Source organism: Aphelocoma coerulescens, chromosome 15 (genome assembly GCF_041296385.1).
Source record: "Aphelocoma coerulescens isolate FSJ_1873_10779 chromosome 15, UR_Acoe_1.0, whole genome shotgun sequence".
Lineage (NCBI taxonomy): Eukaryota > Metazoa > Chordata > Aves > Passeriformes > Corvidae > Aphelocoma > Aphelocoma coerulescens.
This window is the reverse complement of record NC_091029.1, coordinates 10,552,506-10,792,916: the sequence shown is the minus strand read 5'-3', so window position 1 is coordinate 10,792,916 and position 240,411 is coordinate 10,552,506. Positions and strand designations below refer to the sequence as shown.

The 240,411-nt window shown below is 46.7% G+C and overlaps 8 protein-coding genes, 1 long non-coding RNA gene and 2 other non-coding genes across 21 annotated transcripts; 2 read left to right on the top strand and 9 right to left on the bottom strand.

The window, feature by feature from the left end:
- The first annotated feature begins 2,994 nt into the window (after positions 1-2,994).
- On the top strand, positions 2,995-59,237 carry BICDL1 (BICD family like cargo adaptor 1). 2 transcript variants are annotated; one of them, XM_069031103.1, is made up of 10 exons: positions 2,995-3,315; positions 7,923-8,138; positions 34,852-34,968; positions 37,001-37,147; positions 38,104-38,283; positions 38,577-38,795; positions 39,918-40,061; positions 43,213-43,343; positions 51,653-51,773; positions 55,051-59,237. In XM_069031103.1, the coding sequence occupies exons 1-10, from the start codon at positions 2,995-2,997 to the stop codon at positions 55,249-55,251; spliced, it is 1,797 nt and encodes a 598-aa protein (XP_068887204.1). In that variant the 3' UTR covers positions 55,252-59,237. The 2 variants fall into 2 exon arrangements, with proteins under 2 accessions (XP_068887204.1, XP_068887205.1); XM_069031104.1 differs by lacking the exon at positions 39,918-40,061.
- LOC138119228 (uncharacterized) lies at positions 11,528-27,229 on the bottom strand. Its single transcript, XR_011155440.1, has 3 exons — positions 27,131-27,229; positions 13,700-13,896; positions 11,528-11,888 (listed from the first exon to the last, which is right to left on the bottom strand). It is a non-coding gene; the product is annotated as an uncharacterized lncRNA (long non-coding RNA).
- A 1,214-nt stretch (positions 59,238-60,451) lies between the features above and the next one.
- RAB35 (RAB35, member RAS oncogene family) lies at positions 60,452-74,901 on the bottom strand. The gene is made up of 6 exons (XM_069030875.1): positions 74,729-74,901; positions 71,108-71,158; positions 70,225-70,348; positions 63,455-63,579; positions 63,244-63,368; positions 60,452-62,716 (listed from the first exon to the last, which is right to left on the bottom strand). Exons 1-6 carry the CDS (start codon positions 74,898-74,900, stop codon positions 62,588-62,590), a joined length of 726 nt encoding a protein of 241 aa, XP_068886976.1. The 5' UTR covers position 74,901; the 3' UTR covers positions 60,452-62,587.
- A 4,326-nt stretch (positions 74,902-79,227) lies between these two features.
- GCN1 (GCN1 activator of EIF2AK4) lies at positions 79,228-117,953 on the bottom strand. 3 transcript variants are annotated; one of them, XM_069031368.1, is made up of 58 exons: positions 117,855-117,953; positions 116,057-116,159; positions 115,371-115,434; positions 114,672-114,803; positions 114,000-114,108; positions 113,266-113,364; positions 113,050-113,184; positions 112,499-112,567; positions 112,308-112,416; positions 111,823-111,897; positions 111,425-111,553; positions 111,156-111,206; positions 110,639-110,737; positions 109,829-110,002; positions 108,749-108,901; positions 107,902-107,994; positions 107,202-107,277; positions 106,870-107,032; positions 106,022-106,211; positions 105,784-105,908; positions 105,320-105,498; positions 105,057-105,150; positions 104,470-104,583; positions 104,091-104,289; positions 103,469-103,624; positions 100,791-100,972; positions 100,450-100,530; positions 99,839-99,982; positions 99,027-99,154; positions 98,657-98,846; positions 98,163-98,233; positions 97,265-97,430; positions 96,124-96,318; positions 95,701-95,947; positions 95,113-95,234; positions 94,689-94,803; positions 94,046-94,225; positions 93,483-93,703; positions 92,732-92,800; positions 92,475-92,613; positions 92,170-92,366; positions 91,686-91,828; positions 90,799-90,916; positions 90,407-90,622; positions 89,901-90,065; positions 89,407-89,568; positions 88,865-88,957; positions 88,480-88,623; positions 87,243-87,512; positions 87,017-87,130; positions 86,271-86,501; positions 85,458-85,651; positions 84,790-84,904; positions 83,669-83,765; positions 82,662-82,810; positions 81,951-82,055; positions 80,476-80,694; positions 79,228-79,937 (listed from the first exon to the last, which is right to left on the bottom strand). In XM_069031368.1, the coding sequence occupies exons 1-58, from the start codon at positions 117,870-117,872 to the stop codon at positions 79,812-79,814; spliced, it is 8,016 nt and encodes a 2,671-aa protein (XP_068887469.1). In that variant the 5' UTR covers positions 117,873-117,953; the 3' UTR covers positions 79,228-79,811. The 3 variants fall into 3 exon arrangements, with proteins under 3 accessions (XP_068887469.1, XP_068887471.1, XP_068887470.1); XM_069031370.1 differs by having other exon boundaries at positions 82,662-82,807; XM_069031369.1 differs by having other exon boundaries at positions 106,870-107,029.
- Positions 117,954-118,238: 285 nt separating this feature from the next.
- On the bottom strand, positions 118,239-121,809 carry RPLP0 (ribosomal protein lateral stalk subunit P0). The gene is made up of 8 exons (XM_069030848.1): positions 121,732-121,809; positions 121,443-121,546; positions 120,875-121,050; positions 120,689-120,776; positions 120,289-120,435; positions 119,640-119,825; positions 118,843-118,983; positions 118,239-118,470 (listed from the first exon to the last, which is right to left on the bottom strand). The coding sequence occupies exons 2-8, from the start codon at positions 121,494-121,496 to the stop codon at positions 118,306-118,308; spliced, it is 957 nt and encodes a 318-aa protein (XP_068886949.1). The 5' UTR covers positions 121,497-121,546; positions 121,732-121,809; the 3' UTR covers positions 118,239-118,305.
- Positions 121,810-125,285: 3,476 nt separating this feature from the next.
- On the bottom strand, positions 125,286-167,682 carry PXN (paxillin). 5 transcript variants are annotated; one of them, XM_069030843.1, is made up of 15 exons: positions 167,601-167,682; positions 143,215-143,441; positions 142,613-142,728; positions 140,611-140,750; positions 140,031-140,232; positions 139,409-139,544; positions 134,255-135,274; positions 133,270-133,455; positions 132,246-132,653; positions 131,583-131,663; positions 129,273-129,443; positions 128,755-128,928; positions 128,112-128,193; positions 127,612-127,760; positions 125,286-125,661 (listed from the first exon to the last, which is right to left on the bottom strand). In XM_069030843.1, exons 1-15 carry the CDS (start codon positions 167,611-167,613, stop codon positions 125,395-125,397), a joined length of 3,372 nt encoding a protein of 1,123 aa, XP_068886944.1. In that variant the 5' UTR covers positions 167,614-167,682; the 3' UTR covers positions 125,286-125,394. The 5 variants fall into 5 exon arrangements, with proteins under 5 accessions (XP_068886944.1, XP_068886945.1, XP_068886946.1 ...); XM_069030844.1 differs by having other exon boundaries at positions 132,246-132,323; XM_069030845.1 differs by lacking the exon at positions 132,246-132,653.
- A 4,313-nt stretch (positions 167,683-171,995) lies between these two features.
- Positions 171,996-172,136, bottom strand: LOC138119498 (U4 spliceosomal RNA). The gene has a single exon (XR_011155523.1). It is a non-coding gene; the product is annotated as a U4 spliceosomal RNA (small nuclear RNA).
- A 613-nt stretch (positions 172,137-172,749) lies between these two features.
- LOC138119499 (U4 spliceosomal RNA) lies at positions 172,750-172,890 on the bottom strand. The gene has a single exon (XR_011155524.1). It is a non-coding gene; the product is annotated as a U4 spliceosomal RNA (small nuclear RNA).
- An 881-nt stretch (positions 172,891-173,771) lies between these two features.
- Positions 173,772-182,537, top strand: SIRT4 (sirtuin 4). Of its 3 annotated transcripts, none has more exons than XM_069030923.1 (5): positions 173,772-174,296; positions 176,500-177,005; positions 177,650-177,944; positions 179,054-179,257; positions 179,709-182,537. In XM_069030923.1, the coding sequence occupies exons 2-4, from the start codon at positions 176,506-176,508 to the stop codon at positions 179,204-179,206; spliced, it is 948 nt and encodes a 315-aa protein (XP_068887024.1). In that variant the 5' UTR covers positions 173,772-174,296; positions 176,500-176,505; the 3' UTR covers positions 179,207-179,257; positions 179,709-182,537. The 3 variants fall into 3 exon arrangements, with proteins under 3 accessions (XP_068887024.1, XP_068887026.1, XP_068887023.1); XM_069030925.1 differs by lacking the exon at positions 173,772-174,296 and adding an exon at positions 174,303-174,550 and having other exon boundaries at positions 179,054-179,133; XM_069030922.1 differs by lacking the exon at positions 173,772-174,296 and adding an exon at positions 174,303-174,550.
- A 4,828-nt stretch (positions 182,538-187,365) lies between these two features.
- Positions 187,366-189,294, bottom strand: PLA2G1B (phospholipase A2 group IB). Its single transcript, XM_069030921.1, has 4 exons — positions 189,232-189,294; positions 188,998-189,157; positions 188,148-188,275; positions 187,366-187,544 (listed from the first exon to the last, which is right to left on the bottom strand). The coding sequence occupies exons 1-4, from the start codon at positions 189,263-189,265 to the stop codon at positions 187,423-187,425; spliced, it is 444 nt and encodes a 147-aa protein (XP_068887022.1). The 5' UTR covers positions 189,266-189,294; the 3' UTR covers positions 187,366-187,422.
- A 2,282-nt stretch (positions 189,295-191,576) lies between these two features.
- Positions 191,577-221,856, bottom strand: MSI1 (musashi RNA binding protein 1). 2 transcript variants are annotated; one of them, XM_069030773.1, is made up of 15 exons: positions 221,707-221,856; positions 221,418-221,458; positions 221,202-221,283; positions 221,004-221,088; positions 216,278-216,319; positions 214,523-214,615; positions 204,319-204,367; positions 202,228-202,310; positions 201,472-201,589; positions 199,777-199,857; positions 198,461-198,517; positions 195,573-195,641; positions 195,294-195,448; positions 194,747-194,812; positions 191,577-193,812 (listed from the first exon to the last, which is right to left on the bottom strand). In XM_069030773.1, the coding sequence occupies exons 1-14, from the start codon at positions 221,763-221,765 to the stop codon at positions 194,771-194,773; spliced, it is 1,056 nt and encodes a 351-aa protein (XP_068886874.1). In that variant the 5' UTR covers positions 221,766-221,856; the 3' UTR covers positions 191,577-193,812; positions 194,747-194,770. The 2 variants fall into 2 exon arrangements, with proteins under 2 accessions (XP_068886874.1, XP_068886875.1); XM_069030774.1 differs by lacking the exon at positions 198,461-198,517.
- Positions 221,857-240,411: the final 18,555 nt, after the last annotated feature.

The window sequence follows — 240,411 nt, the reverse complement described above, 5'->3', positions numbered from 1 at the left end:
AACCTGTTTAACAGAGTGAATTTGCACTGGCTGGTTGCCCTGGATGGCTCCTTGAGTCAAGCTCTCCAACCCTCCCCATGGCTTATTTACTGGATTCAGTACTTGTGGGAGGGGGAAAAGAAAGAAGGGAAAATTACTTAGAGGCAAGGTCAGTGCCATCCTTTTGCCCCATAAGGATAGAACCTTTTGCTACTTTCTTTTTTATACAGACCTGCAAGATTTTGATCTGAGCAAGGAAGAAATGATTCACCCTCTTGCAGAGACTCTTAACACCACTCTGTTATAGCTATGCTTTATTTTCACCCTTGTTTGCTAATATCACAAAGAAGGCCTTCATATGTCCTGGGCAAGGTGACATTTCTGTGTTCTGTAATGACATCACTGGCATCAGTCACTTGCTCTCAGTTCTCTGTGTGCTTGAGTCAGTCTGGTCTTTTTGCATTTTCAGAAAGGGCCATCCCTGGAGTGATTTCCAGGCTGAAAGATCATTTGTTCTGTACACACAGGAACCTTCTGTGTTGCAAGAGCATGAGCTCTTGAAATGCCTCATTTAAATCTCCACAAGAACTACTCACTGTTGCAGTCCTCAGTACATGAGGAGTGAAGTCTCACATCAGGCTTCAGTAGTGCAGTTAAAACAAGCCAAAATAATCTCATATTTGACTTGTTTCCAATAACTAGCTCTTCTATTTTCTGGGCTGAAGTTCTCCAAAGGACATAACCAAGCTTAAGCAGGGGAAGAAAAGCAGAAATGGGAGTTGGGTGTCTGTCCACTTATGGGCAGCAACTGTCCCAGCCCTCAGCTGAAATACATTTTAGGATCCTAATAGATAATGCCACCATATCATTGTAAAGAAACTGCATTATTATATTCTTAATAGTTTTTCATAGGTATTTGACTGGGATGACATATACAAAATAAAATACTAATAAAGTAGCATACAAAGGAGTTTTAAAAGCAGTAACATAACATATTTCTAAAATGCCAAACCAATAATTAAATTCACAGGACAATGAATTTCTTTGTAAGTCAATAACATGTTGTGCTATAAAGAAAGCTTTAATCCAGGGTTACTCCAGATAACGCAGTTATGTTTTGCAGTCAATAGTCCCTAAAAGAGCATTAAGCTTGTATATATGCCTGACTAAGATGGTGGCATATTTACAATGTATTTCACTGATTTATATGTCCTTTTTCCTCTCCATCCAAGCAATAGCTTTTCTTCATCCCTATCCTAACAGCTGCAGCAATGGGGTTTGTCTCAGGCTTTGTTTGGGAGATTAAAACAATCTCTTTTTGTAGTATACAAAAAGTATAATCTCTTTTTGTTTTATACACTGAAGGAAGCATTAGAGATGAAAATTAATGCCACAATGGATTTTGTTAATCACACCAGGAAGCTTGGTTTGCTGTAGTAGGCACTTCCAGCAGAAGGTACTCACAATCAGTTTAAATATTAAACGCCCTCCTGTGTTTAAATAGTGATGATCAAATCTGGGCAATCACAGCTCCTGTTGGGACAGGGGTTCTTTTAAAAGGGCCAGTACTGTCCAAACCATCTCACCTTATGGTCAATCCTTCTTTCCAGCAATATAAGCATCTGTGGAACTGCAAGGACAAAAGGACTAGAAAAATCAGTGCCTGGGGAAATTGCTGTGAGATAAAGGAAGCGTCACCTCTGGGTCACCAGCGCAAAAGAAATCATAATGGTCATAAGGGCCAACAGTTACTGTTGTGGGACAGGTGCTGGCAACATGAGGGACCAGTCTCTGCTCAGTCCTTGGAGAGTAGGTGCTCACATTACAAAAAGCATCACTGCTGTTAACTGATGCTGCCAGGAAAAAGGCCAAGGATCAACAGGTCCCCCAAGCTGGGCTGTTGGGGTGTATCCCCACCAAAGGCCAAGTCCCAGTGGCAGATGGCCAAAGGGAAGTTTGCATTCCCACAATTCATGTTCTAACTGTTATGAGTAATCAGCAGCTCTCCAGGGCTCTGGGTCTGATGTGAGGCAGGAGCCAGCCCTGCTTGAAAACTGCATCAGTCACCAACTGTCCCAGCCAAAAACATCCTTGGACTGATGCGTTGGGGCATACAGATGAACATGGTCTAAGTGAACCTTCCATAGAAGGAAGGAAAGCAAGCCCCAAGAAAGCAGCATACAAAGAGAAAAGCTGTAAAAAACCTCATAATTCCTTTCTGCAGAATCTAGGAATCAAAAGTACAAGTTTCCTTTAAAATGTTTTTGTTCAATCACTATTAAAGCCTTGAGTGATTTAAAAGTATAATCAGAAATTGAGGGAAATGGGTTTTAGCAAATGTGACAATATACAGGTTTATTCTGCTGTATTCTGCCTCAGCCTCCCTCCTGTGCCAGGATCTAAGGGGATAGAAAATCAACAAAACCAAAACTGAAACCCCAACCAGTCCTGCCCCTAAGAGAAGGAATAGTGCTGGGAGCTGAACTGACTACAACTCCCAACGTTCACTGAGGGTACCTTTAGGACAAATGTTACCCGAGAACATCCCAAACAATCTGAAATTGAAAGCAAGCCCCGGTGGCCGTTGGAAGCTGTAGTCAGCTCTCCGGGGTAAACTACTGAGCACAAAGATCCCGAGAGCTGCTCTGGCAACCAGAAGAGCCCCGCTAGAGCTCTGGGGGAGCCGGCGGCGAGCGGGGAGAACGCGCTGTTCCCCTCGGGGGGTGCAAAGCTCCCTCCTTGGGCTTCCCCGATGTTTTGGGGGGATTTTCGGCCTGGGCCTGCGGCACAAGGGGCGAGATCTGCCCGCAGCAGCTGGATCCAGCAGGACCCAGTTTTCCCCGCGCCACTCGGGCCCGGTGCCGGTGGCTGCGCCGGTGGCAGTGGCGGTGGCCGCGGCGATGCGCTGCCGGCGCCGGGGGGCGGGGGCCGGGGGCGGCGGCGCTCCCCGCCCAGCCGCCGCAGCCGCGGGCCGGGCGCGGGGGGCGCAGCGGAGCGGCGGCGGCGCACAGGGCCATGTCGGCGCCGTGCCTGCGCCTGCCCGCCGCCGGGTCAGCACCGGCGGAGGCGGACAGCGCCGGCGGCATGGAGCCGCCCGGGGCCGCCGCCCTGGAGCTGGCCCTGGAGGAGGAGCTGGCGCTGCTGGCCGCCGCAGGCGAGCCGCCGGAGCCGCCGCCCGCCGCCGCCGCCCGCGACCCCGAGCTGCTCTCGCTGATCCGGCAGAAGGAGAAGGACCTGGTGTTGGCGGCGCGGCTGGGCAAGGCGCTGCTGGAGCGCAACCAGGACATGAGCCGGCAGTACGAGAGGATGCACAAGGAGCTCACCGACAAGCTGGAGGTGAGGCCCCGCCGCGCTCCGCCCGGTCCCGGCCCCGGTCCCGGCCTGCGGGGTCTCCCCGCGCAACGCGGCCAGTTCCCCGGCGAGCGCCGGGGGCGGGCGCAGGCCCGGCCGGGCAGCCCACGGGACTCGCTGTGGCCGTGACGGGGAAGAAGGATTCTGAGCAATGCCTGCGAAGCCTGGGGGAGGCAAAGCTGCCGTTCTCCCCCGCTCCTCCCGGCCGAGAGCCGGCATGTGGGGCCGGGGCCGGGCTGCAGCACCGCGCTCCGGAGGCTCCTGGGGGACTGCTCTGTCCCAGGACCACCTGGGAGAGATGTGTGCGGCTCATCTCGTCACAGAAATACCTCGGAAGGTAGATTTGCACGGCAGGTACTGAGCTACAGAGCATATGTGATCCTTATGCTAAGCTGTTGCAGCTAAGGCTTTAGGCATGGCAGGAGATAAGCCCTAGTGATACATCGCTGTTAGTTGTTTGCTCTGAAAAATGCCTACAGGTATCTGGAGAGAGCTGTTTGCCAGGAACTCGGTGGGTTGAGCTATTTATTGATTTTTAAAGATAAAATAGAGCTATTACAAAGAAAAAGACTTGTGCAGGCGGCTTTTTTTGGAACAACTGTCTTGCACAGTTGTGAGAGAGCCACTATTACTCACTCTTCCTCAGAGGTACTCTTGAAATTGTATTTCTTCCAGTAAGTAATACTGCTTAGAAGGCTGAGACGAGCCTCTCTCACCTTTCTGGAGAGAGTTTGAACAGTGCTGGATTAACATTCACATTTCAAGTCACAGCCCTAGACCAGTCCTTTCTGTACAGTCCTGCATATTCCTGTATTCCTTCCTCACGGACTTAACATTTCTCAAGTTCAAGAGGATTTGTGAGATTATTGTACGCCTTTTGTTCTCCTGACAAAAATTCCTCTCTCTTATTAAACTTGTCACTTTACCCTAGCTGATCCCTTCCTCTTTGCATGGGAATCTCTCTGCCTTTGCTATTCTAATAGAAAAATAGTGAAGGTGACATTTGCTCAGTGTTGCTTAGTGGCTCTGTTTATCAGATTAGAATTTCCCAGAGTATTAAAATTTGCCAGAGTGAATGTTTCCAGGGTGATCTTTAAGCAAGAACAGACATGTGTGGTGTTGTGCTGACATGGATTTCCTTAGGAGTTGGAGTAAAACCTTTCCTACCATTAAAGGAAAAATGCACAAGTTTAGGTATCCACTGAGCTGCCTCTTAGGGAGTTCAGGAGCCTCAAATACCACTCACTGTTTGCAAAAGGTAGAGGTGAAAGGGAGAAACTATGACTTGATAGTACTTTAAATAACATCCTATGAATGGTTTACCTCTGGTCTCACAGGCCCATTCAGAAGGTAAATGAAGAGATTGTAAACACAACCAACTGTTAACATATTTTCATCCCATTACTATCACCCTAATTTCCCAGTGGAATAACAGATTGCTATTTTCCAGGCTACCTGTCTGATAGGAGTTAGTGTTATCTACTTTAGGGTCAGTTTTTTTCCACTGGGTTTGGCAAACTTAACCCAGTGCTGCTTCACACAAAAAATCAAATTTCAACATTAATCTTCTAAAAAACACAAACTTGATAATCCCAGCCTCTGCAGATTAGATCTTAGCCTCCTCCTGTTGCCACTGAATTGAATAAAACTTCACAATAAGCTTTTTGATTTCAGAGGAGCAGAGAGGAAGGACACAGAGCTGTTCCCTCCTTCCCTATGCTGAGAACTTTCTGACGGTGACAAGAAGCAAAGTCTCAGATGAGATCCTAGGTGACAACCTGATATAATGATGTTTAAGTAGCACTTAGAAGGAGAGATTTTTCTCCCAGTTCACAGTTCAGAATTGGTTACAAGAGCTCAGTGAAGCCTCTCCATTTCACAGCACCCAAGGTACTGGTCTTGTCCTTGGGTGCTTTGCCTCAAGATTAAATATGTTCTAGTTTTGTGGGTTCATTGTTGAGGTACAGCATTCCTGCCACACACCTACTCTGGCAAACCTTTCACTTCACAGCCTGAATTTAAATCCATTTCTAATAATGAAATATAAGTTCTGTAGTAAATTCTGCTAGGTGATCCTAGAGAGTTTTATCTTCTGTAAGGAATTAAAACAGTTAATACTGCTGTTCCTCTGACACAAAGGAGCCTACTGTGTCCAAGCATTTTACAGTATGAACGCTCTGTATCAGCTGGGAAACTCTCCCCTTGCTTTCATCTCTTTAGATGAGGACCAGCCCAGCTCAGTTAAGTTGAAGAGAAGCTGTTTTCAGAAGAAAACATCTTCTAGAAAGCAGTTCTGTGTAAAAATCAATGAACAGCTCATGAATGGAGAGACACTCAGGAAACAAGAAACTCCCCTATTGAGGACAGCAGTTTGCCCTATCAGCACTATGTGCAGAAATCCCCTCTCCAGATCTGCAGCCCTGCAGGTGGTGGGGTGAGGGCAGGCTAGAGACAGCTGCTGGCAGAGGCAGGAGGGACTAGTCAACACAGCTCATCTGGGTTATTCAGCGTCTCTGTGCTCCACTGCACTCTTCTGGTTTCTCTGTCACAACAGAATAAACTTGATGCTCTTCACCTCCCTGTAACTCCAACCTTTGTGATGGCCATTTATGTGGGCTGTGTCTAGTGGAGATTTTCTTTTGCAGTGAAGGATTAAAGTGCTTTTTAAATGATTGACAAGTCTTATCAGTGGCTTCTGAATCACATTTGGGTGTCTGGGGCACTTCAGCTGCAGTACTGCTCCTCTGCAGGCTGAAGTTCCATCTTCCATTTAGAGAAGGCCCTGGATCTTTCTAAACGTTGCCTAGCAGTGAAAGAGGCAGAGCTATAAAAGACAGAATTTTCAGTGTGCCGCTAAAAGTGAAATTGTGGCTGCTCCAGCCATGCTTGGACTACAAACAAGATTTCTTTGCAATGGTTGTCATGGGCCAGCTGCTGGGATCTCATGCCTACCTATTGCATTAAAATATTTATATTACTGCATAGCTCTCATTTGCAAGGATGCTTACTCTTTTAGTGTCTGAAACATGGGGAAATCCCCTGCTATGGGGCACTGTTTTTAATCAACCTTCCCTCATATTTAAGGGTTTTTCATGTAAGTTGGGAATTTGCAGAACAATTTAGAAGGGCACAAGCAAAGTGCTGCTACACTGAGCTGGAAGGAACATAGCAAAGAATTTGGGGTTCAGGTGAAGAAAGAGAAAACATGGCATCTGCATGGCAGAGCTAAAAAGGTGGAAGATTAGCAATACACAGACCAGAGGGCTGGAGAGGAACTGGAGGGTTTTGACATTCAGACCTGCTCGGAAAGGTGACCAGGGAGGTCTGTGTCATCAGTGATAGGCACCCAGGGGAAACAGCCCCCTCACAGCCTGTGTTTCTAACAAGCAATAAAAAGCCACTTCACATAAATGCAGTGCAATTTTCTTTTCTGCCTAGCAGGCTTATTTTTCCCTCCTATCAGAAGTGCCATGGGAATTGTTCACCAGGGAGCAATTCACCTGGGAGAAATAGGCAAGTGCTACCAGTGTTTGACCCAGTGGGTTTCTGTTCTTTTCTAAGACACATTCCTAAAAGACTGGGGAATCTGAGAGAGAGTAGCAGGAGATTATTTTGGGCATCAGAGGACAACCAACAAGGAGAGGACTCCCACTTTTCAGGTTTCCCTGCTAATCCTGGGACGTGCCCATGTCCCCAATCTGTGACTGTTCTGAAAGTAAATGTGTGGCTTCAGTCACCAGGGGAAATTCAGACTCAGAGTTTTGGAGCAGGAATTCTTTCAAATGGGCACAACATAAATTTACTTTGACCTGATTTGCAGCTCTGTTTCAGTCAAGTCCTCATTTAACTGAGCCTGTAAAACATGCAGAAGTTTCACCAGATTTGTACTCTCCCTCATTTTCCAGCCAATCCAAAGCAGAGCAGAGTCTCTAGAACTGAGAGTGGTTTCTAAGAAACCTGAACCCAGAACATGCACGTACATAATGTCTATAGCAACCAGTTCATTGCATCCATTGCCATTCCAGAGCGGACTGCATCAAACAATGGAGTTACTGTGCACTATCAAACTCTCAGACAACTAATTAGGTCAGAAATAGAAAGAGCAAATGGATAGATGATTCAGCTGTTGTTCATGAGACCCATATGACAACAAGGATGCCTCATCTGCATTCCTCACCAACAGTAAGGGTACAGTTTGTGTATTTTGACTATAAAGGCAATTTAAAAAAATTATGACACTGACCACTGAAATACTGCTTTGGAGTTAAGATGGGCTCTGCTAAATCAATTGCTCTGTCTGACCTATATATTCTGCCTATTGACATGCAGCCTACTTTACTCTTTTGGCAGTTATTTCAGTGAAAATTCAATGTGCTGAACTCCAGAGGCAAAGGACAGGCCAATTGCTGGAAATGGAAAATGGCTTTAGTGCCAGTGACCTGCCCTGATGTGGAATTGCCATCTTCATGGCATTGCCACACTCTAGCACCATTCTCTTTCCTGCACAAGGTTTTAGCCCTATCATAGATGCGGAAAAGGAGACATTCATCTTTTTTCCCTCCCTTCCTAACCTCTTCTCCCCCATCATTTAGCACCTGGAACAAGAGAAACACGAATTGCGGCGGCGATTTGAGAACAAGGAAGGAGAGTGGGAAGGAAGGGTGTCTGAACTGGAGAGCGATGTGAAGCAGCTGCAGGACGAGCTGGAGAAGCAGCAGGTCCACCTGCGTGAAGCCGACCGGGAGAAAACGCGTGCTGTCCAGGAACTCTCTGAGCAGAACCAAAGACTCCTGGACCAGCTCAGCAGGGTGAGTCAGCTGGGTGGCACAGCTGGGCATGGGACAGGGTCACAACTCTGCTATCATCCACCTCTGGGGCAAAAGAGTTAGAAAGCTCCCACTTCCAGGAAAACAAAGGTTTCTGCCTCTGGTCATGTTACACAGGTGTCCCAATAAGACATGCTGCCTTTAAATTGATTTGACACCTCTAAGGAGTGATGCATTCCTTTGGCATAACAGTTGTGTTTCTGGGTTGAGTGGTCATTTACTGCATAGTTGTCTCTCTCAACTGTTTTTGTATCTAGAACTGATTTAGAAAATCTCTTTCTAATTTACTATTAGGTTGAACAAATGTAGCATGCAAGAAAAAGGCTAATCTGCAACAGTGGGCTGAAAGGCTTTTTGCAGGTCTCCCTTTTTTGAGATATGTTGGCTGTAATGTTGTGGAATTGAACATACCATATCATTCTCAGATGGTGTGTCACTACAGATAGCTTTGCCATGGTTAGATGTGTGAGAACCTACTGAAATTCCTTGGAATGGCATGTTTCATCAAAGAGCTTAACTTGCCTCTGACTGAAAGAGGATTTATAGTGAGGCTGCTACAAATCAGCCTAATTGACTGAATACTTGCAGCATGAGTTTCTTTCTGACAGCAAAAAACTTAACAGTTCCTGCCTCCTTCCCCCAGAAGTTAACCTGTCTTCTGGAATTAAGAACCTTGGTTTTTTTTCTCCCCACTGGACAGTTACTACAAACCATAATTTTAATTTTTGAGAACACAGTTACTCTAGCAGACAAAAGCATTTGCTTGTTATCAGTTGCTTATTCCCAAAACAGCACAGAACAAAAACACACATGCAGATTCATGCTGAAGAGGTCCATCTCATGCTGTAAGAACATCTCTCAGACTAGATTCTGTCAGAGCTAAGTCTCTGGGGCTGACATGTGGATTTTACCTATGGGAGGGTGGACACCTCAACCACAACATTAGGACAGGAGACTCTGAAGTGGGCCAAATGTACAGGTCTTCACTCAAACTGTGTATGTGGTTGTCCTGTGCCTCTGGAGGTGAGAAGAGCAAGTCTTGGGTATGACACTCTGTACTGACACTTGAGGAAATCATTCCTCATTCCGCTGTAGATTTTCTTGTCAAGGATCAATGAAGTCAGTCCAATTTGTTTAACTGGCTTTAAAAAAAAATACAAAAAGACCTAATCTTCCTTAGTTCAGGAATGTTGCTAAGTTTATCCATGTTTTTAAAGCAATGTGTCCCAAGTGAGCTACAGATCTGGACAGAGTATATTCCATATACACCATGAATGAGAGATTCCACCCAAGATTGCACAATCTGTGTTGTGTCAGATTTCTTATCCAGGGCTAAGAGCTTGGCTCCCATCAGATCTGGTGACTCTCAGTAATTTTCTGTGTATGTATGATTTCTGTCATTGACTGGGGAATGTAAGATTTGTTATGGTCCCAGCATAAGCATAAACTGGAAGAACGGACTAGAAGATGGGAGAGGCAAACCAGACAGCTTGTTTTGGGCTTTCATGGGATTATCCTCACATGACACTTGTGCTACAGGAGCCTCTCACAGTCAGATACTAAGAGAGGCACTCCACAAAGCCTTGTCAGAAGAACCACCAAGTTAAGTCTACCAGCATGTGGTGTCCAAGTGTGGGTTTTGTTCCCTTAACTCCCTATTAGTACCAGAAATAGTCTTCATTGACCCACTTCAGAACTGCCACGTTCAAAAAAGATGAGTATTGGTGCTGCCCTTCCCATTCCAGCTCAGCCCTGCTCCCAGCTTGGAGGACAGTTTTTCTCCAATGCAGATAAGCTCTGATAGAGACAGAGCTCATGTTTACCGAGGCGCAATTCAGTGCTCATTGAGTTTGTCACCTGGCCAAAACTTGCCAGTAACTCAAATATAGCAATGGGTATAGCAAGCTTGTAAACAGTCTTCCCACAGTCAGGAAAACTTGGACAAATTGAAAGAGAGTGGGGAACAGTCTGTTGTCATTCTCAGGGCTTTAGCTGAGGCTTTTTAAAATCCCAGCATTATATTAGCACTTGATTTCTGGCTACTTAATATTCCATATTTGCTGCTCCATAGTGCATTTGCAGTCTCATGTGTCTGGTCTCTTATTCTGAAGAGGTTACACATGTAACCCCTGAGGCAGTGGGACTGCCTAAACTCTGCACCCATGTAGTTCTGGCTCCTGTTACCACGTAGGCTTCCAATTAATAAAAAGGACAAATAGAGCTGCATGGATGTGCTTGCCCACAGCCATATTGCCATAGGCTGGAGTCTTGCCTGGGGTCATGAACTGAGCACTGGGAGAGGAAAAGTCCTACAAAGAGGTGCTGTTACAGCTTCTGTGACCTTTAAGGTGTTGGTGGTATCCTCCTTGTGTTCCTGGTTCTGCACTTTGCACCTGCCTTTTGTGTCACTGTGGGTTGTTTGGGAGCAGAGGTTTATGAGAAGTCTGGGATAAGGTGATGAAAGCCTTATTCAGAGCCTCACAGTCTGCCCCATCCAACACTCTATCCTGCTTCACTCACAGGACAGAAAGACGGGCTTCTCTCTGGTAGAGTCATTCTACACTAGTAGGTACTGGCTCTTTAAATTTGAATTTCTACAGTTTTTAACAATTAACACCTAGTGGCCCCATTTAACAACACTTGATCATCTCTCTCTTGGAGAAGGCACTAGGCTCTGTGTGTTGAATGACAGTCAGCCTCAGGAGCTGCCACCCCACATGGTCGTGCTTGTTTCTTCTGGATTCCCCGGGCTTCAGCCTCTTTTCCCTCAAAGCAGGGCAGCAGCCGCCATCTCCTTCATCCTGCTCCTCCTTCTTCCTGCTGCTGCTGCCATTCTTTCACAAACTAATTAGGCTTTAGGACATTTTTTTAACCCTGCCTTCCCCAGAGATGAAAAGGCAACGCAAGCACATACTCACTTTGTCTAAACCTGGCACAAATGCCAACCAACCAAGCACACACACCCACACAAGGACAGCAAAGGAATCTGGAAAGTTCTGTCTTGCAATTAATGCATGGGACTGAAAAAAATCCATTGTCAGTTCTAGCAAAGACTGATAAGGAAAACTCAAGGATAGGAATTTTAAGTCTGTTCCAGCATCTAAAAATTAGCCTTTTTCCTCTGTCACCAAGAGGCTGAAATAAGGTCCTTAAAATGGTTTGAGGTCTTCCGATGGGGTGATGATATAGGAGAACTTTAAATATCTAATAATAGTAAGTAGGCTACAAGGAACTTTGCCTCATCTTGAAATACAGCCTTTGGTTCTCTGCTTTTAGCCTGAGGTTAGAACAGCATTAAACCATGGGGAAAATTTGGTTGGCTGGACTGGGAGCACACAGTGAAAGACATGATCGAAATGCCAAAGAGCAAGTTTAAGACCTCCACAGTATTTTTTAATTTGCTACGTGATGATTAAAATCCTTTCTGCACATTGCTTTGATTTCCCTCCCCCTGCCTCAGCACAGCAAAGGGTGCAGGAGCTCTCAGCAGTGTGTCCACACCAAGCTAAATGCTGAGTTTACCAAGAACTGTAGAGCTCCTCATGAGCAGTGTACCAGAATACAAACCACTCACCAGGACCAGGTGATATCAGAGATAAAGTATAGGAGTCTCTTGTCTGTTCTTGACCATAGGAGTCAAAGAACAGTTCTGCTGAGAAAGTCGAGGCTTGGGAATTATTACAAGTTCTGTTTCCAGCTCCTTCAGTCTCTCCCATCTGTCTCAGTTCCCCACTAGGATAAAAAAAAGAAAGAGAAAGAACACAAAAAACATAATCATATGCTTTCTGTCCTTTTATGGGGGAGTGTGTATAGGGAAAGGTCTCCTCTTACATGTGCCCACAGCAGGTAACACAGCAAGAGTCCTGTCCCCACCTTTGGGCTTCTAGGAGTTACTAATGCAAATAATAATAACAAGCAGTTGTCTTCCTATAATGAGGCAACATATTACTACTTTGTCAGGAAGTGAATGAAAAAAGACTTTCACACTGTTTCTGAGTGCCTTCACCAGATGGCTTTCCCACACATTTCCTGCTCCCCAGCTCTGTCTCCTGGAGCTGTTTGCTGCATGTAGCTTGGGTGAGGCTCATCCTTCCCAGTTCAGCTGGGCTTCTTTTATGGTACATGGAACACAGGGGAACGATTTCACAATGTCAGGCTCAGGTAGTTTTTGCAATGCAAATCTCTTTCCAGGGGCAGGGGAAGAGTGTCATCTTGCACTGCTGAAACAGCTCCTTGTGTATAGAGAGGAGTGCTGGGCTGCTGTGGCATGCCTCAGAGGGGCCCTCAATCACCAACTCATTATATTCCCTCAGCATCTAGAGCCAGCATGCTGCTACAAAGAATGAGGTGTTTCAGTCAATTCCTCTGGTACAGAAAGAACAGGAGCAGCCAGCACACAATTGTCCAAAGAAGGTATTATTTACTAACCACAAAACCCTCCTTTCAGTAATATTTCAATTGAAGTTTCACACTTCATGCTCTAATATGCAGCATGTTAGAGAACTGGCAGGCACTCCCTGGCTTTGATTTGAAAGAAACAGGTTTTTATTTAAGAACAAGCTGACCATACTGTATTCTCCTTTCCAAATTACTTGTATTTTAAATACATCCTTTTATGGTCAAAAGCAGACAAGAGAGGCACGTCTGTTGTCAGTTATTAATTTGAAGAGATTTTTCTGAACGGTTGGTTGCTGGGTCTGTCAGCATAGGAACAGTGTTGGTTTTAAGAAATTCAGATTACTCACTGAAAAAGAAAGTTACTGGAAGAAGTATGCTGGGCAAGATGCACTGTTTTTGCCATGCCAGAGATTTGTAGCAATTACACTACGAATTATGTCTTTAATTCCTTATTTTATCTATACAGTTGCTTAATGCAAGTCTCACTATGTTTCTTGTTTATTAAGTTGTCTCCAATAGCCCAGCAGGGTCTCATGGGAGCTCCATCCTTAGCACAGAGGCAAGTGAGGCTGAATTTGAGTCCTGCCTCAGGGGGTTTATTTTTAACTAGACAAAGATCCTGAGTGCACCTAGGCTAAAGAAGAGTTGCTTTGACTATCCCTACATTTCAAGGTGCAGATCAGCCACTACACTGAATTATTTTTCATAAAAACTCTCCAGTTTTTGCTCTTCAAAGTGTTTACTGGACCTATTCAGCGAGTAGCTTATTATGAGGAGCTCCTCAAGCACATAGCAAATCTTCACCTGCATCACCACTGAGCAGTCTAAATTCAATGGAAACAGGAGATTGCAGGAGAAAAGGCAGCACTGCCTCCTGTTGAAGGGGCTGAAGTACCTGCTTGTCATGGCAGCCTAGGTGGGGCTGCTCATTCCTTGGGGGAAGGCAGACAGCCCTTGAGCAATGTTTTGTGCCTGGCTTAGGGCTCACTCGTGTCACACATGCTGAGGTGAGAGGAAACAGACACCAGCACCAGACAGAGCCAAACATTGATTCAAGCAAACCTCCCAGTAAACTCATTCCTCAGCTCCCCAACCCTCTGGAGCATCAGCAGATCCTCACGCCACATAACCAGATCCCTGATCACCTGAGGAATACTGATGAGAAGGGCTCCTTCTGTCCAGTTGCTTCTACTCTAGCAGAGAGCACTTGTTAATAATTCAGCTTCATGCCACATCAGGCCTGGAGTACTGAGGCTTTCCATGATAAAGCTGTAAATACAGGATGTGACTGCAGCTGTGTGTTCTCGCCTGCAAAGTCCTTCAGTGAAATGATTTCAGTCCCCTAGAAGGTAATGAAGAAACACCTTGAGGTCACTGCTGAGTGGCACTTACCCACCATCCCTCTAGGAGAACAAGGAGAAAGGCTCAACCCTCTGCTGAGAGTCACTCCAAGCCTGCAGCACCCATTAACCCCATTTTAGGACACACAGAGCTTAAGGACCCAACAGGAACAGGGCCATTCAGACACCAAGGAATAAATACAGGAAATGCCAAAGAAGTAATTTCAGCAAACATAAGGAGGAGGCACCCATACAGAATTTGCCCAAGGATTTTGCACACACTCATTTCATGAAAGATTTTTACCTTTGAGTCCATTGGTTTAAGTGCTGATGAGCACTGAGAAGGAATGTGTGGAAAGAGAAGGGGTTGTAGTGATAGGACAAGGGGGAATGGGGACAAATTAAAGGAAGGGAAATATAGGTTACATATTAGAAAGAAGTTCTCTCCTATGAGGGTGCTTAGACATTGGAGCAGGTTGCCTGGGAAGGTTGTGGCTGTCCCAACCCTTGCAATGTTCAAAACCAGGTTGGATAGGGCTTGGAACAGCCTGGTCTAGTGGGAGGATTCCCTGCCTGTGGCAGGGAGGGTTGTGACTAGATGATCTGTAAGGTCTATTCCAATCCCTCAACGTTTCATGCTTCTATGACAGCTGTGCCTGGAATAAAACAGGAGGCAAAGCTCTCCCTAGGAGAAGGATTAAACTACTATTAAGGTTAAAAAAATAAATGTTACTGTTAAGGCAGTGGAAGTACACAAATCGCTGCACCTGGGCAAAAGGATGGCATCCCTGGGTCCCAGGGGCTGGGTGGGACCCTTACCCTCCTCTGGGGCAGGGGAGCATCCCCTCCATCCCCGGAGTCCCCTCGCTGGTTGCTGGATGACAGCACGGCACGTCCCAGCTGGTGATGTTGCTGTGGCAACCGGGTGTGATTTCTCTGCTTGTAATGCCACGACAGTCAGGGAGACGCAGGGAGACGCACTTGTGACGTCCGAGGCGGGCGGGCGGTGGCCGCGGCCCGTCTGCCACCCCCGTGGGCTCGGCTCGCTGCCAGGACGTGTTCCCGCGTCGACTCTGCGTCCCCCGCGGGCCCCTCCCTGCCTTTCTTCCTCTGCTCACGGTAATTCCCCCCCCCAAATCGTGCTGGAGCTGTCCCAGCCCAAGGCAGCCTGTTGGCTGTACCATCCACAATGAGCTCCCGAGCTCCTGCTGGGGGACAGGTAAACATTTTATATCCTGAGTGAAAAGAGCCCCTTGTGAGCAGGTCAGTGAGCAGCAGGATGACCCTCCCCCTCCCCCGCCCCCCCCCCGGGCTTGGCACACAGCATCGCCCGGGACATGGCACCGGAGAAAAGATTGTCTGCCCAAGCTACTGAACCTCCAGGCTGTGCACGGCTCATCTCACACCCTCACAGGCTCGTAATGCCTGGATGGAGCAGCAGAGGCTGCCCTGGGAGCCATCACAGAGCTACACCTCCTGTCCCACCGCCACCCCCTTTCCCTGGGCAGCACATCTGCAGGAATGAGTGTCCACAGCACTCTCTAGGACAAATACACGTAGGTGTAAAGCCCTTGGTAGTCAGCCATACACTGCACTTCAGCTGAGCCCAGCTCACAGCCCAACTTTCTCCTCCAGCAAGTAGTCCTAGAAGAGATTTCGAAAGTTCATGCAAGGCTTCTGTCTTGAGATGTCAGCAGCAGCACTAAGCTGTGAACATCTGAAGGCCAGAATCCAACATAAAACTGAAGCCAAACTTGTCCTGGAGTAAGGAGGTAAAATTCTGAATGAGTCCTTTCCTTCCCCGTCCACTGCATTAAAAATTTCGAGTGGCTATTTTGTTTAGGTCCAGGTTGTTTGTTGGAACTGTTTTATTATGCAGTAGCTCAGAGGTAGGAACACATGGGCAGAAGAAGTCTTTTCAAAATATTTCTGCTTATTCACACTTTCTGTAAACACTTCCTCCTGGAGATTCTGGAAAGTAGGACACACAAGGTGTTTGTATCCAGCCACTGCATTACTAGCTAGAACCAGAGACAAACATGATTGAAGGCTTTGCAAATATCTACATAAGAAAAAAACAGTTAAAAGCATTTGATCTTTAAAGACCCATTCTGGGTTATAAAGTTTGCACACTTTATAATGAAAGTCTTTAAATTTCTTCTTTTTTCAAGCAGACTTGCTTTTCTAAACATAATTTAGTAGACAACAGCTGAAGAAGGAAGTCTCTTCTACACTGTGAGGGGTTTTTGGGTGCTCTGATTACCCATGAGAACAGAGGCTTCTTGCAAAACAGCCTAGAGCTTAACCAACATTTTGTTTAGAATGGCATTTAGCAAAACCCAGTTTATTTTGAGCACAGATACAGGATCAGCAAGACACTCTTGTTGACTTCTGGTGGCCACAATGCAATACAGAGCTGGCTCATGCTTGGCAGCACCACCACAGGGATGGGAAATGCCACCTCAGATAGGGACACAACAGCATCCAGAGGCAAAGGTACAACAGGGAACAACTGACAGATGAGGACATAAGCCAAGGGACCTGCATATCAGAGCAACTGGAAGAGCATTAAATTTTGAGGAGATAAGAGGCTGGCCTAAGAATCTCAGTAGGTATCCTTCTGTAGAGGCTCAGTTCTGTAGATGCCAAGATCTGCAACAGATTTCCATCATAGATGGGATCCCTGTCACTGAGGGGAGACTGCTGAGGTCAGAAGTGTTGGGAACAATTCCATTAACTGTTCTTGCCCTCTCCTAACTATTCTTCCCTGGAAGGTTCTAATGTTGAAGCATGGAAAGAACATTTTTAAAAGGAAGAACTGCTTGGTTAGTTTCAGCTGGTTACCAAGATTAGCACAGTAATGCAGATCATAGATGTAGAGCTTTCACAGAACACTTGAAAGATCTGCAGATGTTTGGGTAACTAAAGCTCATTGGATTTGCCCTTTAAATGGAATCCCTCAGTTCCTTTGCACTTCAGTGCACCAAGATAATGAAATTTAACCTTGTGATTGCTTTGTTCTCTACATCCTTGAAAGTCTATTCCTGAATCCACTTCTAGATTTGGCACAGTTTTGTAGTGACAAGGGTGCTCTTAGAAAGCTGTTCCACTTGGTGTCTATTTAGCCTGAGCTGTTCCTGGTTACTTGTTGAACAAAGCACCATTGTTTTTGGCTGTCTACAAGCTCAGATCCAGGAAAATGGAAGTCTTCTACAATTCAGGTATAGACCAGCAGATTTGTCACTCACACCAAGACCATTAGACAGGTACAAACCTTAAGACTTGCTGTAGGGAAGGGTCTATACTTACAGAAGAGATCCATAATCCCAATTGCTTTTTGCAGGTGAAGTGTTTCAGGACAAAAACACCCACAAATTTCAAGAGAAGGATGCCTTTTGGAGAAGTACCTAAAGAGTTCTCCATTGTTTCTTTACTTGGTTAGCAAGTGATGTGGCATAGATTCTATTGGAACACCAGGAAACTGAGGCTCTGACAGACTAGGCAGTAATTATCAGTGTAAACCAGTAAACAAGACCCTAGTGAACAAAAAATCTCCACTCAAGCAGAGTATGCAAGAGTTTGAACTTTTCTCTTGATCTTACAGAATGGGGATGAACTGGGGTGGGGCTTTTTGTTTGTTTTTAAGGTGTGGAATCGGAATTTAGTCATCTGTGTCCCACACTGACAGCGTGACAGGGTAAAGCTAGTGGTCAGACATTACTCCTTGACCAAGTATAAGCTTTATTCTCCATGTCCTTTACAATAACGGGCAATGTGTATAAATTGCAGGATAAGAATTAGACTGATACTGAAAAAAAACAGCTGTAACTTTGGCTGAGTAGAGGAGATAGCCCAGAGATTCTGTAAGGTCTCCATCAAAGGAAACTTTTGGGAAGTGGCCAAGTAGCCACCGGTCAGGCAGGTCTGGCCAATTTTTGCACTGATACGAAAAGAACTTGGCAAAGTTAAGTCTGAAAGAGACCTTCTGGGGTTTCCCTTTTATGCAGGCAAGAGTTTGATTAACATCAGGTCAAGTCTTCTTGCTATTTATGAATACTAAAGAATGAGGCAGAGAAGCCTGAGGGAATACTTACAAGGAATAAGTGATCTCAAAGGCCTAGGAAGGAACTGGCTTGCGTTTTCACTCTACATGGACATAAAGTAATGAAAAGGTGAAAACTGTAAACAAGGCATTATTCAAAATGCTTGAATAGACTCAGATTTTCTGGGAGTCATACTTTTCAACAGATTTTTGTTTAGAGAAGCCAAATGAGAAAGCCTGGAATTACCATGTTTGTTCAAAAGAGATCATTTGTAGAATGTAACTGTGATATTTGTCTAAATAATATCTATTGATCAGCTATGAAATTGCACAGGGATTTGCCAACTCAAATTATTCCTGTTGGTTTGCCTCTGTTCCAGATAGATTTCCCTAGGCTTTACTGGATGTTGTACTTCACTTTGTGCACAAATTCTTCCTAAATGTTGTGCTACTCAGCCTTTATTTCCCTCTCCACCTTAGCACAAGGGACCAGACTCTAGTGAAGTCTAACTAATAAATATTTAAAGCTTTAAGAGCTCCAGGCAAATGCTTATGAAATTGATGATTTCATTAATGTCACCTCTTCCTGGGGCCTTCCTGTGCCTGAGGCACTGGTGCCATGGGCACAGGCCCTCACCCTGCAGAGCTGCAGAAAGAAGGGGTCTCCTGGTCTTGGGCTGCTTTATCAGCAGAAGCTGCAATAAACCAGTCCAGGCATTATCCAATCCAGCAGCTCAGTTAATCTCTGCTTACCCAGATTAACTCTGGCATCACGAGACACAGCCCATCAGCTGCAGGCTGGCTCTCAGCATCTCCTTCCTCTCAAAGGAGTTATTTGCATCAGGCATTCAAAACTTGGGAAATTCCTTCTGTCTTCCCATCCTTCTTAATCATCCATCAAGCCACAGTATCAGAAACTAAGAAGGGCAAACTGGGGGAGAGGGAAGAAGACAAGCAGCTTTCTCCCTCATTGCGGGTCACTGCCCCACCTCAGCACAGGAGGGGAAGATTTGCCCAATGTGGGACAGATCCAGACCACAAAACTTTAGTGCTCCTGATCCCAGACATGGGATCCTCCGACAGTCTCTGACCCTTTTCATGGCCAGGGAACACCCACCAAGAAAATACTTTGCTGTATGAAGCTGACGGTGCAGAAACCTTTCCAAGCATGAACTTGCTCAAATGAAGATACTAGCTCTCCAGCTTCTTTTGATCTCCCTAAGCAGAGCTATAAGCCACCCCAGTCAGGGAAAGTGCATAATTGACCGACATGCCTGTCCAGATCCACATACCAAGTAGGCCATGGTGCTAACCCTGCCCACAGCTCAGTGAATCTGACACAAGCACCCAGAGGCAGGTGTCTGTGGTGCAGCTGGGCTCACCCTGGGGACAGGGATGGAGGAATGAGCAGGATGTCTGTAAAGCCATGGACAAAGCACACACACCTCCATGCCTGTAAGTACACGTACACCACCACCTCTGCTCTTCCTTCCCCTCACACCATTGGCATCTGAGACCTTTGCATGAGGCACCTGCAAGTATTTCAAACACGTGGACAGTTTTCATTAAGCCTCTGTCAGCACCACAGACTGAAATGGCTTCTTTACGCTGTTTATCCTTGTGTATGCTGTGCTAATGCCACAGAGTGCAGGTGGCTGGACAGGGAACTCACAGCACTGCAAAAGCCTTGTCTGCCCCTCCCCACAGCACTGGAGGCAGGATAAAGAAGAAAAAATCAAGGCCAAGCTGCTCCTGCTTTAAGTTCACAGGGACATTTTTTGTATGTGTATCAGTCCTCCATATTCATCACAGAAGAGGTAGTACTTCAAAGGCACTCAAATAATCACTTCTTGGTGCATTCCACCAGTATCGTTAGGCAAATGTTCATAAATACCCTTCTCACATATCTTGTTTCACTCAGATTATCCTTGTCTCCTTGGCAACTGTCAGATAATGTATAATGCTAGCAGAGGATTAGCCCCAATGAGCCTTATAACCCTTGTGTAAAATCTGACTCTGTGAAGGGACCTGGCCAAAATACTCTCCTTTCCTATTTAAGTGTTGCCATAAACAATATTAAATCCTAGACCCTTTCAGCAAACCTGAGTAAGGATGAAAAGCAATAGAGAGCTTTTTAAGTGGTAATATTTGTCTTGTCCTCCAGATAAATAAGTTTGACACATGGATATACTTGGTGTTTCACAGTTTGACATGTGAAGCTGTATTTTGAATCAGTACTTGAGAGCAGGTTTGTGCCGAAAACTTGGCTCTAATATCTTTATCTTCTTCGTTCCTTGTTGTCAGTGGGGATCACACTGGGAAATTCCAAATCCCTACAAGAGCTTAACAAACTTACGCTACACTTTAATGTATTAATTTCTGAAAACTCTCTGGGGTTCAAGTCATCACTTGGTGTGCACACACTGACATGGATTGCACTGAGACTTTCTGTCTCTGAGCAAGCAGCTGTGGGTTGCACCCTCACGCCCCACTGCTCAAGCAGACATGACCAAAGCATCAAGTCAAGGAGTTTCGATACATGCTCCAGTTGCATGAAGCTTGTCTCTACTCCATATCTGGGTCTGTGTACTAGTTTGAAAACAAACGAGTGAGAGATTGCAAGTCAGAATTATAATTTAACAGGAAAATGAAAACAAATGCAATAGTACAAGAACACTGAAAGAGTCAGGTTACAACCTGACACCGTGTTAGTCAGGGTGGTGGTAGCAGTCGAGATGAAGTGGTTCTGTTGAAGAGGTGATCCTGTAGAAGGGTCTGGTCTTCACCTGAAGGTCCAGTGGTAGCTCTTGTCCTCTGGGAATCCAGTCGGTAGGGCTGAGCATGGTGTTCCGAACCCCAGATTATATCTAGGTGGGAATGCTTGGCTCCTCCCTCTGGGTGGAGCATCTCACAATGGGATGATGTAATTCTGTGAGTCATGCAGTGGGTCCTTGATGACCGATAAACAGAGATAGATCCCCGAGGGAGTTATCGGGGATGAGTCATGGTAGGAGATAACAAACACTGCCCCACCTGCTTTAACAGCTTGTGAAGATGATAATAGAATACATACTTTTGGTTACATTTTACATTGTAACCTAGGACAGTCTGCTGAGAAAGAAGTTGGTTATCTCGTGGCATCCTGGGCACCCAAAGCCAGCTTTTGTCATGTGTGGCACTGACATGAGACCTGTCCCCACATAGGAGATGCAGAGAGTGCCAGTACATGGAGCTGAGCAGCCCTGCATTACGTACAAGCGTTAAGAGTTGAAGATCTGAGTGATAAAAGCCTACCTGTGCTGCACGAGTGACATGGTTAAACTACTTGTTCCTTCTTCAGTCCATTCAGTTCTTTATAATGTTCCAGATTAGGCATATCTGCTCTAATTTGACAGAACAACAAAAAATATCTTTAAGCAGAGCCGAAGAAAGGAGGCTGAAATCAGCACCAGCCTCAGGAACAAAACCAAATCCAGACATACTACAGCAGAAATAATAGTATTTCTGTAATTAAGCAAACAAATCTCTGGCACAGCATTGTGTCTAAAAATGAATTCAACAATGTGCTATGGCTGATATCTTTTAGACTAATCACCTAGAGAGAGCTGAGAGAGGAGGGGGAAAAAACATTGTTCCAAGACGTAGGTAACAAAACAGCCAAGCCAAGGGGTGATGGGGAAGCCAGTGTAGGCAGGGCAGTGACAGGCAGAAGAAAACCCAAGTCGTGGCACAAGCTGGTTAGTAGTGATGCAACCTGATTTTTTTTGCTTGCTTGCATGGACGTGTTTTCTCCCCAGCCATCTGCCAGCTCCAGCACACACCTCTCACCCTTGCAAGGAGGGAGAAAAGAGATCAGTGGCTTAAGGCAGGTGATTTTTAGCACAGATGGGATAAAAGTGCTCCTAACTCACTCACATGTCTATGTACTGGCAGAAGCTCTAAGCAGCACCGTTTTAGACACTCCAGCACACAGCAGGCACTCAGGAGATTTAGTACTGCTACCACTGGCTTGTGCACATAGAGAAATTCAGCTACAGCAGCAGGAGTAATAAAAACTGCTGAGAGCTGAATACCAGTCTCATCTGTCACTGGTCACATTACTCTTGATTTCAGGCAGCAAGAGAAAGTTAATCATTTATGTGCAGCAAAGCTAGGGAAGATCCCAGGTTAAAATCCTACTGTAATAGCAGAAGAAATGGAGTAGATCAGCCCATGATCAAGTGCAGGAGGATCCACACACAGGCAAGGCAGCCCTGTCTGCTGAAGATAAAGTGATAAAAGAACATATCTGGAAAGCAACAAAGGTTGCCACAGGTAGAATATGAGCACACTCAAACAAGGCTTTGAAAATGAAGCGCGTTCCCAACAGTAGCTTGTCAGGGAGTCTTTGAAGCTAGGAAACAGCCACTGCCACCCCAGTTTCATTGTGTTTTTTCTTGTTGCACTTTACAGCTGGTCTCCTGTTCCCTAGGTAGGGCCAAAAGGCACATGAGCAGGGTACACGTCATTGGTACTGACTTCTGCTTAAAAGCACCGGATCCAAAAGCAACAATATTATCCCTAAAGGGCAGCTGTAGGTCTTTACAAACTCTGCCCCTCCAAGACAAATCACTGAGGGTGAGATAGGGAACTTTGGTGAAGGAGGGAAGCCTGCTTCTTACGAGCCAAAGCCTCAGCCATGAAACCTTCAGCCACCAGAGAAAAGAGAACTTTTCTCAGCATCAGACACAGGACAGGCTGCTAATTCTGTCTCTGCAGTGTTTCCCAGTCTTAAGACCTTGTGCAGTACTTACAGGTGCTGGTTTGCAGGCGGCCCCAAGCCAGGGCTGTGGGCCAGTCCCAAACCTGCCTGGCACCTGCTCCAGTTCAGCCCAGGCTTGCCGAGAGCTGGCTGTGTCTGCATGGAGTCAGCTGTTAGAAAGCAACAGCCTCTGTGCCAAAAAACCACAGCTTGAGTGACTCTTATCCCTTTAAGCAGCATCTTAGACAGTGGGGGAAAGGACTTTCAGTTCAAAGACATCTGAGCTGGATTTGCAAAACCTTGGCTACAGGTGCAAGTCTAAGTCTAACATGTTTGTGCCAAACTGGCTGCCCACAGCCAAGCACAGTTTTTGTAACTCTGTCGGTGGACTCTGTCCCAGGCCGTTACTCTAACACAGCTGCTGGGATGTTGCTACAGCAGGTTTTTCTTCCTCTGATAACACTGTGCCTCTTTTCCATCAGAAAAATAGCTGAATACATGAAGGGGTTGTGACTGAGGTGTCTTCCCCCATACAGGACCATCCATACTTTACCTTTTGCGATATTCAGATACACTAAAGCCTGAAACTCATACAGAGAGGGCCTCTTTCCAGTCCCTGATAATGATTCCCCTGCATGTGTATGATTTGGCAGAGTATAGTATTTTTTTATATGCCATCCCACAGCATGTGCTGCACCCACCCCATTTTTCAGCTACATTTCCTCTCCACATCTACTTGCTTTATTTTGTATTTCCAAGCATGGCTCTTTGTAGGACCTAAAGTACCAAAATGCCAGTGAGTTTGCCAAAAGCTGTTATTTAAATAAAATTAATGCAAGAGCTTTTTAAAAGCAAGATTGTAGGAAGACAAAGCTGCAAGGAGAGATCCATATTTCCAGACCCTCCCTTCATCCAGACACTGGCCACAGCTATAGCCATGCAGTCTCTCCAGAGGAGCACCTCACCTGCCAGGCTGGTGCATGCATAAGATCTGGCCACTTGCAGAAGTACTCAAGCTTCCCAGAAGCTGGGTTACAGGTGTTGTTTGGAAAATTTATCTTCAGCTTTGAATAGACCTGCTGTGGATTTAGGCTCTGGCTCACACTAGAAATTACTATTGCGTATTTGTCCCTACGTACAGCTGTGGAGGTGCAGACTGCTCTGAAGGGCAAACCCTGCCCTGAGGATCTGGGAATAAAGACCTAATCCCCTCAGTATTTACATCTGCGCACTGCAGAGAAGGTAAACATACTGTGTTCCAGCATCTGCTGCACCTGCATCCATAGGTTCGACCTGGGTGGAAACAGAGCAAAGCTGGGCTGAAAGGAGACTGTTCCTGTACTTATTACCCATCTTAATGCATGAAGTATAGATTCAACTGCAGCAGATCAAAGTGCTCAGATGTTATTACTAACACATTGTAATTATCTTTTGTCAGCAATCACCAAGAGCAAGGTCTACCTTGTGCTCAAAGTCTGCTCCAAAGACTTTATGCTCTACAGATCTTTTCATACTGCCAAGAGGGAGAACAGTTCAGATTTAGCTGGAGGCTGCCAAAGTACAGGAAGAAACACTGCTAGGTTAAATGGTATCTCTCTAGAAGCTTTTTGTCTGCAGGTGTTCAGCATGGTTCTTTTGTGTTTAGAAGGACAGATCAAATGCTAGCTGACCAAGAAACATTTTCAAGTAAAATGTTACTTAACAGCTCCAGGGCAATCCTTTAAGAATGTAGATTTGTACCTTTTTTATTTAAGCATTGGAATGTGACATGCTGCCATATGAGTTTCATGGTTTGGGTTTTTTCCAGCTCTGTGATGCACTTGCTCATTTTTATGGCATTCACCTTCCATTTATGACCCTCTTGCACCTATCAGTGGTTAAAACATTTAGCGAAGAGGAAGCTTTTATGGAATAGTTTGAAGCTGTAGCTTTCATCCTGGCCAATATTCACTATAGGGTTCGGGTTTCCTTATTTTTCCATAGAAAGCGGCCACAAGTTCTACTATATTGGCTTTGAGAAATCAGCCTTCTGCACAAAACATTTCCACATCTTGCTGTAGTCAAGCCAAGCTCCAAAAAAACACTTCTTAGGTCTTCTTCCTCTGACTTTTGAAATAAATTTATCAAGTTATAAAGGAAATGAGCAAACACACATGAGCACCGTTTTTAAGAAGCAGACTGATAGAAGTTATTTGGAATCAAACTTTGCAGGGATTTAAAAGCTAATAAAACATCTCCGGGTCAACCTACTATAAAATTTAAATACACATTTGAGAAAATGTTTTCTTTCTTCCTGTCTGAAGGCTTCCTGGGAGAGTTTAATATATTTTAAACCAACTCCTTGAATTTTGTCCCATTTTTTTGGCACTCACTCATTTCACATATATGGTAATGGACACCACTATTTTCATGCACTCAGATGTGTTTATAACTGCAGGTTTGAGCATCAGGTCTACACATACTAGAAAACTTTTGGCTTGTATCTTATGATCAATGAATCCTAAAACAGTATACTATGAGCTTAACAGGGTGTAGACATGAAGATTTCAAGAGCAGACAGAGCTGCTAGTCTGCCATCATGTATTAGATATCCCCAGTAGAACTCAGTTAATTTGCCTTCAAATAAGGGGAGAGAGTGCTTAAAGCCAGAGCAAGAGACTGCAAGAAGCTTAATTATTGTCTCTTTCTTCCAGGCACAACCATTTGAGTTTGAACCACCTCCAGGTTTAAAGTCTTAGACTAAAACAATTTCATAAAAAAAAAATTCAAGAATGGAGATTGACTGTCCTGACTCCGGGCTACCATGGAAAGACAGAACCTCTCAGAGCAGGAAGGAATGTTACATTTCTTTGTCTCCACCACTGTAACCTTCTTCTTAAGTTTTCAAAAGGTTTTAATGACCAGGTTAAGTCTTCATGTTTCCAGTTCAGTTATTTCCAAACTAGTCAGGCATTTTGTATTTTATTTTCCTCTCATCTGACCCACACTTTAGGCTCATTAGAAACTTACTGGAAGAAATATTTTTCAGCCTTTAGCTCATGTAGAAAAGTCAGACTGAGCTCAGGCAAATCTGGATTAAAAACCTGCATTGAAGGTAATGGCCAAAATGGTCTATCAAGATAAAATATGCTTTTTTTCAGGGGAAAAAAAACTTAGTGGAAATTAAGAATTAGAAGTTACCTAGGAGAACAGACCACAGAACTTACTGATGCAAGACATAAACCATCCAGCTTTCAAACTGTACCATTCCCTCTACCATTCCTAGCCCAGTACAAAACTTCAGGCACTGCTATCTCACACAGGCATGAGGGGAATGACAGACTTTTAAACCTGAAGGTTGCAGACCCCCTTGCAACAAGGCCCAGGCTGTGCTGCAGTGAATTATTGTGGTGGTTCCTCTCAGCTCCACCAGACTTGATTATTGCAGCCTTTCTGCCTCATGTGCAAATAGGTAACAAATGCTTCACTCCAGGTGATGTGCAGCATCCCGACAGAACTAGAAGAGCCTGCTGGTGTTGCATGTTATTACCCCATTCCTTCTCACCATCCAGGAGCCAAACTACTACCAGCAAGTGCATGTTCAGCTCACTTTGCAGAGCCCCACAACAGACACTGTGCAGAGTTGTCTCATCTCCCACACTTCTTCTGCAAAGCAGGATTTGCACACTGAGAGCAAGAGCCATTTCGTGCATTACTTAGCATGGTGTGTCCTCCAGGCACACTTTGTCCTCTGAATTATCTCCAGTGCTAATTTATTGCAGCATTCAAAGTACCATGCCTCCGGCAGTCCCTCCCACAGGAAGCTGGCTGACTCATTTTTCCACACACTCTGTTTTCCTCTCCACAAGAGCCAAATGCTTAGGTCAAGAATAAACCACAAAAAAAAAAAAAAAAAAGGAAGCTCATGTTTAAGCACCTCCTAGAACACAGCCACTTGTGAAGCTCTTTCTTTCATTCAGGCAACAGACCCGGAGATGTTACACCCAGGTAGAGTTGCCCCCATATGGCACCCAACTAGCCTTGCTTCTGTTCTAACAGCAGTTCCTAATCCTGTAAATTGATTTAGCCCAAGCCAATGGTTTTTGGCCTCAATCAGACAGTTACCTGAGCACTTACTAAAGGACAAGATGAAGACCACCATTTTGCATTCATGCCCCTAAGCTCTTTCCCAAAGCATTCAGATGTTTGCCTTACAAACTGGTTCTGATATATCCCCTAACCTTACTGGAAGGGAAAAAAAGAACAACTACGCTGCCAAGAAAACCCTGTCTAATTTTTCACTCTTTGCTTAGTGATGCAATGAAAGTCCACTGTCTTTGTTGAAAAGACTTTTCAAGCACACTTGAAAATAAAAAAACAGCAGGAACTTTTGTCCATCTCCAGCCACACTTACAGTCTTCCAGTCACAAGCAATATAGGAAGGCACCAAAGACAGACAATGCAAACACTTCACCTCCCAAAAAGAGTCAATTCAGCTTCAGCCTGAGAAGAGCCAAGGTTCATAGATGTGTCTATCAAGGAACTAAACATCTCCACTCTTAACTCCACCTCAAGAAGCAGGTGCCAGCCCACCCCACCCCAAAATACAAAGCCCCAGGTGCTCGCTGCTCTCTCTTTCAGCCAGCTGGGCCTCTGCCTCTCAGGTGTGAGGCATCAGAGCTGATGGGCATTAACCCATTGCCACCCACAGCAGCCACTGCCCAACTAGGGCTTGTTGAGAGGAAAGACATTCTTGGGGTTTTTTACTGTAAAACTCAGGGAAATAGGAGTGAGGTCAAAGGACACACTATGCATTTCCCACTTGTCCTACAGAAGGGAAAGGGAACAAATCTGCACAAAAGATTCTCACTTTCATGCAAGCAATAAAGGCTCATATTTCCAAAATGTCAAAACTCTGAAAGTAGTGCAGGCTTAACATAAGCTGCCACCTCTGCCCTTTGTCTCACAGAATCCTCTCAGAATAGGTTTAATGCTGCAGCCATGAGGCTTTTCCCATCAGTAATACGTCCCCAGCCTGGTGCTTATAAAGGAGTCATAACAGTGCCTTTCCTCCATTACTTAGTCTCCTTGCTTTGGCAATCCTTTGGATCAAGATCTCTGATTTCCTTTTTTCTTGACAGATACAATTTGTGCAAAAATGAGGCTCTTTTGTTTCCTGTTTTGTCCCCCTGCCCTCTTGTCAGTGTAGGGCCCCCCACCCAATGGAGCTGGCCTCTGCCAGCCTGTTTCCTGGTGAAGGGAAGGCTCTTCAGCCTTAAATCCCCCACACCTGGGCAGTAGCAGAGTGAAGGATGAGGCAAGGAGGAGGATTCAGCCCAACTCCATCATTTGGCAGGGATGGGGGCAGTGCTGACTCTCACCAGCACTTCCCAGCTCCAGTGTCCTGTGCTGCACTGGGGAGAAGTGGGAAGAGGTCTCTGGAGAAGGCCTAGCCAAATCCCCTCCTACTCTTCCTTCAACCGTGGTGCTCATGGGGCTGTTTCTTACACTTTTTACATCAGCTGTCACTGCCAGAAGGTGTTTTGTCCTTTCCTGAGTGCATTTTTCCAGAGGCACTGAATGATAGGCTCAGCCCTGCCCTGCAGAGGGGCTGGGGTAGAACTCACCATGTCCATCCTGCTGGGAGCAGCCCCAGCCTCACCCTAGAGGGTCTCTCAGCTCCCCTGGCAGTGCCTGGGCACCTGCAGCAAATAAATTCCACCACTTGCCTCAGCAAAATGCTAATTTAATAATGGTCATTAAAATATTCACTTGCCACCCACACTTCACAACTCCACTGATGACATGAGCCTCAAAAAAACCTCCTCACACCACAAGGGAAGGAGCACCATCACAACCCCACCAGGGTGGGCAGTATCCACCCTCAGTACAGTTCCATCCTCTCCCTCACCACAAAAATCCCCATTGCTACTCTAGTCCCCAGCAATGGCCAGTCTGAGCTTTACCTTTTACTTTACCAGTCACTGTTTTAACTTCAAATTCCCCTAACAGTATATAATCTTGCTGTCTTTGTCTCAACCAATGAGCTTTTTTAAATCTTATTTTCTCCCCCATTGTTGAAGAGGGGGGGTGAGAGCAGCTGGGTGGGCATCTGGCCAGCCCACCAGGGTGCCACAGCTCTCCTCTGGAGAGAATTTCACAGGGAATCTCTCTGGGCACATAAATCAGCAAATACAAGCTGCAGGCCTCAAAAGGTGGTGAATGCAAGCACCTCTATTATATAAGAACTTTCCTGGATAGGTTAATAATAACAATTTGGTCTGCATTAAAAGCTTTGCTATAAATCTTTCAAAGATTCCCAAACTGAGCAACCTCCAGGTGTTCAAAATTTTGATGGTGGTTTATGGTGCCAGTGTGCCAAGGGCTGGGAAACAGCTGATTTATTGACATGGATCAAGCATCTCATAAAACCAGGCTTCTCCCCAGCACCAGAGTGCTGGCTGCAGTGGAAGGGCAGCAATTCCAGTCCTCTGGGGCTTCCTTCAGAAGCCAGATTAACAATTTTTTTTTTAATTATTAATCTTAAGCAATTTTTTGTTGTTGCTGTTTCCTCCTCTGGTTATGTTTTAGTAGCCAAATATATTTTCCTTCCAGAGGAGACCTGGAAATCCAGGAACCTGCAGCCAGGGGAGGCAGCAACTAGTGGTATGAAGTGTTAATGGGACCACAGTGGGAATGGGAAGTCCCTTGAACTCAGCTATTAGCAAATTAATAAAAGGGGTAACATGCTCTCCTGAGTGTTACAAATTTAACACTAATTAGGACTTCTCTTTCTTAGCTATTTTAGGCAAGAAATTTTTCAATATCCTTTGTTAAATCTGAATCATCTTGTTTTGTAGAAGTAAATCATCTGGAAACATTGGTTTCTTCACCCAGCTACAGTCTATTGAACTTTTTCCATTCTCCTTTTCTTTCTGACATGACTGATAGCTAGATATTTTGTATACAGTTAGCTTTATTTATCAAATCTTACCCCAAAGGAAGGTTTTCTTTGAGTAAGACTAACCTACAAGCCATTAATTTGTCGCAGTCCATCCCAAACTTCTCAAAGATCCCCACTTCACAGGAACATCAGTGCTCCAATTTATTTGTATTTGTTTTATTAATTTATTGCTCATATATTCCAGATGTTAAACCTCATGGAGTTCTTGTAACTGGCAAGCATCTCTTTCTGCCAAAGATCTACACAGTTTTGTGTATTTTAGCACTTGGGAATTAATCACGGGTGAATCTTAATCAAGTTTGCAGTGATGAAAAGCCCTGAACTAGAGCAGAAGCCAGAATGTCCTCCTGCTCTTCCTTTCTTCTTGCACTGCCCAAATCTCGTCGCAACCTTGCCTGAAGAGCAGAAAACAAATCTCACAGTTGATTGGCTATATCTAATTGTGAATTGATGTCTATTCTTCTGCAGATAGGTTCCAAACCTTGCCTGGTGGCTGTGTTGGCCAATTTGCAATACCCAGGAAATTAATTCATTTTTAACTACAGAGCAAAGCTGTGATGTTGAGCAATATGTGTCTGCCTTTCTGCAAAGAATATTACTTGTCTCTAGCAAAATCAGTGCATTGCTAAATGATTGACATAACCACAAAAGATTTAGCTTTTAATGTTTAGGAAACACTGATGGAGAAGAGAAAGCCACACAGGCTGGCTGAGGCAGAAGAAACTCACTTCCATTCAACAAAAGCCATATTGAGGAATAAAGAGAAAATGTAGATGGAAGGTTGCATCTTCACTGATGCCACTAAGTAAAAAGAACGTCAGAAGTAATCAGTGGTAAGCTCATGGTTTAAAACACACATGTACAGGTGCACATCAACAGCAGTGCTGAGAACTGAAGCAGACACTGTATGAGAATACACCATAAAGCCTGAGAAATATTGGACACTGTCAAGGTGGCTTTCATAAATTACTGCAAGTTGATGTTAAAATCTCTATTTTATAATCAATTAGAAAGGGTAGTTTGGCAGCAGGATTAATAACCTCTGAAACAAGTGTAGCATGAAAAGGAAGATTCCATGACCAGAGCTCCGCTCAGAAAACTTTGTTTCATGTCTAAAAAACAGGATGAAGACTTTTCTTGTTAGCCTATGTTAGCCTGTGTGTAACACAAATTATAGACATTTCTGTTTACTTCTGCTAAACAGCTGGTCAGAGAATATTTTCTGCACTGTGTGAGGCTAAAGCTAGTGTTATTTTTACTTTTCTCTACTGCATGAGGCAGGATGTAAATGGTGTTCACTGAGGTGACACTGTGACATCCTGTCTGCTTTAGGGCTCGAAATACTAACAATAACTGAGTCCTTTTTTCTCTCCATGTGGGTTATAATTGTGGGAATAAGATATGTGAGCCTGTGAGCTGGGCAGCACATAGATAAATTCCAGATGATGATTTAATGCTGGTGAGTACAAGTCTTACAGTCCTGCAAGCAGCCTGGTACTGGAGAGGACCTTTGAGGTCAATTCATTTCCCTTCTGTCATAGGCAGCCCTCTGAAAGAAGCTGCATGATAAAGTGATCCAGCTCCATTACAAAGTTATTTTTTTTGCTACCATTTCTACTACTGTAATGGTGCAGGAAGAGGAATCCTACATCAGGTCCTTGGAAATGTAGAAATCTTCCTGTTGCCAGCCTTAATATACTCTTATCCGGTTTATTCACATCTTTCTTTTCTGCCAAAATTGTGCTTCTGCTTAAATAGCGCTTCTCCCTTCTGTGTGCTCATCCGTGATATATTTATAGGGAGTTCTCTCTCAGCATTCACTCCATGAGATAAAACAAGCCATCCTTTTTTTAGACTCCTTTCATATAACAGACTTTCCACAATCTGAATCATCCTTGCATCTCATCCCTTCATGCTCCAGTCTGGCCATGAGGAGCAGAACAAGCAAGAGCAGCTATATATTCTCTTACCAGGAATTTTTACAATGCCATTAAGTACTCCCTTGTTTTCTTACTGCTATATTGTACATTTATACTCTCTGTAGGTAGAATTCTTCAAGCATATAAATTACACAGTGAACCATCAAATACTGGTGTGTCATCTCCTCTGGTGCCACTTGTGCTCCTTGGGAGTGTGGTCAGCATCTTGCAGACAAAATCCTTCAGTGCTTTTCATCTGGTGCTTTTTCATCCTTGATAGCTCCTGCAGAGTGTTTCAGCATGAAGATGTTTCAGCAGTTATTACAAAAGCAAGTGAATAATTCAAAAAAAGCACAATCCGTCCATCTTCTTTAGTGTCACCAATTATTAGCTGCTCAGGATGCTTTGCAAGCTGTAGTTGCTTAAGGGAAGAAAAATAACCAACCCCTTCCTATAGTGCTGTGCTGTCATTATATTTTGTATATTCTGCCCATGCAAGGAAGCTTTATTAAATAAATGAGGCAATATGCAAAGGGTTCTGATATGAGGTTTTAAAGAAGGGGAGAAAAACAGTATAAGAAGGGAACTAAAAAGCAATTGGTAGACAAGATTATTTCTTATTATTGGGACTCTTTTCTCTTTTCAGAAGCCAGTGGTCAGAGCCTGATTTGGTGGCCACACTTCTGTCTGCTGCTGCCTCTCCAAGCAAACAGTTTTGGGGCCACCACAGTTTCCTCCACGTGATGGAGCTGTAACAGCCTTTTACTTCATGCTTCTGATTTGGAATATTTTGCTGCAGACTCTGCAAAATAAGGGACCATTTTTTAAAGGGAGCAGTGTTACCTTTGTGGGCAGCTCAGGCTGGGTCTGTGTGCTCATTGCTCCAGTCACAAGCTGCTAGAGCAGGGTCACTGCACCCTTTGGTGAAGCTCTGCCTTGGGCACTATCAGAGCACCCAGAGAAAATCCTGACTCACATTTGCCAGGCCTAAGGATGCACTTCCCAACCTGCCCACAGCTGCTGACTCCAATCCCTCCCTCCCATCTTGCCTCCCTGTCTAAGGCATTGTGGCTTTTGCCATTGGACACACCCCAAACAGGACAGCAATGCCACCTCTTGAGGGGAATCAACTCAATTCCAGCCCATGTGGCATAGTTGGAGGTCTGTGCCTAAGTGTAATGGAACATGATGGAAGCGAATTAAAAAGAAAACCATCCATTTGTGCTGTCTCATTAGGGTTTCATCATAAAAACCTTATGTTGCCTTACAAGCTGTCGCGGGTTGGGTTTGTAACCGGGCAGAAACACCAATTTAGTGTAGTGGTTTGGTCTAAAATACTCATTACTGTTTATCTTCTGTGAGATAAGAATTAGGAGAAATGCAAAGCAGGCACCAACTTGAAAAGAGTATAAAGAAGTTTATTAATAGACCTAAAAGAAGAAAAGAAAAAAAATTATACCACCTTCAGAACTCTCCTCCTCCCCCCACCTTCCTCCCTTCTCCCACTGACAATGTAAAAAGACAACCCTTAAGATGTTCAGTCTGTTTACCACTTCCATAATAACCTTGTTCAGTCCATTTAGAAAGAGAAGTCTCTTCTTGCTCGTGCTATGAAAAACAGTATCCCCAACAAGACAGCCACCCACTTCCAAATATTGTTCAGTCCATTTAGGAAGAGGAGTCTCTCTGCTTGCGATGTGAGTCCCTTCCCCGACTTGCAGCTTTTCCCACAACTGCTTTCGAGGGTCCACTCTTGAAGTCTTTTGGGGTACAATTTTAAGGTTGAGCCGTTCAGAAACAAAAAAAAACAGAGGCCCTTCTCCTTCCCTGGGAGCAAAGGGTCTTCCTCATCTTCATCTTTAAGACTATCTCTGGGAGCATCTCTAGGAATTGAGGTTTTTCTCCTTTCCCATTTGGAGCAAAAGTCCTCATCTGGTTCATCTGGTTCATCTCTCTCTGTCCAAACTTCTCATGAAATTACAGCTGCATCAGCATCTGCTTATTGCTTACGAGTTGAACACTCCACCCCCCATATCTCCATGAAATTACAACGGGATACTCTAATATATCATAGCTTCACAACAGAATTTCAGCTTTAAGCATCTCCTCTCTCTCTTCCCTCAGGTTTTCAGCTCTTCACAGCAATAAAAGGGTTAATCTCACCTCGGCCTTGCAGCTGGAATGTGGCTTATCGCAGTTGGTCACCTGACCTCTGCCGGACAGAGGTGCCGCTTTGCTGAAATCTTGGCCGCAGTGGAGGGGGGGGGGTGGGTTTCCGAGCCGCCCTGGCCGCCCACGGCAAGGCAGTGGGGGGGGTTCCACGGCTGGAACAGGCCCATGGCTCCAGGCTGGCCGTGGCCCGGCCCGGCCTGGCCCAAGCAGGGCCTGGCCGGGCCTGCTGGCCCCCGCACGGGGCCTGCAGCCACCTGTCCCAGCGCCGGAAACGAGAGAGAGCTTGGCGGGGGAGTTTGTCTATTCTTAAGTGTGGATCACAGAGGCGGTCACAACTTTAAGTGGCTTAAAGAGTTGTCCATATTCAAACTGGCCAGCTGATAGGTTCTATCAGGTCCCAGAGGAAGCTGTAAGCACCCCTCAGCAAGGACATCCCTTCCGGGACTATCCTTGCTGACCTATGACACAAGCCTAAACAAGTGTGTTCACATGTAAAAATCAGCCATAAAGCTGTCTGGAGAGTAGTTGACATGTCTAAGCTGTCATTTGTAAGGGCTACCTCAAGCCTGGATCCTGCAGGTAGGAATGGCCTTTCTGCAGTCCTCAAACGACCCTGCATAAGAGGGGCATCCCTCCTTCAAGATGGGAAAGAGGGACAAGTCCAGGGATCCCGCACAGACAGTCATGTGGAGTGAATGTTTCTCCATCTGGCCCTAACAGGAGCTGGGAATCAGAGGCAAAGAGCACTTGTTATTTGAGAGCTGTGCCAAAGATGTTCAGAGGTTAAGAGAGTGTAAATCTAGTAGGAGTGTTTCCTGGTCTTCTCTTCAACCCCAGCTAGGCTACAATTTTTAAAGTGAATTTCCTGTAGGACACAGGAGTCATCATGGTTTTTTACAGTGGAAAAAACATACAGGCTGTGTCCCCTTGGCTGCCCCAAGGGAAAAATCAACATGGTTTAAATGGCAGCTCTCCCCCAGTGTCTGTCCAGGATGACATTTTCACTCACCCAAACTGTGCAGAATTGAATTTCTGCTGAAACTGGGTTTGTGCAGAAGTTATATCTGGGCAGGTCTCCCTGGGCAGGAGGAGATGACTGCTTTGGATCTATGGGTGACTCCAGATGGTGTCTCCTTGCAGGCGTCGGAGGTGGAGCGGCAGCTCTCCCTGCAGGTCCACACCCTCCGGGAGGACTTTCGGGAGAAGAATTCCTCCAGCAGCCAACACATCGTTCGGCTGGAGAGCCTCCAGGCTGAGGTGAGTCACCGGCCTCCCTCCTTCAGAAAGCAGCCAGGGCTGTTTGAGCTTGTATAATGACTCCCTCTGAGCTGAGCAAACAGTCAGCTGGTGGGGCCAACAGAGGGATGGCAGCACTGGGGCAAAGTACTCCCCCCAGCAAGGACTGCTCCATGGTGTTCTGGCTGGGCTGGCCCAGGGGGGCACCTTCCAGTGCTGCCTCAGCCACAGCATTCCTGCAAAATGAACGGATGAGAAGGATCTTCCATACACATGGCTGTGCTCCTGCAGGGCTGCTGCCCAGTACAGATTAACTCTGGTGGGCATGGTGGAAAGGTCTGCAAGGGTTTTTTCTCCTGTTCCTCATGCTTCCAAAGAAAGCAGCAATCCTCTCCTGCCTCTGAGACATGCACTTGGGAAAGCAAGAAGCCCCTGCCTGTTTTAACTCAGGTACATTTGCAGGAATGATACAACTTCCTTCCTTTTCCCTTCCCTGACACGGTCACTGGGGATCACGTAGGCAGGAACTAGATGGGTAGAAGATGTCCAGTTCTACTACCCAACCACTTCTTTTATTTAAAAGCTGTCTGGAAAAGCTTCTAAAATCTCTCAATTTCTTTTCTCCCGCTCCCACCTGCTCCTTGCTGGTCCCTCGCCTTTTCTTCCCCTCCCCTTGGTGTGGAGCAGCAGGTCCTTGAAGTAAGTATGGAGGCTTGGAAAGGGTTTGCCTGCATGTACATCGCTGTTACCATGCATGCCTGCCATCGTGCATGCCACACCTTGCCTCCTCATCTCCTTCCTGTCTCTTGCTTTCCAAACTCTTTCCCCTTGTGCCCTTTCCATGGTCCAGGGTTCATGGCAGAGTGACGTTTTTTCTGCCGTATGGTTATTTACAGCATGTTCATTCTTGGTGTGCCCACCAAGTATGAACTCTTGATACAATCTCTCCATTAAACCTCTTATTTTTCTTTCTCCAACCCACACAAATCATGATGGTGGTGGGCAGAGACATCTCAGAAACCATTAGTCACCTCAGAGCAGCTTTCCAATACCTCCACGAGCCTTTACTCGGCAGAAATAGCAAGTCCACACACTTGGCTGATACTCCTTTGTGCAGCCAAATCTTTCCAGCAACCTGGAAAGCGGCAAAGAGACAAGGTCCCAAAGAGGCCAAGAGGGAATTTGCTGAATTTGTCTATGCTCCATGAACTGAAAGGAGGCCATAGGGAATATTTAAGGTTATATTGGACTGGTGAATGGCTGGCATACCAGACCCCAGATATCCTGTGTATACTAATGTGGGAAAAGGCTCCTTCTTCGTGGTTAAACAAGAAGTGACCTTGGCTAGTGCTGATTCATCCTTTGCACTGTTCCCAGCTAACTGAGTCACGGAGGGTTTGTTTGGCACACTGTCCCTCGCCTGAAATCACTGCCCTTGACAGTTAAAAGAAATGAACCAATTTTGAAGGCAACCAATCACTGGGAGGCTAAAAATAAGCGACACAGAAAGGAGTCTTCACAAGTGAAAAGACAGAAAAATCCCTGGTGTGGACCTGATGAATACACACCAATTAAGAACAGCTATGGGCAGTACTGTGGCACAGTCCTGTGGGGAGGAGGATCCCACAGGCTCACCCTGGATCCCACTGACTCACCCTGGATCCTGCTGGCTCACCTTGAGGTCTGCAGCACCCATACAGGAGAAAATGCCACCATCAGGGACCAGCCAGGAAAAGTAACTAGTTTTGCCCAGTCTTTCAAACGTTAAGGTGCAAGGGATGGGCAGGGCTGGTCTCCACTTAATACCTTTGACTATTCCTGCCCGCTCCCTGACCTGCCAATGCACACCCAACCCCTGCAGCCTGGGGAAGGAGGAGTTTCCTTTCAGAGCTTTCCTAAGCTTTAAACCACACACGGAAGTAGTTTCTCTCATACAGGTACAGAACACCTGTGTACATCCTTCTGCTTTTTGCTGTTTCATTTCTCTCTTTGGAATGTCTCTCTCCTCTCTGGTTCCTGCAAAGTCTGACAGGGCCCTCTCTTTGCCCCGCAGATCAAAATGCTGACAGACAGGAAGCGGGAGCTGGAGCACCGCCTCAGTGCCATGATGGAGGAGAATGACCTGCTCCAGGGAACCGTGGAAGAGCTGCAGGACCGAGTCCTCATCCTGGAGAGACAAAGCCATGACAAGGATCTGCAGGTGAGGAGGCAGCAGTGAGATGGGGAAGGGATGGGGAGATGCAGTAAAAGTCATTATTTGGGGCAAAATTGGCCACAAACTGGAAGACAGAACAACTGGAAGAATGAAATGGTTCACACAAGAGTGGCAGCAAGCAAGGTCATGGGTGTTCTCCATTGAGACAGGTAACAGGAGTACCAATGAGGCATCCTGACAGCAAAGAGCAGCTTAGGAGGGAGATCTGAGCAAGGGAGTGGGGCAGGGTGCTGGGGAAATGAGGTAAGTGCAAAAAGAATCAGAGGACTCCAGTTGCAGTTCATTTTATTTAATTTTTTAATAGTAGAATTGGCTTCAAAAGGGGCTTCTCTAGACCCCGCTGTTCCAGAGGGCAGTCACTGGCCTCTTAGATCCCAGTGCTCAGGTGGTTTCCTAACAATCTCCATGGTGTTCACAGCCATGAATCACCAAATGTCACTCCCCAGAAAAAAGCTTGGCACCTCTGGGCCGTAGGGCAGAGCAGGATTTTTCCATTTCACTTTTGTGGGTTGCCAAGCACTGGATCCTCAGCTCTGCAGAACAGCCCTGAATATTTTTCCTTTTTTAAAATATATGTTTGTATATATTTTTAAAAAGCATGCAGATAGCACTTCTTTTTGGGTTCACTTCCTGCTGTGTTGTTTTCAGCAAATTTCTTTACCTGAGTCCCAACTTCTTCACAATGTTTCTCGTTTTAGTGCTGATTAACCTGCTATTTTTATCTTTCTGGATATTCTGGATTCTAAACAGTGTCTAATGACACTTGGAGATTATTAAGCTCAAATAAATAGCAATACCAGCCAAGAGTACTTTCCTCCTGGCTGGAAACCCTGTTTTGTGTCACTCATTCCTCCCTCCCAGCTCCCTCACAAACCAAGAGATTGATCCAGTCCTTATCACCTCCATTAATATTTTTCTGATTCCTTCGTTTTCTTCACAAGCTGCACCAAAGTCAGCTGGAGCTTCAGGAGGTGAGACTGTCCTACAGGCAGCTGCAGGGCAAGGTGGAGGAGCTCAGCGAGGAGAAAAGTCTCCAAAACCTCAACACAACCAGCACATCCCTGCTCTCTGAGATAGAGCAGAGCATGGAGGCAGAGGAGCTGGAGCAAGAACGAGAACAGGTATTTGCCCTCCAGCCCCTGGGAAAGCCCATGGGCCTCTGTGACCAGTCCCAGAGCAAAAGGGAGTTTAATGCATTTGATCTGGATTTGTAGCTGAACCAAAGGCCAGAAAATTGGGATTGGGGTCTGGCATCAGCACACCCTTTTGACCATATGAAAGTAAACCTCTGCATCCATTTCAAAATCAACATGGCAAATATTTGTGAGGACTGGCAATCACACACTTCACTTTACCATGGAAGGAGGGTCTCCATGGCTCTGATGCCCCAGGCTAATGCCAGGCTCTGTTCCAGCTGAGGCTGCAGCTCTGGGAAGCGTATTGCCAAGTGCGGTACCTCTGCTCCCACCTGCGAGGGAACGACAGCGCCGACTCAGCCGTGTCCACAGACTCCTCCATGGACGAGTCTTCAGAAACCTCATCAGCCAAAGACGTCCCAGCCGGGAGCCTGCGGGCAGCTCTCAGTGAGCTCAAGAGACTGATACAAAATGTGCTGGACGGGGCAGACTCCACGGTAAGTTGGTGGCACAGAGAGGCCTTGGCTTGTGCACGTCCCCTGGCCCAGAGCTTGCTGCACGTTCCACTGGATCTTGAAGGCCCTGGTTTCCTAGAAAACCTCTGTGGCTCACAGAGATGGGCAGTCACAGAGCATAGTCCACTCCTTGTGTCTCAAATGGTCAGCCAAGAGCCAAGCACATGGGGGGTTTCAGCCTGCAGTGCTCAGACCACCTAAAGTTTCAAGCTCAACCATCATTGGCCTGGGAATTGTTCTGGAAAATTAATAAAAGTAGGCTTACTTTGAGATTTTCAGTAAGTTAGAGTTTCAATGTGGAAATATTGCAGATTGCCTTACACATGAGTTATTTCCTTTGGGACTTTCCTAACCTTGCTTTACTAGTAATAGTATCACAAAAACATCATAACCCCTATGTCGGGAGGTTCTGTCGCTGTGAATTGTCTTTGGGTACAAATGTCTTGGCAGGAGCTGCCAAACTCAAATCTGTGGCAGGTGAAGGCTTTTGCTGGCACAAGATGATGTCTGTAGGATGTGGCCCCAGGCTGCTGGGCAGGAGAGGGTGGAATGGAGGGACTACTCAGCATCCACAGGAGTGCAGAATTAAAACAGAACATCTCACTTTTTGTTGTGGCTCAAATCAGGCCTGTTCCCATTCCCTACAAGCTAGTTGCATTGCCATTATGACTTACTTGGGGTGCTGTGGTGAGGGAAACAGTGCAATCCCTGCAGGGGGCTGTGAGGGAATACTCACCCTCCTTGTTTAAGCACCCATAGGCTGAGTGTAGAGATGAAGTTGTATTTGTTAAACAAAATGTAGAGAGTCCTGTAAAAGGTCCACAAACAGAGACTGTAGCCACATTGGCTACCAAATGGGCAGTAGGTCTCTAAATTTGGTTTATGCCAAGGGGTGCATGCTCTTTGCATCATGTGTAGAAACACTACCCTTGGTTGAGCACATTTCCACTGTGGAGGTATATGGGAACAAAAAACTCTACCAAAGTCACATTTTCACATTTTCTTCTTCCTTGTTTAGCACCCTTTTCCCAAACTGGTGTCAAATAAATGCAATTGCCTTTTTTAAAGTGAAATCTGAGCAAGAGATTTCTCTCCCGCTCTCAGAGCTCTCGGCGAAGCGACGATGACACCTTAGAGGAACAGATCAGGAGAACAAGTGAGGATTCGCGAGCCCTGAGGGAATTAATGGAGGGAGAACGGGGGAAACTGAGGCAGAGTTTGGAGGAGCTGCAGCGACTGCACAGCCAGGTTAGCAACTCCCACACTTTACATATGGTCTTGTAACGCCAGTGTTCATCCTCCAAGAGATGCCTTCCGTCAAAGAGACCAACATGATAAATAACCCAGGAGGATTTAGGCCAACATGGTTGGATGAGGGAGACTTTGTTAAACCAAATGCAGAGGATTTAAGCATTTAGAATGAGAGTTTCTGACAAATTGTCTGGGGCCCATCCGAGGCATCATCTCAAGCAGCCAAACTTCCTTTAAGCCTTTCTCTGAATTGCATTTTAGCCAATCTCTGTTGCTTAAGTTCTTCTCAGCAGAAGACCCCAAAGTACGAGGCTGCTTGGTATGGGGTATTGGAAACCCAAAGGTATCCAGGCTAACCTGAATTGCTGCACTGAGCCCTTATGAGGGGTATGTGCACCCATTCCAGCAGCATTCCAGTGCTGCTCTGCTGTGCATGGAGCAGGGCTTGACCCCATCCACAGCAGCATCACAAAACCCTCAGAAATGCACTCCCAGAGAATCCTAATCATGGCCGGGCACCAGGCAGCACCCCAGGGACCAGCTGAGGCAACCTCAACAGCAAGGAATGATCCAGTCCCAACACCAGCTCCACACCCAAAGCCCAGAATCCCATTGCATCCACACCCAGTGCAGCTTCGTCTGTCTGAGGCCCTATGCCAAGAGCAGCAAATAAAGACAGGCATCCAAAGAGATGCTTGGCAGTCCTTGTCTCTGTGGGACAAGACTCCAAATGCTGGAGGGGATCTGGAGGCTTCAGCAGAAGCAGTAGCAACTGCACTGGAGCAGGGAATGGGATTAATGTCCTTGGCTGGTCTTCCCAGCAGTGCTGTATCGCCCTTTGGAGCATAAATAGGGTAACACATCCCTGTTCAGAAAGTCAGCACAACCTGGGGTCTGACAGCCTTGTGTAGGGCTGTGGGAGCTCCCACCATGGGACCAAAGAGAAAAGTGTGAGAGCATCATTAAATACCCTGACAGTGATGGCTTGCATGTGTGTGAGGGTGGGAAATGTCCTGCTGCCACAGCAGCTGATGAGGGGCAGAGTACGGGAGGGGGGCAGCTCTGGAGCCCATCTTTCCCCCAGGACTGTTCCTCTCAGCAATGTGACCATCCTCTCAGCAATGTGACCATCACAAAAGAGACACTTTTGAGGGTCCAGACTTCTGCCCCCAGTGAGACATGAGTCCAGACACTGCCCTGGCCATGCTGCCACAGTCCTGTGCACCACACACAAGCCCCCCTTGCCCTTAAACTTGAGATGGAGGAGACAAGAGCTCGATCTCTGCAACCTAGCAGTACTGACAGAGACCTTTAGAGGCTTATTCACAGATTTTAGGCTTGTCTGATCTCCCCAAACTCTCCAGCCAGGAGGGACCAGAATACTAGCCCTGGATTGCAAGTCTGGAACCCTGTGTCTGCTTTTAAGGGTCCCTGATTACCAAAGCTCCTAATATTTAGTAAGCAGAGGGAGGACTGCAGTTCTATTTTCTTCTCACACCTCTGTGTGATGTGGAGAAAGATGGGGCATAGCTATAAATGCAGCAGCCATTACTCTCAGAGAGGCACTCTGGCCTCCCACAGCAAGTACGCATCTCCCACAGCTTTTGCCTGTTATCCAGCCTCACACTTGCTCCAGGTTAATAATTATTCTCACCTCCTGTTGAAGAGGCGACATCATCTTCTGTTCAGTGCTACAGAAAATTGATGCATGTGGAAATCTTGTCCACCCAGGGGAAGCAGTGCTCTGCTGCCTCCTTATCCCTCTGTTGTGGCACTGGTATTGATACAATCAAAGGGGATCTTCTTCTAAATGGCTTTTAGGACCTTGTAGCATCACACACATTCATTGCTCCTTCCCAAGAGCATGGTGAACAGGTGGAGACAGGAGTCACCCCCCTCTCTGTCTACACTGAGAAGCTATTTCACACCTTCTGCCTGTTTGTTTTCTCCCAATCTTACCTGAAGCACAGACAGAACCAATTAAAAAATCCCAAACCTATCCCCAAACACCATGTTTTGGGCATCCAGATCCTCTGTCCCCTGGGATTTCTGTAGAAGTGCTCAGCACCTTTCACGTCGCCCCACTACCACTGCTCTCTGTCACATCATTGCTCCGAGGTGCCCCCTATGTAGGGCTGAGGGAGAGCACAGCTCCCCAGTTCCCTGGCAGCCCTGGCACAGCTCCCTGGTTCCCTGGCAGCCCTAGCACAGCTCCCCAGTCGTGTGGGGAGTCTCTGCACAGACAGGGTGCACCCTCCTCCCCCCAGCCCAGCCATGCCATGCTCATGGCAGATTGTCCCACGCTGTGGATGTGATGAGCCCTTTTTGACTGTCTGCCCTCTATTTAAAGATTTCTTTGAAGATTCAAGCACTACTGAGCTGCATTTAGAGGCAGGAGGTGGGTCAAATGCTGGAAGGGTTTCCAGGTGGTGGAGTAGCGTAACAGAGCATGTGTGTGTGCTAGACAAAGAAATTAAATGAGTATGAAATATTGTGAAGCTGTGCTAATGCAATCCTTGCATGATTTCACACCCTGTTAACTCACTCTGCACAGGACCAACATGGTAGATCATTTCTCAGACTATTTAAGACTCCACACATATTTTAAAGTCTAATTAAAATTCTAAGATGTGTAACACCTTCCATGGCATAAAAGGGAATTTTCACACCCTTTGTCTACAGCTTCATATTACTTCAGGAGACATAATGGTCCCTTCAAAAAATCTTATTTGCTGGTAAATTATGTTAGCAATAATTTAACCCTGGAAAGATCAGAATTACAACAGGCAGACTCAGAGGATGTGTGCACAAGACCAACTGCTTGGAGAGGGACAGTATTTTAGCACTGATGCCATAGTGACAGCAAAGTCACAGGTGGGTCCTGCGCTGCACAACTTCAGTGCTATTTCTGCATGTTACTGAGGCCATCCTGGTGACACATCTTGCTCAGGCCAGCATCCCAGGGCAAGCCAGCACATTTCATGGAGGGTGGCACCAGCACTAACAGCCCCCCACACAGCAGACACAGCTCCTATGACCAGGGGATCTCTCAACCTGCAGGTTGGCACATGCGGCATTTTCCCACGCACACACTTGTGGTGCATTTTCCTGAGCAGCCCTGGGTTTCACGGCCTCCATCTGCCCACAGGTGACGCTGCTGAGTGTGGAGATGACGACGCTGAAGGAGGAGCGAGACCGGCTGCGCAGCACTGCCGAGGACAAGGAGGCGAGCGAACGGCTCTTGCAGGCCATCAGGGACCGCGACGAGGCCATCGCCAAGTGAGTGGCACCAACAGCCAGAGCCAGGCTAGGGCGGCAGTTGCGGAGTGCCTTGGCAGGAGATACCTCTGGAGAGGCTTTCTCCTGCTCTCCACAGCAGCTGTGACAAAATGATATCTTGGCTTTGCTGGCATTGGGAAATGCTGCCAGGAGCTTGGGAGCAGGGCAGGAGGTGCTAAAGGCAGAGCTGCCTCATGGCTCGATTTGGGGCATTTAGGAGGATTCTGTTAACCATGTTTGTGCCATCCCTAGTGCTGGTGTGAGTCACAGCAAGGAGGAGAGGACATCAGGGAGCCAAATGGCAACACTAGGTCTGGCCTATTTGTCATATTTTTCTTCATTTGCTATTCCAGACACACAGCCCTGCTTTCCTGACCATCCCCATTACAGCCTGCTTGGGCTTCTTCCCTAACCCATTCCTCTGGTCACTCCTTCTCCTTTCCTGTTCCAAGATCTTTTTTGCATCTCCAGTCCTGTAATTCTCTGGTTCTCCTTTTGGGATTCTCCCACTGGTTTGGCTCTTTATTTTGACCATCCTTACAAGTCTGTGCAGTTCTGCTCCCCCATTCCCCAAATCCCCCTTCCCCAGCTCTGTCCTTGGGCTTACCAAAATGCCCTGAGCACTCCTTGCCCAGAGGAGAGGGACAGACACCTTTACCTCTCTGTGCTCTGCTAGAAAGGGTTCATCTGATAATCCCTTCAACAAGCAGGTGGGCCAGGACACCACCAGTCCAGCTTCTTAGGGAAAAGTCTAATACTCAAGCCCTAGGCAAGAGGAGGAGCAGGAGATGGTTGCACCTCTGAGAGTGCAGGACCTAAATCAGCCTGCATCATCCCTTTTTATAAGAGGCTTGATTGTCAGTGCTGCCCTTGCCCTTGGCTACCAAATTCCCATTGCTGTCCTCTGTAACACCTCCATCTGTTGGCAAGGATCAGGAGCATCCCAGCTGTCTGCCAGGCACAGGGAGGTAGTTCTGACATTCCCAGTGCATGTGGGTTGCTGGCTCTGCCGTGGCTATGGCAACACTACTGCTGCGATCAATCCCCTGGAAACATTCAACCAGCAGTGGGGAAGCGTTGCAACAAAAGGCTGCTTCAGGTGCCCAAACCACAGCCGGGAGTGGAAGGGCGCAGCTTTTCCAGTTCACTGTGACCCTGCTGGACAAAGCACCAGTACTGGGGGCTGGCTGTCCTGCAGCACAGGAACCCCGGGAATGGGGCATGGGCGAGGGGGATTAAGGAGCAGAAAGTGGCATCAAGTGAAAGCAGACAAGAACATCCTGTCACTGGAAGTGAAAACACTCCTCCCAGACCGCGTGGGCTGGTCACTGCCTGGAGAGGCTTGTGATTTTCTTCCCACCTCACACCCGATGGTTAAGTCGCTTTTGTTGAACCCATCCCCCCAAAAATCCCTAACTCTGAACAGAAAAAAAAAATCACTGCCCCAGGTACACATCTGGTGTGCAAAATTTTTGCTTGAAGCTGAAGTTTGGCAACAGGGGAAGCAATAGGAAAATAGGATCCTTTCAGAGGAAGTGTTAAGCAACCAGTACCTGGAATATAAACACAAATTCCCAAATTGCTCTTCTGCAGGGGAGCACAAGGGAGCTATCAGGAGACAAGGAATTAGCTACAGTTAATAAGATGCAGTTATTTCTCTCAAAAGTGTGTGCAAGGAAAGATGGTTCCCAGCAAGTCATGTTACAGTTTCCTATCACACAGCAGTTAATTGAAAACCTAAGCTATGTGCTCACCTGGTGTGGTCCCAGCATGGTGAGTAGCATTTCCCAGCGTCAGCAGCTTAGGAAATTGCTCCATCATGAAGGACAATTCCTCTCCACAAGGAAGGAGCAGCTGGAACATCTCAGCCACTGAGCATTTGGGGCTCCTTGGGTAACCTTGTCCATGGCATCACATGCCCAATGGCCACCAAATATCTGGGAAGAAATGCAGCAGAGGTGTTCCCAAGGGCTGGGACAACTACACTGAAATTGGGGGCTTTTCCTAAAGCCTGACATTTAATTCAAACAATTTTAATAGTTTGTCATTCTTAAAAAGTATATGCTGGGATAAGGTCTCTTCTTTAATTTCTTCCTTCAATCCAAGTCCCAAGTGAAAGCACTCTTAGAGGCTTTTTTATTTGTTTGTTTTATATTGCAATTTATTGATCAAGTGATCAGACACAGGTCATTTGATTTTTAGCACATACCATTTGTATTCTCTGTGCATGTAAACAGAAGAAAAAGAAAAAATATTTTTATTGGCAAATCTTGCACGTTATGTAGGCACACTATTATCTTACACAGCTGTATATGTAATTTTCTTTCAGTATTCTTCACAATGTGCTTATGAGAAATCTGCTGGTTTTAAAGTAATGATGTCAAAAGTTCTATCCTACTCTTCAGATTAATAGATTGTCCAGAATACAGCAGAGGTGAACACCTATTACCGCAGGCCTGGTTCCTACGGTATAGCACCGTGTCCCGCAGCCATAGGGAGGAGGAGGAGGAGAAGATCCAGCAGGCAGGAGTTGTGCAGCAAGATTGATTTATTTAATTATTTTACAAACTCTTTTATAGACTTTTTTCTTCATAGCCTAATTGGACAAAGGGCCAGCCACCCCTTGGGGGTGATTGGCTAAAATCCTAAAACATCCATTGTCAAAATATTTTTCTACTATACCATAAACAAGACTTTTCAAGGTTGCAGGTGTCTGGGTTGTTTACATTCCCTGCTACCTCTTCTGTGAGAGAGAAAAGTCTCTCACGGACTTAGAAAATAACAAGAAAATCCTCGCTAGCAGCATTTTTGTAACTACAATTCCCCCTTTTTGTTTTATAAGATAACAACTCTACTATTAATGCCAAATAGAAATCTACATCAGTTATTAATTCTAAATATGTCCTTAAGGCTTTAACTATCTGACTCCATAACAAGAAATTTAAAGTTCAGTCTCTGCTTGTAGAAGGACCATCCCAGTCTCTGCTTGTAGAAGGACCATCTGCCTGATGGTTGACATCCTGGTCATCATCAGAAGAGTCATTAGGCTGATGATCTACATTCTGGTCGCCATTTGGATGATTGGCGTTCTGGTCATCATTTGGAGGTTGCCTGTTCTGCCTCTGGTGCCGTAGGTCAGGGCGAACGCATTTTGAAGGTAGCCACTGTATCCCAGTATCTGTGGAAACGCAAGCATACCCACGACCCCAAACGATAAGCTCATGTGGGCCTTCCCACTGGTTAGTGAGTAAATTCCGCACCCAGACTTTTGCCCGGGGCAGTTGTCTGTCACCTGCAGACTGCAATGAGAAAAAATGATTCAGAATAACAGGATTATTTGAATTTTGTGGTACTGTAAGGTGATTAATTGTATACAAAGCTTTTGCTAGTTGGCTCTGTGGGGTTTCTCCATGCATTCCCCTTTTCTGTTTGTCCAAAACACGCTTCAAGGTACCATGAGCACGTTCAACAATGGCTTGGCCAGTAGGAGAATGTGGGATACCAAAGGTATGGTCTACACCCCACAGGTGTAAAAACTGCCGCATCTTCTCCGAGGCATAGGCAGGACCATTATGGGTTTTCACAGAAGCTGGCACGCCCAGGACTGAGAAAGCCAATTTCCAATGGGCAATGACATCACGGCCCTTCTCTCCAGTGTGAGCAGTAGCCCACATAGCCGAGGAGAAAGTGTCAATAGACACGTGCACATATTTCAGCCGACCAAATTCTGGGACGTGAGTTACATCCGTTTGCCAAATCTGCAAGGCTTTTAGCCCTCTGGGGTTTACCCCCGCTGGCAAAGGCGCAGCGAGTCCATGACAGTCAGCACAAGCGCTGACAATGTCGCGCGCCTCGGTTGGCGTTAAATGAAACTGCTTCTGCAGGATATGTGCACCTTGATGGAAGAAACCGTGCGATGCCTTGGCTTGTGCAATTTTGTCAGGCTGAGGCCCTACCCATGCAGGGTTGGCCAGCATGTCAGCCCTGGCATTGCCTTCCGTTAGAAAACCTGGTAAATTGGTGTGGCTTTGAATGTGCAGAATGTAATACGGATGCACTCGAGCCTGAATTGCAGACCACAAGGTTTGCAACAGCGAAAACAGAGCCGCATTATTCACCTCCTTCAGAAGGGAACAATCTAAGCGTTGGGTGATATCTGCTACATAAGCAGAGTCAGTAACCAAATTCAAAGGTTCCTGTGAGAATCGCTGAAAAGCCATGGTAACAGCCCTTAATTCAACTAACTGAGCAGAGTCTGACTCGGATTGGTGTGTTAATCAACCACCTCAAAGGCAGTGTAGGATACTGTGCGCTCTTACACACAGTGACCCCTGCTAAAATTTGTCCCAATCCGTACGCCCCAAGCTGCCAACACATCCCGTCCCCAAAGGTTACCGGAAGTGGTAGCAACATAAGGCCTAATTGTAGCTGTGTGTCCCTCTGAATCCTTCACCACCACAGGCCGTTCACTTAAATAGCTCTCTGTGGTTCCTCCTAATCCTGCGATGGCCGATCCCACCGGGGCTAAAGGCCATGAGGGAGGCCATGCAGAGAAGGAGATGATAGTTACATCAGCACCCGTATCAATCAAACCTCGAAGCTGAATCCGGGGTGGTTGGGCGCTTGGCAGGACCAGGGTACATGTCATCTGTGGCCTTTGGTCAGAGATGTCTGCAGTCCAGAAGGCCTGTGGAAGTCCTGTAGATCCACTGCCGTTATCTTTGTGAGTTTGTTGTTCTATCCTGGGGACACAAGACTTAAAAGGCACTAATTTAGCAAGGCAGGTCTTTTCAGGAATAGTTACAGGGGGTTTTTGCGTGGAGACCATAGCGCAAATCTGGCCTTTAAAGTCAGCATCAATAACTCCTGAGTGCACTAAGATTCCTTGATGGGCAACATCAGGTTTTCCCACCAGCATCGCACTGGATCCCTGGGCTAAGGGTCCATATGCATCCAAGGGAACCTTATAAATACCGCTAGAGTCTAGGACGACTGCGGCTGCGGTGTGGACGTCAAACCCGTCTGATCCCTGGGTGCTGTCTCTAGGGTGGCTGGGTAGGCCTGTGCCTGTACCTGTGCCACTCTCTGGGGGAGAGACTGCATCGGAGAGCAATTTCCCCTCCTTGCACCCCGGCGGAAGTTTCCCGACAAAGGCCGACCATCGGCATGAGTCCGGGATCTACAGTAGCCCGTACAATGGCCTGGCCTGCCACACCTCCTGCACTGGGGGATCGGTGTGTTCTCTTTTTGGCTCGGCTTAGGCCGCTTCCGTTTCTTCACCTGTTTTGGTCGCTTTGGTTCACGACCAGAAGATGCGTGAACAGGCTGCAGGAACGCAGCCAAGGCAGACCTTTTCTGGTTCCCAGATCCCACCTTAGCACAGGCCTTGACCATGTCTGTTACCTCAGGGTCCCCTGGTAAGGCATCTATGATTTTTCTGCACTCCTCGTTTGCATTATCTCTCACTAACTGCCTTAACAACATCTGTCTTAACCCGTCATCCTCAACCTGCTTCTCAAGAGAAGCAGCGACTTTCTCTACAAAAGAGAGGAATGACTCTGATTTGCCTTGAACTATTTCAGTATATCGCTTTCTGGGCGCAGACAACTGTATGGTTTTCAACAGGGCAGCCATGCCGACCTGTTGAGCTTGCTGCAGGACACTAGAGGACAAGTTACCCTGTAGACTGGGATCAGAGAAGGGACCAGTCCCCATCAAAGCATCCACTCCTGCTGTCTGTCTAGGATCAGCAGCAGGGAGCTGCATATTTGCTAATGCAGTCTTGCCGGCCAGCTTTCTCCAGGTTTTCTCAAAAACTGTAAATTGTACAGGTTGAAATAGAATTTGACCCAAGTGTCTGATATCAAATGGAGAAAGCAAATCTGTATTTATCACCCTTATTATCTGCATAACCTCAGCAGAACCTAGCCCATATTGTGCCACCTTGGATTGGAGGTCCTGGGCAACTTTCCAGGCAATTACCTCATGCTTGTCATGCTCCCCTGAATCTGGGAGAGCCTTATACACTGGGAAAGCTTGGATCTCCCCTTTAGGGGAAGCACTACCATCCTGAACTTCTGGCACCGCCTGTGGATGGAGTGTAACAGCTCCCCCGTTACCCCCAGAATCCTCAGATCTATATGGCATTCCAAGGATTTCTAATGACCTCCAGTCACCCTCCTCCAATGCTCGCATCTTAAGGGACTCTTAAGAAGCGATTGTAATGCGTCGGACGCACTGTTACCGTGCAGTCCTGAAAGGTCCAGGGGCGAGACCGGCGCAGCCTTTTTCTTCGCCGCGCGGCTACAGCCGCCTGACGACCTGGGGCCAGCACCTCATCTGCCTCACTGCCTGACGAGGAATCATCAGGCAAAGGCAACTTTGGGGTGCTGGGAGTGAACAGAAATTTACGTGGAGGGGCACTTTGGCTAAGTTCGCTAGAGGCAGAACAGACAGGACAGACTGCAGCTGGCTGCGCGGCAGTTTTAACAGCAGTTTCTATACGGGAGGCCGTCTCGGCCAGCCCCGACCGAACTGGTACTGGAACTGCTGCCGCTGTCTCTGAGGCTACAGCTGCTCTCGGCGCCGCCGCCTCTGGCACAGCAGCTGCGTTCGGCGCGGTCGCCGCTGCCGCTGCTGTTCCGCGCTCCCCAGCCGCGCCCGGCGCTGCCGCCGCCGGCCCGCTCTCGGCGGTCGCTCTGGGTGCCGCTGCCCCTGCCCGCTGCTCCGCAGCTGCCGTCTCTGGCCGCGGCTCCGCAGCCGCCGCCGCTGCCAGGTTCGCCGCCGGCCGCGCCGTTTCTCGGCTCGGAGCCGCGTCTCCCGCGGATGGCGGGTGGGGCGCGGGCGGCGCTGGTTCGGGCATTCGCTGATCTAGCAGGGTGAGGAGTTCCTCCATCCTTCGGGATAAGTTTGGCAGCTCCATCAGCAAAGGCAAATGCTGCACTAATAGGTCGATGTCTCGGTTCTGCGACTGCGCAGAACAGTCCAGCGCCAGGGAGGGCAGCGGACCACACCCAGGGAGTCCCGGGGCAGGCACGCCCGGCGCTACGCTGGCTAAGAAGTTAGATCCAGGTCCATACGGAACCGAGCTAGGAGCCTCTCTGGGCGTCCAAGTGGCTAAGCCGCTGATCTGCGGCCCTGGATAAGCCATGGCCCCCGCCCAGCCGAAAGGCAAGGCAGGCTGTGCGCCCTCCTGCTGCCCTGACCCCCCCGCCTCTGGCGGCGCGGGGTCCCTGGGGGCTGTGGAGTCCTGCAATTGTGCAGGGTGAGCCGGCGCAGGCTCTGCCTGTGGAGCCGGGGTTTTTTTTCTGAATCCATTATCATTTTCCCCGGAAACCCAGTCAACGGGGCCCCCCTCGGACATTCCTCTGTCACTCATCACCGAGATAGGCGAGCCAGCCCTGCTGTCACAGTCAAGGTCTGTCAGCAGGATAAATAATGAACGCCAGGTTTTGTATAATTCTAACGCTGCTGAGTCCCCAGTCGGGAGCTCCTGTCGGACAGCGCATCCGAGTTCCTGCCATAAGGCAAAGTCCAGGGCAGTATCTCTGTCCATGGAAATCCCTTTTAAAGTAGCCCAGTCTAATAATTCCCGAACTGAGTTTTCAGGAATGGAGGTGCGCAATATGCTAAACACACCTTTCCAGATCAGCATCGCAGCTTCGGTTTGTGAGCCGCTGTTTGCCATTTCTCAGTTCTGTCGGACCTCCCGGTCCCGGGGGGCAAAGGGGAGCAGCGTACCTCTAGGGGAATTTGGCTTGGCTCGCAGCAGCAGGACACGTCAGAGAGTGCAGATCACGTCGGGCAGCACCAAATATTACCGCAGGCCTGGTTCCTACGGTATAGCACCGTGTCCCGCAGCCATAGGGAGGAGGAGGAGGAGAAGATCCAGCAGGCAGGAGTTGTGCAGCAAGATTGATTTATTTAATTATTTTACAAACTCTTTTATAGACTTTTTTTCTTCATAGCCTAATTGGACAAAGGGCCAGCCACCCCTTGGGGGTGATTGGCTAAAATCCTAAAACATCCATTGTCAAAATATTTTTCTACTATACCATAAACAAGACTTTTCAAGGTTGCAGGTGTCTGGGTTGTTTACATTCCCTGCTACCTCTTCTGTGAGAGAGAAAAGTCTCTCACGGACTTAGAAAATAACAAGAAAATCCTCGCTAGCAGCATTTTTGTAACTACAAACACCTTAGGATGTGGCAACTTAACAGTGAAAGACATAAATTTTAGACTCGTTTAGATATGCTTAACTCTTTGTTTAAAAATAAAAGAGTGCCATGCCCCGATTTCTGTCCCCGCAGGAAGAACGCGGTGGAGGTGGAGCTGACCAAGTGCAAGATTGACATGATGTCCCTCAACAGCCAGCTCCTGGACGCCATCCAGCAGAAGGTGAACCTCTCGCAGCAGCTGGAGGCCTGGCAGGTGAGCACCCTGGCAGGGCAGGGGCTGTGGGGGAGTGTGCCCCCCTCCCTGTAGGTTTGTCATGTTCTCTGCCTGAGCATCCATGGATTGGGTGTTTGGAGGTGCTTAGTTTTGGCTCTGCAGGAGCCAGTGATGCCGTGGGGCCCAGGGGGTGAGCTGCCCTCCCTGCTCCAAGCCTTTTGGCTGTGAGCTGTTAATTCTACAGCTCTTAATACTCATTTAAAATGGAGAAGCAGACTGTGCCTCCTGGCAGAATGGGAAATGTGCACATTGCTCTGCCCTGGGGTGGGGAGAGGTCCGTGCAGGAGGTGTCCCTAGGCAGGCACACCTTGGGTATGTGTGGGCACAGCATGTCCATGCATTTCCATGATGGAGCAGAAAGGTGGGAGAATGAGGTTGTGCTGATTGTTGCTGCACTGTTTTCATCAACTCCAAAGATCCATCAAGAAGGGGAAGCTAAAATCCCAGTTCTTCACCAAGGTAAAGGAAACAAAGCCATGGCAGTTCCACAGCTGCCCTGGAGATGCTCTGCATGGGGTCAGTGGGGAAAACCATGTGAAGGCAGAGAGCCCTTGAGGGTAGACCTCTCCCAGCTGCCTCCTCCCAGAACCAGCACCAAGGGAGGGCTACTTCAACAGCAAATAAAGCAAACTCAAGAGAAAAGGTCTGTACCATTTATAGTGATTTGTTGCAGACCATGCAAGACCCCAGCTCTACTAACAGCCAGCCTGACCAGTAGAAACCTTTCCCATACAACCTTGCTCCTGTTTCAACTCCATTGTGTTTTCGTTTCTCTCTCTCTTTTTTTTTTCCCCTTTCCTTTTCTTCTTTTCTTTTTCCTGCTTACAGTTTGCTTCCTCAGGGCTTTTTACTATCTGGCTCCTTTGGTTTCTGATCTAGTGGCCTTTCTCAGTTCCTGTACCAACAGCTTTAGTCGTACACCCCTCCTGCCTTTGAGGTGAGCTCTCCATACCCACCATCCCCTCTCCATCTGCTGCCACCATCACCCACATCCTTCTCTGCCCTCATCATCATCTGGCAAGAGGGGCCAGTGGGAGTCTCCATCACCCACCAATATTCCACACACAGCCCCCATCCCAGCACCAGGGGCAGCATCCTGCACCCCATGGTGAGGCTTTACCAGGGCACCATGGGGAAAGCCAGGCTGATGTGCATGTATTTTTAACCCTCTAATGCCACATATTTAGTATCTGGAAAGCTTCTTGAAAGACAAACTGGGATTTTACTTCTCAGCCTCATTGTCTAGTAAGTGACACTCAGTGCTCTTCATAGGAGCTGTCTGGATCCAAGTTCAGTCTGAATAGGTGGCATAAAGTGAGACCTACTAGTGCTAGAATAAACCCAGCTTAGGGGTTAAGAACAGGTCCTATCGCAGTAACACAGCAACCCCAGACCTGCTCCCATCAGCTCTCTGAGCTGAGGCTCAGGCTCACTTCATGGCAGTAAGTTGTCTCAAACATACTGACCTGAGGTGTTAGTACACAGTAGCAAAATAGTTTCCAACCACCTCATGTCCCCTCAACAGCAGCTCAGCCATAGAAGCACAAAACAAGTCGAGTGATTTATGCATTTTGGGGACTGTTTTGCAGAGGAGTTTGCAGAAAGTGTCTGATAAAATAGGATAAGAGTCTGCTTTAGCTGGGCATAATTGAAGGCTTTAATCTGGTAGCATTTTGCTCTTGCACGTTTCTAGTCTGCATTTCATCAAGGGCCATCAACAAGATTACAGTGTTCTCTAAGGACATAATCATACAGGCTATAGAATAGGACTCAAGCAAAAAACCCTCTACATCCAAGTGCTTTGCTCTCTGACTCTCACATCTGACAGACAGGGACCAAATGCAGTGCACTCTCAATAATGCATACTATATTTATATATATATATATAAATATAAATAATTCTTGTCCCTTTTTGTATGGTTGATCAAGGACACAAATCTGCCATGTAGGAGCCTGGGTACCTACTTCATTTAGCAGAAGAGGTACCTTCAAAATCCAAATGCTGTACAGTTTCACAGTGGCAGCTTCAGCTCTGGAAACTTGTGTCACTGATATTTCATACTGATGTTCACCTCAACCTCTTCAACTCTCCCTCAGCCTTTCCTCTCTCCAGCCCTGCTCTAAAAAGACCCAAAGCTTCCCTAGTCTGTGTAGCTCTGCACCCTCCAGTTCCCCCAGGGGAAGTCCAGGTCATGGCTATCAATCCTTTTCCCTCCATAAAATGCTGCAACAAGAGATTAGCTGTTATTAAGTTTCCAGTCCCAGCTGGCTGATTTGATTGCAATACAGAGCATCTGGGGCACCTGCTGGGCGATGGCAGCACCTTCCCTTCAGTCCTGGGGCTGCCCTGACAGGCTGCCCCTCACCAGGTGCTGAATGGACAGCACTTCCACCACTCCAGCCCATCCAGAGTATCCTTTTTCTCACCAGACAGTGTCCTCAGCCCTAATCAGAGACCAAACAGCTGGAGAGCAGTTGATTCCTCCTGTGGGGGCTAGTTTGTGTACATACATTTTCACTAAGCTGTAGTTTAAATATGCAATTGTAGGAGAAGCAATGGATCTGGAAGTTGAAAATCTGTAAAATTGATAGCCAGGTTTTAAAGGAACATGTTAGCACGTCATTAGTGACAACAGAATTGGGTAATTATTTTGTATAAAGCAGCTTCACTGTGGTGCAAACATGGACAAAATCAGAGTGTTTCTGGTACATCTGAAAAGCCACAGTTCATGTTGAGCTGTCAGTCAGAGCTCCCACTGGCTCGGCACCTTTCCCAAAGAAGCCCCAGTGACAGTGGCTATGCAGCAGCTCTGCCACCCCTGCCTGTCCGCTTGGTGTGCACACAGACCTGCTCAGCACAGATCTCCATCCTTCTTCTGGCCTTTGCTTTCAGCTGCATTTGTTCTTCTTAAATTATTTCTCCCCCAAAGGGGCCATCTGCAAACTTCAGACAGCAGAGAAACAAAGCTTAGGGGTGGCACAGAGTCCCAAGCAGGGACAGTGTTCCTGTGCAAGACCACCTGAGCAATTTATCCATCAGAACTGTGTGATTGATCTTCCTCGCTCCCTGAAAAGCCTCATGGCAGCAAGCACAGCTGAGCCTGCTGTCGAGTGGGGACACAGACCCATCCCCACTCCTGTCATGCCTGCTCCATCTCATCACTGCACGTTTCATACCCATTTCAGCCACCCCTGGTGCAAGATCCCGTTGAGCATCAGCTGCCACTAATGCCCCTGTCTTCTCCCTCTGCTGCAGGATGACATGCACAGGGTCATTGACCAGCAGCTGATGGACAAACACCCGAAGGAATGGAGCCAGCTTGCTTATTCCTTCTCCAGTGGCTCCGGCGCCAAGCGGAGTGCCAGGCCCTCCCCTGCATTCAGGCCGGAGCAGCAGGGGGATGAGCCCATTGGGGCCGAAGGAAACCGTCTCTTCTCCTTTTTCAAGAAAAATTAATTTGAAAAAGAGAAAACTCTCCAACAATTCCTGCTTCAAGATGGGGAGTGGGGCAGCTGCCCAGCTTGCTGATGGACCCAAGTCTGATTCACTGAGTAAAAAAGAAGGGGGCAAAGGAGTTAACCCTTGAGACTCTGCACTATTTACATGGCACCTGGTCTGAACCAAATGTTTACATGAATTGGAGATTTGCAAATTGACAATGTGATTCTAGTAGAAAGAAACTTTTCTTATTCTCTAAGTGAAGTGATAAACTTCAGGGTATAATTTAGGCGCTTTTACACAGTCCAGTTTCTGCTGTGAAGAATACTCTGATTGTCTTTAAAGCATTCATACGCTGGAGAAGGAAATAAGCAGCCCCAAGACAGAGTGGTGCAGGGGATTGAGAACTGCTGTCACAGCGAGCACAGGGGGAAGAAGAGGGCTTAATGCAAGAGGACAGAGGGGAGTCATTTGTACCACCCTGGCAGCTGTGACATCCTTCATCCATCCCACTGAGACTGGAGTCACTCTGGCCCCAGCATTACCATGTTTTGACAAATGTAGCTTTCTACGTGGTGGAAGTTGAGCCCTTGCTGGAGATCCTGCCTGGGCACCGTCTCCCCTGGAGCTCTGTGTGGCTGTTCACCCTCACTGGGATCCAGGCTCCTCGCAGCTCAGGGCAGGGGACAGATAGCTGGTGTCACTGTCTTCTCCAGCTCCCTCCTGTTAGAGGTAAGAGTTGCAGGCTGTAGCTACACAGATTTCTCCCCAGGAGACTGACCATCTACAGACAGGGTAAAAGTTGTGCATGTTCAATCCTGGGGCACCTGCTGTTCCTCCAATGGCCAAAAGTAGTTTGGGAGCTTCAGCAAGTCACGCACCTCTCCCCAAAGCCATACACATCTCCCAAACGGAGTAAGAAAACTGTCATTTTAACTGGATAGGCCCCCAAAAGCCTAACTAATAATTCACTGAAAGCCTCACAAGGATGTCAGTCAGTCTTTGACACTGGGTTGGCAGACTCGATCCTCAGAAAGCACACTGCATCTGCCTTCACTGGAGCCAAAGGCCATCAGGGTCTCTACAAAGCTCTGGAAAGCCTGCAGGTTACCCTGCCCTATGCAGTAACATTGGCTATGGCCTGACAGAAAGGAGTATTTGTCCCTGCCTGTCAATCAGTTACTACTCAGCCCTTTGATGGGCAGGTAGCCAAAGCTCCTTTTGATCAAAGATGATCAGAGCCTGCTTTGCATGACTTGATCATCAAAAAGGAACATGGCTTTTTTGGTGTATGCACACAGCAGTGCTGGAAATCCTGCAATACTCAAGTAGAGACCTTCCCTCTGCACTGGACGGGCACTTTATAGCTCTCCTCTTCATCAGTCTACTATCATAAACCAGTGAGGAGCACCAGGCTCAGTTCAGAGATGTCCTGCTGTTGTCATGCAATTTTCACACATTCTCCCAGCTCATAATACCCACAGGCCCCAGTTTGTTTCCTGCTGCTTTAAAGAGGCCACCACCTGCACTGTCCCACAGCAGACAGAGCTGGGTGCACCTTCAGCTCTGCCCTGCTCAGCAACTTTGGTGCTAACACACCATCCCACAGGGAGCTGCTTATCTCTGCTTACTACTTACAGGAACAAGCTTTCTGCTAGAATATATACCAAACACCTTCTAAGTAGCAGGTAGGAGGCTGGTGGCTTGGGTTTTATCTGTGGGATAGAACATCCATAATATCTCAGTACAAATATCCTTTCTGCCTACAAAGATTTGAGCATTCCCATATTTACTTGTTAGCATGAAACAACCGCACTGGTATGAAATCATATTGCACTAAGGCAGCTCTGTGTTGCAAGGAGCAGAGTGCTCTGGGATTGGCAATGATGGTAAAGAGTTGAGTGGTAAAACCCATCTACATGAAAGCAACGAACCCTGGATTGCAGAGCCTGCTTCAGGAAATAATTGGGCAAAGCCCCACCAATACAGCTTGATGCTTATGGGGAAAGATGCTCACAGGCAGGGAAGGAAACTGAACCTTAGCCTCTCCTTTCTAGGCAATGCTCAGCTGTTGAGTATCTGCTTGTACCCACTTGTGCACGCAAGGGGGAGGGCTGCAGTGCAGTGCCACGTGCTCTCAGGATGACAAGTCCTCATCCTCCTGTCCTGCCTGTATTGTGACTCTGGACAGGGCAGGGACATGAGGCACATGCTCAGCATCTCCTGCTGCCAGGACTCAGTCACACCCACATGCATTACCCTTTGATACCTGCAAAATGAGGCATGGCTTCGTGATGCCAGTGACACCTGTGAACACAGAACGATGCTCCATCGCAGGAGAGCTGTGAACATCTCGGTCCTCAGGGACCCTTCTGCTGTCAGTTGTCATTTCTCAGACCCCACCAACTCTTACTCAAGCCACATGCCCAGCAGTTGTGTGGGACTCTACCCCAGCGAGGACAAATGGATAAATGGATGGATGGATGGATGGATGGATGGATGGATGGATGGATGCAATCCTAAGGCAAGGGCCTTAAGTTATCCCATGAAGATACAGTAATGAGATGAAGAAAGATGCCTTCTGCTACATGCTTGCTGAGGAAAGTGACTCATTCAATTGCAGGGGTAGGCACAGCACATGTCTTCATTTAAGGAGAATCCTTAATCCCATTGCAATTTTATTTATTGAACAAGAGTGATGGAAGAGATTGCAAGAGGAAAGTCAGCGTGTTCTAAGGTGTCAGTTGGGCATGGTTTCTTTAAACAATCCCCTTTAATCGTAAAGACTTAGTTGCACTACTAAACCCAGAGATACAAGAGAACTGGGTGTAATTAACTGGAAAACACACCAAAGGACACATCCTTGTGCTGAGCTGCTACTCCAGAGGAACAGAAACTGCCTTAACATAGCAGCTAGGTTTTGTCATTCTGTCTTTGGAAACCTCACCTGTGCAGTCCTTCACACTCATTTGTCATGTTGTGTTTTAACAAGGTCCCCGCTACTTCACCCTGTGCTGTCATTAATACACTCACCTCCATCCTGTCATGTCCAGGAGCCTGGAATCAGCCTTGCAGTGCTGGTTAGAAGACACTTAACTTGTGGTACTTGACTCTTCCAGGACACACACTGTGTAAAGGAAACATCGGCTCCCAGGGATGAGATGGAGGAAAGCACATAAATCTAGCAGGTACTCGGGACCCCAAAGGAGATTTAAGGAATGGGATCAGCAGCTCTAAACACAACCCTCAGCCTTGCTTTTGAGATAATGATAAATAAAACAGTAGTGCTGCACAGTCACTGTTCAAATATTACACAGAGAAGAGATGCCTGCTGAGATTAAGGTTATAAAGGACTTTCCACGGCTGAGTAACAGGTGACTGTTTGGGCAAATGTTTGTTATTCCAGCCTGAGGGAAAAGGGATCAGTCTCCCCTTCCTAAACCCTGGAAGGGAAGCAGCTGTAAACAAGGAACAAATGTAAATGAAAGGCAAGTCACTAGCACTTTATCTTCATACAAACTTAGATCAGCAACTTGTCGTGGAGATGATGAACAGTAAATCAAGAAGTTAATGACAAGAATCATTTTGCAGAGAGAGCAGGAAGTAAGGCTGCAGGCAGGGCCACATGCACTTGTCCTACTTAGAATGGTAAATTCCAGATATGCCTCTCCATCAGGCAAATTCTCTACTCCCCACTCAGCTATAAAAAGCAAAATTGTTTGAACCAAAAAGCCAGGAAAGGAAGTGTCTGGGTGCTGCAGCAATGATTCCCTTGGATTGAGAGGGAAAAAGCACACAGCAGGGATAAGCAGAAAGAATGTACCTATAGATATGTATATATACCACAGTGCTGTAATTTTTGTATGTAGCAGTCATGTAAATAAATGTATGGTTTTTATAAGATACATATTATAAAAATCTATAAAGGCATATTTTTAGTAAAAACAATGCTCTACTTCTTTTGTAAATAGTTCTCTTCAGAATAAAACAGATCATTTATACTATACTGCCTCAGCTCTCACCACTTTACTGTGCCCAGCTGCAAAACAAGCTCATTTTTTGAACTGTAATTTAACACCCAAACAGCATCTTTGATGCTGCATTGTCTCATGAAATTCAGCCCCTCTGTGTGTTTAAGAGAGAGGGGGCCAGGGCAAAAACATAAGAAATGTTTGTATCTGTTGGTGCACAGGAGAACATAAAGGTGGGTAAATTATCTCACCCTCCAGCCATTTGTGTCCTTTACTGGCTGTTGTATGGAGGCAGATTCAAACTGGAACAAGTTTAGACACAAAACACAGACAGTGACACACCCACAGCTAGCAGCAGCTGCAGCTCAGACCATCCACAGGTCCCCAGGATTCCCCTCTACCTACTCCTACCAGAAGGGTGCAGATGGAGCAAAGGCACCTTCCCAGAGCAGGTTTCCATCACACTCCCCAGGAGCAGCCTGGGCAGCAGGGAAAAGGGGATGCTGAGGGCACAGCCACAGCTGCAGTTCCTGCACACATTAATTAAACACACATTCATTTCCTGGGAAAGTGAGGAGAGACTCCAGATGCTTTTTAGTCACCTTGGGAGGAGGAGCTTTCAAAGCTCACTCAATACTTTCTGTTGAGAAGACAACAGAAGCAGCACAATCACAGGCACCTCACTTCACACAGAAATAAGTTATCTGTTCCACCTTGCTCTTTCATTCAAACTAAAACAGCAACTAAACATTTGACAGCATTAATTATGGTTTTCTTAATATCCCCTCTCAGGAAATGACCCTTTTACAAACGGCAGCAGAGCTCACCTCTTGGCTTGCCACCCTCCACCTCCAAGGTGCTGGACAGCAGAGGAAACAGAGCCTCAAAAAAAGATTTGGCAGCTTGTAAGCTTTATTTTTAGTTTTTAAAAATTATTTAAAAAGCATAATTAGAAACTTTCATTACAGAAATAATCCTAGCAAACCAGTTAGACATTCCATTGCTCAACATTTAGGAAACTTCACATCAGCACCACTAGAGACACAGTCCCCACCCCTTCCAATTGAACAGTGATGGCAAGAGCAGAGGTAACTGCTCTTCTACAGCCAGCTCTGGGAAAAAAAAAAAAAAGAAATTCCCACTTTAAGCCAGGAACCAGGACCTGGATTGACAGAATTCCAACCACGGCCACAAAAACCTAGACTCAAAGAGGACCAATTTTTCCATATAAGAGAACACTCCAGGCGTGGGTGCACCATTTCCTCATTTTATTGCATCATTTCCAGTAAATTCAGACATGTTCTTTACTTCTGCCTATATGAAGTTACTCCCTCCTAAATCTGCACACATGCTACCAACAAGAGCCCCAAAGTAACACAGCTGGGCCCCTTAATCTGCAGGGGGTAGCTCCCTACAGGAGCGTTCCAGGGACTGACCCAGCTCCTCTCCAGTGTGGACCACATTCCACACTGGAGAGCAGACAGGATGGACTGGTGTGATCTAAGCCACCACTTTCCACAGCCACTCAAGTCTCACAATTACCAGAGCTCACTCCAGCAGCATCATCCCAGATCACTCAAATTCTTGGGTTACCAATGCGAGCAAGATATGTGAAGAAAAGGAATGGGTGAAGGCAGCTGGATACATATCCCCAGCACCTGAACCGATTAAAAAACCCATGTGTTACACATTCATTGTTTGCACTTTGGAAACAGCCTTTGAAGTGATGTGATTGTGATGTGATTGTATGATCAAGGCTCTTACCACAACCCAAAAAATCTAAAAAAATGCAGGCAAAATAAGTGACTAAAATTTAGCCTCTCCTGGGGGAAGAGTGAGGAAGGGAGAGAAGTGGGCTGATTCCAAGCTCATGGACATGGGTGAATCACATCCTACCAAACTAAGGCCAGCAATTCCATAGGGCCACTTACTGGCACATGGAGTACATCCACCTTCAAGGCCTTAAAAGAAGTCATACCCTCCATGCCTTTTAAGGAAAAATTATTTTTTAATATTATTTAGGCAATAATTCAAGTGCTGAGCATGTCCTTTCAGCCCAGACATTTGATATTTTAGTTATACACACATACACTCTTCACCTTTAACTACATCTATTCAGGCTGAGGAAGTGAGCCCTTGTTTTCCCAGAAAGGCTGACAAGGGCCAAGAAAATGTTGCTGAGCACAGCAAGCCTGGTTTGTTTCCAGGTGTGATCCTCCACCACCACAAAATCCAAGCAAGCAAGCTTCCCATTTCTTTGCATTGAACAGCAGTCCTCTTTCCTAACAGAAGAATCCTGGGAATGATCCTGCAGTTTTCATATTCAGACATCAAGAAGAAGAGCTGGATTTTTTTTCATGCCTTTTCTCTCTCAAAAACAAAAGCTTTGCCGCCAAAATTCACATTCAAGTTCAGATTGCCTATCTGTGGACAGGGCAACAAGAAGATTGGGGTTTTTGGCAGAATCACATGATTTTTGTTCTCAAAACAAATGGACCCTCACTTAGGACACTGGCAGAACCAGAAGCAGAGGTCAAAGTAGTTAAACTTTGCTTTAAAAAAAACAAAAAAGGTTTTATCCAAACAAATCCCACTTCTGCAGGTCAGTTTGTTTTCCAGTATCTTGACACAAACTACAGGAGAGCACAGGTACAGGTGGGCTGCAGCACAAGGAGGTGAAACCCAAGGATCCAGCCACAAATCTGGATGACAGCAAGCTGAAATTCCAGGCCCCAGCAGCAGCACCAGCTACCAGCCCAGGGGCTGGTGAAGTGAAACCCCAGGCTCCAGCAGCGACACCTGCAGTTCTGGTACCTAGAAAAACACAGCCTGAGCCCCAGTAAAAGCCTGGGACTTCAGGAGAAGCCAGGGACCCCAGGGGCACCAGGTGCCAGCCTGGAGCCCAACAGAAATGCAGCTGGAGACCCCAAGAAGCAGTCGCTGCCAGGCTGGGGCCAACTCAAATTAAGAACTTTTTACCTTTTTCTTTAAAAAGATGAACTCTGCAGTCCATGATTGGTTGACATTAAGAAGGCAGAAGCCAAAGCGACAACAGGGAGGCAAGGCTGGTTAAAGCAATATACATTATATACAAACTCTTGGGTTAATTAGTCCACTTGGTAGGCAGCGTCCTTCTTGTCTACAAGGCGCACTGGAATGAGCAGGGGAGGAGGGGGGGGGCAAGATTCCATCCAATACCTTCTTGGCACTGCAGTGGTAAGGTGCCAGCGCCTCTTGATAGAAAACATGGAGAAAAAATAATCTTTAAATAACGGCACAAAACTGAGAAAGTCCTCCCAAAGCCTGCCCCAGTGGAATTGCCCGAGTCTAGCTGGAGGGGCTGATCTGTTTGAGAGCAGAGTCTCTGCAGCAGGGAAGGGGCATTAGCAGCACCGCTTCTTCCTTTTACTGTTCTTCGTTAGCTTCACCACATCGTTCTGTTGCTGCTGTTGCTGCTTTGCTAAGTTTTCTTTCTTTGCTCGCAGGACAAGCTCTGTAATGCAATTAAACATCTGCAAGAGAAACAAGCACATTCAGACCACCCCAGAACTCAGGCTGGCTCCTGTGGGGTGCTGCTCCTTGGAAGCCACTCCCCTTTTCTACATGTTTCAATAATGCTTCAGAGACCTTCCCCAGCCCACTATAGCCCAAGTGGAAATCCAATACCTTTTCCCAACCTACTCCCAAACTAAATAGTACCTCTGTCCCCTTTTTCCAAACCAGTAAATAAAACCAGGGTAGTTTGGCAACTGAGGCCAGGAGTGCAGCCTGAGGAGTCATACCTCCTACAAGCATTCTCAAGTCTTTCCTAATACGTGAGCACTGTAAAGCTACTGGAAGTGCAGCATGGGCTCCTTCATTTCGCTTCCCCAACTCTTCCAAAAACAGTGGAATGTCTCTTTTTGACATTTTACCTACTACTTGCAACTCGTACAAGCACTTTATCTTTCTTCGTCAATGGGAAGAATGGAATTTTTATTTCCTCCCACACCATTATCCCCAAATTACTGTATCTCTACTCTTCTGAGTATTCTATTACCTCTTCCACATTAATATTTTCTTTGGCGCTGGTCTCAAACAACTGGATCTCCATCTGCCCAGCAAATTTATAGGCATCTTCTGTTTCTACCACTTTTCGGTCTGGGTCATCATTCTTATTCCCCACTAAAAAAGGAAAGAGAAGAAAGGTCAGTTTGGTATTTCATCAGGACAGCCCACTAAGTAAGATGCTGTAATCCCTAATTACCTACCTAGTATCCTGCAGACATCATCACAATTTTGATTAATTTCATGCAACCACCGTTTTACATTCACAAAAGATTCTGCACTCGTTACGTCGTAGACAACAATGACCCCATGTGTTCCTCTGTAATACCTGTGGGGCACAAAAGTACAGCAAATGTTAACTCAAGGTATCTCCTTCACAGCTCTTGCTCTTCCACTTAGCTTCTACAGGAGTCACAAAAAATCCTCAAGTGATGGTAATCAAGTGCCCCTGTTTTCTTTCTGTTGAGACTCATGTAGCTCTTTTATAACAGCTTGATCCCAGGCTACTCCTCTAAAGCTACAGAGCTCCCTGCTCATTCAGTCTATACAAATAGATTTCAAAGTCCAAAGACTTCTAAAATCTTCCTTGTTCAGGTTGTCAAGACCTTCAAGATGAATATTGTCTTCCAGCTACAGAACCAAAGGCAGTGGTACCCCTAGCACGTCCTCAGAACTGGCTGTGATGTGAACCTTGGGGCTGCATAAGCCACACCAGGTTTTTAGAGTAATTCTGTTATCTGTGAATGATCACATACAGACTAAAGTTTCAGCAGATCTCCAAATATACCCAACCCTAAGTCACAGTCCTCCCAAGCTGTCAAAAATTTCTGTCTTGTTGAGCGACTGTGTTCTGATCACACCTTCCTACTCAACAGACCTACTCCATATGTGCATTCAATACACTCTGCTACCTTTAGCCATTAATAATAAGTTTTATTTCAGTTTATTCCCATTAGTCTTGGGCAACTGGCACCTTTAAAAGATGCACAAGTCTGATATGCAAGAAAAATATCTGAATTCAGGTTCCAACGTTATCACCTGCACAAAGCTACCAAAGACAGACAGTATGTGCACCATGAGAATGCTATATAAAAAACCAGCAAGCTCTACCTTCTCCGTTTTCAGCCCCAATCACAAGGCTACCAGGTATGTTCCCTATTGCAAATTAGGCAGCTGTGACCCAAAAAAAACCCCAAACATAATTGAAACAGAAAACAGTTAACAGCGAGGATCCATTTTTTATATTAGGTGTAGCTTTATTCTTTTCCTTTCATCCTCTTCTCTTTCTTCTGATCAATATTAAATTTTTTTGTAAAACAAATTCAAGAAGCCAGCATACAAAGTTGATGGTTTTCCCTTAAATTGTGACAGCATTCCTAGACCCTGCTCTCTTACCACAAGCACTTCTTCCAATACATCCACTGCACTTCAGAGATGTCCACTGTAACCATTCTGCTCCTCTTTGATTATTCCAACTCAGCAAACACACCTTTGAACTTCAAAGCCTTTGAATGTAACCCAAACACATCTTTGAGAAGATCTCAAAGCTTCAGCTCACTTTGCTACTGAAGTGCTTGAGCAAGTTACTGTCTCTTTGCACCTCCAGCCTCATCAACCTTCTACAGAAGAAGCCACCTGCCTTTATACACCATCAGACAGACTCCAGAGAGGCACAGATCACTTCCAGAGTCACACATATTCCTCTCCTGATCCCCCTGCAGCCACAGTCCTGGGGTATCACTGCTCCTCCATGATGCTCTGTAGAACAGTCTGCTGCTCCTACTGCTTGTCTGGGCATTTGCAGAAGACACTCAAATACTTCTCCCATGTCATGTTTTACCAGTGATTTATGCTGTACATTCACTTCCCTTGGCAAGAACTAACTCAGGTAAGAATTACTTATTCCCAGCCCATAAGAGATCATGCACTTCGAAATGTTCTAGTCCATTCACAGTCAGTTCTTCTAACAGCTTCAAAACTTCCTGCAGCACTGCATTTGTGCTTTACTTCATTACAACTCAATTTTAATTTTTAACTTGGATCCTTTAGAGGGAGAAGTACTCCATGGCCTGAATCCATGTTGCAAAAATAACCCATCCTCTCCTGACACCAACATGTCCTGCACACTGGTTTTGATGAATCCTGTTTTGTGTGATAACATCAGAAAGGGAAAGATTCCCAATCCTACCAATACACTGGATTTCTCCACAGCTGAACAATAAACCAATTATCTTCAAGCTCTCCCCCATCATCACCTAATAGTCTTTTAATTCAGCAGCCCTCAGGCTGACCTACCACTTTTTCCCTAACACTAAGGATTGCATTTGCCAAGACAACCCTCAGCCCTTAGAGAAGTGCAGTGGTTCAGCTGCACCTACACCGAGCTGCTTCATTCTGTTGTGCACACCATTGAGTCCAGTCTGGCATCCCTGTCATCCCAAGCAGGGGGCCCAGCGGAACATCCTGTTGCTCCTACCTTGCCCACACACCTAGATTTTCTTCTAAGCAAAGCATATGATGTCAGGGAGTGGAAAACAGGCAGCCTGCACGTACCGATCCCACTCCTGACACATCAGCAGCACCGTCAGACTGTGCTCCTGGAATGAGGACTGTGGGCTGGACCCTGCAGCAGAGACCACCACAGCAATGGGAACCCAGCAGGAGCTTGGAGCTCCTGCCACTGATACTGCCAACCACCTCATCAGAAATATCTTCCTTTGTGCAAGACAGCAACCCCTGACTCCTGCTGAGTTCCTACCAGCACACACTGCTTCTATTTTTGGAAGGGAAAATTGTCTGGCACGTCATTCTAGAAAGGTTGCCAACCTCTCATCTACACTGAAATGTCATTTTCTCCATTGGCTGTCATTACCAAGAGAGATAAGCCTGAGAGATAAGACCATGACTACCTGTTATTCTCTAACTCTTATGTCCCACAGCACACATTTTTTCTCAAAAAGCTGGTCATGCTATTTTCTATCAGTTGTTAGATACGGCTCTTTATCCTAGATAACATTTTAGGCTTAACAAGTACAGCGAAGCTTCTCCAATCCCAGATACAGGACAGTACTAGAAAACAAAATCTGATTTATCCTATCCCATACTTCAACTTCCAGAATGATGCAGTGCAGAATTGCTTTTATAACAAGTTGTGGGCTTTGGCAAGTAGGGAACAGATGGGGCTTTTGGCATTCAGGGAGGAGTAGGTGTAAATTTTGTGCTTTTGGCAACCAGGAGGTAGTTGAGACTTTGACATAAGGGAAAGAATGTCTTATCTCCTTCCCATCCACATTTTTGGGAAGATGGAGACCACAGAAATGAGAGCAGAAGAGACCTGAAGTCCTCAGTCTGAGGCTCCCAGTTACAGACTGACTGATGCTGGCTGTCGTCTGTGTGGTGGGTGTGCTCTGCCATGTACTCTGCAAACCCCCAAAGCCAGCATCTGCTGGTAGAAGTACCTCAGTGAAATAACAGAAAAAAATGTTCTAGACCAGTTAGTCATGTTAAGGGTATCCATGAAAGTATCCTCCTGAGGTGAAAGACAACCAAACCTGACCTGTGTATGCCCTTGGCTGCTTGGTAGTAGCCAACAATCTCCCATATGGTTTGAAGAGTTCCCTAGACGAAGAGGCTTTACATTTAGCTTTGGTGTGGAAAAGGCTTAAGAAAGCCAACATTTACATTGAAATAAACACCTTATTGCTTGTTCTACTATTAGAATTAAATTGGGGGTTACCCAAACTCAACATGTCCTTCAGCCACCTGCATCCTCCCCCATGTCCCTGAACACGGCCTTGGTAAACACGAGGGAACATTTGCCACTCATTGGGGTATTCCCTACTGCAAGATATCAGTGAGAAAGTTTTCATATTCCCTCTAGCAATTGCTTCCCAATATTAACATCTGGAGTTAAAACAACCAGTTTATTGGAGCACAGCAGTAGCTAAGTCACATTTCAGAGAGACACTATGTCAGTCCAGTAGGACCCATATGTTGCTGTTTTCAGGAAAACATGTAACTGCCAAATGTGAAAGACAGGTCGCTGGTTTAATCCAGCTTCTTTGTTCATATTTCACTACTTTGTAGGACACATTTCCTTCATTTTTTCATTCATCTAGAATTCTAACAATTTCCAGAGACTTCTAATAATCTGGTTTCATATTCATCTTTCAGGTTGTTGGAAGCACATCTATTGTCAGACAGACTAGTCTTTTAACCACTAGTCTTTTAGTCATATCTGCTTTACAAGACACAGCAATTCTATCATCTCAAAAATTTTATCCCTCTCTTGAACATGCCATTCCACAGGAAACCATGGCAGAAGATCCCTCTGCTATCACTATTTATCCTGAGCTGGCATCTGACAACTATTATGTAACGCTTGAATCCTAAACCCACAGTCCTGAATCAGGACAAAGTAGTCCTGTCTACAGGGGACTGGCTGTTCATGCATTTTAAGTATTCCTGCTAATACAGCTGCATCCTGGCATGCTAAATCCCTGGTGAATTTAAATAAAATTTAATCTGGATGACATTCCATGGCATCCAAATTCACACAGATCAGCCTCTCCTCCCAGAAGGCACCAGCTATCCCAGTATTTCCACATTTAAAAGACAATAAAACTAGCTGCCCTTATACTTCCTAGTCTGCAATTCTGATCTAGTTTCATTTTCTTGAGCTTCTGTAGAGTACTCCAGATCAACTTGATTTCTGTTCCTTAACAGTTTTATTCTGCTTTTCAGCTTTTGACTGTAGCTACAGTCAAGTGAAATCAAACTAGTACAACCTTTTAATATTTCCCAATTTTCCACTATTAACTTCCTACCACCTCTAGCATTTTGCAGTTCTAAGTCCACACAGCAGCAGTTCCAACCTATTACTGTAATTACCAGATAGGCTCTAATTTCAAGCTTTCTTGCCAGCCTTGGCTCAACATCAATCTGAACTCTGCCTTTCACTGTAAAGGGACTCCCCGACCTACTGTAATACTGAAGGAACACCTTTTATGTTCTTAACTTCAGTCTAAACCTCAATCTAGTCAAAGACTAGGCAGACTACTACAATCTGTTGACAGGGCACTCACACTCCACCCATGATTTGACAGCCAAGCCCTTTTGTAAGAAAAAACAAGGTTACCTGATTTGTCACTCAGTTTACGATAAATAAATCGGTTACAGTACTACTTGTCAATAAATGAAAAAAAACCAACCCAGCCAGAACCATTTCTAAAATCCAACTCTTGTTATCTCCTGATTTTATAGGTGAAATGATTAGGAACAGTAGAGAGGCACAGCCAGCCAACTTAGCAAGAGGAGCCCTCATCTCAATGTAACCAGCATTCCCAAAGCATTTTCCTCAACAATTCAAATGCACTTAGATACATGAACTTCTTTTCTTAGAATTGCACAAAATGCAAATCTTTTTCCCTGACCATGGAGGATTATGTAACTACCAGAGCTAAGGCAGAAACCTTCAAACTTCAGCTCCCCCCAAAGTAAAATACACCTCACTTGAGTAAAAAGCTATGCAAAAGGAAGTAGCAGCAGAGTTCCAACAGGTCATGGCACAAATGCCTCAAACTGTTTCAGCTTATCTATTTTAAATGTTAATCAAGAAAAGAATTTACATTCTTGCAAAGTCCAATCTGTAGCTATTCCCACTGACAGAAGGAATCCTCCTTTGCTGGTATTCCCTGCTCAGTGCTGGACACACCATGGCTTTCTAAGCTAGCTGGCATCAACTCCACGACCCAATGCTCATTACCGAGCTCCGAGTCGCCGCAGGGAATATGCAAACAGGAAGGCCATTTGCTGACTCAGCAGTAATCAGGGCACTCTGACTAGCCTGTCACAGCTGACAGGGGCTGCAGCACTGCACGGCTGCCTGCCCCTCACCACTTCCTTCCCAAAGCTGCCTGCAGCACTGAAACAAGAAGTGATGTCCCACAAAGGAACCCTACAAGAGGCAACTGAGGTTTTTTCAAGCTAAACACTTAAGAAACAATGGAAGTAATCCAGTAATATCCGCATAGGAGTGCAGAGGAAAGGGGCAGTGCACACATCACGTTAAACTTGGCCATTTCTAGTGCTTCAGACATAACACAGATGTAACCAATCTCATTATTTTCAGGTCTCAGTAACTTAATTCATCAGCTGAAAATTATCCTCCTCTCAAACAAGAACTAAAGGAGAAGTGAGTCATGAAAGACCAAGTAAAAAACATGGGTCTTTCAAGAATTACTATTTTGGTTAATACCCAAGGAAACAAAAGTTCTATTTCCAAGTGGACTTTTCCCTCTTCCCCAGTGAGCAGTCCACCTTTATTGCAATCAGTTTACAAACACATTTTATTCTTATTTCCCACCACCACAGCTCTGGGTGTGGTTTCTTCAGGAACAGGAAAAGCTCTGCACATGCTGTTCAAAAGGACAATGAGCTTGAATCTGATTCCAACCAAGGAAAAGGTTAATATCATGTGGGCATCTGCTTCAGCATAACTCCACACAAAGATAGCTACTAAAGCATTTGTCCTAAAGAAAAACCAAGGATCAGAAATCCTACTCTTTGATCTCCAAGCTGTTCATTAGTTATACGACACTGACAGAGGGTTTGCGCTCTGTGCTTTTGCAGTACATTCAATCAGAGGATGAACTTGGACAGGCAGAGAGACAAGTTTTCTACTACATTCAGCCTAATAATTCCAGTTCTACCATTTGGAAACCAGCAGCAGGGGAATAAGACAAAGCCACCAGGGGAATGCACAGAAGGGTGGAGGAACTTTGAAATCCCAGTTCCAAACCTTGCCAGAATATCACCACCATGGTCGGTTCTGAAACAGCTGAGAGAAGTTTCACTGTACAGACCACACAGCTATCATTAGTTATCTACTGCAACACTTAAATATCTAAACCCCAGCTCTGGACTACGAGATCCAGACCCAAAGCTACACAGCACAAAGCCCAGTGTTACTCACGTTGACGTAATAGTCCGGAAGCGTTCTTGGCCAGCTGTGTCCCAGATCTGGAGTTTCACCTTCTCTCCATTGATCTCAACTGTTCGGATTTTAAAATCCACTCCAATGGTGGTAATGTAGCTGCCTGGAGGGAAAGTGTGAGTAAATGAGAACCTAAGTCTTGTTTATTTTGGATGTCCCAAAGCACACTGCTTGAACACTAGTTGGCAGCAGCTCTCAGACTGGACAGAACAAGGTTCCCCATATCTGCTTACTGTTTAAAATGCCTTATATCATGCTGATCTGCATATTTTTATCTGCAGCTAACAGCTTTTCTTCCTAGCTATAAAACCACTTCTCCCATGCCACCCCTAAAATTAAAAGCTCAGTGTTACAACATAAAATTATTATTTTTCAACCACAATGATAAAGAGTATGCACCCAAATAGCTCAAGAAATAGACAGCAACTATGAGAGCATTTCATTTGTGAAAATTTTGAGATAACACTTTGCTTTAAATGCTTGTACAAACACTTATTTTGAATACAGTCTGTTCTAAGACTTTCCTCCCAATAAACTGGTTATATCACAAATGTAAGTGGTTTACCACAATAATCAATCTAAATCCGAAATGGCCAATAGGAAGTCTGCAGAGAGTACAGCATAACCTAAACCACCTAAGCTGTTTCTGGAACCACCTCAGTATTTCAATACTCAGGGACTTCCAACTGCAAGTGAAGATCAGACAGGATGGCCTGTACAGGCTTATACCAAGAGATGCAAAGTTTAAAGCGTGACGTATTCCCAGCACAGCTATCAGTGGGCAAACATAGATTCCTCACCATCCAGCAGCACTGGAGCAAACCTGGAGCATTTCACTTATTTAAGGAAACAAACCACTCACCTGAGAAGGTATTATCTGCAAAACGCAACAGCAAACTGCTCTTGCCCACACCTACGACAAACAAACACAGCAAATCTTTGAATACAGTCATCTTGGGGGTCAGGGAACATAACAGTGTTTTACCCATCCACTGCATAAAGATCAGCAGATCATATGGTACCATCCACCTTGACTGTTCATCTCAATATTCTTCTTGGAGATTTGACCAAGCACAGTCACCCCAAGACTTAGGATGCTTCTGGTAGCAGTGCAGGGAGGTGGGAGTTGTCCCCCCTCTCCTCCAGCCCTCAGCACACCCTCAATCTACAGCTTCTGAACTGTGGTCAGTTCAAGAGGTCAGAGAAGAATAATACCTAAAAGCAAATTTACAATCAGGAGGCTAGGGAAGGAGCCAAAGCTGAGCGTGTCCTGTGAATTAACAAGTGCTCAGAACATAGCTCTGAATTCAGCACTCTATTGAATTCCACTTGCACATCATGTGTAACATCAATAACACCACTGCCTGCCTCCCATTCTGTGAGGAATTTGGACTGCTCTGACAACTGGACCAGGGCTCGGTACTACAAAGCTCACATTAGCATGGCCACAGACTAATGGAAGCCTAAACTGAACAGGTACTGGGAATCACTGCCATCCAAAACAGCCTTGTTCCACATCTAACAGGAAGGACACATACCTTTCTGAAGCTGTACCTATTGCCAAAATGTTCAATGAAACATTTTCTAAGTGTTTTGAGTAGCACTTCATCCAGGTTTTCCATAATCGATTGTTTGCACCCTGATCACACCCTGTTGCAGAGAAGCATTTATCCGAATGCCTCCACACTGTTATCTCTGCACAACATCTCTGCTGTTAGTAACCCTTCCTCCCCAAAATAAACCTGCTATAGCATGAATAGGAAATTCAACTTCACCAGGGTAATTATCTATTAAATCTTTTCAGGTAGAAGTTATTCAAGGTTATTATTTTTATGATGTATAACTTGCAAGTTTTTCTTAATAGAAGACCTATGCCAAGGCTGTGCAGAACTCCAGCTGCTAGCATGTGACAACAGCTACCAACAAAAAGTAAAAACCAAGCTAAAAATCTGCATGATTGCAGTGAACCAGGACTCATTTGCAAAGAGTTCAAATCACCACCCATCTGGAGAAGCCATGCTCATTTCTCACTACTGACAAGCTAAGGAGGAAAAGAGGAAAGAAACTTGAAAAACACCAAGTTACAGCATGCATATAATCAATACCTCTGAGCTCAAAAAAGGTAGTAAAGCAATTCCTGTACTTAAACAGAGGATTGGTTATTTAACAAGAGTTAAAGCTCTGCAAATACCGGTCAACTAAGAAAAAAATAAGAACGTTTCAGCAGCAAGTGCTATACTTCTTGACCAAGCAGCCTTGGCCTTCAGCTTAGTGAAAGGCAAGAAGGTGCCAGAACCTGCAGACTTGTCAGACCACACCACCATCTCCAAGCGTCAGCCATCCCTGGGCAATGCCGCAGAACTGCACATCACACTGCTCTGTCACACTGCCCTCCACTGCACAAGCTGCACAGCTCCCAGCACGCTGGCAGCTTCCAGAGAGAAGAAACCTCCCAAACTCAGGAAGTTCTACATGCTCCCTGTGACAACGATCTCACTAAACAAACGCTGCCTCTGACCCACACTGGTCACACATAGAGAAACCACACTCTTGGTGACCCCACACTTCCCACACAGAGATATTTGAAGATCTGAAGAGAAGGCTCGCAGGGCCCTCAGCTTGTTGAAGACAGCAAAATGAAACAAAACAAACAAAGAAAAGGCCTACTGACTTTGCACAATCAAAACTGAAAGCAAATATTAGTGTCAGACAAGTTTCTAAGACCCATATCTTACTGAACGGTGGAATGAATTAAAGAAGCAGATGCAAAGCACAGATCTTCTGTATTATTTTTAAATACCTGGCACAGCTGAAATCACCAGCAGCTTTTCAAGATAACCTGTTCTAAAAACACACAAACCTACTACCCTCTTGACAGATTTGCATACAGGGGAAAGCAGATGAGACAGAACTATCCTATCCAGTAACAGTCCACTTCCTATTACAGAGAATAAATGTTAATAAACAAGGCAAGCAAACTGTTTTGTGAAAGCATGGACAAAGCCTTCCTGTTGGGGTTAGCAAAAACAAAACCAAAGAAAAATCTATACTCAAACTACATCGTGAGATTCAATTACAGCAGAGAACCACAGGCAGCCTGACAATTCTCACAACACTCCTTTACTGGATATATCTATATATAGGGATTTTGCTCAAGAAGACCTAAGAAAATTTATTTAATTGTTTAAAATGAGGAGAAGTCTTCCTCAGAGTTTTCATCACCCTCTTTCTCTTCCCTGAACAGTTCTGGAACTCATCAGCAAGCAACAGAGTTTCTGCTCTACTCAGAATGCAGCATTTAGTTGTAATAATCCACAGGCTCCCAGAACTGGATGGGGTTTAAGCTGTTCTGAAGCTGTTGTCCTGTCTCCCTCCTTAGATCCCTTCATGTAGGCACAGTTTAGTATAGAATAAAACATTTTTTTACATGAAGCTAAAGCTTCTGAAGGTGACAGCTGCCAAGATCGTGCAACATTACACTTTCATCCAAGAGCTGTGCCTTGCTGCATGCCGGGACCTGCCGCCCCAAGGACCACACCTCTGTTAAAAGAAGAAGGTGGATGCACCCTTCTCCAGTTTATGGAAATTCAACTGTAAGCTGCTGTAAGCACACTAAGCTGCACCAAAGGCAGAAATCTTCCCAGTCCCAATTCTTATGTATCCAGACCAAAGCACCAGACACTGGCACAGTTCAGACGCTCAGCCCTCCAGAAGTTTCTGAGGCTGCTGCAGAAGTACTTAAAGGTCTATTCTCAAAAAATTCAAACTACGCCTTTAGATATTTGCATCTTATAATATAAGGATATACTGTATCCTTATACTATAAAAGTACACAAGGCTACCAGCTCTTCCAGGATTTATTTTAAAAAATGATGAACTCTACAACTGAGACTTCAGGCTGAAGCATAGAAAAAGTCTTAAGGGATAATTAAGATAATAACGACTGTTAAAACGTACTAGTTGCCACACTGGAAACAATAGTCCTCAGGGCAGTCAGCCCTTCCCATCGATCCCTAAACTGCCTCTCAGAGGGGAAGGGAATCCCCTCCTCATCCCAGCAACAGATTAGTGGGCGCCGTCAAAACATGCGCTCGCCAAGGTTGATGCCAGCAGGACTGCCGGTGCTGTCTTGACTTCTACGTCTAATCTGCCTTTTCTCAAACCCAGCCAAGCTATTTACCATAATATCCTGTGGCAGCCAGTTCCGCAGGTTTATCAGATAAAACCTCACGAAGCCCAAGCGAACGCACCCCGCCATTCACACACAGCGAGAGGGTCCCGGCTCAGTCCCGCGCCGCGGCACCGGCAGCACAAGGCCGCGGGTGCCCCGGGTGCCCCGGGCGGAGGAGGAGGCCGCCCCTCCCCGACTCCCCCGCGCCGCCCGCCCCGGCCCCGCCACAACACTCCGGCCCCTCACGGCCCAAGGGGCGGCCACCCCACCAGCGGCCTACCCACGCCCCCGGGCCACGCCGCCCGCGCTCACCGCTATCGCCGATGATGAGCAGCTTGAAGAGGTGGTCGTAGTCCCGGGCCATGGCCGGGGCGCGGCCGCGGGCGGCAGAGCGGGCGGGGGAAGCAGGGGGCGGCGGCAGCTCCAGCCGGAGCCACTTCCCGGACAAACAGCCGGAACTGACAACGGCGCCGCCGCCGCGCATGCGCAGGGCCGCCACCAGGAGCCGCCAGCTGCTTCTCCGCGCCTGCGCCGGCTCCGCCCCACCCCACGCCGCGTCTGCGCGGGAAAATGGCCGCGCCCTCGCGCGCCCCGTGCGGCCGCGCCTGCGCGTCAAGGGGTGGCGGTTGAGGCGTCTGGGGCACGCCGACGGCCATGGCAGGAGCGTGAGGGACCCGCTGTCCTCCGCCGCCCGTGTCCCGCTTCCCTTCCACGGGGACCTTGTCTTCCCTCTGTGCCGAGCCGCCGAGAGATCTTCGTCAGGCGCCAGTGTGTCGCCCCCTCGTTCCCGTAGGTTCTCGTGTAAGGACACGGCAGAAACGACGCTGCCCCCAGGAAAGCATCAAAGGCGCGAAGGAGCCCTAGCACTCCCAGCTCTGCTCCAAAGGAACGATTTGTGTACGTACAGGAACAGTTCCCATCGGAGCCCCACCCGCAGGTGAGGAGCCCCACAGCAGCGATATGAAATTGCCCAAGTGTGTTTCACAGGCCTGTCAAGTCCGGCCAGCCTGAAATTAAATTCCTAGGTGTTTTAATCCAGAGATATGCCTGTGTATGGCTCAGGAAGGGCCTTGACCTCACGCCCATCAGCAGCTGTGCTTGCACCATCCCCAGCCCACATCTGCAGTTCAGAAGCACTTTCACAGTCATCCCAAGAGCCTCTGTGATTTTGTTACCAGTTGCACAGACACTGACTACACAAATTCTGCAAGACTGTGGTCACTTTTTAGGCGATAGCCACTTCTAGTGGGGACACAGCACAAGAAAAGTATTGGGTTTTTGCTTTGATTAATTTTTCTACAAAAAAGTATTCTTACTGGTACTTGAACTCCTGAGATCAAATTGAATTATTTAATTAAACCTAACACACTAACAAGTATTGTCATTGAGATGGGAAGAGGTATATTAGCATTAAAGAACTTGGATTGTTATAGACTATAACTGAGTCTGTGTTAGGAAGAAATTGTCCCCTGTGAGGGTGGTGAGGCCCTGGCACAGATTGCCCAGAAAAGCTGTGGCTGCCCCATCCCTGGATGTGTCCAAGGCCAGGTTGGATGAGGGTTGGGGCAACCTGGTCTAGTGGGAGTTGCCCACTTAATTATAAACCTTTCTTAATCTTAACCTTCAAAAACGTATTACAGTTTTCAAAGTCCACCCCCGTCAAGGTCCTCACATCCTGGAATCCACTTACATGACCTTCAGCTCACATTCACTCTGCAACTCATGCATTTTAAACACTACACGTATAGCTCATTCTGTTATGCTCAAATGGATGATGTGGGTGTATATATAGATATGTATATATTCCACCCCAGAAAAGCACTGGGGCAGGCCATCATGCGACCCAGCACCACCAGAGTAACTGAGGACACTGTAGCTGCAGGGAAATCCCTTGAAACCAGCAACACAAACCACCAGTTCAAACCCAAAATTACAAAATGACAGTGACTCCTATTACTTGTTTTTAAGCTCATGAAACCTCATCATGTGAAAAGTGTGAGGTGTCATGATGTTACCAAATAAAATGGACAGTAAGAACTGTGACTAATCAAAAAAAAAAATCAAAATATTTGAATACTTTATGCTTTCACATTTGTCTCCCATTGTAATTTTTAGCACCTTGTACGTGTAAACCCCTCTCATAAATGATTTTTTGATCTTCTTGAAATACACACAGTTCAGCTGTCACTCAGAGACAGCTGCTTGACAGTTCAAAGACATTACCATCAGTTGTAGGGAAAAATTATCTTTTACTGACAACTGGTATTTTTTAGGCATTTGAAATGAGAAAAAAAGTAATTCTTTAGTCTCCAAGTTGGCACAACCTATTTATCAGATCTCATGTTGTGGTAAAAATTATGGATATTTTATCTTTGATATATTATACTGCAGTGTATAAATAGTTTAGCAAAAAGTAGCTATCAAAATCCAAATGGAGTGTTTCACTGTGACTGAAATATCAGCATATTCTTCACAAGTGCAAGTGAACTCCTACCTTTTTTACCCCTCCCTCTCAGGAACAACTAAATTCAGTGCAGAAATTCAGATGCTGTTCAGGAAGATGAATGAGTTTTTACACTTACTGCTACCTAAGCTGGAAATACAAATTATCAAAATACCCTAAAGGAACTTATTGGCTAAAATTAACAAGTTGATAAAAAAGGCTTCATTTACCTATAATTTTCTTTCCCATGTTTATGTGGAGCATCAATTGGAATCAGAGATAAAACAGGTAAGCCAAGGTGCCCATGATCAAGAGCTCCAATAGCCATTCTTCACCAAAACTTGCTGTTTTTTCATTCCTTCCTGTCTGCAATAATGGAGTGAGTGATTCCAGTACAACCACAACCGAGCTTTCTGACACCTACTTAGTAGGTTTTGAATGGCATCAAATTTTGTACATTTCAGTGTAGAGGTTTTTGCATTGCATGGTTCAACTGCTGTTCCTGTGATCCCAAAGCACAGTTAATTCATTACAGGTGAAACTCGATCCAGTGCCACGAGCTGCCAGATCTTTAAGAGCACTTAGCTGAGTTTTCACTCTCGAGTATTACCAATTCAGTGCAAAATATGTCATTTTAAGATGGTTTCAGATTCACAAGATTAGCAGATTTAAAAGGCAAAAATCAGAATTAAACCCCACCTTTGGAATGCAGCTAAATGTGATAAAATAGTAGAACACAATTTCCATTAGACCAACTGGGCAGGACTGCAGTTTTGTAGAAATAAGTCAAATGCATAAATACAAGATTAGAAATAATTAGCTAAAGAGCCATTTTGTAGCTTGGCTTCATAGCTGATCACAAACTAAACGTGTCAACGACATGGTGGTGTTGCAACAAAGGAACACCCAGACCTTGTACTGGAGTGGACAACAGTGTGTTTGTTATGTGGAGCTTGCAAAATAACTCCCCGGGAGACCTGGACGAGCAGTGGACACCTTGAGGCAAAGAGGAGTCAGAATGGAACAAACAAACACAAGGGGCAGCAGTGTAAGTTTAGAAAACATGAAAATATCTAAGAAAATACATAGAAAAATCTAAATTTATTTCATCCAGGGGTGAGGACACTGAAATGACATTGCTGCAAAAATGAACTGTTTTCAAAGTCTGCGGGAACAGGACAAGCAGCAATGGACTCAAGTAGCAGCAATGAAGAGTCTGTTTTTTCAAACATGAGGGAAGTTCTGACAGTCTGGTAAGTTTATGTAACAAAATAGATGGCATAGAGAGGTTATGGAATCACCATCTTACAGTGCTATATAAACAATTGTGTGGCAATCAGCTAGGAATGGTTTAGCGCAGCTGCGCCTATCTTAGGTACAGGGTAAAGTAGCTGATTTCCCAAGTTCCTTCAAAGAGCATTTCCACTAAACTCCTACAGCAAATCTGCTGTCAGGAGCCTACACCAGAGCCTGGAAACTGACACAGCACCAAGAACCTTTTGACAGGTTCTCATACTTCTGACCAGAACAAACCACAGCACTCCCAAATACCTGCTCACAATTGTATCTTACTGTTTGAGGCATTATTATGATAAAAATGTTCTTGTGCTTGCTGCTACTGCCATAACAATCAGCAATTCAGTTCTAGCAGAACATGCATTCCCGTGGGGTTCCACTTCATGATCTCAAATTTTATGTTGTGTAGTATTGTGTTCTCCTCCCATCATCATGGTTTGAGCCATCCAGAGTTACAAGCAAGGAAGATTACTTACACAGACACACCATGCACATGAAATAACAAATCTTACTGCTCTGGCTTCTCAGGTGCAACCAGCTTCTGTGAGTTTCACAAAATAGATAAGGCTCACTTATCTAATGTAAAGCTCATTTTACCTTCTGAAAGGTTGTATTCTGCAACAAGATTTTCGCTATTTCCATCAAGTGACATAAAATGTACTAGTAAATTTTTTTTTTTTTTTCAAGAGAGATACATGTGTCCAGGTAAAAGAATATACTTTCTTGGAGCAGCACAACTCACTGACCAAAAAACCTAATGCCAAATATCTTGTGAAGCCTCTGAAGATGTAAATACAAAGGACTTTTTGCAAGTTGGGTAACTAAAAAGCTGTCTGTAGTCAAAAATACTTTGGAAATTAACAGGAGTAATTACTTACAAATTTCATTAAATGTCAGTTCTGGCTTGGCTTTAAACCCTGGTTTGCCTCAGTTCTGCAAAAGGTTTTCACAGATCACAGCACTGTCCACTCTACAAACTGTATGCCCTAGAACAAACAGGTCTGAAAAGTAAATCAAAGTGTAAGTTTGTTGAAAAATTAGTTTGTAAAAAGAACAGTTTACATCAGAAGGATCAAAGTCAGAGCCTTTATTAAATGTTCCTTCTCTAAACAGACTGCATTTAATCCCCCTTTTGCATCTGTGATTTCTAAGGCTATTTTAAATACTCTGTTTTACAGGGATTTTCAGTCTTCAGAACCATCACAAGCAGCAAGTTAGCAGTACACAAAAACAATACAACTGAACTTTCACTGAGTTCTATTCCTGCCTCCCAGAGTATGTGGAAAAACCAACAATACTTAGAGTACTGGAGTTTTTGCACAGACCCTGGAAAGGAAATAGTTGTCATCAGAGTTTAAGCCTGATGTGCTCTAGCCACATCTCACAATTGGCCACAACTGACCAGTATTGGTTAGTATGTCTGTCTCTTGCACATAATCTGTTTCAAAAAGGGGACCAAATTTTTAGTTTTCAGCTAATGTGGGTCTAATTAAGGCTATTGTGGTATATTTGATACTAAAATACTCTCTGGGAGTCCTTTTCATGAAATCCCATCAGAATTAATATTTTCAAAAATGAAAACATTTATAATAGGTGTTTGAGTTGAAATGCTGATGCAGCGGTTGGTTCAGTGTTTCCAGGTCTCTGGGAGCTTTATCACGTCAGGATAGTGTCATCAATCTGTTCCTCGGAGTCAGCCTGCCCAGCCAGCTTCCGCAGGGACCTCCTGCAGCTTTCATTGAGAAGCTCCAGGCTGGCAGCATCAAGAATCTTGGAAACTGACTGTGGAAGGGAGATAGCACCAATTACCAACTCCTTACGACACACCATTCAAAATCAGAGTAAGTGTAAGTGCCTTACACGCTGTATCAACTAAAATCTTTCAAACATATCAAAAGTCTTCACCTGGTTTTACAATTCCAGATGGGGGAACTATCCAAAAGCAGGTCAGACTTAGAAAACAGGTCTGGAAATGGATGCATGAAGTAGTCCATCCTAAATACTCCCTAGCACCACTGTGATCTTACAAGTGACCAAAGCAATGAATCATCAGTGCCAGCTGAGGGAACTCCAGCACACGCAAGGCTTAAGGTTAAATGCCTTGATTCTATTAATGCTGCACTAGAATAGGTGTTGCTGATTTCTTCAGAGCTTAGCATGAGAATGCTGCTGAAGGCCTAAAAAGGCTTAAATGAAAACTGGGATGTCCCACTTCATCTATTTCATAAGAGACTTCCAGCACATTCCAAGGCTGCAGGCACCCCACAGACAAAAGCAGAACGAGGTGACACAGCCTTTTATGGTTTTTTATGTCTCGTACCTCAAGCACTTCTTCACCTGCTCTCATCTTCAGAAGGTTGACAATAGCCTGGTCACTGTAGGCTCTTACACTGGTGTTTTTATCCTTAGTGTTGTCCAGAAGTGCTTTGAGAATTGGTTTAATTGTCTGAGGATCCAATGGGGGAAGATGACTTTTATTTGCCCACCAAATCATCTTTTCTGCAACTAACTTAATGTCACTGGATGCGTTCTGAAGACACTAAAGGAGACAAAGATACTTATGTTCAGATATACCAAGGACATGTATTTAAAGCAGTTGTTAATACTTTTTTCTAATTTAAGTATTTAAAACTATGCTAAGAAAAGCTAACAGTTTTCAACTCACAGGTACACAAGAGACACACTTCTTACCAATTAAGTCTGACTAAACTGTGTAAGAGAAGATCAAATCTTGAAAACAAGACAACTTTTCAATAGAAAATTTCCAAATATGTAGTTGATGACAGTGTCACATATTCATCTCAACTGTCTCAGGAAATGACAATGGCCACTAAGTGCAGAAAAGCTGATAGAGTCAGCACCTCTACAACACACTTACTCAGCAACAACAGCCAAGTCAGTCTCTAGTTGGAATACTGTGTGCATTGCAACAGTGGATTTCACTTCAAAATTTAAAAAATGAGAGTTTTATATTTTAATCTTAACCCATTTAAAACATGAAAGCTAATATCTGAATGTCAAGTGCATTTGGTGATAAAGATTTTGTGACAAGTGTGATATTTTATATTTTAACACAATACTATTATAGTAATATAGAAAAGTAGGATTTCAAACAAAAAGTCTGCTTTGAAGAATGTTGGCCTGTATCATGTCAACTTGGCATGTTTGGTAGTTTTTCAAGTAAATTGCAAATAAATGTAAAATCTGAAAATGTAACATGCTCCAGCATCACCCCTCTCTATCTACCCTTGTCTACCAAGAGGGATACTTGGGTGTGTGGGTGGGGTTCAGGGAGGGCAGACCATGAAAGAAACCAAAAAAATCCAGCCACACACCAAAAGAAACAACCAATCAATAAAGGAATTTTGAATAAAAATATTTAAATAGAAAAGAACTGAAAAAGATGTTAATTTCAATGTTCTCAGGTCAGGTGAGTTTTGGTATTTGACATATTTCTAACAAAGGCCGTTTGACCTTTGGCAGTCTTAAAAACCTGACAGCTTCCTCACACTCCTCTCTGCCAGCTGTTTGCTACTGCAAAGGAAAAACGCCTTTATAAGAACCAGACTTGGAATTTAGCACAGAAAGCTCGAAAACAAATTTCCATGTTAGAGCAGCGATGGCAGTGTTGTATTCACAGGTTCAAAGCGGGTTCATACAGCAAGTCTATCTGCACTCTGCCTCAAAAAAAACCCCCCAGATTTTCAGGGATTTGATAGACCCACCCATGAGTTAGGTCAAACAGAGATTCAGATCACAAGACCACCACCAGGTAGTTATCATGAAAGTTCTTACCTTAATAAAGAGGCTGGAAAGTTTGGGAGGCAGGTTGCCTCCCCCTTCCATGTGGTATTTCATGAGAAAGCCCATCCCTCTGATGCCACTAACTGCAATGGGGATCTTCAACATAAAGCCAAGAATTGGTATTACTACAGCAGAATTCAACAACAGCCTTTATAACCAAACTCATGGTCTGTCAGCTTTTGCGGAAAGCCAAACCCATCTTTCAAAAGAACAGCAGCATCAAAGCAGGGAAATGTTGGGTTAATCTTATTGGGTAATATGATGAAAAAAATCCCAATGCAACCATGAGCCAGATGGAATAAGGCAGCAGGCCCCACCAAGCCCACAAAATTTCTACCCCAAATTACTCATTCAACCCCAGATTTAAAATCATCCTCCTAAAATGAGTAATTTCCACTTCTTGTAAACTTGGCCTGTGAATGAGAACTCTCTAGGGAAATGAGTGTAATTTACTCCAAATGAAACCTACTCTGCAAGTTAAAGATTAAATAATCTTCATCTCCCCAGGGATGAGAACTTAAAAGAACCAGAACAGTCGTGTAATTTCACCATAAAAACTGCATCTAGCCAAGGGAGAATCTTCAGATGTCACTTGGGGGTTTTTGTCCTGTTTGGTAACACAGGAACCTGTTCACACACCTTTCAAAACTGCTCCCAAAAAGTGCTTGCAACAGCACTCATCCACTGTCGGGCAGGACTCACCCTGTCAGCCGTGGCATTGCTGACAATCATCTCCTGGACACTGTTGTAGTATTTTGGGGAACACAGCCTACCAGAAGCCACATTCACAGCCACAGAGAGAGCCAGGCTCCGGCCATGCCTCACCATCCAGTCAATGCCAGAGACATCTGCTGCAGAGGAAAGAACAGAAAAATGGTAGGGCTCCTGCTATCTAGTCCTCTTTATGTGAGAGGATTTTGGCAGTTTGTCAATTCACTGCCATAAAATTAAATAAAGAGTAGCATCTAAAGCAATAGCCTGCTTCCTCCATTTCTCCCAAAAAGACAAACAGACAGAGCTAAAATGCAACACCTTTTCCAGGCAGGAACACCACCTGGGCAGGCAAGAAAGCAGACACAAACAAGGGACTCTCTTGTTCAACTCAGATACTTCTGATGGCTCAAAATTAGACAAGCTTTGACTCTCTAATAAGATTGTAAAAGTCATCTGTAATTTGACCAGCCAACGGACCCCGTTTTTAATCCCACAGGGGAGAGTAATCCATAATACTCAAAACACTGGGGTCCTATAAAATCCATGGTTTTTTCTAACTTAGAGGCAAATTAGTTAATTCTCCAAAAGCATGTGAAGCCATCAGATGCTGTCTGCAATTAGCGTTAACCAACCTAAGATCAGAGTACCCTCCCAAAAGGTGGAATGGCCTCCTGTCCACCCTGCTTGAACATCCTGTCATGTCCAGCTGTCCTTATGTCGGCACCAGCAATTACTCAGCTGTGCTGGTACCTTTATCAAGTCGTCTGATAACAAATCCAGAGAAAAAAAAGGTCTGGGTAACCCCAACTGACAACCAGTTACCTGTGCTCCCTGTGTACCAGAGTGCATGAATTAAGAGCCATGAGCAAAGAAAGCACAGAAAAGTACAAAGGAGAGATTCAGTCACAAAGTTAGCCTGAAGCAATGGCTGAGAAGGAATCTTCCCTACTTTCATAATCTGTTCCAGTCCTGTACCTGTAAACAGCTTCACCTACCCAGTAAGTGCTGGTGGAGAACAGTGCTGAGCTCCTCATCGGACAGAAAGGCACACAGCTCTGCCAGGCAGCCGGCTGAGGCCATGCGGGTGGCATCCTGACAGGGGATGGGAGAACAGAGAACATGACTTGAGCTTAACACACTCCAGAGACAGGCAGCAAGAAAAACAAGTGTCAGAAGACGACAGGAAATAAAGAGGAGGAGAAAATAAATAGTAGTATTTCACTCCTACTCCCTGTGGATTTCTGTCAGTTCACATGGTTTCTTGTGCATAATGGAAATTAAAGCCAAATCTAAGGTCAAAAAAGCCAGCAGAAACTGAAGAATCACAGATCTTATCTAAGTTCTCATTTGTTAAATGGAAAAGTCATAAAGATGAAAGTCAATGTTCTAAAAGATGAGTTTGCAAGAGCTTAGTTTAGATTCACTTACTGTAAGTGTTATTTCTAGCCATTTCTGGATGAGCTGATCTCTGTGACAAACTCTTACTACTTTTCATTTAACACTTCCAGGCTTTCACTATTTTGGCTTCCTTATGTGACCGTCCCATTACTACCCACTCCTCCCCAAAATTTACAACCCAGTGGGAATGTTTCAATTTTTCTATTTCTAGCGTTTCAACAGTTGCATGTCTGTTGCAGAGACTGACATAAAAAAGAAATTATTAGATGATTAAATTAATCTCACTCATGTTACTGTTGTTATCTGCCACATACAGAAGACCCTATATTAAACTCGTTGGAGAAAAATCTGCCATTTTCTGACAAATTTCTCACACTGAATTAAACCTGACCTGAGAGGCTACAAACACATCTGCCCATACAGTGAAGGTACTGCAGGTTTTCTCCAAGATAAAAAGCAAATCCTTACTGCAGAGCTACCTCAAACCTGTTAGTGAGGAGCTGCAGGTCAAACCCACGTATGCAGTTGCTGAGGAAACACTAAACTGGAGGCTTTTCAGAGTTACCAGGGACTGGCCAGGAATCTCCACTGTGACTACATCATTAGTAATTTTCCCAGAAGTTATTTTAGATAGTAATTCTGCTAGAAAGTTCAGATTTTAAATGTAAGAACAAGACTGTCTACAGCAGGGGTTCTTTGCAGCTAGCTGAAGCAGTACCTCATCATGTCCCAGCATCCCCAGCAGCACCACGCTGATATTCTTCCTAATTGCAGCATCTACTTTTGCACCAGCTCCTTGTGTGACAAACCGCAGTGCTTGCAGCATCGTATCCCTGAAGTGATCACAGTGTATAGTCAGATACTGCCTCTCCCCCACCCTCCAAGAGAAATTTTGCTTTGGATACCTGTAGATCCTTGCACAGCAATTACACTGATATGCCTTACAGTTTGGGAGAATGATCCCCTCTTTGCACTGCTGGAAACTCCATCCTAGACAGTACTTCCATGTTTCTGTTTGTTATAACACAGATGTTTTCTGATTGTTCAAAGATTAAAAAAATTCTCAAGTCAGGAAGTTTGTATCTTAGGGATCTGTGCCCTTAGGATACAAGAACAGCTGCTTTACTTTTGTCAGACTAACAAGTGGGCTGCTTGGGGATGTGCAGGAGAGAAGAACTGGGCAGACCCGAAGCACTGTTCCTCCTAAATACTCTGACAGTTCAGCTTCTGACACAGGAAGGCCCCATCATGCCCATTCTTGGTTTACAGTCCACTGCTTTCATTAATACAAACATCTTACTCTAATTGGGGGTTTTGTTCATTCATCCCAGCTCTTTCTTTCATCCTTAGTAAGCAAGAAGGTCTAAGCTGTCAGCTGCAGCTTACCTGATGGCAGAGTCATCACTGGAACGAATTCCATTCAGGAGCTCCATGAAGAGAGGATCCACTTTGACATGGATGACAATGAGTTTCCCAAGAGCATCAGCAGCTTTAAGGCGAACAGCACGGTTTGAGTCTTGCAGAGCTTTGGTGAAGGTTGTTTGCAACTGGGGCAAAAATGGTTTCAGGGCAATCTCAACCTATTCCAGAGATGGAAGAAGGGAAAGTGGTGGGGTCAAGTATTAAAGAGCTGCTAGAGATCAAAGCTTGAGAACAGCATGACCGCTTCTACAGCAGTTTGTTATTAGAGAGCTCTTGTTAGATCTAACATGCTACTAAAATAGGAAAAAAATGAAACAACAATTTACCACAAAAACTTTGACCTTTTCCAATATAATCATCTTTTCTTCATACTGAAATACAAGGGTAGCAGTAGCACTGAGAAATTTTCCACTATCACCAACAGCCTTTTGTACACAGAGCCCTGAATAAAAGCTCAGCTCTGTTCAAAGATATAAGATTTTTGCACTTAACAATACATAAAAATGGTGGATATAGGAGAGATTAATTACATGGTGGGCTTTAATCACTTGAAAGCAGGATCAGAATTTATCAATATTTCTAAGAAGCCCAGTGGTTCAGCACTGGGGGCTTTTTTTGTAGGCCAGAAGCTGCTGGAAGAATGCAATCCAGTTACAGTGCTATTCCTAAATATCCAATCCACAGCAGCAGGCATCCCAGCTGTATTTACATGAACAGCAACAGATATTTCTGAAGGTTGCCATGGAAAATGTTCACAAACCACACTTTGAATCTTACCTTAGCTAAAAGAAGGCTTAGAGTTTCAAGCAGAGCCACCTTGACATTCCAGCTGAACCGATCTCCCAAGATTCGAATGAGGGGCCCAGTGATGCTCACCACAGATGGTTTGAGAGCTTCAGCAGAAGTCAGCTTAATAACCAGCCCTAAGGCCTTTGCTGCCTCCTCCTTCTGTTCTGGATTACCAGTTAAAACACCCTCCCGCAGAACCACAAGTATGGAAGTCACTCCCTATCACAAAAATCAGATAAGAAAGCTTAGAAGCTAAGATGCAAGAAATACGTATCTTATTTTTGCTCCCATTATACACCAGATGAACAAACTTGGAGAGTTTCTCTCAATTTCCTGTTGACCTTCAGCTGCCTGATTCCACATTGACAGAGCTACTTTTATTTGGTTTGATTTCATGCCTCTTCACCTTACTAAAGCAGTTGTTATGAAAAAAGTGGTGGCAGCTCAGGGAATTTTTAAACCAGAGAAATTTGGCACAGAAGTCCAATGTTACTCCCCCACAAAAAGCAGCCAGCAACCATAACTTAGGTGCATAACAGAATTGTCAGAGACCTCATTGCAAGAGGGGTCTTCTGTAGGGTTACTCAAGAGCTCTAACCCACAAAAAGTCCTCCAATATACAGGTGTGGAATGCCTAAATAGTCACTGCTTCTAACAGCTATAATACCAATCAGCTCTCCCCAAAGGTGGAGTATTGTGGCTGTGATGAATTCACGCTCATTCTGATCCTTTACCTTCTTAGGAATACAGAATCCTGGCACGTGCTCGCCCTTGGCCTCATTCCCTACAGTCCGGATATCCTTGTGCAGGTCCTCAATGAGAGCAAGCTGGTTCCCAGCATCTAATTTCTGCAGGAGAGAGGGGTAAAACAAAGATCAGGTAACATGACATCCAGATATCTCTTGTGAAGTCTTCTCAGGCCAGACATTACCCCTGTAACCTTTTTAAGCTGCCTCTCACCTTGGTGATGGAATTAAGTGCATCCCAGCTTTCATTCAGAACTACAGGGTTGGTGTCATTAAACAGGCGAATCAAGCCCGAAACCAAGCTCCTGAGATGACCAGTGTAGTCTGCTTTTGTCTTGGAGCAGTAGATATTCAGCATGACAGCTGCTGCCTGTCTCATGCCCAGCTCAGGGCTGCGGGTAGCTTCTAGCAAATCTTCAGTTATAATTCTTTGTCCAACATCATCTTCCACAGACAGGATCACAGACTGGCAGTTTGCCATCTCCTGAAGAGCCCAAATTAACTTTACATTAACTCTCAAACAGAACAAAGCCAAATTTAGCCCCACGCTTCTCCATGTTATCCCCAGCATTGTCTCTAGATAAATACTACAACACACTCCACTCGCTAATTGTTTCTCATTAAAGAGCTGGTCACATCACCATTAAAGGCTTGATTCAGCCCTGATGCAGACACAGGTATGACCAATTCTTAAAATTTAACAAGTGACCAAACTCTGCTGAACTGATTGCTGCAGCAGCTGCAGGAGGGCTAAGTTACAAAAACTAGAGTAGCTCAGTCTCCCCCATCTCACTTACCCACGAGAGACTGTGAGTCTTGTCAGGTAACATTCTTCTGATTTAGGTAGTTTAATGCTGTGCGTCACAGCACTAATTACAAGCACGTCTGTGGGTACATTAGAGATCTCCAGGCGGACTTGGGGCTAGAAGCTGATCTAATGGGCATCCACAGCAGACAGACAACAGGACTCTGTCACTCATTCCTAATTCACCAACTGATCATGAAAATGTCTGTCCACAGTCACAACTCCAGGATGTTCTCTGGAGTCCTTTGGCACCAGATGTTTTGGAAAGCAGTACAGGAGGAGTGCAGCATGCAAAATAGGAGATTTCCTCCCTGCAGCCCTTTAATCTCTCAGTCTTCTACACCAAGAATAAATATAAAGTTAACTAGACTCTCTGGCAGTTCTCCAGGAATAAGTAAACTGAGAATTGTATCTTGTAGCAGGCCAAGAAGACTTTTAAATGGATACAAATAGATTTGGAAAGCATATGTTTTTTTTGACTCACAATATGCCACCAGGCAAAAAGACTCATCCTGGAAAAGCTAATGGACTGAATTAAACATGCAATCTGTGAATCTAAAGAACACGGATTCTGGGCTGGGAAGTAAACCTGGTGCACTATCTTCAGGCAACCTGTCACAACAAAGAGCTGAGCTGTGCTACTTGCCAATTGCTCTTCACTGGTGCCCAGCTTCTCTTTGAGTGCAGACATCATAGCAGGCAGGATGACGCTCAAGTGCCGTGTCAGAGCATCCCCTGCCACTGAGGAGAGGAAAGCCAGCACCCGGGTGTTCACTGGGGGGGTAGTCAGCTACAAAAATAAAAAATAACAACAAAATATTGAAACAAGCAGAAAGTTTTTCCAAGAGTCTCACTTTCTCTACAACATGAAATATTTATGCATCACAGCCCAAATGACAATGTTTTTGGCACAAAATCAGAAGAAAATTTCAAACTATGTTCTCCCTTTTGCCATATTGGTCCAAAGACAACTGGCAGCAAGCAGAGGAAACAGCAAAGATACAAAGTTTAAAATTTGTTTCCCATTGTACCTTTGGCACCAAATAAGGCAGCACCACACGGCTCTTGACAGCCATAACTTGTTTAAGACCATCCACAGCAAAGTCAGCTGTCTCTTCATTATCCTACAGGGAAAGAGAAAGAGACTAACTGAGAAATGATCTGTGACACACCAAGCTAAACCCTGTTTCAAGGGACAATTTTCCATGTGATCATAAAAAAAACCCTAAGTCCTTCTATTCAAAAATGTTCTCATATTCTCATAGTACCTAGCAAAACCCAAATCAAGCTCTTGTCACATCAGAAAGATTTTCCATTTCAGGCATGGTGGCCAAGCAACTTAAGCAGGTGACAATGGCAATTCCATAGGAGAGCTAGGTACAGCAATCCTTAGGCCTAGGCTTTAGCCACAAGATCTTCCCTACCACTGGCTAGGATGACTCCAGGAGGAGATAAAATATTACTGCCATTCCCTGGAAGGTCTGCCACTACAATCCTTCTTCTTTAAGTTAATTATTCAAAACTTGTTCCACATCATTAATCAGGTTGTTGACTAATGCTGAGCAATGCTCACCAGCTGCTTCAGCAAGAAGGGCAGGATGTCTTCAAGAGCCTGATGGCCAATTGTTGAGTGCAGCTGTTCAAATGTTTTGGCTGCAGCCTCTCTAACTTCTTCCAGAGGATCACACAGTGCTTTTCTCACTGTAGGGACCAGGGACTCGGAGAAAAGCAGTACCTGAAGATGAAGAGGTAAAATTGCAGAACATTTAAAGCACAAGAGACATGTGTATCTCAGTGAAGTAGCTAAGAATGCAGAATTTGCACAACTGAAACTAAACTGCAGTTTGCTTGAAATAATATTGGAAGAAAAGCAGGATAAATCAGCACAAGTAGTCACAGGGCTCTGACTGATACAAATTCATACAATTTGCCTGAGCAGCAACTCAGTGTTAGTTACAAGCTCTGACTTCAGTCCACAGAATGTATTTTTCTGTCTCAAGTGCAATACCTGCACCATAACATCAGTACCTGGAAAAACGGGAATTTCACCTGGAACATGTAACTCACCGCATCTCTGCTGGTTGATTTCATGATCTCGCTCAAACCGATGCAGACTCCTTGCCTCTCATCACTCTTGTCTGATCTCAGTCCATCTTCCAGGATAGGAATGATTTCAGGAAGGATCTTCTCTCCTAACTTTCGGACAAGATCTCCTAATGTCCGTGCTGCAACCTGTCTCCAAAAATGTATTAATAAACAATTTTCCTTTTTATAAAACTTTAGAAGGTAAACTGCGAGCAAATGTTCACTTTTCACCATAAGTTACTGATCATAGTGCAGACAGAGCAGTATTAATGGAAACAGTACTACAAATAACCATCGAAAAATAGTTTTACTGTCATCACAATCACTCTTGCCTACAGCAAACAGAGAATTCAGACATGCTCATGCTCAGAACAGTTAAATTGATGACAGCTTTGGCGTGACTTATCGAGAAGAATTATCCTGTGTTCCTCGGGAGTTATTTTCTACAGTCACCCACAGGATCAGGAAGGCACAACTTAATTCCTCACCGTTCGCTTATCTGCGCAAGTACTGGCCAGGAATTTCAGCAGAAGGCCAAAGAGTGTTGGCAGGATTTCCCGCAGCGTGCGAGGAGTGTTTGAGACAACGATTTTCCAGACGTGTAAGGAGGCCTGGCGCACCACCAGCTGCGTGTCCGAGCGGCCCATGTACAGCCCCGCCAGCACCCTGTTCCTCCTCTCCACTCCCAGAGCATTAATGATAGCCTGGAAAGAAATAGCACAAAATTGTATTATCTGCCCCTGAAATCTATAAAAATAATAGAATACATGATTATTCCAAATATCTTTCCAGCAGGCTGTCCATGCTGATTTAAAATGGGAGAATTAAAAAAAAAAAAAAAAAAAAAAAGGCACAACAGGCAAGAACAGAACAGCTTTACCTTGTTTGATTGGGCTGTTCCAAAGTTGTCATCCTCTGAGGCAGTTTCTGTGGTCATTTTTCCAGTGACTCCTGAGATGTGGAATAGAAGATCTCCAAGGAGCTGAACTGAGCTAAACCTGGCAACAGGAGCAAGTCAAGTGTTACGAACAGGGCACTCAGGCAGTACCTGTCCAATTCTGACAGGACATCAGCTACAGACTGGAGCCAGATGTGAGGCACAGCTAGGTCTGCACTGAAATGCTACATGGGCTGATGTGCAACATCATCTGCCTACATGGCTGAAAGTAGCATGCTAAACAGAAAGGGAAGGAGTGAATTCCAAACTGCAAGGGCTGAGAGAATTTTCAAACCAAAGCAATGAATCTGAGAATAGCCTTGACTCTAAAAAGGAACAAGACAGTGCCTGCATCTGTCTAACCCAAATGACATTCACCTGGGGTAAGAATACTTAGCAGCACTCAGCTGGCACAAATCATTTAGTACAGCTAATTTTTGAGCAACTGCTATCAGCTGTGAGTGCTCCACTGCACATTTTCATACACAGGAGAACGATAACTTGCTCAGCATTTGGAGAAATGAAAAACAATACACAAGGGCTAAATAATGCAACATCAACTACCTTGGAAGTGCATTTCAGAGTCACCGCCAGAATTAATAATCCAGCATGAATGCTCTGCATGTAGTTGGAAACCTGACCCAGCCTGGCAGGGCTTTGCAGACTCAAGTGCTATAAGGCATCATACTCAAATCAACAGGCAAAAAGCAACACTTGTTTTTGCTTCACAGGAGGTCTCTGCATTTTTTTGAGGAGCAACACAGAGCCTGAATCACACCAGTTTTTCAAGCATGGGGGGAAACGTTTGTGGCTAAGCTGGTTTTGCCTACCTTATCCTCCACAAGTCATCAAAGAGCCCATCCTCGAGCTGTGGCAGGAGCAGAGCGATGGCTGTCTCTGCATACATGCTGATGATTCGCTGCCCTGCACGCAGCGCCGTGTCCCGCACAAACTCATTCTCGTCGGCCAGGGCCTGCAGAGAGGCACAAAAAGGGCTCTGAAAACTGGGTCTTTCAGCACAATACACAAAAGCAACAGGAGGAAAACAAAACAATGTTTTCTCTCTCCACCATGAAAAGCAAATGAACTACAGAGCTGTGAATGCACAAAGATGTCTTCAAGAAAAGACTAGTGACCACAAATAAAAGACAGCAAGCCAATAACGTAGAAGAAATAATTTATAATTTAAATTCCCTTTTTTTCTAATAGTCTGGACAAGTCTCTGCACATCCCACAATTATTGAAAATAATACTTAAAATACTCTGGAGGCTTCTTTTTATTCTCTAATAAAATCCTTCAGTTTTGCTATATACCTTAAGGATACAAGGAATGATGGGACCAACATAGGGAGTGAACTTGTCTCCAAAGGTAATTGGCAGGTAGTTGAACATCATGATATAACCATCTCGTACATGTGGAGCAATATCCACTTTACTGGCAGTCGCTACAATCTCTGGCATAAGTTTCTCCAGCTTTTCTACCCCCAAACCAGCCATAACTTCAGCCAGACCTGGGGGAAAAAAGCAGGGAATGGAGCTGATACACACAAGAAACAAGCAGCTAATCTGATTTAATATGAGAAAACCTGAGCTCAGCGCTCACGCACAGGTGTCCCCACCTTGAGCAGCACCAGAGCGATCCACTGAGCTCTGCTCATATGTCAGTGTCTCCATCAGCCATGGCAACAAATCCTCAAAGCAGGACTCTCCCATACCTTTCACCATGGCCCCCAGGGCCTTCGCAGACACTGTGCGCACCTAACAGACAAAGAAACAGAGATCTGCAAAATGTCCAGTCAAAGATATGCCAGACCGATTAGGACAATGTTTAACCTAATGCACTGAAAGACAAACTGTGTTTGTACAAAAGACTTACTTCAGGTACAGGATCCAAAAGAGAGGCCTTCAGTCCAGGGGTCACACTGGGTAGGTACGGAGCCAGATCCTAAACAGCCCGAAAAGTCAGATTCAAAATGAGAGAAAACATAGTCACCTTCATGTAAAGGACATTCACCCCTTATTATGAGCAAACATCCCTAACATCCTGAGAGTTTAATTAGTTGCTCTCACAATACTGCAGATAAGCATAGTGAATTACTCTGCAAGTCCAAGAAACACCAGTTCTGTGCAGATCACTCAAAACCTTTTTAACACTCACTCACAACCCAGCAGTTTGTATCTAAGGAAAATCCAACACTCTTAACATTTACACAAGGTTTAAATGTAGATATTATCAGCACAAAAATTAAACACAGATCTTTAGCCTATAGTCAGGTCCTACAAATACTTTTCAAACAAACCCTGGATCCATTTGTTAGCAGCTGATCTGTGTTTCACTTGTTTGTTTGTTAAGGCATTTTTTATATGGTAAAAGTTACAAGACCTTTTTGCGGGGATAAACTGGCAATAACTAGATGACCAAAGCACAAAACTGACAGTCTTAAGGACCTGAGAACTGTCACTATCTTTATTGTCATCTGTTCATTTACATACATTTAATTAAGAAGCTGCATGGATATTAATATTTTCTACCTTAACAACAAAATCCCCAAGCCAAATGAATTCTCTCTAGTGCTTGTCAGAGTAATCTATTAGAATACAGTTAGAGAGCATTTTTAGCACTGTACCTTCTGGTCCGTCAGGGAGTACATGTTCCCAATGATCTGGGCAGCCATTTTCCTGGTGTCTGTGGAACGATCCTGAAAAGCTCTCTGAACAATTGGCATGATCAGTGCTAAGGATGGAGCATCAATGAAATGGACAAATTTGGTATCCAGTAGAGTCTGCAAACACTTCTGAGTCTTCCTGGAGGGGTCCGTGAGAGCATCCAACAGAACTGGAGCAATTGCTGAATATTTTTAAAAAGGAGAGAAAAGACTTTATTTGTACATAAACCAAAAACGTGTCAGGATGAGCTGGTGTGTTCTCATGAGATGTTTGAGGTCCTTCTCAAGCAACAAGCAGCATAAGGACAGGGGAAACTCTATTAAACATCAGCTGCAAAAATGGACAGGAACATTTAAAAAGCCTGGAAGCAGACAGCTGCTGTTAAGTCTTCATGTTATACTCCTGTAGGATTAGCTTCATTTCTATACAAATTTGCATTTAATCCTAAATACTGTGAACCTAAACCTTGCTATTATAAACCACAGTCACATCAGGACATTAGAGATGCACAGACAGGTCTCACCCAGGATCTCTGGATTCCTGATGACAGACCCAATCTGCCTGAGAGCCTGCTGCCCTGCATTCTGCACCTTCACATGAGAATCTGTCAGCACTTCAGTGAGTTTGGGCACGATGTTGGGTAAACAGGAAGAGAGTTGTTTGGGAGCACAGTATGCCATAGCCCCCAGCAGTTCCACTGAACCTGTGAACAAAGTACACCAAGAAAAAGAAGACAAAAGAAAAGACAAAACACAGTATTAAGAAATTGACATGAGATAATGATCACACTTACTCCAAACTCAAATCTACCAGTCAGAGAACACAAAGAAGGGCTGAAATGCATTAAGTTACTCTATGGTACCTTAACACACCAAATAATACTTTTCTTTTGTATGAAGGAAAAGGAATGTGTTAACAAAATTCCATGTTCTGAAGTGCTACTACAGAGATGGGATACAAACTGTCCCTTGAATATGCCAGCAGAAAAAAGGTTACTCAAATGTGTCAGGGAACTCAGCTGTAAAAAGCTGTGGAAGATTCACAGTTCCTTACAAGAACATAAAGCATCATGGCCATCTGTAGGGATGAAGGAATACACAAGGGGGATGACAGCAAAGGGAACTGTGGGTTACTCTCAATCCTGTCAGGCAAATATTGGTCCATACCAGCTTTAGTTCTCCATGATTCCTCTTCTAGTGCCGCAAGAAGTGATGGTAAAACCAGCTTCACTCCGTGAGTACTCAGATTGCTCATTACAGCTTTGGCACAGTCATCTGCAGCCTCCAAGGAGAAGAGAACACTTACAAACTGTAACACAACACCGTTTTCCTTCCTCTGAGACTCTCTGGGAACAAAGCCTTCATGTAAATAGTGTCTCAGTACAACAATACAGCTGGCTAAGTAGCTCCCAATTAATGGCCAATGAAAACAGATGCTTTCAGTTACTAAGAAGATCAAATTGTTATTAGTGGTTTCTTAAGGGATAGGTCACCTTCTCAACTTGCCTCATTACAAACAGGATTCACATCCATATCCATTCCATCTGGGTTTTTTAACACTCTGTGATAGCAGAAATTTAAGGCACCTTACCTCTCGCACGTACTGGTTCCCATCTCCAAAACAAAGCAGCAGGTGAGGGAGTACATGAACCACATAGGGCTCAAAGAGCTTCCCGAGCATGCTGCAGAGCATCTCGAAGGCAAACAGAGCCCCTACAAACCCAAAAAGGATGGTCAGAGGAAAATACAACTTCATTTAAGGATGAAAAGAAGATACAATTTGCCAAATATCTGTATAACTGTTCCAAAAGCACTCAAGTCTCACAGCTGAAAGTCTCTTGCTTTCTTGCCCTTGTGGCTTGTGCTGTAGTGGGGATTTGTGACCTCAGAGAAGGAGCTCCCCCCCAGCAACATCTGCCTTCGGAAACAGGAGAGAGGGGCACATCCATATGGTCTAGGACTAGAAATCCTTCTTCCAGGATTGAATTGAGCGATTTTGGGACACTATACACAACCAATGGCCTCACAAGAGCCACTTCCCATTTCTTTCTTGCCAAACTTTAGTAAAATAAATGTAGCTAAACCAAACACAGGGGTGCAGGAACTTCACCTGATGACAATGGTAGTAGGTTCAAGAGAAATGCTTAAGTATCTGGAGGGAAAAGCTCCTGTCCCTTACCCTCCCGCCGGCGGAAGTTCTTCTTGTCCTGGATAGCATCAGTCAGTGTGGTCATCATCTCCTGCTGCTTGAGAGAGAGGATGCCCAGGCCTTTCACCAGGCCAGCCAGCCCATAGGCTGCACCTTTGCGCTCAGCATACTTATCAGACTCCAACAGCAGCTGCATCAGCTTCTGGATCATTCCTCCCGCATCCTCTTTAATTGCGGGCACCAGAGGCGGTAAACAGCTTGCCACTGACTCTTGAACCTGTAAAACAATCCACCAGATCACAAAATAGTCATTACTAACACAAATTCCCCCTAGAATGCACCCCAAATGAAACCTTTCTGTCACCATTTTTCATCTCTCTGCCATCCCTAACAGTATCCTGGTGTTAACCTGCCTCTGTGTGGAACCTGACAACTCCTCCCAAAGGCACCTACCTGCTGAGATGGGGTGGACAAAGCTGCTATCAGTTTGCCAACAATTGGTTTCACTTTAGGGTCACTCTTGTCCAGATGCTTTGCCAGTGACCCCATAAGAATGACCACGCTTTGCCTGACAGCATCATAACTGGCATCATTAGGAGCATTTTTCAGGAATTCTTCAAACACTGGCAAGAGAGAGTTAACATTGTCCTGAAAAACAAAACCACAGAACTTGCCACTAGAGACCACTCAGAATGAGATTTGCTATGCTCAGTGGACTTGTTTGTTCTTCTCTGAGCCAACAACTGAACAATCACACTGTATTTACAGTTCATTTCATGTGTCACATCACATAAAACCTTGTACCATCCCGACAGGCAACAAATATTTCCTGCTAGAGAGAAATTAGCTCTTCAAAATTAGAATCCCCAAGCCTGCCAGCATGATGTTCTGCCAGAAGCAATGCAAGCTCCCAGAGTTGAACATCAGTGCCCGCTCCTCTGCTTGCCCCATTTGCAAAGGGAGAGCAGAAACATCAAACAAACTTCACACTGTTTTTCTAAGAAACAGGAAGAAAGAATGAATAATATGAAAATACCCCAACTGTCTTGGGCTAAACTAAGGAATATAGACATCTGTCCAGAGGTGACTGGCACACATGAGGAAATCAGAAGCTGAGCAATTCACACCCTGCACACCCTTCCCCATCTGACACTGCTGGGTAAGGGCTGGCAGGGAGAAGGATGGTCCTCAATTCCTTTGATGTCTTCAGTTTAATGAAGCCAACCATCAGCAAGGTTTCATGTTTTGCTTTGCATGAAGCCTGAAAAGGAATTCTCATCTTTGCAGAATTAAAAGATCCATAGTCTGATTTTAATTTTATTACTCTAGTTTTATACCATTTTAACTCCAATTGATTCAGGGATATTACTTTTTTATAGCAATGACAGGGATGAACCACACCTAATCAACACTAGACACTAAAAGAACAACTCTGAACACAAAAACTCCTAAATGAAAGTCTTCAGCTGTTACAAGCAACAGCAACCTCAAAGAAATTTATTAAAAAAAAAAAATCTATGGGCTCCAACACAGTATCTACATATCCATTACATCTTTCTTCCACTGCTAGAGAGAGAGAAACATTCAGACTTACTTTGCCATGAGTGTTGAGTGTTGAAAGAGCTGCATCCAACATGCACTTCCTGACCTCAGGACTGCGATCATTCAGAGCATCCGGCACAAAAAACTGGAAGAGGGGCTTCACCTGAGAACTGTCCAGATACTCTGAGAGCTTGTTAAGGGCCAGTGCTATGCCACACCTGTGAAGAAGGTGAGCCTGTGAGCTTACTGACTTCTCACAGAATTGAGAGCTCACAATCACATTTGCTATCAGCAGCAACTGAGAGCGAGAACCATTATGGAAACAAAAAGCCTCAGTGTCCAACCTCTGTGCATTTCATTATATAACCCCATGCCACAGTCCCCCATGCAAGGACAACGATCCCTCAGCCATGTAATAGCTTTTATCTCAATCACTAGGGATACTTGAGCCAAGTTAGACATCAGGATCATTTCAACTACTGCTGAAATGCAGCAACTTTACAACAAGGTACATCGGCATTAAAGGATAGATTATCTGAAGACAAGTAGCAAACAAGATGATCTCCAATTAAACCTGTACAGAACATAGAAGTAAACAAAAAGTAATTATCCAAACTGGAATTTGGCCAGTTCATTAAGACTTGCACTGCTGCTCTTGAAAGAATCAATGGCCATACAGAGGTGGGAACCCAGTAAGCTAAGACAAAAATCAGACAGCCTGAGAGGGAAAGACTGTTTTTATCAGGACATAGAGATGACAGCATCCAATATTTTGCTGGAGTTCTGCCTGCCCCCAGTTTGGTTGAGGGGAACAAATATTATCTACCAGAAGAACACATGAAAATAGCAAGTCAATACAATTGCATGTAGTATGTCCTTCTAAATAAAAATCAAAAACTTGTCATTTGGATGCACAGGAAGTGATGAGATTAATCTGAACATGACTATACCGTGCTTCCCACTGGTCAGGCGGTGATTCAGATATCACTCGTCCCAAAGCATCCAAAACTGGAGGTGGCCTCTGGAAGGAGAAAAGATTTCATTAAAATGCCTTTTCAAGGATAGGCACACAGAGAATCTGTCAATCATACCTGCAATGCCATTTGATAATACTGCACAGACTTATGATACCACTAGAGGAAGAGCAAGGTAAAAAAATAAGCAGAAAGCAAGTTTGGGGTCAAAATTACTTAAACTGACACTGCCCTACCACAGCCTTTCTGTATCATCTAAGGTGCCCCTCCCACCTGTACAATGGTGCCATTAGTGGCTGATAACATGAAGTTCAAGACACTGAAGTCTGTGCCAAGCTCAAACACAGCAACAGTGGATTCAATGCACATCTTCAGGACAGACAAAAGGAAAAGTGGCTAACATAAATAAACTAAATAACTAAAATAAAGCATCAGCTCAGGCCTGTCACCCACAGGGCAAGAGTACTTACATAGAGCTTCTCCTGGTAAATCTCTGTCAGCTTGCTCATGACCTCTGCTGCTTGCTGTCGGTATTGAGCTACAGCTCTGGAAAGAGCTTCCGCCCCTGCTTGTCGAACTGCCTCTTCATGGTAGATAACATCTTTGATCAGCAGGGAACAGAGGTCAGGCTGCAGCTCCAGACCCATGGACTCCCACAGCCTGCAGCACACACACAGAGGTGATGGGTCACCCTTCAGCAAAGAAGCCACTGCTATATGTACTACTGGAGTGACCTACAGCTGCTCTCCAGCTGTGGGGGCAAAGCCCCTGAGTGCAGCTCCATGCCATGGGCAGAGAAAAGGTCCCCCTAAAACCCAATCAGCAAAGAAGACCCCTTACCTCTCTGCCAGCTTCTGAATCTCATCTTCAACATCAAACTTTACTACCCAAAGGCGACGCAACAGGTTCAGTCCATTATTCTCATCACTGTCTGGGGTTGGTAGAACCATTTGTAGCTCCATCAGTCCCTGAATTAAGTAACAGGAAAATCAGTGCAAGGATCTGACTTTTAGAAACAGATGCATTAAAACACTTAAAACTTTTGGCTAGTCAAGATCTCAGGGGTTGGAAGTGTCAAAATTCATGTTTACTTATGCCTTATACTGCCCATGGTGGTCAAGGACTTCTTATTGCTAGTAGGTGAGATGGTGAAACTCAAGAATAGTGCTCCACAGGCAGGCTGCAGAGAGGCTCTGGTGACGACAGTCTCAGTACAGACAAGTCAGCTCAGGTGAGCTAAACTGGAACTTGTTTCATGGCAAAGAACACCAAGCACCCTGGAGGCTTTTCTTTCTATGTTCTCAGAATTAACTAAGCCTGAAGCTTTCCAATAACAAGGCCTAGTACAGACAGGAGTTTTCTGACAGCCTCTCTCTTTAAGACTAAGCTCTATCCAGTTGTAAACAGAAGGTGTTAAGTAGTCCTAATTATACATCTTTTAAGGAAACAAAGGTGTGGATAAACCCAGAGTACTCCTTTTTGCAGATAAATTTGGCATAAAGAGCATGACTTGGAGCATTATTGCTCAGACTGCCTCTGATACTGCCTAAAGCATGGCATCACAGCTGAAGCCTGTCTGCATCAGTGTTAGAGAAGATTCACCTCCCAGAAACTTAAGGAATTCGATGTGACCCCGAATGATTCCCACCTACCCTGAGAGCTGCATCTCGAACATTCATGCAAGGAGACTGGAGGGCCTGCAGGAGCACATCGATCTCCTCCTGCTCAGCATAGGCACAGCCATCCTCACCGCTGCTGCTCATGCACAGCGCGGTCAGTGCCTCTGAGGCCAACACCTACAACACCACGAACAAGTGTGAGAGATTCTACTATACCTTGAACTGCTGTCAGAGCAAGTGCTGAGTGCTATTACAGCAGAAGAAATTCCCAAAGAAGTGACAAAACCGAGAAGTGACAAGTTCAGTCCAACTCTGTGCTTTTTATTACTGACCTTTCCGCCACCTCATCCCTTACAACAAACACTCAGGGGAGAGACTACTGAACTTATTTGGCAGAGCAAGGCCTTAAAAAAAGAAAAAATGTCACCTCTGGAAGACTGAAGAATATATTTGGTATATTTGGGAATAAAACCCACAGAAAAAAAGATGCAGATATTTTATTCCAAGAATACCATAAACACAGAAGAACATTGGGAATGTATCAACCACTAGCATCAGAGACTTAAACCAGTTGGTACATTTCCCTCATTTAGATGGTGATGAAAGGGAGAATCCTGACTGTGGTTATGAAGCTGAGCACTCACCTGCAACCGTGGAGAACCCATTCCTATCACCTGGGTCAGCAGAACCAGCATGTCCCTGCGGGGCAGCAACTCTGGGCCATTCTGAAAGGTTGAGGGGAGAAAAGGTGGGGGGAAAAGTCTTTTATCTTGTGATTCCAAAGTGCCTTGCCTGTGTATGACACTCCTTATAAAATCCCAGTCAAAACCCAGGGCTGGACAGGTACCAAAATCCATGACAGAAAACAAGCCTATACTGTTAACTCTAACTTGGAGAATTTATCTGCTTTGTCCAGTTTACACATCTGATTCTGGTTTATCACATGGCTCGTCCGAAGGAGATCATCTGACCCCACAGCTCTCACCTCATCTACCAACAAAGACTGGCCATTTGCTGATGATCTCAGCTGAGCATGGACTGTAAGAATCTGCAGAATCTTGACCAGGAACTCCTCCTTGTCTTCACTGTTATGGGGTGTCTCAATCATAACCATCTTCAGCAGAGGAAAGACTAAGGAAAATGCTGGAGCTGATAATGGGCCAGCACCTGTGAAAAGGAAAAACCATCCTGTGAACACAGCTGACCCTCCCATGACTTGGTTTATAATAGTGACTAGTATAAAATGTACACCTGAGTAGCTCATAATAGATATGGCCAAGCTTCAGCCTCATGCACAAACATGCTGAGTAAACCTAAGTATCTGCCACTTCACAGCAGCAACAGTGTCACTCCAACAGTGACTTTTGGCATTTCAGTGTTAAGGGTAGGACTTGATGATCTTAAGGGTTTGCCAACCTAAATGATTCTGTGATTCTACCTGGCTTCAGTTAAAGTCATATTAGGATTCCAAATTACTACCAATGCCTCAAGAGTACAGAAATACATACTGTAAATGGAATTGAAACAATTCAATGGATTAGACAGTCACTTATAAAGTTCATTTGTCCCAAAACAAGGCCCTGCTTGCCAGCCACATTTCCTTTAAACACTTCCTACCAACCTAGCTAACCTGTCATTCCAGTCTTCAGCTGGATCCTTGAGAATGAAGTCCTTTTAAATCTGGTGCAAGCTTCAACTCCCCTCCGCTCCCTGAAGAATTAAAGCTTTTGGATTCCCATTGTCAAAAGATTTTTCTCCTTCCTTTTTACAGGGCCTTGGCGATAGCATATAACAAATGCTCCTTCCAGTCTTTCCATTAGTCCAGTTAATACTCAAATATCAGATGTCTAGGGAAAACATTTCTTTTCTATACCCTGTCTGTGCTGACAGAGAATGCCCAAGTTTAAATTTCTAAATGTAAATGAAGAGCACTGCAGATACAATACTGCAGTATTAGTCAGCTTATGTAGGGCAAAAATACTGCAAAAGTAGTTCAAGACAGAAATATTAAATCTCAAACACATTCTGAGCTCCTATTTAACATGAACAGCTTCAGTAAAACCCTCTCTATCTCTGATGTGCGATTTTTCTCTCTGTTTGCTCAGTATCTGTTTGCTTTTACACTTTTTTTTCTTTTTTAATTATTGGCCAGATATTTTTAGCCTTAAACCACTGTCCCTCTATACCCAGAAGGAGGAAGAAAGCTTTATTTGAGAAGATAAATGTTCTATTTACACAGTAGCTGGTATTGACCAATATGAGAAAGATTATAAGATGTATCTTGGCATTTCAGCAATGAATGATAAATTCTATTATCCACATTACAAGGAGGTATGGTCTCTCTTAGGTCTCATAGTTACCTAAGAAATTAATCTCTACTAAATCATACCACACAACTACATTCCAAGGAACTTTGAAAATGAGGAAAAATCCTTTGGGAATATAATATGACTTGTCCAATAAAGTACTATGGAAACTACTGTCCTTCTCTTGCAAAAGTGGAAAAAAATAATTAGATATTAATTTAATTAAGCAATATAGGAAATCTTGGAGGACTGAAAATACTTCCACTACGTTCTGGAAATAAGCCTGAAAAAGGATTCAAATGTTAATGAACTTGCACTTACTATGGCAATAAATTGCACAGTGGAGACACCAAATTATCACTGAGATGTTCAGCACTGAAGCGGTGCTCAACATGGTCAATTGCCACTTGTCAGCTGTGACAGTGACACATGCCACAGTCACACCACTGCACATCTGACTGGCAGATGAACAGCAAGAAAACTGAACTATGGGGCTAAGAGACCAAACAGAATCCCACATTTCCCTTAAAAATATACACCCTCTACCACAGCAGCTTTTGATTGGGTTGCATGATGAACAGCTCCAAAGCCTGGGTGAAGTGAACCACCTCTGTCCCTAGAGTACACCCTGAGACAGCCAAAGCCATCCCAGCCCCCAAAGGACACACATCAACCCTCCTCTTCTGTACAATTACCTTCAGTGGAGTGCCACAAGTACTTGTGCACCCCACTGTGAAGAAGATTCTGAAAGTGACCTAAATTAAAACTAACTCCGAGAAATAAGATTAAAAAAAAACACAAGAAAAAAGGTTTACTTTAACTCAAATCATATCCTTGCACTGTAATAATATTGTTTCTTGCCTTCATGTTACAGAGTGGCAAGAACTGCTCTTTCTACAGTCATGCCAGAATAAAATATTCATGAACTGCAGCACTACACAGCAAACAAGAAGAGGCCATGGGCACTTCACTGGTGTGATCACAGATAACACGCAATTATTTTGTCTTTTCACTTAGTCTCACTGAATCCCTTACGGTAAGTGGCGTTGAAAGGTAGGAGCTGTCCTCGGCAAAGATGAGCCTTAATCTCAGTGCCATTATTTCTGTATGAACCATTTTAAGAAAAAATACTGTTATTTCATTTCTATATTTAACTATAGTTGTAACACTCCTAATACTACCAGCACAAAAAAACCTTGAAGTTTTTCATTATCTATAAGGAGTTACCCAATTAAAATAGAAAAAGTGAAGTTTTGCTTGCAAAATAGAATACAAACTGTGAAAACTAAACCAGTTCATAGTTATTGGAGGTGGGGGCAGTGTCAGCAGGATCTACCATATCTACCATACTTCATACCCGGCTCTCCCTTGCTTGTTCGGCTGGGAATGGTGTGGGCATGCAGCAAACTGACCACCCTGTTCAGAGCAACAGGCAGCTCTTCCTGACACCAGGATTCATCTAACTCACACTCTGGTTTCATCAGGCGCAAGGTCACATGGCTTACTAAAGTACCTGGAATAGAAGAATAAAGAATCCATGAGAGGGCTAAACCCAAAGATTTCTCAAGAGAAAAACCCCCAGGAACACAGACCCAAGAAATGTAACAAAGCTCTGGGCAAGAGCCCAGGCTGCAAAGAGGCTCAGAGCAGCAAGCCCAGCCCAGGGCTATCAGGGGACAGACTTCTTCACAGAATGTGTGAGTTACACTCACACCCTCCAAACTCTGCACAGGGAAGATGTTCCCACAGTGAGCAGCTGCTCCTCAGAGCTGGTCGTTGACCAGACAAGTCGTTGTCTTTGGTCCCAGTCCTATCCAGCAGTAGGATCTGTTAGTCATCTCCCTAAGCACTGTTCCAGATGGTTTTTCCTCTTGACTTTCTGTGGTACATGGTCATGATCCACAGTTTGTAAGAGCAATAATTTTCACCACCATCAAAATGACACACCCTGCCCTTAAACAGCAACTGCAAATATTCACCAAAGGTTTTCAGTTGAGCAGGCATGACACAGGAAGCTAAGGAAAGAAAAGGCTTCTTAATCCTTGGAGCAGCCAAAGGAGATCGAAAAAGTGGCAAGAAGGAACTGATGAGACTAGGGATGTACTGAGTGAGACCAGGAGGCTTTTTCTTTATAACAGTGTCCAGGAGTCCTAGAGCTGTTTCCAGCTCATTATCAAGCTGTAAGAGAAACAATTCAAGAGATTACCATAAAAAAAAGTCCACTGGGAAAAAATAGAGTTGTTAAATCTCATTTCCAATAACAGAAACAAATAGGTGATTGCTAGACCATTTTCCCTCTTTCAAAGTGATTTGGGTCATGGTGCCTGCAAAGGACCAAAAAATACAACCAAAACTTACCTCCTTCAGCCGTTTCCTTATCTGAGCCTCCCTTTCCAGTTGTGCGTGCATCAGCTCCTTCTGTTTGCTTGTCAGCTGCACCTCATCCTTTATTCCCTTCTTCTTCTTTATCTCCTGCAATAGAGAGCCATGGACATTATTATCTGGGAGCTACAAACACCATCCCTTCAGACAGAAGCAAGTTGGAAACGTTGAGGTATTTTGCAATTTACTTTTAAAACAGTACCAAAATATCCTTCCAAGTACATCCCTCTTGAGTAAAGACACAAAATGAAAATCAGAAGGTTAATTAACAACACTTTAGTGTCCCTTTAGCAGCATAAGTTTCTCTGCATTGGTCACAAATTATGTGCTATCATTAAAAAGTGCTGTCCAGTTCATTTACAGTGGATGATATGTCACCCTCCCCAGAGCAAAGAGAAGTCAACCTTTATTTTAAAAATGGGATACATACAGATAGCACAATTCCAAGTAGTTCAGAGAATCTTTCCCACCAGCACACACACATATGCCAGAAACCATAGAACAACACACAACTTGCAGTGAAGATTGTGACCAGCCTGCCATTCCTTTTTCCATCAACTTACCTCCTTCAGCTCCAGCTCAATAATTTGTTCCTTGAAGGAATAAGCTTTGTTCTCCCTCTTCATGTTAGCTTTTTTCATACTATCCTGTTGAGCACTGACAAAGAAAAGTAGAGAAAGAATCAGCACTGCTCTGGACTAAGGACCAGGCATAAAAGTCCAGGAACTTCTGTGCAGAAAGAGCATCTGACATACCTAGTCACCCACTGGCAAGAATACCAGCAGTGATCAATCCCCAGGTGCACAAAGAAATTATGAAGACTTACCTCTGTATTATAGATTTGTCATACAGTTCTCCCTCGGGTGTCTTCATGATGGCAAATTCCTCTCGAGTAACCTGGCACAGAGCTGGATTCTCCATTGATGCTGAGACAGTACTGATGAGCTGTGGGAGCACTCTACCAGGTGAAAGCAGAGAGAGAGATCCCACTGCATTCATAGATGACTGTCAGGAAAATGAAGGAAAAAACATAATCAGTATTCCTTAAAATTGTCTCCTGCTGAGGCAGCCCCCATTACATTCTAATCCCCAATTCATTGTTCAGTGGATATTTGAATCTTATCTAAAATTCTACTCAGTTGCTGGTACATTCTTTCCCTCTTGAGTCCCAGCTCCTTTTCACCAGAGACATTCTCATTTAACCTCCTTCTTCCCCATCTTTTAGACCAGTGAGTACTGAACTCCTCGAAGATATCTCCCAAAACTAACACAAGGAAAGCAGTTTATCACCTGGTTCTCCAGAGTGTAGGTGGTGATCCTGGGTAAGATGTCATTCAGGTGCTTGTTAATGAAGTCTTTAGGATCTATCTTCATCTTGATGAGGAGGGCCGGCCAAAGTCCTGGCTGCACTGCCACTAGCAAGAAGAAATGAGCATAATAAACATGAAGCAGGTCACTGGCACAACAAAACAAAAAAGTACAATAAAAACTCATACATTGGCCATGAGAATCTTATCCCTGCACTTACCTACAGATGGATGATGGCTCACCAGCAGGATCTCCAGGGCCAGCTTCTCTGGCTCAAAGGAGTCCACATCAAGCCCTGCCACACTGGAGATGACACAGAGGGCCTCATGCAGCACACGAGGGGGAATGTATGTCCTTCCCAGCTCTGACAGCTCTCCCACCTCTGTCACCAGGACCTCATGAGGCAGAATCTGAATGGACAACACCAAACCTTCCTGAGACCTGAGCACACTTCCCCACAGTAAAACCAGACAATGCCAACAATCCCTGTCAGTATCAAAAACCTGACGTTTTCAAAGGAAAGAAGGGGATACAGGATAACAGCAAAACCAAAGCACAGGGATGACAGTGACAAAAAGATTAAGAATCGAGGACTATACTGGATTTGGCAAGCTGGGATAAAACTAAAATGACCACTTCTGGCAAAGACTTTGGAAAAGGTCGAGCCAGCTGGCTGGGAAGTATGCCCAACTTCTGCAGTCTATAATCCAGGGCCAAAGAACCAAGATACAAAGAAAGGAATGAAGCACAGCAGAGGTTAAATCTGCATTAAAATAATAAAAATACATGGAAAAATACAGCTTCCTCCCCAAAACATTTTGAATAGGTCTTTTCTACATATATAGGGAAGACTAGGCACACTCCAGACATTGATGCTGTAATATGCAATAATCCAGTATAAAGTGGCATTCCAGGAGATCATCTGGAGCTGAATCCTGTTCAGGCTAACATGTAATCCTGTACATCAGGATGTAATCCTGTACATCAATGCTAACAGCAAACCCAGGGCAGGGAGGTGACTGGCAGCACTCAAACATCTGTCTGAGCAGAGACTTGCTGGCTACTTACCTTATGAGAACTGAGAACCACTTTGAGCTCCTCCAAGAGCCCATAGGCCAGCTTGTACCCTCCCAGAGAGGACAAGAGCTTCTTAACTGTTTGATGGGCCTGTCTGCGGACGTGCCAGGTCCGGCTCAGCAGCACGGCCACCAGGGCACGGTGGTACTGCCTGCTAACAGAGACACACAGGGTTAGCCAGGGAGGCAGCTCTGCAACCAAGTGGACACAAAGGCACCAAGCGTTCAACATTCTGTGCTAAGCCCCAAGCCCACCCACCCAGTGCCCACAGCAGCACTCTGAAGTCAGACACGGATCACGGACAGCAAGTGCACTCTACGTACTGAACTTTGCTTTCAGGCAGCCGCTGTGCATGATCCAAGAGCAGGCGCTCTGTCAGCTGCAGCACTGTACACATGGCTGGGGGAAAAGACAAATATTTAAAACAGCATGAGACTTCATAAGGAAACAGATTTTTTTACCTGGAAACAAATGAACAGTAATCAGGACACATTAAAATAGCTCCCCAAGCTGAGCCTCTACATAATCTTCTCATTGAAGCTAGAGACAAATCCAACTCAGATCTGCCAAGACCGGGAACTGAACCATGACTTAATTGAAATGTTTTTAGCTGGATCCCAGGACAATTTTCCTGACCATTGTGTGTGACCTACTTTGGTCTAAGTTGACAGAGCAAAGCAAATTATAAACACCATGCTCAGTGCTTTGGTTCTGTTAATTCCTGAGCCCTGCCAAAACAGCTTCAGTGACAATGAAATGGGTACTGAGTGTCAGCTGTCACAAGGCCCTTCCATTTGTTTATCATTTGGAATAAATGAGTCATAACTCAGGCTCATCAAGAAATAATTCATTTTCAAGCTTAGACTACAACTAGTCTAGATGTACTTCTGAAGAGTACAGAGCTCATTTTAATCTGAAACTGTATCCTCCAAGGATCACAGAACAAGGCTAACAACATTAGCTCTTGTCAAGTACTAAGAAACAGTTAAACAGTAACTGGATATACAGTAACTGCCAATTTACCTTCCTCTGATGCAGACTGCAAAAACTTCTCAGATGTAAAAATTTGTTTTTTTTCATCCAAAATCAGCTGCCAGAAACCACTCAGCTTAGACTCTGACAGGAAAAGAACAGATATCCATCAAGGATGTTTCAAAATAAGTCAGAACTCATCAGTGCACATAAAATACAGTAGAATTCTCTCTCCTGAAATCCCTCAAATTACTTCTAGCCTTACTTGTCTTCAATTCTAAAGCCTCTCATTTCTCTCATTCAGAACTATAAACATGCCCAAAAAACACCAGCTGACAAAAACACCTTTCTCTGACTTACACATGTGAAATGTAAAGTCTGATTCACCTTAATCTTTCATAGGACAAACCTTCCTACAAGTGAAGAAAAGGAGGGAAGTGGGTGTGTTGCTTTTGATAGAACACACCTGATGGATGAACAGATAAATGAACCCAGAGAGCTCTTGTAATATCCTCTAATGGGAGGCAGAATTCCAGTCCCTATGCTTTCCAAAGGTTTGTAAAAACACTACCCAAATAACAATCAAGTAATACTTCCAATGCATCAATCAAATCCTACCATGAAAGGTCAGGGTGAACAGCTCCTGTCAGAATAAAGAGGAATATTGCCCTATGTGAATGGAAGCTGGAATTTGCAAAGCCATGGAAGAGTAAGAATTCTTCACTCACATAAATGAGAGAGATGGAAATTAATCTTTCCCTGGTTTATAGAAGACCAATAATTCTCTATGTAGAAACTTTACACAGATTAAGAAATACTATTTCCTGCACACTGGCAAGGAGTGTTAACCCTCAGAACCTGTTTATATTGGATTCTGCCACCTGTTTTGTGACCTTACCAGTTTGTCCCTCAATTACAGACATCCTGCAGATCAACAAAGCTGCAGCAACTCCTTCAGTTACCATGGGAACCTGAGTACTTTGAGATGCTGCTTTTTCTACTGTCTGGATCAGCATCGGTAGCAAGTCTGTTCCCTGCAATAATGTGTCACCTGAGGGGACAAAAGAGAGATGTTACAAAACAACACAGTCCTCACTTTACAACCCAGGTATAAATGGTTTTTCTGCTGCCATAAGACAAGGAAAAGAATCAGACACACACTAGGAAGACTCTGAATCTCCAGAGTATTTGCCAATCACTATCATTAAACTGCAGTTATGAAAAGCTCAACGGCAACCACTTCAGTCCTTTCCTCACAGACAGAAAAGTGCCATCTCAATATACTGAGGTTCTGTTCACAGGATGCAAAAGAAAATGCTAATTCAGTTACATTAAAGGAATTACTTCAAATCACAGGAAGTCTGACTTCAAAGATTAATGTTTCCCTAAGAGGGGGAAAGCAAATTCCTGGCAAGCCATGACCATCTGTTTCATTTCAAACATTCAGAGGTTAAGGAATCCCAGAGGTCTAAATGAGGATGAAATGCTGCAGTCAAAGGGAGCAGGACCAACAAATGTAAATCACTAGAGGATCACCAAAAGAGAATAATTTCTCGAGTTCTTCATTTCAAACCAGTAATTTTTACTTTTTTTTTTAAGTTTCCAAGAGTCAAAGCCAGAGACCAAGATCCCACTGTGCTGGGTGCTATATAAAACAAAAGTATGGCTCCTGAGCTAGAATTTAGGTGTACCTTACAATTTAGGTGTAAAACAAAAATAAAGCAATCAAATATTACTTTGAGATATATGAAAGACAGCATGACGGGCAGTGATTTTAGTTATACATGGAAACAAACCATGTTTATAAACTTGAAGGCAAAAGAGAGTTTAAGGAGAAATCTGAAGGAGGTCAGTAAACAGACATTGCCTTACAAAATCTTTCCTAATCCACACAGCTCTCTATGTCAGGAAGTACAAAGTTTGATAACTCTCCTCCTAAACGCCATGGCCAAGAGTTATTAAGAGCCCCCAGTTTTACCTTTGAAGGAGGCTAGCATGCACTGCAGGTAGGCATGTCTCACCGCTGAAGTCGAGGTTTTAAGGCTGAAGGCTTTCTTCAGCCATTCTACCAGCTTTTTAGGAACTTCTGTGGTGAACCGAACACACCAAAGAGCCAGGACAGAGACTGCATGAACCAATGTGCCTTCATGGACTGCGAAGAAACAGAGAGCTCACATCAGTTCAGCAATTGCAGAAAGCACAGAACATGAAACAGAAAGCAGGTAACAACATCAGGATGCAGGAAAAGAACACATGTGGATACAAAAATGCTGCTAGCAAGAATTTTTCTTGCTATTTTCTAAGTCTGTGAGAGACTTTTCTCTCTCACAGAAGATAGTAGCAAAGTTCTATAAACAATGAACACCTGCGACCTTGCAAAAGCCTTGTTTATAGTACAGTCAAAAAATATTTTGACAATGGATGTTTAAGGATTTTAGCCAATCACCCCCAAGGGGTGGCTGATCCTTTGTCCAATTAGACTATGAAGAAAAAGTCTATAAAAGAGTTTGTAAAATAATTAAGTAAATCAATCTTGCTGCACAATTCCTGCCTGTTGGATCTTTCCTCCTCCCTACGGCTGCGGGATACGGTAATATTTACTGCGCTAATAAACACATGTGCTTCTAACAGGCACAGCACTGTCTCCATGGGGTTGCTCATCAAAACAGGGCAACAGATTCTGTAACACAGCAGGCAAGAATCCAGATTTATCTGGAATAACCATGTGAAAATCCTGCTGAAGATGAAAGCAGCTTAGCAAACGCAGAACAAAGGCAAGAAGTCTCACCTTCTTGTTGCAGGAACGGGATGAAAAGCTCAGCCACAGTTGCACTCAGAGCTTGGCTGGAGGGTCCAGAAACCACGTGGTGACTAAGGCTGCCAATCCCTGAAAGGACAGAATTCTCTCAGTAGTTCCCAAACTACCAGTACAACATCTAAAACCAATCAAGAATGACGTTTCACCCTTCAGTCCTTGCACAGACATCTCTTTTTCTTGTCACTACATCTGGATGTCACATCTACCACGTACCACACTGCCAGATCTCTGTCTTCATTTTCACCCTGGGTACAAGTCATCCTCTTTGCATAAAATTTTTGGCCTACTAGCCAATTATTATTCTTTTTTTTTTTTAATAGAAAGTCAGGAACTGGTATGTGGTATCCAGCACCCTCTAATGGCTTCAACTACAGCCAACTTAGAGTGACAGGCAGGAAATCCTAAAGGGTGAGGTACAGATCCCTTCCATTCAGCTTTCTGCTCAATTTCTTCCACCAGAGAAGCAGCTTTCTTCTAGGATCCTCACCTGAAAGGACACTCATCTTCTGAGCAACAACTGTCAGCTTCCCTTCTGAGCCTGCCAACAAGAAACACAAAGGCAATAGGTGATTACAGACAACAGCTGTAATCAAGAATCTCCTCCAAAACACAGAAGCTTGCCCCATTATCCCTGATCCAGGCTAAGCCACCCATTCCATCCAGGCAGCGAAAGAGAACAGAAAATACAATACACAAAACTCCTTGAGGCTGTCAAACCTCAATTCATCCCCACTGCTTATCCTACAATTTACTCACCACCTAAGATGGCAAAAAGGTGCCTGCCCAGCGACTCCACAGCTGAAGGATCGCTGCACTGCCGAGCCAAGTTCTTTAATGCCACAACTGCTTCATCCATCAGCTGCACACTGTTGGATTTCAGATGACCTAGAAAATAATGCACAAGCTAAGAGTTCCTTACAACAAGCTGCATAAAACCAGTAAGTAAGGACTGTCTTTACATGCGGCTTAATGCAGCTTCTGGAACCATCATGTGAACTACTCCAGTTCCAAGTTACAGCATAATCTTCCCTACCACCTAAAACAATCTTTTCACCAGCAATTTTCACCTACACCTACTGTTGTAGGTACAGCCAGAAAGTTGCAGAAAGCTTTATTCTGAATTCATAATTCCCTCCAGAAGTGAGAGTACTTACTGGCCAGTCCTTTCACAATGTCTACAGCATACTGGCTAAGATCCAGGTTCACAGATATGAGCAAGAAAGAGATTGCTGATAACATAAGAGATAAAAACAGTTACTTAACAAAATGTGATATGCCATTAGCATTTTAATACACCCTTCCCCACAGTTCACATCAAGAGCAAACAGGGTAGTAAGGAGTAGGAATAAAAAAAAAAACCTACTGAAAATGATGCCCAATGAACAGAATAATTCAGGATTATTCCTAGCACTGAGCTGCAAAATCCTGTCCCCGCTGCAAACAGTAGCTATCACATACCCTGACACTTGGGATCACACCACAAATGTTGCTTCTCCACATCTAACCCTTGGATGCCAGACAATCCTGCCTGTACTCGTGGGACCAAAAGCATAGTCCAGAGTGACACTGCCCCAACAGCTCCAGACCGCTAAGGATTTAGGCTCTTTGACAAAGCAATGCAGAGGGATGACAGACTCACTTTCAATTACGTTCTCAGGACTCCGCAGCAGTGATTTCTGCAAAGTTGGCAAAACAGAGTCCTTGAATTCGGCGTGGGACACATAGCGAACCAGTGGAGAACAGCTGTCCTGCAAAGGAGACAGGGCACTCAGCACAGGGCAATGCTGCCTGTGGGACAGCATCACAAGCAGCTGTAACACTGCGTCTCACCAGCACATGCTTCTGAGGCTTTGTCTTGCTCATAAGGATGGTCTTCAAGTAGAAATCCAGGAGAGCACTCTGGACAAGCAGAAACACCAGATTACAGCCACATCTCAACCTGTACACAGCTCCCCGGCACACAGTCAGGTGCCAGGCTAGACACCCCACCTCCTCCTCCTCTGGAAGCTTTCCTTTCACTCTCACATGAGCCAGTCAAGCAGAGACCAATGCTCCCTGCTCTATCCTGAGCCCAACACCCAAACCACACCAAAAGCTACATGCTGCCTTTCATTCCCACAACAGGGACAAGGCAGGAAGCTGTACGTTGGGAATTCACCGAAATGCACAGGCAAAACCAAACAGCCACGTATCTGGCACCTCCTCTCTAAACACACCCCAGCTGTTTCAATCAGAAGTGCAGGACTACTGAACTGACAGATAGTGAAACCAGGGGCAGATGCAAAGTACCAGCCTCACTAAGACGTCTATTCAGTCCTTTCTTCATGATAAGAAGTGATGTTTCTTATTCCCCAACAAAAAAAGCTGTGCAACAGATTTACCTTGTATCGTTTAATAATATCTATCTCCTTCTGGGCTGTGCAAAACTGGACCACAAGTCCCAGCATTGCAGCATAATTCTGGTTTGGTTCGAGCCCAAGAATGACATATAGGTACTGATCCACCAGATCCTGGTTCTTAAGAGAAAAAGAGCAAGGCATGTTAACACCACAGAACCCAGAACAGCTATAGAATATAGCACATAATGTATACATCACCTCTTTCCACAGCCTGTTCAATTTCTTCACGGCCCCATCCACTGCCTGCTTGTGAGACCCTCCCAGGACTTCCAAAAGGAGCAAACACTGAACCTCCACCTGCCAAAGGCAACAGCCGATAAAACCTGCTTCTCAGAGAGCTTGTATCAAACAAGACATGCCAAATGTCAATGATTAGCTGAATCTGCTTAAGTCTTTAGGTCATCTAAGCTCTTCCAACAAGCTGCCTTTGCTTTCATCCTGCACCTCTGTTCAGAACAATGCCTAACAGTTTTGGAAACACTGAAAACAGATTACATCTCTTCTTAAAACCTGTTCCAACTATATCCCAATCTGCTATGAGTACAGTAGCACATTTGTGTTGTTAAAAGTGAAAGAAAGGCAAAAGTTCCTTGACACTGTATGACAGAGTATCACACATGCATATTTCAAGGGAGGCACAAGAACTTCATGCCACACTGCAGATGTACCTCAGAGGCACCAGCAGCCATCTCTGTATGCAGAAAAACTGCACAGATGCAAGACCACCCCACTCATGCTTTATATATATCCTGCTTTCTCCAGGGGAAGAGGAGACATCACAATACACCAAATCCCCCTCCAAACCTGGATTCTAACTTGGTGTTTTCAGTTACATTCAGAATTATTTGCAACATTTCAGCAACTTAAACACCATGGAAATATTTAAGTCTGTATCTGCGATGGGATATTTCTGCAAAGCTTAAAGAACCTACCAGTTTTTTCCATGTTTCTCCCTGTCTCTTGTCAGGTGTTGGAAAGACTATGCGTACAAGCAGGCATGTCCAGGAGAGTGCCAGCAGAGCTGCAGATCCACTGCTCTTACTGTTGTACAAACAGGAGAGGGAGGTAAATCTACACTTCCCAGGACATAACTTACACCTAACTAGACCATTACAGACCCATTTTGCCCAGGTTAGAACAGCACCTGACTGACAGGCAATTTTGCCACACAAAAATGCAGCTAAAGCCTTAGTTTTTAAAGGAAATAACCAGTCCTCAGAAGCTGTTTCAGCTCTGTTTTGACACTCAAGAGCTTCCAGATGGCACAAGAGGCAGCTGAACACTTGATAGGTGATGAAATCCCCTTTCCTAATAATTTTGGAGACTGTTTCTTGAAAGAGCTTGTTCCTCATCTCTCCAGACTTGAAGTTTAACAAAGGCTACACCGAAACTCAGACCCAATCCACCAGCAGCTACACCAGGATATTCCCTTTGCCATCCCAGATTACATGGAAGAGGTAAGAGAGGAATATCTGAACAGCATTAACAGTTTTGTCTCTAAAGGCTTTTAACACCTCTGCCAAGCAGCAGCACAAGCCTCATTCTAAACAGGAGGAACTACCAGCAACTCAGAACTGCTTCCACACAAAGCGACTCCTCCACACCTGGGAACTCCAGCCTTGCCGCCGATCCCTGAAGACTGAAGTGAGTGCAGCAGGTTTTTTGCCGTTGCCTCGGGCTGGGATTCTGCGAGCTGCTGAAGGGCCAACTGCAGGGCTCTGCGGGACGCAGCATCCCTGTGACAAACATGGATCACAAACATTCTAAACCTGCCACATTGCACTGTTACCACCCCTGCACCACACAAAGGGCTCTGCTTTCCCATTTCAGCAGTCAAGCTAGTAACTATTTTATCCTTGCTGTTCCACAAAGTGGAGAAGTTTCTGGCAGAAAGCTCCATTCCCTTCCTCAAATGACAGCAGTTATGTGGAGGCCCTCTGGCAGACTGCAGAAGAAAACAAGTTCTGAACAGCTCCTCTACCACAGACCACAATTTAATCCCACCTAAAATTGTCTAAAAGACAGCTCAGTCTTGCTTCACAAGGACATGGGTGTTCATTCTTGCAAACTGAACCACAGGACTAAAGTTTTAATTTCAAAATTAAAGGTGAAATGCAAGGCAAATGTTGTAAAACATTTTAATGTCAATCCTCCCCTGAGAATGTAATTACAAGATGACATCCTTTGGTGTCATATACATCTCTGTGACACTGCATGCTAACATTTCCAGATGCTCCACACCAATTTAACTACTAAATACTGATAGATTAAATAATACTGCCTTTCCACATCAATTTACTTACCGGTATCGATGCAGAGTAAGGCAGAAGAGTTTGCAAAGGCCTTTCACTGTGCCCTCTGGAAGATCTGTAACAATGTATTCCAAAATATTTCTTCATAAATCAATGAGCTCTTAATCTTTAACACAAACACGATTCACTTCATGACTGAAATCAGTAAACTGCTCACATCTACGAAATTGCTTGCATGAATCACAGTAAAAGTTTGCTCTTTTCATACATTTTTTATGCATATTTTTTAAAACAATGGTAAAGCTGGAACACATGAAACACGGTCATCTTCAGAAAATGAGAGAAGTAAGTTTAAAAAATTTGCTTCAGCTGTTTTATTAAGACCATCTGAAATCTCCCATACTCCCCCTCTCTATAGATGTGCATACCCAAGTATTCCATGAGTACTAAAAGAACAGGCCAAGAGTCATGACAGAAACTCAACTGACACACTAATGAAGAACTAATGCTACACAATGCTACAACTGCTGACTGGAAAAAAATAGATGTGCTAAAAGCTGGGGTTCTCTGCTACCCACAAATTCCACACTTGGAATTAACCCTGTGATGGAGCAGTGGCTCCAAATGCTGCTAGCCCCCTCCCTCAAACAAATACCCCTCACACAACCTTTTGAAACAAAACATTATAACACCCTCCTCCACCCTGATAACCAGAACAGTGCTCCCAAGCTTTTTACCTTTCCCAGAAACACATTTTCCCAGCTCACTGAGGATCTCTCTCCGCTCCTTCACGCTGGCTGTAGTTACTTTCACTGCAAACCGCTTCAGTGTGTCAGAAATCTAAAACCATGAAACAGAAAAAACATCAGACTGCCTTTGTTTTCAGCCTACAGAACACAAACCAGGGCAAGCAGAATATGTCACTTGCTGCCACATGACCTCTTAGTGCCCAAATGTGAGCATCCGCCATCTCATCTGCCAAAGAAGGGTCACTGTGCATCACACACTCCTTCCCCAAGGCTGAAGGACGACTGCTCTCCATTAATCTGTGCTCTCATGCTTTGTAAGAGACCCTTACCCCTCCAAAATAACACAGAGAAAGAGCTAAGACCCATAATCTGGAGTACAGGACCTTGAAAAGCAAAAATTAGTAACTTCTAGAATTCAAAGGAGCTTTTCCCTCCATGTTATCTCCTGAAGTCCAGGCAGTTCCAAAGGAGCACTCGAACTGCAGACAACCCAGGAAGACCTACACTCCCAGGTTTTCTGCATTTACATAAACCAAAGCACAGCTCTCCAGGAAATGCTTTTGAAATTCAGCTCTTAAACTGAGCAACTTTATACCAGCATCTTTCCAAAAGGCAGCAAATGAGCATGTCTTTAGAAACTCATCTAAAACTATTCCTTCCCTTTTCAGTCTTTTTCAAAGAGCTCCTCAAAGCTGCTTTCAGTGAAGCTTTTTGCTGACGTGCTGGAAGGCTAATCCTGCACAGTGGCTTCCTGAGATTTAAAGGCCATCCACACCTCCCTGAGCCTGTGACCATTTTACACCCACAGGTCCCCTTAAAAACTGGCTGGAAGCAAGGCTGCACCTCTGAACAGCAAGGCTGGGTTGAGCTGCAAAGGATGACCAACAATGTCATTGACACCAGAACCAACAGAACCAGCTGCTGTTACGGACCTGCTCTTCTTGCAAAACTTTTCAATTACATGAGTTCATCACATACAAACTCAAACCAAACTGCACTTAGTCATGCTGCTTCCATGCAGGAAGATGTGCAGACATGAAAAACGTGTTAAAATCATCCTAAGTCTAGAAATGAAAAATATAACTTATGCATAATACTACAGAACCTCAACAGCATCCCAGTGACTTATGCAAACCGCAAAACCTCGACTAGTCTAAACCACCCAGTCTCCCCGGAAGACCCACTGGGACAGGCTTCATCAATTTGCTTTTTATTTTTCTTTTTTAGCATGTTTATGTACACGTTACAAAGCCAGCATACCAGCAATGCTGCTGCAACCAAATACAGAGGACAAAAGCAGTATCTATACAAGTACGGACCTGATGCTGAGCAGACTAGGATTTGCTCTGGGAACATCCCAAGCCCCTCACGATGAAGCCGGCGGCCCCAGGCAGCCCCGGCAGAGCGAGCGGTCACACCGCGGCCGGGAGGTGCGAACCGGGGGCAGCCGCTCACGGCGCCGCCGGCGGGCGGGATGCGGCTCGTGCCGGGCCTCGATCGGGATGGGCTTCGATCGGGCCGGGCCCCACCGCCCCCCGCTCCGCCCGGGTTCCCCGGCGGCGGCGGCCCCTTCCCGCGGGCCGGGCACGGCGCGGTGCGGGCGGCTCGGCGGGGCCCGCCCCAGCTGCCACGTCCCCAGGCGGCTTCGGGCGCCGGGCCGGGCCCCGCAGCCGGGCCGAGAGCGCAGCGCAGCGGGGCGAGAGCGGCACGCGGCACAGCCCCAGGCGCAGCCCCCGCCGGTCTCCCCTGCCCGGGCTGGGCCCTACGCGGCCCATCCCACACTCACCTGCGTGTCGGCCGCCATCACTCCGCCGCAACCCCGGAACCGGTAGCGGCTTCCGGGGCGGGCCCGGTGCCACGGCGATGGGCGCTGCCCGCCCGTTCCGGGAGCGCCGGTCTCGCTGCTCGGGGGGAACGGAACAGGATGGGCGGCAGCTGGACTGACCCGACCTGCTGCGGGCAAGGCCTCTGCTGGGCCTGGCAGGGGACAGGTGCGCTGCCGCCCCGAGAACAACTGCTCCCCTGCAGCACCCGGGGCCAGGACACAACCGCTCACCTGCCGTGCCCCGGCCCGAGGAACAACAACTGCTCTGGAGCACAGGGCCCCGCCGGTTACACTTTCCCCAAACCCCAGCTGATATGGAGACTACACCATCAATGCAGGCACACATGAAGGTGTAAAACAGCTTTTTATTTCTCCCATCGGGCCAAGTCTGACAGAGGCAGAGTGGCTGCTGTTAGTCAAAGAGACCAAATCCCATGTCCTCGTCAGACTCCTCCGACTCCTCCTTCACTGCCTCCTTCGCTGGAGCAGCAGCAGCGGCAGCAGCAGGTGCAGCTGCTTCAGCTACCACAGGCATGGCTGCCACAAAAGCAGAGGGATCTGCCAGGAAGGCCTTCACCTGCAAAAGGTGGGGAAAAAAGGTAAACTCACAGGCAACAAAACATTTTGCAGGACTGAACCTTTGCAATGATAAAGACAGCACTTGCAGCTTGCCTGAATCCAAAGAGGTCCACTTATCACTATCAGATATGAAGAACCATTCATTACAACCATTTCAGCTATGCCGAGTGTAACAGCCCCAAAGAAGGAACACTAGGTAAATCAGCTTTCTCCTCCCATTTGTACACAACACATGGAAGCAAGCGCCCCTTCTCCAGACACATGCCACACACAGGCACGTCCCAGTCCTCACAAACCAGGGAACATGCTGTGAATGTGCCTGGCTGCATTTCTAACACCCCTCTCTGCAGAGCTCAGAGCCAACCATTACCTTTTCAGCCAGTGGGAAGGTGTAGTCAGTCTCCACAGCCACAGCCAGGACACGCTTGTACCCGTTGATGATGGAGTGGGGCACGGACGCGATGGTTGGGTACCCAATTTGCAGACAGATGCTGGCAACATTACGAACACCCTGTGAAGAGACACTCGTGTTTCTGTGGTCTGAGAAATAACCTGGACTAGAAAACACAGCAGAGGATGGCCAGATGACAACTTGTACACTGCCAACACAAAGGACAGTGTGCAATGCACACAGGTAACAGCTCCAGTAAAATCAAGGCATCAAGATTTAAATGTCACTAATCTCTGCTCTGTGGTGACCAGTGACAGGACCTGAGAGAACGGCATGAAGCTGTGTCATGGGAGGTTTAAGTAGAATAGTAAGAAAAGGTTCTTCCCCCAGAGGTGGTTGGTCACCAAACAGACCCCCAGAGAATGGTCATGGCCCAAAGGCTGCTAGAGCTCAAGAAGCATTTGGACAATGCTCTCGGGCACAGGGTAGGATTGCTTGTGCAGAGCCAGGAATTGGACTCGATGATCATTGTGCGTCCCTTCCAACTCCGGACATTCTATGATTTCAAGTGGCCTTAAATGATTTCTGAAGCAGCTTCAGATGAAGAATCCTACAGGAAGGTACTCCCTGACACACAGTTTCTGTAGGGAACCAGGGAGAGCTCCAGGCTCTGCAGGACCTCATGGAAAATACCAGACAGGACGCTTTGTTCTGGGGCAGCACTGGCTCCCAGAGCAGCGAGGCAGAACACAAGGGACACAGACTGTGGCACTCACCTCCAGGAAGCGCTTGTGCAAGGTCTCCTCGGTGATGTCCAGCACTTCAGGGTTGTAAATGCTGCCATTGTCAAAGACCTGCTGGATCACCAGCCCGAAGGAGAATGGGGAGATGTTCAGCATGTTGAGCAGGGTGGCTTCACTGGCACCCACTTTGTCTCCAGTCTTGATAAGCTGCACATCGCTCTGAGGAGATCAGGGAAAAGGAATCAATACACAGCAAGAAATTCCAGTACGTTAAAGCAGTGGGACACAAACGCAGATGGTGGAACTGGAGGAGCAAACAAGCACAATCAACACAATCCAGATTCAGCTCCACAAGCAGAGAAAGCCCCAAACCATATAAGCAAGTCCGCATCAGCCAGGAGAAAGGCAGCACCTTTCCTGCATTACCTACAGGTAGCTCACCTGCACGTTCCTCTGACAGAGCCTACCCCTGGAAATCTGATGGAGAACTTCAATCGCCCCACGCTGCACACTGAAGCCAAGCCAGACACCCTCCTTCCTTCCACATCCCAAAGTTCAATAACCACACTGCTCATACAGTATCTTGGCACTAACGGGAGCTTTGGCCTTCACAGCTCCCTCAGCTACCACAATCAAGGCCTCCCAGTCAAGGAACAGCTTCAACAACACACAGCTCACTCACCAGAATTTCAATGGTTCCTCTGGAAATCTTCGTGGTGATGCCCAAGGCCTGGAAAAAGGAGGTCTTCTCGGGTCCAAGACCCGTGTTCTGGGCCGGCACAGTCACATCACAAGGAGCAATAGCACCGGCACGGGCAGCAGCTGGCACCTGAGAGGGGGGAGATGAGAATGTTCTCCTCAGATCTTGTGGGATCACTTCCTCTGTGACACGCTGATTGAGGGTAGACAGTACCCAGGCATGCACAAATGAGGCAGCCGAACTTAAGCAGTTTGGCTAAGACTGCAGGGGACAGTTCCCAACCCTCGAGAACTCCTAGTAATCAGGTGTCCACCGTGAAGACCCAGTTTTATTTTTCATTCAATCTCAGCCTAAACATGCAGTGAGGGCTAATCTCCCTTACCTTGTTAGCCAGCAGCATGTCCCGGATCTCAGTCAGATCTTCCTTGGTGAAGACAAAGCCCACATTCCCACGGATATGAGGCAGCAGCCTGAAGAGAAGATGACAGCTTTCAGTGTTATTCCTTGGACAACCTCCTCTTCTTTCAAGACAGAGAACCCAGAAGTGCCCTCAGGCAGCATTACCCACTTTTCTAGGGCAGGGTTATTCTCCAGATGACCACGAATAGCTTTGCGCATCATCGTGTTCTTCCCCATCAGCACAACAGCCTTTCCACGCAGGGACATACGGATCTGCTGCATCTGCTTGGATCCCACATTGTCTGCTCCCACAATGAAACATTTTGGGTAATCATCCAGGAGTTGCTATAGCAAAAGAAACACTGCAACTATAAAAAGAAATTCGGAGCAGTGCACATAGCAGCATTGAAACCTTAACATGTTAAAACGTAAAAAAAGTCTCAGAAGTTTGAGAAGGCTAAGTTTCAAGTGAGGCTGGATATGCCACCGGCTGCATCTTTCACTCAGCCATCGAGTCACGTCCCTGAAAAAGTCTGCAAGCGCCGAGGCAAATTCTCAGGAGGCCTGATCTGGACTGTCTCAAGTCTCTTCCTAGTGCCAGGTACTCGTTCAGATACCCCATAGCATTCACCTATCTCTCTTAACAAAACCCCGCAGCCCGGCCCGCCCGGCTCTCGCTGCCCCGAGCATGCCCCGGCGGCGGCAGCGCCTCACGAGGGCTCCGAGTCGACACTCACGATGATTTTCATAAAATAGTTGGACTTCCACGTAGCCCTGTCTTCCCTGGGCATCTCGGCGGTGCTCCAAGGATCGCCCGGTGGGTTTAAAGACGAGCTGGGACCTGCCAGGAAGAAGAGCGGCTGAGGTGGGTCCCCACCCTTCCCTCCGCCCTGGGGCGCAGCGCTCCCAACCCCACAGTCCGGCCGCGGCCCAGGACCCCGCTCCTGGTCCCGGTCCGCTCCCCTCGACGTGGCCGCCAAGTCCCGCCCGGGCCTCGGAGACGCCGCACCGCACCCACGCCCGCACCTCCACGAGGGCTCCGGGAAAGAAAGGCCGCAGGGCGGGCCCGTCTCCTTTTATACCGCGCCTCATGACGAATGGCAGGGCGCCGCGGCACTGCCCCTCCTCAGCCCATTGGCTGCCTTCCGCGTCAACCATCCGCCGCTCTGTGGGCAGCGCGTGACGCCAGCGGAAGGCGCGAACGCCGCAGGAAAGCGCGCGCGGCCGGGCGCGCATCGCCCCCTGGCGCCCGGAGGAGCGCACTGCCTCCTCCCTCCCTCCCTCCCTCCCTCCCTCCCTCCCTCCCTCCCTCCCTCCCTCCCTCCCTCCCTCCCTCCCTCCCTCCCTCCCTCCCTCCCTCCCTCCCTCCCTCCCTCCCTCCCTCCCTCCCTCCCTCCCTCCCTCCCTCCCTCCCCTCGCGAGCCCTCTCAGCCGTGAGAGCGGGGCCCGCCCTGGGTCCGGTCCGTCACAAGCTACGGGGCGGGAAACAATCACGACACAAAGCGTGACAATAATGGTAAAACTTTTATTGGCGTAACTGCAAAAATTTTAAATGGAGAAAAAAAAAGCGGAGTTAGAAGTTTACAAGGGAGGAAAGAATCAAATAATTGTTGACCCAGCGGAGCTTCCCCCCAGCCCAGCCCGGACATGATGTGAAAGGCCTTCCCCAGGGATAGCGCCTGGCCCGGGAGTGCACTCATAACCCTGCTGGAGCACCTCCATCCCCAGCCCTCGCACCCCCGCACCCTAACAGCGGCTGTGCTACCCTAAAACCGCATCTGCAGTGAACGAACAGGCATTTTGGACACCCACAGTGGCGGCAGCCACCACAAGGCGTTATTTGGCAGAGTAGCATCGGTGTGGCATCCCAGCATGTCAGACACCAGATGAAGGCAGAAGCTGACTGTGAAATTATCTCAGTTAAGCACTAAGGCCAGAGGAGCCTCCTCTCAGCACCATGCACCCTACACAGCACCCTGCACCCAGGTGTGCCACAAGTGTCACTGACACAGCCTCAGCTAGCAGCGAGATAGGTTAAAGACTCCGCTGACAGGGAAACAGAGGCACAGGATTACACAGTTTGCAGGTGTCCCACAAAGTGGCAGTGCCAGAAACATCTCACCCCTCTCCAGCACTTCCACAAAACGGCTGTGTGTCCCCTCAGCGGGACCAAGGAAGTTGATCTTTCCAGCGAGATAAACACAGGCAGCTTAGGAGCATCCATTTTAAGTCAAATAGACTCACAAGATGAAAAGGCAAATGCATAAGGACTCTTGCCTCAAGAATTTCCCAGAGCTGTGCTCAGCCCAGCTGACACAGCTCCAGTGCTCCCACAGCTCCCTCTGGCCTCCCACCCACACAATGAGTGAGGTTTGTTTGTCGGGAGCAATCAGTGGGACAGTTTCAGTGACCTGAGCAGGGCAGCACAGCACTGCAATGAGGTTACATGGGGCACTGACCCATGGCTTTCAGGGCTGGTTTCTGACACAGCTGCCCCTGGACCCCTATAATGCACCTGCCGAGCTGCACAACCCAACCGGATGCCAGTGGTTGTGTTGTGCTGCAATGGCAACAGCTCTCTCGAGCAGTAATTCCAAACACCACTCCCAGGGCTGGTACCACAGAACGGCCACTGGGAACTTCACCGCAATACTTCCCTCTCCATAGCACCCTCCAGCAAGAGACCTAAAAGTGCTTTAGCAAACATGAACTAGGCCTCAGAATAACCTCACAAATCCAGGCTAAACTGCCCCCATTTTACAGATGGGGAAACTGAGGCACGGTAAGGTTTAGTGACCTTGCCCAAAGTTGTACAGCTAGTCAGGAAGAGAGTCTGTCTCCCAGTTTGTTCTCCTCAGTCACAAGACCTTTCTTCCACAAAAGAAAAGGAGCCCCTTCCCCAATTAACCCTGCTCTGGTTTCAGGCAGCTGAAGATGAGAAGCCAAGGGCAAAGGTCTGAGCTCCTTCTCCCATAGCATCATATTAAGACTCACTCTTAACATCCTGGAAGCTTGGCTTTGGGAGAACGGCAGGTGATTCAAATACAGCAGTTTATAGATTACAATAAAAACCAGAATCACACTTTTAGGTGACCCAGAGGAGGAAAAAAAAAAAACCCAAACCTATTCACAGTTCACCTGCCTTTGCTAGGGAAAAAAAAATACAAGTCACATTCCCTTCCCCATAGATTCCAGCCCTCCCAACCCGCAACAAAAAGGAAATAGTGAATGTTAGTTAGGCTTAACAAAGCGTTGAGGTTACAGATGCAGTAAGCCAGCACAACTGGCACACTGTCTAGAACAGCACAGCTTGATATAAAAGTTGCTTTCTTAAAATCACTTCAAAACCAATTTCTGTATAAGAGGATTAAAAGTAAATTAGATATGAATTCAAAATCAGTGTAGAAATCTAGTTCTTATCAAAGACAGGATACAGTATTCACTTTGATAGTAAAACTCCAAGTGTGTCACGCACACCTGACCCCCAGGACTTGTTATACCAGTAACAGTCAATATAAAAGGTTATTGCTGTAGCATCTCTCAGTAGAACATGTTTAACAAGAGCACAGAAAAGGGAAATACCAAGGAGCTGACAGGTCTCATTAGCAAACTGGAAGAAGAAAGGATATAAATTTCAGAATTTTTTTTCCTGGCTTCTTAAACCCTTCCTTCTCCCCAGTCTTGTGACAGATTCAGGCCCTGATAGATGGGAGAGTTTCAGGCCAGATAAACACACGCACATCACACTCGCTCATAACAGGGATGGATGAAAAAGGCTGCTCTGACCTCTCTGCACCTGTGTTTAAAGAAGGGGTGATGCCTCTTCCTCTCTCTCAGGAGCAGTAGGTGAGGGGATCAGATGCCCTGAGCTGGCCTGGGTGCCTACAGAGCTGCCTGGCACAGGCTGTCCCCACAGCAGAGCACAACAGTGCTGAGGGATGGTCGAGACTTGCCCCACCTCCTGCTCCAGCGTGCTGAGAAAAGGCATTGCAATAGGGAGTAACAAACTAGGGAAAAAAAGAAAAAGCACCCCACACAGTAACATCTTGATTCCTCTTAGTTTGAAAAAAAAAAAAAAAAAAGAGCAAGTGGTATTATCGCCTTACAGTGTAATGGAACTGGAGAGACCCTTGCAGGGTCTTGGCTGCCTGTGCTGATGCTCCAGTCTCAGGAAGTCACACACACCATGTGACTCTGTGAGCAGAGCCAGAGTGGCACTGAGGTCACAGGGTGCCCTCAATGTGCTGTTTCGCACCCTACACATGCGCAGGCAAAAGCCTGAGGAGGAGGTGTCAAAGCAGAGGGTTGTGTTGTCTGCAAGTGTCACGATTTGCTCAGAGAGCTGACACAGGCTGAAATGTACTGGCAAAGCCTCCTGCTGCCAGGAAGGGGCTGGGAAAATCTCCCTGTTGGAGCCCTCGAGCTAACCTCAGCTATCAGTCACACACACAGACACACACACAGCATAATGAGGGATCTCAGCCTCTCTCTGCTGAGACACAGCAAGGGCATTTCCAGTTTAATGGTCCATCTCATCCCTGGATCTACTGCCTCTCCATAGCAGCACTCCCCACCCCCCACCCCCCTCCTCCCCTGCCTGGTAAGGATCCTAAATCACAGTAATGTTCAGAGAGACGGAACTGCCAAGGGGGTGGCAGAAAGATGCTTTAGCGCCCATCTATGGTGCCTCTAACAGAAGAGCTTGAGGAAGCAGTTCTGGCAGTAGGGCTTGTCGTTCTGCTCTTTGAAGGTTCCTTTGTTGAGCTGCTTGAGGCAGAAGGCACAGACAAAGTGTTCGGGGTGGAATTTCTTGCCCATAGCAGTGATGCAGCGTCCTGTGATGGGCTTCTGGCAGCCGGAGCAAAGCGAGCCACGGCGCTCGTGGTAGTGCACCTCACAGTAGGGCTGCCCATCATGCTCGAAGAAGCTGCCATTGATGAACGGGGTGAAACATTCCTGCAGCGGGACAAAGCAAAGGGGACAGGTTGTTTGAGAAGCTGGGGTGGTGTGGAGGGGCAGCTCCACAAGTGTCCTCTGCTCTATGGCACAGCCCAACTGTGCTGTGGGCAGATGAACTGCTGCCTTTCAGCACTGTCCTGTTATCCAGAGCCAAATTCTGCCCATTGCAAAGAGTTTCCCAAAAAAGTTTGAGAAATAGACAGATACAGACACAAGCAAGGGAATTAACCAGCTCCTTTGCCCAGCTGGCTTCACTTCTACAAAGAAAATACTATGAATGAGCTACCAGATATATCCAGCCAGGAAAAAAGAGAGCATTCCTCCCCTGAAATGGGAAACACTGCAGCACCTTCGCCTGGCTTTTTTTTTCCTCACTACAGCTTCCCCACAAGCGCAAGGAGAAGCAAGGACCAACTCAGGCTTTCATGCAGCAGAATCCTGATGAGCATGGGACTGGTTCCAGCTGAGAAAATCAGGCACAATTAATCTTTATGAGTGACCTCTCCAGAATAGCTGGCATTAGACAGGTACAGTCTGCAAAGGATTGTCAAGCCTGAAACATTTCCACCAGTTACACATGAGTCACTGCTGGGAGAAACTGTTTGTTCTATAGTGCTACTGATGTTGAAAAGATATGGGGAAGAGGATACACCAGCTATGTGGTAAGAAGTGTCCAGAGCTGCCCCTCCCCCTCAGTGTCAGGCAGCTGAGGACACTTCACTGCAGAACCTGCAACAGAAGCACCCACCAGACTGGGGAGACTCCGCTCCTGGTGGGAGTGGGAAACTGAGGCAGCAGAGTAAGGGAGAGAGTTGAGGACACCACCAGATCTTACAAATATATCAGCACCAAGACCCAGAGGAGAAGCCAGTTTCCTGACTCCTGGTTTTGCTGTCCTCTTCCCCAGGGAGGACACTGAGTATCACACACAACTGGATCCCAGCGTGTGGACAGGAGTCCAACAAACAGCATAGGCAGCTGAACACTTGCAATACTGGGGGAATGCAGTTTGCCTGCAGTGAGTCCAAGATTTTACTAATGCTGACAGTTATTTCAGTAAACAGTCTTTTCCCTCAGTCAGCTGAAAAGTTTGCTCTGCTTTAGCAGAAACAGGAAGACAATCACATCTTGTGGCCTGGAAGAAATCTGTGCTGGCCCCACTAATTCAGGCCACAGCAGGGGGAAAGGAAAACAAAACTGCTTGATGAAGTCTCAATCTCTGCACGAGAAAGCATAGCCCCTCCCCACGCCCTAGCCCTAGCCCCAGCCAGGCACAGCTTCTGCTTTTCACTGCACACCACTGCAGGAGCGCCAGACAGTCCCAACAGGCTGGTGACCGTCTGCTCTGAGCATCACAGGAATCAGCAGGCTGTGGTTCTGACTGCTTGATCTGGTTTCTGCCTTTCTCTCCCACTCTACGAAACAGTGGTTGATTTGGCTCATCTCTTGGGGACTGTGAGAGTTAATACTTGCAATGCTCTCTAAAAGACTGCCAAGTATTTAATCTGCAGTATTCCTGTTTACTATGCTTGTTGTATGGAGCCTGCCACTATTTCACCGATTTGCATGTCTGTCTGAAGAAGGTCAGTCTCATTAGTTTACACTGTCAGATGGAGCATGGGAGGAAGATCCTCAAAATCTGATTGCTGAGGCAAGTGCTCAGAGAGCACCTTAGCTTACATGTATTTAAAGGTCACAGAAAATACCTCTGTTTATCTGTGAGCTGCCTGTAATTGCAGCTGGGAACAGGAAGAGCAAAGCAACTCAAAAGTTTACATTAAACAGGCAGAGAACAAGAAGGTGTTTGGTTGCTGACATGTTTTTATGTTGTGGGGCTGGCTGCCCTTCATTACCCCACAGACGCCTTTCCCTGATATGGGACCAGATGCCTCAGGGTGGAAACAAGAGGGGTCGTACAGCAGCAGCAAAGGACCTTGGGTTTCTTACCCGACAGACAAAGCACTCAGGGTGCCACAGGGTGTTCAAGGCAGAGATGTAGTTTTCCAGGATAGCCCGGGCACAGCCTCCACACTTGGGAGCAAACATATCAAAGTAGTCCTTGCGGCAGTAGGCTTTGCCATCCTTCTCATGAAATCCTGTCAAAGGAGAGGAGAGGCAAAGGGATCAGCTCCCCATCTTTACCTGCAGCCACACAAGCTGTGCAGGGTAACCTGTGTGGGTAGAATCATCCTTCCCCCTGGTAACACACACAGAAGCTATAGCTGTTCCTTGTTCTGTTCCCTTCCCATCCCATCCCAGGCATGTTCTTCCTTCCTGGGAAGAAGCCATGATTACTGGCAGCATCCTTCCCCCATAAACAGCTCCCTTGGAACTCCAGTGGTTCCCCTGTGATGCCTCAGGCTGTCCCTCCAGCAGCAGCTCTGCCTTACACCCTTGTCTGCTGTTCAGGGGGGAGACTGTTTTCCCCCTGCATAAACCAGCAATACCTTCAGGTCCAAAGAAAGCTCCACACTGGGCACAGAAAAAGTGTTCAGGGTGCCATGTCCTGTCCAAAGCCGTCACCACTTTCTGCTCAGAAGAAAACACAAAGTGCAGGTCATGTAAATGATGGCTTCAGCTTGGAGGTGAGTAAGGGGGGGCTGGAGGGAGGGGAGAACACATGAATGTTGGTGCTGACAAGAGCAAGCATTAAAATAGACTCTCCTTTAGAGAGCAGAGTCAATTCGCCCCTGCCTCTGGCTCATTCGGACTTTCCCACTGCACACTTTTTTTACCCTAAAAGGATCTTGGGCACTGCTTCCTCCCTTACACACGGCCCCACCCAGTCCTCAGGACCAGCACTGGTGCCTGTTACCACAGGCTACCAACAACAAAAGCTGAGGAATCATTACCAGAATGATGGAGCAATGTGGAGTTCTGAAGGAACTTCAGCAAAGATAAGAGGGATTAACTCCACTGACTAGTGTAAGAACTTGACTGTGCCAAGTTGTTTCCCTTTCAAAGCAAGGACAAAACAAATACAGAAATTCCTGAACAAAATCTTCCACCCAGGACACATGGGTGAAGTGGAATTTTAACACCTAGGCCTGCAGCAACTTGGCAGCACCATGATTCCTCCAAGGAACTCACATCAAGGATGGGCCCATTGCAGTAGTAGCAGCGTGGAGAGAAGAGGTTGTGATAGTCCTTCTCGCAGTAGGGCTGTCCATCCCGCTCAAAGAAGTTCCGAGACCCAATCTCCTCCTGGCAGTGGGTGCAGACGAAGTGCTCAGGGTGCCAGGTTTTCCCCATGGCTGTAACTACCTGTTGGGAAGACAAATTATGGAGAACAACTCTATCTCTTCCTCCCCTAGACCACATGACAAGATACCAGCTGGAGGTCAGCAAGAATGACAAGTTCTACTACTCAAGTGAGCCCTGGACTGGGGTAGCATGAAAACTGAATTACCTATCATCTCAGGAAAGGGCAGTCCCTCAGGGGCAGGGTAGAGGTCACTGGAGGAGCTTACAGCGTACCTAGCCAGTGGATAAATAGAGTACTTCAGTTTCTCCAGCATCTCCAGTCTCTCCAGCCTCATGAAACAGCCCTCCCCATTACTCCCAGCTGCAATCCAAGGTTCAGCAATGAGGCAGCACCTTCAACTCACCTGCCCAGCAATAGGCTTCTTGCAGGCTCCACAGACACCTTTGGCAACTGTAGCTACACCCAGTTTATTCAGGTCAGACTGAAGACTTCCCAGCATGGTATCCAGCTGACTGCCAGGCTTGGAGGCTGTGGATGGAGGAGAGCTGCTCCCAGCTTTTCCCTGTGCCATGAACTGCAGGTAAGAGAAAACAAATACTGTAAGATAAATGCTGCTGTGCTTATCAGGTAATTTCCTGCTGTTGCTGCCAGTGGCTCCTCTGCAGAGACAGACAGGAGTCAGCTACGCTCTCTGAAGAAGCTGGTGAGAGCCAGGATCAAGTACACACATGTATTCTGCCCATGCAGAGACATGCAGAGAAGCTGGGATATGTAACAGCAGAGCTGCAAACTGAGGATTTGATTTTCCTTCACTGCGCACACAGCAGAAGTCATCAGCACATCCCAGGCACTCAGTACAGTGCTCTCTAAGCCTCTGGCAAAAATCTCCCTTTACCTCATCAGTTCTTGGCCAGCTAACAAAGCAGATGCCATCCAGAGGGCCCCTCCTCCTTGACCTCTCTCCATTCCTATGCTCTTGCTCTCAGTTGTCTCTCCTCTCTGATAGAGATGCTCTTCTCTCACGCACCTCACCTCCCCTTTCAGCTAGAAAATCTTCTCCCTTTGCACCAACTTCTGCACATCTGTTTGCCAAGTCTCTCTCTCTCTCACTCTCAGGTGGTTCTCATCCCATGCCTGAGCTAAGCAACTGGAAGCAGGAAGGAAGTAACTCCCTCCCAGTTGCCTGCTGTTTACCTATAGTGCATCCCCAGCAGACAGGACTGCCACATGTATTGTCAGAGCTGGAAATGCACCAGTGGGGGAAGGGGATTTGAATACTTGTCTCAGAGGCCATTTCTGAAACTCACACCACCATAGCACACACGGTGTGGAAAGGCTTACCAGAGGAGCGGAGAAATGCTTTACTGAGGTTCATAACCTATAAACAAAGTGTATGTTCTCCTCAGCCATCACAGCCCCTCTGCAGACAAACCCCAGCAAGGAATTAAGAAGTTATTTTAGCTGACTTCGCACTGCCATAGCTACTGTCAGGTTTAGGGACACATGAAGAAGTAGGGTTTGCAGCAAGTGAAAGAGTAAATTAAAACAGACAAAATCTATGCCTGTGAACAACCCACCAGCCTGCTGCCAGCATAGCCAATGGAGCAGGGACACACTGAAGTGCTCCAAGCCTTGGTAGACCCTGCCCTTCCAGCCACAGGAGGAGCTCTACTCCCTGTCCTGCAGCTGCTTGTCCTTGCAGTCAACCAGTTTACTCAATGACAAATCCTGGCTTCTGCTCGTTTGTATAAAAATTCTCATGACATACATGAATTTAGCTGCTTTTACACACACATCCACACACTCCCCAGCCTTGCCTCACATGCAGCATGACTCTCAACGGAGCCTAACACGCAGCTTTTTTCCTCCTCTCTCCTCCCATAACTTGCAACCTCTCCTACTCCAGCAGCACAGAGCAGCCCCATCACACCCCAGTGTCCTCAGCTTAAAACAAACCCTTCACCACACAGCAGACATTTGCTACCAAAAGCTGTTACAGTGACTGTTTCCAAAGCACACACACAACTGCAAGGAGACTCTCACAGAGGGAGACAACAGGTTTTTGGAGACAAAGCCTGTCCAGAGCCCCAGGATAAAGCCCAGGCTTCCTGCATGGTGCAGCAGGAGGAAAAGGGCTGCACTGTGTGGAAAGAATCACAGCTTCTCTTGCTCTAGCCAGGGGTTATGGCCATGCAGGGCAGGCACACATGCCACACACAAGTGATAAATACCATCCAGGGAGAAAGGAGATTGGATGAATTCAGTATGTAGCAACAGAGCACTTCACCCTCGTAGTGACCTGTAGGGACCACACACTCCTGCCAGTCACATCTGACCCCAGAGCAGGCACAAATACCTGTGCACACCTCAATTTCTAGCTGGCCTGGCCATCCAGCCTTCTTGAGAACTCACAAATGAGCCCCCACCAGAAAGAGGTTTGTTTCCACCTCCTGCAGGTAATGCCTGCTGTTTGCAGGGAACACTCAGCACAGCATCCACATAAACTCATCATGCAAAGGCCCTTCAAATTCCCACCCTTCACCCATGAGATTTGCCATCACTCAAGTTCAGAGAAGGGCTCTATGAGTAGCAAACCATGCAATACAGGATATTATCCACATTAATGGTGCTGGGAGCTCCAGGAGCAGATCCCAGCACACTCATCAATCAAAAGAGCACACACCATGCTAAGGAAACAGAAGGGGGATCCTGCCTTGTCAGGGGCTGGGGGGCCCGGGGGTGCAGGAGCAGCCAACAGACTGGCACTGTGGACAAGGGGAGGAGCAGAGGTCACCTGAAAAGTACAACAGATCAAGATGCAGAGGTGTTTCCTTGCTCACTGCTTGAGAGCTGCCTGTACACTAACACTGGACTGCACATATACATTAAGACTTCCCAGCACCCTGGAGCTACAGCCCTTCCCTGGCAGGAGATGCAGAACCCAGCTCTTGACCATGCCATTTCCTCCCCCAAATCCACTCGTACTGTGGACACGTGTCTAAAAGGGCAAACACACAAAGGACTGCTGAGCTGCTCCTTCCAGTATGGATGTTCTGCCATCTTTTACTCCCCCCACTTCAGAGAGATTACAGCAGGGAAAGCTGCAGGCTGTGTTTCAGAGTTACCGTCTTAATCTCAGAGGGCAGTAAGAGTCCCTGCTGCACAAAGTGACTGTCAGGACACACAGGACCCACATATCCCAGCAAGTTATTGCACAGACATGTACTGTGTACAGCTGGGATTAGATATTGTCCATGAGTCCTCTCTCCCATCCAGCAGTTCATACCAGGCTTTACCTCAACACTGTATCTACTGAGCTCTCAAATTACATGCAGTAGTTGGATCGGAAAATACTACTAAAAACACAGAAGCCTGCCTGCACTTCTGGGAAGAAAGCTTCATCTTCAGTCTGACAGCCAACAGAGACAACTGTCTTGCTGCTAGGAGTCCAGGTCTGGGGAGAACAGGAATGTTTGGGATGTTCATTAGGAGGGGTGCCCACAACAGAAACCACATGATAATCATTATCAGAAGCTTCCCACTGGAAGAGAGGCTGGGGAGCCAAGCTGAAGGAAGAGGAAGAGACTGGACTAGGAGTTGGGGTAGATGACCCATGGGAAGGCTGAGGTGGGAGTGAGAGAAGAGGTGCAGGGCCAGAGACAGGAGAAGGAGCAGTGTTAGCAGGGACTATCTTTGCAGTTTCTTTGAAAGGCTGGAGCTGGGAAGAGGCTGGAACAGAGATTGTCCTCCTGGGGAGGAGTGGGGATTCTGGAGGAAAAACCACCTAGAAAGACACGGAGGAAGAAGAAAGGTGAATAAATCCAGAGAGGAATCAACAAGCACTTCCTTTAACAGGAAGGCTGGCTGCTACCAGTATGTTATCTAAGGGGAAAAAGCAGCAAGAAAGAGAACTAGAAAAGGTGCTGCTCTGTGTAGCTCAAGGAAGAACACCATCTTATTCATCCCCAGAAAGCCTGCACAGGTACAGCGCTGGGTAAAACAAAGTATGTCTCTATGTCAGGCTTCCTAATGTGGTTTTAAAAATAGTCCCCACATGGACATCTGAGATGTGATAGCAGCAGACTGCATCAACAAACACCATCAGCAGCTCCCTCAGATCCCACTCCAATTCCTAAACACCCAAAACTAGGGCCCTGTGCTGCTTTCCTTCTCAGGCCAGATAAGGACAAATAGAAAGAGTTAGTTCTTCATTCCGTGTTGTTTAGGATGCTCAGAAACTCAATCTGCACCTCCACACAATGCTGCCTGGACAGAGGGACATGCTGGAATTCCCCAGCACAAGTGACCCTGCTTTCTACGTTCTCTACTTGCTGTTCACCACGCTGCTCTTCCCCCCGGGGCCTGGCAGTGACAATGACCCCCTCTGTCAGCCAAGCAACCTGGCTTTGCCATTCTTCCTGCTCCTGGTTATCGATGCCCAGTCTGTCCTGAAGCTCTTCAATCAAGCGATCTTTGGACTCAGTCTTGTGGAATATGGCAGGACCTAGTTTATGCCTTGGAGAGAGGTCTCGAGACATTGGATGCACATTCGAAGTCTCTTTTGTCCTCTTGATTAAAGATTTAATCTAAATGACAAAGGCAATAGTATCAGCAGACAAGAGCAATGTCATAGCAAGCCCCAAGATACAACAGCACAAACTCAAAGACATTAGTGACAATTGTGAGCAGGAAAAGTGATGGCATTTATTCCACAATGACAAATTTCCTCTTGGCACAGCCCAGAACAGTGACTCAGTGCAAAGAAAAGCCCCATAAGGATAATCACAGCAGCCAAAAATAACTGTCTAGAAAAGGAAGAGAAAGATTAACCAGTGGGAAGCCAAGATAAGAGGTGCAGCGTGAGCACTCCACTGACCATTACAGAAACCTCAGCATCACAAGACCACAGAGCTGCCTCTCTGTGTTTGCCCTTGACGGGCACAAGGCTCTTGGTCAGAGATGTCTGGTGCACAAAGTGTACTTACAGCACGGGAAGGAACAATAACAGCTTCAATAATGAAACCTAAAAAGGTAAGTAGAGCAGAGGAGCTGCCATCCCCATCAGTGGCATGAAACAGCCCTTTCAGCTTCCTGGAGGTCTCTGTGGACTGAGCCTTACCCCAGTTAGGGAATAAAGTCCATTCCACAAGGACAACCCCACAAACTGCCATGTTCTGTGCTGCTGAACCACATGCAGGAGAGACCACAAGATAAAGCCAGGGGTTCTGAAGCCCTGTGACATGCAGCTGTCACTGACACCACTCAGAGCTCATGCTGTTAGTGGAGGTGAGCCGGACACGCTCACTGCACACACACACAGTTAGTGTACTGGCAGAACAGTCTTGGCTAGGACTCGCCCCACTCCTACATTCACTCAGTGCCTGCCTGGCCTGACGCAGAAATCCTCTCAATGGGTGGTTTGGAGACACATGGCAGATCCCATTCAGCTTTCCCAAAGCTTTCAGGAGATTCCGGAGTGACTGCAGAGCTTCTGAACTGCTCATTTTCCTGGTCTCCTCTGGCTTTGTTCATGTTAGCAATGCCTGCCTTCCTAGGAGTTCTGTCTCTGCCCTGCCTCTTCTTGCCCAGATCAGGATTGGCTTCATGTAGCACTTCAGCTTTTAGCTCCTGTCCTTGCTCCACTACAAAGCCCAACTGGTTTTTAGTGTCTGGGAAGACATCCCACCAATCCAGGGCAACAACAGAAGGTTCATTAACAGAATCCAAAACGACATTCTTTGCATGCACCTCTGGCACATGTGTAGGCACTGCAAGGGCCCCCAGCTCATCTAAAGCTGTTTTCACACTTCTGCGCTGGGAGGAAAGAGCTGAGTTGTCCCTGAGTGCTCCCTGCTGATGCAGCTCTTTGGGCACCTGCCCCTTCAAAGCATTTGAAATGGGTACACTTGAGATTTTGGGGTCAGTTCTCTGCTCCTTCTCTGTCTCTGCCAAGTCATACTCTAAGCCCCATGCCTCCACATTAGCAGACCTACAGAGAAGGTCCACACTGGAAACTGGCACAGCCTGGGAAGTACTTCTGGAAGAGTCAGGCTTTCTGCTCAGGTGAACTAAGCTTGCAGAGGCCACCTGCTCCCCACGAGTAGCATAACCAAAGGAGCTCCGTGGTGGGGGCACAGGGACAGTTTGTGCTAAACCAGGCACAGGTGGAGGGGCAGCAGGATGCCCTGACGAAGGCCGAACTGCAGTCTCACTGCCTTCCTCAATGCAGGGGTTTGCTGAGGGGACAGATGTTGGCACTGTTGAGCTCCCACTGTGACTTGCAGAAGGGTGTTTGGAATGGGACAGCACTGTTAAACTGTGGTGAGTGTTGCTGGAGTCTGCATTTGCTGAACTGGGAACCGGTTCTAGGGAAGATTCAGAAATCAGAGACATAGTGGAACTAGTCTGAAAAAAAGAGATAGAAGGAATAAGGAGAGGAAAAGATAGAGATAAGGAGAAGAAAAAAAAGCAAAGAATTAAGCATTACAATAATCATGACTTGCAAATCAAAAAGCCATGTTGACCCAAAGCCTTACTTCCAAGAGTAAGGAAGAAAAATGGGACACCAAAGTGCAGAACCAGTATGACACTGTACCGATCTTCACAAGTTCTACAGCCACTAGAATCCTTTTCCTGTGCCCTTCTCCTCAGTGACAGCTCAGTGTTCACCTGCAGCTGTGATGGGGGCATGGCACGGCCACTGCCACTGCTGGGAAGCCAGCTCCAAACCCAGGAATGTCTCGACTGTGAATAAAGGTCACAATAACTTACTCACAAGCCAGACATGTAGATTTTATATTCCAAAGCTGAAAAAATTCAATCATTGAATAGAACAAAGCATGACATTTTCTCCTTGATAAAATGCTCCAGTTGGCTAAGTTCATGGCAGCGAAAACAAAGCTTCAGGGCATTCACAGCAAGAGCAGATGACATGGGCTTTGCTCTATTCACATCACTAATCTCACCTTGGAAGTGACACATACTGAATGTATACGAGTCTGCCAGTCATTCCATGCCCTTGTGAGCATTGCTCAGGTGGCAGATTAGCCTCTTCCTCTTGGGCAAAAGACTCCATATTGACACTGTAATAGAATCAGTATTATTTTTGATCCAAAAAAAATTCTAAAAAGAGCAACTAATACAGAGGTTTTGGGTTTCCTTGACTTACAGGATCTTTTGAAAACAAAAGCTTATGGGTCTTTCTTTCCCCACTTCCAGTAGTTCCTGACTAAACTCTAGGAGACAAAGTGGTACTACTCGTTTTTCTTAAAAAGGAAGAATCATAACAGCGACTTGGACAAGCTCACACAGCAGGTCAACCTAAGACCGAGACTGGGCCTTCTCAGTTTTAAAAATGTATCCACAAAGGATCTCCAAATCCAAGAGCTATCAAGACCTGCTCTGACTCTTAGTCATATTTTCCAGAGAAGGCTAAAGAAGTCAGATGCTTATGCTGTAAGGTGGAGGGGCACATAACTTCCTAAGTCCCATGTATGCTACCTCAGTCTCTACTTACCTTTCTGAGATACTTATAATGAAAAAAATGATATAATTAACCAGAACATGCACAAAACCTGTCAGTAAACGGAAGAATCATAACCTTCAGATGACCTGAGCTCCTGCCATGCAGAGGGGCCAGGAGCTGGCACACATGCACACATTTGCAAAGTCACACCAGTAGTGCTACAAGAAGACTGTGCTCAGAAAGGAAAGAGCAGTAGGAGACCAAATTTCATTACAGATTGCTCTTCCCCTCAAGTAGCACAGCCAGGCCCATAGTCATAGCAGAGAGGAAAATGACTAGCAAGTATATTAAAATAAAGGAATTTCCCAATAGTGCCCTCTCCTGGTATTTTGCCTAAGCTGGGTACACCTGTGAAAGTAACCTGGTCTGATGCTGTGCTTCACACTTGGTTTCCAGACTTCCTAAAATGAAGTCAGTCATTTTCAAGGCAAGAGTAACATTTTGCTCAAACATCAGTATTTTCAATATATTGAAACCATACTAATTCCAAAATAAGAGCAATGGGCAAGCACCCAGCCATAACAGAACCGTTAACTACAAGCATCCAGCTATGCAGTAAGCAGGCATCACATTACACAGAAATGGCAGAGGGTAAAAAAACAAGTGCATTAAGTAATCTCAGTGCCCACTGACCGATGAGCCAGATAACCAAAATCAAATGGATTCTGTAAGCAAAAAGAAGGGGCAACAAATTAAAGTGAGCAAAAGATGATAAAAGGGTAATATATCAGCACCTTTTACTCTGGGGTATAAGGCAAATAAAGCACCAGTGCCTCCACTCCTCCCATCCCGATCTACTGCAACTTCTACTGACTCCAACTAATTACACATCATATTTGTTTTTGGTTTTTTATCCTATTTCCTGTAGTCACACACAGGTCCGGTACCTGAACAGCAGCCTTTCATCTTCCTCCTTTGCAAGGACTCCCCTTCTCTCCCTTATATTCTGACACTGGTACAGATTAGAATACATTTTTACAGACAAGTTAACACAACCAGCTGGCAGAAACAGAAGAGGTATAACCAAACAAAAAGGACTAAAGGGAAAATGAAGCAACCTGGAGGACAGGAATAAAGGAAAGTAACTTAAAAACACTCAAAGACATCATTAACAAAAGGAAAACAGTCACAGAAGCCATGTTCCTTGCACTCCAGGAAGAATGTTTGGGCACAGATGAGCTCAATGCCTCACAAAAATACCAATGCTATGCTTAATAAAGCCCAAATCTTAAAATCTTGCAGCATTTCAATTTGTTCTCTGAGGTCAACTGAAAATTAAGCCAGAAAGGCAGGTGGTGTATTAGTCACAGCAGCTCATCTCTGTCACTCAGGTTTTACTGGAGATTCTAAAGCTTTTTCTCAAGAGTGCAAAGTACTGGAACACCCACACTCAAAAATGTCCCCTCCTTGGATCTTGCCAGAAAAACCTGTGCTGGGCAAGGTCATTCTCAGTTGCCAAGAGCACACCTAAGAGCAAAGGCTGGGCCACACCCTGAGCTTGTTTCCTGATAAAAGCAGCAGGGGCACAAGGCCACAGTACTCAGCTTCCACAGCACATGGAAGGAGCAGGGCAGGGAATGCCAGCAGCACAAGTGGGAACTCCCTCCAGCTTCACAACACTGCAGTGTTTCAACCAGGCTGAACAAAGCTTGTGGCTATCCTGCACTCCACCCTAGGACCTCAGAAGGAGAAAAAAGGCAACACTAAGGTGTCAGTATTTGCAATTGACTAAACACACACTACAGTAAGTCTAGAGAAAACGCTAATTCCCAGATTCCACCAAATTAGGTGCATGTGCCAGGAATGGCAGACTGAATTCCATTCCAGCAAGCATAAGTCAAGTGAAGCTTCTCAGAATGTGTGTGCTCAGTGCTGGGTTCTGAACTTACACACTTGTCATAACTCTGGGTATTGTACTGACCTCCATGGGACCCACCAGGCACAGAAAGAAGAGCAAACAAAGCTGTCACTGAATGTCCTGTACCTCTCCTCACAAAGCATTGCTCAGCTCTGGCTGCCCCACCTAACGTCATCTAGGAGGGGATGGAGTTCAGCACAGACAAGAAACCTCAAGCATCAAGCAGAATTTTTCATATGAGGATAAGACAGAGTTAGGAACTGACTTCAGATTAGAAAGTAGATACGTATGTAAGAAAGGCAAACAAAGAGATTATCTAGTATATTTGCTTTCTCCATCTCTCTCAGAACAAATCCAAGTCAACAGATCAGTAAGACTATAAGCAAAGCAGCTGAAAGTAGAAAGTGAGAAAATATTTTTCATTTTGCTATGACTATGGGTAAATGAAGTCTCATGAAAACAACTTCCACACTTCATCATCTAGCGCAGGAATGGTAACATACCCATATGAATAAAGAAAAAGTTATTCAAGTACGTATGACAAGACTGAATAGTATTTGCTATCCTTTGCCCCCACAAGAAGCTCAAACTTTAATCCCATTTTGAGGCGAATAAGAGATTTTGTTTTAAGACAAAGCCTTTGAAATCTCCTTCTGTCTGATGCAAAGGCTTCAGTGCTCACACCACATGCCTGGAATATCCATCCTCCTCAGGGAAAGCATATCAGGGTAGAAACACACTCCAGAGAGGAGAGTCATCCTACAGAGCAGAAGGGCCTGGTCTCTGTCAGTAAGCAGAGTGGTGTCCCATGCCCCTCTCCTTCTCATTAAGTTGTAGCATAGCAAAATAATTCACTCTGTACTGAGCAGTAACAAAGCTCATGATCTTTGGCAAACAGACAAACTGCAGAATTGAAGGAAAAACAGATCCCAGAACTGCCTTACCCTGTGCCAGTGATGAGAATTTATAGCAGTCAAGGACACCTACAGCACCACTCAGAAAGCACAAATACACCACGAGAAGTTTATCAGAGCAAATGTGAGAGGTAAAGGAGGCATTCTGGAGATCACCCAAGGTCAGCAAATGTGGCTAACAGGCAAGAGAGACTGTGGTGGGTAGGGACAAGATGAAGCATTAAGCTGTCATGACAGGGTACCTTAAAGTCAGAGAGAGATGCCATCAGCTCATCCAGCTCTCGTGTAGCTGAAGAAGCAGAAATACGGGTCTGCTGCTGACTGGCGGTGACGCGCTGGGGGCTGCTTACCTCGCCCTGGCTCACAGTGATCGCAGGCCTGGCCGGGGAAAAAAATAAAATAAAAATTTTTAGAAGAGTGTGTTTAAGCCTGGGAGGGCACTCCTAGACTGGAAGTCTCACTGCTCCAAGTAAGCAGAGCATGAGGAGTTTCATCAGCACAGCCCAACCTGGCCCAGCTTCCCCAACACATGCAGACTCTGCCTCAAGTATGCACACACATCCCATCTGGTAAGAAACAGATGATGCCCAAACATTCATTTTTTCAGACAGGGGTGTTTGTCGTCAGCTGTAAATCTGAGCTTGAACAGTCCACCTCTTATGCATGACTTAGGCATTTTTTCATCCAGAAGTAGATTAAAGAGCACCAGCATCTTCATGCACCTGCCTGACTTCTGACCCTTTAGAGAAAGCCCATCTTCCATCCATCACTCTCCTGCAGTAGCTGCCCCTACATTACAGTCACCAGTCCCACAGGAACCCATCCCACCCCACCCAAGCCTGCAACCACTAAAACATTACTCACACTGGACTTGGCACAGAGCTCTCCAGCTCATCCAGCAGGCTCTCCACACTGGGACGCACATCTTCAATCCCACGTGCACCATTTCGCTTTGGCTTTTCTTTTGTTGCGGGTGCAGCCTTCCCTCCCCCAGAGCTGCTACTCTCTGGGACAACATAGTGAGGGCCAGCCACGCTGGGCAGTGATGGGCTTCCGCCAGCCTCATCTGAGGAAATGGGAGCAGAAAACAGCCATTCAGAGCCCCATTCCACAAACACACACACACGCTAATCACAGGCAGGAACAAAAAATTGTCCAGAAATCTTGTGGAACATCCGTCTTCAAGGATATTAAAAACTTAACAGTGCAAGGGCCTCAGCAACCTATCCTAACTTCAAAACTTTAGTTAGAGGCAGTTTTGAAGTTGGCCTTGCTTTGAGCAGGGTGCTGCAGCTCAGACCTCAAGTGATCCCACTCATACTAAATGAATCTTTGATTAAGGGCTGGAGGAGTCTTCCTCACTAAGGATGTTGGAAAGAAAAAGCAAGCTACTATTCTGAGAATCAAACTATCCACTCATACCAAATGTCTTCCTATTCTTTACCTGCTGTGAAGCCACTGGCAGGAGTATGTTGAACAGCATTCAGTTCCAGAAGGAGTCTGTCCAGTTCTGAGAGGTTGCTGCCCAGAGAGGAGCTGGTCATTGTGGGAGATGGTTCTGCAGACTTCTGCTTGTTTGGGAAACTGAAGATAAAAGGGAAATGTGAAACTTCTGCATCAAGATACAGCAGAAGGATGGAGGGAACCTCACATTAGGTTCTCGAAGTTTACACATATGCTGTGCTCTTTTCAGGCTGATGCTTTTAGCTCTGGGGGGAAAGAAGACATCTGCTTTGTGACACGACTAAACACAGCCACTGCTGCTTTTGTAAATTACAAAAATAGCATTGATGGACAGGGCCTCTGATTTTAGGAGTACGTGCTGCCCAGCCCTGTAGGAAAGAGTTAACTGTCTGCAGATCCAAAATGCACAGAACAGCAGCAGAACCATTAGCTCACATATGGGAAAATGATTTGTTTCTGCTGACACCACAGCAACCTCACCCTCCCTGAGCGAGGGAATGCAGGGCTAGCACAGACTGGAGAGAGGCAAAGTGCAAACCTCAGATTATCAGCAGAAACTCAGAAACAATAGGTTATGTGATAGCCTCTTGCAACACTCAAGGTCTCCCCAAGTCCTCACACCTTTAATTTGAGTAACTTTATTCAATTTATAAGAAGGTAACTTGATATTATTTTCTATTGAGTTAAATACATATGCATGTATAAAGCACTGGCTGTAATTACTGCTAGTCTTATATGGGTGATACCATTTACCACACAGAATTGCCAACCGTTTCAAAGCAGAACTTCACATCAAGGCAGTGATTTTTATAGCAGTTGCACTGTAGTAAGTCTTTCCATTGTCAGTGGCAGGAACGCTTTTTTCTCCTGGTTTTACAAGTGAAGAAAAAACTTTTAATGCTGTAGAAGTTCTTATTTTATCAAAAAGACACTTTCCAAATCCAAAATGGGAACTTCTGCCTTGTGCACAGGACCACATTATGCTCAAAAAGTTGCTATCTAGCAGGCTTAAGGTCTGACACCAGCAACACCAGTGACAATTATGAATTCCATAAGGGAAGTTATCCTTCTCTCCAGACTGAAAAACAAAATCCATAATTGCAATCTGAGGAGAACATACTTCACGCCAAACCAACACACCAGCTGCAATTCACACCAGAACTGAGCCATGCCAGACCCTTGTTCAAGAGGACTTATGGCGGTAATTACCTTCATTTCATACTAATTGCATGCAGTCATCTGAAAAAACTGCAATTACTGTCTCCATTGGGCCATCTCTGGCTAGGCTGCCCAGAGAGGAGCTGAGCTCTACCCAGAATTAGTTCTGCTTAGAAGCAACTTCCTGCTCAGCAGAAGGAGCTGGCATGGTTAGATTATGACTCCAAAGAAACACCAGTCTCCAAAGTGTAAAAAGGTGCCCAGGATGAACTTCTGACAGCCTCTGCATCACTCATCCCTATGTCAGCAGAAAGGTCTGTCTCCTCCAACCTCTCAGAGTGAGAACAGATGCCTTTTCAAGTGTAAACTTGTTATCTATCAATCACCTACTGAGATGGAGGTTTTAAGAAGTTTGAATTTACCTGAAAACTTGAGTCTCTGCACATCCCTCCAGGCCACAAGTACTGAGTTCCCACAGAAAAATAACCCAAAGGCCATCCACCTCCTAAACAACTTTTGTGCTGTTTAACAGGGGAATGGATTTGTCACCTGTGTCTGGATCATATCCTTCACAAGACAATCCAGATCCTGCTCTGTCTGATGGATCCTTAACCTCTTGCAGCTGAGCAAGCCAAGGGGCCAGGTCAACGTTTGAAGTGAGTATGAAAGTTACAGTGGCATGTTACAAAAGAGGCAATCAAAACTGACACAAAGCAATGTAACACACACGGGAAGCAGTGTTCGTTTCCACTCATAGAAGGCAACTTGAGCCTCAGCAGGCTCAAGTCATGAGTCAGGCTTATGTCTTAGAAGGGACAAGATACCTGTAGACGTGTTCCTCCTCACTGGCACGGGGAGAAGGAGAGCTGAGCCCGTCTCTAGGAACTGAGGCACTGGAGCTTTTGGCACTAGAGCTGTATATAGGAGACTGGGACTGAGGCTGTGGAAACGAGATTTGTGTTGGAAACAGAAAATACAAAACAAATATGTACACTACTGCACTGCAAACCCACACATCAACAGGGCAGAACAAAGCCCAGCAGAAATAAAAAAAGACCTGCTCTTTAGTCAAGCCAGTCTCTATCAGATGAGCTACACCAGCAACAACTGTTCTCCCCTTACTTCAGACCTGCCTGTGAGTCACAGCTCTGTGCTGGAAACCCCCAGTCTGCTTTCCACAGGCTCAAGACAGATGACTAACACTAATCTCATCACACTACCATTTTGTCAGCACAATGACGATGGCTTCAAATTCTTTTCTGCCATTTGTTAGTTAGTTCTAATAAAAGCTCCTACCTCCCCCCATTTCCCCACTTTGTTCATAGCTAAATCCATCTTCGCTTCTTTCTGTTCCCTCCTCCTTACTTTCCGGAGAGATCCTGCACCCACAAAACAAGCACCCTCCCACCCGCACGCACCCACTTACCTGCTGGTGGCCGTATCTGGGTGTGTTGGGTTGCCACTGGTCTAAGGGGTCGATCACGGTGCCATTCAGGGCCTCATTGGAAGGTGGTGGGGGCACCGGGGGTGGCAGAGCAATCTCCTGGTATGTGTGGTTTCCAGTTGGGTAGGAGTAAGGAGTTTCCTCCGTGAGAAACACTGGTCGTTTGGAGATATGTGAGGTGGTGGATTCCAGGTCTGCCAGTAAGGCGTCTGCAGGAAAGCCAAAAAAACAAAATGGTAAAAGCCTGGACTACAGCTTTGTCTCTTTCTTCTCATTCAAGGTATCTGTATCAGAAGCTTTTTGGGAAGACTTTTCATCTAGGGTAATCTACCAAATGCCCTGAAAAACACTGCTGCTGTCCAGGAATGAATGAGTTAATCAAACTTCTACTACAGAGAAAACACCAGGATGTAACAAAGCAGCCAGAAAAGCTGTGTCAGTCTCAGATTTTTGCCTTAACTGGAAAACCACCCAACAGGGACCCGTAGTCTCATTGCACCCTGCAGAACTGCAACCTAGGCAAGCCTGTCCAGAGATCTACTCCAACAGGATATTGACACAGACTAATTACAGGCCCCACATCATCACAGAGTCATTTACTGTGGCCGCAGGCACTGCTTTCTGCAGGAAACAAGATCTCAGGAGGTGTTTTCTCCAGAGTCCAAGGTTGTGGAAGAAGCATGAAACATTCAGATCAGTCCATCAGTGCAGCAGGAGAATGTGTTTCAGTTTTTGTAACAAAAAGCCCTCTCAGTACAGCATACAAACAGTTAACAAGTTTCCCGAGGCTGCCAGGTAAATGCTATTTCTTCTCCTGGAAACAATTCTTAACTAGCTGGGTGGAGACCGCTCACAAATTCCTGAAGAAAAGGAAAACTTCCACCAGCTAGAAACACTGTCACTCATGCCAGGCAGAGCACCCCGGTCACACAGTTAGCACTTCTCAAAAATCTTGAAGTCCTCTCAGAAGTGAGGCATAAAAAGGCATTCCCAGCTTTCTGGATTTCTCCCTGCAAATGTATCCTCTGCCCATTCCCAACCCTGCACTCCTCTGTGGTGACTCAAAGGCAAATCCTGACCTGTTGGACCTTCCACTCCATGAGCCCACCCTGCAGAGCCCATGGCAGTCCCTATGGGGGGAACTCCAGTGAGCGCCTGCAGGTCTGTGCTGCGCTCACTTTCCAAAGAAAGCCTCCCTGGCCATGTGCCCAGCTTTCCACCGGGGCAGCAGCATCAGTGCACACCTCTGCAAGGCAGAGAGAGGAGTCAGCTCACTGGGGACATCTGTGCTCTCCCTGGAACAGCATCAGGACATACCTGGCAGGTCCCTTTGAAGATGTGGAATGCCGCCAGAAAACAGTAATGCACCTTCAGCAGAATTAGGAGGGGACACTCTGTGAACCCCCCTGGATCTCCCTTCCCCCTGTGCAGACTCAGCTGTCCTCAGAGAGTCTCAGCAGGTCCCTTTTCCTGCACACAGCAGGTACTTGACACTCAGGTTTGGGGCACAAGGGCTCAGCCTGAGCATGGCCATCCTGCAGTGTCCCCCGGGTCACAAGGAGCTGGAGCTGTCTGGTGGTACCAGAATAGCAACTGAGCAACTGCTCGCACTAATGGCTGCCCACCCACAGCTCCCCAGGCAGCACCTGCCAGCCCTGAGCCACTTCCTGAGCACAGCACTCCACAGCAGCCAATGCACTAAGCAAACCTTCAAGAAAATGTATTAGAAGAGGACAGTACTATTGCATTACAAGATGAGGAAGGTGCCACTTTTATATTCACTCTTTTCAAAAAACCAAAGCATCACAAAAGAAAAAATAAGTGGTCCTGCACTCAGCAGAATACAGCCATTAGCAAATTAAATACTGTGTTAAATTATTTCTATACACCTTTCATTTAGTTAAAAAGATGCTCCAAACCATTAAAGTCACAGGATCTATCTTCCTAACGGGACCAAAATATCCCAGAAGCAGATTCTCTGAAGGGAGACAAGCATTCTGTAGCTGGGGAAAAATGAACTGTATCTTCTTTCTAAGCAAATACAAAAAAAAAACCCAAAAAAACAAAAACAAAAACAAAAAAAAACCAAACCAAAACAAACCAAAAAAGTTAGATTCCAGAGTGAAAGGCACATACCTCCAGGAAACTGCCGATGAACTGCAATTCCTACAGTCAGGCAGGTCCTATGACTGGAGATTTCAGGCACACAACCTCCCAGAGCAGTGCTTGCCGAGAAGGAGTGGTTTTTGCTTCTCCTCTCCAATGACAAAGGCAAATCAAACTCCACCAGGAAGTGAAAATCCCGTGAGGATGTTGGGCTCCTCCGGCCCTGCAGAGGGGACCCAAACCATTTTTCCACCCTCCACCTCCAGCCCTCAGTGCAGGACCGGCAGCTGAAACCATCTCGCCACAGAAATTGCCCTGCTCGGCACCTCTCTGTGCTGATGATCCATGGGACGGACACCCGCTGCCTTTTGCTAATGACACAGAGCGAGCTCGGCTACACGCACTGGTTTACTTTTACAAGTCTGCGGAAGAAGAGAGGTCTGGAAATACCAGGAGCACTGAGACCCGTGGCTGTGAAGGAGTTAAGATTAATGATTAACTTCCCCCATATCCTCCCCCTTCCTGACTTGAGCAAACAGGCAGAGCCGAGGAACGAGAAGCGGAGGGAGGAGAAAAAGGCTGGAGAGGAATCACTCAAACTGAACTCCAACTTTACAACTGATACCGAAGCAGCTGCACGAAGGCACCACCCCAACCCGGCGGGACAGGAAAGGCGCTCACACACCAGTTTCCCGATGCCAAAGGACTTCTCCTTGTGCCTGCTCGCCCCCAAGTCCTACAAATCCGTGTCCTCCCCTCCCTGCGCCCCAGCCGCTCACAGCCACGACAGAGAGGGCTTCCCCATTCGCGTCCCTCCCCGTTGCTGTTCCCGGATCCAATCCCATCAGCAACCACACTTCCCTGAAACTGATGAAATGGGATATTGCGCCCGTTTAAAGGGTCCAACACCAGCAGCAGAACGTCCCCGGCGAAGGCAGGGTGAGAGTGGCAGTGGCACCGTCCCACCTCACGGACATCACCCTGCCAGAGGGAAGCAACTCACCAATCCACAGGCATGGGCTGCAGGTCACTCCCTTGGAGGTCACCTCAAGGAGTTCTGCAGTCCAGAGTGTGACCTGAGGCAATTATTCAAAACCCAACCAAAAATTAACCAAAGGGATTAACATTTTGTTTTGCATGAAGCAATTCATCCCAAGAGGTCCCAAAGCACGGTGCATTCATTTAGGATATGTGCAACTATCAGAAGACAGTGTAAGATAAGAGATGAGGGGAAAGAAGGGAGATTTATTAATGGAAAAAGATGCATTGCTCTCTATTAAAACAGACCAGCATCTGTAACCTGATGAACTGTGACAGGGATGCTGTCCCTTGTGCAGTGCTGCACTTCTCATCACAGCTCTGAGTTCACTACAGTGACCGCTCCTTAAATGGACTATTAAATGCTTAAATAGAAATACTAAAGATTCGATCGATTTACTGGGTAATGAAGTGTTCCTGCCCAAGGTGACCTCTGAGGGACAGTGTTGCAGGAAGTGTGAATCAGCCAGTTAGTCCCCACAACCCGTAGGAAGCAGCTGACTGGGTCACCTCAAGGCAGTGAACTCGGGCCAGTGCCCACGGGCACCATCCATCAGAGGGCACCACCAACACCCTCACAGGGACAGAGCGACGAAACCCACGGCAGTGCCCAGCTTGGCAGTGCCTTCACCTCAGCTGTTCAGCCCCGCAAGAGCCGGGAACCTGCCCCTGTTTTAGGCACACAAACTCGGCGGTGTCACGTGTGCTGCACCTCCCCACCGAGACGCGCATCTTCACAGCAGCTACCGCCCAGTACTCGGGAAACTACCACACACACTGACCTCACCACAGCCTTAGCGCTGCCCCAAATACCCTCTGGAACACTACAGACACAGCTCTAGGACGCAGAACCTCCCTAGGATAAAGACCACAAATTTAGTTATCTCTAGAGAATAGATTTAACCATTTTGTAGCAGTAAAGTAAATCACAGTTATAATGGACCTTCAACCAATTGCTCCTCCCCAGAATCACCCCTCTCTCCACTTTTCACCACTACAAAAAGCCACTAACACAACCCAGAAGACAAAATGTCAACTCACAGCCATGTGCATGGAGCAGAATCACTCCAGTTTCCAAAGACTTGGTAGGGCTCAGCTATGCATGGGCTGTGCATTTAGAAATCTGTATTTTCCACTCCATTAGCAGGGTGCTGCTCAGGAGGGTGCAAAAGGGATACCTGCTAAAACACCAACCTGGACACTCCTGCTTATCATGGCTACTCTGGAGCAGTCACACAGCCAACAAAACCCTAACCTCGCTGTCCACTGCAGCACAGAGCACCTCAGCATGTACATGGCTGGTCCCCCACAGGCTCAGGTAACCTGGCCCACCCACCTGGTAAAGCTGTGTAAAAACATGAAACAGAAGGACAGAGTCTTCCTCCCCTCCACTGGGCAACCCAAAAATTACATACTCTATTGAAATCATATTCAGGCCTGAGGGATACTCAAACCACATCCTCCCCAGTATGGGAGGACATTGGTGTTTGCATTCAGGTGGGTTTTCTACACAGGTTTTCCTGTGGAGGAGGGGCAGTTAAAGAATGATACCACATTTGACACCTTTACCATTATCAAGCACTCCGAGACACCTGGAGGTCCAGGGACATTAGTCTGCTCCTCTCTCCCTTTTCTCACTTTTGCCAAAAATCATTATTAACTATGAGGTCCTTGGGATTCTGGTCTACAAATCCCCCACACCACTCTGCACATACGTTAGATATGTATGAGGGGTCCTTTAATACCAACTGCATTGCTTCAAGGTAATTCCCAGCAAAAGCCAAAGCTCTGCTGGTCATTTCAACAGCTCAGGTCAAGAACTCTCACGCTGACATCCAACGCATTGAACCACTCAGAAAGTATCCCTTCTACCACCAAAGTAGCAAGATGGAAGAGCAGGACAAATCTTTAGGCTCAGCCTCATTTACCAGTTCAAGCTGCATTGAAAAGAGCAAGTTCTATACTGCACATTCCTGTGCTATCTCCCCAGCCCACACCTCTGCGGGCCGAGGAACAGCTCACACATTCCAAGGGGTTCAAGGCAGGCTCCTTCACCATCGCTTCGTGTCAGCACTTGCTGGCCTGCAGATGCAGCATCCTGCAGCAGGAACAGCATCTGTGCAGCCAGGGGCACAGTCTTCAGCTTCCCAAGGGGCCAGGTCTGCCTGACAAAGAGCAGTTAACACCAGCCTAGGGATTACAGCACTGCTCTGGTCTGGAACAGCAATGGGTAACACCAGGGCCCCTTTATACTGATGCATACATCAACACCCCTTTCTAGCAATCTGAGCTGCACTCAGCCCCCTTAAATAAGTAGAGTGAAATTACTAAAAAGAAAAGTAAATAGATATTTAGAGGTATCTTCCCATGGATATCAAAGCATACTTTGTTCACTTCCCCTTTCCTGTGCATCTCAAAAATGCTCTTGGATTAAGGTGACACAGTGAAGCAGAACACATCATGGACTAGTTCTGGAAAAACTGTCATGACAAGACATTGACAATTTCACATTTGCCAACTGACATCAAGCAGCTTTTCAATGCTAATTTTTCCTCAAGCAGTAAGTAATTTCCACACTATTCATAAGCAGTTTAGAATTTATCTTTTTCTTCCTTTTTTTTAAGTGAGGCAATTTAGAGAAATCTAAATTTGCTTTCCCCTGGAGAAAAGATTTCCATATGCAGTTCATCTCTCTCAACAACTGAGGATTATTAAGCCGTGCTGACACAGCAAATCACAGCATTATCGATATAGTGAGTAGATAAAAAGGATGGTGGTCAATTTTCTTCCACATCTCATCTACTGCTGGGGAGGAAATGGATGCATAACTGAAGCAAGATACTTCAAATGCCTCATATATCCGCCTTTCATTTTCAACAGCTGAAAGCCACATCTGCACATGTACCAAACTACACGTTGCCTGTAGCTTGGCTTCTTGCATGGGACATCTGGAAATAGAGTAGCACTTGAGACAGGATTCCTCATCCAGCCACCACACAGAGCAAATGCATTCAGCCACAGAGTCCCATCTCCCCCAGCATCTCTGGTGCCACACATCCCTGGCAGCCCAGACACAGAACACTGGGGAATGAGGATGAAATGTCTGAGCACAAGCTACAGTACTTCCTCTACTGCAGCTGCACAGAACAGGTATCTTCACCTACCTGCACCCTATTTTCCCCCCTGCCTCTACTTACCAAAATAAATAGAACTGCTACAAGTTTTCCTAGTTTAGGCTGCAGAAGATTCCTAGAGGACTGGCAAATAGAAATAAAAATCAAGACACCCGTAAGGGCAGCCCTAAATGAGGACATGGACTTTACATGCTAATCCTATCTCACTCTGCGTAAGATGAATTGCAGACCTCTCAATTGTAGAATCACACACCATTCTCCAGCCCTTTTTTCTTAATACCTCCAAGATGCTGAACTCAAATCCTTGATTTTTGCTGTCCCCTAAGAGAATGAGGGGAAGTGAATTGCCTCTCCAGAACCGAAGTTCGAGCTTGCAGCCTCATCTGAGCCACCTCTTTGCAAAATCCCTGAATGCAAACTTTTAAAATCTCATTAGGTTCAAATAAGTCTTCTTCCCCCCACCTCCAGGAGTAAATGCAGCTCCAGCTCACATATAGGGAGACAGCTCAAGGCAGAAACCCAATCCCTGGCACAACAATTTTACATTGTGAGTAACTACAGAGGAATGGGAAGCCTGGGTATATTTATCCTATTAAATAGCCTTTCAAAATAAATATTTGCAGTGCTCTACAAGACCTGCATCAAGACAACTTGCTGGAGCCTTGCTGTAGGGACTTCTCATTGCCCTGGAGTTTGACAGCAGAATGTATGGGGAGCCCCAAACACTGATGGCAGGAATTCCCATTTTGATTTTTCTCAGCAAAATGGAAGAGCCTTATCAGAAATAGGAAAATCATGAACGGGTAAAGGCAGGTATTGACTTCCAGGCAAAAGACATTTATTAACAGGTTCTTAAGGCATTATATTCTAATCAATGCTTTTAAATGCAAAAAGATCAGAGACTACAAAAGCAATAAAATACAAAGGCTACATTCAAAATGAGACCTTAAAAACTCGAAGTGCAATTAGATGCTCTTAAAATCCTCAAGTTCTCCAGTTCACATATACAGAAAGCACGTAAAATAGCTTGGCATACTGTGTAAAACATTTTGAGGAGATGACATTTAAAAGTTTTCCAAAATTTAACCAATATGTCAAGAAGGTGGTTAGAACACAGGACACATAAAAGTCCTCAGCTTTCTTGTGAAGCAGGGGCAGATTGTTATTTAAGATATACAAAAAATCAAGGCACAAAAGGTAGGTCATTTTCCAGACCTAACAACTGCTGGAGTATCAGTACAGAGCAGCCACTGGGATTTTTACTTCACGTTGCCCAGATCTGCCTAAAGGAAGTTCAGATTGCATGGTCAGTAAAATCACTCAGCTCTTTCTTTAATGTACTGATGTTTAAAGCCTTGTGCTTTCTCATTATCAAGTCATGCCTTGTGTCACTGCTTAACAAAAAAATGTCCAAACTAATATCAGTATGTCGTATGGTAAATTACAGTAAAGCCAATATCCATTAAAATTTTAAAGCTTCTCTGTACCTTCAGACCAAAACTGCCCCTTAAAATTAGCAAAACTTTGCATTTGTGGCACCGATTTACAAACTCATGTGGGTCCTCCTGAAAAGCTCAACAGCAAAGGCAGCCACCCAGCAGCAGTTATGCCTGGCTACCCCAGGCTGCAGAGACAAACTGAGCAAGTATTCATCCTGTGACAGACAGAATTGCTGTCAGAATCAGGTGGTGGCAACCACCATGAATCCTTTCTGCGCCATAACTGGAGTACTGACAGCCAAACCAGTGAGCCTTGCCAGTACAGCAGCCCATGCACCCAACTCTGACCACTATCAGCAAATGTCTAAACAAAGACAAGACACTGCCATGTGAGAGATGTGGTCTCACATGAGCAGCTGCAGCAATGACTGTGGCTTCCTTTCCCAACCATTGAGACCCAAGCTGGAGAGCTTATTCCAGAGCTTGTGGCCAACTCACTGGTCACAGCTAACATGCACTACTACCACCCCAAGCCTGAAGTTGTAGAAGACTGGGCAAATACAGCCTGTGTAAAGCACTTTCAGGAACTGTTTATCAGTAACTACTCCCTGCACATTTGGGGATGAACTGCAAACCCCTGGAGTGCTCTGGCTGTAGGTCCAGCAGAGCTGACACCATCATGCAGTGCCAGTGTAAGGGAAGGGCCCAGGGCCCCTTCCCCAGCATGCAAACCCATGCTGTTCCTGGAACTTGCCCTGCTGATCACCAGACACATTCTAAACTAATTCAATTTACTAATTCAATATAAGCTTGTTGAAGTGTTGGTTTGGTTTTTGCAGATAAACTCATTAGGTTTCTTGGAAGCACAACTCCAACCACTCTGTGACTTAAGCAGCTTTAAGAATATGTATTAAAAAGACCAATGCCAGAATTGAGCCCTTGTTCAAGTGAATAAAGCGAATAAAACTTCTGCTTTAAGTGGAAAATGCTCCACCTTCAAAACTCAGGCCAGAACACAAATTGTAAATCCAGCCCATCTTGCCATTAGTTGAAAGAAATCACCTACCCTCCTGTCAGATTCCCATAATTCATCTGCAGCTCAGATGCAGACCAGAAAAAAAGGTAGCCTGAAAAGATGCAATCAGCAGACAGCTCAAACTGAAGTGCTCTTAATTCTGGAGACATCCCTCACCATTACCTGCCGCTTCCACCTGAGCCTACACTGACACTTTATTTGGCTTTTCACTCCCAGAACTGTGACATGGCTCAGTCCCTAGGGCTGCACACGCTATGTATCCACTGGTGCTCTCATTTGTGCTGCAGAGCTTAAGAGTAAGCTTTTGACAGAGACTGCTGGCCATACACCTGAAGATAAGCCAACTCTGTATGCTACAAAAACCCAGCAGAAGCCATCATGTGAACTCAGACCTTCCACCTGATCCCTCTGATGGGCAGGAGGCCTATTTGTGTGTGCATGTGTGCGTGCTGTAAAACCATTACCATCACTGCTAGGAGCCTTCCTTGAAGTGCCCACACCACTTCCTTGCAACTGAATACATTTCTGTGACACCCAGACCTGCAGGATCAGCAGTGGTGCATTTGTCTGCACGGTCAGGGTGCTGGAGTGCCGGGCAGCCTCACGTGGAGTCAGCAGGTTCCTGTGCAGCCCAGCAGCTGCACGGCTCTCAAGGGCACAACAACACTGTAGGAAAACCAGCTGACCAGTTTGGACACTGTAGGAAAACCAGCTGACCAGTTTGCAGCTTTACACCAGCAGTCCCTGGGAATCACAGCCCCATTCCTTGAGAGGGCACCTCAGAGCCTCCTCTTGTCATCTTGGACGCAACAGGCTGGGAAATCCTTCGGCTGCTGGCTCCGTTCACATCACTGAGCTGGCAGGTAAACTAATCTTAACTAGATCCACAGGGCATGGCATCACCAACTCAGCATGCTGGCTGAAAGACACTGCAAGTGCTTTAAAGATTGAGTCAGCAGAGTTTCCTGGATGAAACAATACAAATCCACAGCACTCCCTGCCATACAGTCCAAGTTGTGTGAAGGAACCACAAATGATTTTCCTGTAGGACTAGAATTTTTCCACTTAGCTCTCTGAACACTAAACTAGACTCCAGCTCAAAATGGGTGAGAGGAACGAACCACCACCTACAAAAGAGAAACATGTAGTTATTCCACCTTTCTCCAATTTCCTTATCAAAGCTTCCATCCCCTTTCCACTGTCTCAGAACAGTTCATTAGATGGCTGAGATAATGGCAGCCTCACAAGGTACATAACTGCTTTCATAGTTAGAGATTCCTCAATATGTTGCAACTGTGCTGAGCACCCTTACACTGAAAATGATTTGCACTTTAAGTCCCTTCTCCTTTCAGAAGGGATGTACCTGATGTTCCAGAGAAACAAAAAATATGGTTTGAGTAAGTTTTTTTGGTTTTCAGACAAAAAGCTGCTAAAACCAAGTGTAGCCTTTTGAAGTTCTTCAAATTAACCTCAGCTGTCCACTCCACTGCCTTGGTTATTGTATTCAAAAGCTGGCAACAGAAATACCAAGAAGAACAAACTCTTACTGGCACTGAAGATCTAAGGACAGCACAAAGGAAAGCAAGGCCATACAAAGCCAGCAAGGTTGGCTGTTGTACTCTTCACCTATTGCCTCCAAGAGGAGCACTCGAACTAAGCAGCAGCACTGTGACAGCTACTTTAAGAGGCTGTTCCCTCTCAAAGGTGTGTCCTCCCGTTTATTTCTCATTTCCAGAAATGCTGGATCAGGGGGAGGGAAGGATTATTTCCTGCCACATACAGCATCTTCTTTTTTATAGCATGGCTTTCTCCACACTTGAAGTGAAAAGAGACATCTTATATTTACATCCCTCTGTTTATAGTCCTGAGCAGCAAACAGCTCATGCCAAGAAAAAACACCCTATGCTAAGACTGGCCGCCTAAAACTGAATTCATGTTCCAGCTTACTAAACAAATACATGTTTTCAGTTTCACAGCTACCAAAGGCTCCTGAGAATGCAGATCCAGCTGGCATGCCTTGAATGCTTCAGAGATTCATGGCTGTGTGAAGCTAAAACAGAAAATAATCCCTTGTGTGGTTCCTTTCTACCTAGATTCACTGAATAACAGGAAACCATTTCCAAAACTGTTACAAGCGCCGTCAAAAAATTCTTTCACTGCTCTATGAACAATCTTCAGGAGAATGAGGAAAAGTTTGTCAAGGCTTTGCACATCACAGCTGCAGCACATCCTGTGACACAGCGCGTGCAAAAGCTAAACTGACCTCAACAGTTGCACAATGCTGAAGAGCACAAAGCTGGGCTCTGCTTCACTGGACAGAGAAGTTGGAGATTGCACAAGTATCACAAGGTGATACGTAAAACGCTTCCCGCAGATGTAACCAGCCTTACCCAGTACTCCAGCTCCTGACCTCCAGGGATTCAGACCCCTATGATTTATGCACCACTGTCCTCAGATGATTATCCCACCCACAAGTTACAGCACTTATCACACAGAAGCCTTTTTCAGTCACAGCTTCACACCCTAAACCTGAATCTCCACGTATTCCATTCCAGATAGAACTGGCTGTGGCCTGCAGCAACTGCAGGCAGTAAAGTCTGCAGCCACTGCACCTGAATCCCAACGGGGCTCACAAATCAGAATCCTCACTTCCTTGACAGCACAAAAGAAATGTACCTTTCAGAAATGGAGAACTGAGGTGCAGCCCTTAACAGCGTAACGTAACATGGCAAGTCCCCATTATATCAGAATAGAAAGCAAATCTGACTCTCAGGCCTGTACTAAAAATATTTAGGTTGGAATTTCTCAGCCTGAATCTGCAGTCTGCTATGAGCTCCACTGGCCACCAAGTCTTTTGTCAGAATCCTCTCCTTTGGAAGCAAATTGACTGGTGTTCAACAGGCAGTTATAGCTAGCCCTGTAAAAGATCACAAGGAACAACTATCTGCACAAATTAGAGAGTCTACATTTCTCTCCCCGTGTGTCAGCTATGAAATGGGAAACAGCTTTGGGCTCCAAGGAGGGTAAGTACAGCCTCTGACAGTCTTCTCTTGGAGTGGCTCTTCTTATGCAAGATCTATTTCTGATCTCTGCCTGACAGCAAACACATCCTCAGGCATTTCCAAGAAGTCCCAGACAAAGGCAGTAGCAAATGGCCAATCCTGACCCAACTGTCTCTGGGAGGGAGGTGAGTTGGCTCAGGCTAAAGCAAGGGACATTGCTCTGTACAAACAGGAATGAAATGGCATCCTGTCTAGTTTGGTGGGAGGAACAGACTGGAGTGAGTGTAAACATTTTACACAAACAACTGAACAGTTAACACCTCAGTACTGACCTGGGCTGGATTTTAGCCAACATTCTTGATGGGAAAAAAAAAGAAAAATAATAAACTCAAAACCACTAGTAACCAATACGCTGTCTTTTTTGGTCCTTTATTTATCTTTATGCATGCAAAATATTAAGTTAACCCTTCTCATGCACGTCATAAGAATTTTAATTTGCTGCTGGCTTCCCTCTGAAAGTTTCTAGAAGAAGTCCAGCAGGATCTGCTCTCCTCTGCCAAAACAAAAAAAAAAAATTCATGAACACCAAACAAGCAGCCACTGAACTGACCCCTCACGGAAAATTTCCAAGGCCAAGGCCTCTGGACAAAATACCAACTCCCTTGTATTCCTACAGGAAGAGGGGCTAAGCCAAGACAGCTATCTGAGGAACCAGACCGTTCCTGCTACACCAGCGTGCAGCTACTCCACAAGCACTAGGTCAAAACACAGTGCTGCCATTCTACAAACATCTGACAAATCTGGTACAAAGGAGATGTCCACTAGACAAAGAGCCCGAGGATGGGAATAGAACCAGCAGGAAACAAGATACTGTGGATTTTAAACCACAGCTCTGGTAAAGGGCATAAACAGAAACTCAAGGCTTGAGTGCAGAGGTGTGCAGTACCCCAGCTACAACAAGCAACCCTCTACATGCCCACTGAAAAGAGGACAGACGAGGGCATTTTTTAAGCCCTGCATTGGTATTTGGTTGAGATTTGTGTAACTGAAAGTTGTCATAAACAGCATTGAGATTACAGCACATGCTGATCCAAGACTGGATCACTCTTCCAAGCAGCTTCTAAGCAGTAGCTTAGTGTGAAATCAAGAGGGGCAAATCACAACATTGTTAACATACAACAGTGGTCTCCAAATCTCTGGGCAACAGCAATCCTGGTGTGCATCCTCAGGTGGAAATGACAAGTGCATGGGTTTGACCTCTCAAGGGGGACCCCTCACAACAGCTGTAGAGCACTTGTCAACTTGGAGATCATAATTTGGTAACTGCTGATTCTAACTCATCTAGGGAAGGAAAACATGTTGCATCAGAGTTTACAGTGCAACAGAGCACAGGAGTTCCACTGGACAAGTGAGCACCTTGGAGTGAAGGATACAGTTTCATAAGATGCAGAAAGGCAAATTAACAGCTCACCACTGCCAAAAATGGAGAGGTTTTACTCCCTCTTCCAGACATGTGCAGCTGCCACTTACTTGTGCAGACTCTGGCTCTCAGAAGACCCCTCTGTGAACCAATCCAACAGAATATACACCCAGTCAAAAAAAGCTGTCTTCTTTTGGGTCCGGAAAGAGATGAGCACAGCAGTCAGCAAGAAGGGCTATGTCCAAACAGTCAGAGAGCACAGAAGGAGAAATGACAAGTAAAAGTAAAGCCATCTTCCTCTTCAGCAGCAACAAGCCCTTGTATTGACTCAACCACCAGCAGGACCACCACCTCAGACACCCCAGCAGCACACAGGTAACCACACTCAATAACAACATTGCTGAAGATCCCTGTGATCCTCTCCATCTGCATATGTAAAAATGGATTTGGACACAGTTGCAGACAAAATACCATCAGAGCCTGCACATTCCCAGTTAATTATCTACCTTTTTAGAAGTAACAGAAACAGGAAAGCATGTGGACCCTAAAACCAATAAAGGGAAGAGTAGGATTTGCATGGTTATGCAATAATAGACTTGGAACTTGAAGGGGAAAAAATAGCATCTTTTAAGCTGTGGGAATCCTATCCAAGCAGCATAAACAGATCTGAAGATAGACCCATTCAGGCAAAGTGCCAGTTACAAAATTTGAGACACACATAAAGATGATTAAATAAATGACTGAAATACTAGTGTAAATTCTGAATTCATTAAAAGCATTAGAAGCACAAATTCTGCCAATGAAATGTAGAGTGCCCTGGTTACCAGCAAAAGAAGGATTCCAGTAAAAATGAATGGGGACACTAAAGAGATTCTGTAATCATATCCATATTTAGTACAGTCTTATTGAGGCATTCCTATCCTGAAGGCTCTTAAATAGGATATCAGAATGCAAACTTGACAGATTTTGTCCTTGAAAAGCATAGTTTTCATTAGCTTCAGCAACTTCCCATTCAGTAAGAAAAAAGCATATCTCCAGAGAGCATAAATGCAAAGAACATTCAACAAATGCAAATCTACCCTTAAAAAACCAAGGTATCTCAAATTGTAAAAGCCTGGGTCAATAAGGAGATACAAAGTCCCAGCTAATCTCACCCAGATAAAAAGTTAGTATATTGAGACAAAGACTTGCTGGCTTGACCTGCCAACCACTCTGAAGTGAGTTGTTTCCCTTTTTTTAAAATGGGAACTTGTGTCAAATGTCATACGTGGTTTAACTGGCTTGTTAAAAATCTAATTACTAAGGAAGTACTTTTAAAATGGTGGATGTTTCTTTTAAGAAGTTTTCATTTCTGCAAGGGTTCTCTGCAACAGGGTGGGAGCAGTCTTGGAAGCAACACTGAACTCTTTGTAAGCCAAAAAGCGTAAGTCATCACCAACAACTGACAAAGCGCTGCCAAAAGCACAACGTAAATTCACAGAACAGGGCAAGGGGAAATGACAACAAAATATTTCACATTTTTCAGTCGTGTGGATCTTGGTACTACTTATAACTATAATAGGTAGAAAGCTTTAAAATAAAGCTTTCAGTCTGATGAGCACTGCACTGTAACTTAACCCAAGTAATCGTAGATACTGGGCAAGTAACAGCTTTGAAAGACAACAGAGTACAAGGGGCCAAGAAGCATGTGGTTAAAAATCTAGTTAAAGCAGCTTCTTTTCACTTTAAAAGTAGCTTCTGGGAATGTAAGGTTGGACAGTGTTTCAGAAACGAATGTGGGAACTGGTCTCCTGGTCCACTTTGGGATATGTGGGTGGCAATTTGATGGAGACTGCTGATGGCTCTACAGCTCCAGAGCTCTGACTTAGGTGGTTTTTTTTTTTTAGTATTGGCACAAGAATGTGGCTCAAGAGTTTCACAATGGCCCACTGAAAGAAAGAAAATTGTTAAATCTAGACAGAAAACGAATATTTTTAGAACTGGAGTATATTTGAGTCAGTAGATGGAGAAGAGCTGGAAAATGTTTAAGGTTTTCTTATCTCTTCCTACATGAGAAGGTAGATGACCCATTGTTCTACCTGTCATCTGGCATCATGACACAAGTACTAGTTACAAGTCTCTTGCTTGTTTCAGCAGCAGCAGCAAGACAAATAGTGAGGATTTTTTACCAAGAGCAGTATTAATAAAGCAATTAAACGCATGACAGCTTTTTCATCTCAATGCCCTGAACACAAGTTGTTGTTGTTATGTGATAAAGAAAAATTTCATTCTATCAACCAAAGGCTGCTACTCACAAGAGAACTCTTGACCACAGAAAAGAGCAACTGGAAAGAAAAATTACAAAGACCAAAGAGAAAGTAGATTTTTGAGAGGTAAAGATGAGTAAGAGAGACCGATCTCTAGCACTGACCAAAAATGGAAATGGCAGCAATACTGAAATAGAAGCAGCATGAGAATAAAATTCCCTTTCAGAGGTACATGAAATAAATCCTTCTTCAAATTATTTTCTTAAAAGGGGGTTTCAGCACAATCTCTGATTGTTCCTCCACCAATCCTATGATTAAAGTCAACAATCATTGGAGATAACTGGAGAAACTGTTTTGCACTAGTCTAAAGAAGTCAAGATTCCCATTGCCTACATTTCCGCTTTGCTGAAAATTAAGTTGACTTCTTTGTCTCAACTCATCATGTTCTTCCCTGCTATGTCCTGAACTAGGGCACAGAGGAAAAGATTAATTTTCCTATCAAGTACCTAGATGCACATATATTTTATATGGACATGTACTTATTCACATCACTTTCATCCTGTTACTGTTGGGCATTTTAAAATTAACCTGCTCCACACCTCAAACCACACTGGCATCCACAACCCTCAGAGGAACACAGGGACCAGACCCTGCCACTTACACATCCAGTGTACAAAGACAACTTCCCACACATGCACAGCAGTGCAACTGCCCCCTCACCAAGAACAATACTCCACTTCTATCTTCATGACAAATCCAAGCCCAAGTGTTTAAAGCAGCTGGAAAATAGAGCAACTCCAACTCCTTCCCCCCCTCCAAAATAGAAAACAAGAAAAAAACTCCAGCTGTTTCTGCCAAGCAAGTACTGAATACACTGCATTCCATTTCATTAAAACAATTATTCAAAAGCCAGCCAAGAATTACATAAAGCTTCCTCCCTGCACCACCCCCAGCCCCTTCCTTCAACCCCTCCTCCCCAGCAAACAGCCTCCCAACCCTGCAAGGACAGGACCACTCCAGAGAAACACGGCTCTGAATGCCTCGCATCCCACTGGCTCTACCATCCCACATACAGCATTTTCCAGACCCAAGCAATACAAGCAGGGGGCTCCAGCCCAGAATGTTTCAGAGTTTCACATCACCATAGCCATATCGTGGCAATCTCTTTCAAGTAGATTTCTCCCTCGCATTTGATGGGAAAGTAGCATCCAACAAATAAAGCCCTTAACCAACCCTTACAGAAAAATGAATGATAACCTAACAGATTTTCTCTCTAACTCACACCAAGGCTTTTAAGCATGATCCCAAGAGAGAAGGTGCTGGAGGCACTGGATTTAAGCAGTTAAGAAGTACAGGAGCAGCATGTCAGAGCAGCTGTAAGGCACTGCCCAAGCAAACTGCTTAGGACAGCCAAGCAGCAAATCTCAGATTAAGCACAAGCAGGATAGATTGAAAACTACAAGCTTAGGGTTATAAGAACCTGACTGACAAATTCACCCCAAACTCCACACAGCTGCTCCACAGCTCTCAGCCTCACTGAGCTCTTCATCTTTCACAGCAGAAATAAAAGGCAGCTTCTTCTGGCCAATGCAGCTCACCCAGTCACAACACTGAGTTGGCCACTGATAAGAGATTTCATGACGTGGATGAAATGGCATTTCGTTCCCTCCCCCAGTGCTCCAGCTCTCTGCAAGGATCCTGTCTAACTGCTGGAGCTGCTCACAGCCAGGCAGTGTGTCACACTGGCTGACCAGGCCTACACAGCCCAAAAAAAGTCTCCCCCATAAAACCATAACGAACAGGAGATTCAAACCAGAAGTATTCCTCCAGGCACCTTACTCTTGGGGATCACCTCTGCCCAAAAAGGGTCATTTGCTAGCAGCAAACCAAACCTAGTCCCAAGGCAGCTGGTGGTGCTGAGAAATGGGGAGCAACAGATGCAACTAATGGTCAAACAAGATGAGCAGCAGAGACCAGCCAAGCCATCATCTTATTCCAGCTTGTGGGGCTCCAGTAACCTCAAGTGACATGCAGTTAGCCTTAGGCTTTTTTGTTTGACCCAGCTGAAATTAGTGGTTTCAACCCAAAAGAAACCTTTTCTCAGAGAAGCCCTGAACTTGTTCAGAACCATGGAAGAGGATAAAACAAGGGAATATTATGCCCCTAATCCACAGCACATATTTTACAGCCCTCCTGCCCATGACCTTTTTCTACCTCTGGCTTCTTTTACCACCTCCTACTCTTATTAAAACTCAGCCTAACCACAGTCCCTGAACCACCACAAACTTCCTCAAAACACAAAGTGAAATTCTCTCTTCACCTTCCTCTGCAGCAGTGGAAATAAAACAAGATCCTGTGAGGCATCTAGTCAGACACAAGATTAATTCTGTCTGCCAGCTCAGTTCTGTGACAAAAACATGGGACTGGTTTATTCCTGGAGCCCCATAGCCTGATTTATAGCTGAGCCATTTAAAGCACAATTCCCCATGCAGAGTTGTCATTCAGAAGGTTTATTCCCTGGAGCGCCATTTACTTTTTTTGATGTTCTTCAGATGATTTGCAAAATGTTAGAGGTTTAAGCACATCCAATAAACAGTAAAAAAACCACAAGAAATCAAGCTACACTCCACTGCATGCTGCCAGCTAGACACTCAGTACCTCACCCAGCAGAGCCATCTACGCAAATGTGCACATGGCAATAAGAACATTGTGAGAAGTGACATGACAAGCTGCATTGGACAACTTCAGACTATCTCATCACCATTTAAATAACTTGAACTGTACTTGTTCACAGTGTAGAGACAGTCCAGCTCAGGAAAAAAGGAGCCGAGCACTAACAATGCAGGCTGCCTCCCCCCTGTGCCATAAGTTCTCTTGGCTCCTCAGTTCACAGTTGTCTCAAACTGCTTAGATAAATTTCCCATGTAAATTCAGAATAGTTACTGTCTGCTACAAGAAAAAGCTGCATTTGTGCGAGCAGAAAAAGAGCTTACCAGACTCCTAAACAGCACAAACACAAAACCTCAGGGACTCAGTTCCTGTAACCAAAACACCACCACCAAACTTGTTCCACAGCACTCCAGTTGCCATTTCTACTTTGTTTGCTTCATCAGGATTTAAAAACACACATGTACAGAAGAGAAAGCATGGGTTTTAACACCCATCAGGCAAGGGAGACTGCCCCCAGCCAGCTGGTAGCTGCTGCTCTGGGACCATTTGCAAAGAGACTTGAGCATGAATGGGAAAAACAGCTAAAACTGATATGAGAAAGTCATCACCCATCTCCTATTTTTATGGTATATCTTTAGCACACAACATTCTTTGAATGACTTCACGACACTCTGTGGTAAAGGGAAAGACCAGGGTAGAACTACTGCGGGGAACTTGGAATGGAAAGGAAATCTTTTTCTCCCTACTCACAGCCTGTCATAACAGGCGATGAAGAAAGGATGAGCAATCAGAAAGCAGAGAGGGAGCATTCAACAGGGCTGAGAAAGGAACAAAAACTTGTAAATCTAATTCAAACGTGCCACTGTAAGCTTTTCCAGCAATGGTGACCAGAAAAGCTTGAAAGAAGCTTTTCAGCTGAAAGCTATTTCAGAAACACAAAGATCTCAACCAACATTAATCACGCTTTGCAGGTAAGGAGTAATTACTGCTGTTTCACAGACAGAGAAACAATATGCCTTAAGTTAGGGTACATTTTTGAGGCTGTGAATAAATGGTTACCTTATGCTATATTAAATATAATCCACAGCTGAAAGAGGTGGCCTCACTTCCCAGTCCACTGTTTATGTAAAAAATGACTTTGAGGAGGATCAGCTCACTGACCCAGTTAACAGTTATTGTGGACACAAGGAAGGGAGACGGCCACAGGGAACATCTCAGCAGCCAGCAGTTAAATCAGGTGAAACTAATTTGAGATCACAACTTCACAGCTTATTCTCTAACCCATTCAACTTCAACCAAGGTGGAAAAGTAATGGTGCCACTTCTCGCTTCTACTCTGCACTACTGGATGTAGTAATCTTACCACAGACGAGACAGTTCCCTACTTATCATTTTAAAATGCAATATCCTAACGGTCACGATAACCTGTACTTCCAGGGCTTGTTACTAAACCTCAGTTAGTTAGGACAGGTCTAAAGTGCGCAAGAAACTCATTCCCTAAACCCCATCATCTTATCACAGCATGAGAAAGCTTCCCACAGACAATGTCTCACTTTCAGGCAGCTGGAATAGAAGAGCATCTTCATTAACAGCTTCCGCATTAAACAAAAAGGGACACACAGGATCAGTAACACAAAGAGGGAAGCGTAGGCTGAGGCCAGAGCAGGAAACTGGGACCAGAGATCCTATTCATTCGCACTGATTTTCCACTAGCACACACAACTGCATTCGGAATCTGCTCTGTCTGTCTCCAAAGCTGCAGCAGATTCTGGATATCACAACTAACACACGAGTTCGATTCAAACAGATTTGTTTTGTGGCAACGGACAGGCTTTTTCCACCCTCTAGTTAGAGAGTTTTAATTTAAAGGATTTATGTGTCTCTTAGCAGCAGATCAGAAAACCAACTCTGATCTAAATACAAGTGCATAAATACAATAAATACAAGTCCTTGTCCTGCTGCCAGACTTTATAATTTTAGCTGTCATTTCTACCATTTCACAACTTGTTTCATACAATAAATACACTCCAAAGGGCAAGAGGTAAGGAAAAAGGGGTCCAGAGAAACTGAAGTATCACGATTCCCTAGGAAAGAAAGAAAAAGGAGAGAGAGACAGAGTTGAAGATGTATGAGAAGTTTCCCATTTGTTTCTCTAGTGGCAGAGATGGTGTCAGAGGATCAGTTCTAACCAGAAGGGCAGCTGAACACTTGTGATAGGTTGACCTCTCCCATGAGGGACAAAGGAGCTAAAGACAGCACAGAGTCCAGCCTTTCTGTGGAAATAGAGCAACAAGAAAAGAAGCCTCTTTCTGCATCACACACTGCTTGAAGCAGAGGACTCCCTGTCTGAGTTCCTCAGGACAATAAAGTCCCTGTTTTACAAGGGGTCACAACAGCTAAGGAGCTGAAACAAGTCAGAACCCCATTGTGCAGAGCATTAGTTCTGTTTACAGCCTTCTCACCCAGCGGCAGGAAGGAGTCAGAAATCTGAGCCAGTAGAAAGCCAAGACACCAAATTACTTTACCAGTACTTCCCCCCAATACCATTTCCTGGGCGTAGCTGACCATGAGCAATTTCACAGTAAACTTTTAGTTAAGTGGGCCCAAAACCCACAGCATATGACCCCCAACTACAGGAACTGAGTCAGAAACAGGCAAGCATCCCCTTCTGGAGAGGGACAGACAGCACCGCCCTGCAGAGCACAGCAATCTTCCAAATGTAAGGACAGATGACAGATGGAAACACATGCACCTCCCTCCACACTCCCTTAAAAAATCAATGGCAAGATTGCTCCCTTTAAAGTCAATCTTGAGGGGATTAAACACTGAAGAGAGGGTGGATTCGAGTTCCTAAAACAGAGGGAAACAACTTTTAAAGCAAAATCTCTTGCGCCACTGAACCTTTGCAGCCAGAATTTTGACGCCAAATTGCTAGACAAACCTTATGCAAAAGAAAAATCCTTCTAGAAGTGAGCAAGCACACCTAAAAAAAGCAGCTCACAGTCTAGTTTACATGCACAGCCAAAATACTGCCATAAATATGTCCCCATTAAACAGGTATAACTTCTTTGTAAAACACCTTTTAAAAGCTCCAGTGAATGCTGTTTTGGTTTTGATTGCAAAATCCAATTTAAAAATATCTGAAGCCTTTGAAAACAAAAATTTTTAAGAAAATAGGAGTAGAGAAGTGAGAATTTCAAAGACATCAAATGAAAGCTTCTAAAAGCCACAGTATTTCTGTTTGGAGTCACCAGAAGGTTTCCCAGTAGTATTTGCAAACAACCCCTTTCAGAAAAAGACTGTAAAAAACTCTTGGAGTCAAAAATCGAACAGTATCTGACTAAAGCAAATGTCTCACCACAAATACCCGACACATGACACAATTAGGTCTCTTCCTCTGCAACAAGCAGATCCTAATGGATCTGTTCCCTCATACTACTTAGACAAGGTAGCACCACAGAACCAGTAACTCAACATCTCATTCAGTGGCTCAGGTTGTCTGAATCAAGTATGTGTGGATGGCCACTTATGTGCTGGAAGGCGTGCTTTGGCAATCCTGTGAAAGCAGCAAGAGCCCCAAGTCAGGATTCTCACTCTTCAGGACAAAGCTGTACTCTCTGTGCCAATTACAGCACTGCAGAAAACTCATTCAGCAAACTTCCTGTCAAACTCCAAGCACATCCGCAAAATGCGCTTCCTTAGAGAGATTGGAGGGAGACAATCTGGACAAGCCTGGCCGGCTGCTCTCCTCCCCCTTCCTACCATGGGCTGTTCTAGCTTACATCCAGCCCCAGCACTGTGTGTCCTGCGCCACAGAGGCTCCCCCAGAACAACAGGGTGCAGAGCTCCAGCCCGCAGAAAGTTTCCTGTGTGAGCTTCTTCAACACTGGAAGAGAGGGAAAAAAGGAAACAAAGACTTTTTTCAACTCCAAATGAATCCCCAAAAAGAGACAAATCCACTCTCATATGTTTCATAACCTCTCCAGTCCAAGCACGAAACTGAGATACTTCTGGACCTCCATTTTACAGTGCCCAAGTACACACCAATCAAATCCTCCAGCTCTAGGAAGAGGGAAGAGATTTTTGATAAAAGTAGGGAGTTAAGAACAGACACACCAATGGTCTCTGTGAGGGGTTCCCTCATGCCCAGCAAGGCCCTTTACTCACTGCTCATTTTTTGCACCACACAGATTCCAAAGTGAGGTGTAGAAGTATCCAATCTGACTTTACTTGACATCAACTCTGAACCTGCAAGTCCCGGCTCAATACCAAACTCCTTTTGGGCCAAAACTGTCCCTGGAAGCAGAGCAGCTTTGTCCACGTGGCACCGTGCCTGAACCAACAAGTCCTGCCTAACCAGCTTGATTCTGGACAGAGCCAGTGCAGATGTCTGTATCCATGGCACAGTTAATCCACAACTCAGATAATCCACCTGTAGATAATGAGGAAAGAAAAACAAACAACTCTCACTTGAGTTCAAAAGTCTGACTTATTTCAGGGGAGTTGTATCAGCACAGCACTGTTCCATTATGTGTGCATCCCAAGGTGAATGGCTTTAGAGAAGTGAGACATTTTGGAGCTAACAATGATTTGCAGAGGGAAAACAGCTGGTGTGCTTTACCATGGTGAATTCTGTACACCACAGAAAAGCTTAGAGAGAGAAAGGGTCACACTTTTTTGTTCAGCTGCTTACTGTTAATTAGATCTTGTCCAGTCTGAAAGGCTGCATGAAAATTGAGACAGACGCAGTGTAATTAAGACTTCATGAAATCAAGTTGCTGAGACTAAAAGTTCTATTTTCAAAGTCAGATCACAACTTTAACTTTTGGTTGTCTCAATACACTTTGGAGCTCAGAAGAACAAAGCAGGCACAAATTCAGATCCTTTTTACAATTTCTTTGCAGTTCATCTCTAATTTTCCTACAGAGGAAAGAAAAAATATTAAGAAACTGCAGCAGCCTATTCCGACAAGCGGGAAGTCACACTACTGCTGTTCAGTAATGCAACTGTTGCAGTGGGCACAGTACAGCTCCCATGGTTTACTCAAGAGCATTCTGGTGAGACACTAAACTGGCCTACACAGACCTGTATGCTCACTCTGAAGGGCCACTCAGCAAGTCAATACACAGACTGGGTGAATCCTGGTCTGACTAGCAATGCATTCCTGAACACACTTGGATCTTGCACCAAATCTCCAACAGATAACCAGAATGAGGGATATGAGAAAAGGTAAACAAAGCTGTCCCCACTTAAAGGAGCAATAACCATGAGAAGAAGCTGCAGTAGAAATTAATTCCGTTTCCACCAACAGCTACTTCACCCAAACAGAGGGTACGGTTTCAATTCCCAAGGATGAATCCTTCGTGGGCACACCTTTCACCAGGAAGCCACGCAGCAGATGGACTCCTTGCCCCATAAGTTTTATCACTAGCCCAATTCAAAGTCCGTTTTCTGAAGGTGTGACCACCAGCTTTATGCCAGCACCGTAATGTGAGCTTCCAGGTCGAGGAATAAACCTGCAATTTTCTTGGACTATATGTTAAGAGAACGTCTGATTTCTATTAAAGGTAGGATGGAAGTAACGGATCACAGCCCCTCCCCAGTGTCTGATTTAATCAGTTTCATAAGCGGAACTCAGTCGCCCTAATGCCTCCCAGAGCACAAGGGATTTTGGCATATCCACACCCTTTCCGGCTTGGTACCAAAGAAACTCAAATTGTCTAGATCTTTCCCTTGAGACCAGTTGCCTGACATGTCTCCATTACACGGTTTCGGGCAACCGTATAATGCAGCACACCTGGGAGAAGCAGAGGGAGGACGACGATGAGCTCCGAGCCTGGCTGGGCTCCGCTTACCCCCGAAGGCTCCCCACTCCACACCCGCGCAAAGTTCAGATCTCGCCCAAGAACAGGCTAGAGAGGCTGCGGCGGGGCAGGAGAGGAGGTGCTTGCTGAAACCCGAGCACGCTCCACGCTGCTCCGGGCACAGGAGAGCACGGCGCCCTTCCCGGCCAGGATAGCCACCGCCTGCCCTGGCCGCGAGCGGGCGGCGCCGGCACAGCCCATCCGAAGGGGCCCGGGCGCAGGCGGCGGCGTGGGGAGCTGGGATGGCCGGCGTAGTGCGCGGGGAGCGACACGTCCCCGGACGCCGGCAGGCGCGGCCCGAGCCCCACGGCGCAAAGGGGCGCAGGGTGGCTGGGCGGGCCGCGGCCGCCACCGCCCGGGTCGCGGAGGGGCGGCGGCCCCCGTCGCGGGGAGCCCGCGTAGCTCGGAACTCACCCAAGTCGTCCATGGTGCCGCCGTGCCCTGTGCCGCGCCCGAAACCGCTCCCGCCCCGCCGGTGCCGCCGCCGCCGCCCGCAACTTTCCCGGCCCGCCTCCGCGCGCGCCCGCCCGCCCGCGCGCCCCCGCCGTGCGCCCCGCGCCGCCCCCTGCCGGCCGCCGCGGGAGCCGCCAGCCCGGCCGCGGGGAGGGCCGCGGGAGCCGCCAGCAGCCTGCCCGGTCCCGTTCCCGGTTCCGGGGCACAGCCCCGGGCTGGGAAAACCCCTTGGGAAAGGTCGGGCGAGGCCGTAGCTCCCAGAGCCCCCATCCGTCCGCCCGCCCGCGGGGCTCTGACCCCGGGGCGAAGCCTGTCCTGCCGCAGAGGAGCCGTCCCGCTCTACTGCGGCCCCACGCGCATCAGAGACTGAGCAGGAACACGACACGAACCCTTGCACTGTTCACTGGAGGAGCAGGACCCTTTCCCAGAGGAACGTCCTCCGGGGGCAGTGATGCAGCCGCGCCGAGCTTGGTGGGTGCTGCGGTAGGGTTGTGCTCCAAAACCTTCAAACAAACATTTAAGCCCCAGCTAATTTACCCTATCCCAGGGAAGCTGGGCGGCGGAAACCTTTCCTGAACAATTTTCCACAAGCTGTGGCCACCATAAAGGAAAGTCATCAGCCACTTCTCTTTTGCTGTGTTCAAAGACTGTAACAGCCCACCTGGATTTCTCATGTGATGATCCTGAACCATCATTTCCCACTGGCTTTTCCTTTGAAACCTCCATCAAACAACACCCCAAGGCAGCAAGGTCCTTGCTTTGTCCGAGCCACAGCACAGCTGCACCCTCATCAGAGCTACTGTTTCCCATGGCACTTCAGCCAAGTTGACGTGGCAGTAAATGCAGTAGCTTAGCCCAAATGTTCATCTCCTAATCTGATGAGAGATGTACCAAAAAATATCAGTGTGGAAACTGCTGAGGATCCAGGAAACATGACTCTTGTAGCTCTTCTCCTTACAAAATTACTACAAAGTCAGAGAATGTTCCCAGAGCTGAACAACACACGTCCTACTGTTGAGCTGAGATTACAGGATTGTATTTTCATAAAACAGAGACCATGAGGTCAGCTGTGAGCAATCTCCAATGCTGTATTTTTCACTCTCTGGGCACAAACATGCCCAGTTTCCCCTGCTAGCACAAGTCAGTCATCATTATTTCCTGTGTTAAGTCATGCTTTCATGGGAATTATTGCTAGGGGGTCAGGGAAATATCTTCTCCCTCATCCCAGCCAATGCTTACAAATAGTCAACAACCTCCAAAAAATTCATTCCAGCTTTTACTCCAAATACAGGACTTGTCAGAAAATAACATCCTTACCAAGATCTAAGTATAACACAAATATAAGCAAAGACTTTCATTGCATGCTTCACCATCCATGCCAAAGATCTCACCTGACATCCCCCTTGCTGGTCTCCCTCAGCAAAATGTAAAACATTATTTGGAGGGATTGTTAAATTTTCTCAAAATCCATCACTGGCTGTACAGTGACAGCTTCAGGATGTGTGTCCCCAGGTGGAGCAACATAAACCACTAGCACTGACTGGTCACAGAGCAGACCTAAGGTCATCAGAAGCATGTCCTTTCCTTGGGTCTGTATGTTTCCTCCAGCAACATGTGACAGGCCTCAGCTTGGGTTGTATTTTTACCTCTGCATAAAGAAAGTGCCTAGTGTGCTCTGTTCATATTATAGCCTGGTATGCAGGGGTTTTTTTCAGCTTCCTACAGTGTCCTTTGGGAGTCTGGAAGTGAGTGCCAATCAAGAAAGCAGTTTCTATTGTGTCTCAGGGCTGAAATTAAGCTGTCATAGTACCATTTAGGGTTGCACCCACAAGAAATGGGTTGTGTCCAAGCTGCTCAGTGTTAAAAACAAAAAAATAAAGTCATTGCTTCTAAAGCTTTGCCTGTGGCTTCACCACTGCTTTGAAAGGGTTGGTGAGGTGGGAAGGCAGGGCTGTCCCATGAATGATACTATCCTCTAGTCATACTGCTTTTAAAATCAACCTGCTCATAGCCAGGTGCTGTTCATAACTGAATTCTTCACACACTGACATTTTTTACTTAAAATTGCCAGTCCCTAACCCTCCCATGAGAGCTGAAGGAGTAGGGGCAGGTTTAAACCCCAGCTGCCAGGACAGCTGCTCAGTGGCGTGGGCTCAAGCTAAACTCACCCAAGCAATGCTCACCCTGTCCTTCCCAATGCCTTGAACTCCTGTTTCCTCATCATCTACCTGCTCTCTGCCTCAGACTCTCACTGACTCATGAACATCTCCTTGCTGATAGAAACACACAGGCCTTCCTCTTACACTGTGCCCTGTGGCTGAGACACATGGTTTACCCTTGTCTTTCACAGAAGGTGTAACAAGAAGGTACCACCCCTATTTGCAGATGGGAAACAGGGCTGGGAACTGGAAATGAAGTCAGACAGTGAGTCAACATCCACAAAATCTTGGACTTTAGGGCTTCCTGTCTCCCCACAATCCGTGTTCGGAGTATTTTTGACTCCACACCACCTGTGTCCAGAGTACTTGCTCAAGACATCTTTCCCTCTTGTCGAAGCATCGTTTACCAGTTACAGACCAGCTCCCTCAAAGGGCAGCTTAACCCAGTGACCACACACGGGAGCCTCAGAGTGGATGGATTAACTGTCCACCTGTTCCTGTAATTTCAGACTGGCTGCCAAACAGAGGAGTGATCCAAGCTCATTTCATAGTACCACCAAAGAAAAGCATCATAATTTGCAATCTATGTCAGAGAAGAGGTATAAAGCTACACTGGCTCATAAGGCGTGTTTAGAACTTACCTGTGCATTTTCCAGAGTGACTTGAAACTGCAGAACAAGGACAATGCCTTCACTGCAGTGTGTGCCCTCTGTGCTGTGCCACATAAACATCACGCAAGGAGATTTAGCTCTGTCTTCAGGTGAATGCAAGGAAAAAAAATTCTATCAGAGCTTTAGGGTTCAGGAAATAGCAATAAATCACAACATGCAACTCCCTCATTTGAGGTCCAACTTCAGACCTGTTTAAAGGATCTATTACAGCAAAACAAACTTGGTTTCTGACATAAGATTTAGGACATGACTTTGCAATGCAGATTGAAAGCACCACACCATGGCATTATCACAGACAATTCTGCCAGCAAAGATGAGAAACAATCAAATGAATAAACCCAATATTTATCAGCACGGAAACAATAAATTACCTGAAGTGTATGACTCACTGCAAACTGCATATGACTTTGCTATTTACCCGTGTGGCTTGTTCCGCCAAAGGGTAATGGCATCCCTATGCTTCAGGTTTTGATTTCAATTGATATTGCTGGCAGTAGGAACAAATGGGGGGATGAAGGCAATCTATGACGTTTCACTGTCACTCTTGGTCACTGTTATGTATAATACTCCAACATGGCTGAATGTTACCAGAAAAAGAAAAGAAGAAGAAATCATTAAGAGGAAACACTAATGTTCACTACAAAGTTTTTTACTCTACGAAAGTTTAAAGCAGCTGCCCAGATCAGGGTTTTACTGGCAGGGCAGGAGCATCCGGATGGCACACATGGATCTGATTCTCTGCCCATATGGAGAAAGTCAGAGGCAACCTGTCAGCAGCATAAGGTACATCTCATTCATACAGCTTGCAGCTGCAGTAGACCCTCAGCGGAGCTGGTGTGCACTGGTCATTAGTCTCCCTCCATAGGGTCTGCTTAGCTATTAAATAAGACAACTGCTGCAAATTAGGAAGGGATAGGGTTTACTTACATAATAGGATTTGACACCAGCAGCTGCTTTTTCCGGAGTAAAGGTTTGTGATTTCTTTGACAATAAGGAGCCTTTTTCTATTGTTTTGGGGTTTTTTTCTTCAAGCGATGCCAATGGCCAATGTATACATAAAGAAATGCACACAAAATGGAGTTTACAGTATTTACACTAAGTGTTCCCTAATAGGTTTTCGAGGACTTCTGTAGCTAGGGAAGCACGATTCAGACTTTCACTCCACCCCCCCCCCAACCTCCTCACTGGCTGTTGAGAGGCTGAGCTCTTCTAAGGATCCTGTTCAACAAGAGCTACTCGAGAAACCTTTCTCCAGCACCTAAGCCCCACCACTTCTATTTCCACTGACCGACTCCTTTTTCAGCAGCTTTGAGAGAAAAAGAATGAGATTTTTATGTAAAAGCTCCCCCATTTTCTTAAACGCCGTTTTCAGCGGCAGCAGACACTGGCAGCGCTTAAACAGGCAAAAGCCGTCTGACACCTTGTAATAAACCTCTCCAGGTACCGCGCACAGGTTCATCTCTGAACTAGACCGCGGATGCTGTCGATAATATTGTAAACAACCTATTTTTCACCAGTACATTCAGTCTCCGTAGAGACTGTCAAAAATTGCCAATGCCGACTATATTTCAAGTCGTCATGGCGGGGTATTGGGAAAAGTTTTCAATTAGCAATAATCGCGCCTCGGATTAACCTCATTGGCTACGATACTGCCACTGCGCAAAGCTAACACCCACCTTCCCGCCACCGTCGGCACTCGCCCCGGGGCTGCCGCCTAGCTCGGGGCGAGTCCTCGCGTTTAGTAGGCTCCTCCCTGCGCTCCCCCATCAGTGCCCCTTGCCCGCCCCGCGCTCCCTGTGCCCCGCCGGGACCAGGGCGCTCCGTTCTGCCTCCGTTCTGGGCCCCCGTTAGACCCGCGAAGGCTGCTGGGAGGGAATATGCAAAGTAAGCGTGACGTCACTTCGGCCAGAGCCGCGCGGAACGAGGGGGGCCCTCCGCCCCCGCGCGCCCTCAGGGCATCCCCGCCCTCGCACCCCCGGGCCGTGAGCTCGAGCCAGCCCGGAGCGGCCACCGCCGTCGGTGAGCCCCACCCCAGTACGACTCTTTCCCGAGCATCTCCACTGCCTGCTCCAGCGAAAAGACAGGGTTTAATAAATTGAGCGCGCTTTTAGATAAAGAGTTCGGTTCCTTTTTCTTTCAGAGGTGCTGCAGGAGGAATGGATCAGTGCAATTAGAAGCGGAAGAATCTAGGTATTAGAGAACCCGCACGTGAGAGCACACCCTCCAAAAAAGAATGCCTCTCATTTTTCCTGTGTCTGTCTTTAAACCACAACAAACCTGCCTGTGAAGAGGCTCTCAAAAATTGCCAGTGTCGACTGTATTTCAAGTCGTCACGGCGGAGCATTGGGAAAAGTTTTCAACTAGCAATAACCGCGCCTCGGATAAACCTCACTGGCTACGGTACTGCCACTGCGCAAAGATAACGGCAATTCGCGCCCTCCCGGCCCCACGGCCGCCGCGCCCCCGCTGCGCTCACAGCGTGTGGGCACGATCCTGCTGGCGCCCGCCCGAGCCCCCTCCCCACAGCCTGCGCAACGCTGGGGTGGCCAGGGATGGACCGAGAGGCGACGGAGGAATGGACCGGGAGACGGTGGCACCACCGGGACCCGCGGAGGTTGCCGGGAGGGCACTATGGTAATGAGCGTCAGGGAAGGCGCTGCTCCAACCGGGGACATTGGCCCAAAATCCCGGGAGGGAGTGCACGGAACGGGAGGTGGAGGGGCACTCTCGGGGAACACCAGGGAGAAACGGGGTCTGGAGGTGCCACCTGCCCTCGCCACCCTGGTACAAAGCAAAGTCATCATCCAACAGTTTAAAACACGTTTAAACTCCTAAAGTATAAATCACTGAAAGTCATTTAGATTCACGAAGCTGCCAAAAAGAGGTTCGCATTCCACACCTCTGCCCAGGGGCAGAAGGACAGGCAGGGTGGCACTGCACACCGAGCGAGCAGGATACACTTCTTCCTTGTGTACAAAATTACACGCTGCTACACAGAGGCTCGGGCTCACCTGGGTTTTGAAATAACTGTAAGAGACAAGAAAAATGGATTAAAACTTTTGCAATGTTTTGAACTGTTTAGCAAGAGTTTTTTGGTGAATGCATTTGAAAAGCAGTCCAAATGTTTAGAAAGAGCCCATTGTCTGTAAGACAGCTGAGCATCCAGTGCACCAGGCTGCTACCTTGGAGCAGTCTGGCCTTTCTCAATTTATTTGTTCCTCAGAAAAATAAGTCTCATTTGAATAAAAACAAACAAAACCCAAAGCCAAATGCAAACTCTTTATTGCCAGGCAAACTGTACAAATTACCAGGTGATTATTGAGACTGAAACCCGCACAAAGCAGAGAGGCATGATCAGTTCCAGCCAGAGTGCAGAGTCAGCAGCAGACAGGTTGGCACTGTCCCAATTCCCCAGCTAGAAGAGATGCCTTTAGCACCCATCAGTGGATTTTTCTTCCATTATTTTAGTCACATTTTAAGCCTAAAACCTGTTAGTTAAAAGAAAATGCATCTTTTATACGGACAAACATCTACAATGCATTTTATCAACGCTATCACATGCATTTGTATCAAATTAAATCGGATTTTAATTTTATACGTGAGGGCTGTTATGAAGTTCTCAGCGTTTTCAAGTTGACTCAAGTGTTAGGATGTTGGGAACACTTTCGTTCCCACTCTCCCCTCTAAACCCCCGCCTTGACGCATGGGAGTTGTAGTCTTTGTGTTTAGGGCTTGTTCTTTCCCCGTGAACTACATTTCCCAGAGGGCTCCCCTTCCGGCAGGCCAGCCTTGTCCTTCCGCGGCCAGGCACGGCAGCACCACGAAAGGTGAGTTTTCAGCGTTATTCACCGTATCTCTCTTATTTCATTAGACGGGTTCGGTTCGGCTGTCACCGATAATGCTCCGCCATTATCACAGCACAAGAGACACGTGGGAGTGCAGATGACGTGGGAGTCCCTTTGGATTTGTGGCCTGTAGCCGTTTGTAGGATCCTGTTTATCTTCTACCTTAATCTTGCCTGATCTTTTTCTGTGGAGCATCTTGGGTGTGTGCTAAAAACAAACTCTAGCCTCAGATCTCCGTAAGTACATTTAAAGAGTTTCACTTATGTACAGTAATTTTTTTTTTAAATCTGAGCACTTTCATTTTAAAAGCAGCTTTGTATTTGACAGGTAATATTCTGTCCTTTAATTTTCTCTCTTTCATAGCCCTTACCTGGTTCACAGCAGCTTTCAAATGTATCTGTAATTTTTGATTTTTCTCTCCTGTGGGCCAAGCCCTATTACATTTCCATTACATTTCCCCTCTGAACATTTCCTTCTGAGAGATCTTTTGATGATAAGGAGCAGGAATTAAGAGTTTTCATCAGTTAAAGCAATTTAATTACCATCAAACTGGCTTAAGAGTCTGTGGGGAGCATCATGACACAAGTTGCTCTCAAAGCAAATTAGTTTATCAGGAGACTTTGTCCCTTCTAATTAATTCATATTGGAAATTAAACCTCTTCAGAGAGAATGCCCAACACAACTCCTGCTAAACAGCAAAACAAAGCAAAAATCATTGCAACCAGAATCACTGCTTAGATACAAAAAGTAATTCAGACTATGGAGTCTGTCCAATCTCCCCTGCATTTCAGCTGATGATGACAAAAAGCCTTGAGAACTGAAGACTAACTGAGCCAAATCTACTCTTTGCCACTAGCATGAATTTAGCATCACAATACTTAGAGCTGAACACCTAAACCTCAGATGTATCTAAGCCCCCAGTTGCCCCCAAGTACTAGGTCTTACAGTAAATGGAGCAATATTTAAATACATCTGAAGTTTAGGTGTTCAGGAGATCGTCCCCTTTTATCAGTAAATAAAATTCTTCCTCCATCTTCCACATCCTGTACAAGCCCCCTTGCTTAGGGAGATTTAAGGAGGCAGAAATACCAGTCAATTCTCAGGACCGTTGCTTTCAAAGCTTTTTTACATTGTTTGCAAAACCATAGAGAGGCCCAGAAAAAATAGTTCTAAAATAGTGAAATAGAGAAAGAACTGCAGACTGCTAGAAAGCCCAAACAAAATCAAAGTCCAAGCCCATCCACTTGTGTCTCAACAGGTCCTGCACACAGTTCCAGGCTACTTAATCAGCAAAGCCATGCTGCCCATCCCCAGCAGGGCATGTCATTCCTCCCTTAAAGCAGGGTATCCCTCCCATTCCTACCTGCCAGGCAGTTCCTTCTGCCCCCCACACTTTGAATGATCTGTTCTCTCTCAGAAAGCCCCTGTTGTGGAAGCAAAGCAGTACCTCTCCATCTCCCCACTGACTCTGGGGAGGTGGCACCCACAAAAGAGGAGGTGCCAGAGGCATTTAGACAGTGTAGACAGTGCCCTCATCATCTTCAGTCCCATTTCAAGGCCTGTTCTGCACCAGGCCTTTCTAAAGAAAAAAAACCAAAAAAAACATAACCGAAACACACTCCTTGACAGGAGTAACTCCAGTCAAGGCCTTTGTCAGGAAAAAACAATATTTCAAGGTTGTTTTTCTCTCCATTCCTACAACATATGTAAAGGATGGGGTAAATAAAAAAGACTGATTTGGAGCAGGCAGAATCTTAAAAATATAGAGCAAGGGTCTCTTCTGAGGAGAGACCAGCCAGTGCCTTTGGGGTGAGGTGCTTGGCCTTCCTGCCATTTCCTTTCTGGCCAGCTACACATACCTGGGAAAGGCTTTGCATGCACAGGTCTTTCTGGGCTCTTTACAAGTTCTCTTAGGTAGCCATCCTTTACACCAGGATAGAACAGCAGGAACCCTGCAAGTCAGGGCTGTTAACTTTGTGCTCAGTGTTCCCCTCTGCCAAAGGAACATACTGTCCTTGGATGGTGGACTTTAGTTAATGTTTCCAAAATAATTTGGTTTTTTTTACCAAAAAGAGAGCAAAGAATACTTATCAGCATAATTTTCTAGAGAATTCCAAGAAAATGGCATTAAGAACATACTTTTTACTTTCTTTTACCTGCCATGTGTTCTGTTCTTGCCTTTTAGCTGAACATGTTCTCTGCCAGGAAGTGTTCTGGAGTTTTCAGAGCCATCAGACTGCATCATTTCAGATCCCATTCTGTATCCAGAGCCTCTCCAAACTTGACTTTCGTGCCAGCCTGTCTTCCCCCAGATCCTGTGGAAGTGGAGGAGCTGCAGCGCTTTGTTTCTAACTCCAAGAGGCTGTTTGTAATGACTGGAGCTGGAATCTCGACTGAGTCAGGGATCCCAGATTACCGCTCTGAGGGTGTTGGGCTCTATGCCAGGACAGACAGACAGCCCGTCCAGCATGCCGAGTTCATCTGCAGTGCCAGTGCCCGGCAGCGCTACTGGGCAAGGAACTTCGTGGGCTGGCCCCAGTTCTCCTTGCACCAGCCAAACAAGGCACACCTGGTACTAAGAGACTGGGAGAAGCTGGGCAAGCTTCACTGGCTGGTGACCCAGAACGTGGATGCCCTTCACACCAAAGCTGGGAGCCAGCGCATGACGGAGCTGCACGGCTGCACACACAGGTACAGCTGCTGGCACAGGGGGGTTGGTCAGTGGGTGACTGACAGGCAGCTGCAGTGTCAGCTGCTGAGAAAGGAGGCAAAATGTCCATGCTATGTTCCTGGAGATGACACGCACAAAGGTGGTGTTGGGCTGGGGTGGAGGAAAAGATCACAACCCAGTGCTGTTCAGAGCACGGTATTTAAGAAACATGACCCCCACTCCATTTTTGGGAAGCGTTATTTGGATCACTTTCCTTGAAGCTTGCATCCATTTCCCCTTTGCTTGGTACAGCGAATGTCCTCTTAGTAAAGAGAACAAGGGGATCATGAGGATGCAAGGATTATCCACTTTAAGAAGAGTGGATAGTGCCAGAATTGCATGGGATACATGGACTGGAGAAGGGCCATCGACAGCCTGGCTGGGATCACCCAAAATTTCCAGATGTAAAAGCACATGCTGAGAGAGGATGTACAGCAGGACTCAAAGCACTTCCTCTAGAGCATTCCTACAAAGCAACAATCAGAGGCAGAAAGACATCTCCTGACCTGTACTATTTGGTAAATAAATTTGGAAAATCATTACAGGCCTCCTAAGGAACGAGGTAAAGTCTCCAGATCCTCAGCTGACACGAAACTCTCCATTAAGACTTTGCTCTGAATTTCAGGGTTTTCTGCTTGGCCTGTGGAGACCGAATCTCGCGTTCTGAGCTCCAGGAGCACTTTGAAACTCTGAATCCTACTTGGAAGGCTGAAGCGTTTGGTGTGGCTCCTGATGGGGATGTCTTCCTGACGGACGAGCAGGTGCACAATTTCCAAGTCCCAGCCTGCCATAAATGTGGTGGAATTCTGAAGCCTGATGTGACCTTCTTTGGAGACACAGTGAGTCAGGAAAAAGTCCGTTTTGTACACCAACGCCTGGCAGAATCAGACTCCATGCTGGTAGCAGGATCCTCTATGCAAGTAAGTAGGTCTGCCTCCCAAACTGCATTCCTGCTTCTCTGCTACTCTGCCTGCAATGATCCTTGGTCCCACAATTTAGGACTACAAACGGCTTGTGGATCAGATCAGCCTTTGCAGAGCTTCTTTGTATTTTATTTTTACTGTGGTTGGAATCTGGCTTTATGGGTGACCTGTTTGGGCTTCCCTGTCATTCTGTTGCCAGTCTGCTTCATGCTGCTGTAAATAACTCCATTCAGACCTCTCTCTGCTGCCTCCTCCATCAGGTCACAATTGTCCATGAAGGCAAGATACCTGAAAAATTCATTCCTCACTTTTTTTTTGCCTGAAATTTTTAGCCTTTGGTAGTTTTTTAGGCTTCATGGCACACTGTGTAGAGTACCAGATTTTAGGACCTCTCATTCCTTATTAAATTATAAGAGAGCTGAAATATCTCTGCTGCTTGGGGTTGTCCTTTGTATCAGGATGTGTTTTCTCCACTAGCCTCTTATCTATAAGGTAAGGTAGCTAAACAACAGGGGTTTCTAAACCCATAGAAGCTTTTGTAGTAGTGTTTGTATAAGATAGAACTTGTTCCTGGAAAAATATATTACATTAAAAAAACCTTATTCTAACACCTCTCAGAAGGAGATAAAACCAAGGCTGCCTGATTGTGATTCTCTTGGCTTCAGGATATTGGATACAAATTCCTTGAGCTTGCACTTCTTAAGCTTATAATCCTCTGTACAGGAATGATTGAAATGCCTTAGGTTCGTTCTTGTACTACCTAAGCTGGGCCATGCAAGAACCATCAAAGTGCAACATTTAAGTACCTATGATAACTAACAAAAACTGCTGCAGAGATTTACTAAAAGACAAGGACATTTTCCTTCAGTGTGCTCTGAAGTTTCAGTTTCTATGAAATTGCAAATCCTTCACTGACAGAGGGTAAAAGCTGTTCTTTTTTGTGCACTCCTGAACGAAGACATTTCCTACCTGAGCTCAGTGCAGCTGCCTAACACAGCATGTATATACAGTCTTTTTCCCAGTGCCAAGAGCAACTATTTCATTCCTTTCTGTAACTCTTCTTTTGCCTAAGCTACCAGTAATTTTGTCTTCTGGTACTCCTGCAGGTATACTCTGGTTACAGGTTTGCTCTTGCTGCCCGGGAGAAGAAGCTGCCAATTGCAGTCCTTAACATTGGGCCCACCAGGTTAGATCACTTTGCATCTTTAAAGCTGAATTCCCGCTGTGGAGAGCTGCTGCCCTTAATTGTTTGCACATGATCCAATCAGCTGAGCTTCAGTAGCTATCAGGATTAAAGTTATTTTTACAAGGTGAGTAGCTTCTCTGGTCAGTCACCTTACAGGGTAAGAATATGGGTTCCTGGCAAATGCTGAGGCTGAGATGTGCTGACTGACAAAATGTTCCCAAACTGTGCACCAAAAGGTGGCTGTAAATTTTAATCTGTAACTGGTCTGTTCTGATGGGCCATGATACCATTTCCCATGATGTTAAACAAAAAACATACTAAGTGCTAGCACTCCCAGAGGATTGGGTAGGAGTAGCCAGAAAACTCAATAGTGTAGAATTCTAATCCATTTGTTACTATCAGGAAACTACAGGATCACCTGTAGTTCCAGAGAACCTGATCACTGCTGTTGCCTTTGCAATTGACCATTCAAAAGCTGTTCCTGATTGAATTGGTCCAGCTAATCCTAATCAAGCACTGCTGTTTAAAGTAATCAGTTCAATCGATAAAGCAGCTTCTTTCTTCCTCTCTTGCAGGACTCATCTCAGAAAGGGGAAAACTCCAATCTAAGAGGCAAGGTGTGAGATCTAGTGCACACCCACTGAGGGCACCAGGAGAGGGCAGCAAGCCTTGCACATGTCAGCCTTACCAGTTCTCTCCATTGAAACCATCTCCACTTACCCGGAAACAGAATGATGATGGAAAAAAAAGTACTTTTCTGCCTTACCTTGCCAATGTAAACAGTGCCTTTTCATTCACTGGGGCAGGATAACTAGACTACCGTATCCGAGGTCAAAATACCTTTCTTATAATTGTCCCCAGAGGAGAAGTGGGGACGGGGATTCTGAGGCTATAGCACAGGAGGGCAATGTGGGAAACCAGAACACTGCTGAGGGATCTAATGTCACTGGTGGGATACTGTAGAGTGTGCAAAGAGGAAAAGGAGACAAGAGGAACTGCAGTTGTCATGTAAAAGAAAAAGGGTTCAAAATAGAAGCTGGACAAGAACAGTGCTCTCGTAACAGATTAATTGGAAGCACAGGCTATAAGGTTGACGTCTTCCAGCAAGGAGGGGAAGTCAGCATTTCTCTCAACTGTCAGTTGATGAGCTAAACTGCTTCCTATTTGAATCCTTTAAAAATTATTGTTGAGGTGCCAGAGCAGTTACGTTAAGCTAATCTGACCAGCACTACTTTCAGTGAGGTGGCTACATTTTCCAGAATCCATTTTTTGAAGATGTTATTTAATTAATGAATAGCTAAGGAATCAAGTAAAATTGTTTACAAGATTGAGACTACTTGCATAGTAATTTTCTCTCCCTCCTATGATTTATTTAAGTACATTCTCAGTAGCCAGTTTAGATTCAATTTTTACATTGCAAAAATGCAGGATGTAATTACTAGCAGCTGATGAATTAAGAGAGAAATACAATTAAATCTGTACAATAGGTCTCCCTCAGGAGGTAATCTCTATTGATAGGTGCAATTTCCACTCTCCTAACAGGAGAGCCATCACTACTGGGTAGTGATTTTTTGTTGATCCTTAGGGTGGTATTGTAAGCCATATCAAACCATTTACAGAGTAAAATACAGAACCTGGCACAAACTAGAGCACTAAATTTTTGACCCGACCTTCTGCATGAATCTACCACTCCCCTTCTAGCTTTGAGGGATTTAATTGTCAGGGTTGCCCAAGTGCCCCCTCCTACTCTCCAAGTAACATGTCCTGTACTAATATTTTGACAAGAACTATAACAAGCAGTTGGAAACAAGGATGCCAGAGTCATCTGCTAAAAGGTCAAGTAGCAAAGCAAGGACAGCTGACCAGAGGATGCAAAGTTCATTTTTGCTTTGTTGTTGGTTCAAATCCATGCCAGGAAGGAGCAAATAAAGCACAGAATCAAAGGGGTACATAAGACATCCAATTTCTGCAGAAGGTAGAGGGCACTAAGATGCTTAACATGTGTCGGGGTCCCTCCCCCCGCCATGTAGCCCTGAGGGGAGACACGGGGTTTCCCTGCCCCTGGTCAGCCTCGTTCCCCATTGGTTGGTTTGTGTTCCCCTGCGCGGGCAAAGGACCTCGGGTCCCGGACTGTAGCAGTTCCTTGGCAGAGCCCGGCCATGCGGCTGGGGAAATAAACATCTCTGAAACATCTAGCAAGAATCCGTCCATATATATTTCTTTTCCACGGGACTCCTGGTTTGATATAGGCGTGTTACAGTATCCCCACTGCAACAAAATGGTGGAGAATGCGGGCAGAACGATCCCCGCTCCCTAAGCGACTGATTTGTGTGAGTAAACCCTAGAAACTTTGGATTCCTCTTCTTGCTTTTGTTTTGCTATTCCATATCTAAACTATGGAGGAACCGTGGGAAGACTCTTGGCTTTCAGAGCCGCATATGGACATTTATCTTAAAATGATTCTTGAACAACGATTTGTAAATTTTAGCTTGATTCAAGCTGAAAAAGAACTGAAACACTTCCTGGCATGGTTGTTTAAGAACTTTTTCTATGTTTCTTGGGATTTAATTCTTACCAAGGGCTTTTGGAAGACCGTTTGGACCCAGTTAATATTTGAGTCAAAATATATGCTGATGGAAGAATATTTTCGTGAATATTATTTAATAACCGAGACTGTTGAGCAATGTCAGCTGTGTCCTGGCGAAGGGAAGCCTGGCTCAGGGACCGTGCGACCCAGGCCACGTGCACCAAGTGCTCTGCGAGCAGCAGTGAGGCAATTCCCGCGCGCGGGCGGAGCCACGCGAGCCGCAGTGTCAGCAGCAGAGCGAGGCGCGGCAGGAGTGGTGGGACCCGGCAGTGCCCGCCTGGCCCCGCGCAGTGCGTGGTGGAGCAAGCCCCGTGAGCGCCCGAACGAGAGGGGCGGCGTGCGGGCAGCGGCTGGCAGCGATGGAGCGGAGCCATGCCCAGCCGAAACGCGTGCTGGAGCAGAGTGCGGAGGGGTCATCGCTCAGGGACCCGGCCGAGATGCAGAGCCTGGCAGCGGCAGCAAAGCTGCGGCCAGAGGAGGCGACGCACGGAGAACGGAGCGGCACGGCCCGGCCCGGCCCGCGCGGCCCCGAACGCGACCCTGGGAAAAGCCCACAGGCACCAGCAGCCCCGACAATTCCAACACGGGAGCGACCGAAAGAGAGAGCAAAGACACAGTGAGACAGAAAACAGCAGCCACTCGGAAAAAGGAAAAGACCATAGTAGCTAAGATCTTAGGGACAGTGAAATGGTATAATGTTAAACAAAATTATGGTTTTATAACAAGATGTGATAACCAGCAAGACATATTCGTGCATAGAACTGCTATTAAAAAGAATAACCCTGAAAAATGCATCCCAAGCTTGGGAGATGGAGAGGTGGTGGAATTCAAAATCATACAAGGTAGAAAAGGGTTACAAGCATCGCAGGTCACTGGGCCTGATGGTGTTCCTGTGAAAGGCAGTATATATGCAAAAAATCGTAGTCATGTTAGACAATATCTCCATTGTAAACCCCCCCTACAGTCTCCCTTTCCTAATCCCACCTTTCCCTTTTACCCTATGTCCTATTACCCCCAGTGTATTCCTAATCCGTTTTTCACCCCATGGCTTCCTTATACAATTCCATTTCCCTACAATTCCTCTCCGATGCCGATGGGGGGATGAAAAGGGGAAGAGATTGAACCCTCTCCTGCCTCAGTTTCCCCACAGGCATGTCCAGAGAGTTCTGTCTCCCTTCTGTCAGCCGTAGGATGTTCCGCAGAATCTGTTTGGACATCTGGGGACTCAGGAGGGTGGCTTGTTTTGTTTTGAGGCTGTTCTTGTTATGTTTATCCAGTTGTCTTCATTCTCCTTTTATTAAAATAAAACGGGTGAAATGTCGGGGTCCCTCCCCCCGCCATGTAGCCCTGGGAGCCCTGAGGGAGGCACGGGGTTTCCCTGCCCCTGGTCAGCCTCGTTCCCCATTGGTTGGTTTGTGTTTCCTGCGCGGGCAAAGGACCTCAGGTCCCGGACTGTAGCAGTTCCTCGGCAGAGCCCGGCCATGCGGCTGGGGAAATAAACATCTCTGAAACATCTAGCAAGAATCCGTCCGTATATATTTCTTTTCCACGGGACTCCTGGTTTGATATAGGCGTGTTACAGTATCCCCACTGCAACAAACATGTTTCAAGATTTGGCTGTATTGGGTTAGAGGGGAGAGAGCTTCACTTAGAAGCCAAGCAAGAACAGTTCGGGACTCCCACCTGCCTTCTGCTCTCATTGAATGGTGACTCCCTATTCCGGTGACTCCACATTCCAGTGATTCAGGTGTCTGCTGTTTGGCAGTAAACAAAGCTCACAGATGTCACTCCATCTTTAGCTGCCCTGTCCATAGTACAGCTGTCCCACTAACCAACGCTATTGCAGAAATCATGCCTAAAGCACAGCAGAATCTCCACATACACCACATTTTCATATAGGGTTTTCCCTGTAAGAAGAGACACTGATGCCTCCTCAGCAGAGGAACTGGGGCTGAGCTTCTCACTGTCCACATCATCTTCTCCCCCTCCTTGAAACTTGCGTGACATTGGTGTGTCAAAACCAGAGGGTGCAGGTTCAGTGCCAGTAGAGCATTTTGAGAAGGTGTGGGAACATTGTCAAGCAGTCTAAAACAAGTCTTGGAATGAGTTCTGTGACAGGTAACTAAACATCCCACATCTACCCCTGCCTTTTCTCTAGTTCTGCAGGCCTATGGGAGAGGAGTCAGGTGTCTCTTCAGCATCACTATCAGAGGAGTCATTACCCCAACTTGACACTGATCATACTTTTAAGCCACCAGGACAATGGCTTGCAATAAATGAACATTACAGTAAATTTCCCATGCGTGGTTTATTACTACATGTTAATGAGCATATCTACAACTATATGAGGCTGAGATGAAGAAGTTCCTTCTTTTTTGTGTTAAGTTGATCCAGCACTACTAAAATTGACGTTTTTAGAGCAGGATCAGAGCACTTCACTTCTTACCTTGTTCCCCAAAATACCATTAAAAATTTGGTCACATGAGAAATGCCTGAGAGAGCCTAAAATTCCTACACCAAAAGCTGTGACATGAAATTAGCTGAACCAACAGCTTTTGCTCTTCCCTTTTTCTTACAGCTGTTTCTCCTGAAGCTTGGATAGAGGAGCTGAGAGTAACTTATAATGGATTTTTCTTCTGCTCCTCTGACAGTGGGGTTAGAGTTACCCAAAGCAAATAAAAGTTACTTCCTATTTGGCAAATCTTGTCTTTGTTTCTGGGCAAATTCTCAGAGAAAACGGTAATTGAGTTCAGCAGCCTGAGGAAGGTATTTCATATACTGAGCTCCAGTGAGGGCAGCAGAAAATTCAGATGGCCCAGAGGTTTTGGTACCTGTGGTATAAGTGCAGCCTCCCACATCTTATAGTCAGATTGCTCCTACTGACACACCTGCTTGTTCATTACTTCTGGAAAATGACCCAAAATCCAGGGCATGGGGAACTTGGGAGGTTCAGTGGAGTGAAGATGACTAAATCTACCATCTAGAGCATGCTTCTTCCCCTGTGACTGCCTGGGATATCACCCTTTCCCAGCCTTTGCAGTAGAGTCAAGCCAGATGGGCTTAAAACCACTGTTCCAGACTGTTCCTGCAATTCTGTGTGCAGCTCCCTGTCATCTCCCTTCCCACTAAGGAAAGATACCCCAGTACCACTTTCTGCACTTCTTCCCTTCTGCACCACTAACTAAACAATGGCAGAGAAAAAGAGAAGCTGAGCCTGAAGAGGACGAGCAACAGTGCAAGTGTCTCGAATTGGTCTCCAGGCCCAAGCAGAAACTGACACAGGATCATTACCATGAGCAGAGTTGTTTGCTCTCTGCATGTCTCACCTCAGCTGGAGCACTCTTTTTCATCTGTGCAACGCCCATATAGTTAAGAGTAATTCAGCTCTCCCTGCAGAGAGTGAAAAATCTTGGCATAGAAAACAACAATAGAGAAAAGATAGAGACAGACTTCACTTCTGCGGTGTGAGCCCACGCAGCTGCTCTCCCTGCAGCATCTCGCGCACCAGCTGTGGTGCTGTGCAGGGCCTCAGAGCTCCCCCTTGCTGAAAACAGCGATACCTTGTCTTCCAGGGAATTCCTTTCTGGTTTGGAACAGAAAGTACAGGCCAGCATGGCAGAAGGTCTTCACGAACTCCTTGTACTCCCCTACACTGGAAGTTCAAGCAGTCACTAGCCCTGCTCTTACAGTCTTCCCACAACGTTCCTCAAAGTCCTAATGAGCAGCTTTGCTCAACCCCTTCAGCCTCCCCACCTGAGCCATTCATTAGGGCCTAACAGTGCATTATGTGGGAAGGCTCCCTATAGATGGGGGCTGTTTGGATTGTTTGGATTCCCATGCCATCAAAGTGGCATGGGAATGAGAAGCATGATCAAGGGACCAAACATAAGTACAGGCTTATAAAATCCATATGGAGTAAGACAGATATGGAATGAATTTGAGCCTTCATCTCTGAAGGTTTATCTATGGAATGCTAGTGTGCCCTAAATGCTGAATGCCAGGAGTAGATATACTGCTCACCTCAAATCTAGAGTTCCTGTTACAGGCAAAATTCATACTAACAGTTTCTGAAATGCTTCCAATGCACCCCAGCAATATTCCCTACTTGTGATAATACAGCTCAAAAGTGCAGTGTTCCTTCTAGACAGTGATGATATTTTAGTTTTCTTCTCTACAATGAGGTTTATCACAAGGGGATTTAGTAACATTTACTTAGGGGCTTTACTGTTCTACAAACAATAATTTCAGAGAATCTAAGCTAGAGAGTGAGTACAGGAGACCTCATCTTGCTCTTTCAGCCCTAAGAATGACTCGTTTTGGCCATACAATGGGATCTCATACAGGATCCTCAAGATTTCTGTGGAGGACTCCAAGTACTCAATGTTTCCAGAAAATTCATATACACAAACACCCGAGGACAAATAAGCAACAAATACTGGTAAAAAACTAGGACAAAATGCAATTCACTGTCCTTTCTCATTATCATTCTAATGCCCTCAAAGATACATTTACTTTCAGTAGGAAGGCATTGCAAATATCTTCCAATAACATATCAAGACAGCTTCATCCTTCTCCATGTTTCTCATTTCCCAGACCACTCTCAGATCCTTGGGTTTTGCTCTGTTTGGGTACAGTTCATTCTGATGATGAACTGGGGCTCTCCTCATGCCCTGCCAGCAAGCAGAGGTGTGTGTAGACCCTGCCCTGGGAGCTCACCCACACCTCCAAAAGCCTCTGCCAGCAAAACTGGCACCAAGGGTGGGGGTTAGCTTTGGTACAGGACCTTGGCAGGGTTGGAAAAGGGGGGCAGATACTGTCCCTCAGAGGGGCTCCCTGCCTTCCAGGCCAACATTACCTCCTTCTCTCCAGCTCCTAAATGGGAACAGTGTCTCCTTCCCTGCAGCTCCTGACTGGGAACAGCACCGGGCAGGGGAAGGGCTCCCCGGGGTATGCACACAGGAGACCCTCAGGAGAAAGGAGCACCAAACGGCTCAAGACCCTCACGCAGCGATGCCCCGGGGAAGAGGGACCGCTGTGCTCTGGCTAACGCGTGGGCAGCCCGAGGCGAGGGCGGCAGAGGGAAGGCGTGAAGGGCGCCCTCAGGAGTCCCGGGAGGGCGAGGAGCCGCACGAGAGTGAGGGCGGCGGGAGGGTGAAGGCGGCCGTCAGAGTGAGGGCGGGCGAGAGGGATGGCCTGGAGAGTCTCGGGAGAATGAAGGCGGGCGGAAGAGTGCCCTGAGGAGCCCCGGGCGGGCGGGAGGGGAGCGCTGAGCAAGCTCGGGAGGGTAAGGGAGAGAGGGTCGCCCTGAAGAGCCTCAGGAGCGTGAAGCCAGGCAGGGACAGTTGCCCCCAGGCGCCGCGAGAGGGTGAGGGCAGGAAGCCACGGGCCCGCCCTCAGCACCCCAGCTTGCGGGTACCTGAGGGGCGGGCACGCGAGGCCGCGACCAGGTACGCCCCGCCCCTCCCCCGTCCCCACCGCCTCCAAGGGCCAATCAGCGAACGCGGGGACGCCGCAGCGTCACACGGGGCCGTAGCAGAGGGGGCGGGGCCTCCCTCCTTCCCTCTTCCCCTCCTTCTCTCCCCTCATGCCCCGCCCGCTGTCCTTTCCCTTCAGCGCGGCAGTAGGAGGCGGCTACGAGTGCCGGTTTAGGTTATTTATTTGTTTATTTGGTCCTGCGGCCGCCCTGAGGCACATGAGGGCGATTATTTGCAGTATTTCTCGGTGTCCAGCTTCTTGTACTCGGGGTTGTAGGGCGCCTTGGCGAAGCACATGGCAGCGGCGCGGTCGCAGTTGCAGATGAACGTGGCGCACTCCTTGTTCTTGCCTGGAGGAGAGAGAGGAGCGGTCAGAGCCCGCGGCTCCTTTCGCTAGGCGCTGCAGTGACTCGGGCTGGCATTTCTGCTGTCAGGGTGTACTCGTTTCACTATTGCCATCGTTTTGGGAGTGCACAGGTTTCTCCCCACTAGCCCATTGCCCCCAAAGCTGTGTGTTCCAGCCAAGCCGTCTCTCTCTTTGCCCCTTCCTCCCTTCCCTGCAGCCGTATTTGCCAGCCTCTCTGCCCTTTACCTCCGTTCCAGAGCCCTGTAAAGTCTCCACTATTCATCAGAGGTGTCTGGCAGAAGCCGTATAGCAATTCCTAGTTAACATACTGATCTCTTGCATACTGCCATTAGAGGGCCTCCCAGAAAAGTACTCAATACCCTGAAGAGTAGACAGGCTTCCCTATATCCTGCCGTACCATATATCTTCATAAAAATTTAAATTGTGGGCTATATAGAGAATACTCGTTCCAGTGCCTGTGTGAGGTGCCCTCCTTTTAACAACCAGTTCCCCTGGCAAGAACTTGCACTGGTGCGAATGTAGCACAGCCCTGTGCCTTTCTAAGAGAGACTGGAGAACATCTGGAGTGATGTGGAAGTGGACATACTGCTACATGTGATCTGCCCATCAGAGCAGCTGAAGTGGTACAGCTTAGTGTAGGGGTTGTCCAGGAGGAATCTGCAGGACTCCATTTTGTTTGCCTGGGTGTAGCAGTTATCATGTACTTGGCAGCACCTGGGAAATAAGGAGAAAAAGGTTAGAAAATACCAGAATTGCAAGCTCAACTGACCTGTAAGACACACAAATATGCTAGATTTGCTTTGACAAGGCACTAAACAATAAAAAAAAAGATACCCAGTGATAAGAGGGCAGACACAATGGGATAGAGTCGTGCCAGCTCATGGTCCAAGAGGTTCTGGTACATATGTACTTACAGGAGCATCTTCACAATTGTCTGTTGGGCACAGGGAAAGCAAAAGCCAGTGTTTACCCTACACACCCTCTCAGTGCCTGGTAGCTGACAAGCTCTCAGCCAACACAGTCCAAGACCTGGCTGTCAGACTTGTTGTGTCTCTAAATTGCCCATGCCATTTCCTAGCATTTTGCAGTGCAACCCGGCCCTGCACATGTTGATGGTAAAGCACTGGGCAGAGTGTGCAGAGCTGCATCCAGGCTGCTGGCCCAGCACTGCTGCAAAAAAAAAGGCTTGAATGAGCACACTGTGCTGCCATAGAAGAGAAAAGAGGAGTTGCTGTAATTATATTTTATCTTACTAATAAGGCGTCAAGGTGTGATAGTGCACATCCTTTTCCCCTTGAATCCTTCTCTGAGAGAAAGCTGCGTTCACAGCAGCCAGAGAGTTTTGTAAATGTTCACAGGCAGGGCCAGCTGAGATGAAGCTGAACCAGGAAAGTACAAGCAAGGAAAGAGGTTTGTAAAAGCAGAGTCTTATAAACCTGTCGAGCTTGTCCACTGGAGTGCCGGTGCCCCCCAAGCCGCAGTAGCAGCCATAGTCAGCGAAGTCCAGCAGTGGGTAGCTGCCTGGCAGGGTGCATTTGATCATTTTGCGGAACAGCCACACAGCCCGGGGCGAGACCTCAGGGCTAGCTGCGCCCACTGGGGAGAGACACAGAGAGTGCTTAGTGTCAGGTTCAGGGTTACCAGTGCGAGGGGCAAGGGCACTTACACACCTGACAGCAGGAAAAGCAGGGCCAGGAACTTCATTCTCGCAGCACTCGACACAGAGACTGCTGCTAAGGGAAATGAGTCTTTATACAACAGGCTCACCTTGACATGGGTGTGATATAAACCAGCCAATATTTATGTTACTAAATGCAGACTTCTTCCATCAGAGGCTGTGGGCGGCAGGTTGTGGCGTGACCAGTTGAAGGCCAATTGAGTTAAATCCATGAAAGCCAGAAAGGCAAATATTTGCTCTCTAGATTTTTACTATTAAATTCTTGTAGTGCTACTATTAGAAGTCAGCCTGAAAGACCTGGATATTTTTAAGGGCTCTTTACTAAAAAATAATGGCAGTGTGGTAGTTAAGTTGGATGTTTCTGGCACACTAATTAAGCACCTGCCACTAATGCTTGCATCCTCTTTTTACAGTATCCCACTTATCATTAATCCTGTATCTCTCCATGGGTTCTCTTGGCGTAATGCAGAGAATAAGGTACAGGTTGTCCACTCACATCAAATGACCATTTGGCATGAGCTGAACTGAAAAAAAATCAAGCTGTTCTTTACTTTAAAACCACAGAGAAGGAGGTACTACTAGGCAAGAAGCAGGAGCCAGGTGATCTGGAAAACTTCTCTATTTGGCATAAACAAGGAGTAGTATGTGGTTTTATGTGGCCTTAAGCAATTTACACTGGAAATGAACCAGGCTTAGAAGTTTCAACATACACAGCAGACTTCAGTAACTTAGAGCAGTTTCTCTTTCTCCAACACCAATGCAGAACCCAGTTAAGAACCTTTGGTCCTCTATGCCAAGGGATGAGTTGGGAACCTTGAAAGAAGTTAAAAAAAATGGGTAAGAAAAAGCTTCCTGGAATCAGCCTTGGGTAAGTAAAAACATTGCACTCATATTTAGATCCCAGAGGCTCTGGCATTTTCAGGGCTACAGGTTTGGCATTTTTACACACTCAAGATACAGTTCCTAGATGTGTTTGTCAAGTCTGTGTTGATTTCCAAAGCACCAAACTAGCCCTCAGCTTTTAAGAGCAGAGGAGGAGGCAAAGGCCACCTTTCTGCAACAGCCCAATATACCAGAGTGCTCATGCAGGAAACTTTAGGCTCACCACCCACCAGTAGGTTCCAAAAGGAGTGATGAGGACACCTTCCTCCTCATAGGGTCTGAAACTACACCAGGGTACCCACAGTACCCACTGGATGTTGACATACCTGTAGGACATCTAGGTAAAGCTAGACATGGTGCTGAACAACCAGATCAATTCCAACCTTTTTGATCTCTTCAACCGCTCCCATTCTGGGGCTCTCCACTCATGGGTTACCTACAGCCAAACGGATGCTGAGTTGCAGATTTAAGATTCTCAGTGTTCTAACAGAGTATTGAACAAACATTAAAGGCTGATGTAAAGGACAGTCTGTATGCACAGTTAGTTCAGAAAAAATAATTTAGTCTTTGATCTGTGGGCAAATCTGCCAACTTTCCCTTCAATATCTACTTAAGTGCTGTCTTCTATGCTTTTACCATTAAAAAAAAAAAAGTTTTTGTACCTATGAAACTTAGGAATCTGTGGTTCCTTTTTCCTCTTTTCTCAGTATCTGATGTATTACTGATGTTTGCTATAAAATTTCCAGTCAAGTGGCCTTTTAAAATCAGAAATCCACAACTTCCTACATTTTTAGTTCAACAAAAGGATCACCAAGTGTGGGAAAGCAAGCATGTGAGCATTACAAGAGTGCCTCATGAGAAAAATCCCAGCAGGGTAAAGATTTTTTCACCGATGCCATTTTTGGTTTCCCCCAACCTGTGCTGTATACAAAGCCACTGGTCCTCAGTACACTTGTGAGCGCATTTCAACCTCTTAACTGGTTCCAACTTACAGGCTTAAGCCTTAAATTATTTTTAAGACTTTTTTATAAGCCCCATTGCAGAGTTCCCTACTATTCTACACTGTTAAAATTCTCCTTTCTCTCTTTTGTCTGTTAAGGACTTTACTTCCCATCTCCACATTTTACTTTCTTACATCTAGCTTCCTTGGTCCACCACAGTCAATTGAATCCAGGGTATGAGCCAAACTTCTAAGCACCACATTATCTCATTTTCTGAACCTACAAATACTTAAACAAAACCTCTGTAATGTAAAGAGACACAATCTCTACTAAAAAACCAGATCTGCCTCACATTATAAACCGGGCCACTGCCGAAGTGGGGGAGCAGAACAGTGAGTAAGAGACCTGCCTGGGGCTTTTATCCTTGAGGTGGGATGCAACTCCTGCCAAGTCTAAGTTCACCTGAAATCTCCCCCACTGGAAAACCTCGCACCCCCAAATAATGACAGAGAAGGACAGTTTTCAAATAATTTATTAGGAATTTAAAACTGAAATCTGGAAAAAGGGTTACAGGTGTGGAGAGAACAAACATTGGAGTGTAATAACTTACTGGCTTAAAAACACAGCTTTATTTCTTTTAAAAAAATGCCCACCCTGAAACCAGAGCCCCAGCCTCCAGGCAGTGGCTAGAGAGTGACTCACAGCCCAGCAGCAGCACAGCTGGCCCGGGATGTCTGGAGGGGGCACAGAAGCAGCTCAGCGCATACACCAAGAGGGAGGAAAGCGCTGTCTGCAGACCCAAATTTGAAGTATATAGAATAAAAATAAACCCAATAAAATGCAGCTCTTCTTTAATTAGGAAATATTTAAAAAAACAGACATACAGACTCTTGTCTCAGTAACAAAAATTATTGCTTTGTGTTTTCAGTACTGATCTGTTAAGTACCTTCTTAACTGAACAGAACTCTCCAAACGCATCGCTCAGGTCAGGACAAATTCCAGCAGACGGGGGAGAGATGGAAACGAAGAAGGGCCCCAAGGGCCCTCCCAGTCCTTTTCTAAATGCCCATCTCCTTTATAGGGGCTCAGTTTGGGGGAAGAGAGGGAATGATTTTTAAACTTAAGATGAAGCTGTTATTTCCCTGGGAAAAGAGTTTGGCTGCATCTTAATAAAAGGCTTAATCACCCCCCTTAACAAGGTCTTTGGTTCACTGAAATCCAGACCCAAACCTGCCCTGTGTACTCCTGCTGGAGGCCTCCCCTGGCAGAGTGCTGGTTAGCAGGGGCCTGGATCATACCAGGGGAAGCCCCAGCAGGTTCTGGAGAAGGGACCAGATCACCCGCACAGGACAACGGACAAATTCCCACAGTCTTCAGAACACAGAGTAAAGCAAACGGGAAGCTGCAATTCTATAATTCATATAATCCCTGAGAAGCCCTTAACCCGCCCCCAAATCACCACCCTAATGCTTTTCTCCCCTGTTAATGAATCCCCATCCCAGAGCCCTGCCCTTCAGAGAACGACTACCCAAATCTCCCCCTGGCTGACACCCCTTCCGATACCCTCATCTGCGGAGGAGGATCCCCTTTCTCAGGAAATCTTGACGCAAGCGATATTGTTTGGAGAGTGAATTCCTTTCGAAGTAACCAAGACAAGCAATGGCAACAAAGCCCTTTCCCTAAGCCAGCCCAGAGCCGGCGCTACAGAGCCCAGGGATGGAGTCTGTACATCGAGCAATTCAAAGCAGCTTTAACCCGCTCAGCAAAACAGCCGATGGCTGGTACATTTCACTTCCGCCCGCCCCCCCCGCCCCCCTTTCATCTCATCTTACAGTAAAAGGTGTACAAAAAAAGAACAAAGTCCTGTCAGGATTCTGCTGGAGAGTATTGCTCACGCTGTGGCACCAAGTCCAGGACCTGGAGCGGCTCCTTGGAGCCAGGCTGCAGGCAGCAGCCAGGTTCAGCTCACAATATTTACATATTATACAGGAGGAAAAGAAAACCCCACATAAAACTAAACCTAGGAAAAAAAAAATCTTTCAGCTGTAAGGATAGTGTTTTTCACTTAGCAAAATATACATTTGTTTTGTTCCATAGCGATGTCCAACATTTTCGGATCCTTGGAGTTTCACACTTTTCAAAGCCTCACATTTACAAAACAGAAACAATTAAAAACAGTTTCTTTAAAAAAAATAGAAATACAGCAGTTCCTCTCAGCCTTTGCTCTCTGTCTCTTTCTTCCCTTCAGAACTGCATTCTTGTTACATACCGTGCTTTAAAAACACTGACAACAACAACAGTTGAAAATATTCAAAACAGTTTCAAAGCCAAATAAAAATACTCCTCAATGAAAACTACCTAACACAATCACAAAGCCAATTCATAAAATATGTCTACTAGCTCGGGAAAGAGCAAACAACAAAAAGAAGGGGCAGCCCCCAAAAACAATAAAAAAATAAAATAAAAAAATAAAACTAACAGCTAATAAAATAAATAAAAGAAGAATCAGTGGGCTGGGGGCAGGGAGGGGGAAGCGTAAACCGTCGGTGGTTAGTAACAAAGCGAGATGATCTCCTCAGGTTCAGTCCAGTGTGGTCTGGTCAAAGGGAGAGATCGGGCAGGGTGGCAGGAGCCTGGCAGCCAGCCAGCAGTGTGCAGTTTGATTCAAGAGAAAGGTAACCTTGGCTCATCCCCCGAGGCTCACCAGATCCTCCAGCCGCTCGCTGTCCTCGGTTAGGTCACTGGGGAATCTACAGGACACAGCAGGAGAGGGAAGGGACAGGATCTAGAACAACCACAGCTTTCCTCCTGGGGTTTTCTTCCTGTGTGATCTGACAGTGATCTCAATACCCAAACTTTGCCCCAACACAGTCTTGCTCTGCACATCACTGGGACAGGGCATGGGAGAGACGTTTCCATCTTTAATGGCAACATGCAGGCCTGGGAAACAAGGTCCCACATACCATGTGGCCTGGCCCGTGGGAGGGCTGGGACATAGCAGGGTTCAGCCATTTTCCCAGCACTCAGCTCAGTGCAGCTCTGCCAGGCTGTCATGGGCTCCTGTCCATGGACACTGTTCCCTCCAGTTTTTGCCCTTCTTTTTGAAAAGCTGGTTGTTGAATTTATTTTAAATTTCAAGCCAGCTAACTTCAGTCATATTTGTAAAGCAAACAAAGACTATCCACCAGTTCCCTCTCAGCCCATCCAAGGACCAAAACTAGAACTAATCAGACTTTCCTTCTGCCCTTCCCCCAGGCAGGAGATGAAAAACCTCCCTTCCCAGAGACTGGTCTCAGCAGCAGTGAGAAGAACCAGCTGCATGGTGGAGGCTTCCCCAGCCACACAGAAGAGCCAAGCTTTTCTCTTAGGATCACCACTGGGTTGTGACTCTGGCCAACCCTGCAGATGTCTTCTCTTTTTGTCAGTGCTTCATTTTCTTCCTCTTTGTGCCAGACACTAAGACACTCTCCACTCCCAGCCTGGGGAGCATTCAGTAGGAACCCAACCTGCCAAGCCTCTGGTGCAGGAGAGAGCCCCAGGCTGGCCACAGGACTCCTCCCACTGACTGGGCCAGGCCATGGAGCCTCACAGCAACATCCACAGCTTCAGCTGAGAGCCCGAGCACAGGGGTCAGCTCAGAACCTCACTCCTCTCTCTACCTGCTCCTGTTCAAAGCTCTCTTACCTCCTGCCTCCTTGGTCCCCAGCTTCAGTGATACCCATTGGTAAAAGCTGTTGCAATCAAGGGACCCTGTGAAGAAAGAGTTAAAACCCCACTCTTAAACAAAAGAAAAGTGAAGAAGAATTACTAACACGACAAATTCAGTCATGACCCAGATGACAGAGAAACTATTTTCAGTTGGAGGTGCCAGGTCTAAAGAGCACATCACCCTGCAGGATGCTGTGTCAGGGCCAAGACAGACTCTTGGAAAGCCTGAGCTAGATCTGGGAAAGGTCTGGAGATCAGGACCTTGAGTGGTGATCAGGCAGAACCAGCAGAAATCAAGGATGTGAACTCCAAGTGAGCCACTGCACTCTGCACAGTCTGTCTTTGGTCTGGGGCTCAGCAGTGGCACAGCCAATGCTGCAGTGGGTGGTATTTCATAACCAGAAATCAGGCTGTAGGCTGTAGGCTGAGGGGGCTGCCCACTGCTGCTCACCTCCCTCACCATGTGGAGACACAACCCACTCCCCATCTCCCTCCCCCCCCAGAGGGCACAGGGAGCACTCACCCCTAGGCTGTGTCCAAAGCCGGTGCTTGGGGCTGGACTGGCAGCGCTGATGTAACTGCTAACCCCTGAGTCCTGGTTGGCGGCTCCATAAAGCTCTGCCATCGGCCCGGGACTGGTGGTGCCCAGAAACCCACCGGTGCGACTGGGGGTGGAACCTACAGCAGGCAGCAGAACTACATAGTGAAGATCCCAAAAATGCAACCCCATCCCACCCCCCTCCCGCAGCCCCTTGGCAAACCTCCGTGACAAGACCCCCCGCTAGGGAGAAAGTGGAGTTACCTGTCCCTCGCACCACGGCCGCTGCAGCCGCTGCTGCTGCCATTGGTCCATATGCAGTGAGGGGGATTGCTGGAAAAGAAGGAATAGGCATCTCAGGAGCATTGTAGCTACATGGGAAACTCCTTGAAGGCAGCCTTCATTTCCCACCGCAAAATACTGGGCCCACACATACATACTGGCTTAGTGCACCGAGGACATCCAAGGATGACAACAGGAAAATGCATAGCCCTGAATTTATCAGTGTTCTTTTGCACTGCCAGCATCCAGTGGAATGCACGAGCCATGCTCTGTCAAGCCCACACCCCAGAGCAGCCAAAGGCATGGTATGGAAGAGCTGAATGAGAAGTGGGCAATTTCAGATGTATGCTGTCACTACTAAGCTTGCAAGATGCAGTTAATCTGAAGCTACGGATCCAGATTTTGGCAGTAAATGTGGAGAATCGGAAAAGCTCAGGGACAGAAGCTTAACATCCTGAGGCTCAGCCCTTCCTCTGTCTCTTGGTAATATTCTTGAATAACAGCCTCTTTCTATTCTTTAATAGCCTCTTTCTCCCTATTTCTTTGCTCAAGATGTACCATCCTCCTCACACAGAGTTTTGCTCCTGAATTGCTCAAAACCTCATTGTTCATTGTAGAAAAGCAGGAAACATATACCTAGGGAGCAGGAACTAGAAATGGCTTAATTAAAACAGTTAAGTCTTAATTTATATGTAGCAGTTCTAATTCCCAACTCTACTGCCACAGGCATTCAGCCCTCGGGGCAGAAGGCATCTAGCCAGTATGTTTCTCTTTGCCCTTAAAATGACTGGGTCAGCATTTCATGCTTGAATGTGAAATTCACTGTGATTCTGTTTAGAGCACCATAAAAAGAGGTCAGAACAAATCAATCACGTTAAGGCTGAAAGCCAGACTAGCTTATGAGGGAATATTTAGTAGCAGGCACCAGCCTGTTACAAGCAAACGTCATAGGAGGCTTCTATCTGGGTTAGTTGCTCATTACAGACCCTGGGCCAATGCAAGCATGTTGCTGCTTCACATCACCCCCAAAGATGCTGTTCTGGGAAAGAAAGGCTGCTGGCAGCCACTCTCCTGCCCCATCCCTGCTGCAAGTCCCTAACACACGAGTGAATGTGGTTTTACTGAGAAAGGAGGTGAGGTCTTCTCAAAAGCTCCAGTTCTTTTTCCAAGAAAAACCCTTCTTGCCTTTGCAGTCTTACGTACTGAGACACCAGGTTTGTGTTGCAGTGACAAAGCACCTGTGCGTGCATCCCTGGCTGTGCCATCCCCTCCATTTGGTTCCCCTTGCCAAGCCACAAAGTGCAGCCCATGTGTGCTGCAGCCACTTGAAGGCACAAGGGCCCTCGAGCACACAGCTCGCTGCGCCTTCATGGGAGCGGGGGCCCTGCCCTCTGTGGGGCCAACTCCAGCCTATACATGGGAATCGCAGCCGTGGCCCAGCCAAGCGGCTGCGCAGGGCCTGTTTAACAGGAGGTAAGCGTATCGAGGAGGGAAGAATGCCATGATCTCCAGCTGGTATTTCAGAGAGACACTCAGGACTGTAAGCTAATGTGGCATCCAGCCAGGACAGCAGCATTAATAACTTCTTGTTGTGCAAAGCCCTGGTGCACCCTGGCTACCAGTGACAGACAGGTGAGTCACCTCTGCTAGGGAAAGGCACAGGACAGCCGGGGGTGGACATGAAGGGAAAAACACTTCTGCCAAGTCACCAACATTCCTCTACAAATGTGATGGGTTTTGCAGAAAAACACACATGTAAATAAACAACTGGACCCCCCCATCTGCTTTGCTTGCTAATCAGAAGGCTCAAAGGTGCTTATGCAGCTGTATACATGGTGTCACGGAAGGGTTTTGTTAAGAGGGAGACAGGATTTAGTCTTCCCCTACCTCCCTCTGGGAAATTTGTTCATAGGTGGCTGCCAACCTCAGTAGAGAGTCCCTGATGATTAACATAATTTTGTGCCACAGAAACTCCCTTTGAAGCCTGTTTGTACTGCTAATTCCAGAAAAGCTTCCCAGGAAGGTTTTCCATACCCCTTTGCAGAGAAATTCAAGCCCTGAAACAGGTGGGGGGGCAAGGAAGCACTGGGAAGGAGGACCACAGAAATGAGATGGCACACAGGGAGCAGAGTGCTACACAAAGCTGCTTTTCTATGACAAAAACCATGGACAGGACAGAGCTGGGGAAAACACGGCCATGGAGGGGAGAGGAGACAGCAGGAACATCACATAGGGAGAACACACTGCACACACACTGGGAGCTGAGGATCCAGAGGGCATTTGAACTTTGAGGACACTGACAATGATCCTCTGCTCCCATTTTGTTCCACAGCTCCCTACAAGCACTGCAGAACTTTGCGAAGTCCCACCACACTCACTCCTACCTGGGAAGCCTGTGTGGGAGTAGCTGGGGAACTGCACCACCCAGAGAAGGGAAAGCATTCCCTGCAGCCCTTCCTGCCCAGGGAAATGGGATTAGAGTAACCAGGGGTGCATCTACTCCCTCTCCCTCCCCCCAGCACTCCAAATTTCATTCTTGCAACAGCTCAGGTTAAAGCCATTTGTAGACCTGTGGAAGTCACCCTGCTCTCTGCAGTTTCCATATCTGGTTTACATACAGCCTGGGGCAAGGAGCAAAAAATGAGGCAAGCAGCAGGAAAGGACCTGCATGGCCCTTTTCAGAGGCAATGCACATGGCTCTGACTGCCTCTCCATCTTTTCATCTCCAGCTTTCCAGATGAAAGAAGAAGGAAATAAGGCACATTTCCAGTCTAACTTCACGAGGCTGTGGAGCAGCAACATCACTGAAACAGCCCAAAGCCCCCTTCTGCCCTTCTAGCTTGTGAGTTTAGGAAATGAGTGGGACTGACCTGTGAGCTCAGGGAGGACGGGGGCACTCGGGAGAGGGGTCCGCTCTACACGGAACTCTAAAAACGAAATGCAAGACAGCTTAGGAACTCATCAAATGCCCCAAGGGAGACCCCGCAGAGACACAGCAGCCGGGGTCTGCTGGGGGAGCAGTCTGCAACCAGACTGTGACCAGGCCAGTGTCTTCTTTAAACTGATTTATAACTGGTGCTGAAAGGTGCTGGACTCCTGCCCTGAAGGCTGAAAGGATCCATTTATCCTTGGAATAAACGTGGCCAGGGCAGGGCAAGTTCAAGCTTCAAAGTACAGCCTCAGGTCTGCCCTGGAGCGCTACTCTGTGACCCAGCCAATCTGACCTGTCAGCGGCAAGGCTAGTGGGTGCTCAGTACGTGCCACACTCAGCCTGGCACAGGTTTACAATGAGGGACTTGAAGCCACTACAGCTGGATTCATGGAGAGCTTCCGGACAGCCAGGAGGCAACAGCAACTTTCAGCCAGTCAGCCTGGGCTCACCTCAGGCGAAGGGGAAACTTCTCATTCCCAGCCCCAATATCAAAACTTCATATATCAACCATCACACTGAGGGATGGAGTAAGGAAGGGATGCTCAGAGTTGCCACATCTCTAGAAAACAGCAATAGCACAGTGTGTCCCTTAAATGTGCTCTGCCTCATTTCCCGGCCTGGCAGAGAGCGGGAGGGAGGAGAGGCCCCACAAAGCTCTGAGCAGCTGCGGCACAGCAGGTTCCAGCCATTGATCTCAGAATCCATGTTCTGAGCACATGGCAGGGGTGGGAGCTTGAAACCACCCAGTTTGCAGGGGATCTGGCCAAGCAGATGCTTTGTGAAGGTGGTGAGTGGTCCAGGCACTGTTCACAACACAACTGCAGTGCTGCAGGCCCTGCCTTTTGCATGCCCAGGAGTTCCCTGGCACATAGGGTTTAACATTCTGTTCTACTTCCAGAGTGGTGGCAACTCTGGTAAAGAGAGAGAGACACACACAAAGGCGGTGAGACAGGCAGAGCTGCAGGGCCCTTCTGTGTCACAGCAGCAGCCCTATGGAGGAAGCCAGCAGAAATGGTGTCAGAGCAGCCTTGGGCTTTTCCTGCTACTGCAGTGTGAGGATAATCCTAATGAAGGACAGGCTGTTCCCACCTATTCCGGGCTTCTCCCATCCCCCTTCCACATCCATCTCCAATTTAAAGAAAGACCAAACAGGGGAAGAAAGGGTGAAAGGGGCAAAGCCTGGGTTATAGATCATGCCAGAGGCTCCCATCACCTGAAGGCAGACCAAAAAACAGAGCAGGGAGTTCCACTCACCCGGAAACTGGTAAGTGTAACCAGGTGCAATGCCAGTGTAACTTCGACTCGCGTAGGTGGCAGCTTGGAAGCCTGGATAACCTGGGGAAGAGAAAAGGACTCTGTTACTGCAAGCTGGCAAAGTCTGTGCCTGCAGTACCTGGCTGCTCACGAGCAGCATGACCATCCTTTGGCATTAGACAGCAGAAAGAGGGGTAACAGCAGAAGCCCCAGGAGAGTGCTGGGCAGAGCGCACAATGCATGCGAGCCTGCAGAAAAGTTTTAGCAGGCCTTTAATTTTTCCTTGCTCCAAACATGTAAGGACGTGGAGATTTCCTTCTCAAACTCACAGCTCCGCAGACTAAGGCTTTCTGATACATCAGCTGGATTCACAAACCGGAGATCAGGGTGGAGGGGGCATCTGAATGGCTGAACAGCTCTGAGTCACTTTTGCACCAGAAGGGCTGGTGAATGCAGGTACAAAGAATATTTCTTCCTGGCACAGGCAGGAGCACAACTCCTGCTGTTCTCTGGGAAGCTGACCACCTATAGGAACAAGCCTGTAAGAATGCAGAGCATTGACTCACAGATTAATATTTGATTTGAGATCTCCCAAGACATGAGTCTGGATTTCCCAGTGACTCAGTTTGAATCTTGCTGCTTTAAAATCCACATGGCTTAGAAAAGGCAAAATCCAGAACCACAGGCTGGAGATTTATTTTCCTTCAATAAGTCAAGTGAAAACATTGGTGGAAAAATGCCCTTCTGGGGGTTTTGTTCAGTGACTAACTGCTACTCAGCAGGCTTAGCACTGAGAGCCAGGCTGAGTACACCTTGCCCAGCAACACCAGCAATGATCCTGAGCAAACAGTACTCTTGGGTCTGAGCTCCAGTGAAAGTGGGAAGAGAGAGAAGCCAGGACCAACACTCACACTGGAAGGATCATGCTGACTCTCAGATCTAGGCATGAGGTTTTGTAGACCTGGAAAATGAGGCTACAAATGACTCTTTTTTTCATTTTTTAATTTTATCTGAATGCTTCTGCCTTGGGAGCATTGGTAGACATGATACCCAGCCTGCTTGTCACCAATTTCTCCTTACAAGACAGTCCCATGATAAATGTATAGCTTTCCCTGCAATACTAGATATTTGCTGTACCTGAGAGGGAGGGAACAGGGTGAAACAACACTGAACTAGAACTTTAAAGGCATTTTAACAGTCTTTAAATGGCAGAGGGGACATTTACGCAGACCACTGTTTCAAGTGGAAGCTCAGGGGCTCTTTTAATCAACTAATTCATCAGCAAGCCTGTAGAAGTATGGAAGGAAGATGCCTGGGTGCAGATTGCTCCACACTCAGCTCTGCAGTTACATCCTATTCCATATAAAAGGATTGCTGTCCATGTGCCACGGCACTGCGGGACCGTGGAGGAGCTGCCGAGAGGCAGAACTGCCCCGCAGGGGCTGTGCCCAGCCGGCCCGGCTATCGCAGGACCGGCCGGGCTGTCGCGGCAGCGGTGGCACGTTTGCAGTTTTTCCAGATGCCAGCAGAGGGCAAGTTGCGATCGCGAACAGGTCCCGGCGCCCCCGCAGCGCCGCCGGCCCCGCACGAGGAGCGCTGCCCTTGCCCACCGGGCTGCTCCCGGAATAAACCTCTAAGCTGCTGCCTGGCACGGCCGGCAGCGGGGGAGCGCGGGAGAGCTGTTCGGGGGCTTACCCAGCATGCCGATCCCCAGCATGAAGGCATCCATCCCGTAAGGCATGACTCGGGACCGCCCTCGTGCAGAGCCCGTTGGAGACATCACCTCCTTCGGCTGAGCTTTTTTACACTCAACCTGCCACAAGAAAGTAAGGATCAGGCTCGCCTGTCACAGGCTGGATCACAGGCTGTCACAGGACACGGCCAAAGAGCACAAGCAGACCAGGCTGGGCTGCCTGCATGACAGCACATCCCAGCTCCAGCCACCTCCGTCATCCCGCTCCACTGCCCTTCCCTGGCATCCCTGTCCCCAGCCTGCATGGTGCCAGCCTTCCTTCTTGCTCTGCAGCCACCACAGGCAATGGGGAGCTCAAACATTTTTCTTCTCCTCCTAGTGTTGCCCTTGATGTTCTACCTGACCCTGCACCAGGGTCTCAAAGCCTTATTTTCCTCATTTCTGAATAAAAGTAAAACCTGTCCCCTCCCAGGCCACCACGAGGTTTTGTGTAACTTCTAAACCTCCAGGCGCAGCACAATTCCTTGTTTAATTAGCTCTCCTCCTTGAGAACTCAGTATTATGCTTGTTCACCTCAATATGGTGACTTTCTTCCCCAGACTGACTGCTGTGATTTTTGGGAAAATACTCGATCTGATTCCCCAAAGCAGAGAAAATGCATCAGGACTCAAGTGCCTCACACCCGGCCCCTGTGCCACTGCCCTGCTCTCTCCCCCGCCTCTGTTCCTGCTCCCCCAGGTTCTGCCCCAGACACTCACCATTTTGTTGTTGATCTCATGGAAATGGATTTCACACACTTTTTCCACAATGTCTTCACTTTCAAATGTGACAAACCCAAATCCTAAAGAAAAAGCAAAACTCCCTGATCAGGTCAGAGCTCTCACAGTTTGAACCCTCTACTCACAGTCTTTTACTAGCAGGAGAAAAGTACAGTACAATCAGCCCTTTTGAAAACAGCTGTCACTCATCTTCCCTCTCCAGCAAATTCTGCTTTTATGCACAAGAACAGGACTGTCCTCTTACAGATTCTCCTTGCCTACTCCCCCTGTACTTCCCACCCACTCTGACCCACCCAATTGGTCTCAAAAATAGGTTGTTTTTTTTTTTTAACTTCGCTATTTGTGAGGCAAACCACATGGCTGGTAACACTGGGGAGATCTGGGCAGATGCTCACACAAAGAGTCGGTGGGGAAACCAACAGCTGCTTACCAGGACATCACCACTCTCACTAAACACACCCCACCAGCAGGAACATCCTGCAGTTCCCTCGCAGGCACTGGCCATAAAGCCTCATGTGAGCAGGCACAGAGCAGCAGTGCAGCTGCATACAGCGAGGCAGATATAGGCACAGTGATTTGCAAAGTTTCACCAAAGTAAGGTTTGTATCTAGGGTAAGACAGGACAGCATGTTCCTGGCCCCTGGCCCACGCTCACACCTCCTTTCTCTCACCAACCCCTTTGCTGACAGTTTTGGCAAAGCCCATCTCGGGTGGGCAGACTGAACTCCTCTCAGCTGACTGCAGCTGTTTCTGGAGAACTGAGGCAGGTGGGAGGATATCTTAAAGCTTGCCGTGCAAGCAAGCTGGGATTAAGCAGAGCTTTCCGCTTTCCAGAACTGGCCAATATCGTGGCGCTGTAAAATAACATTTAAAAGCAGATGGGAATCCACTGCCCAGAACCCCACCTTTTCTCCACACTGCCAGAAACACCTCCCAATAAACTCCACCATCTGTCTGTGCCCAGGTAGTTTCACAGCCTTCACCTCAACACCCACAAGCAGAGGAGTTCAGGAATTCAACAGCAAAACCCTGATGTCAAAAGCAGACCCCCACCAGGCCTGCTGTGCCCTGGGCTGAGCCCCTCACTGTTGACACAGTGGCTGGCAGCTCTCCCTGCTGCTTCCCAAACACCTAACAGCTCTGATTGGACCAGTGATTGGAAGGCACCCATGGGGGTGCCTTCCAGTCACTGGTTCCTCCATGGGTCACATGGTGGAACAGGGGTTAACGCTTCTTCCCTTTCAAGATGAAGCTGGAACAACAACCTCGGACTGCCAAGGCCTGGCAGTCAGAGTAGATTTAATGGCTTTAGAAAAAAGCAAAAATCTGAAAGGCACAGAGTGTAGCAAGAGCAGAAGGGAGAGTTCCCTCACTGCTCTGGGAGCAGAGGTGCTTGGAAGTGCTTCAAACAACCAGATAGCAGCCAGCACAGGGCTGTTACTGACCCTGACTGGGAAGAGGCTGAAGCTAAGTTTGCAGGTCAAGTTGTTGCCAATAAATCTCCAAGTTGGATGCAAGTGTCAAGCCTTGCCACCCCACCAGGTAGCTGGTCTGAGGACTCACCAGGAAGGCACGGATGCCCACGGATGGGCTGGGTCCAGATAGCACAAATAGTACAGCCTTGCTCCCATCCTGTAACCAGACTCCACCAGCAGGACTCAGGTAAGAGAAGGTGACCTGGGAGCATAAGTGGGCTCCAGGCCGAGGAAGGGGTGAGAAGCAGGCACTCTTCAGGCTCTCGTGTCAGCTTTCCCAGAGCTCACATTACTCAAGGTAAGATACACACTGCGGGCTGGAGCCACAGAGGTGAGCACACAGAGGAGGGGTCTCGTCTCACATAGCTGCAACTCGACAAGTTTACAGCACAGGAAATGCACTGGACAAAAGCTCTCTGTGCTGCAAGGGCCACTGGTAAAGGATGCAGATGCAAAAGAATGGGGCGACTGGAGGCAAGATAAAGAGCAGCTGTGACCCGCATCCCCTGCTGCTGGGATACAGACCCCTCCCTAGGCAAGGCAGGAGGCAAACTCTCTGCAGTAACCTCTCCTAGGGCCAGAAGACAGCTCTCACCTCGGTGTCGGTTGGTTGTCTTGTCAAACATCAGCATAGCATCATCCACCTGCAAAGAGAACGGCTGCAGTCAGATTATTACTGCTGCAATGAGCATCCTCCAACACAATTGTTCAGAGCTTCCCTGGCCTCCCCAAACCTGAGGGGATCAAGATGAGAAATCCTGTCCCCAAGAAGGAAACAGGGTGTGCACACATAAGCTACTACACCAGGCACTTCCCCAAACCACAACTAGCATGGTCCCGGTCCCTCCACCAGCCCGGGGCAGGTGCTGCCAAGCTGAGCCCCCTCAGCCCAGCCCCTGGCAGCAAGAGACATGGATTGTTTGCCTGTGGCTCCAGCCGGGGGCCAAGGAGCAGGGAGGGCATTGTTCCCAAATCCCGGCCTCAAAGGAGAGGAGAATCAAAGGGGGGCAGAGAAGCAAAGCTGGAGAGGGGAGAGGAATAAGGGGCCTCCCAACGGCAGGGGAAGCAGAGGTCTCAGACAACAGAGCCTGCCTGGGAAAGCTGGGAAGCACCCCCACCCCCACCCCAGAGGAGCCTTTCCTCTAAGTGAGGTTTCCCACTGCTGGAGGCCGTAATTAGAGCAAATTTACTGCAAGGCCTGAGCGGGGCTGCCTTCCCGGGGGGAGGGGCGGCCGGATCCCATCCCCCAGCCGGCCTGGGGCTGCTCTCCTTCCCGGCACATCGCCGCCTGGTGCCACTTTTCCCCCCATCTCCCCGCGGGTGTTGCCTTGCCGAGCCGCATCCGCTCCACAGGTCAGCCCGAGCAGGGTTAAAAAATACACTTCAATCCCCTCCATGTAAGCCCCAGTGTAAACCTGTCCCACTGACCCATCCCTCCTCTAATACCACTGCCTTAATCCGATTATGAAACTGGACGTGCAAGTGCTCAGGGGAGGTGGCAGCAGTCTCCGGCCAGCAGCTGCCCTGGCCCTCCTCCTTCTCCATGTGAACAGCCGTTCCCCGAGCAGCAAGCCCTGCACACCCAACTCCACAGGATTACTCCCTTGCCTCACCCAGGGAAGTATCTGTATTGCTACCTCCTCCTGAACAGTCACTGGAGAGGGTGGAGTACTGCCCATGCCCTGGCACAGGCAGCCACAGGCTTTGCCAATGGAGAGCCCAGAGCCCCAGCCAGGAAAGGGAGAGGGTCCTACCCTCAGCCCCCCAGGACAACACAGGACACCCAGCTCCACCTCACGGATGGATGGAAGGAGCCTTTCTGCCATTTCCAGTACCATCATAAGCAGACAGAGATCATATTTGATGCCCTTGGCCTTGTCTAACACATTCACTCCAGGTGACAACAAACAACCTGGCTCCCGCTCATCTCACATGCTTACCATTCTGGCTCAGCCTTCCTCAGCCAAGTAAACAAACACCTGAGAAACATGCCAAGCATCGAGGCTGGAGCCACAGGGGACATAAGCCTGGACACAGACCCGAAGCAACTCCTCAGCAACTTCCCAGGACACACAGTTAGGGAAATGGGCACTGAGGGCAGCTCCTCACACTGTCATTCCCCATTGCCACTTGTTCCTGCATCTGCACTATCTCCCTTCATGGTACAACACAACTGTGATGTGCTGGAGGGAAACCCGATGTGGTTGAAAAATAGTTCAAGAGGTTTTATTATCTGGTTTTGTTCATTTTAAAATTTAGATCCATTCCCCCATCCAGTTCACAAGAAGGCTGGAGAAATAGCTGTTCTCCTCCCCACTGGGACAAAGCTGTGACAAAGGCACTCTGAGGCAGTGCCACTCCCAGCTCACGTAGCTGGAGACCACAAACCCATCACAAGGAGAAATGGGCACAAGAAAAAAAAAGTGTCAATGAGCACAGGACCACTGCTGACTTAATCTGCCAGACCAGCCCTCCTCTCTGCAGAACCTGGGAAGCAGGAGCAACTGCAAGTGGCAGAGCCCAGTGCACATCCACACAAACCCATGGCACAGAAATATCCCAGGCAATGGCCAGGCACTGCCATAGCACTCAAGCACTCAGACAGTATATCTGCAACTGCTTCATCCCAAACCACACCGCATGTTGTGAGGAGAGCTGTAGCTTTCATTCTTCTGAGCTTTTTCCTACAGCTCTGCTTTGAGATCAGGTGTCTACCCAGCACCCCAAAATGTACTTGCCTTGCAAAAACATATTTATTTTAATACATGTACTGTATTTGACAGCTGTTTCCTGCAAAACTAAATCTTATACAGCTATGTAAGTGTGTGTGTATATATATATATATATGTGTGTGTGTGTGTGTGTGTGTGTGTATATATATATAGGTGTATATACATATATTTAACTCCGGGGCTTCAACTCTGTGTATGGCTATAACTGATGTATTTTATTGCCAATAAAACCTACACATGACCATCTTTACGTCTCCTTTCAAGGCAACCTGAGAGCTGAGTTGGGTGGTCTCAGCACACACCTGTGAGGTAAAGCAGGGCCCAGATCCCCCCTAACTCTTGCTACAGGGGATACATCTCATACCACACACAACCTGGGCAGACCCTCAAACTGAGGGACCGCATCCAGCACCCACCAAAGCTGTGCCTGCACTGACTCTACAACCACCACCAGCCATAACTGGGCAGCTATTGTGGTGGTGAAGCACCACGCCCCCCCCCCTTCCCTCCCCACCCGCCACTGCCGCGTTGGGCCTTTCCCGGCTGGGTCGCGCCGGGCCCCAACAAAGGCGGCCGCCGGCGGGGCCGTCGCGATGGCAACGCGGCCGCCATGGCAGCTGGGGCCCGGATTAGCGGCTCACAAAGCCGCCCCGCAGCGCTCGGTGCCCGCGGCCTGTGATGGGCTGCGGGAGGGCACCCAGTGGGGGCCTCCAGCACCCCAGGACAGGCAAATCGGCATTCTCGAGGGATTCATCGCATCGTTCCAATCCCGCTGCTGTGTGCAGGGACACCTTCCACCAGGTTGCTGCAAGCCCCATCCTACCTGACCTTGAACACTGGGATGGGGCAGCCACAGGTCCTCTGGGCAACCTGTGGCACGACCTCATGAACTTCACAGGGTAGAACTTTATCCTAAGATCCAATCTAAATCTACTCTCTTTCAGTTTTAAGCCATTCCCCTTTGTCCTGTCACTAAGTGCCATTGTAAATGATCACCCCCAGGAACCTGGTACCTGGAGCTAGAGGAATCGAGACAGGATGACTTGGTGCTCCCTGCTCTCTCCTCTCTAGACCCTAAGTGTTTCTATGCCTCCCCTAGATAAGAAGGAAAAAAAGAGGAGTGATTTTATTTACATGCTTTCTGTCTGGGCTAAAATGTGTTTTTCAAAAGCATCTATCCTAATTTAAAGGCCTTAAGTGGTGGCAAATCTAAGACACACTCAGGCTTGTGGCCTGAGGGTTACCTACAAACCTTCATGCAAAAGCCATCCAGCAGCCTGGACTCCCCTGTCCTCAGAAGCAAAGCATGATCTCCCCCTGAAGCCAAGATCCAAACTGAGCTTGCCACTGGATTCTCAATCACTGACTACAAATCACCCCTGGGACCCTGCCACCGTGAGCTTGAGGAATCAAGACAGGATGACTTGCTGCTCTCGGCTCTCTTCTCTCTAGGTCCTAAGTGTTTCCATGCCTTTCCTGGACAGGCAGGAGGAAAGAGGAGCAATTTTTCTCCTGACAGGTGCTAAAAAGCTGTGGAGCCACTTGGAAGAAGGGTGAACAGAGTTACAAAGCCCTTTCCTCAGAGGGCAAGTCCCCTGAAGAAATGCTTTAAAAGGGCATCCTTAACAGTTCCTTTTCACACAGTCCCAATGCAATTCCAGAAGCAGTACTGGACCCAAATGACCTGGAAAGTCTGTCTGAAAAAACATTTTCTGAGATGAGGATAACCATCACGACTGAAGCTTTAGCACCTCTCACTTAAAGGTGCCATAATCGTAAATGATCCATCCAGCCTCGGCCAAAATATCTGGGGTTTTTCAGGGGTTTAATCCCAGTCTAATATCTTTCAATTTTCCTGTTTCATTCCTTGTTATCTGCTATGGGGGAGCCAATGACATCCTCATGCAGATTTAAAAATTAATAATTTCCAATAACAGCTTGATCAGAAATGGTGGATGCACTTTCACAAGGGTAGATTTTGAAAGTTGTAAATATTCAAAGTGTTTGTGGAGATGCACATTTTCCACCTGAACTGCAAATAACCATGGCTGAGCTGGTCCTAGAAGGAATCATGGCAACATACTTGTAGTAAAGTCAGGCAGAAAAACAGTAACTGTTGAGACAGGTTCCATACGGAAAATATAAACAATTATCTAGAAACCACTCAGACATCTTGTCAAGAGACACATAGCATTAACACCCCTGTGTGGTTCTCCCAGCTACACCAACAGGACAGGCCAGTTGCAAGGAGGAGGATGCATGGACAGAGAGCCTGGCTCCAAGGAGCAGGTGTCCTGTGCCATTAAGACCCTTCTTACCCCACTCTGTAGACCACTCTCAGAACTCTGGGAATGAGACTTGGCCAAGGGGACAGAGCCTGCTCCATGCCACAGGTGAGCAGAACAACCTGTCCAGGTGTTCCTGCCTGCTCTCACACAGGCACCTGGCAAATATCAGATGAACCCCAGAATGACCATTACTGCTACAGTGTTTTCTGCTATGTGCCTGCCAGATGCAGAGCACAGAGAACCCTTTGTTCCAGAGGCACTGTTACCACAGGCCAAACTGCCTACTGCCACAAGAGAGGTGATCAGATTCCCCTTCTCCTCCCCTCCCCATCTGTTCATGGCAACCATGTTAAGTGTGAGAATTTACATAAATTGCCCTCTGATCTATGGAAGAAAATCTAAAATCCAGTTTGGAAATCCATAGCAGATTGACAAGTAGCTTTGATCCCTGAAATTTCCAGAGAGGAGCAGATTAAGGATTAATTAATTAACATTCTCCCAATCCAAAGTGAGGAAAATCATGCCCACTGTATGCACAGAAACAAGTCTTCCTTGAAAGACATTTGCCATCAGTATCTGAAGGTTCTCCCATTAGTCAGCACAGAAAACTCATTTCATACACCCAAATCAACCACCCCATTTTTCTGGCAGGAGTACATGAATACGCATTTGTAATAGACCTACAAACCCTCATAAGATCCAGCACCTCAGATACTGTGATTTTCTCTCATTGGAACAGTAACTGCCATCACCCCAATGAGATCTCAGGACCTCTCAGGCAAAGGGTCCAGAATTTGGATGTAGTATTAGATGGCAGCCCAAAGGTCAGAACCCCCCTCAGACCTTAGATCATTTTTCTTGTTTGCTTCCAGGGTATTTTTAGAGAGGAAATCTCTGGGCAAGAGCTGCCTCACAGAGAGGCCAAGCTTTCATGACCAACTCATCCACACACAATTACCTCAGGCCCATCGAGAGATGTAGACTGGTTTTAAGCACTTTCCAAGCACCCTTGGTGCTGCAACTGATTAGTGAGTCATGCAAAGACGCAATTGTGAATGTATTTCCTGCACTGCTGCTTCACCAAATGCAAAAGCATACAACAAAACCATGAGTTCAAACACCTGATTTGGGTGCAGGCCCCCATTTCTTCCAGGACCTCTGCACTTCCAATTTCTGTAAAGATCAGCTTCTCTCCTGATGACAAGCAAAAGATTGGCTGCACTAAGTTAGAGCAGAGCTCTGCTTTACCCAAAACCTCCCAAGATATCAACCAACAACAGACAACTTTGGAAGAACATAAAGATAAGGCAAGAATATTACCGTAGATCCCAGAACACCACATCCCCTTCCAAGCTATTTGTGATTTGGAGATTTTCTGAATTCAAAGGGGTGTCTGTGTATGTTAAAAGACCTTCCATGAATTTGCCCAAACATTTTGGAGCTTATGTAAATTTTAGCAACAACATCCTGTGGCAAAGATTTCACAGTTTATATATGCTCCATGAGAAAAATACTATTTGTTCTAAGCCTCCTCCTACCTTGCAATTTATATGACTTTCTCTACCACAAAACTTCATCAGACCAACTCTTGCATTAGAAAGATGATCGGAGTTTTTTTCAGTTTTGATTTGACACAAATAACCTTTCTTACAAGATCAGAGACCCAACAGTCCAAAGAAATTACTCTGATGGACAATCCCTTTTCCTCCCCAAAAACAATACAGAGCAACATTTTCCCACAGGTCAAAGTAGAAAAGGAGAAAGCTGCAACTTGAGCTCCTCTGGCATTTTCATACATGTTGAACTAGACAGAGGACTAGCTGTGCCTGAGGTGGTAGGTGCAAGACACCTTCCTCCTCTCTTTGTGTTGCAGGTTTCAGTGAGGGTGGTAGCCTGAATCTAGAGAAGCTGTTGAAGTAATTCCTTGTGCTGTCTAAAGATCTTCAACGCCATCCAACTTAAGCCAAACTACTTGGCTACACATACTGTGAATGAAAGTCTTTCCAGGACTTCTGTCCTACAGTTGAAAAAATAATCTCCTTTAGAAAGCATGTGCATGGCCTGAGCTTGCATCTCAGAGAGATTCAAGTTTTGGAACCAGAGAAGTGTTTCCTAGAGATCCCACTATGTTCAAAGTCCTTGCGGCTGCACCTGACAAACCACAGCCAGCTTGAGGTCACTTCTCAGTCTCTCTCCCTGTACTAAAAAAAAAACTTTGTATTTTCTTTCTCAGGAAAACAGCAGCCCATATATTTTAGTCAGAGTTTTGGACAGGAAAAAAAACCCAAAGTGATTCTTCTTTGAAGCAGAGACTCTCACACTGTATTTGGGATCTTCTTTGAAGCTTCACCTTTTGTGCCTGTTAAAATCAAGTATTTTGATATGAAGAACTGGGGTACCAGCCTCTCCCTTTCTTGCTTTATCACTAAGTAATACTCATGGATTTCTTTTTCACACATTTTCACCCTTCTTTTGCCACTTCCATTTAACAAAGTTGAGAGAAGGTTTTGGACACAGCAAAGAAAGAAAACAAAACAAAACAAAAATAAAGAGAAAAAGCAGAAATGCCAAAATGGAAAAATCAGATTTGGGAATTTTGTCTAATGAAATAGAAAACCATTTCCTTTGCAGCCCAACTAAACTTCCATTTTTTCCTGCTAATGGACGTAGGAGGTGTGCTGCTTCTGACCTGACACAAACCACCTTGGTAGACTTGTGAGCTGCAGTTCATGGATTTGAACTGGAGAGAACATTATGATAATCTAATTTGACCTCATCTGTTCTGCAGGCCATAGCACTTCCTCTTGTAATTCCTTCAGCATGTCCATGCTTTCTGTCTGGGCTAAAATGTGTTTTTCAAAAGCATCTATCCTAATTTAAAGGCCTTAAGTGGTGGCAAATCTAAGACACACTCAGGCTTGTGGCCTGAGGGTTACCTACAAACCTTCATGCAAAAGCCATCCAGCAGCCTGGACTCCCCTGTCCTCAGAAGCAAAGCATGATCTCCCCCTGAAGCCAAGATCCAAACTGAGCTTGCCACTGGATTCTCAATCACTGACTAACAAATCACCCCTGGGACCCTGCCACCGTGAGCTTGAGGAATCAAGACAGGATGACTTGCTGCTCTCGGCTCTCTTCTCTCTAGGTCCTAAGTGTTTCCATGCCTTTCCTGGACAGGCAGGAGGAAAGAGGAGCAATTTTTCTCCTGACAGGTGCTAAAAAGCTGTGGAGCCACTTGGAAGAAGGGTGAACAGAGTTACAAAGCCCTTTCCTCAGAGGGCAAGTCCCCTGAAGAAATGCTTTAAAAGGGCATCCTTAACAGTTCCTTTTCACACAGTCCCAATGCAATTCCAGAAGCAGTACTGGACCCAAATGACCTGGAAAGTCTGTCTGAAAAAACATTTTCTGAGATGAGGATAACCATCACGACTGAAGCTTTAGCACCTCTCACTTAAAGATGCCATAAATTGAAGAGATGAAGACCACTCATGGTGTCTGCGACACCCATGAAGGCAGGATTTTGGGAGACCTCTGAAACCTGGGAGGCCCCAGCACATCACAGAGAGCCACCAAAAGAGACTGTATCAAAATCATGTTTTCCATGAGTCACACCTGAAATTGAAGGCAACAGGCTTTTCTTAGCCCTACAAACCATACATTGGCACATTCAGAGCTCAGAAACCTAGAGCTGAAGGCTACAGAGGCTTTCCTCTGAAACGCACTTTCCTGCTGATCATGCTTATCAGCCATACCGAGCTATCTACTGGGGAGAATCTCCCAGGAAACAGTTCTCCTGGCCATGGGTGAATTATTTGAGGCTTAGCCTGGAAGATGGCTACAGGCCAGGAACAATGCTTTACACAAGAGCTCTGAGGAGTCTGTCATCTGAAGTGAACAGATGAGTCAGAAAACTCCCCCAAAACCATCAAGTCAATCTGACCAGCCCTAACCTCTCCCCATGAAAACTCCCCAGAGCCAAGGGGACAGGTGCTCCGGCCGCATGCAGGCTTGGAGCACTGGATGCTGTCTGGGACACTGGTTCTTCGGAAATGAATCGCACCGAGCTAGGCAGAACTCTCCCCTCTGCCCGCTCCAGAGAACAGTCTCACGCAACCAGTCCTTGCCAGTCTCCTGATGTCAGGACACCTCTCAGCACACAACCATTAAACAAGAGAAACATAACAGGATAACACCCCAAAAGAGCTGGAAAGGGCTGCTCAGACTAGAGCACCTGTAACTGCCTGTAAACGGAATACTTCATGACATGCTTCTTCTTTGAATTAGCAGGGATACAGTCAAGATTAAAAGGGGATTATGCCCAAGGCATTTTGTTTTCCTATCAAACACACCCATCAGCAGCACAGGAGAACTTGCAAGTCAAACAACCTTTAGACTGCACAGACACATGTGGTATCACCCTCAAGGATGCTACCACTTGTGTCTTGGGGACACAAGAGAATTTGCCTATTTCTTATAGAAAATGAAACCACACAGAGCTAACAACTGGAAAACATGGGGATATCTGACCACATTCTCTTAGGAGTGAACTTTGCACACGAGGACGTGCAAATTTGGCTTCAGAAGCTGAACAAAGGTTCTGAGCAGATACTTGTCCCAAACTTTCTGCCCAAAAGTTTCAGCAATATGGCAAATCTGGTTACAAAACTCCTTTTCCTTTCACTAATTAGTGTGCCTTAACATAATATCACCCTTTTGCAGAAAATTTCAAAAGAACATAAATACCAAGCCTTCATCCCCACACTGCAGTGCTTATGGTACTTCCCTCCATATCCATGATGCTATCAGCAACGTTCTGGCCAGGTTACCACCCACCAAACCATGTTCTTCCCTCCTAACTGGGCAGGAAGGTCCCAACAGCTTTGGCATCCAACACTTCCTGCCCCAAAGAGCAAACCCATGCACACCACCACTGAACAACAGTGAAACAGTCCCAAAGTCCTGCCACAGAGGTGACCACACTCAGCACTTGGGTACAATGATCCCCTTCAGTTCCTAATCCCATTAAAAATCTTGGGATACTTCAGTCTAATACTGCTGATATCGCTCCTGGGGATGCTGACAACCTCCTCAGCTGAAAGGTCACAACTGAGCCCCCTTCAATCCTCAGATTCGGTCCAATCTCACAATTCACACACCTGGCTGTCATGGACCATGGCACAAGCGACTTCCAGCCACAGTAGCCCACCCTTCCCTGAGCCACCTGCCACAGAAGAGCCAGACCAACACAAGGGACAGCCTTAGTGACAAACTTTCTTCAGCTGTACAAAACTTACAGCACCACTTGCCCAAGACTCAGCAGGAGAAGTTTCAGGACCAAAACACTTATTTTTAATAAAGGATTATTGAAAGATCAATCACAAGGTTTTGAGTTAAAAACAGGCCAAAATCAGAGGTTTGATAAAGCAGCCACTCTGTTAGGAGTGTCTACAAACCTTCCTCCAGCATTTGAACAAACTGCAAATCTGTGAGCCACAAGATGCTTCTGGATAGGGAAAAACTGGAAAACCATTTCCCATAGCCAAGGTCCTAGCAACTCTGGGAACAAGGATAAACTCTGTTTCAAATCATCACAGGGCAGGAGTCACTGGCTATAGCCCCTACAAGGACATTACAGCTAGCCAGCATCTGTAACTGACCTTCAATCTACTTAACCCTTGCAAAGGACTCAAGCTTCTAATCCCATCACAACAAAAGTTCAGAAAAACTCCTTTTGCCCCAGAAGCAACAGCTTTGATCCAACACCACTCAAGAGACTTACCTTCCCAAACTGCTCAAAATACTGTTTCACATCCTCCACAGTAGTGTTCACAGACAGACCACCCACAAATATCTTCTTCGTTCGGGTCACCATCTGGAAAAGGGAAGGACAGGAATTCACCAAGTAAACCCAGAGTGAGCAGAGAACGAGACTCAAAAGGCCACTAACTCCCCTCTGCTGCTGAAGCATTTTTCCCTTCGCTGCAGTTGAGCTTCCACCTTCTTGAAGCCCTCTGGCCAAACATGGCTGGCAGGTCTATCCCACACCACATTCATGCTCTTGCCCTCACAGATCCCATCACATGTGCCAGCACCCAGCCACCACCTCCTTGTCAGACAATTACCAGCCTCTTCCCTCACCAACCTGCCACTGCTCCCTTGGCACTGTGACACCACCCCAAATGCATGGGGCACAGCTGTCCCCTCCCCAGCCCTGCCACTTTGCACAGCCAGCCTCCTCCAGGCAACCCCAGAGGTACCTGCTCTGCTCCCAGGGTGGCAGGAGGCCTGCCAGCACAGGCAGGTTGCCTAGGCTCTGCCCTCCTACCCCACAAATTGCACAGCATTCCAGTCTGAAATGGAATAAGCCTCATTTCACTACCATTCCCCAGTCACTTAAATGGAGCCCAGTCAACACCCAGTTAAATCACTTTTGCCTCTACAAGAAGACAAAGACAAGATGCTTCTGCCACTTCCCACTGATACAGCTGGGACAAGGAAGAAAACTAACTACCCTGAGAGGGGCCATGGCTACTAGGCTGAGGCACACCGACATCCTTTGAACCAGCTCTCCAGCTGCATCCTCCCCTTAGCTGCTTGGCTACACCCCTGCTCTTAGAGGAACACATGGTCCTAATTACCCCAAGGAGCACAGGGCTAATCCGCAGCAATTCCCTGGCTTGGAGAGCAGCCCGTTCTAACACTAAAGCACCTTCTGTCACCAAACTGCTTAATGGAATTAACCCAATTCCTACCATGTGCTTCCTGGCTCCAGTTACTTGGGATACCTGCTCACCAATTGTTCTCAGTGCCTGAACCCCTTACTTCCCTCCCAGCACCAGTCTCCTCTTCCCTCTCTGCTTCTCAACACAACTTCTCCCCAGCTCTTTCACCCATAACAGCACTTGGAATACACTCTAAACTTTAAAACTCACATCCAAGAGCCAAGTTAAAGGAAGACCCAAAGCCTAAAGGCAGTCTCCGGCCTGCTGCTGGCTCCTCAGCTAAAAGTTCCTAGCTGCACACCTGGAAAAAGTTCCTGCCACTGTGCATTTTAATACCAGAGCCTCTTGCAGGTAAGTTCCAACACCAAACTCCTTTTGCCTTTTCCAGTGCTGAAGCACACAAGGACATTTCACAAAGCGAAATCCTTCTCCCCTTCCCTGCCATACACCTATTTATCACAGACAGGTGCACACACACAACATTCTTCCACCTGTGTCACATCACAGCATGGAGCTGTTCCACATCTCCTAAGGCCTGGAACTTCCAACCATTGTCTACAACTTCAGAAGGACTAAGTTCACCCTGGGCAGCATTTAATCCACCAGCTCTATCTAGTGCATCCTGAAGTACAACCAAGGGGCCTCCTGGTTCCTTCAGTGCCATGCAAACTCCCAGCACTGTGCTCCAGGTGATTCCTGAGCAAACCCCAGCGAGCAACTTTGTTGCATGCACTGGCCACCTTGCTCAGAAGGACAAGGTTCACCACCACAATTTTGCCCTTTGGGGCACAAGGGCTGCCCCTAGTGCTTACCTTGGGCTGTGCTCGGCGAGGGAATGCTACCTTCGGGTCAATCTGAAAGAGATGTGAGGAAGAATAGGTGAATACACTTTTCCTGCCTATTTATAGACAGGGTTTCCTCCATGTGTGCAGCTGTCTCTGCCCATGAGGCACCTTGCTAAAAACCCAAAGAATCTACCTGAGGTGCATAAAATGAAGCTAGCTGCAGACATCTTTCCGTCTTGGTAAAGTGTAATCCAGGGAGACTACAAGTCCCAGCATGCAGTGGTCCATCTCCAGCTGAGCACTGGGCAGATGCACTGAGAGCCCATCACATGCTGGGATTAACAGGCTGGGCTGCACCCTCTGGCTCGGCCTGCCCCTAGGTGCCTTGCATCACCAGCCTCATATTAAAAGTGGTTTCTTTTGCCTTTTTGCTCTCACCCTTCACTCTGCCTACAAGTACAGAGTTTACCTGGGTAGCAAGGAGACAGAAAAGAAGCAGCGCACAAACCCCCAAATGTTTCATCCCTTCAAACACAGACTGAAGCAATAAAAGGGCAGACAGGATGGCACAAATTAACCCGAGGAGCCCAGGCCCCCTGTCTGCAGAGGCTGCAGCCGCAGGGATCGTGCTGCCCCTCTCCCCAGCCCGCGCTGCACACAAAGCCGCAATGTCTCCCTCCCTCCCTCTGCGGGCTTAGCCTAGCCTCCATTGTGCCTGTTCAGCTTCCCTGTAAACCTGCTGCCGGCTGGAGCAGCCGGGTCCCAAGCCACCATCCAGGTGCCACACGTACTGCTGGGCTCAGCACGGATGAGCATGTGCCTACATTGGCCTCACACCACCACCAGCACCACCACAAAAGCTGGGACAACACTAATGCAGCTGCAAGCCAAACACCCACAACACCTTCTCTCCTCCTCAGCCACCACCTCTTTCTTTATAGCCTATTTTTACAGCAACTCCTGTACAGTTACATCACATCGGGGATGATCCAGACCTACAAATCAGCTTACAAAGACCTGTGGTAAAGGCAGGTTTGGCTCATCCCTGCACTTGGACAGGCTGCAGCTGGGAGGGCAGCCTGAAGCCGTTGTCCCATCAGCCCAGCAGCTCCAACAGCCCAAAAGGAAGCTGTGTTTCTCCAGCTCCTCTCACTGCTTTGTTCAGCTTTCCAGCCTGGCTGCCCTCCTGTCCCACATCCTTTTACTTGTCTCACAGCCACGGAGCTTGGCCCCCCCCCGCGCCCTTCCACCAGCTTCTCTCCCTGCCTTCCGCACCTCCATCCTGACTCACAGCTTACAACATAAATAAACCCAGCATGTAGGTAAACAGAGGCAAAAGTGAAGAGCACAAATAAACTCAAAAATAAACCTTCCTCCCCAAGCTCCAAGAGCCAGCTGATTAGCATACCCTCCAGTGCCTCCCTGGGGCATCAGAATCATCCAGGCCCTCCCCTCCCCACACACACACACCCCCACTGCTTCCTGGCTAGTGCAGACACCCACAGCGAATTCTGAGCACGGGGGACGGCAGGAGACCAGGAGGTTGATGGCAGATAATAAGCAAAAACAATAACCTACTGTCTTTTACTTCTCAGTCAGTGTCATTCAGCTCCTGCCAATAAGATGCTTTCATACTCAGCAATGCTAAGCTCAGCTTCATTTTCTCATTACCCCGAGTGTGATCAACTGGGCAGAGATAACATGTCCTCCTGGCTGAAGAGAGCAGGCAGTCATTTCACAAATTCTTCTGCACAACCAGCTATTGTTGCAGGTAGAGGGAGGCTGGGGTGACCGACTGCAAGCGCAGCCCTGGGAACATGCAGAGGGGAGTGAGTTTGGTGCCAGACTCAAGTTACTCAAACCGGACTGCTCCTTGGTGGCTGGAGTCCTTCCTAATTAAAGCAAAAGCACTGGTACCTTATTCCCTCACTTCTGGTGTTAAAACAAATAGCCCTGGAGGAGTTGTGTTTCAGTGTCACCCACTGACGTAATGGATCCTTTTTACAAACCCAGACAGAAATCTGCTAAGAGCATTCACAACTGCTCAGATTGTATCCAAAAAACAAAACTCCAGATCAGGCTGCTGTGAATGGAAGTTACCTGAGCTCAAACTGCTTCCAGTTCACCCCACAAGGCTTTGGGGATGAGGAATCCCACTGATGTCGCAAGTGTACCAACAGGCCAGCCAGATCCTGGGGGCCACCTACAGCCCCATTTCATAGCTCAGGTCACGTAACTCCTGTCTTAGTCCAGCTGCTATCAGTGTTCCAAAGCACAGGGAGGGCTGGGAAGGACCTGAGACATCAGGTCCGAGTTTGTTCGTTCATTGTACCTCTGCCACTACCTCCGCCCTGCTGGTCTGCACTGCCGGGGAGCTGCAGATCACTCCATCCACCACAAAAGACAAACCCAACAAAAAGTCAATGACAGCAACAAAGAAATGATGGGGTGACCCAGCACTGCCAAGTGCTCTTCCCAGAGCGTGTAAAGAAGCAGCTCAAGACAGCAGCCAGCTGCAGCTCTACAAAGTCACGCAAATCTTTTACCTTGAGAATGCTGTAAAGCCAATTTTCATATCAAGTATTTTCAAAAATAACCCTGTAGTCTGCTGCTATCCAGCTTACAAAAAAGAGGAGTCTGAAAAGGACAAGGCTGTCCCGAAGAATCAGGCCAACTGACTTCATTAGGGTAGGAAGAATCAGAAAACAATGAAGCAACAAGTTGAGCAGACACTGTCTATCAAATGCTGTTTGCCAGGAGACACCAACCCTCAAGAAAAGGCTGTCCTTACAGGACACCAGGCCTTTTTCTGCAAAGTTTCATAAAACTCTAAATTAAGATTTAGATGAGCTTGTGTCATTTAACCCATGACTCACGGCAGAGCCTTTCAGCTCAGCAGGGAAAAAGCATATGGAGGTTCCATGTGCTAAGACCAACCTCACAGGAGGCAAAACACCCCAGAACATCTGACCCAGCTGAAAACTGCCCTAAATAAAAAACGAGAATGAAGGGGGAGAAGGATCAAAGTTCCTAACAAAGGAGGGGCCTGGCAAAACTGTCCCCATTCTCCGTGCCGTGCTGGCGGGGCAAGCGGGCCAGATGCAGCAGGGAATTTCAATGGCTGGCCGGTCCCCACGTGCCCTGCGCCATGAGGCCCTTCTGTTCTCCTGCAGTGCCCACCATCCCTCCCCGCCCTCGTGGGCTGCACTGTGGGCTGCAGAGTGCCTTCGCACAGCCAGCAGCAGCAGCTTCAGGAGAAGAATGGACACCATGGGTTTCAGCTCACTCCTAGCCATGAAACACTTCCAGGATTAGTGCTACAACAGACATCCATCACTTGCCTTTCCAAGAGGAGTCTACGCCAGCCTATAGACTCACAACAGGACGAGCTGATCAGACATTGTGTTTACACAGGCTAGTAAAAAAAAAAAAAAGAGAAAAAAGAAAACCCTGGGTCCTCCTCAAAAGGCTTTACTGTAAATCCCCCTCAGAGCAAAACTCACTTTACATCACTCCTGGAAGAAGGAGAGCTAGGAGTCCTGGGGACCCAGACTCAGTCAGGAAGGCTGGGGTAGGTTTAACCAGGAGCTCCCGTGGGGAGGAAGGACCTGTGCACATCAAAGGGAGTGATCCAGGCAGTTAAACAGGAACAGACATAAATCTTGCTGCAACTCATGCTGTAAACCCTAAGAAAGAGGGTCTTACTCTCCCGCCCTCTCCTGCCAAGATAAAGACTAGAACGCCTGGGCCACGCACTGTAAGAAATAAAGCTGTGCATTTGGACTCCTCAGCAGCCCTTGCCTGGAGCTAGAACATGTCCCCTCACCACGCCATCCCCTTCCAGCCCCTGCCACTCCCCCATCCCTACCTTCACCCCCGGGCATCAATAAGGAAAAGGAATTCAGTGGAAGGCAAGTCACTAAAACTAAAGAGAAGGGACCTCCCACTCAGACATCTCCCCCCCACCCCTTGAAACAGCCTGCACATCTCCTGAGTGCCACAAATTCACAAGGCAGGACCCACCACGTTATGCCACTAGTCCAGTGAGCCACCAAATCTTTCTGCTGGCCCAGCTGGGGCTCCTCATCACCCCAACTTGCAGAGTGAGGGCTGGAGCCACAGCCACTCCAAGAGGCTGGTGGTGGCCCACATAGGCAGGCACTGACCACACTCGGAGACAATAAAGTCCTGAACCTCCATGACTGTTGCAAAAACTTTGCCTGGGGAAACCACAAGAGAGTCTCTAGGGTGCACAGCATGAAGGCTCTCTGCCGGGAAGGGGGGGCACAGGCCACCATGGCCAGGGAAGCAGGGCCTGGGCGCCAGGGAACAGCACCCCTGAGAAGTGATCAGTGCTCGGCAGCACACAGGATGAAAGGGCGGCTTCCCTCTCTCCAAACGTAGCCACATCTTATTTCCCGGGACAAATCCTCATCCCAAATGTGCTCAGGTGACCCAGCTTCGAGAGGGCTGGAGTCACTGCCCAGATGGGCCTTACAACCAACGGGTGAGAGGAAAACCATCACCAGGATCCACAGACCCACACCAGGAATCGGCACACGGTGAGCCCAGTGCTTGGGCGGCAGCTAGGCTACCCGCCGGCAACCGGCACAGAGAAGGGAACCATCGATCCGTATCAGGAATCGATAGTTTACAACCTCTAACTAGAAATCGAACACTACAGTCGACGGCTGCTCCGAGCACAGCCGCTCCGCCGGCAAATACACCCCCGAGATGAGAGAAGTCATCTCACCGTCTTGGAGTCCAGTTCATGTCTGGATTGGGCCAGGACCTTGTCGACGCCAGCCTGGTCCATGAACGTGACGAACCCGAAGCCCCTGAGCCCCGCAGCCCGGGCAGAAGAGGGGATGCGGAGAGAAGAGAGAAAGTTGGTTAAAGTGGCGGCCGGGCCGCGGGAGGGTCGAAGGGAGGCGCGGGCCCGGCCTCTCACCTGGATCTCTTTGTCAGCGGGTCCCGCATCACCAGGCACTCCTTCACCTCGCCGAACTGGCTGAAGTACTCCCGCAAGCCCTCTGCAAGCACAGCACCCACCGTGGATGTCCCGTCCCGTCCCGGTCCGGCCCGGCGCCGCCGCCCCCGCCCCAGCTCAGCCCCAGCTCCACCACCCCCGGCCCCGGCGGCAGGTGCGGGGCACCGCGGCGCTCACCTTGCGTGGTCTGCCAACTCAGTCCCCCGATGAACATTTTGCTGCGGGAGGAAGGGGAGAGCCGTGAGCGGGGCCGCGCCGGGGGGCCGTGGCGCCCCGCGGGGGTGGCGGCGGCGGCGGGGCCGCGCGGGGAGGGGAGGGCGCGGATCGGCCATGTTGGCAGCGGCACCGCCGCTGCTGCCGCCGCCGCGCCTGCCCGGGCCGGGCGGCCAGGGCCGGGGGAGGGGGCGGCCGCGGCCGGACCGGGGGGGGCGGCGGGGGCGGCCGGCGGCGGCTGCCGCAGCGGTACCAGGGGTCGTGCGGGGAGTCCGGGGAAGCGAGGCCGGGCTGGCTGCCGTCTGTCTCCATTCGGACCTCTTCTCCCTGCGAGGAGCGGCGCCGTACTCCCGGGGCAGATGAGCGCTGGAAAAGGGGCCGGACGGACAGGCCATGCTGCCCCCTCCCCCGACCCCTCTCCGCCGGGCGGGGAGGGAGCGAGGGAGGAGGGCCCGGCGGGCACAACCTGCCCGGCTCCTCCCACCCCCGCCGGCCCGCCGGCCGCCCTGCGCATAAAACCCGCCGGCTGCAAAGGGGCCGAGTGCTGGGAGCCGTGTTTGCACCGGGCTGGGGGAGAGCGTCCGACCCCGGGCGCGGTGGCGGCAGGAAGCAGCCTGGGAGCCCGTGGCCGCTTTGTCCTTGGCCGCCCCGCCCGCACCTGCCCCAGGGCGGCGGACAAAGGGCGGTGGAGCCAGGCCTGGCCCGGTGCGCTCGGGCTCGCTGCGGCGGACCCCGGAGACACCGGCCCTGTTCCTCCCGGTGTTTCGCCGCCGCCGAGGGCGCTTCCAGGTCGGGACCAGGACTGCCCTGCTCACCCCGGGGCCCCGACCGGGCAGCGGGGAGTCGAGGCACCTTCCCGGAGCCCTGGTACCTCCGTGCCCCCTGGCAGCCCACGGGGACTCTGCAGGGGTCAAGGGCTTCCCGGCCTCACCGCTTGCTGCCCCGCACGGGAGTGCCTAGGCTGCAGGACCCGGGGCAGAGCTGCTGCCGGGCACCGCGAAGCCCCGTAGAGCCCCGCAGCACCAGGTATGCACAGCCCAGCCGCTCTCCTCTGCCCGCGGCTCACTGGGAAGAGGGTAGGCTGGTCCCTAAGGCACTGCGCAGTTTCTTGGTCACTCAGGCTGACAGACTCGTGCCGAGCCCCAGCCGAGTTCCACAGCCACATAAGTTCATTCACATGCTGCTTCTCGAGCAGGTCTGTGTACTTTGCCTCTGCTCTTGGGCAATCTAGCCCGAGTGGCTGGAGGAGCTCAGCGAGGAACAAATGAAATACCTGTAAAGTTGGAGTCGAGAGCTGAAAGCTCGCCTGACTGCTCCAAGCATCACTCTGGGAGAAGGCACTTGTTTGTATCCGTGGCATATCAGAACAGAGCAGTGCCCAAAACCTCTGGTGACAGTGCTGTGAGCCCTTCCCGTGGCAAGAGGGTATCACTGGATCCCAGGCATGTGCTACTGTACTGCGAAATACTCCCCACAGGCATCCCTGACCCCGATCCTTCCAGCACGTGTCCCCCCTGTACCCTCTCACTGCTTAAAGCAAGGTATTGGTAGCTCAGGTCAGTGCCATCCTTGTTTGACCTGTCTTCTCCTTCTCTCATGACGGTTTTTCCCCTTCCCAATACACATCATCTCCTTCCTGGAGAGGAACTACACCTTTGTTTTAACAATATTTTGCAATAGTATATTTTGTTAGATGGGCTGCAACTCTGAGTTAAATTCATCCTCTGCCCATTAGCTCTGCCAAACCACCATTCACCCACTCAATTTCCTGAGCTGGGTCAGTGACCCTATCCTGTCTCCTGGTCCTGTGCTTGGGCACAGCAACACACTCAACACCAGAGACTTGGTAGCTGCCCCTGGGGACAGAGCTATGCAGCATCCCAGCTCCTGCTGCCACTGATCCAGGCTGAGCTGCTTCACCAGAATAACCCACTTTTCATTCCACAGGGCTGGAGTCATCACTTTGGGTGGAGGTGCCCTGAAAGGCAGCAGGGAAATATAAATAATGACATGCAGAGGTGGTACTGCAGCTGGCAGTGATGGGCAGGACTGTGGAGCCAGTGGAAGCAGTGGTGCTGAGGCATCCTAGCCATCTCCCCTTGCATGTCCTGAGAAACCTGGACAAAGCCGGGCTACCAGAGCCACCACCGCTGCTCTGCTCCTTCCTGACACCTGCTCTCTCCCATCTGGAGGGCAAATACTTCAAAGGGGGAACTAACTAACTCTTTCAAGTCACCTGGAATAGGTTTTATGTTCCATAATTGCCCAACCTAGGCACACTACTAATACCAATTAAAAACAAGAAAGAGGAAAAAAAAGAAGAGCTCAGTGATGAACTCACTAAAGGATGACATCTCTTGGTTTGCTACCAATGCATTATTATAATTTTAAATGTGTTATTTTTAAGGCAGTATAAGTCAGGCACTCTGAGGGACACTGTTAAAATACTTCATTGTGTCTCTTTTTTTTCATTATTTTTATTATTTATTCACTTTTTCTCCACTGAAATAATATTGGAGAGGGGAGAACAGGATCAATGTGAGTTAATATCTGTGAAGATCAGCGGAAAAAAACCTGAGCCTTCAGAAGATTTGGATGGAGGATGCGGTAGGGCTTGCATCACTGGCAATGACACAGTAACCTACCATGTAACTTATTCTGAGGTTGTTTACAAAACAAACACATGATATTTTGTATTTCCACCTTAGGACCCTGAAGTGCTTTGTAAGAATCAATTCATATATTTCTGTAATGCACAAGACAGTGGGTCTTGAAAAATCTGCTGATTAGTGACAGTAGGAAGCTTTCCTCACAGAGAAGTAAATATATAAAACATCCCAGACCTTATGATTAGAAAGATGATCTGCCGAATATAAAATAATGCAGCACTGTATTCCTGGGGCTGCAGACAGACAGCTGTAGTGCTTCAGTGGCTGCTGCTGAGAAGTTGCCAAACACCAGTGAGATTAACAAAACTGCTCAGATTTCTTGCTGCTATTCGGTGTCTCATGTGTGGTAGAGTGACACTATCAAAATCATGTCCACTTCCTGCTGAGGAGGATGATTGGCAAAGCTCTGCCCAGCACCAGTGGCAGACACTGGAGTTATTCATGGAGAGAGGGAGGTTCCAAAAGGTGGAGGTTAGGGGAGGGGCAGGGACAGCAGCCACCTCTTTTCCTCCCTCATCATATAAAGCTTAAGGAGAGACTGTCTTGGAGACCTGTCTCTAGCTGGGAGGTTTTGGCAGTCAGGAACTATGGTTTCATTTTTCATTTAGTTTGGACAGTTAATAAACAAATCTGAACTGGAATTAAAATAATTTTTGTAACACTTGCATTATGATGCTGAAGATGCAAACCTGGAAGGTATTAACTGTGGCTCCATAGGCAGCCTGGGGGCAATGCCAGGCTCTGGCAGTGGCTGCCAGTGGTGCTCACGCCTGCTTTGGGAGGAGTGCTGACCCTCTGGAAAGGCTGATGGCAAAATCTTGCTAGCCCATGCATGAGGCAGCCAGGGGTGTCTACCTTGAAGGGAACCCACTGCTCCAGCCACCTCCTGCCTGGCAGGAGCTGGCTTGGGGCAAGAGTCAGGCACACAGGCAGAGAGGAGCTATTTAGGGAAATTAAATTATTTAGATTCCATTCAGGTGGGGGGAGAGACAGAGTCAGCAGTAGGAAGAGACGAATGACTGCAAATGCACCAAGGATTTCTTTAGTTCATATAAGAAACCTCAGGGAGCAAGATTCATGGTGGGGGGGGGGGGGTGGGAAGACTTTACATGGTGCAGAGCACTGAAGTACAGAATGGGTGGGAGTACAGAAGAGGAACAGGGTGGCATGCAAAAGAAATATAGAAACATAGGTATTAATAAAGATCAGGAAAAAGGGGAGTAGGAAGAGTAAATAGAGACAACTGGGATAACTGGAAAAAGAGCGAGGGAGGAGAGAGGAGGAGACCACCCCAATTACCACAAAACAGCAAGAGGGATTGGAGCCTTAGGGGGAAAAAAAGGGAAAGAAGTCTGCAGGGGATGGAAAATAGAGCATCAAGAGAACTTGCAGCGTAGTAAATTCAGTGTAGGGATTCAGCATAAAATAGCAAAACCAGAGATCGCTGAAGGACAGTAGGAGATTGCAGGCTTCTACCAGCTGTCCTGGAAATGATGGCTAAGGGAAAAATCAGAGAGCCCTGCCTGCTATTCTCCCTCTCTACAAACTCTAAAAACTACTACGTGGCGTCTAGTCTCCATGATCCTATCTAAATCGGTCCAGCAAATGAGGGAGGACGCCCTGGCTGCTCAGCTCTAACACAGGAGCTGTTCCATGCACGGAGTGTGCCCAGCACCACACCAGCCCAGTCCAGGTGCCATCTCTCTGCAGCAGCCTGCAAAGGATCGCCCCTCCCCAAAGAGGAGCTGGAAACATTTTCATTTCCCAATATATATTTTTTTAAATCAAAGCTTTAAATCCAAAAATTGCATATGAAGTGACAGAAAGCAACAACAGATTTGAAAAATGAGACCTCCTCGAAAGTGCCCTGAGCTCCCCCTTCCCTCTAACCTCTTAGTTACCATTTGTCCCAGTCACTGCTTTCTGATCCTTTCTCCTACCTAACCTCTTCCCAGTCTTCACTTCCTATGGAAAAGGGACTTTCTTAGAGCATCCATGGTTAAGACGCTCTTCCCCAGCTGAGAAGCAGAGCATTGCCTCCTGCTCTTCCTCTCCTTACCTGGAAGGTCAGAGCTTCCCATGGTGGGATACAGAGGGACTCATTTCCCCACCATTACAAAAGAGAGATGAAGATGGATGCAACCAAAATCCACCAGATGTGCTGGACTGTTTTAAAGAAGATTGATTAAATTGTTTCTTGTGCTCACTGAAGGTTCAGTTGACACAGAAAGAGAGAAATGTTAGACATCAGGAGAAACTAGCAACTATAAGGATGGCTAAAGATGGGAGAGGTCAGAGAGGAAGGCCAGGGAATCCCCATTCATGAAAATTTTTAAGAATAAATTAAGCAAATATCAGTTTGGTGATCACATCCTGTTTTGTTCTTGCACATTACATGCATAGATGGAGCCTGGAGAAGAGGAATAACAGAGAAATTTAAAGGCTTTGGTCCATGGGCTCATATCAGGGCAAGTAACAGTGCAGCACAGGGCCGGGCTGACCAAATACCAGCAGGACTGAGAAGAGATCTGGAAATGAGCTGGGTGAAGAGGGGTAACAGAAAAAGTTTGGGTCAGGTTTGAGAGCTGCCAGACACCTTATACAAAAGGGGTTTCTGTACTAACATTTAAAAAAAGTATTAAAGTTCTTAATTTAAAATAAAATCTTGTGTCCCAGTGGAGGAGGGGCAGGGTGAGCCCTAAACACACCACCACAGCCAACATAGCTTTTCCAATGTCTCCTTGCAGTGACACTGCTGGTGCCTGGCTGCTCAGTCTGCTGGGCCTCCAGCATCAGCTCCTCAGGCAGTGATGCTGCACTATCTGTGGACCTGCACATCCTCTGCAGGTCTGATGCATGTGTGAATTATTAAACTGGGAATGGAGTCAGCACCATGTCAAGGACCTCTAAAATCTGCCTTAAAGAAGGTAGACTCCAAGAGAATAGAGGAACAAGGGGAGAACAGGGCTCAGGGGAAGGACTGGATTCCCTGCTGAGATGCTTGCAGGAGACAGAAAATCTGGGTCCTGGCACTATCCCAGAGTAGCACCAGAAGGAAGCATGCACAGGAGCAAACAGAGAACTTTTGGCTCAACACATGAACAGGAGCTGAGCATGCAGAAGCTGCTTCTTCATCCCCTCTCTTTCAGGACATAATCGATTTCCTATCTCTGTTATAGCACTCACACTGGCTTTTAACTCTCCCATTTCTTCAAGACTTATTTTCTAATCTAAGATGATGGGACCTCTGCTCCACAAATCCCAATGGCAGTTCTCAGAGGACTACATTATAGCCTTCAGGTACCATGATGGTGTTAAGTAACTGGGGCTAAGTAACTGTTAACAGCACAACATTGAGAAGGTTTGCAGATTATTTGGAGGAAAGAACAGAAAAGAGCATCTTTAAAATCCAGGGTACATGCTGGAGCTTCTGAGATGAGAAAGGTTCAGACCAAGGCAAGTGTACAGGACAGAAATACACACTGTAAATCTTCCTAAGCAGCTCAGCCTGTCCTGGTTCCTCGAGGTTTTGCCAAGGTATTTTGTTTGTACTTGTCACATGACTTACATCAAGCATCACATCCTAATCAAGACGGACACCAGTGTCTTCCCAGGCAAAGCTCCCATCCTCCGATTGCAGGAGAGGCTTAGCTGCTCTGTACATGTCACTGCTGCCTGAGCCTCCTCCCTGCTGAAGGGGAAAGGAGGCGAGAGGCTGCCAGAGTCCAGGTGCACTTGAGGTCGGTCATCTCTGGTCATTCTCCTGTTTGCTGTAGAACAGGCAGGCTACTGAAAGGCACAAACTCACCCAGTGTGTGTTATACTCAGAACTGTTTTTCTACAGCAGTGCACCCAGCACAGATGCTCTGAGGCAGGAGTGGTGTCCACCAGAGAGGGAGGGCTTCTGCCACCCCAGGACACATCTTCACTCAGGCTTACAGGCTCCCAATCCTTCCAGGCTAGGGAATGTGAAATGAGATGGCTGTTACTAAATACTCTAGTTTCAGCAACCTTCACCAGCTTTTAAATGTATTTGGAACTAGAAAAGGCTCAAAATCTGTTCTTTGATCCCAAGATACAGTGATTCCCCCTGCCCACACACCCTGTGAGCTGACCTCTAACTGAAGAGAAGCTCTCATTCTGCACTGCTCAAAGTCTAGTGGGAAATACTTTGCTCATGCTACTACTTGTCCATTCTTGCCCATTTTTTTCTCACTTTTCACAGCCTTTAAGCATTTATCTTTTCACACCTTTGCCTGCTAAGGATTTTCCTCAAGGCTGATTTTGCTACCTTAGGGTTCTAATGCTGTTTTCTTTTCTCTGGTTTGTTTGGTTTTGGTTGTTGTTGTTGTTGTTCCAGGCATAAATTTCCCCACCTACCTCATGTCCATAAGTTCCATGAACTGAAGTAAACTGAGTCACTGACCCTTTTCCCACCAGGAGCAAGTAGTGATTCACAAATTATATTCCTCAGAGCTCCCAGCTGGCTGGTGGCCAAGGCACTGCAACAGCTAAGGACCAGCTCCCTCAAGGACGGAAGTAGCTGTCCAAGACACTATTTAGCACAGGGCTGACAGACAACATGGAGGCACTCTTCCAAAAGCAGGGACACAGAGGAGCAGCAGGAAACCTCTCTCACAGTGGAGGTGTGAAATGTGTATTGAAACCATCCCTTCAGTAAAGGTATAAATGAAACAGTAATCTCTACAATTCAAAGTTTCTGTCAGATACATGAATCAAAATGGGGAATAGTAACATTAAAAAACGCTTAAGGCTTAGACAAAAATGTGTCTAAGATTTTAGTTCCATCTCCTTACCATATTCCCAATTATTCAATGAGCAATTCTGCACTCCTGTTTGCAGGAATGATCAGTGCCTTTTTAGAGACATCAGAAGAAAGGACTCTCATGAATTACATGTGAAATAGAGGGATCATACTCTGGTTTAAGATATCTTGACTCACTGGACTTGGATTATATGGGTGTTTTTGGAAGTCCTGTGCAGTGTGTCCTGCTCTGCTCCAGCCTTTCCCTTCTGGAGGTAACCAGGTTTACTGCTTCACAGACACCCTTGGCATTTGGAAACTGCCCACTTGTGATGGATGGAAATAGTGAGGCATCTTCCAGAACTTCCCACTGATTTTAAATGTTTGAGTCAAGAAGCTGGAAGTGAGTAAATGTTCCTCTTCCAAAGGCGGCCTGGGGAAGCTCTCAGCAGACAGCATTTTCTGCAAAACAAGCTCGTGGTGTCCCATGGTGACACACAAGGTCTGGGTTTGTTAGTGGCACAGGTGACCAGGTCAAAAGCATAAGGCTCAGTTATTTATACCTTCTCTATGTTTTTAGCTGCAATGCATCCTAGCCTCTGTTTACCGGCACTCTGCTGGACACCCATGAAACCAGTAGGAGTGTTTTCCTCTCTCAAATGTTGCAATGTTCCTGTAATAGAAAGCGTATTTAAATCACATTTTGAAGGGTGAATCTAAAAGGGCGTCTCTGGTGTTTGAAGAAACCTGGGAACAGAATAGACAGTTACTAGTAGAGCAGCTCTGGAGTAAAACAAGTTTTTGAAGTAGGAAAGCTGCTCTTACACACTCCTGCTGTCAGGCAAAGCATGCGCAAGTGTGTTGGTCATTCTGAAGCCTTGAAAGCAATGCAGTGTCTGGTAAATTCATTCCCAGATGCTGGGAGAACAAGGGTTTGTGGGAGACAGTGTAAGATGGGGAGGGATTTACAGAGAAAAAGCAAATCAATGAAAGTTTGTTCAGACTTGCTTCCCTTTTGATTCATTTTTAGTGAGGCTGCAGGAAAAATTTTAAGATTTTATGCTTGTGTTGCTTTAAGGACAGGAATGCTGGTATTTGATACCTTTGCTGCTAATTACAGTGCAAGCTCCCAGTGTCCTGACAATGCCCTTGTCCCTGACCTGGAGGGGCCTCACTGTCTCAGGGTCAGCTGTAATTTAGTTTCAGGTCAGACCTGGGATTCTCCTGCCAAACTAACTGCACTTTATTTTGAAGTAGAGACCATTTACTATCAAGTCTGAGACCATCAAACTCATTTCACTAACAAGAAACAGGAACGAAGTGCAGAGCCCCTGAGATGAAGGTCAGTGTTCGACACAAGAAGAGTTCAGCTGCACCATGAAGGAAGGGGCTGTTCTGCCCACCGAACCACGCAACCACGGGAGCTCAGATCTTCTGCTCTCCTCAATTAAGCAAGTTTACTACACACAAGCCCAGGGACCAACTAAGCCCTGCTCGGACCTGAGCAAGCAAACAGCACTGTCAGCCCCCACCTTAGAGTGGTGCTACACAGTTGCTCCATTTCACAGGAGGCTCCAGAGGAGTGTGCTCTTCTGTAAAGTCTTAAATTGTTTGTGCTGCTCCTACCTCTTTCTCACAAATTGGCCAGGTGATTTGGGCCAAGAAAACTCTCTTTTACTACTTGAAAACAGAGGGGTTTTTTTCCTACCTCAAAAAAAAAAAAAACAAAAAACCAAAAAACAAAAACAAAAACAAACAAACAAACAAAAAAACCCAACCAACCAACCAACCAACCAAACAAACAAACAAACAAAAAAAAAAAGTTTCAAGAACTTCAGACAGAACATGTTGCAGAAAATAACTCAAAGCTGTAAAGGGAAATACTCTTTATCTTCCCTAAGTAATCAGCCCTCTCTAAATCAAGGGAAAGTAGTATTTTTTCAACAGAAAAACAGATTTTGATTCTGATCTTCTTCCCCTTCACCATACTGATGGACAAAGATTCTACTGTCACGATACCACATGGCATTACCTGAAATTAACTTGTCACTTAATGAGCAGTTCTTTACAATTTTTGTGTTAGTCTGAGCGCCCCCTGCATTTTGCATATTTTCAGAGTCCCTGTTCTTTTGCATTTATGTAGACATAAGACTGGGTTTGCTAAGGGAAAACCCATCCACAGCACGATTTTTTTTTAAACTCTGCACATCACTGCAACAAGAGGCCAACTTAAAAAAATCCAGATGAAAAATGGGTCCCAATTACAAAATAGTAAGAGGTTTTTGACATCAAAGGAAGGTTTTATGTCCAAATCTATAAACACATGAGTGAAACAGACAAGTATAGACCCAAACATGCTTTTTAGGAGCAGTAAAACATATTCAGCTCTAACTGATGGCCAGAGTTGGGGTTGTTGGTAGGATGTGAGAGATCACAGCTATAGCAAGGAACAGGACCTCTAAGGGATGTTCAAATCTTTCTTTCATAGAAGTTGACTAGAAGACTAGACACACCCTGAGGTATGTTAACACTTGTTCCCTGCCATGCTGGACAGCTGTAAAGCAGTGTGATAGGAAGAATTACCGGCCCCACAAACTCCAGATGACTTCAAAATGCAACATTCCTGTTGTCAGACACCACAGTTCCCTAACTGCCTATACACCCAAACCACTCCTCTAAGCATTGGTGCCTCTGCAAATATGAAACCAGCTTCCAAGAGCTAATCTCCACTGCCAGAGCTCTTTGTGGGACAGATCCCAGCTACCCCAGAGCTAGGTACCTCCTTTGTGACTCCCTGAGAAAACCACTTGTTTCAGGAGCAATGGAATTGCCATACACCAGAACAAGGCTCTGGAGCAGAGCAGATAGCTTCCTTGGCAGCTGTCCTGCAGCGTTGGAGCTCACTCCCAGGAGAGATTAGAGGGAGTGGAAACCTCATTGCGATCACAGCAAAGTGCTCAACCTGTTCCTACCAGAGATTTCTCACAAGAGTGAAAAAAATCCAAAATTACCTCTACAAATAGGAGGCTATAAGAACAGAGAAAAGATAACCCAGTTAATGTCATGCACACAGCTTTGCTACCAGCTCAGGCAACACTGATCAGCAAAGGACAGGCAGAAGCTCTTAGCAGAGCCTGTTTTACACCTGGAAGATTACCTGGCTAACATCTGGACAGAGAATTGTCTCCCTACTTAAAGTCACCCAAGCCCCAGATCTGCAGCTGCAAAGCTTTCTAGAGAGATTTTTTAAACTTGGAAGTTGAATAGCATGAAATGTATTCTATCCCCCAGATGACCTTATCCAAGCTCATTTTCAGGACACAATAGAGGATGGAAGTTACCCTCAGGTTCCCAGCTAATGGAATTTATACCCTGAGGAAGATGAAAATACAAACTACGTGGACTCACTTAGACTTTGTGTGCTTTTGGACTCCCCTGCTACTTCAGGTGTCACTACATCTGCATGACCCCTACAGTGAAGGGAAAAGGAGAAGATTTTCACTCGTTTCAAGGAAGGCTGAGCTCTGCCCATAGACAAGGTAATTTTCTGTCTACACACAAAGGAGCTGTTTCCCAAGGGCACAGCAAGAGCTCCTTTCGAGACAGCTCCCAAGGCTGGAGCTCCTGCAGGGCACCATGTGGGCTCATCCCCAGCCTAGGAGGCTCCTGGGAACATGGAGCATGGACAATGAGCATGGACTGCCCAGTTAACTATATGGAGGTCACCTCCCATCCTCTGCTTCATTGCCACCGAAGTACGACTCTGCAAGGTGGAGCATGAAGCTCTGGGCAGGGCTGTGCGGGTGGCAGCCCAGCCTGGGAACTCCAGAGCAGCAAGGAAGGAGAGGATGCTGGAGTGGAAGTGATTTGAATTAGAACAAACTGGCTGCTGAATAGAAGCTTTTATTCCAGCATGGAGAAGGCTTTGTTAGTCAAGCACATGTGATGCACAAAAGCCTCCACTTGAATTCATTGAGTTTTAATTGGTTCTCAGGTGGGGGAGGAGATGGGTGTTAGGAATTAGGGATTCCTTAAAGAGGCACTATCATTAAATCTTAACGCCTCTTCCCTCTCATCCCCAGCTTTGGCTTAGGAATCTGGCCTCATTCAATTGTCTCATGTTAGAGAATCAGAAAAACTGAGGGAGAGAAAGGATGGGAAGGAGAGTCACTAATAAAGCCTAAAGGGAGATCAATGAGTGAGGAGTGTTAGGGGCAGGAGGAAGACTGAAAAAAGAAAGAGGCTGGTTGGAAGAGGAGGGAGGTCACATGCAGGCAGGGAAGACAGGAGAACCTCAAAGGGATGAGGGAAAGAGAATGATGCCATTTGGGTCTCAGTGCTTTCTTTTCTCCCTGCATTCCTTCTTTTATTGAACACTTAAAACTTCCTTTGGAGATCCTCTATCTTGGGTCTGTAAGCCTGTGCTCCAAAATAACAGAGTCAATCACCAGAAGGAAGGAAGCAAATCCTGGGATGGGTATGGGGTGCATGGTGCACGTGCATGGGGAATGACAGCAGTGAGAGAAACCTGTTTGGAAGGACCTTGCAAGAGCTGCTGCTTGTTTTGCCAGACACAGCACTTCTCAGACAGAAGTTCTGGTACTAAGAGCATGCCACAGACGTAGCTGACTCAAGGTCCTTGTGAGTGAAAAAGAAAGGGAGTAATCAGGAATTAAGGAGTTTTCACAGCCAACATTGCAGGAAGTTCAGCACACTGCCTAGTGTACAGAAGGGACCCTGGATACCTGTGAGCCAGACAGACAACTGCTATGCTGTGATGTGGAACACACATCTCACAAATGTGTAATGATTTCCATCAGTCCAATACATCATAGGAGAATGAATTAATGTTGATTTAACTACTACACTTGGAATTTAGATAGGTAAGTGAATGACATACCAAATGCACTGCCAGCAAACACCAACTCAAATGCATTTTCTTTTAGGGTTCCTGACAGAAGAACACTGTTTCTATATTTAAGCCAGACAGTTTACCCTGTACAAAGCCATTCACAGGAGATATTCTTTGCAGGAAGCACTGCCTACTGTTTTATTATAATTCTTCATTACAAAATTAGACTGCACGATCTCTGCTTGTAGACACCATGGCACTAAAACAGTGGCACTGCAACCAATTACTATACAAACTCAAGTAGGAGGTCTCTGACTTATGTTCGAGGACAGTGTGGGATGCTGAAAACAGCATTCCCATGGTGGCTTCTCTCTGAGAGAGTGTCTGAGCCAAGTAACTTACTGTGTTGTGAAATCTGAAGAAAACACAAGATCCTCCACTGGCATAGCTCTGATACAGGGTAGTTCTCATCCACTTAGGTTATTCATGTATTTCAGAGCACAGGGGAAAAAAGAGAGATTGGTGAATTCCCCCAATTGAAAGTGTCATAGGATTCAATTTTCTAAACCCCCTACCTGAAAGAGGAGCCAAAGTATCATTTAGAAGTGACACAGAAAATGAAGTCTAATTTGGTCCTTAACTCCAACTAAAAGCAGACATGGTCTCCACATGGCAAAGGCATTTGTGAGCAGTGGGCTGCGACAGTGCCTGGCACCAGCTACAGAGAAAGCATTTAACCACACATGGAGAAGAGCTAACACCACTTGCCTTGATTTTTAATACTGCAAAGTCTACACACAGACTCTGCCAAGCTGCCTACTGTCACCATTTGACCAGTGACAACCCACGAGAGCCCTGCCCTTCAGCAGTAGCAGGGCTTTGCTCCAACAAAGAAGTCTCCTCTGGACAGCTCTCATAGGAAAATACAAACAAACAAAATATCCTATTAGAGAGGTATTATTTTTCCTTTTCAAGAAATGTTTCCTATGTGCTTCAGCTTGTCTCTTCTCAGAGTGTACCTGCATCATGGGTAACAGAGTTATTTCGTTTTTTATCTTAAGGGTTTTAAATAATCCATAGGCATAATTTCAAATTATATCTGACTCACTTGAAGCAACCATCTGCTCTCCATCATCAACAGTAACACGGGTGAGTCCATCTTATTGTGCATAGTTCTAAAACACAATCCCTGCCCTGTTGGAAAGCCACATCACTCTGCACAGGACCAAGCAATTGTACTGTTTTCCTACAACCCTGCATTCCATGCTAGAGATAGAACAACTCCTGTTACTATCTTCCCAGCAGCACAATGCAGGAAAAGGCTGTTGTAGTAAGGATGGGCAAGGTCATGCCTCCAAGACTGTTCCCTATATTTATCCTAGACTTTTGCCCTGGATGCATTTGCCCTCCTCCCAGCAGTTTGCTGGATCTCACCAACAGCCTTTCCTGTAATTATTTTCTTCTCTTTCAGATATGTTTAGTTTATACTTCAGTGCTGGAGTATCAGTTTTCATGATTTCACCTTGTTTCTCAAGAATCCCCTGTTTTGTAGCTTTCAATAGAATCAGACCATTTATGCCTTTGGAAAGAAAAATATTGGGGAAAAAAAGTCTTCCAGTACTCTCAAATATCTCATTGCTCTCCTATGGCTTTCAGTAGAAGCCTTTGGTAGTTGGGATCCTCTTGCAACATATTTCCTAGCAAGTACCATATCCACAGCCTCTTGGTATGCGATAGCAGGCACTTCTGAACTGCTTCACTACACAAGCCACAGATTTGTCTGTCACAAACAGTGTCAGTTATCACAGCATCAAATTTGCTGTGTGCAGCAGGTCCCCAAGACTGCCATGAATTGAAAATTGTTTTGCTACCTCTTCTCAATGCCTGACGGGACAGGTATCTCAGCAATCAGCAGTGGCTTTGGGGCAAAGTGTGACTGACACATCTGTATCAGCTATGCAGTTAATTTTATTCCTGGCCTGTTTTGTTACATTAAGCCTCATGATGCTCACCATATTTCCTCCTTTCCAAGCAGGAGAGATAGCAAAACCATCCTTTCAGTCCAGAAAGCAGTTTAGCTATGGCTGCTCCACTGATTAGACTGGCTTCACCTCACAGGTTCTCCTGCAACCAGGAGATTGCCTCTTCCTCTTCGAGTCTAAAATCACAAAATGAAGCCAATCCTAAGCAAAACTTAGCCTTAATAAGGTATCACCGACAATTTCAACAGGAGCACAACAGAAATATCCTGCGCCAAGCTACTGGTCAGGCACAAACTTTTACCTTCTGTTATCCTCTGGGAAGGGACCAATTTGTGTGGCTGCTGACATAGTTTCAAGAATATGAAGGCCACCTACAGCACAGGTCTTTACAAAGCTGGTCAGAATGTTAAAACAGAAACAAGCCCTAACATCCTCGGAAATCACTTGCAAGGACGCTGGGAGCACCCATCCTTTGCTCTGTCAATGGCCACATCCGCATCACGTGCTGAGCCCAAGGGTTTCCTGCAGATTGCAGCTTCTCATGCTGCTTCATTTAACGCTGCATCCCCCGGGCAGGCTCCACACACAGGCTCCTGCTCCAGCCCAGGGCTGTAGTACCTGCAGGACCAACCATCAGAGCACTCACAGCTTCTCTGGGCCCAAAGGCCACATCCAAGTCTGTGCAGGAGGAAGCCAGAGCTGCACTGGAGCCAGGCACTCTGTGTTACAGACAGAATGAGGCTAGGATGACTAATGAGAGAAGCCAGCACTGCAGAAGCTTTCCAGTCCAGTGCCCTCACAGGTTTCTGTGTGAGATGGTAGCATTTGCACATTTATCAGTGTAATAGTGCACACTTACTCTTCTTTAAATTTGAACAAACCTGCACCTCCATTGCTCTGCTGGTCAGTGGACCTTGCTTGGAAAGAGCTTTACAAATGCACATCACTATTGGTAACAGCACACAAGTTCCCACTGGGAACTTCAGGGGAGAGCTCTGCACTTTGGTACATTCACTCATTGTATCTAAACATGTTATTTCTATGAAAGATACCAGTGCTCCGTCTCCTGTGTTTTGACAGGTAAGTAGATAAGGGGCACTGTAGCATTAAGAAGGTCATTTCCACTGTCCTGCCGCTGTAATTAGCCTGCTAAAGAAAGGGCAGAGGCTGGAAATTGGATTGAGCAAACCAGGCTTTAGCCGCAGGATGAAGGCAGAGCTCCAGGATTGTTATGTTAATCACCTGAGCTCAGCAGTCCCTGCCCTTCAAACCAGCACAAACCCGGTGCAAACCCAGGACTTCTCTGCAAAGCAGTCCCAGCCTGGCTCAGGCTTCAGCTCCCCCAGGGTATCTCCCTCCACTTGGGATGCATCTCCATCCTCCTTGGATGCAGGAGCCACCCCTGCAGACGGGCCTGGTGGCACCCGGAGAGGATCCTCTGCCTGGCTGCAGCCTCAGCCCCTGGTTATAGAGCTCCTCTGATCCAGAGCGGCAGGACACAACTGCCAGCGGGGTGAGCACTAAACGGGGGTCACAGGTGATGCTGTGAGCTGATGAGCCAGGGCTGCTTTTCACCATCTGAGGATCCAACCCCGGTCCTGCTGAGTCAAAAGCATGTCTGAAAGCACAGATTGCTTACTGCTATTTCACAGATGAAAAATAGCGTTAAGAACAATAGGCCAGATTTGTATTCAGCATAATAATGGCTGTAGGTAGCAGGACTGTGGGCACGTGTCAGCCCCTCTGCAACAACAGCACAAGCCCCCCAGGTCCCTGGGCCACTGGCTAGTGCTCCAGTCCAGTGTCTTCAGCACCAGAACTACCCCAGTTTAATCCCTGGAGCAAGTCCCGGGGGTACAGTCCCTGACCTGCCCCCGAACTCTCTCCAGGAATGCAGCCACACTCTGTGCCAGAGCTGTCACCTGCACCAGACAGTGGTGTCACCTCAACAAGAGGTCCTCCAGAAGCAGTGGCGAGCTTGGCCCAAGGTGCCCCACGTGCTGTAGAACATGTTTGTGGCACAGCCAGTGAGAGTTGGTCATTAATTGGTCCAAACCGGCTGCCTGCTGCCTTGTTTTGTCCTCTCCACCTCTCCCCTCCACGGTAAACAAGGCTGGGGTTTACCTCACTGCACTTTACTAGCTTGTATCCCTGGGAAACGTACCATTTTGTCTCTTTTCTGCTCAGAAACTTTGGGCTAACAGCCCTCACCACCACCACCCTCCACCTTCTTTTTAAGGCAGCAACCTAGGCTGGCCATTGTCCCCTCCTTGCTGCCCCTATTTTCTTAGGGCAAGCTTATGCTTCTCCCCCACATCGGGACAGCTGGGGCTCTGCGTTACCTCCCTTGTTCTTTGGCACATTTTCTCACTGCACCCCTGCGCTGCTGGGGAGGGGGGAAGGGAGGGGAGGAGGATGGGAGGGCAGTGTCTGGCTCCGCATCCAGCACGCCGGATGGCATGGTTTTGGAGAGGCTTGGCTTAGTGAAGTTATTCAAGCCAACGGCAGCCTGGCAACCGGGCAGCCACAATGGGAGTGCAGGAGGAGGAATGTTTCCACATGCCTGATCAATGGGAGCAAGGGAGACAGCAAAGCAAACAGAAGCTGGGAAAGAGACACAAAGAGAAAGCAGCCTTTTCTCTGCTCGGTTCCTTTCATTTGTCACAGCTCTTTGTGTGGCTGATGACAACGGAGGCCCTTTGGAGGCTAGTTTTAGGGAGTTTGGTTTTTCTAATTAAATAAAATGCCGTGTCCTTTTTATTCACTTGTCGCCTTCCCACTCGCCAAAAAACCCCCAAGAGCAGCCCCATCAGCTCTTCAGCCTCCTGCTCCACGCACCTCCCGGGAGCCCCAAGCAGCACTTTCGCCCTGGGAAGGTAGAAGGGCACAACCACCCCCTCGCTCCCTCAAGAGCAGCTCTGTGCTGGATGCGCTGCCCTACCCAAGCACTGCCAGGGCCCTGCATGGGGGCTGCAGCACAGGCCACCAGTGGCCACCCCCCCCCCCCCCCCCCCCCGGCTGCTCATTATGGGAATAAAGAGCCCAGCAAAGGACAACTTCTCTTGAGGTGGCATGCTCCTGCAGCAGCTGCTGACGGGACTAATGGGCAACTTTCTATGGGAATGAGGCAGCATTCAAAACAGGGTGAGGGGAGAGTTGCCATGGAAACTGGGGCCATTTCTGCTGAGGAGCTACAATTTCCCTCGAAATGTCCCAGACAGGATTTACCTGGGAGCTGACTGTGGGAAAGAAACTCCTGCAATCTGCAAAGCAGATGCCTAGAGAGGAGATGAAGGCAAAGGAGTGGTTTCTGAACAGAGGAACCAGCGTGCCGGTGCTGGGTTGTGTGGTAACAAATAATCCAGCCCTGTTGCATAACCAGTGGTGGGAGCCCAAAGTTGTTTCCTCTGATTACTATGCAAGAGTTCACAACGATAGGCCTCCTCTTTTGCAGGAGTTTACAGGAAAGGTCCTCCCTGGCTCGAAGGCATCACCAAGTAACAGGAGAGAGAGAGTCTGAGGGTAAGCTTTCCTGCACTGAGGCCAGAGCAGAGGTTATCCTGTCTCTTTTTTAAAAAGAAGTCTAGCTGGACATATGTAGCCCTGAAGAACAGAGAAACCTTCTTGTTGCTGAGGAACAGGAGGCAGGACATCTGCCTCCTCCACACGTCTACCAAAACACATGCTTCCCCCTCCTGTAAACAAGTAGACACAGCTACAGCAGCTCAGCTCCAGCCCACTGACCATCATGAGTGCAGGAAAAGGACTAGTGATCCTGCATGTGCCTTAGGAGGAGGGAACCTCTTTAATGAATGTGGCAATGTTTGGGATCTCACCAGGTTTTTGCTCAGAGTTAGTGTCAAGCTGCAACCAAACCATGTAAAGCAGCTCCAGCAGTGTAAGTCAGTGAATGGCATCATGAGCTCAAAGAAATAGAATGAACCTTGGTACTAATCCTGGGTATAGCCTTGGTTCAACAGCACAGGAAAATTCCTGCCCACTTCCAACATCCAAAGACACAAATAGCTAAATACAGGCTTTTCAGTCCTCATGGACAGATGTTCCAGACTGTCCAGGTAGACAGCAAGTTCTTCTATCAACACCTCTTTCTATTCCCAGGATTTATACTGAGCTCAGGACCTCTTGTGTCCTCAGTAGTCTTGTGTCTCAGTCAATCAGTGGACCAGATATTTTGGCAGTCAGGTTCTGAAGTGATAAGGATAGGATGTGTAGCCTTATCCGCTTCCAACGTCACTCCACATGAATTGCACTTCACACCCTGCTTCTCTACCCAGCCCTCTCCTTTGGGGGTTCAGGCACATCTGTATTGGCAGGTTAAAGAAGATCCCACAACCATTTCTCACAAAAGCTGAATTTCAGCAGTGTTGGGATTTCTTCTGCCTCATTCAGGAGGCATCAAGGGGGTGACATGCCTCAGTTTCACTGTTTCCCCCACCTCCTCACAGCATCACATGTGATGCTTTGCTGGGTAATAATGTCCATGAGGTATTCCTTTAACAACGTAATTGCCTCTAAATAATAATAATAATTACAATTACTAAAAAAGAGGATTCTACCCTACCCCTTAACACCAAGTTGTTTGCTGCCATATAATCAGCAAACTTGCTTTTGGGAAGCGTCTCGATTTCCATATAGAGTATATCACTTTTGTCCCAGTCCTGCCTGGCTC

Excerpts from the sequence above, each read along its gene's own strand:
- BICDL1 (XM_069031103.1), top strand. The coding sequence starts at position 2,995 with ATGTCGGCGCCGTGCCTGCGCCTGCCCGCCGCCGGGTCAGCACCGGCG. Across the intron at positions 3,316-7,922 it reads AGCTCACCGACAAGCTGGAG|CACCTGGAACAAGAGAAACA; the intron begins GTGAGGCCCCGC and ends CCCATCATTTAG. Across the intron at positions 43,344-51,652 it reads CGCGACGAGGCCATCGCCAA|GAAGAACGCGGTGGAGGTGG; the intron begins GTGAGTGGCACC and ends CTGTCCCCGCAG.
- RAB35 (XM_069030875.1), bottom strand. The coding sequence starts at position 74,900 with ATGCGCGGCGGCGGCGCCGTTGTCAGTTCCGGCTGTTTGTCCGGGAAG. Across the intron at positions 71,159-74,728 it reads GCTCATCATCGGCGATAGCG|GTGTGGGCAAGAGCAGTTTG; the intron begins GTGAGCGCGGGC and ends TGTTTGTCGTAG. Across the intron at positions 70,349-71,107 it reads TGCAGATAATACCTTCTCAG|GCAGCTACATTACCACCATT; the intron begins GTGAGTGGTTTG and ends CTTTCCCTCCAG.
- GCN1 (XM_069031368.1), bottom strand. Across the intron at positions 106,212-106,869 it reads TGGTTCTCAGTTCTCATAAG|ATTCTGCCTCATGAGGTCCT; the intron begins GTAAGTAGCCAG and ends TTGTCCATTCAG. Across the intron at positions 95,948-96,123 it reads TGTCCACCCCATCTCAGCAG|GTTCAAGAGTCAGTGGCAAG; the intron begins GTAGGTGCCTTT and ends ATTGTTTTACAG.
- RPLP0 (XM_069030848.1), bottom strand. The coding sequence starts at position 121,496 with ATGCCCAGGGAAGACAGGGCTACGTGGAAGTCCAACTATTTTATGAAA. Across the intron at positions 120,436-120,688 it reads ACATGCTGCTGGCTAACAAG|GTGCCAGCTGCTGCCCGTGC; the intron begins GTAAGGGAGATT and ends CCCCCCTCTCAG. Across the intron at positions 118,984-119,639 it reads TGCACAAGCGCTTCCTGGAG|GGTGTTCGTAATGTTGCCAG; the intron begins GTGAGTGCCACA and ends GTCTCTTCACAG.
- PXN (XM_069030843.1), bottom strand. Across the intron at positions 140,233-140,610 it reads TGCCAGTGGCTTCACAGCAG|ATGAGGCTGGCGGAAGCCCA; the intron begins GTAAAGAATAGG and ends CCATTTCCTCAG. Across the intron at positions 128,194-128,754 it reads GCAATGGGCCCATCCTTGAT|AAAGTGGTGACGGCTTTGGA; the intron begins GTGAGTTCCTTG and ends TCTTCTGAGCAG.
- SIRT4 (XM_069030923.1), top strand. The coding sequence starts at position 176,506 with ATGTTCTCTGCCAGGAAGTGTTCTGGAGTTTTCAGAGCCATCAGACTG. Across the intron at positions 177,006-177,649 it reads CTGCACGGCTGCACACACAG|GGTTTTCTGCTTGGCCTGTG; the intron begins GTACAGCTGCTG and ends TCTGAATTTCAG. Across the intron at positions 177,945-179,053 it reads TAGCAGGATCCTCTATGCAA|GTATACTCTGGTTACAGGTT; the intron begins GTAAGTAGGTCT and ends GTACTCCTGCAG.
- PLA2G1B (XM_069030921.1), bottom strand. The coding sequence starts at position 189,265 with ATGAAGTTCCTGGCCCTGCTTTTCCTGCTGTCAG. Across the intron at positions 188,276-188,997 it reads CCAGTGGACAAGCTCGACAG|GTGCTGCCAAGTACATGATA; the intron begins GTTTATAAGACT and ends CTTATTTCCCAG. Across the intron at positions 187,545-188,147 it reads TGGGCAGATCACATGTAGCA|GCAAGAACAAGGAGTGCGCC; the intron begins GTATGTCCACTT and ends TCTCTCCTCCAG.
- MSI1 (XM_069030773.1), bottom strand. The coding sequence starts at position 221,765 with ATGGAGACAGACGGCAGCCAGCCCGGCCTCGCTTCCCCGGACTCCCCG. Across the intron at positions 221,284-221,417 it reads GAGTTGGCAGACCACGCAAG|AGGGCTTGCGGGAGTACTTC; the intron begins GTGAGCGCCGCG and ends CTGTGCTTGCAG. Across the intron at positions 216,320-221,003 it reads ATGAACTGGACTCCAAGACG|ATTGACCCGAAGGTAGCATT; the intron begins GTGAGATGACTT and ends CATCTCTTTCAG.